The 221,245-nt window shown below is 50.5% G+C and overlaps 1 protein-coding gene across 5 annotated transcripts; it reads right to left on the bottom strand.

The window, feature by feature from the left end:
* Positions 1 to 9,450: 9,450 nt before the first annotated feature.
* Positions 9,451 to 211,443, bottom strand: PDE4B (phosphodiesterase 4B). Of its 5 annotated transcripts, XM_064720517.1 has the most exons (17): positions 211,053 to 211,443; positions 185,434 to 185,542; positions 183,710 to 183,945; positions 74,707 to 74,901; positions 72,784 to 72,820; positions 72,626 to 72,696; positions 67,863 to 67,912; positions 38,193 to 38,305; positions 21,286 to 21,379; positions 18,236 to 18,414; positions 17,789 to 17,887; positions 17,505 to 17,669; positions 17,173 to 17,272; positions 16,167 to 16,321; positions 15,952 to 16,074; positions 14,375 to 14,557; positions 9,451 to 11,479 (listed from the first exon to the last, which is right to left on the bottom strand). In XM_064720517.1, the coding sequence occupies exons 2-17, from the start codon at positions 185,473 to 185,475 to the stop codon at positions 11,114 to 11,116; spliced, it is 2,208 nt and encodes a 735-aa protein (XP_064576587.1). In that variant the 5' UTR covers positions 185,476 to 185,542; positions 211,053 to 211,443; the 3' UTR covers positions 9,451 to 11,113. The 5 variants fall into 5 exon arrangements, with proteins under 5 accessions (XP_064576587.1, XP_064576590.1, XP_064576588.1 ...); XM_064720520.1 differs by lacking the exons at positions 183,710 to 183,945; positions 185,434 to 185,542; positions 211,053 to 211,443 and adding exons at positions 103,287 to 103,583; positions 103,709 to 104,388; XM_064720518.1 differs by lacking the exons at positions 183,710 to 183,945; positions 185,434 to 185,542; positions 211,053 to 211,443 and adding an exon at positions 162,881 to 163,236.
* Between the last annotated feature and the right edge of the window lie 9,802 nt (positions 211,444 to 221,245).

Here is a 221,245-nt window from a genome sequence, read left to right as displayed (position 1 = left end):
TGTCCCCCACAGTGCCACCCTGCCCTGTGCTCCCCACAATGCCACCCTGCCCTGTGTCCCCTACAGTGCCACCCTGCCCTGTGTCCCCCACAGTGCCACCCTGTCCTGCGTCCCCCACAGTGCCACCCTGCCCCGTGTCCCCTACAGTGCCACCCTGCCCCGTGTCCCCTACAGTGCCACCCTGCCCTGTGTCCCCCACAGTGCCACCCTGCCCCGCGTCCCCCACAGTGCCACCCTGCCCTGTGTCCCCTACAGTGCCACCCTGCCCTGTGCTCCCCACAGTGCCACCCTGCCCTGTGCTCCCCACAGTGCCACCCTGCCTGTGTCCCCTACAGTGCCACCCTGCCCTGTGTTCCCCACGGGGCCACCCTGCCTTGTGCTCCCCGCGATGCCACCCTGTCCTGCATCCCCCACAGTGCCACCCTGCCCTGTGTCCCCTACAGTGCCACCCTGCCCTGCATCCCCCACAGTGCCACCCTGCCCTGTGTCCCCTACAGTGCCACCCTGCCCTGCGTCCCCCACAGTGCCACCCTGCCCCGTGTCCCCTACAGTGCCACCCTGCCCTGTGCTCCCCGCGATGCCACCCTGCCCTGCGTCCCCCACAGTGCCACCCTGCCCTGCGTCCCCCACAGTGCCACCCTGCCCTGTGCTCCCCCACAGTGCCACCCTGCCCTGTGCTCCCCGCGATGCCACCCTGCCCTGTGTCCCCCCCAGTGCCACCCTGCCCTGTGTCCCCTCACAATGCCACCCTGTCCTGTGTCCCCTACAGTGCCACCCTGCCCTGTGTCCCCTACAGTGCCACCCTGCCCTGTGCTCCCCCCAATGCCACCCTGCCCTGCGTCCCCTACAGTGCCACCCTGTCCTGAGTCCCCCACAGTGTCACCCTGTCCTGCGTCCCCCACAGTGCCACCCTGCCCTGCGTCCCCCACAATGCCACCCTGCCCTGTGTCCCCTCACAATGCCACCCGCCCCGTGTCCCCCACAGTGCCACCCTGTCCTGCGTCCCCTACAGTGCCACCCTGCCCTGTGCTCCCCGCGATGCCACCCTGCCCCGTGTCCCCCACAATGCCACCCTGTCCTGCGTCCCTACAGTGCCACCCTGCCCGTGTCCCCTCACAATGCCACCCTGCCCTGCGTCCCCTACAGTGCCACCCTGCCCCGTGTCCCCCACAGTGCCACCCTGCCCTGTGTCCCCTACAGTGCCACCCTGCCCTGTGTCCCCTACAGTGCCACCCTGCCCTGTGCCCCCCCCAATGCCACCCTGCCCTGTGTCCCCCACAGTGCCACCCTGCCCTGTGCTCCCCGCAATGCCACCCTGCCCTGTGTCCCCCCACAATGCCACCCTGTCCTGCGTCCCCCACAGTGCCACCCTGCCCCGTGTCCCCTACAGTGCCACCCTGCCCTGTGCTCCCCGCGATGCCACCCTGCCCCGTGTCCCCCCGCGATGCCACCCCCGGCCCTCTCACCCCTTCCCAACCCGTCACAGGGGTCGGGGGTGGCTCAGCCTAAATCATTGGGATCCCTGGTTCATCCAAGAAAATGCGGGGTTTAGAACCGTCCCTGGCAAACCCGGCCCTGCCCAGCTCCCACAGTCCGGTTATTTTATTTTTTCCTGGCAGGAAAGGGGCTCGAACCCCCCAGGTTCCTCACGGGACCCTCATCCCAAAGAACATCGGGGCTGGACGGGACAGCGGGGACAGCCCGGGCCGGGGCCCTGCAGCTTCCCAGCGCCCGGGAAAAACCAAAAAAAAACCACCAAAAAAACCCCAAAAAACAAACAAACAAAAAAAAAACCACCAAAAAACCCAACGGGATGGGCACCATCAGCGCCCCGAAAAGCCGGGATGGGCACCATTGTGGCCCCTTTGCCCGCGGAGGAGCCGCCGCTGTCCCTCTGTCCCCGCAGGGCGCAGCAGTGGCGCTCTGGGCACAGCCCCGCGTCCCAGCGTGGATTTTCAACGTGACCGCGGAGCGAGCGGGGATGGAAACTCCCCCTGTGCCGCCCGCCCTGCATCAGCATCCTCAGGGTCATCCCCGGCGGCCCCGCGGCTCGGCAGCGTTTCTCCCCGCTCCGCAGCAATGCCCACATCGTTTTTGCCATTGAAAAAAGGAAAAAGCTATTTTTCATTAATAAAAACATCAAATTTCGCCCTATTAAAATAGTAAAAAATTAAATAAATAAAATATTTTTCTCTCCCATTTAAAAAATTAACCCAAAAGCCAAGCAGCTGCAAGGGTCTGGGTAAATCAGGGAGGGAACAGGGGCTCAGCAGGGTGTGTGTATCCAGCCCAGCCGGTGGGAAATGCCCCAGCAGCAGCCACGGGGACGGGATTATGGAGCAGATGGTTCCTGTAATCCCTGCACGGAGCTGCTGTGACCTGCCAGCCCAGGGACAGCAGCCCAGTGCCCTCGGGAATTGTGGTGTAATCCCGGGCTGGGCACAGCCCAGGAATGCTGTCCCACTGTCCCCTGCCATGTCCCACTGTCCCCTGCCATGTCCCCTGTTTTTCCCCGGCTGTCCCACTGTCCCCCGGGCTGTCCCACTGTCCCCTGCCATGTCCCACTGTCCCCTGCCATGTCCCACTGTCCCCGCCCTCAAACAGCCCAGCAGCCAGGCTGGCACACATGGGAGGGCATCCCAGGGATGGACAGACACCTTCCGTGCCCAAATTCCTCCTGGACACACCCAAATGACACAAATCCCCCAAAACCCACCGAGCACAGCCCCAGAATCCCCATCCCTGGCAGTGCTCAGGGCCAGGAGCAATCCCAGGGAAGGTGTCCCTGCCAGGGCTGGGGTGGCTTTAGGGCCCTTCCAATCCTAAATCTGGGCATTCTGTGATGCCACATCCAGGACAGAGGCAGTGCCCCCTCCCACAGCTCCAGAGAGCTGAAATTCCTGAATCCAAGGAGAGCCAGGATTTCCCTGCAAATCCCTCCCAGGCCAGGCTGTGGATACAAAAATCCTTTTTACCAAATTTCCCCATTTCAGCCCTGGCTTTGGGCAGCCTCCCCATCACCCTGGGAATCCTTGGGCTGCTCCAGCTTTCCCTGGATCCATGGGGGAGCTCAGCCTTGTGAGACCCCTCCTGCCACGGGGCCTGACCAAAACTGGGCCCCAAATTCACCCACAGAGCTGCTCCTGGAACGGCTCTTCCCAAAAATCAGGCGGCACAGGAGAGCCTGGAGCACTCCCGAGTCCCTGGGGGTGCAGCTGCCACCAAACCCCTCTGTCCCAGACAAACCTGATATTCCCAAACGTTGGAATTCGCCTTCCCAACGCCCCCCAGCCCCGCTGAGCTGCCCCAAGGACAATCCCCATGAAAAGCCCTGGAAATCTCCAGCAGCTCCCGGAGGAGAGGCGTGAGGAGCTGCCGGCAGCAGATGAAGCCAAGGGCCTGAGGATTAAAAAAAAAAACCTCCAAATAAGAAGAGCGGCAGCAAATGAGTCACGGCGAGCAGGGAGAGCACGGAGAGCACCGAGCACGGAGCATTGCTCATTGCTCATCGCTCATCGGGCAGAGTCAGCCGCGCCTCCATGTGACAGCAGCGCCCCGGGAGCCGCCCGGGCCCGCCCAGCGCCCGCATTTGCTGCTAAATAAAACCCCAATCCCGGCATTAGCGGCAGCCAGGGATGCCGGCATCGCCCCGCAGGGTGGGCCGGGATTGAACCGGGTGGGAGCGGGATTGAACCGGGATTGAGCCCGGAGCTGTGGGATGGAGCTCCCGGGATTTTCAGCCTTTTCCCTTTTTCCCTGTAAAACCGGGGTACAGGGGACACGGGCAGGGACACCTCCCACTGTCCCAGGCTGCTCCAGCCTGGCCCTGGGCACTGCCAGGGATCCAGGGGCAGCTGCTCTGGGCACCTGTGCCAGGGCCTGCCCACCCTCACAGCAAAAATTCCTGCCCAATATCCACCTAAACCTACCCACTTTCAGCTTCCAGCCATTCCCTGTGTGCTGTCCCTCCATCCTTGTCCCCAGTCCCTCTCCAGCTCTCCCAAAGCCCCTTTGGGCCCTGAGCTCTGCCTGGAGCCAATTTCCAGGATTCCTTCCTCAAAGAATCTCCCTATCAGGGAAGGAGGCTGTGAGAGGGGAGAACCCCCAGGAGCAGCTGAACCCAACCCTCCATGAGCTCAGGAGGGCACAGAGGGCATCAATCCATGCCCCAGCTCCTGAAAACCCAATGGCACCACCGAGACCCCCAGGTGCCACCCCCTGAGGCTGAACCCCAAACGCTGCTGGGGCAGCCCCACCTCGTGCTGTGGGCATCCAAAGCATTGCATGGGCATCCAGAGTATCCTGGCAGGAACAGGGCTGGGGAATCCATGGGAGCAACTCCTGCCAGGGGTGGGAAATCCATGGGAACAGCCCCTGCCAGCCCCCAGCCCATGCCAGGGGTGGGAAATCCATGGGAGCAGCCCCTGCCAGGGGTGGGAAATCTATGGGTGGGAAATCCATGGGAGCAGTCCATGCCAGCCCCCAGCCCCTGCCAGGGGTGGGAAATCCATGGGTGGGAAATCCATGGGAACAGCCCCTGCCAGCCCCCAGCCCATGCCAGGGGTGGGAAATCCATGGGAGCAGCCCCTGCCAGCCCCCAGCCCATGCCAGGGCAGGAGAATCCATGGGAATAGCCCATGCCAGGGGTGGGAAATCCATGGGAGCAGCCCCTGCCAGCCCCCAGCCCATGCCAGGGCTGCCCAGGGCTGCTGCTGCTCCCAGCTCAGCCCTTGCCTTCCATGAACCCTCGGTTTTCCCAGGCCCAGAGAGCCACGGAGCCATTCCCATGCTGGGAGCTGCTCCCAGGAGGACCCAGGGATGTGGGAATGAGCCCCCAGCCCGGGGCACAGCAGGGGGAGAGCAGGATGGGGCTGGAGAACAGCGCTGGGAAAAAGAAATTTCTGGTGGAGACACTCACTGGATTCCTGCTCCAATCCTCACCACAACCAGGCCCAGGACCCCCCACTCACCAGCAGCCCCCAAAACCCCAAAGGACCATCCCTGCACGCCCCACAAGGGATCCCACCTGGCTCCGCTCCTGCCCTTCCCCAGCCCCACCCTCGGCGCTGATAACGGGGCTGATCGGGGCGATCAGCGCCGCCCCCTCGGGCTCCAGCTGCGGCTGCTCCACAATGCTGATCATTGATTAATCCTTGTTTTTTGGGGGCAAAAAAGGCCTTCAGGAGCACTGGCAAAGCCCTCATGCAGGCCTGGGGCTGCAGGCAGCACCCCCGTGTCACACCAGGTACCTCACCCCAAATGTTATTGAGCACATTGGGGTTTGATCCCTGGCAGCGTCAGCCTGGGATGTGCTTTAGGATGGGGATGGATCATCCCCCTGCGCCCCAGGATCAGAGCTGCAGGAGCTCATCCATCAGTAAAATTTCACAGCTGTGCCAAGAAACCCAGAGAAACAAATTCTGCCCTGACATAATCCAGAGCTTCAGAAATGCCAGTGGAGTCTTTCATTAAATTAAAATTTAAGGTGTCTTTGGGTATTGCCCTGATCACCTTTGGGCCTGTCTGCTTGGCCCACGGCTAATAAAGAGCATTAAGTTCTCCTTAAAATTCATTTATTCATAGAAAAGCAACGAGATGGGGAGGGGGCAGAGGTGGGGGCAGTGCTGGGGAACATCTGGGGCAGCAGAGGCAGAGGCAGCCCTGGGGCATGTGCATCCAGCTGTGCAGGGACCCAGCTGTGCAGGGACCCAGCTGTGCAGGGACCCAGCTGTGCGGGGATCCAGCTGTGCAGGGACCCAGCTGTGCGGGGATCCAGCTCTGCGGGATTCCAACGGTGCAGGGATCCAGCTGTGGCAGTCCCAGCTGTGCCGCCCGCGCTGTGCGAGCCCCGCAGGGCCCGTCCCGTCCCCGCCGTGTCCCTGGAGCGGACATTCCCCGTTCCCGGTGCTCTGGAGCTGCACTCCCTGCGCAGCGCCCGGAGCTCGGCAGATGGAGCTGTGCAGCTGCGCAGGGCCGGGCCGGACAGATGTGCGGGGACAGGATGGGTCGGACAGATGTGCGGGGACAGGATGGGTCGGACAGATGTGCAGGGGCAGGATGGGCCGGACAGATGTGCAGGGGACAGGATGGGCCGGACAGATGTGCAGGGGACAGGATGGGTCGGACAGATGTGCGGGGACAGGATGGGCCGGACAGATGCGCAGGGCCGGGCCGGACAGATGTGCGGGCCCCTCGCGCTCCCCTGGTCCTGCCGTCCCCCCCGAGCCCACCCCGCACCCGCGGGCAGAGCGCTGCTGTCCCCGTGTCCCCAGCAGGGCGGAGGGGACAATGGTGGCAGAAATGCCCTCAGCAGAACGGGACATTGAGCACCGGGCTCGGGACAGGGAGACCTTGGCAATGGGAATTCTTGATTTGGGCTCCTCGTGTCACCCCAAAAGGGACATTGGGGAGAGCCAAAACACCCAAACCCATCTTAAATCTCATCAGCCGGGCCATAGCCTGCCTGTCCCCCCTGGGCAGCCCCGTGTCCCCGCAGTGTCCCCTGTGCCAGGGTGGCAGTGCCACCTCCCCTCCCTGCGAGCCCCCGGCCTCCTCCAGCCCCGGTGAAATCCGAGCTTTGTGTGCCTGCCCCGGCTCCTTCCTGTTTGTGACTGCACAAAGGTCAGGGGAACTTCCCATTTTCACTTCTCCTTTCTGCCCCGCTGCAGTGCCAGGTGAGCTCCAGGGGCACCCAAACGCCCTCGGCTGGCAGAGAGCTCCTGGCACCCTGCAGATCCTCAGCCTGGGAATGCTCCGTCCCAACAGAGGGACAGCAGGGACAGGAAGATTTGGAATCACTGGGGCTGGAAAAGCCCTGTGAGGCCACCACTGCCCTGTCCCCAGGTGCCACATCCCCATGGGCTTTAAATCCCTGCAGGGATGGGGACCCAGCGCTGCCCTGGGCAGCTCCTCCCATGCCTGGCCACCCTTTCCATGGAGAGATTTTCCCAAATATCCAACCCAAACCTCCCCTGGTGCCACCTGAGGCCATTCTGTCCTGTCCCTGGTTCTGGCTCTGTCACACCTCACTGGGGAGCCACACTCATCCCCAACTCCCACAGAATGGGGGGAAAAAGGACATGGAATTCCAGCTGCCCCCCAGGAGAGCAGGCTGAGCTGGGAAAAAGCACCAGGGCTGGGTTATTATTTCATTTCTGTGCATCACAGTCTCTGTGAACAGCGGTGACCTGGGGTCAGAAGTTTCCTGGCAGGGGCAGGGGCTCTGTGGGACCCCTGTCCCCCCACCCTGGGAAGGGCTGGATCTGCTCCCGCTGCTCATCCCTGGGGTTGATGCCCTGGGTGGGTTTAGGGCTGGTGGAAATCCCCCTGAAATCCCGGCTCCGTGGCCTCAGTGGGAAGTGATGTCCTTGGGGACAGGGCCAGCTGTCACTCAGGGCTCCGGTGACATCTGTGGTTAATGGTGGCAGCAGGGAGGGGACGGATCCGTGTGCATCCCTGAGCATCCCCTGTGCATCCCTGCACATCCCCGTCCCAGGAGGTGCAGACCCCGAGCTGGGGTCCCTCCCCTTCACCCCACACGCACCAGGAGCTGCTGGGAGCCCCTGGAGGTGACCTGGGAGGGGGCACAGCCCCACCAGCTCCACTCCGGAGTGAGGAGGAAGCGTCACATCCCTGCTCCAGCTTCCCATGCTGAAGGAATGCGAGCCAGTCCAGCTCTGGGTGTGAGGGTGCTGCAGCACTGGAATCCTCATCCCCTGAGGAACAGAGGACACTGAGCCAGCCAATGTCCCTGAAAACAGAGGGAAAGCAGAAGGGTCCACGTGGGTTTTGTGCTGTAGCATTTTCTGGCACTGCTGCTCTCTCCCGGCTTCATGTTTTCCCCCCTGAAATGCCGATGCTTTTCCAGCCCCATCATCCCTTTCCCATCCCTTTCCCATCCCTGCACATCCCCAGGAGCCGCAGGCAGGGCACAGCTGCCACAGCCCAGGGATGTGGGAAGGATGAGTTGGTGTGAAGGGAGGATGGTTTAAATTGAAAGGGGAGAGATTTAGATGGGAGATTGGGAATTAGGAATTGTTCCCTGGCAGGGTGGGCAGGCCCTGGCACAGGTGCCCAGATTTGCTGTGGCTGCCCCTGGATCCCTGGCAGTGCCCAAGGCCAGGCTGGACACTGGGGCTGGAGCACCTGGGACAGGGGAAGGTGTCCCTGCCATGGGTGGGATTCAAGGCCCTTCCAACACAAACCAGTTCTGGGATTCTGTTAATCCACTGGGAAAGACAAATCACTACTGGCCCTTCGAGGAGTTTCTACCAGGGAATTTTCACCAAGGAGTTTCAGAGGTTCAAACCCTGGGAGAATCCCCCAGGATCCACGGGCTGGAGCCCCTTCTGCTGGGACAGCAGGGGTGCGACAGGAGGTGGCCTGGCCCCACGGAGGGAATGCAGGATGAGATCCACGCTGGTTTTCCATGACTGCGCTCGGAGGCAGCGGATGCAGGGAAAGCAGGGCAGCCCCAGGGGACAGGGCCGGTGTCACCCGCGGCGAGGGCGGCAGCGCGGCCCCGCTCCCCTGCCCTGGCACAGGATGTTTTTTACTGGAAAGCCGCTTGTTTTGGGTCAGGCCGGGACATGAAAGCGGCCGAGGGCCGGGCCAGCGCTTCCTGTCTGCGCTGCCTTCCTGTCGCCTGCGCTGCCACAGAGGAAGGACAAGGGCCCGGCGTGCCAGGGACGGTGCCCGCGCCACCGGGAACGCTCCTGTGCCACCCTGAGGAGCGGCTCCAGCAGGGACACTGGGAATGCAGGCCCTGGAGCTGGCCATGGGAGCTTCTGGGCACTGGTCATGGAGATTCTGGGCTTGGGACATGGGAATTCTGGGTTTGGGACATGGAAGGTTCTGGTTTCAGATGTTGGAGGCTCTGGGTTTAGGGCATTGAAGGTTCTGAGTTTAGGGCATGGAAGGTTCAGGGTTTAGCACATGGAAGGGTTCTGGGTTTAGGACATTCTGCATTTAGGATATTGGAGGTTCTGGGTTTCAGCCACAGGAGGATTTTGCGTTTTGGCTGTAGGAGGGCTCTGGAATTGAGCCATGGGAGGGTTCTGGGTTTAGGACATGGGAGGTTTTGGGTTTCAGCCATTGGAGGATTTGGGGTTTGGGTTCCAGGAGCGTTCTGGGTCTCAGCTATGGGAGATTCTGGGGTATGGCCACAGGAGGGTTCTGGGTTTTGGCTGTAGGAGGGTCCTGGGCTTTGGCCAAAGGAAAAGGATTTCAGCTGTAGGAGGTTCTGCATTTCAGCTGTGAAACATCTTGGATTTTGGGTGTGGGAGGTTTTGGATTTTGGCCAAGGAAGGTTCTGGATTTTAGCCCCAGGAGGGTTCTGGGATTGAGCCCTTGGAGGGTTCTGGGTTTGGAGGGTCCCATTTTCTGTCCCCTGAGCAGTGGTGGCACGGCCCACGCTGCCTTGTTGACAAAAGCCCCCCAGAGAGCTGCAGGCTGGGTCATGCTTTCATTTATTCACTTCATATAAAAATCTCTTAAGAATGCGTCTGAACACAATATAGAATACTATAACATACATAGTGTGAAACTTTGGGGAACAATAAAATAACCACCTGGAACAATGCAGTGTTCAACAGACAAACAAACCCATTGATCATGCACAACTGTGCTATTGTCATGAACTAATTAGTCACGAGTTGGACCAAAAAGCTTGAAACATATTTTACAAACTGAGATTGACACCGCTCACGATGCCGGACAAGCTTTGTCAGAGGAAGTTTCACAGCACAATTATTACATCAGTTCACATTTTTGTTTTGTCATAGAGATTCACATTGGGTTGTTCGGAAATTGGAACATTGTGACATTGAAAAGCCGGCCCGGGCGCGGGGAGCTCTTTGTTGGGTTCCCCCTCTCTGCGTTCCTGGCAGATTCCCAAATCCGCTGCCCTGGGATGCGGTGTCCCCTCCCCGCGGGCGGCTGCCACCCGAATGCCCTTCCTGGGTTGTGTCTGTCTCTTCAGCTATGTTCAGGTTCTTGGACTTTATGCAATACAAAAGGTTACAAGAAAAAAAAGGCAACTCTTATTCCGAGTTTTCTACCCCATTAACATCGCCGCCGACAGGCGATGCTAATTCATATAAATTAATAACTTACAAAACATTACAGTATGTACAGTAGGTAATAAATACACTGTTATAAACAGTAATGGAGGTGGTAGAGCTCGAGGCAGTGCAGGAGGAGGAGGAGGATGGTGGACCTAAACCTAGGGAAGGTGGACGAGAGGCCAGAGAAACACAAAGATCCGAGCGTGCAAATTCCAGGGAGCTGCCGAGGGGGAAGGCGTGTCACACACACTGCCTTGCCGCGCTTGCTCAGGGATGGACCGAGCTGTGCCAGGGAAGAAAACCTGCCCTCTGTCCTGCTCACCACAAACCCAAACCCCGGGGAGGAAAAAAACTCCCGCTGTTGCCAGCGAGGGAACGGCGCCCGGAGGCACCGAGTGACTCCCAACGGGTCACCGGGGGGATTAAGAACACACTGAAGGTGCAGTAATGCAAAGCAGAGGGTTTCCCCTTCTGTTTAGTCTGTCAAAGTGATTAACTGCAATAAAGTGACAGGTATTGCCCACGAAAAAAAAAGGAAGACTGCTTCTGGTAACAGGAAGAATCCAAAAAGTAGCCGTCAATTCCGAAACACCTTGTGTCGCTTTTGAACTACCAAGCTCCGTGTGTTGGATTAAGAGACTCTTGAAAAGACATGAAAGTGTTTACAAAGAAGGCACACAGGTCTGCAGACAGGTGGACAGGTTGGATATGAGTTATTGATCAGTAGTTTCTATCAGTCTAACTGGTATAAACTCCAAAACTAACAGTATAAAATCTCTCAGTTGTGTGTCAGCGCCGCCTCGGCCCGACCCAAGCCAGCTCCAGGCCCACGCGGTGCTCTCGGCTGACGAGGCTCAAACCACAACGCAAATCACCCGTGCATTTCCTGAGCAATCACTCCCTACCCCATCTGTAACCCTGACTCCAATCTCAAGTAGCTGGAGGATCTGCCAGCCCCGTGGCAGAGGCTCAGCCCCGCTGCGGAGGCCGTCGGAGACCGCTCGCAAGCTCCGCAAGTGTTTAAAAGCCACTCCCGCGGGGCCGGGCCATTATGTGTCCACAGGAGATGTGTCTTCTGTCACAATCTCGATGGTGGCCTCCCTCTGGGGCTCCTCCTCCCCGGGCTGGGCCACGCACAGCGTCTCTGTATTGCTGAAGTAGCCGAGGCTCTCGCCGTCCTTCTCGGGCCCGTCGGAATCCTCCTCCTCCAGCGTCAGTTCAAACTGGAACTTCTCCATCAGGCCCTGGCAGTCCTGGCCCCGCTCCTCCAGGGGAGGGGATGGGCTCTGAGGTATCATGCTCTGGTACCAGTTCCTGTTGTCCTCCAGAGTGTCCAGGATGTCCTGGGCGTCGGGCTGCACCAGGTCAGCCCACGTCTCCCACAGAGGATGGACGATGTAGTCGATGAATCCCACCTGGAAAACAAAGGGGCACACACACTTAGGGCAAGGGAACAACCTGCAAAAGGTGGACGTCTGAAAAGTTCATATTATATTCGTTTTACAAGCAGAACACCAGGAGCAAGGCCCCAAACCAGCACAGCCTAACGATCACATTATCACACCCAATTATCTGATACCCAGAGCTGCACCCACACCCTGTTGGGTTGGGCTGATGTCTTGTCTATAATCAAACCTTGGAGGAAGTTTCACTGAAAGCAGGAGCCAGCAGGAGATTCAGGGGACAGAGCCCTGGGCCGATGCCCCAGTGTGGGCAGCAGAGAAGGAGAGGGGGAATCCTGCTCCTCTGCCCTGCTCAGGTGAGGCCCCACCTGCAGAGCTGCCCCAGCCCTGGGGACAACATCAGCAGCACCTGGAGAGATCCAGAGGAAGCCCTGGAGCTGCTGCAGGGCTGGAGCCCCTCTGGAGCCAGGCTGGGACACCTGGGGGTGCTCACCTGGAGAGGAGAAGGATCCAGGGAGAGCTCAGAGCCCTGGCAGGGCCTGCAGGGGCTCCAGGAGAGCTGCAGAGGGGCTGGGGACAGGGATGGAGGAATGGCTGGATGGATACTGGGAAGGAATTGTTCCCTGTGAGGATGTGGAAGCCCTGGAATAGAATTCCCAGATTTGCTGTGGCTGTGCCTGGATCCCTGGCAGTGTCCCAGGCCAGGTTTGGAGCACCTGGGACAGTGGGAGGTGTCCCTGCCATGGAGCTGGAACTGGATGGGGCTCTCAGCACTGAGTCTGCTCCTCTCAGACAGAATTCCCAGGTGACTGGGGACAAGGTGGTGCATTTACGGCCTTATCCCAGGATTCCCACGTAAGTGACAGCTGGGAATACTCCAGTGCTCCCAAGGGGAGCAGCCTTTATGGGCTGGAGTTCCAACTTTGGGTGCATTTTCCTGCAGGGTGCAGCTTGTGCCTATCCCAAACAGTTCCACGATCCCACACTTTCATCATTCCCGTTTTCCTCCTACTCAAGCAGCTCCACGAGAGATTTCCTTGGGAAGAGCGCAGCCAGTGGGGCTGCTCATCCCGGGAATGCCGCCCGGCCCCCGCGGGCTGACGCTGCAGGCTGGAAAGAGTGAGGGATGCTGAGCCCTTCCGCTGAGCTCAGCCCTGCTGTGACTCAGGGAGGAACCGCGGCCAGGATGGAGCCGGCGCAAGGGCCAGAAAGGGATCGGAATTCCTCCCTCCTGGCAGAGCCCGTCCCGCCCCACGGAGCACGGAAAGGCTCTCCCAGGAGCCGGGCTCCAGGAGCAGATGTTTGCTTTGGAAATGGCTCCCGCTCCCTCAGACACAACAGGATGTCGATAGCACCGCGAGCATCCAATTGGAACGGGCTGGGGAGGCAGCTCCAGCAGAAAGGTGATGAAAAGTTCCTGCTGCACTGGGAAAAAAAAGGGTTTGGGATGGTTGGAACCCAACGTGTCCCAGGGCTCCACGGCGCCGATGGGTAAAAATCAGCGCTCGTTAATCATTGCTTCTTTAAAATAATTGATTCTTTAAAATCATCGTTTCTTTAAAATCATAATTTCTTTAAAATAGTTTCTTTAAAATCATTGTTTCGGGTCACTGCTCCTTCAAAAACATCCCAAATCATGGAAGAATTGGCCACGTGGCTCAGCACTGATCCTAAAATATTGAGAAGGCATCTCAAGCTTTGAAATATTTGCAGATTATTTCCTAATCCACTCGTTGTTTCCCTCCAGCACGGACACACTGATTCCCTTTCTCCTTTGCCATTCCACGATGGCCATTTTGTATAATTCCTGTCTTTTCTGCACAGCAAAAATGGCATTTGGAAACCTCCAGCACGGACACGCCGCCTCCCTTTCTCCTTTGCCACTTCATGATGGACATTTTGTGCAATTCTTTCTTTCTTTTGCACGGCAAAAATGGCATTTTGAGGCCTCTGGGAAGTGCAGATGTGAAGCAAGGAATGAACTGGAGCTCACATGTGGAGCACATGGGCAAGCCTGGCTGAAGGATTCATTTCTTGTTAGGTTAAGAAACCCGACAGATTTTTCCAACAAAATCACCACGCGGTTGAGTGAATAATTTTGAAAGCACTTGGCTGAGCCCAAGAGGACATTTGGAAATAATTATCATCAATTTTGTTACTTATTCAAGCTGAAAAACCTCAATGATGACTTGCTGGAGTCATTCAAAAACAACAACCAAGACAGCATTATATAAAGGCTGGAATCTGTTTGGACAAACATAAATTCCTGGTTTCATTCCAGATTATCCAGGCGAAATTTTATGGCCTGTGCTACACAGGTCAGAACAAAATCTGACCTTGAAACCATTTTATGAATCAGAACTAGGGATGAGCCAGTTCATCCCCTCCCACAAAAAAAGGGGCAATTCCAGCTCCTTTTAAGTTTTGCAGGGACACAAATGAATATTTCTGGGATTCACCCTGCACGGGGCAGCTCCAGAAGCCTCCAATTCAACTGGACACGTGCAGTGCAGAATTGTCCTGGATAACGAGTGGCAGGCAGAGTTGTGCAGTTGCTGAGGGGGATCTCAGGTGGGAGAAGCTCCCAGCCCTGCAGATCCATGGGGTGAGGGCAGGACAGGCTGGTGAGGGTGGGCAGAGCAGAACTGGGGAACAAAAGGACCCAACTCCCTCTGGAAACTGGGACACGAGCAGGGGACGAGGAGATGCCCAGGGGGATGGAGAGGAGCTGGAAGAGCCTCCCCAGCCTGTGAGAGCCCCAGGCAGAGCTGGATGTCAGGCTGCATCAGGAGGCACGCTCTGAGCCGCTGGCTCCTCTCCCAGTTGTGCTGCAGGAGCAGCTGAGCTCTGTCTGTGCTGTGAAATGCCGAGGCCAGGCAGGGAGAGCTGCAGCTCAGGGCCAATTACCTGGGATTTTTCCACGGAGGCCGTGTGTTTGTCACACATGGGGCTGATCTCCATGCCTCTCTCCCTCTCCTTGTCCCCCTGCTGGAAGAACTCCTCCATGATCCTGTCTGTCCACTGCCGGTAGAGCTCCAGGGACTTGGTGGGGTTGCTCAGGTCTGCACAATGCACCATGTTCCGGAGAACCTGCAATTACAGCCACAGGAAACTCAGAACATCAGCTGCAAAAACAGGAGGGCTCCGGGCTGGATCTGCAGAGCGTTGCACCAGAAGATTCTCTGATTATGCAACAGACCATAAAAATATCAGAAACATTGCATGGCAGCACGTTAAAGAGCTGGAGAGAGCCCAGAGGAGATTCCAGAGCTGCTGCAGGGCTGGAGCCCCTCTGGAGCCAGGCTGGGACACCTGGGGGTGCTCACCTGGAGAGGAGAAGGATCCAGGGAGAGCTCAGAGCCCTGGCAGGGCCCAAAGGGGCTCCAGGAGAGCTGAGAGGGGCTGGGGACAGGGATGGAGGGACAGCACACAGGGAATGGCTCCCAGGGATGGATGGGACATTGGAATTGGGAATTGTTCCCTGGGAGGGTGGGCAGGCCCTGGCACAGGTTCCCAGAGCAGCTGTGGCTGCCCCTGCATCCCTAGAATGTCCAAATCCAGGCTGGACACTGGGGCTTGGAGCACCTGGGACAGTGGGAGGTGTTGGGTGTGATGCAATGAATTTAAAGTTACTCCCAACCCAAACCAGCCTGGAATTCTGTGATTCTCTCTCCATGGATGAGCTGAGCTGCCCCAGCCCCAAAGCCAGACTGGTCTCTGGTGCTCACACAGCCCAGGCCTCACACCTGGAGCAGCTCTGGAAGTGTCAATGGCATCCCACAGGTTTGTTTGGGGATCCAGCTGCTTCCCACCATTCAAACTCCACTTCCATGCTCTGAGGGAAAGAGGTGAGATGCTCCCACTTTATGGAATGAGTAATATCCCTTCCACACACGCACAGAACGGGCCTGACTAAGTGGCCACAAGGATTCAGGCAGCACCAGGGCTTGAAATAAAAAATTTACAGAGTTTTCCCAGGAGCCTGCTCTTAAGGAGTTGGTCATCAAAGTGGAGAGCAGAGCAGGATGAATCTTGTCCTGCTCACTGCAAACTCTGTTCCAGCACTTTCTGGTCACTTGTGTAAACCAAGGATTAAATTATTGAGGGAACAGACTGTACAGCAGTTAATTCCAGCTCACTCTGAGGTGCTTCAGATGTGAAGTTCTGAAAGAATTTCTTGCAGTGTTGGAACAGGAGAAACAAATGGGAGAAAGCAGCAAGGACATTTAGGAGCCCTCAAAACTTGACCTTGGAATGTGCCATGCTTGCAGTTCCAAGTGTTAAAAAATCCCTAATTCTGGGTTAACACCTAAAAAATAACACCTAAAAAATACAGGACCACCTCATGCTTTTTTTTAAGAAGGGAATGACTGCTGAGGATTCAGCTTCTCTATATGATTGATTACAAAGCCACAGCAAACCAGGAGTGTGGCCTCCCCATCCTGGCCCAAGCACCCCAAAGCCAGGGAATGTGGGTGCCTCACCTGTATTCTGTCCGTGTAGTTGTCCAGAAGGAGAACTCCTGAACTGGTCACCTTCTTCGTTTCCACCATAGTCTTCAGATCAGCCAACAAGCTCATGTGCTTGGACATGTCAGTGGCCAACACCTTTCCAGAATGGGGGAAAACAGGATTTCAGGAGGGGAAGCCACAAGAAACGACCATTTTTGGTTGAGAAGAGGGGGAGGGAGTGGCCATACCATGTCAATCACCATCTTCCTGAGCGTCTGGCGCTGCTTCTTGGTCAGGTTCTGGAAGATGTCACAGTGCTCCTCCTGGAGCAGTTTGAAGCCCACGGCCAGGTGATGGTTCTCCAGCACGGATTCGTCGTTGTACATCAGGGCCAGCTCGGAATCTGGGGAAGGAACGCCAAGTGTGGGACTCCAGGCTGGGAAATGTGGGGTTCCCAACAGCCAACAGGGGCTTGTTCTGGGCACTGAAAGGTTTTAGTGGGGGAAGTTTCTTTTCCCATCCCTGGAAGGGTTCAGGGCCAAGTGTGGGACTCCAGGCTGGGAAATGTGGGGTTCCCAACAGCCAGCAGGGGCTTGTTCTGGGCACTGAAAGGTTTTAGTGGGGGGAAGTTTCTTTTCCCATCCCTGGAAGGGTTCAGGGCCAGGCTGGATGGGGTTTGGAGCAGTCTGGTCCAGGGGAAGGTGTCCCTGCCCATGGGATACTGGATGATTTTAGGATTCTGGGATTCTTTTCAGCTCCGTGAGTGCCAGCCCCAGCACTCCACAGGCTTTGCTCAGTCTCAGTGACAAAATAATGCTCAGTTGACTCAGTTACAAGTCACTGGCAACAGAATCCTGCAAAAATCCTTCCCAAAACACAACAATCCCCATATTCTGAAATCCAGATCCGTGCTCAGCCTGTGGCAGAACACAACACAAAGGCCAATATTTGGCTTTCTGGTTGTCAATAGCAATAGGATTATTCCTCTTATCTTAATGGTAAAGTTTGCACTCAGGGCTGGCAGAATTATTATGTGCTAGCAAGTAGTAAATATTGACTTTACAAATTGTGCTACAATGGTTCCCTTTGTCAAGGATTGCATTTTAATTCCTGCTTGAGTCCAAAATGTCTCACTCCTGCACTGCACTGTATTTTGAGAGGGCAGCACAGCCTGCAATTTGTCATTTGTGGCAGGTAAAAAGCATTCCCATTGCTTTCGGGGTGAAATTCTGAGAGATTCAGAACAAGACTCACTTGTGTTAATCAGGAATTGATTGGAGACCCCGGGGTGATCCACATCATGGATTGCAGCTGCAAAAATGGCAGCGAGGATCTCCAGATCCGTGAAGACAGCCTAGGAGGGAGCAACAGGAGCCTGTCAGAGGGGTTTCACCTCTCAGCAGCTGGGGAAGCTGATTGAGGGGAACAAATTGTGCTGTTTCAATTGGTTTTCTGGGCCAAGGCACTGCAGAAAGCTGACACAGAGACCCCACATGCTGAGATTCCCTAAGGACGGAGGCGAAGGGAGCGCTCGGATGAGCCACCAGCGCCCACCCCGTGCTGGAAGAAGGCAAGCAGGGACTCACATCCAGGGCAGGGGTGGAGAGCAGCACATGGGTGGACTGGGCCACGTCAGCAGCGTGCAGGCTGTTGTGGTAGGCCACGTCGGAGTGGTAGTGGTCCTCCAGGGTCATCATGTACGTCACGAACGTGTCCGACGAGATCTTGAAGGTTTTCAGCAGGTCCCGCTCCTGAGGGGGCAGAGCACAAGCCCCAGCTGAGTGCCAGCTCGGGCTGGAGCAGGCAGGGGGGCAGAGGGGAGCTGGACATGAGAAAAGCAGCAGGGAAGCCTGGCCTGCACAACACCCACCTGGAAGATGGCGTACATGATGCAGGTCAGCGGCCGGTTGTGGGAATACCTGGCCACGTTGAAGATGTTGAGGCCCCACTTGTTCAGGTCTTCCAGTTCCTTTGGAGAGCACCAAAAAATAATGGTTTGAACGGTTTTACAGGCAAATCTGCATTTCCCCAGAAAGTTCGCAAATATGCAAATGTAATGGTTATTGTAATTATGTAAGTGCTGAATGTGTGAGCTTAATGAACACAGAGTAACTGTGGGGCTGATTTTGTCTCCATCACCTTTTTTCCTTTTTATTTTAGGGCTACTTTAAATTTTAAATATAAAATATGCTCTTGTGGCTACCATCAATTACAGCATTTCTAATGGCCACATCACTTCAGGGATACTGATTCCAAGGAAAGGAACAACCCATTCCCAGCTTCCAGATGCTCCCAGAAGAGCAGGAATCTCCCCTACCTTGGCCAGGTGATCTTCCTTCTCTGTCTTCACCCCAAACCGTGAGATGCTGGTGTTGTTCAAGCTCGAGCTGTGCATCAGTTTCTTCACCCCACTGATCTGTGTCATGAGCTGCTGTTTTTTCTTCTTCTCCCTGTCCTTCTGGGTGGGAGAAGGGATCTCCACATCGTTCTGCTTGTCTGCAACAGAGCAGGGGGAAATGAGTCAGCACAACGTGAGCTCCCAGCACATCCCACAGAACCAGCCCTCGAGCTGCTGCCCCTGCTCCCCACTTCAGCCCCTTGGGGGTTTTCTCATTTTGGGAGCCAAAACTCAAAAAAAAACCCAGTTACAAAAGCTCTGGTTGGTCTCTTGCAGCCACTGTGTGCTCTGGGGACACTGGACATGTCCAGGAATGTCTCTCTGTGCATGGATGTGGCACTTGGGGACATGGATTAGGTCTGGACCCCACGATCTCCAGCCTAAATCATTCTGTGATTTTCCATGCCTGAAAGGCACCAGGCTCTCCTTGGGGATAAATCCCAATTAATTTTATTCCCTATTTGCAGGAAAATAAAAGATATGTTCAAACAACACTTTTTTTTTTCCTGATTAGGGTAAAACCACATCTATTTTCCTATTTTCACTTTTTAGGGTCAATATCCCCTGCTCTTAAAACCAGTAACAAATGGGTGTCACTGATTCATTAAAGATTTTTCCCTTACAAATATGTATGGAATAAAATCCAAAGAACAGGCTAAATCCCATTGCCATTCTCAGGGATAATCACAGTTTCAGTGCACATGAAGAGGGCCCAAACCTGGCTGTGGAGGTGTGTTTAGCAAATAAATAAATCTTAAAACCACATGGCATTCACTGCCCTACAGCTGATTTATTAAAGCACCGATCCGGTGGCTCACGACTTCCATCCAAACCATTTCTCATGGATTTTACCCCAACCTCTGAGCACCATGAGGACCTCCAGAGGGATTAGACTTCCAGACAGGAGTGACTTTTGCCTGGGCTTAATGAAAGCCCTGTGAAAGCCCAGGCAGCAGCAGCACTTAGGAAAGGCGCCATTATTCACAGCGCAGCCGGGCTGACATCACAGGGTGTTCCCTGGGTTTTGCTCAACCACCGAAGGACTTTCCTCCCCATAATCTCCTTAGCAGTGACTAAGGCAGCAGCAAATGGCCATTCTGGAGCAGAAATCCCTGATTTGTGGCCTCAGTGTCCCCACGGGGGTGGCAGGGCCACCTCTGTGCCCTCGGGAGGAGCTGTGACCCACGGGCAGTGGGATGGTCCCTTAAGAGGAGCTGTGACCCACGGGCAGTGGGATGGTCCCTCTGGTGTGGTGTGGAGCCTCTGCTGCTCCTCTCTGTCCTTGCTGGGAATGCAGGGCTGGACCCTCTGCTCCTTCTGGGAGCCTTCCCAGCCCATTTCATCACGGAATTACAGCATGAGTTGGGATGGGAGGGAGCTGAAGGATCCTCTGGTTCCACCCCCTGCCAGGGCAAGGACACTTCCACTGTCCCAGGTGCTCCAGCCTGGCCTTGGGCACTGCCAGGGGTGTTGGGCACCCTGTGCCAGGCCCTCATCCCCTCCACAGGGAGGAATTCCTGCCCAACATCCCATCCATCCCTGCCCTCTGGCAGTGGGAAGCCATTCCCTGTGTCCTGTCCCTCCTTGCCCTGATAAAATCAAAAGGCTGAATACACTCACATGATCTGGGTTTAATATCTCTGAACTATCCCCACCTTTGGAGATAATTGAGTGTCCTACCCACACATTTCTTTTTGTTTGTTTGTTCAACCTCCTTACTTGCAGACTCCTGTTATTTTGGGTGTTCACTTAATTTAACTTAAATTTTAGGAAGGAAAAAACTAATTCATAAAACCCATACTGGCATGATTTCCTGAAACAACTGACAATCCTTGTAAAAGCTTCTCTCATTTTTTTTTTTTTTGAAGATGAGCAATCAGGCTGCAATCTGGCCCAATCTGGAGAACCTGCCCCCCTCAGCAGTGCCAGGCCCTTGGTCCTTCCCACCCCAAACCAGTCTGGAATTCCGTGAATAAAACAATCCCAGCAGCAGCTCCGGCTCATCAGCCCCTGCTGGGATTCAGGCTCCATTACCCTGAGCGTTTGTGGGGTTTATTTTGGTTGCCACATTGGCAATTCCTGCTGCACACTCACGTGGCTGCTGGGCAGAGCTGACCACCAGCCAAATCCCTGGATTGGCCCCTTTGTGCATCCCAACCCAGCCCCATTCCCTGCTTGAATTCAGGCTCTGGGTTCAGCTGAGCAATAACATCCATGCATCCCCACAAAGCAGCTCCAAACTTCCATGGATTATTAATGCTGTGTCCTAAATGCAGGCAGCAGTTCCAGCTGCAGCTGGGTATTGGAATCACTTTAAAACCCTTAATGGGAATAATTGTGTGTCACACAGAGAACGGATTCCGGCCATTCCAGCCTCGGGGCAGAGTCCCCAGCACCCACAGCACTCGGCCTCTGGAGCTCCTGGATTCAGGGATGTCCATAAATATGAGGCTCCTCATTTTAGAAGCAAAAGGTCACAAACCCTGAAGCTGCTTCCTGAGAAAATCCCATTTGTCCTAACAAACGCTGACACAGAGGAGTCATTCATGTATGTGGAGCTGTGAGCTCATACATGAATGAATGAAACGCAAAATATTCCCTCTTTTTTTTCTGACTTCTGGTGCAACATGAGCACATTTACACAAAGCAATGGATAAACTTCGGGGATGATTTAGTCAGAGCCCCATCTCCGAGGGGAAGGTGCAGCTGAAGGAGGCAGTGGCTGCAGCTGGCCCTGGGTGACATTGTCCTTTCCATAAGGTCACCACAAAACCCCAGCATTGCATAAGGCACCACCAACAGCAGCCTCCCAAACCCTCCCGAGGCTCGGGGAGGAATTCCTCCTATCCAAACACCATTCCCCCCATCCCACAGCCCCATGAAAGTGGAACCCACAGAGGGAGGCTGCGAATGGGGGCAATGGGGCTGCCCCTGCCCAGCCCCGCACACCGTGGGGCCGCATTCCTTACCCAGGAAGGTGTTGGAAATGTACTCGGACACTTGGTTGCCGGAGCGGCTCATCTCGGACAGGTGGGTGAGCTCCCGGTTCAGCATCCTCTTGAACTGCGAGGGGCAGAGCACAGAAAATGGCATTTTTATGGAATCCGCTCCCAAATCCGCGGCAGCAGCGCGGGAGACTCCCCCGGCACACACAATTCCGGGATATTTGGGATGGAGCCGGCGACAGATGGTTTCATTTCCACCCTGCTCGGCACCACCGGGACTGGGTATTTCTTTTCAGCCCACGGAATTAATTTTCCTCTAAAGATGCTCATTAGTTGCTACTGTCACAAACGAGGAGAGAACGCCTCAGATAAATCTCTCTGAAAGCTCAGATTTTTATCTCAGGTTGAGATTCCCCATCCCTAAACCTTCTTTTGTTCTGCATTTTCTAAATTTGCTCCATTTTGTATTAAAAGGCTGCATATCCAGAGGAGAAATATGCCCTAAATCTGGAGATCATACAGCAAAATGAGGGATTCAGGCATGATTCCCTCAGATATTCATGCTGGATCCTGCTGGTTTTATAATCCAGCATTTTCACTGCTGCATCATTTTAACCTGCAACACCGAATTCCCAAAAAAAATGACATCCATGGACTCTGCATGCACACTACAAAACACACAGAAATCAGCATTTTAAAAGCATATTTTCCTCACAGAGGCTTTCTCAGAGCAATACAGCACAAAAAAAAAAAGCAGCCGTTAATAATTCGGTAATTAGCAATCCTTCAAGAATTAAACCCACCTTAATGTAACCCCAAGACACAGATAACAAATAATTGGCTTCAGGCATTTTGGAGAGCTCCTGGCGAGCCAGCACAAATCCTCCGGGAGAAATCGCCGCTCCGACGGCACAGGAGCCTTTCCCAACCCCAAAAATTCAGCGTTCATCCGAGGCGCAGCTCCCGCAGGCAGCGGCAGCCGCTAATCCCAGCCTGAACCGAGCCTGGCGGCGGCGCATCCTCCGGGCTGCCCGTGGGTGGGTGCGAGGGCTGCGAGCGGGAGTGCACAAAGGAGCGGGGAGGGATGGATGGAGGGATGGGGAATGCACAAAGGAGCGGGGATGGATGGAGGGATGGATGGGGAATGCACAAAGGAGCGGGGAGGGATGGAGGGATGGATGGGGAATGCACAAAGGAGCGGGGATGGATGGATGGGGAATGCACAAAGGAGCGGGGAGGGATGGAGGGATGGATGGGGAATGCACAAAGGAGCGGGGATGGATGGAGGGATGGATGGGGAATGCACAAAGGAGCGGGGATGGATGGAGGGATGGAAGGATGCGCACGGAGCCGGCCGCGTGCCGGGATGGGGCTGGGAATGCGGGATGCGCTGGCAATCCGGGATGGGGCTGGGCAATCCGGGATGCTCTGGCAATCCGGGATGCTCTGGCAATCCGGGATGGGGCTGGGAATGCGGGATGCTCTGGCAATCCGGGATGCTGCTGCTCATCCGGGATGCTCTGGCAATCCGGGATGGGGCTGGGAATGCGGGATGCGCTGGGAATCCGGGATGCTCTGGCAATCCGGGATGCTGCTGGGCAATCCGGGATGCTCTGGCAATCCGGGATGCTGCCGCTCATCCAGGATGCTGCTGCTCGCTCAGCCCCGGAGGCTCCGTCGCAGACTCGCTCGGCAGGAGGGGATGCTGGTTTAGCCAGCCCCGCTAACACAGCCATGTTTTATGGGAAAATTAAAATGGAGGAAGCTCCGGGAATATTTAAATAAAGGGAAAAAGCAAGCAGCAGTCTCCTCTCCATTCCTGCTTTGGTTTAATCCTATTCCCTACAGGGAATTTCAAAGCATTCCCAGCTGGATTTTTAAAAGCGTTTTCCACATTTTTGGTGTGATCGGGTTTTTCCTCCTCTGTGGTAAAGGGTAAAATGCAGCAACGCAGCAAAATGTCCCTTTACAGACTGAAATACCCTTCAGATAAGGGTATAAAAAATAACCACCTTAAATCTGTAACTGTAATTCATAAATTCATACATTCATTCTTAAAAGAACGCATCTGTCATGTTCCTGCCCAAGGCAGGGGGAGGAACGAGATGAGCTTTAAGGTCCTTCCCAACCCCAGCCGTTCTATGATTCACAATCCAGATTTCAATATTTAATCAGTTCTGCAGTTTTTGTTTCAAACACACAAGCAATCCCTGCAGGAGGAAGCCGGAGCTGTCCTTGACACGGAACCCAAAGAAAATCCCCTTGTGCCGTGCTCCCAGCACGGGATCAGTGGGCTGTGCAGCTCTCCCGCTGCTCAGGACGTCCTTGGCGATTGTGCTGGGAATGCAGCACATGCCAGCGGCCAGGATTCCCAAAATAAAAGGGCCAGCTTTGCTGTGAAAGCCTCTCCTGTCTCCAGCTGCCTTCCCAGCCCCTGCTGGGGTGGTGGCACGAGGCTGCCCCGCGTGCTGAGGGACACGTGAGGCGTGGGCACAGCCCGAAATCCTGGTCCTGCTCCCTCTGACAGCCCAGCCTGGGCAAGGCACGGCTCCAGAACCTCCAGATGGGATTCCAGCTCAACCTTTGGCCGTGTGGAGCACAGGGAGATGGGACCCATCTGCTCCTCTCCTGAAATTCAGGACTGGCAGAGCTGGGAAGCTGATGGCACCTCCCTTTCACCTGTGCAGCCCAAAGGTGGGGTGTGACCTGCTGGGACAATGCCACCTCTGTCCCTGCTGTGCCCTCCCACAGCAACCTGCCAGGGCCACAGAAACGTGGAATCCTGGAATGGCTTGGGTTGGAAAGAGCCTTAAATGCCACCCAGTGCCACCCCTGCCATGCCAGGGGCACTTCCCACTGCCCCAGGCTGCTCCAGCCCTGTCCAGCCTGGCCTTGGCACTGCCAGGGATCCAGGGGCAGCCACAGCTGCTCTGGGCGCCTGTGCCAGGGCCTGCCCACCCTCACAGCCAGGAATTCCTTCCCAAAATCCCATCCAATCCTACTCTCACCATCACACTGTGAGACCTCACATTCCAGGTAAGACAAGCAGCTTAAATCCTGCCCCACGGGATACAGGAAGGATTGGGATGTGGAGGTTGGCATCCCATGAATACAGGAAGGATTGGGATGTGAAGGTTGGCATCCCATGGGTTACAGGAAGGATTGGGATGTGGAGGTTGGCATCCCATGGGATATGGACAGAAATGGGATGTGAAGGTTGGCATCCCATGGGATACAGGAAGAATTGGGATGTGAAGGTTGGCATCCCATGGGATATGGACAGAAATGGGATGTGGAGGTTGGCATCCCATGGGATACAGGAAGGATTGGGATGTGGAGGTTGGCATCCCATGGGATACAGGAAGGATTGGGATGTGGAGGTTGGCATCCCATGGGATACAGGAAGGATTGGGATTTGGAAGTTGGCATCCCATGGGTTACAGGAAGGACATGGATTTGGAAGTTGGCATCCCATGGGATACAGGAAGGATTGGGATGTGGAGGTTGGCATCCCATGGGTTACAGGAAGGATTGGGATGTGGAGGTTGGCATCCCATGGGATACAGGAAGGACTGGGATGTGGAGGTTGGCATCCCATGGGATACAGGAAGGATTGGGATGTGGAAGTTGGCATCCCATGGGATACAGGAAGGATTGGGATGTGGAAGTTGGCATCCCATGGGATACAGGAAGGATTGGGATGTGAAGGTTGGCATCCCATGGGATACAGGAAGGACTGGGATGTGGAGGTTGGCATCCCATGGGATACAGGAAGGATTGGGATGTGGAAGTTGGCATCCCATGGGATACAGGAAGGATTGGGATGTGAAGGTTGGCATCCCATGGGATACAGGAAGGATTGGGATTTGGAAGTTGGCATCCCATGGGATACAGGAAGGATTGGGATGTGGAGGTTGGCATCCCATGGGATACAGGAAGGATTGGGATGTGGAGGTTGGCATCCCATGGGTTACAGGAAGGATTGGGATGTGGAGGTTGGCATCCCATGGGATACAGGAAGGATCGGGATGTGGAGGTTGGCATCCCATGAATACAGGAAGGATCGGGATGTGAAGGGTTCTGGCTGCCCAGGAACACATCCCTCAGCACTGTGCCGTGGATTTTGTCCCACAGGGTCCCCACTCCACCTCCTGCCAAGCACGAGGGACAAAACCCCTTTGAAGCTGCCCTGAAAAGGCTCGGGGAAGGAGCAGGAGGGGCAGCAGGGGTGGGAGCTGGGCGGGAGGGAGCCCTGACCCCATCTCAGCTCCCGGAGACGCCCGTGCAGGGCAGCAGCAGCAGCAGCAGCAGCAGCAGCACGGGCACACGTGAGCCCTCCCTCCCTCCTCAGCCTGACAGCCCCGCATGTGCTGCACCATTTCCCTGCAGCCCAGCCTGCACCGGCCCCGGGAAAGCGCCGTCAGCAGAGGGTGACCACACAAACCACTTCTCATGGCCGGGCTTTGCTCACAATGGCCCCTTTCAGGCCGTGAGCCCCAGCGCTGCTGGACAAACAGCTGATAAAAATGTCTTTACCTCACGAGTGGCCTCAGCGAGCACAAAGGGCGGCCGCTGCCTTCCCACAGAGGCGCACAGCAACTGAGCGGCCGCCACAAGGTCACCCGAGGCATCTGCAACCCTCGGCATTCTCGTACCCCATCTGGAAGCAGCAATCTGCCCCTCACAGCTTTAATCTCCCTCACTTCCCCAGCCCTGTAATCAGCAGCTTTTATAAACACGGGCAGCAGAACCGCAGCACTGCGAGGGCCAACACCACCGTGTGATGGAATTCCCGCAGGATTTCCAAACTTTACCGGGATTTATCACCCCAAGCAGGATTTACTTTATCCCACACCCCCCTTCCAAACCCACCGAGGCACCCGGTGCTCCGAAAATTTTTGGGATTTTTCCCTCGCTGCCAGGAGCGGCGCTGCTTGCCGGGAATGGCTCTGCAGGGAGCAGCAGGCAGGGATCAATGCTTTATGTCATGTGCGACCCCCCTGAAGCAATCCCGACCTTAAATCCCTGCGGCAGCGACGGGGAAAACGGACAGATTGCAGGGAGAGAGGAGAAATTCCAACCGGAGCAAACCGGGGATCGGGGCTTTGGAGAGCGCCGCCCGCAATTACGGTACCGCGGTAATTACGGTAGTGCCCATTGCGGCACGGGGCCGCGCTGATGTTTTCATTAATTTTCCTAATTAATAATCATCCCCGCGCCTTTTCCAAAGGAAAAATAGCACTGATAAACTCACCGAGAGATGGGAATTAGGAGTGTGGGGATGAGGAGGGGATGCTCACCCCAAATCCGGGGGGTTTCCCTTAAATGGGAGAAAATCAGGAAATGCTCAGCGCTCCCTTCCCTCCACCCCAAACTCCGGCCACAGGACCATACAATTAACACCTCTAACTGATGGGAGGAGTGCAGATAACACCAATAAGACCAAGCCCAGGTGCCATTTTCCATATCCAAGGGCACACCAACATTCCCAGCTGGTCTGGAAGCATCCAGAGCCCCGGCATCACTTGGAGCTTTCCTGGTTTGCCTGCTCTGAAGCAACTGCAGACCTCCTCTGCACCAAATTAAGCTTCCCAGAACTGAACCATTCTTGGATTACCAGCAGTGACCCCGTTCCATGCATCCCCTGCTCCAGGGAATCCCAGCTCCCTCCCAGCCGTGGGTGCGGGTGGGAATTCCTCTGATTTCCAGTGGCAAAGTTGACTCCCAGCTCCCTCCTGCTGCCCACAGCAAACCCTCCCTGCTCAGGGCTCCTCCCCACCCGTGTTCCTCTGCTGAGCTCTGGTTCCACACACAGAAATCCTGGGAGAGGGGTCCTGGCAGGGTGGTGACGTTGGCACCAAGGGCACGGAGCCGCTTGGCAGCTTCCCTGTCACCCCTTCCTAACCAGATGTGCTTCGTTTTTATGCAGAGAAGGAAAGTTTGGCCTAATTTATGATCGAATTTGACAGATTTAGGGGCCCAACCATATTGGGGGGTTCAGGGTGACCCTGCCATGATCCTGAAGGGGCTCCAGGAGAGCTGGAGAGGGACTGGGGACAGGGATGGAGGGACAGCACACAGGGAATGGCTGGAAGCTGAAAGAGGGTAGATTTAGATGGATATTGGGAAGGAATTCCTGGCTGGCATGGGATTCCCAGAGCAGCTGTGGCTGCCCCTGGATCCCTGGCAGTGCCCAAGGCCGGGCTGGACACTGGGGCTGGAGCAGCCTGGGACAGTGGGATGAGATGGGATTTGAGATCCCTCCCAACCCAAACCAGTCTGGGATTCCATGACATGACCCCAGTGGGGTTTAGAAAAACCCCCCTGATGATTTAGTGTGGAAATTCCCACTTTTGTGGCTCTTTATGGAAAGAACAACTCTGTTCCTCTCCCGGCACACATTGTTGTGTTGAAGAAGCACCCAGAGCCCTGCCAGCCCCACAGCGACTGCAGGGATGGATCCTGCTGCAATTCCTGCTCCCGTTCCCTCTGCAGTTTGGAGAGGCGCTGCTGGCGCAGCACAGGGAGGAGAATAAAGCCAGGAGCGGGGATGTGCTGCTGCTGATGGAAACCCTTTGAAGTCGCTTTAGCCCAGCTGGGGCTCCCCGAGGCCAGGAGTCCTTATGCAAAGCGGCCGTGGCAGGAGCTGAGGGCGGTGCGCAGATAAAAGAGCGGCGGGGATGCAGGAGAGCTCTGCAGAGAGGGATCCTGCCCCGCACTTTGATGCAGGAATCTCGCTGCGCATCTCCAGTGTTTACAAACTCCGTTCCCGACCCGCCCGTGTGACGCAGGGCTCCCGTCCCCAGCACATCCCAGCACAAAAGGGTTCGTGGGCACAGCGTGACTTTCGCTGAGGAATCCTCCCCATTAATTAGCGGGTAATTAGCGCAGCCCCGGAGCCGCAATCAGACCTCGGTGGGGCTGCGTGGAGCGGCTCTTTCCCCGGGATTCGCGCCCCTCACCTGGCCGAGCCCCGTCGGAAATGATTTACACACAGGAGGGAAATTACTCACCCGAGCCATCGGGAGGGGGGAAGGCTTTTGTCTGGGACCGGGATGGACGCGACACTCCGCTCCAGGTTAAAAAAAAATGCCATTAATGCCACCCCATGGAAGGGATATTTGTTGTTTGCCCAACCCTTTCTTCCTGACATCTCATTCCTCCAAACCAAACTGCTGGATTTCGGAATTGAGGAGCATTTCTTCGAAAGTTTGGAAGCCAAGAGTTAAAATTCCTGTCTTGGAGCAGCATAACCCCGCTTATCTGTGTTTTCCTGCTGTTACATCACTTACAGAAAGGACCGTGGCAAACAGATTTGCAGCTGTCCTTGTTACTTCATAATTCCCATCGATTTTCCTTGCTAGGTACTCCATGGAGAATGATGGGAGGTGCATTTAATGCTTAAACAAGAAAAAAAAAAAAAACAAAACCAAAAAACACGAGGTTGTTTCACACTAAACAACACAAAAAGAAAGTTTTCAGCCATATTTCAGTGCCTGGAGAAAAGTGGAATGGTTGCAGTCAACTATCAGTCATTAAAAAAATCAAATTTCTTTTGCAGCTCTTTCTAGTTGTTATTTCCTAAAACAATATCGCGTTTAATGCGCTAGAAACTCTTTTTAATGAGATACAAAGTACTATTTGTTTTTTGGGTTTTTTTTGTTTTCCCTTCAGCTGATTTTGGAAACCCAAAAGTAAACACAGGCTTATGAAATCTCCAATTTCACATCAAAGCAGCCTTGATTTATAGAGATGTTCAAAGGAAGACTTTAAAGGAGCAACATCATGACCAACTTGTTGGCCTGATGTTATTAGAATAATTTAGAAATCCACAATGTAAATGTTGATAAATAAATAGCAGGTTGCCATAAATCAGCATGTGGCTGCTCATGAAAGCGAGAACATCTATCTGATGTAGACAGAACAATATTCAGATTTTCCCCCCGTGAAGTTTAGCATTTCTGAGAGCGGCAGAACCTCCCTTGGGTGGGACGGGATTTACGCAACACGGGGCTTTAAAAAAGTGATGAATTGGGAGCTGGAGCCGAGCGTTTGCAGCACTGGGGCATTTCCAGCTCGTTTCCAGCCAAATGAGACTCGAAATATGCAAATTGCTGCGAATGCCGGAAAGGAAAAGCTCCCAGCAGGAGCCTGCCCGAGGAGAGCGCCGGGGTTTGCGCTGCTCTGGCTGCGCTGCCGCCAGCCCGGATTGCTCCATTCCCGAGAGCTCCGGGTGTTACTCAGCGCTGAGGCAGGAAAATCCCCTCGGCCGCCGCGGGGAAGGGCTCGGGTCATGGAGAAAGCAGCGCCGAGCTTCCCTGAAAACCCGTGTGTCATGTGTGGGATGGGGCTGGCACCGGGAGAGATCCCCGAGTGCCCTGCGGGGCCGGATCTGCTGCTCCTGCTGCTCCCGGAGCCCCTGGATCCCGTCCAGGGATCCCAGTCCCAATATTCCAACACCACTGCCCTGGATCCCAGTCCTGGAGAATCCAACACCACTGCCCTGGATCCCGTCCATGGATCCCAGTCCCAATATTCCAACACCACTGCCCTGGATCCCATCCATGGATCCCAGTCTCAATATTCAACACCACTGCCCTGGATCCCAATCCTGGAGAGTCCAACACCACTGCCCTGGATCCCAATCCTGCAGTATCCAACACCACTGCCCTGGATCCCATCCATGGATCCCAGTCTCAATATTCCAACACCACTGCCCTGGATCCCAAACAAGGATCCCAGTCCTGGAGAGTCCAACACCACTGCCCTGGATCCAATCCATGGATCCCAGTCTCAATATTCCAACACCACTGCCCTGGATCCCAATCCATGGATCCCAGTCCTAATATTCAACACCGCTGCCCTGGATCCCAGTCCATGGATCCCAGTCCCAATATTCCAACACCACTGCCCTGGATCCCAATCCATGGATCCCAGTCTCAATATTCCAACACCACTGCCCTGGATCCCAATCCATGGATCCCAGTCTCAATATTCCAACACCACTGCCCTGGATCCCAATCCATGGATCCCAATCCATGGATCATCTAACACCACTGCCCTGGAACCCAGCCTCAATATTCCAGCACCACTGCCTGTGGATCCCTGTCTCCAACACCCCTGCCCAAATCCTTGGGCTGAGATTCCCTTGGGATTGATGTGAAATAGCAGGACTGGCAGAGTTGAAGATTCCAGAGAAGCCCACCCTGGTCTGGGTTGGAAGGGACCTGGGAAACCATCTCATCTCCTTCCAGCCCTTCCACTGCTCCAGGCCCTGCCCAGCCTGGCCTTGGGCAGTGATTTCTCGCTGGGTGATGGCACAAAGGACAGATTGCTGCTCTCCTTGGGTGGAAGAACCCCAGCAGGGAGGTCTGGCCCAGTCTGAAGCTCTGGGATCCTTTGGAGGAAGCTCAGGAGGGTTTCTGCTCCATCCAAAATGTTTTCCCAATATCCAGAACAGATCTCTCCTACCCAATTCATTTGGCAGCTACATCTGGAGTGTGGAGCTCATCTGGTTGGGTTTTGTATGGATTTCCTCTCTGTCCCCCACTGAAAGGTGCATTTTACAGCACAAATGGCTCTGCTGGGAGGAAGGAGCACACAAAAGGCACATCCCAGGCCAGGGATGACTCCCCAGACCTGTCCCACCTTTCCCAGAGCTGCATGGTCAGTGCCACACCAATTCCTCATCCCAGCACTGCTTTTACTCTTCCCTCTGGGGAGAGGTGATAAACTGTCCGGTTTTCGGCTGTTTGAAGGGCCTGGAAAGGCCCGGGGTGGCCTTGGGGCAGCCCGCGTATCAAAGGACGAGAAGAGGCTTCAGTTCTTCTTTCGGTTTTTATGTTTATTAATTGTTTATCTAAAAGATTTTCTTTCGGCCCGACAGAGCTCTGCTCAGCAGCCAGCCATGAGCACACTGTGCTGCCCTCCGGACAGCCACCTATCTTTATACCCATGGTTACGTGTACAATATTTATCATTTTTCCCCAATACCATTTATTTTTATTGTCCGGTGCACTTTCAGTAATGACCAATCCCAAAGTGCCACCATCACCAAAGAAGATGGAGGAGAAGAAGAAGAAGAAGAAGGACAGGACACGCCCCAATTCCTCCATCTTACTTCTCTAAACCCCCCTGTACAGAAATCCTAAACCCTGTGTCTCACCCTCTAATTAACCAATCCCTTCACCATTCACCCCGGTGAAACCCTCCTATCCTCATACAGGTGTCGTCTCCTGTGTAGGATCAAAGTCCAGCCACCAGACACTTCTGGAACATTCCAGGACTCCCGAGCCCCCCAAGGGTGGTCTCGGTGGCTCGGCACCTCAGTCCTGAGCTGCTGAGATCCCACAATAAACAAAAGCAGAAACAGGCCGAGCACTGGCTCTGCAGGGTCACTTTTAGAGCTTCACCAGCTGGAAGAACGTTGGATGTGTGGGGAGCAAGAGGAGACCGGGGAGGAAGGGGAGCGGCTGAGAAGCAGCAGCAGCAAGCCCAGACCTCCAGCAGCTCGTGTGCTGCCACCAAGGTGACTCAAGAAAGCATCTGTGGCCCCGAGAGCGCTGCAGGAGCTGCAGATCTCAGCCCCACATCTTGTGTCAGTCACACCCCTGCAAACCACACGGGGCCTGGGTGCCAGAGGAAGCCGAGCGCTGCGTCAGGAGGGCCACAGAGCCAAGAGCCTCCCTGGCCCACAGAGCCTGCCCTGCTCCAGGGAATCCGGCTGGGATAGCCTGGATTGCACCCTCAGTCACAGAAAACACCCCCAAAATAACAACTAGCAGAGCGTTTGTCATTGAACAGGACAGCGATGCAATTCAACATGGGGTTTTGCTAATCGTATGAAGCAGCAATTTAAATTTAATTTAAATCTGAATCAAGCTCTGCAGTCATCATTTAGGCAAATCCAGCTGGGGTTTTACCTGAGTAGGAGAACAGGCTTTGGAAAATTCAAATAACTTTGTGCCCTGAGAAGACTTTTCCAAGTTGCCTGTGTTGGAAAAAAAAATAAATTCTGGCACCTCTGAATCAACAGAAGTTTGTTTTCTTCAGAAAACACGGGATAAAGAGGGAGTCCTGGGAAGAGGGCACTGAAAATCCAGGGAATAAGTTGGTGTAGCTCAGCATCCCCCACAAATGTGGCAGCTGGTCCTGCCAAAATGAAAATGAGCCTAATGCAAGCATCAGACCCATACAGAAGGCACTAATTAATGGAGATAAAATTAAATGAAAACTCCTTCTCACACAGAGATAGGCAAATGCTCCTCAGAATCCTTTTGCTGCCGTTGGCCCAGCTGTGCTAAACCAGCAGCAAGGTGAGGCACTTCTGGTTTGTTTGCTTTAAGCCAGGCTTTAATCGGGGGAATCTCTCCCTCTCAGGGCTCTGAGGGTGAATCTCCATCCCAAACCATCTCCACAACTTGTCCTGCTTTGATAACTCAACATCTTTCAATTCATTTCACTTCATGCAAATATTTGGATCAGCCCCGTGGAACACAACTGGGGAGAAAATGAGGAGTTTGGAGTCAGGCTGTCCACAGAACCCCTCCAAAGCAGGATGAGGATCAGCACTGCCCTGCAATCCTCCCCAGCTCCTTGATGCTGCTCCTCTGGGATGTCACCAGCATCCTTCACTCCACAGGGGACCCTGCTCCCCACATTTAGTCACTCTCCAGTGCTGCCCTCAGCTCGTGATTCATTTTGAACCTGCCTTTGAGCTACTATTTATTTAAGCCCCACCCTGACGTGTTATAACGTAAAAGTCTGAGAATGCTGAACTTATAAAACCTCATCACTTCCCAGGAACACCAGGATTGGGTAAAGGACACGCCAGAGGCTCCTGGGCACCGTTGTGGCTCAGAGCAGGGGTGACAGCTCCCCAAAAGGCTCCTGGGGAGGAGCATTTGAGCCAAAATCCTGCTGCCAACGCCTTGATCTCTGCACCAGCCGTGGCCAAGGGATCCCCCTTGGATGGGGTTTTCCACAACATCCCAGAAGATGGGAAAGCATCCAGCACTCAAAATCCCTTTGCTCCAGGAGGGGATCCCAGATGGTGACACTGTCTCCCAATCCCCACACATCCCACAGCCAATGCTGCAGCCCTCCAATATTTCAATTTTTTAAGTATATGAAGCAGTTTAACCAATATATCGGGACAGACACCCCAGAGGGCTGGCAAGGACGAAATATCCCATAATTAATTATGTACGGCCGTGATATTCCACCCTGCTTTTGGGGCATATCTGACACCCCCAGAATGATTTACTTCAGAGGGCAAGAAGCACGGCAGAGGACGCAGAGACAGCCACCCCAAAGTCCCTTTACGATGGTGATGACACCGACACGCAGGAGCTGACTGGGACCCAGCTCCCCAAATCCCTGGGGATGCCAGCGTGGGTCAGAGCCAGCACCCAGCGCTGTTCCCTCCTGCTCCAGCAGCTTTCCTGGCAGCTCCCTCTCACCCCTCCGAGCGCCGCTGTTCAAGCCCCGCTCCGCAGCGCCGGTGCCCTGTCCTTTAGCGCAAGGACATCCCAACAGGGACAAGACCACCCCTAGATGGGGGAACACCCCAAAATCATCCAGACACAGCTCCTACCTCCTGCAGCATGCCGCCGGCGCGGGTCCTGCTTGCAGCGCGGCTGCCCGGCCACGGAAGGGTTAAAGAGCGACGTCAAAGCGGCGCGGGGAGCGCGGGGCGCTGCGGGAGCGCGCAGCGGGAGCGCGCCCGGCGCGGCCCCGCCGGCCCGGCCCGGCTCGGAGCGCTCCGGATCGCGGGAATGCCGGCACGGCGCGGGGCTCAGTGACTCATCCCGCCGTGCGAAAACAGCAGACCTGGAAGCGTCTTTGTTCCGCCGGCTGCCGCAGCGAACAAACCTCTCTTTGTGCGGCGATTAAACAAAGGAAGTCGCAGCGCAAAGCCAGGGCAAGACTAAACAGCCCGGCACCACTTAAGGGAAACATCACGTAGCAAGGGGACAGGGCCGGGGGCTGCGGGGCTGGGGACGCTGTGCAGCCCGGCACATCCACCGCTGGCACCGGCAGCTCACGTCCGTGGCCAGATGTTTATTGAGCCACCCTCTCCCGAAAGCGAGGGGCGGCCTTGCTCCGCTTTTCCGCCCGAAATGCCCTTTGAAATCCCAGCAAAACCAGATCGGTTGTGTTGTTTATCTTGCGGCTCGCAAGCGAGGGAGGAACACACGGAGCAGTTGTGCTGCTGTCCCGGGCCGCTGGCTGGACAAGGCTGGAGTGATCCAGCACTTGGGAATAACAGAAACATCTTTAAGAGCTGCAGTAAGAGAGTTTAAGGATTTGCAAGGAAGAGTCCTCCTAGTAACAGTTTGGGTAGAGCCAAGGGGGTTTGCAAAGTCATGAGAGGACACCACTCACACTCTGCCTATTTAAACTTAGAATATCCCCAGAGAGCAGAATTCTGTTCTCTGGACTCCATGGACTGCAGAAAGCTCTGAATTAAGGTCTAATTTAAGGAGAGGCAGAGGTGCAGCTCAGGTCCATGCAGGTATCTCTGTTTGGGCTGCACGGACAGGCAGCACTGCAGGAACAATCCACACTCTCCATCCCTCCATTTCATGAGGTGATGGCCCCATAAAAACCTGGAGCTGGCAAGGCCAGCATGTCAGCTGGGAAAAAGACCCGCTCCTTCTGATGATCCATGGGATGCACTGAGCACATCCTGCCCCAGATCCAAATTAGGGACTAGAGCAGGTCCCATCTGCAGCAAAGTGAGGCTAAGGACAGCTGCCTAATGCCAGGACAGAAAATAGCCCCTTTTTATCATCACTGACTCACAAACCCTTCTGACACAGCAGCTGCCTGAGCTGGAAGCTGGACATGGTGATAAATGCAGGAAAAACTGAGTATATGTGTAGGAATAATGTAAATAAGGGTGGCTGGGTCTCTCAAGCAGCACTGAGTGCCTGCAGAGCTCCTTCCAGGTTATTTTGTGTCAGCGCAAAGCTGCAGGGCCCTATATGTTAGGAATGTTAGGAAACCCAGTGTTAGGAAAACAAACCCTTCGTGGCAGCTGCAAACAGGTATTTTTGCAGGTTGTTATTTTTTTTTCCCTCTAAACTAGCAAGACAAGAGCGCTGTGCACGGTTAGCTGTGCAGAGCTCCGGGCTGCCCTGCGCTGGAAGTGCCTCGGTGCCAGCATCAGAGGGAGCAGCGTTCCCTCCCTCCCTCCCTCGCTGCCAGCTTTCGGCGGGTGGCACTGCAGGGTGGCACTGCAGGGTGGCACTGCAGGGTCCCCGCTCCCCGGGCCAGCTCAGCCGCTCTCTCCCGGCGGTAGCTCCCGCTAAACGAGCAATACGCACATGTTTGGAGCGCTGCCTTCCGAACCCCATCAGCTCAAAGCGCGGCTGCCGTCCCGCATGGCTCTGCCCCCTCCGCTGCCTCCTCTTATTTTATTTTTGCCGCAGCGCTCCCGAGAATCCCCCTGCGCGCACGGATGCCGAGAGCCTCCCTCTCTCTGCCCCTCTCGGCGCTGTTGTTGCAACTCTGGGTTTTCTAAACTACGTCTGTCAGGAAGGAGACAGGAAATTCGAGTCACACTTGCAACAGCTGTGCCATGCCTACTATCAGGCTCAAATGACGTAGTTTGGCTGGGGTGGCGCGGGGCCAGGAACCGGCGAGAGCGGAGGTCAGGAAGATAGGTCAGTGTTTATTCTGCTGCTGCGCTTGGGAGCATGCCGAGCCGATTTGCTTTCTTCCTATCTAGACTGTTTCTCTTTCCGTTTTTTCTTTAATAATGCGCAGCCCAAGCATCCTGTTTTCAAAACATCTGCCGGCTCTGCTGTGGGCCGGTGACAAATGGAGATGCTCGGAGCATGGGACGGGATGCTCGGAGCGGGGCAGGGCGCCTGAGCCTCCTCACCCCCGGAGGTGCAGGAGCGACCCAGAGCCCGCACCTTGTCTGCCACCAAACCCCCAAAAAAGCCGCAAATCCCCCGAATGGCCAGGCACTGAAACCGAACCTTCCGACCCGAACCGTGCCGTGATTTGTGACAACGTTTACAGCTCCGCAGCAAAGGCAGGCGAGGTGTGAGGCCATTTTATGCTTCTCTTTCGCAGCTGAAAACTGTGAAACTGGAAGTTGACCAAAAAAGCGCAGACATTTCAGAAACGGGTTATGAAAGAACAAAGTTTCAGGAAGTTTTTCTCGAGCCAGCTGCGAGCCATCTGCACCCCGAGTAATCGCAGCTTTAAAGTGCTACAAAAGCAATTTAGTTTCACCTTCGCGAGGCCAGATTTGTCAGTCAGCAAAAAAAAAAAAAAAAAAAAAAAGTAACCTCAAATTGAAGGGCGCCGTGTGTTCACACTGGAGGTGCAGCCTGAACCCTCCTCAACTTTCATCCAGGCTTCCCTCAACACAAACTCAAACGAATAAAATTATATTTCTTTCTTGGAAGCTCGGACTGTAAAACTTTTACTGCTTCCTTTGCCCTTGCACATCGTGGTAATCACTACCAGAAGAGGAAGCTGAAACACTGGATTTCTTTGCTCAACTTTTTCCCATAAATTCAGTTTCTGGTTGCAGTCATTTCCAATAAGCAAAAAAACCCAAACCAAAGACATCAGGGTGGTGCAGAATTGGGTTTAAAACTGGGCAAGGCCGTGGATGCGACGGGCGCTGGGTTGGGAATTTGTGAGTGTGACAATTCCAGCGGGCACGGCGGGGCTGGAAGCGCTGTCTGGGAGCGCTGGAAGGGGCAGGCGCGGGCCGGGAGCTGCCAGGCTGCCCGGGGGCTGTGCCCGGCTCCGTGCCCGGCTCCGGGAGATGCTGGAGCAGGCTGGGCTCAGGAGGGCTGGAGCACCAACTCCCACAGGTTGCTCAGAACTCGCGCTTTGCCCTCTGCTGCCTGTCAGGACACTCGTGGCACTCTGCTCTCCCCCTGCTCCCCTGAATTTAAACACCACGGAGTTTTCTTGCTTTACTTCAGCACGTTATTCTGTGCGGAGAACCTCTCAATTCCCCTCTGGCTCCCAGGAAAGCTCGGCGGAGCAGCAGCCCCGGAGCTGAGTCCCTGTCACCATCCCTGCCTGCCCACCCTCACCATGTGCTGCCAAGCGGTGCCAGCCCAGCGCATTAAAATCAAATTAAAACGTCACCGAAAGCCAAAACAGCCGTAAAACACCGGACCCACAATGTTTACAGTTCGCCGTTATTATTATTAAGCAATGAAGTTAATTGACTTCTGGCGTGGTGATTTGCTAAACGCGGGCGTTTGCAGAGTGTTCCTGCTCATATCGGCTCCAAGGGACCGGCGCTAATTGAAACCTCTTTAATTTTCGGAAATGAGCCTGCGGCAGCCATAGGGCTCTCCACGGTACCGCGGATCGCGCCCCCCAGACTGTCCCGGATCGTTCTCCCCGATCCATCCCGGATGGTTCTCCCCGATCTATCCCGGATGGTTCTCCCTGATCCATCCCGGATGGCTCTCCCCGATCTATCCCGGATCGCTCTCCCCGTTCCATCTCGGATCCATCCCGGATCGCTCTCCCCTCTCCATCCCGGATCGCTCTCCCCGCTCCATCCCAGATCCATCCCGGATCGCTCTCCCCGCTCCATCCCGGATCCATCCCGGATGGTTCTCCCTGATCTATCCCGGATCACTCTCCCCGTTCCATCTCGGATCCATCCCGGATCGCTCTCCCAGAACCATCCCAGATCCATCCCGGATCGCTCTCCCCGCTCCATCCCGGATCCATCCCGGATCGCTCCGCACGCCACCCGCCGCGCGTTCTCCCTGCACGCGTCTCACGGGGGAACGTGCAGTCCCTTCACCGTAACTAACTCGGAGCTGCTGTCCTGGACAGACGCGAGGCCGGGCCGGGATCAGGCTCAGAGCCCCGCTCCTCTCGGCACCCCAGTCCCGCACCCCCGTCCCGCATCCCGGTGCCGCACGTGGGCTCACCTTGTTGGATGCCATCTCGCTGACGGAGCGGTAGGTTTGGATGGTCTCCAGCTGATCCAGGCACCAGTCGAGCTCCTCCAGCGTCTCCATGGCCAGCTTCTGGTAGGGCTCCTCTGCGAAGAGGCACACGGACATGTAGTCGGGCTGGCGCTGCGGCCGCCTGTCCATGGCGGGGCCGCCCGAGCCGCCGCCAGCGCTGCCGGAGGTGCCGCTCCGCTCCCTCATCACGCGGCCGCCGCTGCGCTGCCCCGGCCGCCGCCAGCGAGTCCCCGCCCGCCGCCGGCCCGGCCCGGCCCGCCCCTGCCCGGCCCCCGCCGCTGGGGGAACCGAGCGCCCCCCGGGCAGGGCAGGGCAGGGCTGCGGCTGGGGAGCGTCACCGCGGCCCCCCCGCCCCGCCTGCTGCTGCGGGATCGGCCTCCCCCGCCGCCCGCGGGATGCTGCTCCTTCCTGCTGCTGAGCCAGCCCCGCTCCGCGCTGCAGCCACAGCCTGCTCCCCGACAGCCCTGAGCCCCATCAGCCCTGCTCTCCAAGAGTTCTGCTCCCACAGCCTGCTCCCCGACAGCGCTGAACCCGAGAGCTCTTCTCCCCAACAGCCCTGAACCCCATTAATCCTGCTCTCCAAGAGCTCTGCTCCCCAGCAGCCTGCTCCCCATTAGCCCTGCTCCCCATTAGTTCTGCTCCCCAGCAGCCTGCTCCCCGACAGCCCTGAGCCCCGAGAGCTCTCCTCCCCAACAGCCCTGAACCCCATTAATCCTGCTCTCCAAGAGTTCTGCTCCCCAACAGCCTGATCCCCATTAGCCCTGCATCACATCAGCCCTGCTCTCGAACAGACCTGAACCCCAACAGCGCTGAACCCCATCAGCCCTGCTCTCCAAGAGTTTTGCTCCCAACATCCCTGCTCTCCAACTCTGCCGGCTTCTGCTCCCCACATCCACCAGCTCTGCTCCCCAGCCCCTCCAGCCCTGCTTCTTAACCTCACCAAGTCTCACTCCCCACCAGCTCTGCTCCCCAGCCCTGCCAGGTCCCACTTCCCACTGCGGCCTCTGCTCCCCACTCCTGATCCCACTCCCCACTCCTGGTCCCACTCCCCACTCCTGGTCCCACTCCCCACTCCTGATCCCACTCCCCACTCCTGATCCCACTCCTGATCCCACTCCCCACTCCTGGTCCCACTCCCCACTCCAGGTCCCACTCCCCACTCCTGATCCCATTCCCCACTCCTGATCCCACTCCCCACTCCTGATCCCATTCCCCACTCCTGATCCCACTCCCCACTCCTGATCCCACTCCCCACTCCTGGTCCCACTCCCCACTCCTGGTCCCACTCCCCACTCCTGATCCCACTCCCCACTCCTGGTCTCATTCCCCACTCCTGACTCCATTCCCCACTCCAGGTCCCACTCCCCACTCCTGATCCCACTCCCCACTCCTGATCCCACTCCCCACTCCAGGTCCCACTCCCCACTCCTGATCCCACTCCCCACTCCAGGTCCCACTCCCCACTCCTGGTCTCATTCATTCCCCACTCCCAATCCTGCTCCCCACTCCCAATCCCACTCCCCACTCCTGTCCCTGCTCCCTGTCCCTCCTGGCTCCCCAGCTCTGCTGGCTTTGTCCCCATCAGCCCCCTGCTCCCCAGCAGAGCCTGCACCCCAAACCCACCGTCCCTGCTCCCCGAGCTCTCCCAGCCCTGCCAGCAGGACACTCCCCAGCAGCTCTGGGGTAAAAGCTGAGGTTTCCACAAGCGGATACAGTGAATCATAAAATCTCCCCATGAATGTAACTGCTTCTCATAATCCCGGTAACATATGCTCATCCCATAAATCTGTCAGGGCTGATGGATTCAGCGTTCCTACCGGCAGGTACCAGTGACATCACAGGGCAGGATTGCTCAGACACACTCAGGAGCTGAGCCAGAGCCCCAGCCCTGTCCCCCTGCCCTCCCTGCCTCGTGTCCCTCGTGTCCCTGGTGTCCCTGGTGTCCCTCGTGTCCTTGGTGTCCCTGGTGTCCCTGGTGTCCCTGGTGTCCCTGGTGTCCCAGTGTCCCTGGTGTCCCTCGTGTCCCTGGTGTCCCTGGTGTCCCAGTGTCCCTGGTGTCCCAGTGTCCCTCGTGTCCCTCGTGTCCCTGGTGTCCCTGGTGTCCCTCGTGTCCCTGGTGTCCCTGGTGTCCCTGGTGTCCCTCGTGTCCCTCGTGTCCTTGGTGTCCCTGGTGTCCCTCGTGTCCCTGTGTCCTGGTGCCCAGTGTCCTGGTGTTCCTCGGTCCTCGTGTCCCTGTGTCCCTGTGTCCCTGGTGTCCCTGTCCCGGGTGTCCCTCGTGTCCTGGTGTCCCTGGTGTCCCGTGTCCCTGTGTCCAGTGTCCCGGGTGTCCAGTGTCCCTGGTGTTCTCTGTCCTCGTGTCCCTGGTGTCCTGTGTCCCTCGTGTCCTTGTGTCCTTTGTCCTGGTCCTGTCCCTCGTGTCCTGTGTCCCCGTGTCCCTGTGTCCCTGGTGTCCCTCGTGCCTTGTCCCTCTGTCCCTGTGTCCCTGGTGTCCCTGTGTCCCCGTGTCCGGTCCTGGTGCCCCGTGTCCCTGGTGTCCTCGTGTCCTGTTCCTCTCCCCGGGTCCCTGTTCCTGGTGTCCTGGTGTCCGGGTGTCCCTGGTGTCCCTGTGTCCCTCGTGTCCCTGTGTCCTGTGTCCTGTTGTCCAGTGTCCTGTGTCCAGTGTCCCCAGGAAGGAGCTACACCCCGTGCTGCTGTCTCTCCCCAAGGACAGATCCTCTCTGTCACTCACCACATCAATAAAGCAGCATTGGAGAGGGACCTGCCATCAAACGACTGAGAATAAACAGAGAATAAACCCTGCCAAAGGTAACTCAGCAATAAACCTGGCACAGACACCTTTGGAAGGTTTGGTGAATCCAAATCCCTGTGGCATTGGAAGTTAATGGGGTTTTTTCTGTGCCTGCAGAGCTTCAAATGTTCAAAGTTCTCTCATTCCTGCCTAATCACAAAGCAGGTGAAAATAGCCAAAATCACACAAAGCTCAGTGTATTCTCCTTTCTCCCATGAGAAATTCCCATTGCCATCAAGGGAATCTCTCCCATTCCCTCTCAACTATTTTTTTTCCTGTAAATTAGTTGACCCAGGAGGACTCAAACCACTTGTTGCAGAAAACGTTGGGATTGATAAAACCAGCACAGGTAAAATAAGTTTAGGAAGAGCAAGAAACCCATCTCAGCCAAACTAAACCCCACACGTTTAAATCAAACCCTGCCTTCTCCTGCCCTGAGACTCCTCAGGAAGCACAGCCACGGCATGTGTGCATTCCTGGAGGAGGAGAAGGAACAGGTTCGCAGGGGCTCTGACACCAGACCCTAATTTTAGCCTTGCCCAGGTCTGCAGGACCCGCTGCCACTGTCACTTCACTTCCAAACTTCACCTCAGAAAGAGCCATCAGGGAAGGCAGGACCCAGAACAGAAATCTGCTCTTGATATTGAAGGACTCCCATTCCCCAGAGCTGATATTCACGATATTCCTTTACTCTGTAATCTGAGTCTTATGTAATAAAAGGAAAAAAAAAAAAAAAACCAAACTAAAACAAGCAAAACTATATTAGGGATATCGAGATGAATTAGGAAACTTGAGGGTTTAGGGGGTTTGGCTGTAAGTATTTTATATTTATTTTTGGGTTTCAGAAGATGAGCTAAATAAAGAGTGACTATTTTACACATTTGCAATGTTCTCTGGCATTTTTAGCAGGACCCTCCTTCCCTCGGTTTCTGCCTCCCTGCTTCACCCCTGGGAGGTTTCCTGGAGGAACCCTGGGAGAGCAGGGATCCCTCCATGGTTAATTCATGCAGAACACTGACACTTGCTAAGCCTTAGCACTGAAACCACTGAGAGCCCAATGGGTTCACGATTTAAACTGGGATATTTTGAAAACGGCCCCCTAAGATACCTCCAGTCATTTCAATGGCAAAGACTCAATAAAGTGAGAGCAAACAGCTCTTGCTAAGGATCATTTCAAGGGAAAACTATGAGTTCTGCTGCTGTTCCAGGGCAGAAATGGATTTTAAAAAGCACCATTCACATTTTTCTTTCAGAATTTGCATTTTCCTGAAATGGATTTTAAAAAGCACCATTCACATTTTTCTTTCAGAATTTGCATTTTTCCTGACACCGGCCAGCCTGCCCACAGCTCCCTCTGGCCTTGGCACCCAGTGAGATGCAGCACCTGCATCCCTGTGCAGCTCTTCTTGGTGTTTTTGGCTTTTGACTCATCCCAATCTTTTATTTTTCACTCATTTTCTCAAGTGAGCAGCCTGGTGCACCGACGCCTGCAGGTGTGTGCCCTCCGTGGTCAGCGGGCAGTCATTTCTGAACGGGCTGCCTTGGCAGGGCCAGCAGGGACGTCACATTCCCTCTCATTTCACAGAACCACACGGGCCAGTGGAGAAGAGTCACTGTCGTGGCCCACGGCAGGAAGAGGGCCCAGCTCAGCCCTTCTCAGAAACTCAGAGCTGTCCCTGAAGGCACCGAGTGACGCAGCCTGAGCCCAGCACCCCGGAAACCCCAGCTCTTATCAAACCAGCCCTCCCTGGCTGTGTGCAGCTGCACGAGCTCCCTCTGATGAACCTGGCGATATTTACCAATAAATTGTGAAAGCAGGGGCTACAGTCCCACTCCTAAGGCTAAATTTGCTTTTAAAACCAGCATGTGAAATTAAAATATACCCTCCAAGTCCCCCGTGAAGTATTTTAAGATCCACAGCTACCCCAGAATAACAGCCAGATATAGAATCCATTAGGAGTTGCTCTTCTACCAATCTAAAAGCTTTGTGTGGGAATGATCTTAAAATAACAAATATTTTCTGGCTTTCCTCATATTTAATGTTCATGGATACCAGAGAATGGTTTGAGTTGGGTGGGAATTTAAATCCCACCCAGTTCCACCCACGGGCAGGGACACCTTCCACTGTCACAGAGTGCTCCAGCCCTGTCCAACCTGGCCTGGGACACTTCCAAGGATCCATTAGGAGTTGCTCTTCTACCAATCTAAAAGCTTTGTGTGGGAATGATCTTAAAATAACAAATATTTTCTGGCTTTCCTCATATTTAATGTTCATGGATACCAGAGAATGGTTTGAGTTGGGTGGGAATTTAAATCCCACCAGTTTCACGCAGGGACACCTTCCACTGTCACGGAGTGCTCCAACCCTGTCCAACCTGGCCTGGGACACTTCCAAGGATCCATTAGGAGTTGCTCTTCTACCAATCTAAAAGCTTTGTGTGGGAATGATCTTAAAATAACAAATATTTTCTGGCTTTCCTCATATTTAATGTTCATGGATACCAGAGAATGGTTTGGGTTGGGTGGGAATTTAAATCCCACCCAGTTCCACCCACGGGCAGGGACACCTTCCACTGTCACAGAGTGCTCCAACCCTGTCCAACCTGGCCTGGGACACTTCCCAGGATCCATGGGCAGCCACAGCTTCTGGGTGAAATCCATTCCAGGGCCTCACATGGGACGATTCCTTCCCAATATCCCATCTAATTCCATTCTCTAGCGGTGGGAGCCATTCCCTGTGTGCTGTCCCTCCATGCCCTGTCCCCTGTCCCTCCCCAGCTCTCTCAGAGCCACTTGAGGCCCTGGCAGGGGCTCTCAGGAGCCTTCTCCTGTCCAGGCTGGCCGCCCCCAGCTCTCCCAGGCTGGCTCCAGAGCAGAGGACAGGGATGAAGTGCCCTGGGATCCTCTCCCTGAGCGGTATCTGCTGTTGCTACAGCGACTCCCACAAACAGTAAACACAAGTTTAGATGCTCCGTGAGTTGTTCTTTCCCTGAACCCAACGTGAGCGTCCCACTGACATCAGCAGAGCGACTCCCCCTGCCAGAAACTGTCCCGAGGCCCGGGCAGTGGCTGACTTCCATCACCTTCCTGGTACAGCCGAGGCACATGGGCGCTTTGGAAACACTGCTGCCATTTCGGGATGGGGCTCCTGGAACACTTCAGGACGCATCTTCAACCATCTCACATTTCAGTTTATATTTGGGGGTTGCATAAGCCAAACCCGTAAATGACAGCGGAGCTTTGGTCGTGTTTGCTGGGCTGAACTCATTGCTGACACAGAACAGGGAAGTGAGGAGCAACAAGAGGAGTTTCAGTTTTTGAGTCCTGCCCGGTGTTTGCGCAGGAGGGCTGGGGCTGGTGGCACTCCAGCAGAACTGAGGTGACATTTCCTCACAAGAGCTGAGCTGCTGCCAGTCCCTGCGAGGACAGAGGCAGCCCTCGCCTCGTGCTTCTCTGCTGGCACTGGGAATGCTCCAACGTCCTGAAATGCAGCACCTCTGCAGCGCCAGGATTCTGCAAAAACTGCATTTTTGGTAGGTTTTGCCATCTGCTCCTTTGCCAGCTCTGCAAGGTGACGGAACACACGGAATCTCTCCCTGCAGACGTGACTTAGCAGCCCCTTTTTAGAGGCTTTTTCCCACTCACTGACATTTCTGTGCTCTCTTGTTCTCACACAATTGTTTAGGTTGGAAAATCCTTCTCAGATACCCAGTCCAACCATTCCCAGCATTGCTAAGGCCATCACTGACCCACATCCCCAGGTGCCACATCCACAGGAATTTTAAATCCCTCCAGGGATGGGAAGTCCTGGGCAGCTGTGCCAGTGCTGGGCAGCCCTTCCAGGAAGGAATTTCCCCAAATATCCAATCTAAACCTCCCCTGGCCCAGCCTGGGGCCGTTCCCTCTGCTCCTGTCCCTGTTCCCTGGAGCAGATCCCAAACCCCTCCTGGCAGGAGCTGTGCAGAGCCAAAGGGCCCCTGAGCCTCCTTTGCTCCAGGCTGAGCCCCTTCCAGCTCCTCAGGGATTCTGCAGCCCCTGCCCAGCTCCTCAGGGATTCTGCAGCCCCTTCCCAGCTCCCTCAGGGATTCTGCAGCCCCTGCCCGGCTCCCTCAGGGATTCTGCAGCCCCTGCCCGGCTCCCTCAGGGATTCTGCAGCCCCTTCCAGCTCCTCAGGGATTCTGCAGCCCCTTCCAGCTCCTCAGGGATTCTGCAGCCCCTTCCAGCTCCTCAGGGATTCTGCAGCCCCTGCCCAGCTCCTCAGGGATTCTGCAGCCCCTGCCCAGCTCCCTCAGGGATTCTGCAGCCCCTTCCAGCTCCCTCAGGGATTCTGCAGCCCCTTCCCAGCTCCCTCAGGGATTCTGCAGCCCCTGCCCAGCTCCCTCAGGGATTCTCCAGCCCCTGCCCAGCTCCCTCAGGGATTCTGCAGCCCCTGCCTGGCTCCTCAGGGATTCTGCAGCCCCTGCCCAGCTCCTCAGGGATTCTGCAGCCCCTGCCCAGCTCCCTCAGCTGCTCCAGATCCTTCCCCAGCTCCATTCTCTGCCCTGGACATGCTCCAGCTCTTCAGTGTCCTTTATGTCATGAGGGGCCCAAAAGTGACCCCAGGATTTGAGGTGTGGCCTCGCCAGTGCTGGGTACAGGGGGAAAGGTGAGAGCTGCTCATCCAGATGGACTTGAGGCCTTTTTTCACTCTTGAATACTCGGAAAGTGAGAGGTTTTGGGGAGCATCCTCTTTTCTGGGAGTAGTTCAGTGCAAGGACAAGCACACGCTTCACCCATGTCACAGATGGGAAGGGGATTAATGGGATGAACTCCCACCCTTGGCTGCCCCCAAACCCCATCTGTGCCATCCTGCTCCCAGCACAGCTCCGGCCCCTCGGGCCTGCAGGGATCTGAGCACGAGGCCAACATTATCTGCAGCTGCAGAGTTCCTCCCTTCACCCACAAACTGTCCCCATCGTGTCCCCAAGCGCCACAGCCAGGCAGGAGGGATTGGTGGCTTTGCCCTCGACTGACGCAGGAGGTGAACCCAGCCAGGAAACATTTTGAAAAGAGATCCAAATGCCAGAATTTCAAGTGGGGTTTATTTTCTCTCTCCTGATTCCCTCATGATTCCCTCTTGTCACCCCAGTCCTGATAAATGAAAGCATTAGGACTTCTGGAGGGAAGTGCAAAGGCTGTAAAGCCACAAGAGTTTTAAGGACAAAACACCACATCCCAAGCAGGTGAATTAAAAACTTGGGCAGAAGTTGCAGTTCCTTTTCCAGCTGCCAAACCCCTCAGTTTTCCATAATCCAGGAGGAATATTCCCAGTGGGATTGAGTTGTGAACAGATTGTCCAATCTGGTGGACAAGAAATGTTGAATACAAATATTTGCCAACATCCTTTCAAACTCAGCTCTCCTTAACTGTTAAAGATCAAACTGTGGGCTCGCTGTACTGGTAAAAGTCTCCATTTCTACTTCTGCAAGGAAAAATAAGAATTCCTTCTATTGGATCACAACTTTCCCTGTAAACCTTGGGAATGCGGAGCTTAAGACTTAAAAAAAAAACCCTAAAAACTCTGATAGACTCTGCCAAAAATTCCAAGAGGAACTTTCACAGGGAAGGTTAAAAGCAGCTTCCAGCAGTTTTCCCGACTTCACTCAGTCTGTCCATCCTGTTCCACATGTTTACAGTGCCATAAGACATCTTCTAAGTTATTTACTCTTCATTTCATCCTGGCTGCAATAAATTGGGACTATTTATAAAGTTCTTCAGTGTTTGGGGCCGTCCTTCCCAGCCCAAGCTCCAGCTGCCTTTGAAGCAACAACAGCTGAGACTCGAGGTCACCAAAGTAATTTTCCAGTGATTCCAAATGATTTAATAAAATATTATCACTCTATCTAAACCCTACCTCAACAATTCAGACTCAGGATAAAATCTGTTCCTCTAAAAGGAAAACTAAATAAGAGCAGTTGCTCCCTTTTGCCTGGGAAAAGTTTTGATGCTGGATTTATTCCCAAATCCAGGGTGTAGAACATGGCACTGAAATGTTCCCATAATGTCGGACAAGCTGGTAAAATTCCACAAGAGCTAAAGCACATAAACACTCATAAACCTCCAAAGATGAAAATCCAAGTGTTACAGGGGGGAATGGTTCCTTCCCTCCAGGAGTGACAGGGAATTGGGTGAAGAGGGAGCAGATTTGGGAACCTGAGCTCCCCCTCCGTGGCTCCTGGGTGAGATGAGGATTTTGGAGTCCTTGTGGACATGAATGGCCAGGTGGAAATGTTGATCCTGGTGCATGAAAACTCTGCTGTAGGAAAAGCCTGACAGCACAGTCCCAGACCCCCAGCTGGAAGATGCATTAAGGAAACAACTTTAAAAACATCCCTAATTCCCAGGTGAAGCCATAGGGCGCAAGCCCAGAGTTTGCAGTCATCAGAGGATCTTAAACCACCCCACTTTTAATTATTCTCTGTTTATGACAGATTATCCCAACTGTTGTCATTACTGCAGATGACACAAAGGACTGGGGAGAGCAGGCAGATGCTGGAGCAGATCATATGGATGGCAGATGATTATTTGGGAGCTGATAGAGCTCATTAATGTCACTGAAGGCCTCATTTGCATCCCTCACTCCTTGGCTGCTCATGACTAAGAGCTCGAGTGGGGGGAAAGTGGGAGAGGGCCCCTCTGGGGGAGAGTCCATCCCAACTGATCCTGCAGCTGATCCCACCTGGAAACTGTGGGATCTTAACTCCTGGGGCAGGGGAGAGGGCAGGAAAAGGGAGGAGAGAGAAGAGGGAGAGGAGAAAGGGAAGGAGAAGGAAATGGAAAAGAGATGGGGAGAGAAGGAGAAAGAGTAGAAGGAGAAAGAGGAGAAAATGAGAAGAAGGAGAAGAAAAAGAAAGAGAAGGAGAAAGAAGGAGAAGGAGAAAGAAGGAGGAGAAGGAGATAGAGAAGAGGTGTGGAAGGAGAAGGAGAAGGAGAAGGAGAAGGAGAAGGAGAAGGAGAAGGAGAAGGAGAAGGAGAAGGAGAAGGAGAAGGAGAAGAAGGAGAAGGAAAGAAGGAGAAGGAGAAGGAGAAGGAGAAGGAGAAAGAAGGAGAAGGAGAGAAGGAGAAGGAGAAGAAGGAGAAGGAGAAGGAGAAGGAGAAGGAGAAGGAGAAGGAGAAGGAGAAGGAGAAGAAGGAGAAGGAGAAGGAGAAGGAGAAGGAGAAGGAGAAGGAGAAGGAGAAGGAGAAGGAGAAGGAGAAGGAGAAGGAGAAGGAGAAGGAGAAGGAGAAGGAGAAGGAGAAGGAGAAGGAGAAGGAGAAGGAGAAGGGTGCTCTGAGTGATTTACCAAGGCACTCATGGCCATGGCTCAGATAAAAGTCCCACAGATCCCTCTCGTTCCCCAAAAGAAAATGGCTATTTCACCTCCCCAACACGAGGTTCATTAGCAGGAATATCACCCCACTTTAATGACTAACCAGTGCCAGAAAATGGCTATTTCAGCCCCACAACACGAGGTTCATTAGCAGGAATATTGCCCCACGTTAATTACTCCCAGTGCCTAGCATCACTCTAAAACCCCAGAGCATGTTGAGTAAAACAGGTTTATCAACAAAGGACGTGCCAGGACTTGATGGAAAAGGGGCCTGTGCAGGCTGGGAGCCGTTCACCCTTTGCCTTCCCTAATGGAGCTGTGGTTGCTCACGGATCGTGTGGACATGTTTACATATTTATCCCTCACAATGCAGAGGGAATAACTGACACCCGGTGATTTATTTGTTTAATGTATCCTGTTAGTGATTCTGAGAGCTATTTCCTTGAATTAAAGCATTGTTCTACCAGATCCAGAAAATATTCCTGTGGAAATCCTTCTGTTGGACAGATTTGGAAATTCACATGGAAAACAATCAAAGGCACAGAGCACAACCCCGGGATTCACTTCAAATCTGCAATGAAATGTCCAAATCTTACAGCACCACCTCCCAAACTACAAGCACTGAAAAAATCCTGTAATTACAAGTTTCTTTTATAGATCTGATGCCTTGTGAAAACTGCCCTAGAAGAAAGGCTGGACAGAGTTCCAGAATAAAGCAGGGATTTATTCACAGGATCTCCTCCATGGATCCACCTTGGGCAGCAGCAGAGCCCAGCCAGGGCTGCACCCAAGATGAACCAAAATGGCCCCAAAATGCACGAGGGGCACGGGCTCTGTCCCTGGGATCAGCTCTGCTCCATTTGCACCTTGCAGTTCATTGTCCCATCCCAGCTTTAGCCCAGGCAGTCCCACCCTGCTTGTTTTTCTCTCTCCAGCCCACGGGGTTTGTGCTCTGGGCTGAGATTTGGGTCATTTGTCCTTGGTGCCCAGCTGGAGCAGGAATTGTTTTGTCTCCTGCTCTGTGCACAGAGCTCAGCATCCCTGATGTGAGCCCAGCCCCACACACTAAAGCAGCACAGAGTGTGAAAATAGAAAAGCCAAACCTGAGGCATCAGATCCCCCATGCACCTTCCAATACTCAAGAATCTATGAACAGATTTTTTTTCTGAGCGCAAGAGCCATATGAGCACCTGAGGAAGGTGTGATTGGAAAGCAGGTGTGATTGGAAAGGTGTGATTGGAAAGGTGTGATTGGAAAGCAGGCTGCATCCAGCAGCACCACCCAGCCCCACTCTCTGCCATTCCCAACTGCTCCCTGCTGCAGATCCTATGGACACTCACGCTCCCGACCTGCTGGAGTGCGGGGCTGGAATGAGAAGTGAGCAAAATCCATGGGAACCAGGGAGCCACCAGCTGCACTGCCCCTCCTCCCCACCCTAATTATATCTTTTGCAAAGATAAGTGCAGATGTGCTAAGAAAGGCTCGGAGCCCCAGCGCCCGCGGAACAGGTGGAGCCACGACGCTCTTGAGCAACTCCCCAACAAATGGACGAGCCTGCCCTTCTCCCCTCGCCGTATTTTTGGGACTCCAGTCCGACCAGTCACTCGAGCTGTCCCCTCTCGGGTTTCCCACACCTGCAGCCTCCCTCGGCGGGCAGGGGAGGTGGCAGGAGAGGAAGGGCTCTCTCTTTGTTGGCCGTGGAGTGGGGCCAGCGGGTGCCCGAGCTCGGCAGGAGCTGCAGCCAGAGCGGGCACGGGCACTGCATGCAAATGAGCACAGAGCTGTCTCACAGTTATTCTTTCAACAAAAAAAGTACTTTGGAAATGTAGATTTTTTTTTTCCTCTGCTGGCCAGCGTTAATACATGAGATGGGGGCAGAAAGGCCTGGGAAGTGAAATCCCTGCGGAGAGAGGAACGGGGTGAACTGGCACAGCCACTGGCAGGGGGTCACTGAGGAGGTGGCACTGGAGGAGATCCAGCTGTGGGGGAACGAGGATGAAATCCTAACAGGGGCTCCAAAGCTCCAGGAACAATGGGGCCTGTATTCAGGCTGGGTTCAGAGATGAGAGGGGAAGATAGAGACAAAAAATGAAGTGAAAGCTTTCCACTGCTAATTGCGAAAAATGCCAGGAAATGAGTGAGCTGGAGCTGCCAGGAATAATGTGGGAGACTGAAATCGGGGATGAGTGTTTGACATCAGCTACAGCCTCTGGCAAAATACAGCCAAGATTTTGGGGGGCATTTTTATTCTCTTTTCTCTTTTCCAAACAACAGCGAGCAGGAAAAAGGAACTTTTTGGTTGGATTGCTGAGGAGCCTGGCATTCTAAGTTCCCTAATTAAAGACAGGTCCTTTCTGGGACACACCATTCCAGCTGCTGGGAAAACTCAGCCCCAAGAAAAACGGCTCCAGAGCCGCTGAAGACGTCATGGCAGTGATTAAACAGCACTCGCCAAGAACATCCAGGACACATCCAGGTTCAAACTGGAAGATTCTGGGAAGCAGGAGGAGATGTCTCACCAAGAGAAAGCACAGGGAATGAAAAGGAGAAGGAAAAACCTCCTGGTTGCAAGGAATGCCACAAAAATGGCGGCAAGAAGGGAGAAGCCCAAGCTTCTGTCAGCACGGGGAATGAAAAGGAGAAGGGAGAACCTCCTGTCTGCAGGGAACGCCACAAAACCAAAGGGCAGCAGCATCCCAAGAAGGAAGAAGGCCCAGCTGGGAAGCAGAGGCTCCCAGCGAGGGGAGGAATTCCTGCAGTGTGACTCGGCTGGGCCAGGGGAGCAGCAGGGCCCGCAGTCCCTCAGTGCCATAGCAGCAGCGATGTTTCTGAGTCAACAGCCCCGAGGCTGAGCCCCGGGCCAGCTGCGGTAACCCGAGCAGGACCCTGAGCCGCAGAAATGTCACTGTCACTGCCGGGGGGCCCAGCTGGGCTATCTTTAGCCAGCCCCAGTTAATCACCTAAGCTCCCCGCACCGCAGTGGAAAGTGCTGGGAGCTCCAAGGGGTGATCCTGGTCTATTCTCAGTAGCCGGGATGGGCTGAATCACCCTCCGGAGGTGCTGCCACTCTCTGCTGGCTGCTCCCCTCTGCCCCAGGCACAGGAAGGGACCCCAGAGGTCACCTCCCACCCACGGAGGGTCCATCACAGCTGAGCTGTCCGGTTTATCTCGGCTGTTTGAGGGGCCTGGAATGGCCCGGGGTGGCTTTGGGGCAGCCCGCAGTATCGAAGGACGAGAAGAGGCTTCAGTTCTTCTTTCGGTTTTTATGTTTATTAATTGCTTATCTAAAAGATGTTCTTTCAGCTACTAGAGATCTGCTCAGCAGTCAGCCATGGGCACACTGTCTGCCCTCCCGGGCAGCCACGTATCTTTATACCCTTTGTTACGTGTACAATATTTATCATTTTTCCCCAATACCATCTATTCTTATAATTCGGTGCACTCTCAGTAATAACCAATCCAAAGGTGCCACTGTGGCCAAAGAAGATGGAGGAGAAGAGGAAGAAGAAGGAGGATAGGACACGCCCCAATTCCTCCATCTTACTCTTCCAAACCCCCCTGTACATAAATCTTAAACTCTGTTTCTCACTCTCTAATTAACTAATCCCTTCACCATTCACTCTGTGAAGCCCTCATCCTTGTCGTCTCCTGTGTAGGGTTAAAGTCCAGCTACCAGACACTTCTGGCAACATTCCAGGACTCCCGAGCCCCCCAAGGTGGTCTCGGAGGCTCAGTATCTCAGGACTGAGATCTTGAGATCTGACACTGAGCAGCAGCACCAGCAGCTGCAGGGCATAGCTGGACACCCCACAGCCCCCTGTCATCAGCCACCAGCAGCCTTCACCCCCAGCCCGCTGTCCTGCCATTCCCAGCCCTGCAGCAGCTGCCATGTGGGAATGCTGTGGGAAAAGGTGCCCAAGGGCTCCCTGCACACCCACCATGGCCCTCCATGTCCCCAGGGCCAGGCCACCCTCCAGCCCTTGGAGGAGGAGGTGAGGCCTTTCCAACACAGCTTGCTTTGGCAAGTCGGCACCCACCATTCCCAGTCTTCCTTCTTGTCTTTGTGTGTTTGGAAATGGACTCCAGAGGAAAACCTCAGTGACCTCTCACTGATGGGAAGAGTCTGAGCAGCCCACAGCTCCCCTAATCTGCCCCACCCTTCTCAAAGATGCACCTTTTTCCTGTTGTCACCTTCCTAAGCACCACAATTTTCATGGGCGACTCACATTGACCTCACAGCTTTTCCAGCCTGACCCCTGTCCAATGATGTGGGCCTGGACACCTCCACCTCCTCCAGGCTGTCCCCAACTGGCTGCTCCCTCATTGTCCTCCATCCCTCCTTCCCAGGCAGGCTGGGGGATAAAAACTGAGACAAAAAAAAAACCCACTGACTATTTTGGTCTTTCCTGTACCATTACCATTAGGTTGTTTCACCCATGGATCAACACTTTTTTCTGTATTTTCTTTCCCTGCTCCATCCCCCCACTGGGGTCCCCTCACCACTCACAGCTCCATCAGCCTCTGGTCACCCCAACACATGCCAAAGTTTTCCAGGCCTCCCCTGTTCCCAGCGTTTTTCACTCTTTGCCTGCTCCTTTCTTGCATTTTGACTCTCTGAGAAGCTCCTTGCTTCACCGAGCTGCCTTCCACTGGAATTCCTGATCTTCCTGCACAACAGGATGGTTTGCTCCCGAGCTTTTCTTCAAAAAGCAGCCATCACTTAAGACTGGTCTATAATTTTTAGGTGGCTGAAGTGGGATGAAATGAATCTTATGACAATGACAGAGTCTTGAGGACAAGTGGCAGTGGAAGGCCTGGGCAGCAAACAGAGGAGCTCGCGCAGAGCCCTGGTGCTGGCCAGTCCCAGTTTGATCCCAGTTTGATCCCAGTTCCTATAACCCACCCTGGGGTGAGCAGCAGGACCTCAGCCATGCTGTTTGGGAGCAGAAATGAAGCATTTCCAGGGAGCTGATCCCAGAGGTCAGCCTGGAGAGGGAGCCCAGCCAGAGGGAGCCGGTTAGGGCAGAACTGGACAAACCTGCAGAGTCCTGACTGCACCCACCAGCACAGGTTGGGGTGGTGGATCACCACCCAGGTCATGAGAACCGGGTCACAGAGGCCACCAGCACGGGCCCACTGGCTGTTGGAGGAGCCAGGGCTGCCCAGCAATCAGCGCACAGCCGTGCCTGCGGTTCCTTATCTGCACAGCTGGGTTTGGCCAGGCCTGGTGGGAATGGTGCTTCCCATGGAGCCAGCCCTTCAGGGCCATCAGCCCGGGGCCTGGGGTGGGCAGTGCCAACAGCATCACCCTCCAGCAGAGGATGGGCATGCTGCTCCTGGCAGAGGAGGGTGGCATGGAAGAGGTAATAGGAGCTGGGAAAAGCACTGGGATAAGCCCAGCAGCTGGATCCAAACCAGAGGCTCAGAACTGATGGAGGGGTCACTGTAGCTTTTCAGAGAGACCTTGGGATAGCCCCACAGACACCTTAGAAACAAACTGAAAAAGGCAGAGATGGGGCTACTCAAGTACTGCCTTTCCAAGATCCCAAATGTCGCTGGGAATGAAGGACCTGAGCTGCAATGGGCATTGCAGAAGATGTTTCACCAGGAATCACCATTCCCACACAATAAACAACACTAACATCTCCAACAGAGCATTGGGAACTCTTGGAAAGCAGCAGCTAATAAAAAGTCTTGCTCCTGCATTAAACCCAAAAAGCACTTTTATATCCATTTTGTGTGATTTAATGCGTCCGCTTGTACGTCAGCCCTGCAAAGCTCAGCTTTGAAGATGCTACAGGGAGAGATGAAAGCTCCAGATTCCCAAAGCCCAGCTCCACTGCGCCTTTCTCATGACAATGAGCTGCAAAAACGAGGCGTGAACACCAAGAGCACCTAAAGGTGGCTGATAGAAGTTGATGAAGCTTCCCAGAGAGGTAATTTCTGATGTGGAGATAAGCCTAAAGGTTTAATCTGAAATGCTAACGAGGAAGGAAAACTGGAGACATTCTGAGGAAGGATTTCAGGAGATAGCATCTCCTGCAGGGTGGGATGGTTTTACCACAGGGCAATCCCGTTTCCCAGTGTCCTTCCCCCTGCAGGGAACAATGCAGCCGAGGTGCCACAAATCAGAGGGGTAAGTGACAGCGCTTTTATGGTGCCAAATGGAAGTAACAAAATGCAGGAAGCATCCTGTCAGATGTCACTTAGCAGCACTATCACCGGGGAATCTGGGAAGGGGATTTGCCTGCATAGTAGGAATTCCTCGGTCCTCCGAGAGGGAGAAGCAGAAATGGCAAGAGAGGCGGAATCTAATCTTGGCCTGTTGAATGAATGAAAGATTCCTCAGTTCCAACTTTATCTCAGGGTTTGGCACATTATCCTTTCACTGACCACGTAGATTCCTCCTTGCCCCGGGGATTCTTGCCTTAATCACAAGACAGGAGGAGAAATAGGAAGCTAGAGAGGAATTCTCCTACTCAGGGTCCAACAGTGAGTGCAGACGGTGCACACGAGGGAGGGAGCTGCAAGGAGAACACTGGGAATGATTTCCTAGGGAATTTAACACACTTTGAACGCATTGCTGAAGACAGAATTTCCAAGATCATGATGGATTTGTGCATTAAGTGAAGCCCATCACAGCTTTGCTCCCCACAATCCTCAAAGGGCAGTGGGAAGAGCCCAGGGATCTGCAGGCTGGGATGGAGATGCCCATTGGTTTGGATGGGAGGGAAGCCTCCACCCAGCCCTAGAGCTGAGCCCGAGGATTTCAAATCCCAAACCCAACCTCCTGTGCCCACATTGTGCTTCTGTTTCTCCAACTAAACGAGGCCAGGCTGGCTCACAGCAAGCACATTTTACTGTGTGAGCAGAAGTGTTTTCTTCAAGCACACGTGAGTGCAGGAGTGTGAGAAAGCCCTGGAAAACTCAGGATATGATGATATCCTGCCCTGGGTACCCACCTAGGATTTACCTGGGCACTGCATTATCTTATTTGCTGCGTGTGGGAGAGCGCTGGGGAGCTCACACGTGCGGGGAAACCAACTTGGATCCTGGAAGCAACATCCTTGTGCTAACGAGGTGCTCCACCTAAGCTAATTAGCCCTGCCTTTCAACAGCCTTAATTAGGTGGGGCACCATCCTGGCCTGTTGTGGCTGGACGGCTTCCGGTTCTGGAGCTGGCTCAGCCTCAGCCTGGCCGAGGATTCCTGAGGATCCCTGAGGATCCCTGAGGATTCCTGAGGATTCCTGAGGATTCCCGAGGATTCCTGAGGATCCCTGAGGATTCCTGAGGATCCCTGAGGATCCCTGAGGATTCCCGAGGATTCCCGAGGATCCCTGAGGATTCCTGAGGATTCCTGAGGATCCCTGAGGATTCCTGAGGATTCCCGAGGATCCCTGAGGCTTCCTGAGGATCCCTGAGGATCCCTGAGGATTCCCGAGGATTCCCGAGGATCCCTGAGGATTCCTGAGGATTCCTGAGGCTTCCCAAGGATTCCTGAGGATCCCTGAGGATTCCCGAGGATCCCTGAGGATTCCTGAGGCTTCCTGAGGATTCCTGAGGATCCCTGAGGATTCCTGAGGATTCCCGAGGATCCCTGAGGATTCCCAAGGATCCCTGAGGATTCCTACCGGGATCCGGCTGTGCTGGAGAGGGGCTCTCCTTGTGCCAGCCCCTCTCCGTCCCAAACTCCTCCATCCTCACATCTGTGCACAAACACCTCTGCACCCCTGCAGGCGCCCCAAAAGCTCCTCCTCTGAAACCTCGAGCTGACTTTCACAAGAGGCCCACGGCACGGAAGGAACTCCCCAGCCAGACCACACAGCAACGATCTGAGCTCAAGCAGAGGAAAAAACAAGCCCAGAGCCTGAGAGATGCACAGGATTGACTGTGCTCTGTGTCACCGTTTCACAGAGCTCGGCAAACCACGGGCAGAAAGGTCCTCGCTTGGATCTGCCCCCAAATCCAGGTGCTGCTTTCATCCCCTGACCCATCTGCAGCCATTAAATCAGGTTTTAACCTGGACATAATGAAAGTTCTGGTCTAAAGTGTCTGTCAGGAGTGAAAGTCCTTTGTGGTGAAATAAATGCTGGAGTAGGAAAAGGAGGAGGAACCTCAGGGAAGAATCCTGGAAGTTCAAAGCACAATCCTGGATCTACCTGAAAAGCTCCACTTGGCCACTGGCATTGGATGCAAAGACAAAGTTTATTAATAATCCTTAGCTCTTCATGGGGAAAATTATTCAGAAATGTTATAAACAAGGGGCAGAGCAAGGCTGCCCACATCACCTGAACCATGTAGAACAGGCTACTGGTCAAATGTTAGACCTGCTTCAATCAGGTTCCTTGGCTCCTGGGAAGGTTAAAGGGTCACAATTTAACACTAAATTTGCCTGTATTTCCTCTCAATTTAATTTCCTGATGTTTCTCAATATGAAAGTTAAGAATGTGGTTTCAGGAAGCATCCCAGCTATAATCCATAGGAATTCTTTATGACACACAGCACCCTTTGTGTCCCCATGCCTTGCCTGAGCCATGGAAAGACAGGACACAAGGTCACCCCTTACATTCTGAATGAGCATTTCCATGATATTAATTATTAAATATAACAAAATGGTGTTTTTTTCATGGCTAAATGTAATTACTTGAAAGCATTATCCTTTAGGATGGCAGCTTAAAAACCTGCTTCAGTTTGGAATTTTAATCTCTTTTTCTCCAATAGGTATTTTATGTACCCAAGGGGAAACGCCAACCCCGCCGACTCGCCTCAGCTGAACTTTGTGCCCTTGGTTTGCCTCTCCCCGAAATGCCCGGGACTGTCATCCCCCTGTGAAATCCAGGGATATCTGCAGGGAGCAGAGTCACCCAAGAATGCAGAATGTTGCAGAAAACGGCCTGTTTGGAGTGACTGGGCTGCCGAGTGAAGCCGTGAGTCAGCGCTATCGGCGGATCTGCGATTGCAGCGCGGGACACGGCGCGAGCCCGGCGAGCAGAACCAGCACACAGAGCCTGGACAACCTCAACTTCCTGATCCACAACCCCCCAGCTTTTAAAAATGCAGGATATTTCGCATGTGAGCTGGGTGGTGGCTCCCCAAAACACCCAGGTTTTGTCCACCCCCACACCATAACTCTGATTTTTGGGGAGAGCCTCAAGCCCCAGACTCAAACTCTGAAACAGAGCTGAGACTTCCCCGTGCTAATCCTGGGTACTCATCTCCCTCCTGCACAGCTCGTGACTCACTGGCCTTTCTGCCTCCCCAAGTGCACGTAGAACTTTTGGAATAATGCGCTGAAAATCACGGAGTGAGTCCCACGGGGAGCGGGGTGGGGAGGAAGAGGGAGATGGCAGGAGCCTACAGCACAGCATCATTTGTTTTGACAGCTTTTAATGTTCCATATTAAACCCTGCACGTGCTCATCTCCACCTGGGAGCCGAGGCCAGCACACCCTGGCTGTTTAAGAGGTGTGTCTGGGACGTGGCACCACATTTCCCCTGAAATTACCAGGGAAACAACATCAGATTCGCTCCCTGGTTATCCATAATCAGAATTTGATATTCTAGAACTCCAGATATTAATTTATTTGTACGTTTTTTCCTAGATCTGAATTATTTTAGCTAAATTCTGAGTCCTGTATGACAACATTCCTTAAACCTGGGGTCAGTCCTGACCCAAATCAGATTTTTTACACCACAGAGATGCCTGGAAGGGACAGATGGGGACAAACGTGACCCAGCAATGACAGGCAGACTTGAAAGTGTAACCACTCCCCAAATGGCTGCAGCCAGCAGAGCTGAGCACAGCCTTTCACTCTCAAAAAACATTTGATTAAAGCCCTCAAAACACATTGATTTAAGCACCTCAATCTGAGTTCAAAGAAATCAAAATGTCAGCACTAAAAGCACCTCTTATTAACAATTCCAGTTCAAATATCAGATTGAATGGACATGGAAATGGAAATGTTCCTCACTGAAGGTCAGCTATGGCTCAGCCTGCTGGGGATTATTCCAGGGCTTACTTTTCCTGCTCTGAGTTTTATACTCTGAGGCATTTTCCAGAATTTCTTACATTTGGCAGCATAAAAGACACCTGGTGTCAGGCTTGGCCAAGGTCTCTGTGCTGTCACTCGCACTGTCAGGAATTCTGTGCAGGAAATTCAGCACAGTTTCCAGAATTTTGGTGGATTTCAGCACGTGACTCCCCACTCTAGGCAACGTGCACCAGGAGCTGCTCTAGCAGCACTCAGAGCCACATTTGGAAGCGTCACAAAAGAGGGAGCAGCTGCTGCTGGAAAATGTGGTGTGAGCAGCACCTCTGCCTGGGTGCCTCCTTCCTGACCTAGAGAGGGTGAGGAGCAGCTTTTTGGCCTTCACATGCACGGGATGGTCCCACTGGAAGGGGGTGGAAACATTGAAAAGTGTGTGCAGTAGAGCTGAAACCCAGGAAGCTGCAATGCGAAATTTCGGAAATACCCTCCCCAAGGAGCTGGAATTCAGGTGGAGGCCCAGCAGCATTTGAGGAGGAGCCAGGTGGGGACCCTGTGCTATGAAGTCTGAACCAGAAACGCTCCAGTTGAACTGGAAACTTCTCCCTGGAGTTCTCTTCTTCAAGAGGATCTTTGGGAAGAAAAGGGAGGACAGCATTTCACAGCTGTCAAATGGCAGCAAAGTCCATTTCCAACAAACCCTGCACTTGTGTGTGTTTATTCTTGGAATTCTCCTAGCAGGGCCGGCCCCACGCTGTGCTCAGTGACAATCCCCACAGAACAGACGCTATCCCACATCCTCCCGGGCTGTCCCAGGCCAGCACAAATGCTCCCAGCAAGGATCCAAACGTCCTGTTCTCCAGTCTGCTACAGCAGGGACACGATTTTGGGTCACTTCTTGTGAAAGCTGTACAGGGAATGAGGCGGGGAGGGAGGGAGGGAAGAGGCGCAGGAAAACAGGCTGGCTTTTCCACTTCCCAGAACTCTCCCCTGGCTTTTCCAGAGAACACAAAGATTGCTCTGATCAACTCCTGCTTCTGTCAGCCTAATATCTGGTATTTAAAGAAAAGGACACTGCTTGTAAAATGTGACATTTCAGAAGCATTTTGGTACGAAGTGCTAAGCCTGACAAACCTCCCTAAACACAGGCTTGAGGCACGAAAGGTCTGACTGGATTGGACCCCTTGGAATGGAAACATTGGGGTGGCTGGAATAGGCTCCAGGGGCCCTGGCAAGCTGCAGCCACTGCCTCTCTCCAAGTGCTTGGAACCTGCAGCCTTTGAGGTCCAGGGAAAGTCTGTTTCAGAAAGCCTTTGAAGAGTGTGAAGGTGTGGTGGAGGAGTTTAGCATGCACAGATGATTAATTTGCTCCTGGAAAGGGAGATTTCTGACAGCAGGATATTTATACTGGAATATCTACATTGAAATGCACAGTCCCTTTTAAATTCAATTTAACCATGGAGTTCCTTAGCACTGAATAATGATCTTGGATCCCAGCAAACCTTGGGTCAGATCCTGCTCCTGGCTCGTGTTTGTCACCTCCAGAGGCACAGTCCTGATTACAAAATCAAAATATATTAATTGTCAAATCAACACCCTGCAGGATTTTGGAGGGGTTTTTTTTAAATTCTGAATTCCTAAAATGATTCTGAGCTCCAACACACAGCAAAGCCAATCAGTGCTACCTTTGGATGTGAGAACATTTCCCACAGGGAGAGGTGTATGTAAATAGTTTTTAAAGGCTACTGCTTAAAACATTTAAATGTTGGTAATCATACATATTTACAGTGAACTCAATGAACTTTGAATAAACTGACAGGTTTGATTAATAACCATAAATAATTAGCAGCTGTTTCCTTTCTGTCAAAAAAGGTATTGCAATTATAGCATCCTTAAGGCTGTCATTTACAGGCACTTCTTGGAGCAAATATTACAATGAAATGTTTCATTAACTCTTAGTGTAACATTCCTCCCCGCTTGCACAATGGTGGTTACATTAATTAGCACACCTTGCTTGGCTACAGAAATCATTTTTAGTTCATCAGGAGATGAAACTGGTGATAAAAGCAGAACATTTTTGGGTGATTTGAACATCGAAACAATCAATATGTTCTTTATTCAGTGTCACTGTTTGGCAACTGCTGAGCGTGAATCAGAATGGATGCAATTCCATTTGGAATAGAGGGAAAAGTTCCAGAGCAACCCTTTGCTTCCCCTTTTAATTCCACCTTGATTTTTAAAGCTCTAAAAGTTTTAATCTTTGTAATTGTCATTTTGTAATTGTAGAGTTGAGTTTGGTGAGCAGACTGTCCCTGCAGAGGACAGCAAATTCCAATTCTGCCCTTCAGGAACAGCCCTTTCCCCTCTTTATATACCCCTCCAACCTGGAACCAATCCCTGCTCCCACCAAGACTAATATATATAATAAATATAAAAAATATTTGGGAATTCCTGCCCGGCTACAGAGCAAAGGATTTGGCTGCTGAGAATCAGAACACAACGTTCCAAACACTTTTTAAAACACGAGAAGAAAGCAACTTCCACTGGGAATGAGGTCCTGCAGGAGGAGCGAGGTTTGGCCTTTGGGGCTGGCGGTGGGATCTGAGCAGTGCATTTCCCTGGGAATGTCTCCACAGGGATTCTGGATGCAGCTTCTCCCATGGAGTGTCCAGGACAGAATGCTCTGCACTGAGAATCTTCCCCAGAGCTGTGGGGCCGAGCTGCTGCTGGGGGGCTTTGGGGAGGCCACTGCAACCCCCGGTGCCTGGAATGCTGTGACATGGAAGCGGAAAGGACTCAACCAGCGGGACAATGTTCATCCCCCAGGCACGCACACACTGTGCCCTGCGACCTAAAAAAATAACCCGGCCTGCCAGAGCTTTGGTTTGGGTGGTTTTGTTTGGTTTGGGCTGTTTTTCCCTCTGATCCAGGACACAGCTCTCATTCTCATCTGGAACTGATTCAGGGTGCCGAGGAGTGCGCTGTCAAAACCTCCCCCAGCAGCCCTGATGCTTGTGTGCAGCAAACAAAGGAGACACAGATTTTATCAGCGCTGATATCAGCGATGGCAGAGCCCAATTGTCTCCGCAGGGCCCTTGCGCAATGCAGCGGGACGGGAGCTGGGAACGGGACCCGACCTGGCCCTACAGAGCCAACCAGGGACACAGCGGGACCTGACCTGGCCCTACAGAGCAGAGCCAGGGACACAGCGGGACCTGACCTGGCCCCAAAGAGCAAACCAGGGACACAGCAGGACCTGACCTGGCCCTACAGAGCAAACCAGGGACACAGCGGGACCCGACCTGGCCCTACAGAGCAGAGTGAGGGACAGACGACTGGCCTACAGAGCAACGGCACAGGGACGACCGCCTACAGAGCCAACCAGGGACACAGCGGGACCTGACCTGGCCCTACAGAGCAAACCAGGGACACAGCAGGACCTGACCTGGCCCCAAAGAGCAAACCAGGGACACAGCGGGACCCGACCTGGCCCCAAAGAGCAGAGCCAACCAGGGACACAGCAGGACCGTGCCACCCCGAGGTCCCTCCCCTGCCACCGCGGGGCTGCAGCTGCCCGGGTCACTCGGAACGAAGGCAGCCATCAGATAAAGGCCTTTGATAGCCCGGCTGGATCGATGGTTTATCCTGCCTAGCCGAGTGTGGGCTCATCAGTGAAATGCCAACCGAGCAAAACCCCAGAGGTTTGGCTCTGTGACCCCTCCAAAAGGCATCGCTGCTGCTGTTAGAGCAGCCCTGCTCCTCCCTGGCTGCCCGAGGATGCCATCTCCGTGTGTCCTCAGGGCTCAGCTCCCACTAATGCCTCAGCATTTCGCTTTTATGGGTTTCATATTTTTAGCTTTTTTTTAAAAGAAAATATTTTGCAGATCCTGTTTTGCTTTAGCACTCTAAAGCTCCATAGCCTGTCAGGTGCTGCTCTCCCATTTTATTCAGACAAAACCATTCCTCTCTAGGCCTGAAACTCAAGGACACCTCACTGCCTCAGGCCCTGAGAGGTCCCTGAGAGATCCACTGTAAACAACAGTGAACTGTGGGGAGCAAACTGAGAGCAAATGACTTCATTAGCTGAAGCTGTAAGTGGAGGATTAACCCTGATATATAAATGGACCAAACTTATAAAAGTGTGCAAAAGTGGTGACCATCGCCCAGCCCATCTTGGGCGTAGCCCTGAGAGGCTTTTGACTGCCCAAGGTGCCCCTGTCAAAGGCTTTCAATAAATACCTGCTTTTATTCTCTTAATTTCCTCTAGCCTCTGTTTGAGGAGCCGCTCCAAGGCACCACCAGCCCCTCGGGAGCCTGTCCAGAGCCATTCCCGATGGGAAAAGGGAGGGCTATCTGTGAATGGCTGTCCCGGGCAGGCCGGGGGATGCTCAGGGAGTCCCGCACTGCACAGCCGGGCTGCAGGCGGCAGCTGGCCCCGGGGAGTGACAGCAGTGACAGGCTCCTGATGGCAGCAGCACGTGGAGCATCTTCATGTGACATCCACAGGTGGGGCGGAGGGGAAAACAGTTTTTATCCGTTGCTATGGAGTCATGATTAGCTTGTGTGTCTTCAGAGCCTGCCGAGGAGAAATGAAGGCTATTTTCTTATATAGATGTCATGAAATCAATCCTGGCAGAATTTCGGGAGTCAAAGGCTAAGCAGGTTTGCCCGAGTGCCTCCTGTCACTTGATACACAAATAAATCTAGCCAGGGGACCTGAAACAAGTGTCACTTGTCAGCCAGAGCCGGGCACAAAAATGACTTTTTAGTCTCGTTTGGAGCTGTTTATGCACACAGCAACACAACAAACGTGCGTTCAATAAAACACAGCAATTATCCTCACCCAAAATGAGCCTTAGAAAATGAAGCAAAAAACCACCCTTATTGCAAAGGGTGACTTCAGAAGAAACTTTTCCCTTATTCTCTCCAAATGCTAAAAGCAAACCTGATGTTCTTCTTTTAAAATGTGTCTGCCTCTAGCTCTTTGGCACAGGCTTGCTGCTGGGAGGGCCGGCAATCTATTTAATGACTGCATTGACGTCAATAGCATAACTGAAATACTTACTAAGATGCATGAGTCCAACTTTCGGGGGGTGTGTTCCAGCAGGCGGGCGCAACACGCGGAGCGGACTCCGGCAGGAATGAACTCCCCCCAGAGCCGGCAGAGCCCCGGCATGGCCGGAGCTGCCCCAGCCCCGCTGGAAATTCGCCTTGAGACGCTCTTTTAATTGAGAGTGGCAAGAATCGCCTCGGCGCTCAGCAGCACGCCTTCAGGCGCGTCATTAAGCTCGTTATCTACCTGATTTCTCGCACGGTTTTGGTTAGGTTCTGAATGATCTGCATCGTGCCTGCGCTGCATCCTTTAAAAATAATATCTGTAGGTGCTCACAAGCCTCCATTGTGCACGCAGGCTGTGACTCGGGGGCTCAGCTGCTCAGGAACTCGTGGTTCCTCTGCACTCCTGTAAAAGCCCAAAGCACCACAGCCATTGGACTTTTACAGCGGCTCTCCAAATCAAAAGGTCAAATCTTCAGCCCGGCAAAGAAACAGAATTTCAGAGTGAATCCACTGCTCCGTGTGTGCCCAGAGCCATTCTGCAGGCGCCAGGCAGAGCAGGATGGTGCAAGAGCAGCAGCTCCGTGCTAATTGCTGGGGATCAGAGATATTCGTGACCCAGAGCTCACTCGGATGCACAAGGCTCCCTAGCTCCTACGAGAACTTGGGGCTGTCAGCAGCACGAGCATTATCCAGCCTTTGTTTATGCTTTACACAAAGGTTCGTGCACGAGTCTGTGTACGTCCTACACCCACAGGAAAAATGAAAGAGTACGAGTTTGGAGGTCGTGTAAAGGCATGTGAGAGGAGCAGGCAAACGTGCCGAGGTACAGGAAAGCAGAGCTAAGGCACAAGGAAGAAAAACACCGACCCTTCCCTCCCATCCCCAGAGAGGAATTTGAACAAAGCTTTAATCCCCTGAGCCCTGAAATGCTGCAGGTGACATATCCCAAAGGGCAGCACTCCCCAAGCCCGGGGCTGCGGCAGAACAGCAATATTGTGTCATTAATTGTGAGGAGAATGCCTATCATTAATTGTGAGAGCTGCCCATCATTAATTGTGAGGAGAATGCCTATCATTAATTGTGAGAGCTGCCCATCATGAATTGCGAGAACTGCCTATCATTAATTGTGAGCAGAACTGTCATTAGTGAGTGCTGAGAGTATCCAAGGGCATCTTGAGAAGAGTCTCTGCAAACCCCTGGCAGTCAGGGGAAAACTCGGTGCTGTTTGATCCACAGCTCCCGGCTTTGCTCCTGTCACCGCTGGTGACATTAAATGTGGCAGTGGATCCAACAGGAACGGGAAAACACTGCCCATCCCAGGACTGATGGTGTGGGAGCAAAACAGGTTGGGAAAAGTTTGTCCCAATTTTTGGAAGAATGAGATGCTTGGACTGTGAAAGGTGATTTAATTCAGAGGGAATAAGGGTCACTGAAGGGAACAAATATGGAAGAAAGAACAAAAGCAAGCAGGAAAAGCCAGACCTGCTTCTGGTTAAAGGTGTTATTGGTTGAATCATTGGTAGGAACTGCAGCCCTTCACTGGGGCAGGGGAGGGGAGAGCTGGGGGCAGAAGGGAAGGCTCTGATCGATTCCTGAGCCCAGGGTGGCACAAAGGTCACCAGCAGTAACCGTGGCAGAGGCCACGCTCAGCAGAAACAAAGGGGGACAGGAGAAAGAAACCTCAGGAGAAAGAGCCCTCAGGGACAGTGTGACACCGTGTCCCTCATTGTTCCTGTAACCCAGGGCTGGCTCAGCCCGGGCCCTGCACAGCTGCTGGGGATGCCACACTCCACAGGAACCCACAGCACTCCCACCATCCTGCCCAGCTCCTTAAGGACTGATGGACTTTTGCTGTGGCTTTGTATTTCCATGTTATGGTTTCTCAGTTAATTCATAAAAAGTGATTTTGTGCGTTCCTGTGAGCTGCACTTATAACAAAATAACAGGAAAAATCTGCCAGATTTACTTCAGCTGATACCAAGGACAAAACACAGGATGTTCAATCCATATTGCCCTTCCTTCTCTGGCTGCGCTTGCAAGGTTAAGAAAGCTCTGAAATACACAGTGACACCAGCAGTGCCTTTCAGAGCCCTTTGTCCCAGGAAAAACCCGGCCAAAAGCTTTTCTGCTTAAAGAAAATGAAAGCAAAAAAAGAATTTCCTCATTTCACCACAGCTCATTTATTCCACCACGGGCCTGGGTCCTCAGTGATGCAACACCAGCAACAGATTTGGCCGTTGTTGCTTGGAAAACCCTGGAATATTCCAGCTGGAGTAAATAGCTGGCGTGTATTCCTTGCAGTGCAAATGCTGGATGTAATTTGCCTCCCTCCAGGGTAATTTTATTAATGCAGCCCTGTTTGCTTTAAGCCCTGAGTCCTGTATTTCTCACAACAGGATATAAATCACCCCGTTAATGACAAATCAAAGGAGACAGCCACAAGATGCTCACAGTGATGTCAGTGCGTTGTGGTAAAGCCGTGAATCAACGGGTGACACTGGAGGGTTAAAATCAAATTCCCAGCTTCAACAAATCTCGTGAATCTAAACCCAGTCCATTCCAAACACAGTCTTTCATCTGCAGAGATGTGAAGCAGCCTGGTCCCAATCAAAACACGACTGCTTCCTTCTGCAAAACCTTCAGGAAAAACACTCTGCATCCTCTCAGCCGCTGGCACAGAACTGGAAGGGTTCTGCTAGGAAAACCTCTCCTTCAGTTCATCATTTCCAAAGCAGAACCATCCCCGGGGGAAAAAAAGGTGCAAACACGGAAAAAGTTCCTTAAAAATCTCTGCTCTTGCTGAATTAAATGGAAACTTCCTTAGAAAGTCAAGGGTTGTGATTGTTTTCTGCTGCTTGGAAGGGAAGTCAGTGTGACAGTGGCTGTGAAGGGGCAGAGGAAGGCAATGACCTGAATTTAACCAAGAACCCAGGGTTTTCTACCAATAATGCCAATATTGGCTGGTTTATGGAGGAAATCACACAGTTTCCTATTAATCTCAAAAATGCATCTCCTTCTTATCTACAAAGTGTCACAATTTACCACAGCTGCAATGATCCAACTCACTTTTAAAAATTTTACTTGAAGATTTCACCTAAAAGCAGCTAAGATTCATGGTTAAAAACCTATTTACTTGAGGGGCCACAAATCCAGCCTTTACAAGGTAACACAACACTTGCTCCACAGTTCTGTGTGTCAAACACTTCATTACTAAAGGAATTCTCATATATTCCCAGCATGAGAAGCTTGGATCAGCTAAAAAGTACCAAGTGTCCTACAGCTCTCATTGGAAATAGTGTAGAAAAATATCCCCAAAGTGTTAAAAAGTTGAGAGCAACTTTTTCCACAGAAAGTGTTAAGAAAACAAATCTAAAAATTCCTGGAAGGGCATTCTCTCCTCATTATTAGATTGTCTAACTTGCATAAACAGCTCCATTGAAGGCCTAGGAAATTTTCCATGGGTTTTTTTGGTTTTTTTCACACAGGCACAAATTCAAAGCTTTGCTAGACCCAGCCTTAGATCAGGTGATGAGCTGCATTCCTGCTGGCTGGGACAGAAAGGGAAGGAGTCTGAGACTGTGTTGTCCAGTTTTGTTTTTGAATCAGAGGTTTCCATCTCCCATTAACAAGTTTGGAGGAACCTAACCTGGAAGTGTCCAGGACTCTGTGTGTCCCCTGAGAATAAATAACACGCAGCAGGAGAGGAAATGATAGTTATCCAGGCTTCACATGCTGTGAAAATTAAGCTTTATTAGTCCCTCCAAGCATGTAATTATTGGAAGGGCTGAGATTAAACCTTACAAATGGGCACTGATCCAAATCTTATCTCCTTCTCTCTGGAGCAACCTTTGAATTAGTGCAAGTAGGGCCAGCTCTGATGCCGAGCAGGGTTCTACAGACCCTCAGCCTGGCTGAACCCAGGTGTCAAAGCAAATAAACCTGGCCTAGCTAATCAGCTTCTGCTGCTCACCCTCGTCCTGAGCAGCCCTCACAGTGCTGCCCACCCCACCTGGCCCTGGCACCCCATTTCCCAGCAGGAAGGCAAGGGAGTCTCACCCAGGAAAGGTTTGAGTACACAGATCACATGGAGACAAACTGAAATAAACAGAATAAAAAAAAAGACCCAGCTGTGCCTGAGCCTGTTCAGGGCTCGTGGGCTGGGGCTTGTCCAGGCCTGTGCTCACAGGGACTCACAAGAACAGCAGCCACTGTGGCCGTGACTATCAAACCAAAATCGTGTTCATCTCCTGTGCTAATGCACCAGCACAAACCCCAAACCAAACCATTAAAATAACAATATTTGCAGCCTGGTAGCTCTCTCCTGTGAGTTTTGCAGGAGGAACCCAGACCTGCACCGGGGAGGGGGCAGGAGAGCAGCTGTGAGCAGAACTGGGCAATAAATGCTGCGTGCCCTTGCCTTGGCAAGGCCATCCCCACATCCCACACGTACCTTGCAGGTTCACTCTGGAGACAGGTGGCTGACTCGTGGCTGGAGATCTCCTAGGAGGGAACAAGAATTCTCTGTCACGAGGTGGGATTTTGTCTTTGCAAACCCTGCCAGCTCCCCCAGTTAAAAATCCTTTTCTATTGTCCCAAAAAGCCCCAAACGCTTCACAAAGATTTGTTGAGCAGCACTGACAGATCTGTTAGGAAAAACCAGAGATGGCTGCTCGCTGCCTGTTCCAGGGGCTGGAAATGAGGAGAAATGGAACCATCCCGTGCTGCCTTTGCAACTTTGTGCTCAAAACATGCCTGAAGGCAGCAAGGGCCAGGCTCTGCTGGCTCCCCCGTGGCCAAGGCCTTTTCCCACAAAGCTTTTCCCTGTGGAGTCTGGAATGGACCCTGCAGTGATGCCAAACTGCTGCAAGGCAGTGGCACAGGTAAGGTCAGAAATGTGCCTTTAAACCCTCCAGTTCACACTGGAATTGCTCCCGAAGTGAGGAAGAGGATGCTGCAGTCACTGTTGTTTAGCTCTGAGACAGCTGAAGGACACTTCCTGGCCTCTGACCAACGACCTCAGCAGCAATTCCTGGATTTTGGAAGGGCCAAAAGTTATTTGAAAAAAATTGGTTCAAGTCAAGCCAACAGGGTCTGACTGGAAAAAGGTGCAGATTCCCTCCAAATGTCAACACAGTTCTCTGTGAGACTTGCCAAACAAAACTGTTACTTTTTCAAGCTGAAACCATCATCAGAGACTTGTTTTCTAAAGGAGTTAAGAAGAGTTGACACCAAAATCAAGACACTTCAGTTTGGATTGACTGCAGTCCTTCAGGCTGACCAAAAATGAAACTTTGGGCTTCTGCTTCCCCAAAGAAGTTTCAGATCCATTTTAACTGAAGCCAGATTTCCCCACACTCTCCCTTCGCCAACCTCCTTCCTAACCCCAAATTTCGGAGTCAGCCACTGAACTGCAACATCCATTACTCGCCAGCTCTGCTTTGAAGCTGGAATCAAAGCAGGCAGAGCGGCTCAATTGTGCTGCAATTGTAGCTCCGGGGGGTTTCTTCAGAAGGAAGGCCTCGCTGCCCAGGTGAGGTGTGGAGCGCGACTGCAGCCCCGCTGCCAGCCCTCTCCCTGGCATCCCAAGGCTGTTCTGGCAGCATGAGCAGCACCCGGCCTCTTGAAGGGTTCAGCACAGGGCACACGCGCTGGGCGCTCAGTTCCCGGCAAATGTGCCCCGACCTGCCTCTGCTGAGCCTTTGAAAAGCCAAATCTCGAGATCTCTAAAAAAACAGAAACTCCCCGACAGGGACAGCGCGGAGCAGAGGGATCCAAGCTCAGGGATCTCCAAGCGCTGAGCTGCACTGACATGCCTTTGGGGGGTGGGCAGGCAGCAGCCGCTGCTCCCGGCGCTATTCCCCGCTCCGGAGCCACCCTGGGGTGCCCATCCTGTTCTGCGGGCAGGCGGGGATGGCAGATGAGAGCTCGGACAGCGCCGTCCTTGATCAGCGGCTGCCGCTGCCCGCTCCGTCCCGCCCGCCGCAGGGCATCGCACCGAGCCGGCTCCGGATGCTTCCCGACCGCGTCCTGCGCTGCGATTGCCAAACTCCGCCACTCCAAAGCCATTAATCATCCTCTCCTCTTTTCCAATCAGGAAACTGCCTCAAGAACCCTGACGTTAAAGTCCAAAAAATATGACTGCCAGTTGTTTTTTTTCCTGCAGGCCTTAACATTCATACTTTCCAGCAAATATGTGGGACAGCATCCTCTTTTTCCTTGCTCGGGCCAGGAGGGGTGGAGGAGGAGGAGGAAAAAAGAGAAGAGAGGAGAAGAAGGAGTAAAGGAAAGCTGAGATTCTCAGGATCCCCAGAGCAGAAGTTTAAGTAAAATGTCACAAATCATGAGACAGATGATAAAATCATGAGCTGGCAGCAAGGCTGCAACCCAGCAGAGCTCTGTGGAAACTGTGCAGGAAGCTCCACGGCACCTGGAAGCACATTCCACCATGGACTGGGATGTTTGGCATGGGATGGCTTAAAAATTTAATGACTTTTACTCTGGCCAGGCAAACACTTTATACCTCCATCAAATCTGGGAATGCTTTCCAAAGGACACTGTAAGATGCCTGTGTGTCCTACAGGTTACACCCTCGCTTCCTTCCGGCCCTGTCCAATTTCAGATTCCTCATTAGGAACTGCCAAAATGCCCGACCTTTCCAAAAAAGCAAAGCTTATGAAAAAGGAATATTTAAACCATCTGGGTTTTTATTAACCTCCACCTTGGAATGCAGCAGTTCCTTCCCATCAAAATTTGCCAACAGGAATCAACAGGAGGAAAAACCTCACGCCCGGATAAAATGCTGGGCTTTATGTAAAATAAAGGTGGTGAGCTCGTGGTGGGCACCAGGTGATGCCAATCACACTTGGAGTAGGGCGAGCCCATGGTGTCCCACTGGGGACATCCTCATCCTCATCCTCATCCTCATCCTCATCCTCATCCTCATCCTCATCCTCATCCTTCCCTTCTGGAGCCAGTGAAGGATCAGTGGGACGGGTGGGTGCACAGCAGACCTCGCCAGGAATGAGTGATGATGGTTTGAGGCTGAACAGCTCTCTGGGGCCCAGCAGGCCAGAGGATGACGATGACTGGCTCAGTATAAATAGCCGAGGGGAAACGGTGGTTCCGGACAAAGGCCTAAAAAGGAGTTTGTTTGGTTTCTCCTGTTCAGCAGGTAGGAAAAACAACATCCTCGTCCTGAGTGCATCACCTTCCTCCTTCAGAGCAATCAGTGTCAAAGGAAGTGATGTGGGATTCAGTTCTCTGGGCAGCCCTCTGGCAGCTGAGCTCCAGGATGCCGCTTCTGGGAAATCCTTGCTGTTCCCAGAGCCCCAGGTTTGGGGTGCCCGCCTTGACACCTGCCCTTTGGCCATGAACAGCTCATGTGAGATAAGCTTTGTTGGGTAGAGCCTGGTGCTGATAACACCAGCTTTGGGGGTTTGATCCCTCTGTGGGCCAATTAAGAGTTGGCCTTGATTCTGCTGGATCCCTTCCAACCGGGACAATTCTGGGATTATTATTGTTCTGTGAAGCAGTGGTGGAAATGCAGGGCAGGACCATTATGGAATGCCTGGGATAGCCAAGGTGGCCACATGACAAAGATCATGGAATTGTTTAGGTTGACAGAGACCTCTGAGATCACCAAATCCAACCCAGCACTGCCAAGGCCACTACTGACCCGTGTCCCCAGGTGCCACAGCCACAGGGATTTTATATTCCTTCCGGGGATGGGGACTCTACCCTAGCAGCCGTGCTAGGGCTGGAAAACCCTTTCTGTGAAGAAACTCTTTCTGATATTCAAATAACCCTGCCCTGGCCCAGCCTGGGGCTGTTCCCTCTGCTCCTGTCCCTGTTCCCTGGAGCACAGCCCGACCTCCCGGCTGTGCCCTCCTGTCAGGAGCTGTGCAGAGCCACAAGGGCCCCTGAGCCTCCTTTGCTCCAGGCTGAGCCCCTGCCCAGCTCCCTCAGCCTCTCCTGGGGCTCCAGACCCTTCCCCAGATCTGTTTCTTTCTCACTCTCCAACCCCTCAATGTGTTTTTGTGTGGTGTGGGGCCCCAAACTGCCCCCCATGATTCAGAATGGACATTGCACAAAATGAAACACAATGCCTGCTCCTCAGGGAGGACCTGAGGGATGAGGGGATGAGGGGAGAAGATGAAGAGATGAAGGGATGAGGCGATGAGGGGATGAAGGGATGAGAAAATGAGAGGATGAGGGGAGGAGAGGATGAAGAGATGAAGGGATGAAGGGATGAAGGGATGAGGGGATGAGAGGACGAGGCAGTGACGGAATGAAGGGTGAGGGAATGAAGTGATGAGAGCATGAGGGGATGGACGCCATGAGGGGATGAGGGGAGGAGGGGATGGATGCCATGAGGGGAGGAGGAGACACGAGGACAAGGCAGTGAAGGAATGAGGGGTGAGGGAATGAAGGGATGAGAGCAAGAGGGGATGAGGGGATGGACGCCATGAAGGGATGAGGGGATGAGAGGACAAGGTGGTGAGGGAATGGAAGCGATGAGAGCGTGAGGGGATGGACGCCATGAGGGGATGAGAGGACGAGGTGTAGAGGTGGAGGGCGAGGATGAAGGAAACATGAGGCGTGAGGGGATGGACACCATGAGGGGATGAGAGGACGAGGTGGTGAGGGAATGAGGGGTGAGGGAATGAAGGGATGAGAACATGAGGGGATGAGGGGATGGACGCCATGAGGGGATGAGGGGATGAGAGGACGAGGTGGTGAGGGAATGAAGCGATGAGAGCATGAGGGGATGGACACCATGAGGGGATGAGAGGACGAGGCGGTGAGGGAATGAGGGGTGAGGGAATGGAGCAATGAGAGCATGAGGGGATGGACACCATGAGGGGATGAGAGGACGAGGCGGTGATGGAATGTGGGGTGAGGGAATGGAGCGATGAGAGCATGAGAGAATGAGAGGATGGACGCCATGAGGGGAGGGCAGACGGCGCCCCCTGGCGTCGCGCGCAAACCGCGGCGGAGCCGTGAGGCCATGGCGGAGCCTGAGGCACCGCGGCCGCCGCTGCCCGGCCCTGCCGCTCCCCGGCCCTGCCGTTCCCCGGCCCTGCCGTTCCCGCCGCTCCCCGGCCCTGCCGTTCCCGCCGCTGCCCGGCCCGCCGCTCCCCGGCCCCCGCCGCCCCTGCTCGGGCCCCGCCGGCTCCTCTTGTGTACGAAAGGAGCTTAAAAAGCCAGGCTTACTTGTTGGAGGTGCCGTGTAAATTGGTGAGAAGCGTGAAGTTGTTCCTCACGCTTCTTAGGCTGGCCAGCACCTGAGGGAGACAAAACCGCAGGTGTCACCTTCTCCGCTTTAATGCTTTAGAAAAACTATTTCAGAAGCCAATATGCCATCAACTCACCTGGGCAAAAGGTGTGACAATCAGGTCGTCGCCATGCCTAAGGAAAACCGGAGAAAAATGTATAAATTTCTGTACAAATTTACCTTCAAACAGAGTGAAATTCACCTCAGAGAAGGAGCGTTTTCCTGACGGGGTTTTCCTCATGAACGTACCCACGCAGCATTTAGTTAACACCACATAAAAGCTTGTTCCTAATGGAAAGGTCACCGTGTATATCCAAAACAACCGGCTGCAGCGAGCATTCGGACTGAGAACGCCAGGCAATAAAAGCCAGGAAATTCAAAAGTTAAGGCTCACGCTTGCACCGCGGTGGAAAAAAACCAACCGTAGTGGTGCGGGGAAAGGTCACCTTTGAATTTCCTGGCTTTTGTTGATCTCTGTCGCAGTCTCTAACCTTGTTCAGACGCCGGGTTTTGTCTGGCTGTTTTCATCACGGAAGATTTGAGCAGAAGTTGTGAGCAAAATATACCAGCAATGAGAGTTTTTTTTTTTTTTTTTTCTTTTTGCCTTTTTTTTTTGGTATTAGTTATGGCACTTGAGCATGTGTGGAACATTCTGTATGACTGACCTAGCTGAGAGATGGCAGGGTAAAGAATCACTGGAAGGTTTGGCTTGGAAGGGAGCTTAAAGCCCATCCAGTCCCATCACTGCCATGGGCAGGGACATCTTCCAGTACCCCAGGTGGATCCAAACTCCACCCAGCCTGGCCTTGGACATTTCCAGGAATCCAGAGGCAGCCACAGCTGCTCTGGGCACTCTGTGCTAAGGCCAGCCCACCCTCCCAGCCAGGAATTAATTCCCAATATCCACCTAAGTCTACCCATTTTCAGCTTAAATCCATTCCTCCTTGTCCTGTCCCTCCATCCCTTGTCCCGAGTACCTCTCCAGCTCTCTTGGAGCCCCTTTAGGCACTCTGAGAAGCAACATTTTGGTCAATTCTATTCCTAGTCCCATAATTAATAACAGCATGTACTGAGCAAGGGCAGCAGAGCCAGCTCCAGGCTGCCACAGGACCCTCTGGAGAGTTCTCCACCAGTGCTGGACCCCTCCAATGAGGAATTCTCCCCACTGTGCTGCAAGAGGTCATCCCTTCATCCTCACTCGGGTATCAGTGCTATTAAGTCTAAATTTAATTAAAATTGTCCCCACACTCATGGAGACTCTGTCCCAATCCTAACAGAGCCTTGATGGCCACAGTGGATGGACACTTAAGCTGCAGACAGCCACAAATTTGGGGGAAATTATGGGATTCCCCCACCCCAGCACACTGCTGGGAATTGTTACAATCCACCCTTTACACGAAACACTATTTGCATAATTTGGAGTGTTTCCTCCAATAAATATTTACTCAGTTTTAACTCAGCAGGAATATTTTCTCGCAGAATTCTCGTGGATCTGGCTAATATTCAGATTTCCATTCCGTGACAAAACTTTCGCAACAGCTCAACTTTGTTTAACGAGCACTTTTTTAATAGCTGAATGGCCGCTTCAAAACTTCAAAATGTGCCTTTCAAAATGAGGGGCTGGGAATCCAGGACACTGTGTGGGTATTGATCCTCTCAAGCTCAGCCATCTGTCTCATTTTCCCCTCGGTTCTAGGGAACAGCCCCAAAACAGGATGGGGAACAGCAATACTGTAAATAAAAGTACAGCACAACTTATCTGTTATTCGAGGATATGGCTTTGAAAGCTCTTCTGCTAAATTCTGGAGAAAATGGGAATGTTCGAGGGATGGGATGGGATGGGATGGGATGGGATGGGATGGGATGGGATGGGATGGGAGAGGATGTTGGATCAGCACCTGTTTTGTGCATTCCAGCTATGGAATGTGCCAGAACCACCCATAAGCTCCTTTTAACAGAGGATGAGAGCAGCACAGAGAGCTGTAGGAGAGTGCAGAACACGAGCTGAATTGGTGCTTACTGTTCGCTCGGGAGCGAGGAGTTCCTGGACATGGTCTTTGGTGAGAGGTCATAGTCGCTGTCGGATCTGTAGAGGAACGACTCGCGGCGCTGGCTGTGGCCCGGGAACGTCGTGTGCAGGACGAGTCCCGACGAGGAGCTGGCCTGCGGGTCCAGCGGGCTGCGCCCCGGCGACGGGCCATTCTCCACATCGAAGCTGCGAACGGAACACACACCGCGGGTCACACGCTGCCACAAGAGGGCTCGCAGGGCATGTGTCACCTCAGCGTGGCTCTCTGCCACCGTGTCACCTCAGCACGGCTCACCGTGTCACCTCAGTGTTGTCTCTGCCACCGTGTCACCTCAGTGTGGCTCACCGTGTCACCTCAGTGTGGCTCTCTGCCACTGTGCCACCTCAGCGCAGCTCCCACCGTGTCACCTCAGCACGGCTCCCTACCACCGTGTCACCTCAGTGTGGCTCTCTGCCACCGTGTCACCTCAGCACGGCTCCCTACCACCGTGTCACCTCAGTGTGGCTCTCTGCCACTGTGTCACCTCAGTGTGGCTCCCACCGTGTCACCTCAGTGTGGCTCCCACTGTGTCACCTCAGTGTGGCTCCCACTGTGCCACCTCAGTGCAGCTCCCACCGTGTCACCTCAGCACGGCTCCCTACCACCATGTCACCTCAGTGTGGCTGTCTGCCACCGTGTCACCTCAGTGTGGCTCACCGTGTCACCTCAGTGAGGCTGTCCACCGTGTCACCTCAGTGAGGCTCATCGTGTCACCTCAGCACAGCTCATTGCATCACCTCACCGTGGCTCCCACTGCATCATGTCACCGTGGCTCCCACCGTGTCACCCCAGCACAGCTCACTGTGTCACCTCAGCACGGCTCCCACCGTGTCACCGGCCTGCGGCCATCAGAGCCACTCACCGGCACCGAGTTTCTCCCGAGTGCAAGGAGGACCCTGTGTGACCATAAACATTTACCCTGGAGGCTCCTGTGCTGGCTGCCTCTGTTCATGCCTCCTTCAGCACGGGTGTCTCGCAGCTCAGCGCAGCTCTCAGCAAGAGCACGCAGCAGCTGAAGAGGGCAGGGATAGATCAGAGATAATGGAGAGTCCATCCCTGGCACAGGGTGCCCAGAGCAGCTGTGGCTGCCCCTGGATCCCTGGCAGTGCCCCAGGCCAGGCTGGACAGGGCTTGGAGCACCCTGGGACAGTGGGAGGCATCCCTGCCATGGCAGGCAATGGAATGGGATGGGCGTTAAGTTCCCTCCCAGCCCAAACCATTCCAGGATTCCATTATTCTAAACACCCCACTCCACCCTCAATGCCTTTTGCACAAGCCCTGGGGTTCTATTTGCCAAACCTCACTCCAAGTCTTACAAGCACAACAGGGACTAAAGGCACCACAACATGACAGCACTCTCCAGCCCAGCCCTGCACCCATCTGCTCTGGAGCCAAACTTTTGAAATCCTGCAAGATTTTCAAGCACTTGGCAGTTATGGGAGCTGGATGCCCAAACCATGTTTTTAGCCATTCAAGGTATCAGTTCAGTGAATTTTAAACATCTATGCTGTAAAACGAAGGGCTGTTTAAAAATTAAAAAAGAAATCTAAACTTTTTGTCACCTTTTCCATTTTACACCCACTTTCTTGTGGTTTCATAGCTTGGCTGCTGTGACCCGTGGCTGAAGTCACCCTGGCCACTCCAGCAATGACACCCCTCATAAACACTGAGAATGAGCAGGTTGGCCTCCTTTGGCCTGATGGAAACACCAGATGTGTGACCATGGCCCGGGAAGCCAAGTGAGGTACGGCCACGCTCAGGAGGAATTTCCTTGCCTTTGGAAGTCAGCTTTTGTCTCTTGCTGCAGTGCCTCATGCCATGCTGGATGCTGTCCCACCAGGACACCGGGCTGTGGTTCCTGCTGTGCCTTTTTCCATCCCTCCACTCCTTAATCCAGAAGATTCCCTGAGCACAGTGGCAGGGAAGACCCCAGCTCTCCCTCCTCTCTGCAGAGAGAGCTTCAACTGCGGCAGGAGGAGCACATCAAGTATGAACGCCTGAACTTGCCTGGATCCTGCAAGTTTTCCAGATTTCTACATCACTGGGATGAACTGCTGCTTTGGTGAGAAGCCTCCACAGCCAGTGCCCAGCTGGGAGCACCATGGCTGCTCCAGCTCCTGCTGCCCGCTTCCCCTGTTCCCCGTTCCAGCACCTGGCATGCTGCCGTACGGACCACGTGGTTAGTCCAACTGAAAAGCGCTTTTATTCCTTTCCTCAAGTTCAATGTGCAGCCACACCAGTGCTCCTCAGGCTCCTTTTCCTTGGCTTTGATCCAGCACTCAGCCACCCATGTGCTCAGCCAGAAGTTAACAGAAAATTCCCCAAAAAGTGACTGATCCCAGAGTCTGGAGTTACCTCTGCCAGGACTGAACAGGCACTCCCAGAGGTACAGCCTGTGAGCAAGATCCTCAAACCCAGGAATAACTCTGCTGGCACTGCTTTTTAATAGGTACAAGAACTGGGATATGGGAAAATATTCCCCTTGGATGATCCAACATCAGGAAAATGTGACCCAAGATACAGAGAGCAAGAGTTTAACCTTGTGTTTGTCACCAGTTGCTCCTGGCTTGCACAACACCCACCTGGAACTGTGCCCTGATGCCAAAAGTATCCCCCAAACAAACACTTGCTGGAATTGGTAAGAACTTCAATGGGATTGTAAAGTTGCCCTCTCAGACCTGCCTTTCCCACTATTTTTTTTCTGTTGGAAGTTAACTGCTGAGCTCTGCTGGAAAAACTTCATCACTGTGTTCAGAACACTGCACTGACTGTGAGATCCTCTCTGCAGTTTGCACACCCCACAGGCTTTCTCCAAGTGGAAAAAAGCTGCATTTGCCCACTTGAAAATAAGGATGGCAGAATACAAAGCACAAAACCCCCAAAATTTCCATTCCAGTTTATCCCCAAGTAACAGCACTCATAGTGAGACACACCCCATTTGTGATATAAATATGGGCCAGAAATTTGATATCTAAGGTCCTTAAAAATCGTCCAGATCCCTGTCTCCATAAGAGATCTCTCTAGGACATGTGGGAGCTGCCAGCATTCCCTGCCTGACTCCAACCTGTGTTATCAGATCTATTTAACAGCATTTCCCAGTTCGGGGAAATCCCTGCCCACCAAGGGATTCCAGGGAACTGAGCCCTGCCAGAGCTGAACAGACTCCAAAGGAGGAAAGGTGACAGCAGCACCACAAGAGCTGCCCAGGGCAGTAGTGGAGCCTCCATTCCTGGAGGGATTTAAAGCTGTGCAAATGCGGCACCTGGGGACATGGTCAGAGGTGGGAATGGATGGATTTGATTATCTTGGAGGCCTTTCCGGAGTGATTCCACCATCCCAGTGGGATGGGCCCTAGCCCAGGCAGGGCTGTCTCCCAGCGGTGTGGGGCAGGGATGGAAGGGGCTTTTCCTTTTCCCTTTTCTCTGCAGGCTCCCCGTGCGGCTCTCCGGGGGATGGAGGAGCTGGGATGGAAGGGGCCTTTCCCTTTCCCTTTCCCTTTCCCTTTCCCTTTCCCTTTCCCTTTCCCTTTCCCTTTCCCTTTCCCTTTCCCTTTCCCTTTCCCTTTCCCTTTCCCTTTCCCTTTCCCTTTCCCTTTCCCTTTTCTCTTCAGCCTCCCCGTGCCGGCTCTCTGGGGTGCAGGAGCCGGGATGGAAGGGGCCTTTCCCTTTCCCTTCCCTTTCCCTTTCCCCTTCCCTTTCCCTCTCCTTTCCCTTTCCCTTTCCCTTTCCCTTTCCCTTTCCCTTTCCCTTTCCCTTTCCCTTTCCCTTTCCCTTTCCCTTTTCTCTTCAGCCTCCCCATGCCGGCTCTCTGGGGGTGCAGGAGCCGGGATGGAAGGGGCCTTTCCCTTTCCCTTTCCCTTTCCCTTCCCCTTCCCCTTCCCTTTCCCTTTCCCTTTCCCCTTCCCTTTCCCTTTCCCTTTCCCTTTCCCTTTCCCTTTCCCTTTCCCTTTCCCTTTCCCTTTCCCTTTCCCTTTCCCTTTTCTCTTCAGCCTCCCCGTGCGGCTCTCTGGGGGATGCAGGAGCTGGGATGGAAGGGGCCTTTCCCTTTCCCTTTCCCTTTCCCTTTCCCTTTCCCTTTCCCTTTCCCTTTCCCTTTCCCTTTCCCTTTTCTCTTCAGCCTCCCCGTGCCGGCTCTCCGGGGGATGGAGGGGCAGCGAGCGCAGAGCGGGGAGCAGCGGCCGCTCAGCTCCGCTCCCCGATCCCTGCGCATCCCAAAGAAGCCAGGATCTCCGGGAAGCGAGAGGAAGGAGACGGCAGGTGGCAGGAGTTAGCTGCGAGCGGGCACCGGCCCCGGACCTGTGCAAAGCTGCGCCTGAGCCGCGGTAATGAGCAGACAACGGCGAGCCAGGAGAAATCATTGTAAAACACAGCGAGGCTTCGTGAGTCACTCTGCAAACAAAGAGAATTCATAACAGCAACCCCCCAGCTGCTCAAATGCTGCAGCGTTACTGTAACAGCTACAGGATCAGAGAGCCTCCCGAGCTGGAAGCGACTCGCAGGGACCATCGATCCAACCCCTGGCCCTGCATCCCAAATCCCACCCCGGGCATCCCTGGCAGCGCTGCCCAAGCGCTCCTGGAGCTGCTCTGGCAGCCTCGGGGCCGGGACCATTCTCTGGGGGAAGAGCCTTGCCCAAAACCGCAGCTAAACCTCCCCTGACACAGCTCCAGCCGTTCCCTGGGATCCTGTTCCTGATCACAAAGAATAAATTGGTGCCCGTCCCTCCACTGCCCCTCGGGAGGAGCTGCAGACCCTGGTGAGGCTCCTCCAGGAGGAACAAGCCCAGTGCCCTCAGGTGTTCCTCACATTTCCACTCCAGACCCTTCACCAGCTTCAGGAACCGATGTCCCTGGACTAGCATTGCCCACCAGCAGTCGTGGAATGTATCAAAATTTGGCACAAGGATGGAGAAACAGGAATGCGCCACAATTTGGATGTAATTCAGAGTCATTCAATCGTCATTGCCAGTCAAGTGGTTTCCATGAGAGCTGCACAGCCCCACAGTTTGCTCTGGAGTAACAAACACAAACACATTCCAGCCCAGCACACCAGGCAGGCTCGAGGATTTTTGTTTATGTTGGGAATTTACACTTTCCCCGAGGATGATAGCACTGACTCTCCAAGAAGGTTCACCATCTGCTTTGCCTTCCCAGAGTCACTCCTGAGGACATTACTCCCCATCTCCTAACTACAGTACCATCTTCATGATTTCAAATGTTTCCAAAATATTTCCAGAGGTTTGGGCAGGCTTTGTTAATTATAAAACTCTTTTTTGAGATTCCTGAGTCTCACCAAAACATCCCTCAGGATTCTTAGAACCACAAACAAGGAAAATTGCTGTTCCTTGCACTGCCTGGCTGCTCTCTAACGCTGTGCACCTGCTCCCCATTATCTGAACAGCTTGCTGCTTTTCCTAAATAATCTCCCATGTGGAAAGGGCTGTGCTTGAAACCATCAGCACTCAGTGGCCCAGGATGGGACACATGGAGCCTGGCACAGCCCTGGCAGGGGCACAGGGCTCCCCGGGGTGGCAGCTCACAGCTCCACAGGCATCACTGACCTTCTCCCACTTAGGGCAAACATTGCTACTCTTAGGAACCCCTTAAAAGTTCAAACCCCTCTGCTGGGTTTGTGGCTCCTGACTTTTTTACCCAGGTGAGGCCCCACCTGCAGAGCTGCCCCAGCCCTGGGGACAACACCAGCAGCACCTGGAGCGGAGACCAGGAGGCCCTAGAACTGTCCCAGGGCTGGAGCCAGGCTGGGACACCTGGGGGTGCTCACCTGGAGAGGAGAAGGATCCAGGGAGAGCTCAGAGCCCTGGCAGGGCCTGCAGGAGCTCCAGGAGAGCTGCAGAGGGGCTGGGGACAGGGATGGAGGGACAGCACACAGGGAATGGCTGGAAGTTAAAAGAAGGTAGATTGAGATATTGGGATATTGTGAATTGTTCCTGGCTGGGAGGGTGGGGAGGGACTGGAATAGAATTCCCAGATTTGCTGTGGCTGCCCCTGATCCCTGGCAGTGCCCAAAATCAGGCTGGACACTGGGGCTGGAGCAGCAGGGGAAGCTGTCCCTGCCATGGCAGGGGTGGAATGGGATAATATTTTAGATGCCATAGAAGCCAGCGTGGTCTGTGGTTCCGTGATGCCACAGCCTCCAGAGCTCAGTGTCCCCACACAGGCTGCAGCCCCTGCAGCCCCTCCCTGTGCTGCCACAGCTGCCTGGCACAGGAGCCGGCAGCACTGACTGAAGTGTTTGTAACAGAAGCTGTCAGCTGCTGCTAAACACATCATTAAGCCTCTGCATGTATCCAAAAGCAAAAATATGTGTTTACTTGACTTTGTAATCTCTGAATAAAGAAGTTCAAGGCCAGGTCGGACAGGCCTTGGAGCAAACTGGGCTGGTGGGAGGTGTCCCTGCCCTGGCAGGGGGTGGCACTGGATGATCTTTAAGCTCCTTTCAATCCAAACCATTCTGTGACTTTAATTCACTCTCTGTTCCTGTTCTCCTGCTCAGTGGGCACAACAGAGACAGAACAACCAGAGCCCCTGCCCTGCTCACAGCAGAGCCCAAAACAGACCCGAGAGCTGCTGCTCTCTGCAACCCAAACCCACCTTCAGCAGAGCCCCGAGGTACAAATGAGTCCCCAGAGCCCTCCCAGCTCTCAGAACCCATCCAGCAGCACCCTGGGGAGGCTCCTGGTTTGCACAGCAAATGTCAGGGATTGTATCCAGCACCGTGCTGGATTGGAGCAGCCAGCAGGAGATAGCTGGAAAAGTACAGCAGGAGGTAAAAATGAGTTTGGATTCTCTCTTAGCACAAAGGATTCCAAAAAACCTAATCCTTTTAATGTTTACTACAGATAAGCAGCTCGACATTATCCTGTAACAAGTGAACATCATGGGGTTGTTTTAAGTCCCCCAGAGAAGGAATCCTGAGCGCTAAAATCCAGTTGTTATTTTTCCAAATGTTCATCCTGGACTATTTTATCCTCTTCCAATGGTTCTCTGCCACTAATCTCTGGAAAATGCAAGGCACAGTCAAACAAAGCAGACATCCCACCTGTATTTTTACTTGGAAAGACATATGGATGTGTGATCACTCCCAACATGGGCAGCAATGCCATTTCCTAAGGGATTTTTCCTCCTGAAAACATTCCAGCTGACAACTGATGGAGCAGTTGCTTCCCCTCCTACCCAGCTGAGGTATAGCAAGGTACGAGTGGCACAGGGTGCCCAGAGCAGCTGTGGCTGCCCCGGATCCCTGGCAGTGTCCCTGGCACAGCTGAAGGTGTCCCTGAAGGTCCCTGGCAGTGCAGACTCGCCAGGGTTCTGTGGCGCCGCTCCTGTGCAGCTCTGACAGCTCTGCTCGCCCTCCAGGCGTTCCTGCCCACACCTCACCCACCCTCCCACAGCTCCAGCACCAGCTGTGCCTCTGCTGCACGAAGAGCCCAGGGGAAAGCTGCCCCTTTTCCCTGTGGGGAGAGCGGGGATGGCTCGTGGCTGTGGGACAGGTGGCACAGGGACAGCACGGTGCTCCAGAGCCGGGATTTTGGCAGCGCCTGCTCTGTGACACGCTGCTGCCCCACGGCACTGATGTTCCCAGTGTTTGCCCCAGCCTGGCCCGGCTGCTCTGCTCTGTTCAGTGTCACTCCAGCTCTCCCAGCTCTCCCAGCCCCAGCCAAGCCCTGCAGCATTTCTCAGACTGTCTCTCCCAATCCACAGCACACGGATGTTGGAGGCTGCCTGCCTGGCTCATGTGACACGGACACTGGTGTCTTCTGGTGGGGCTCCAGGACACCCTCCAGCCCTTCTGGACAAGCCTTGATCCCTGCCCACAACCAGCATGGGGAGATAATTCCACCCAGCAAGTGGGAACACGGGGTCCAGCCCTGCCTTTCCCCACTGGGACATTACCAGCAACAGAAGGGGGATTCCAGTCGTATATTCCATCTTTTATTGATGCACTTTCGAGGATCTGCTCCCCCTCTGAAGTGCAATGTGCACTTAGCCCCCTTCCCAGAGCCAGGCCTTCAGCAGGGCTCTCCAGGGTCCCCTGCACAAACACCCCGAGCTCCCAGCACTCAGGGAAGCATTCCCGGATCCGCACACAGCCAGAGCACCAGGAGGCTGCTGGCCAGAGCCAGGCTTCATTCCATCCTGCCCTTAAACAGAGACCCTGGCACGGCTCCAGAGCCTCTTCTGCCTTCCCAAGCAGGGGGGAAGCTCTGAGCTGCTGCATTCCGGCCGGCCCACTTCACAGAGCTCCTCTCATCTGCTGTCAACCACACAGGAGACAGGAACAAAGTGACAACCGCGGTGACAACTTACAGACACCACCGAGTTTCCATTTCACCTGAGCTGAACAGGCAGCCTTTGAGGCGGAAGATTTACACATTTCCTGCACTAATCTTTTAAATTCCCCCAGCCCTTGCATGGTATCCAAAACTCCAGCAATGGGCGCGTGGAAAGCTGCTGTGCTCGGAAATGCATCCAGCCTTTCCATTTGATTCATGGAATAATTATTTGACCTGGTTTTTGGATTTATCTCCATAATTGGGATCCGTGGAGCCTGTCAGTAAAAAGACGGTGAAATGTCCTAAGATGGTATTCAGATCTTTAAATCCTTTGGAGACTCGGCCTTTAACAATAATTAATCCAGCTGGGTACATTTCAGCAAAATTTTCCCTGCTTCACATCTCTCAAATGCCTGCACTCCCCATCCTTCCTATCCACGGGAAAGGACACTGTGATGGCAAATGTCAGAGCCCAGGGATGTGATTCCAAGGGCCATCTTTTCAGAGCTCTCATTGATCATTTCAGGGCCAGCAGGGGCTCCGTGCAAAGGCTGCGTCATCCAGCTCAGGAGCAGCTGCCACCTGCTGCTGTTTGAGGGGGAAATCTGAGGGATGCAAAGCCCTGGCCCGCTGGCACAAAGGGTTTGCTCTGTCTGAGGGGTCTGGCACAGGGATCACAGCAAAGGTTGGGAATGGCACCTGCTGTTCCCACACAGGGGTGTCGCAAGGGCCCGAGGCAAAGGCACCAAAGGAAATCACCCAAGGACGACGCTGGTGTGAAAACAAGGGGGGATAAAATGGACAGGAATAAACTGAGGTTGGAAATCAGAGGGAAATCTGTGCCTCGAGAGCAGCCAGAGCACTGAACAGCTTTCCTGTGGGAGTGATGGGGGTAAACACCAACTTGATGTTATTCCTGGTGGGATTAATAGTGTAACTCATGAAACATTGCTCCAGGGAGATCCTGAAGGCCATTCCAGGGCACAGAGGGGCTCCGGGAGAGCAGGAGAGGGACTTGGGATAAGGAATCGTTCCCTGGCAGGGTGGGCAGGCCCTGGATCCCTGGCAGTGCCCAGGCCAGGCTGGAGCACCCGGGGCACTGGGAGGGGTCCCTGCCATGGCAGGAACGAGAGCAGCTTTAGGATCCCTTCCGATGCAAACCATTCCGTGATTCCACAATTCTGTGAAATGCCCAGCCCAGCTCGCGCAGGCACAGCCAGGGAATACAAAGCCTGCCAGCCCAGACAGCATTTCCATAAATTTGCATTTTTCCCAAGGCCAGTGAGGCGGAAGGGACAGCTCTGCCTGCCCGCACTGCCTCCCCTCCTCCTCGGGCAGCTGCAAAACAAAAGGGGGGAAAAGAGGGTCAAGCTAAACCCCAGATTTTCATTTTCTGCTGTTAAATCACACGGTCTGCAATGAGCTTTAATCACTCAGGACAGCCAACTGGATTTAGCAGAAGGAAAAGCTTCCCCAGCGTGGAGAGAAGTCAGAGGTGGTGAGCAGCAAGAACAAAACCTTTTAAAGGAATGGTTGTGAGGCCAAAAAGCACATTTCGTGTGGTTTGTGCCAAATGGTGGGGTCAGGCAGCAAATCAAACCCTCTTGGGATGATTTCCCTGATGTGAAAACAGATAGAGCGCTGCTGGCACCCAAAATATCATTTAATAACACTGTTAATGTTCCCTAGACCTGCAAATCCTCTCCAGACCTGCTCCAGGGCTCATTTTGATCTTCCTTAATTAATGATCCCTTAGAAGCTCTGTTTCATGTTGAAAATCACTTGCTGGAATCACTGTTTTGGAGTCACTTCCTGCAAACCATAAAGCTTTTCAAAAGAAATAAGAGATGTGGGGGGGCACTGAGCAAAATCAGCCCAAAACTAAAATCTGAAACAAGTCATCAAGTCCAGGAGCGTCAAACAACACAACAAAGCAGGCACAGCCACTTGGAAATTTGGGATAAACACAAGCGGAGCACTTGGTACAATTAATTAATGCTTAATTACACAGAAGGTGAGGTTTGCAGTGTGAGTAAGCACAAATGTGTGGGCCTGGCACAAAATCATTGTATCTGATTGCAGTTACAGCTCCATCCCCGAGCTAATGAGAATTGAGCCATCCTGGGTGGTTTGGGCTATTGATAAAGGGTATTGATAAAGGGTTGGACCTGAGCTCATGAAGAATGAGTAGGCAGAGGCAGTCGATGGCCAAAGTGGATCCATTTAAAAATATTGACTCACTGTGTGCAAACATTTGGGGGGGTGAGACCTGTGGGGAGCGGGCACTGAGGGGTTACTGCCATGGGGGGGAGAGATGCTGGAGCTCACCGATGGAAAATACCTGGAATTAGGGAGAGGCTGATTAAAACACCTGAAACGGGTGAGGATTTAGTGAAAACACCTGAAATTAGTGAGGAGCTCCTGGGAACACCTGAAACTGGTGAGGAGCTGATTAAAACACCTGAAATTAGTGAGGATTTAGTGAAAACACCTACAATTAGTGAGGAGCTGATAAAAAACACCTGAAATTAGTGAGGAGCTGATAAAAAACACCTGAAATTAGTGAGGCTTTAGTGAAAACACCTGGAATTAGGGAGGAGCTGATAAAAAACACCTGAAACTGGTGAGGAGCTGATTAAAACACCTGAAATTAGTGAGGATTTAGTGAAAACACCTGAAATTAGTGAGGAGCTGATAAAAACACCTGAAACTAGTGAGGAACTGATTAAAACACCTGAAACTAGTGAGGCTTTAGTGAAAACACCTGAAATTAGGGAGGAGCTGATAAAAAACACCTGAAATTAGTGAGGAGCTGATAAAAACACCTGAAACTAGTGAGGCTTTAGTGAAAACACCTGAAATTAGTGAGGAGCTGATAAAAAACACCTGAAACTAGTGAGGAACTGATTAAAACACCTGAAACTAGTGAGGCTTTAGTGAAAACACCTGAAATTAGGGAGGAGCTGATAAAAAACACCTGAAACTGGTAAGGAGATGCTGGGAACACCTGAAATTAGTGAGGAGCTGATAAAAACACCTGAAACTAGTGAGGAACTGATTAAAACACCTGAAACTAGTGAGGCTTTAGTGAAAACACCTGAAATTAGGGAGGAGCTGATAAAACACACCTGAAATTGGTAAGGAGCTGCTGGGAACACCTGAAACTGGTGAGGAGCTGATTAAAACCACCTGAAATTAGTGAGGAACTGATTAAAACACCTGAAACTAGTGAGGATTTAGTGAAAACACCTGGAATTAGTGAGGAGCTCCTGGGAGCACCTGAAACTAGTGAGGAACTGATTAAAACACCTGAAACTGGTGAGGCTTTAGTGAAAACACCTAAAATTAGTGAAGAGCTGATAAAAAACACCTGAAATTAGTGAGGAGCTGATAAAAAACACCTGAAACTGGCGAGGAACTGCTGGGAACACCGAACTGATGAGGATCTGCTGGAATAGACGGTTCCAGACCTTCCAGTGGTGCCACAAGCAGCAATGGCCCTACACTAAAACCCAAATTGCACCTGAACATGGGCAAGAACTTCTCCGCTCTCAGGGTGGCAGAGCACTGGAGCAGCTGCCCAGGGAGGTCCCAGAGCTTCTCTCCTGAGATATTCCAAGTGCACCTGGATGTCCCTGTGCCATGTCCGGTTATCTCGGCTGTTTGAGGGGCCTGGAAAGGCCCGAGGTGGCCTTGGGGCAGCCGCGTATCGAAGGACGAGAAGAGGCTTCAGTTCTTCTTTCGGTTTTTATGTTTATTAATTGTTTATCTAAAAGATTTTCTTTCAGCCGAACAGAGCTCTGCTCAGCAGTCAGCCATGGGCACACTGACTCGTCCTCCGGACCGCCACGTATTTTTATACCCATTGTTACGTGTACAATATTTATCATTTTTCCCCAATACCATTTATTCTTATAACTCGGTGCACTCTCAGTAATAACCAATCCAAAAATGCCACTGTGGTCAAAGAAGATGGAGGAGAAGAGGAAGAAGGAGGAGGGCAGGACACGCCCCAATTCCTCCATCTTACTCCTCTAAACCCCCCTGTACATAAATCCTAAACCCTGTGTCTCACCCTCTAATTAGCTAATCTTTTCGCCATTCACCCCGGTGAAACCCTCCTGTCCTCATACAGGTGTCGTCTCCCGTGTAGGATCAAAGTCCAGCCACCAGACACTTCTGGAACATTCCAGGACTCCCGGGCCCCCCAAGGGTGGTCTCGGAGGCCCGGCATCCCAGGACTCAGATCCTGAGATCCCACAGTGCCACAGCTCTGGGTGACCCTGCCTGCAGCAGGAATCCGTCTCCTTTTGTCCTTGTCAGGCCAGCCCTGGGTTCGCAGGTCAGGAGGTGTTGGTGGCGCTGTGTGGATGCTCCTGGGGCTGGCTGCTGGCCCTGACAGCCTCTGGGAGCCATCAGCATGCAGAGCCAGGCTGAGAGGCAAACAGGGGGTTTGTCCTGATAGCCCTCAGCCAGAGCCCAGCGTGACACTGCCTATTAATACCCCGGTGTCACCCTGCAGAACAGCTGAGCCAGGGGACAGCAAATGCCACGCAGATAGCCAGGGCCTGCTGGGGATCATGTGAGGAGCAAACAAGATAAGGAGAGGACAACAGAAGCCTCGTGTCAGAGCCTCCTGTGCTGAGCTCTCAGTGGAACAGTCGGGCTGTGCCCCGTGCCAAGGTGCTGCTGTGTTTGGGCAGGGGGTGTGCAGGGCTCAGGAGGGAGGAGAGCGGTGTGTGCCAGCCTGGGCAGCTGGGCAGGGCTCGCCCTGCTCAGGTCAGAGGTTTATTGCTGCTCACAGCACACCTGTGATGGCTTTGCACTGTGCTCCTGCGAGGGATGCTCTCTGGGATTGAACCTAATTCTCTGAGCGCTGTTCACTCGCCACTCACAAACCCGAATTCTGGCTGAATTTGTACCTGCAGTGAGCAAAGGCACGATGGAGCCCAAGCCTTTTCCATGAGGGGGAAGCCAAAACCCTCTGAGACAGCCTGAGAATGGAACCACGGCCACGCTGGTGGCTCTGGGCCCCTGTGACTGTCCTGGGGGGCACAGAGGCAGCAGTGCCCCCTCAGGCACACACACGTGCTGAGGGCAGCTCTGACACAGCAAAGCTCCTCCAGTGTGGGATCTCAGCCCCTCAGGACTGAGGTGTCACCGAGACCACCCTTGGGGGGCTCGGGAGTCCTGGAATGTTCCAGAAGTGTCTGGTGGCTGGACTTTGATCCTACACAGGAGACGACACCTGTATGAGGACAGGAGGGTTTCACCGGGGTGAATGGTGAAGGGATTGGTTAATTAGAGAGTGAGACACAGGGTTTAGGATTTCTGTACAGGGGGGTTTAGAGAAGCAAGATGGAGGAATTGGGGCGTGTCCTGTCCTTCTTCTTCTTCTCCTCCATCTTCTGTGGTGATGGTGGCACTTTGGGATTGGTCATTACTAAAAGTGCACTGGGCAATAAGGGTGAAAGGTATTGGGGAAAAATGATAAATATTGTACACGTAACTTTGGGTATAAAGATAGGTGAGTGTGCTCATGGCTGGCTGCTGAGCAGAGCTCTGTCGGGCCGAGAGAAAATCTTTTAGATAAACAATTAATAAACACCGAGACCGAGAAAAGAACTGAAGCCTCTTCTCGTCCTTTGATACGCGGGCTGCCCCAAGGCCACCCCGGGCCTTTCCAGGCCATCCAAACAGCCGAAAACCGGACACTCCAGCAGCAACACTGAAAGCTGGGCGCCTCTCAGACATCCAGAGCTGGCCTCACTCCCAAAGCACAGCAAATCTGTGAGCAGAAAACACAGCCCAGCTCCTGACTGAGTGGAATGGCTGAGTTAATAAACCCGGTGCTTCATCCCTGCAGAGCTCCTTGCCACAATCATCTCAATGGATCCCTGCTCCTGAACCTCTTCCCAGCTCAATGGGGCCATTGAAGCCCAGAATAGCTGGACTGCCTGTGCTGCATCCTCACAAGAGGATGAGGCTCTTGCTGCAGTCTAAGAAAGAAAAATCACTCAGCACAAATCAGCTCTTTTAAACCCACTGATTAAATAGATATTCACAAGGCAGAGCACAATGGTTTGGAAGGAGCCATTGCAGCCCATTACACAGCTCCTCACTCATGCCCAGGAGAGCTTTTCCTTTGCTGCTCTAATAACAGGAGAGAAAAGGAAACCACAGGAAAGATATTAAACTGCATAAAAATAGGTGACAGGCAAATTTACAAACTTGGAGAGGCAGAGAGAGAGGGGATTTGGGCTGGCTGTCCTGCAGGGAGCCTGGAGCCCTGCAGGAGAAACTCCAGCTCCTCTGAAGGGAGGATGGAACTCCAGAGTTTATTGAAGGGTGACATGAGGGGCTGGTCAATACACAGAAACTCCATCTCTGGCTCTGTAAAGATCCAGATTCCATCTGTCATCAGCTGGGCTTTCATTCCTGGAGTTAAACTGGCCAGGGAGAGCTGCAGTGAGGGCAGGGTTTAATGGAATAATTCTTACACTGCACAATTTGGACGCAGCAAAGCAAAAGGGGGTCAGCTTGTTCTTCCAGCCTCCACTCCAAACAATTTAATGTCTTTATGGATGAAAAATGTCAGAGCTTTTTGTGATCTGAGGGAAACTGGGACATTCAATACAGCCCCACTTCAAGCCTTCACTCACACACCTCAATTCCTTCAGCCAATATTTATTCTCTGGATTTTCCAGAGCTCTTTTATGCACTTTAAAGGAGAGATACAGAGAGAGCCTCTCCTTCAGAGCCACTGTGCCCCAGTAAATCTCTGTCCTGGGGAGCTCAAACAGCCAATAGGAGCTCGAGTGATGCACCTGAGACAGACCCATCCCATCACCACCTTCAGATTTTGAATTCATCTCCCCTTCCAAACTCATTGCCAAACCATCTTTAAACGTCTCTTCCTAAGGGAGTGATAAAAATTGACCAGCAAAATCAAAACAGAGCATAGAATAAAGATTAGAGCCAAATTATCCATGATCAGTGTGAGAATAATAGACTTCCCTAGGATAACTGGGCACTGAAATGTGATTCAGAGCTTTCCAAGAGCTCTGCCAGCTCACCCTCCGAGTGACTTTTGGAACACTCAGGCTGTGATGAGTTTATGGCACATTTCTGAGATTATAAATCCAAAGGTGTGGCTTTAGCTCTTTTATTGGGGATTAAAACTGAGAAATATTTATCCAACCCCTCAGCAAAGCACGAGCGGAGCCAGATCCCCAGTTCCCTGCTTTCAGCTCTCCTGGATGCCACGGAGCAGATCCTGATTCCCCTGAGCATGGGGCAGAGGATCTGCTTCCCTCAGGGCTGGGAATGCTGCTCCGGAGCTCCGGGGGCTGTGGGGGGCACCAGGAACCCCCCAGCTCCTGTTCCTGCAGCCTCAGAGGGTGTCACAGCCACTTTCCTCTCTGTTTCAGCAAGAGGGGTTTGCAATAATCTCCTGTCCCTGGCGGGATGAGCAGGCACGGGCACCAGGGCAGCTCTCCCTCAACTCCAGCAGCTCCACATCCAGCCCTTCTCCCACCCAGCCAGCCGGGAACTCCCACACGGAACTCCCCTCCTGCCAAGGCCAGATGATTTCATCCCAAACATTTGCTTATCAACTTCCAAACCAGTAAACCAGGAGTTGAAACAGTTTCACACACACAAAAAAAAAAAAAAAAGGTGAAGTTGGTGCGAATCCATCCCTGCTAAAGCCAAGCAACACAAACACAAACAAAGGAACGTCGAATTTCTCCCTTCTCCTCACATGAAGTCATTCCCAGGATTTCATTTGAAAATCCAGGAGTGCGCTGCGAAGATTTTGTAATTACAAACCAATAAGAGAAAGCATCCAGGAGGAATAATTACATAATTCCTAGCTGAACTGGCTGCTCAGAAGCATTCACAGCCTGGAAGAGCTGTAATAAATAGCTCCTCATCTCCTGGCTGCCGCTGCAGCTGATGAGTCACGGCTGTTCCCGGGATGGATCCCAGAATATCCTGCTCCTGTGTGTGCTGCATGGACAATCAGGCAGCAGGGAACGGCTCTGGGGCAGCACGGATGTGGCCCTGCCGTGCAAACACAACTGGGCAGTGCTGTGGGGAATGGGAATAATCCACTGGGATTCAGGGAATGGGGCACGCCCGGCCTGCAGGGCTCTGCTGCCATCCCAAGGGTTGGCACAGCCCAAACTGACCCCGGGGGCTTTCAGGGAATGGTTCCCAATCCCACACTCCTGACTGGCACCAGGGGAGATCCTCCTGCAGAAAAACCATCCAGAGAGAGAAAAACAGCCAAGGAATCAGGAAAACACAAGGGAACAGGTCCAGGGATGGGATACAGGGAACCCAACAGGAACAGACAGTGGAGGCTGGGAGAGCTGGGAATGCTCACCTGGAGAGGAGAAGGATCCAGGGAGAGCTCAGGGCCTGGAGGGGCTCCAGGAGAGCTGAGAGGGACTGGGGACAGGGATGGGACACAGGGAATGGCTGCCACTGCCAGAGGGCAGCCATGGATGGGAGACTGGGAATTGGGAATTGTTCCTGGCAGGGTGGGGAGGGGCTGGAATAGAATTCCCAGATTTGCTGTGGCTGCCCCTGGATCCCTGGCAGTGCCCAAGGCCAGGCTGGATGGGCAAGGAGCACCTGGGACAGTGGGAGGTGTCCCTGCCATGGCAGGGGTGGCACTGGGATGATTTTTAAGGTGTCTCCCTTCCCAAATCATTCCAGGATCCATAATGCAGTTAAAATCCCTGTACCTGTGTAATTGGCTGTTAGGTACCTGCGTGTGTTCTCTGGCCTTCAGTGCCACACCAAGGTGTGTTTGCCACTCTCAGGATTCTTTGGGAATTGTAGGACAGATCCCCAGGTGGGTGAGACTGACAGAATGACAGGGCTGAGAAAGGCCTTTCCCTGTCTGACGTCACAACCTCATTTCCAAACAGGTTCTGCTCTTTCATCTCCTGCTGTTTATGCACATCTCAAAGTGCAGCTGCCGCCTTCACCTCCCAACACCCTCACTGCAGACAGCACTGGGAACATCCCAGGTTTCCTTTTGGGATGTATAAAAACCCATCTCCTGGTGCATTATCATAGAATCCCAGAGTGGTTTGGGTTGGAAGGGACCTTAAAAATCCCTCAGTTCCACCCCTGAAGGAGGGACACCCTGGGCAGGGACCCCTCCCACTGTCCCAGGCTGCTCCAGCCTGGCCTTGGGCACTGCAGGGATCCAGGGGCAGCCACAGCAAATCTGGGAATTCTATTCCAGTCTCTTCCCACCCTCCCAGCCAGGAATTCCTTCCCAATATCCATCTAAATCTCCCCATTTTCATCTTAAATCCATTCCCTGTGTGCTGTCCCTCCATCCCTGTCCCCAGCCCCTCTCAGCTCTCCTGGAGCCCCTGCAGGCCCTGCCAGGGCTCTGAGCTCTCCCTGGATCCTTCTCCTCTCCAGGTGAGCACCCCCAGGTGTCCCAGCCTGGCTCCAGAGGGGCTCCAGCCCTGCAGCAGCTCCAGGGCTTCCTCTGGATCTCTCCAGCAGCTCCAGGTCCCTCCTGGGTTGGGATCCTGGGGCAGCTCTGCAGGTGGGGCCTCACCCGGGAGGGCTCCTGCAGGTGCTGGATGTGCCTCGTTTGCTGCTCCAGCCCGAGCTCCTGGGCTGCTCTGCCTTCCCAGGAGCGCCGTCAGTGCTGCCCCAGATACCGAGGCTGCTGCTCCTCACGGCCCTGCCACACTTCCCCTCCTCTCTCACGTTATTCCCAGCACTTCTGCCTTCACCCTCACCTCACCTCTCCTGCTACCCACGTCCAGCCCTTCCCAGCTCCCTCTCCTCTCCAACCCACAGCTAACCAAGTGTTTGTGTCTCATTTCTCCAACCTTCCCACCCCAGGAATCCCCCTCATCCCCCTCAGATTGGAATCCCTCCCAGCTGGGTGATCCCAGCTCCTGGAGCTCCTGTCCTGGTGGGATCCCATGGATGCCTTTCCTGGTGGGATCCCATGGATGCCATTCCTGGTGGGATCCCATGGATGCTGTCCTGTGGGATCCCATGGATGCTGTCCTGTGGGATCCCATGGATGCCATTCCTGGTGGGATCCCAGGGATGCTGGTCCTGGTGGGATCCCATGGATGCCTTTCCCGTGGGATCCCATGGATGCTGTTCCTGGTGGGATCCCATGGATGCTGTTCCTGGTGGGATCCCATGGATGCTTTTCCTGGTGGGATCCCATGGATGCTGTTCCTGGTGGGATCCCATGGATATCTCTCCTGGTGGGATCCCATGGATGCTGTCCTGTGGGATCCCAGGGATGCCTGTCCTGGTGGGATCCCATGGATGCTGTCCTGGTGGGATCCCATGGATGCCTGTCCTGTGGGATCCCAGGGATGCCTGTCCTGGTGGGATCCCATGGATGCCATTCCTGGTGGGATCCCATGGATGCTGTTCCTGGTGGGATCCCATGGATGCTGTCCTGTGGGATCCCATGGATGCTGTTCCTGGTGGGATCCCATGGATGCTGTCCTGTGGGATCCCATGGATGCTGTCCTGTGGGATCCCATGGATGCTGTTCCTGGTGGGATCCCATGGATGCCATTCCTGGTGGGATCCCATGGATGCCTGTCCTGTGGGATCCCATGGATGCTGTCCTGTGGGATCCCATGGATGCTGTCCTGTGGGATCCCATGGATGCCATTCCTGGTGGGATCCCATGGATGCCATTCCTGGTGGGATCCCAGGGATGCTGTTCCTGGTGGGATCCCATGCATGCCTGTCCTGGTGGGATCCCATGGATGCTGTCCTGTGGGATCCCATGGATATCTCTCCTGGTGGGATCCCATGGATGCCTGTCCTGGTGGGATCCCATGGATGCCTTTCCTGGTGGGATCCCAGGGATGCCTGTCCTGGTGGGATCCCATGGATGCCTTTCCTGGTGGGATCCCATGGATGCTGTTCCTGGTGGGATCCCATGGATGCCTGTCCTGTGGGATCCCATGGATGCCTGTCCTGGTGGGATCCCATGGATGCCTGTCCTGTGGGATCCCATGGATGCCATTCCTGGTGGGATCCCATGGATGCCTGTCCTGTGGGATCCCATGGATGCTGTCCTGTGGGATCCCATGGATGCCTGTCCTGGTGGGATCCCATGGATGCTGTCCTGTGGGATCCCATGGATGCCATTCCTGGTGGGATCCCATGGATGCCTGTCCTGTGGGATCCCATGGATGCCTGTCCTGGTGGGATCCCATGGATGCCTGTCCTGGTGGGATCCCATGGATGCCTTTCCTGGTGGGATCCCATGGATGCTGTTCCTGGTGGGATCCCATGGATGCCTGTCCTGGTGGGATCCCATGGATGCCATTCCTGGTGGGATCCCATGGATGCCTGTCCTGTGGGATCCCATGGATGCCTGTCCTGGTGGGATCCCATGGATGCCATTCCTGGTGGGATCCCATGGATGCCTGTCCTGGTGGGATCCCATGGATGCTGTCCTGTGGGATCCCAGGGATGCTGTCCTGTGGGATCCCATGGATGCCATTCCTGGTGGGATCCCATGGATGCTGTTCCTGGTGGGATCCCATGGATGCTGTCCTGGTGGGATCCCATGGATGCCATTCCTGGTGGGATCCCATGGATGCCATTCCTGTGGGATCCCATGGATGCCTGTCCTGGTGGGATCCCATGGATGCTGTCCTGTGGGATCCCATGGATGCTGTTCCTGGTGGGATCCCATGGATGCTGTCCTGTGGGATCCCATGGATGCCTTTCCTGGTGGGATCCCATGGATGCCTTTCCTGGTGGGATCCCATGGATGCTGTCCTGTGGGATCCCATGGATGCCTGTCCTGGTGGGATCCCATGGATGCTGTTCCTGGTGGGATCCCATGGATGCTGTCCTGTGGGATCCCATGGATGCCTGTCCTGTGGGATCCCATGGATGCTGTTCCTAGTGGGATCCCATGGATGCCTTTCCTGTGGGATCCCATGGATGCTGTTCCTGGTGGGATCCCATGGATATCTCTCCTGGTGGGATCCCATGGATGCCGTTCCTGGTGGGATCCCATGGATGCCTGTCCTGTGGGATCCCATGGATGCCTGTCCTGGTGGGATCCCATGGATGCCTGTCCTGTGGGATCCCATGGATGCTGTCCTGGTGGGATCCCATGGATGCCTGTCCTGGTGGGATCCCATGGATGCCATTCCTGGTGGGATCCCATGGATGCCTGTCCTGTGGGATCCCATGGATGCCTGTCCTGGTGGGATCCCATGGATGCTGTCCTGGTGGGATCCCATGGATGCCATTCCTGGTGGGATCCCATGGATGCTGTCCTGTGGGATCCCATGGATGCCTGTCCTGGTGGGATCCCATGGACAACCCCAAATTTCCTGCTGATATCCAATTCAGGAAAACCTAAACAGCCAGAAAACAAAATGTGGGACTGTTCCATCAGAAAAGTGGGAATTTTCATGAAGTTTCTGTGGTAACCACCACAGAATTAGGTTTAGTCTTGCTGTTGCTCATTACCAGAATTGTTCAAGTTTATTTGGAATTAGCATGGAAATACAAACACCTGAGGGAGCACAGCAAAAACTCCCTAAATCCCCACTGCAATCCCAGGGGCGATGCCAGAGCCAGGCCAAGCTCCCCCTGCTCGGGACGGAATCTGCCTGGAAAGGTCCTGGAGAAACAGAGTTAATTTCAGGAATAATCCAGGAGCTGATTTGGGATAAACCCGGGAGCTGATTTGGGATAAACCTGGGAGCTGATTTTAGAATAAACCTGGGAGCTGATTTGGAATAAACTTGGTAGCTGATTCAGGATAAACTCAGGAGCTGATTTTGGTATAAACCCGGGAGCTGATTTGGGATAAACCCAGGAGCTGATTTGGAATAAACCTGGGAGCTGATTTGGGATAAACCCAGGAGCTGATTTTGTGATAAACCCAGGAGCCCATTTGGGATAAAATGAGGAGCTGATTCAGGATAAACCCAGGAGCTGATTTTAGAATAAACCTGGGAGCTGATTTGGGATAAACCCAGGAGGTAATTTGGGATAAACCTAGAAGTTGATTTCAGGAATAAACCTGGGAGCTGATTCGGAATAAACCCAGGAGCTGATTCAGGATAAATCCAGGATCTGATTCGGGATAAACCTGGGATCTAATTTCAGGAATAAACCTGGGAGCTGATTTGGGATAAACCCGGGAGCTGATTTGGGATAAACCCAGGATCTGATTTTAGAATAAACCTGGGAGCTGATTTGGGATAAACCCAGGAGCTGATTTTAGAATAAACCTGGGAGCTGATTCGGAATAAACCCGGGAGCTGATTTGGGATAAACCCAGGATCTGATTTTAGAATAAACCTGGGAGCTGATTCAGAATAAACCCAGGAGCTGATTCAGGATAAACCCAGGATCTGACTCGGGACAAACCCGGGATCTAATCTGGGATAAACCCGCGGTGAAGCGGCCATGCCCCAGCCCCAGCTGCTCTTTTCAAGGCCAGCAGCCCCAGGCTCTGATTTATTTTGTTTTCTCTCTCCAAAGGCTCCATTTCCCACTGGCAGGAGAGCCCAGGGCTGGCCAGGAGCGGCCTCTTCCCAAGGAGCCACCCGTGGGTGCTCAGGGATGCTCCTCTGGAAGGGAATCCAAAGGATCCCTTTCAGCATTCCCAAGGGACCCTGAGGAGAACCAGGAGCACCCTGGGCTGTGGGAGGTGTCCCTGTCACAGGAGGAGCTTTAAGGCCACTGCCAAAAGGACTCTGGAATGGCTGCTGGTGGTTTCATCCCATCCAGTGGTTCTGCAGAGCTCTCCTGATCCCTTCCCTGCTCTCCACCCTCTGTATCCCAGGTTTTCCCCCTCATCACCAGGGTGAATAAACTTGGGGGCTTCATTTTCCGTAGTGCTGCAGAGAGTGAAGATAATTTGATTTATCCCTACATGATTTTCCCCTTCTTCCCTCAGGCCGTGTCCTGAGACCTCATCCCGGCCGCGTTTCCCCCACTAATTCCAATTTTCCCAGCATTTCCCACTGCCGTGCCCCGCGGGGCTGAGGAGGCGCTGTCCTGTGCTCGGAAAGGCAGGATGAGCCGGGACCATCCCCGAAAAGCCGCGGGATGTGCGGGATCAGGGCTCCCGGCAGGAATCCATCAGCTCGGTGTCACTGCTGCTCCCCGCCGAGCTCCTCTGCAGCATTCCCACATTGAGACAATTAACACGTTTTTCCCAGGCTCTTCCTTCCAACAAAAAGCTAAAAAAAGCGAAACTGCTCTGAAAGGCTCGCAGGCATTTTCTGCCCTAGAATTTAGAGTTACATAAAAAAAAAAAAAATGAGACTTATAAATAAGAGTTTACATTAGAAAAGCAACGAAAGTAATTGAGGCTGGGGAGAAGCAGACCCTATAAAACGATGAATAGACCCTATAAAATGATTATTAAACCCCTTTTAAGGCCAAGCAATAATTTTGTCACTTGGAAATTTGCTTTTTTTCTCGCCGGAATCAATGAAACCCCCAGCACGAAGGAGCAGCGTTAGCACTTTAGCGCATCCCTGATGTGGCTGCCGTTAATTGCGGCGGACCGGGGCGGCCCCGGGAGGTTTGGGGAGCAGCCCGGGGCGGGAGCGGAGCCAGGGCAGGGCTGGGATGTGCGGATGCTCCCGTTCCGCCGCTCCATTGACGTCAGCGGGAGCTTTCAAAGCGGCCCCGCACGTCTGAACGGGCGAGGAAAGGCAGCAAAACCCGGCGGCTCCTCCAGCACAGCGGCTTTCCCCCCTCCCGAGCCTTTTGCTGGCTTGTTTGCCTTTCTTCACACCCTTCATCGAGGTTTTGAATCAACCACGACACGGTTAAAATGAGCAGCGAGGGTCAGCTCCTGGGACCAGAGGATTTTCAAGGCTCTTCCCAGCCCACACCAGGCTGGGATTCTGTGATAAAGTGAACCAAGACAATGCAAGGGCTCTGAAGGACACTTTGTGTGCTTCCAAAGGGGATGGAATGGCTCTTTGCACTGGAGCTCACATGGTTTAGGGAATGATTTTCCAGCCCTCATTAAAAAAAACCCATTTAATAGTGCATGGAATGAAGGTGTTCTGAGATAGAAGCTGGGTGCAACCCACTGGCTCACCTCCAGCTCAGGATATTCTGTGATTCCAAGATTCTGTGATTCCCTAACTCCATCATTCCATCATTCCATGGTTCCACGATTCTATTATTCCACTACTCCACCATCCTAAGCTCCAGAATCTCTCTTTCTGCAGTGGCTGCCCTCAGCACGAGCAGCAAAGGCATTCCCTGTCTGCTCCCAGAGCTCAATCCCTCTGCCAGAGCCCCCAGTTCCCAGGGCAGAGGGATGATGCTGATGCTGGTGATGGGTTTGGGGTTGCAGTTTGGAGGGAATGGTTTTTAATCCCACCTGGTTCCTTTGAGAAGGCTCCTATGGAAGTCATGACAGGGAAAAGCACTGGAAAATCCTTTGTTTAGTTCTTAGGATTAAACTTTGGCTGAGCTTTGGGCCTGGGGAGCAGAGGCAACTCCCAACATCCACCTGCCCTGCTCTCTGGATTTATCCCGTGCAGAACTTGAGCACTGTGCCTGGGAATGTGGCCCAGCCCTGGAAAAGCTCTTCCACTATTCCCACCATCCAAGGGGATCAATTGCAGGGACCTGGCCCAGCTGCTCTCAGGATGGCAGAGCTGCAAGCCACAAGCTGTGGGGCTGTGTTTGAACAGAACAATTCACTGAACTTTGGGATTCTTTGTGCGTGACAAACTCCAGGTCAGCAGGAAGCCCAAATTTCCCTTATTAAATTTTGCTTCTTTCTGCTGGAAAGAAGAAAAGAAACCCCTTTTCCATCGTGGTGCTCACTGAGAGCCTGAGATTGGCTAATCTGCCAAGGAATTGGAGCTAAAAGAAATCCACATCCCAGTTATTAGCCCCTGGAGAAGAGGGTTAGGAAAGAAATCCTGATCAGGCTTTCAGAACAGGAATCTCATTCCTAAGCCTGCTAAGATGTGAGAGTGGGAAAAGCCCCAGAACTTCTTAGAAATGCTGAGAGCTGAGTTTGCATTCACAGGATCCTGGAATGGTTCCGGCTGGAAAAGGCCTCAAGGACCATCCCAGTGCCACCCCTGCCATGGCAGGGACACCTCCCACTGTCCCAGGTGCTCTAAACCCTGGATTTGGGCACTGCCAGGGATCCAGGGGCAGCCACAGCAAACCTGGGAATTCCATTCCAGGGCCTGCCCTCCCTGCCAGGGAACAATTCCCAATTCCCAATGTCCCATCCATGGCTGCTCTCTGGCAGTGGGAGCCATTCCCTGTGTGCTGTCCCTCCATCCCTGTCCCCAGCCCCTCTCAGCTCTCCTGGAGCCCCTTCAGGCCCTGCCAGGGCTCTGAGCTCTCCCTGGATCCTTCTCCTCTCCAGGTGAGCACCCCCAGGTGTCCCAGCCTGGCTCCAGAGGGGCTCCAGCAGCTCCAATTCCTCCTGGAGTCACACAAACCCAGGGAAAGCTGTCCTGGCTTTTCCTGCTCCTGCCTGGCTGTCACCTCTCCCAAGGGATGCTCCCTGGGGACACCAGAGCAGGCTGGGGAGCAGCTCCTCCGCCCCGAGGGGTCTCTGCAGCCAGGGGGGGCTCACACTGAGCCCCTTGGACAAGGCAAGGAGCAGGAGCAGGAGGAATAGCCTGGAACAGCAGCTCTGTGTGCATGGCGAGGAGCAGGAGCAGGAGGAATAGCCTGGAACAGCAGCTCTGTGTGCATGGCAGGCTCAGACGTCCAGGAACTCATCGGAAAAGTTTCCCATGCCAGTGAAGCTACCCAGGCAGATCCCTTCCCTGCAAGTGAAGGTAATGAATGGAAATATGGAAATGTAAATGCGTCAGGAGCAGCCTCTAACTCTCACCTCCTGCCTCTCAAAAGCAGCGGGAAAACACAGCCAGGAGCAACTTGAAAAGGCCCAGCCTGAGGAGAAGGGAAAGGTCACTAAATACCAATAATTAAACAGCAGCCCCTTGCTCCCCAGAGCCCCTGCACACCCAGCTCCCCCCAGCCAAACGCTGCCAATTAAATCCCATCATCTGCTCCCCGCTCCTTCCAGGCAGGCATTGTCTCTGCTGCAGACACAGCCAGCTCTTTGTGCTTCCTCCAGGCTCTTCTGAGAGCAGGAGAAATATTTGGCCTCTCCTTTTCTAAATTGTGCCTACAGACTTCAGAGTTCTGTCTCTCAAATCTACCTGCTGCATATAAATCATTGCTTTGTTGGAAATCCTGCCTATTTATAGGAGGCTGTGGAATTAATCCGTCAGGAGAACCAAAATGGTTTAAGATCCTGCTGAAATCCATGGAAATAAGGTGGCTGGAAGGTTTAACCCACAGATCTGGAGAGTGTTAATTCCCAGAGCAAACCTTGAGTATTCTGAAAGTCAATACAAAAATCAAAGTGAAATTTGTCCATGAAATGAGGAGAAATCAGGCTCTGCTCCCAGGGAGCAGTGACAGGACAACAGGAGACGGCTTCACGCTGTCCCAGAGGAGGTTTAGATTGGGTATTTGGGAAAATTTCCTCCTTTCCAGCCCTGGCACAGCTGCCCAGAGCAGGGATGGAATCCCCATCCCTGGAGGGTTTGAAAAGCCCTGTGGATGTGGCACCTGGGGACACGGGTGGCCTTGGCAGTGCTGGGGACTCGGTGGTCTCGGGGGGCTTTTCCAGCCTCAGGAACTCCACGATTGTGGTACCACGTTATGGAAAACCCCTCCAGCCTCACAGCCAAGTGCCACAGCTCAGCCTGAACCAGGGAGCAGAGGGAGCCAAGGTCAGGGTGACTCCTGGTCCCGTGGTTATCACTGCACTGATAAATCTGTTTACATCCCAACACAAAGACACTCCCGCCACTCCAGCTGCTATCAGGGAGCTGTGGCCTCTCCGAGATTCCTGAGCTGTCAGCAATCCTGGGATTTGATGCCACCACTTCACCTCAGGACAGAGTTTCTGCTCCCCCCCTGCCCCAGTTCAGCCTCTGCAGCTCCAGAGTCAGGCCTGAGTTTGGGGCCATCCCCGTGAACAACCAAGAATTCCCACATTGCTCCAGAGGAGCTGCAGTGCTGGAGCAACCCCAGCTTCCATAATCCCAGAATGAGCTCCAAGCCCCATTGCCACCTGAGCACAGAGCATCCCCTCCCCTCTGCAGCCCAAAGCAGCAGTGACCAAGGTCCCACATTGTCCCCACGAGGGGATGGAGGGCAGCAGCTCCTCTCCTGGATTTGGGGAGAACCTGGAAGATAAAGGTCACCCATGGAATCATGGAAAGCTTTGGGACACTGAAAGTTCATCCCATCCCACCAGGCCAGGATGAAGATCCAGTTCAAAATTTCCTTTGGGGTGATGGAACAGAGGAGGGAGAAGCTCCAAAGAAGCCCAAAACATTTTATTCCAGAGGGAAGGAATCCCTGAAGACATTTCCACCGGGAATTAATGAGTCTCGCCCCCCATGTGGGCTCTGAACAGCAGCCAGGAGCTCACACAGGTCTGGGTTAGCAAGGCTCAGCCTGACTCAAGCTAGGCCAGGATGGGGTGAAGAACTGGCTTTGTTTTCACCTGGGCACAGGTGAAGGGAATTTTCTTGGGATAACTTTATCCCTTTTCCTTCATAAATCCACCCCTGCCAAGGCTCCCTTTGAGCTGCACAGCTTCCATCAGCTGGAACCCCCTGGCTGATCCCATGGCTCCGTCCCAGCCCCATCCCTGACCATGTCCCCTGGTGGCACCTGGGGCTGCCCAGGGTTTGTTTCAGCCCCTAGAGCTGAAATGAGTTCTGTTCTCCTGCAGCCCCAGAAATGGGGCTCTCCAAAGGAAATGCTTTTTCCCATCACTTCCTGGGCTCTTTGGGCGTTGATTTTGTCCATAATTAAAGCACAGGATCTCTCCCCTTCCCTTCATTTGTAAATCTGGCAAATCAATTAACACTTCCCACCCAATATTCCTCTTTCTTGGCCTATTGGGGCACCTCCTCAGGAGGAACTTTCCAAACCAAATCAACAACCGCCCTGGCTAAACCTCAAGGGGAAGCCATGGGAAAAATCCCAAGATAGGCTGGGTTGGATTGGGCGTCAGGAAGAAATGCTGGGAAGGAATTCCTCCCTGTGAGGCCATGGGATGGATTTCCCAGAGCAGCTGTGGGTCCCTGAAGTGTCCCAGGCCAGCCTGGAGCATGGTGGGGATGGTGGAAGGTGTCCCTGGATGGAATGAGATGATCTCCCACCCAACCCATTCCAGGATTCCATAGTTTTAATACAGGCCCTGCATTCTTCCTGTTCTCCAAGCATTCTCCTTCCTGTTCTCTCATCCTGGAACTGCAGGATGTCCTCTGGAGAAGCCAACCCCATCCCTCCCCAGCACCATTCCAAGGCTCAGAGCCTTGGATATTTCTATATATTTGTTTATATTTTATTTACATATTTATATATCAGGGGATATTTTAATTCCTATATATAAATATTGACCTGTAGGTTGATCCCAGAACCGCGGTTCAACGATTAAAAACCATAATGAGATTACAGAGAATAAATTCTGTGTAAACCCAAAATATTTATGTGTAGGTGAGATCACAGAACGCAGGATTTGAAGAAGCAGAATATAAAATTATCTCCAGATTCCCACAGATTCCACAGCCTATCCACCCTGGAAGCCCACATGGACCACACCAGCCAAAGACTCCAGCCCTGAACTCCCACCGGCGGATCTTTACCCATAAAATGAGGTTTTGGTGCCGTGTCCCAGCCCCAAGCTGGGAAAGCCTCTGGGATTCCCCTGGGCTCTCCCTGTCCCCCTGCCCTGGCCCAGCAGAGGCAGCAGCAGCTGCTCCATCTGCTCATGAAAATGCAACAGGGAGAAGGTGCCGAGGTGGCACCACGGAATCAGCGAGGGACGGTTTAGGGACTCGTTAATTTTTAAAGGAAAATTGAGGTTCATAAAACACCTGAGAAGGAAAATAAACCAGGACAGCGGGAAATTTTCCATCCTCTCCCCACCCTGTCCCCACAGTCCCGCTCGGAGGTGTCGTGAGGGCGCCTCAGATCAAACTCTGAGCAGGGAAGATCAGAGAAGGAAATATTCAGCAAACCCACAGCTCCAGGAACCCCCTTATCCATGTTCCCATCCAGCAGCTGCTTCTCAACCAGGAAAAATCCTGATTTCCAAGCTTTTGTGCCCACCAGAAGTGCTGTGATCTGGACAAACCCATGGCATACTCACCAAATCCACGAATGGCGGCGATTGGGTAAAATATTAATATTTAACATCTTCCCAGCTGATCCTTCTCCTCTATCCTCCGAAAAGAGTCAGGACATGTCCTGCCAATTCCCAACCTGGGTCCCTCTGGAGTTGGCTCAGTGGCACGGAGAGGTTTCCAGGAGTTTTTATTCTTTGGGATTACATGGCAACTCCCCTTGCAGGTGGATGCCACTTTCCAGAGGAACGCAAATGCCTCGGCAAGCAAAAAGTGGGGGTGCCTGTGGAACAGCCTCTATGGACTCCCAAATTTCTTCATTTCTAGCAGGAGAAAGAAAAAATAAATCTATTTCTGGCACCCCCCCCTTTGACTGCAGCTTCCTGCTCTCATTTGTAAAATCCCAACGATCCTGAGACAGCGGCGGGGCGGGGGGGGGATAAAAAACCTTTTCCAAGCCGCAGCACCATCCCCTTTCTGCCGTTCCTCCTTTCCAGGTCACATCCCTCCTTCCTCCGGAGCCGAGGCAAAGTTTTGTGACGCTGCAGCAGCCCCGGCGCGGGTCCCTCCCGCGGAGCATCCGCCGGGATGGGCGCGGGGCTGCACCGCGGGGTTACGGGGCGGGATGGGGCGGCCCCAGGCCCGGAATGTGCATCCCGCCGGCAGGAACGGCAGCGGAGCCGCCGGCTCCCTGCCAGGGGTCAGCGCCAGCCCAGAGGGGAGTGCCCCGCTGCTGTCACTCTCTGTCCCTGCTGTCACCCGGGCGCGGGGCTGCTCCTCCCAGCCCCGTCCATGCCCATCCAGGTGCTGCTGCTCCTGCGGGAAACGCCGGGCGGGCGAAACGGGACCGCGCCAGCCGCAGCCTCGCCCGCCGGATTGCCGAGCGAGCGTGTGCCTCTCTCTCTCTGCATAAAATGGAATTTTACAAGATTTTACAAGATCTAAATCCCGCCGCTCCACATCAAACCCGACGCGGCTCCCTGGTGCAGCGAGACGTCAGGGGTGGGTGGGAGATGGGGCCGCATCCGCCCGGGAGCGGCTCCCGAAATTCCGGCCCCCCCCGCAAGCCGGGAGGGGAGCCGGGGACAAAGGGAGGGCTGGGAGAGCCGGGGATGGAGGGACGGAGGGATGGAGGGAGGGATGGATGGATGGATGGATGGATGGATGGATGCAGGGATGGATGGATGGATGGATGGATGGAGGGATGGGTGGAGGGATGGAGGGATGGATGGATGGATGATGGAGGGATGGATGGATGGATGGATGGATGGAGGGATGGATGGATGGATGGAGGGATGGGAAGGAAGCCGCGCAGGATCGGGAATGCTGGCAGGGCTCTGCCCCACCCGCACCTTGCGGGGGTGACAAAGGGGACCCGGTGGCGCCTCCTCCCCACGGGAAGGACAAAGTTCGGCGGCACCGGACGCGCAGCAGGCACCGGAACATTCTCCCTTCCCCGGGTTCGTTCGTTTGTCTGTTTGTTTGTTTCTTTCTTTCTTTCCCCCCTGAAGTCTCCAAACGTTTCACCTTGACAACCACGGGAAGGGATTTTATCCATCAGCTGCAATCGAAGGTGTCGGGAAAGGGGGATAAAGGGGATTTTTATAGCTGATGGATTTGTACAGCTGATGGATAAATGGGATTTTATAGGTGATGGATAAATGAGATTTCTATAGGTGATGGATAAATTTCATCGGCCATCAGTGATCCATAACATTCCCTATTCCCAAAGCAGCAGGAGGGGACGGAGCAGGGGTCACCCCACGGATCTCAGAGGATCCACAATCCAAGCCTCCCTCCCTGCAGTTAACTCCGAGCTGGAAAGGCAGAACGAGGAGCTGTTTCAGCAATTAAGATGCCAAATCCAATTTAAAAATCCAGGGAAGGGGGAGAGTGGCAGTGTCATTCCATCCCCACTCAGACTCCCCAGCTGCTCTGACACACTCCAAGCTCAGGAAAAGCTTTTCCAGACTGGGAAAGCTGTGTGGTTCTCTCCTCTCACTGGGAGATGAGACATAAATCCTTATTTTTATTCTATTGACGTTATTGATAAAAAGATTTAACAAATCTATAAAAATAGGGGCAAATCAAAGGTATAAGGGAAAGATCAGGATGAAGCATGAATGATCAATATTCCAAAACTTTGCACCTCTCCTTGGCTTTGCTCCATCTCCACTTTGGTTTGGCAGGAGCCAGTTTTACTCACAGGGGTGAAGAATTTTGTGTAAACCATGGAATTCTGCTTCTTATCCATGAAAAAGGTGCCCAGCAGCCATGGATGGTGGTAAATAGACACACAGACAGGTCCAAATCAGGGAATCATGGAATGGTTTGGGATGGAAGGGACCCTAAATCCATGGGATCATGGAATGGTTTGGGATGGAAGGGACCTTAAATCCATGGGATCATGGAATGGTTTGGGATGGAAGGGACCTTAAATCCATGGGATCATGGAATGGTTTGGGATGGAAGGGACCTTAAATCCATGGGATCATGGAATGGTTTGGGATGGAAGGGACCTTAAATCCATAGGATCACGGAATGGTTTGGGATGGAAGGGACCCTAAATCCCACCCCATTCCATGGCAGGGACACCTCCCACTGTCCCAGGGTGTCCCAATGTCCAGCCTGGCCTTGGGCACTGCCAGGGATCCAGGGGCAGCCACAGCAAATCTGGGAATTCTATGCCAGGGCCTGCCCACCCTCACAGCCAGGAATTCCTTCCTGTCCTTTTCCCTCCCCATTCCCATTTTTCTGGCGTCTCCCTTCACAATCCAACCCTTCCCAGCATCCCAAATTTGACGTGGGGAGTTGCAGGGAGCGGGGCACTAATCACAGGGTGCTGGGTGGGAAGGAGAACAATCATTCCCTGGGATTTTCCTCCTGGAGTTTCTTAGACAGTTCAGTGATTATCCCGAGTGGAAACCCAGGAATCGCAGGATCAACAGGACAGAAATGAATAAAATCCCAGAAATGAATAAAATCCCAGGGCTGGGATCAGAACCCACTGGGCCTCCCTCCCTCCCGCTCCCAAATCCCCAAATTGTTCATTTGGATCTCCAGACTCCATTTATTTATTAATTAGCCTTTGCAAGCCGTGCTAACGAGGAGCCTCCTCCCACTGGGCCATCCTGGCAGCCCCAACACTGATGCTCCTCCAGGGAAACTTCAAACATTTCCTGAAAAATCGCACAGAAACCGGAAAACCAGCCCAGAACGGGGGATTTTTTTTTCCACATCTTTGAGCAAAGTTACATAAGGCAGCCCCTGCTCTCCTGCTGCCTTGAGACTCTCCAGGCCCCCAGGGCTCGGGCACCTTCATTCCCTCAGCCAGCAGCAGGGAAGGCTCAGGAATGTTCCCTGTCCTCACAGCAGCCTGAAAAACACCAGCGGATATTTTGGGAATTTTGAGACAAACCAGAAGCACAGAATACAAAAATGAGTTTATTCCGTGCTCTGTCTTCCCAGATTAATGATCTACACTGATGTAATATTGGGGTTTTTCACCCCAGATAATGGGGTTTCACCCCAGATAAAGAAATCCAAAACATGTTTTCAGGGATATTTCTCTTCCCCCTCACTGCTAATTATGGAATAATCAGGATAACACACAACCACCCCAGCTGATCACTAAAAACCACCCCAAAAGGAGCTTCCCCCACACTCTTCCTGGCATTTTACTGTTTTTCTCCACAGCATCGACCCTTTCTCAGATACTGAAATTCCTGGGGCTTCTGCCCCTCTGGGGTGCACCAAGCCATTTATGGGTTTGGGAAGGCTGCAATTGCCGGGGCTCCTGAGCAGCTTTCCATTCATCCCTCCTTGCTGGCCACGCTGATTGAGGATGATGAAATCCTGATCTGCAATTCTAATTCCCTTCTTTTTCCTGAACAGGCTGCCCGAGAGCTCCAGGAATATTATTTTACCAACCCTCACAATAAACACCATTCTCCATGGAGTCCTGAACAATGCACTTATTTCAGATCCTGAAACACAGACCCACTCACAATAATTAGCTCACAAACCCCAATTTTCAGATCACCTGTTTTTCTTCAGAAATTGGGGAATTCTATCCAGCAAATAATGAGCTGTACCAACAGCGGGGTGGCTGGAAAACCTGCAGCAGAATTGGTGTGCCAGGTGCTGCATCGTTAAATCACGGAATCCTGGAACGGTTTGGGTGGAAGGGAACTGAAATGCCAATTCAGTGCCACCTTCCAGGGACAATTCCACTGTCCCAGGTGCTCCAGCCCTGCAGCAGCTCCAGGGCCTCCTCTGGATTCATTCCAGAAAGTTCCTCTCAGTTTCCAGAGCTCTGGATAAAAACTCTCAGGAAATGGCACACACACTTCACATTTTCCAAAAAATGGGATCCCTAAAAGTCACTTTCCAGCTGGAATTTGCCATTTCTGGAGCATTGCTCTGAACCCACCCCGACCTGTGCTCCACAAATCCAACCCCAGGTGTCCCCAGGAGCTTCCACCTCAGCTCCATCCTTCCCACCAACACTGCCCTTCCCAGCTTGCCATGAGCAAAATCCCATTTTCCAGCAGGTAACGCTCTGTCCCAGGAATCCAGTGTGGAAGAGGAGGAGTTCCCAAGCAAACCCTGCACCCAGAGGGGACAAACTGGGAGCCAGAGCCACCAGGCCGGGGTGGGGGGAGTGGGACAGAGGCAGGAAAAGCTGTACCAGGGGCAGAGGGAAGGAAAACACAGGGAAAGAAGGAGGAAAATCATCTCATCCCTGTGAAGTTCCTGAAGAGTTTCCAACAGAATGACTCAACAGCGGCAGCTGCTCCGTGCAGAGGGGTCTGGGGCTCGCTGAGCTGGCAATTAATGAATGTTTGGATCTATTTTCCATCAACACCAGCTCTGCTGACATCCTTCCAGCACACTGACGGAGCACAGAGAACCCGGGGCTGGGAATGAGCAGCTCCCAGCAGATTCCCAGGTCCCCATCTGGATTAGATCCTGACCTCCCGTTTTACTGCGCCTTCAGGGAGCTGGAGTTTTATGTTCCACTTTGGCTCCTTCCAGCCCCTGGAGCTTCCACAGTTTGAGGAGAAGCTGCTGCAGGGATGTGGGCTCCCAGCATGGAAGTGATTCCAGGAGCAGGAACCACCACAGACTTTGGGCCTCAAATGACCTTTCTTTGGTGCTCCACACCTTTGGAATGCAGACATTCCCTCAGTGAGGGAAGCAGCAGTGCTGGCTGTTCCCTGGGTGAAATGAGGTGAAACAACAGGAGGAAAGTGCTGGAATTCATGGAGTCACTGAGGTTGGAAAAGCCCCTCAAGGCCATCGAGTCCCAGCTCTGCCCAACCCCTGCCTTGTCCCCTCGACAGTGTCACCCCAGGAATTCCCTGCATGCCCGCAGCATCCAAGGCTGGATTTGGATCCAGACCCTGGCACAAAGATCTGGATCTCCAGCCGTGGAACGAGGAGCAGGATGGGGAAGGGAGGCCCTGAGCATCCCAAACCTTCCTGGTTTCCCTGCGCCTCCTCCACTGCGCTGATTTATCCGGGAATAAAATCGCTGCCTCTGGAATAGGTCACAATATTATGACTTATAACCCCCACAGCTTTTTGTTCCCTGTCTCCAAGCCCTGAAGCTGCAGCTCTCCAGAGCTTTCCCATCTCCTGGAGAGGAGCAGGGCTGGAATTTTTACACATTTTGTGTTAAAACAAGCAGCTGACAATTCGGGAGCGCCACTTAAGGAGCGATTTCCTGCCAGGAGCCGGGGAAAGCAGCACTTTCCTCCGATTGCTCCTTTCTCCTCTCCCCTAGTGCTCACTCCCAGCACCCCTCAGGTTCCTCGCAGCACAAATCCATCAGCATGGAAATGTTGTACCATGTTTCCCAGAGTTTGTGGCAGGGAGGAAGCCCTGGGGCAGCCAGGGAAGTTTAATCCCATTTTCCACAGGTTTCCCCACCATGGCCGTGGTGAATTCCCAGGTGAATGCCAGGAGGAGAAGATCCCAGATCTTTGGAGACGGCCACCAGCAGCTCCTGAAGGCTGCCTGCTGCCACCACTGTCCCATCTCCAGGTGTCCCATCCAAAGAAAATCCAGGAACACGAGGAGCCTTGGGACAGGACAGATGGAAGGCACAGGACAGCCAGACCTGCAATCCTCAGGACAATGCTCTTCATCTCCCTTCAGCAAACTCTCCAACCCCGGATTTTCACTCCAAAACAGCTCCTAAACCCTGAAAAGTTGGGAATCTTCAACTTCCCAAATCCCTAAAGGAGCTAAAATATTGGAAAACCAAGGAACCTTGGGATTCAGTTTCCCAGATCCTTTGGGTGATGAGGCTGGATGAGGTTGGATGAGGTTGGATGAGGTTGGATGAGGTTGGATGAGGTTGGATGAGGCTGGATGAGGTTGGATGAGGTTGGATGAGGTTGGATGAGGCTGGATGAGGTTGGATGAGGTTGGATGAGGTTGGATGAGGCTGGATGAGGTTGGATGAGGCTGGATGAGGTTGGATGAGGTTGGATGAGGCTGGATGAGGTTGGATGAGGCTGGATAAGGTTGGATGAGGTTGGATGAGGTTGGATGAGGCTGGATGAGGTTGGATGAGGTTGGAGGGGTTGGATGAGGTTGGAGGGGTTGGATGAGGTTGGATGAGGTTGGATGGGGTTGGATGAGGTTGGATGAGGTTGGATGAGGCTGGATGAGGTTGGATGAGGTTGGAGGGGTTGGATGAGGTTGGATGAGGTTGGATGAGGCAGGATGAGGTTGGATGAGGTTGGATGAGGTTGGATGAGGTTGGATGAGGTTGGATGAGGTTGGATGAGGTTGGATGAGGTTGGATGAGGCTGGATGGGGCTGGATAAGGTTGGATGAGGTTGGATGAGGCTGGATGAGGCTGGATGAGATTGGATGGGGTTGGATAAGGTTGGATGAGGCTGGATGAGGTTGGATGGGGTTGGAGGGGTTGGATGAGGTTGATGAGTCTGGATGAGGTTGGATGGGGTTGGATGAGGTTGGATGAGGTTGGATGAGGCTGGATAAGGTTGGATGGGGTTGGATGAGGCTGGATAAGGTTGGATAAGGTTGGATGAAGTTGGATAAAATTGATGAAGGTTGAATGAGGTTGGAGGGGTTGGATGAGGCTGGATGAGGTTGGATGAGGTTGGATGAGGTTGGATGAGGTTTCATGAAGCTGGATAAGGTTGGATGAGGTTGGAGGGGTTGGATGAGGTTGGATGAGGTTGGATGAGGTTGGAGGGGTTGGATGAGGTTGGATGAGGCTGGATGAGGCTGGATGAGATTGGAGGGGTTGGATGAGGTTTCATGAAGCTGGATAAGGTTGGATGAGGTTGGAGGGGTTGGATGAGGCTGGATGAGGCTGGATGAGGCTGGATGAGGTTGGATGAGGGTGGATGAGGTTGGAGGGGTTGGATGAGGTTGGATGAAGCTGGATGAGGTTGGATGAGGTTGGATGAGGCTGGATGAGGTTGGATGAGGTTGGATGAGGTTGGATGAGGCTGGATGAGGTTGGATGAGGCTGGATGAGGTTGGATGAGGCTGGATGAGGTTGGATGAGGCTGGATGAGGTTGGAGCCACCTGGGCTGGTGGAAGGTGTCCCTGCCCATGGAATGTCTACTGTGAGGTCTCTCCCATCCCAACCTTGCTGGAATCCTGGGATCATTGCCTTGGCACACTGAAGCTCCCCTATCAATTCCAAAATAACTGCCCTTGACAGTAGGAACATTTATTTGTGGGGAATTTTGGAAGGAATTTGAGATGAGGGTTTTGAGTTTATTTTTGATTTTTAATTTTTTTTAATGTTTATTTTTTATTTTTATATAGGTAGGAAGGGTGAGTTTGGTTTCTATTGTTATAGTATGGTTTAGAAGGTTTCTAGACTTCTAGTTATACTATTTTTAAGGACTTATTGACTAAGAAAATACTGTTAATAAGGATATTGATGTTTTTGACTTAATTTTTAAATATTTTGTTTTATGGACTTATGTTATGGTGGAAGATTTTTTGTTAATTATGCTATGATACATAAACTTATAGTATTGTATTTTAATTTTTTGTTTATTTTTGTAACTATTTTATTTTTTTATATTTTAAACTTTAAACTTTAAAAATTTTAAAATTTAGTTTAATGTAGTTTTGCATAAAATTATAAATTTACATTTTTGTTTTTAGTACTTAAGTTTAGAAGTTTTTCCTAAAGTTTCAGATTAAATCTTATGTTTAATTTTAAGCTTTGGTTTACAGGCTTAAAGCTTTGAGAGTATTTTGCATTTTGGATTCTAAAAGACAGCAGTTATTTTTCCATGGAAAACAACTCCCATTCCACCCCCCAGCAGCACATTAATATTCCTTTCTCCCTGCACTCAGCCAAGCCAGGAGAATTTGGCACGCTGCAAACTGTGAACATTGACAACAGCACTAATTTTTAAATAATTTGGGAAGAGTGGAAGTGCCAGAACGTTTCCCAGAGTTAACTGCACACAGTTAAGCTGAGCTTTGTTATGCAGAGCCTGGTAGGGAAAAACAGAGCCCTGGAGCTGCTCTGTTGGGAATAAAAGTGGATATTCCTTCAAATTCCACCTGGGTGCACCTGCTCTCAACAGCAAACTTCAAAAATACAGAATAATGGCTTTGGGGAGTCCCTTTGGGCCTGGTGGGGAGTGCTGCTCCCAGAGCAGCGTTCAGGGGGGTTCAGGGCCTTTGGGGGATTTCATCCCAACTCCCAGAACATTCCACATCACACAGCCACACACGGTGAGTGTCTGAGTTTACCTGCAATGCCATAGATTTAACTGTGATATTTAACTATAATTCCTCACCACTTACATTCCTGACCCTCTAAACATCCTTATCTCACTACAGGGAGAAGAGAGGCTCTTCCCAAAGTTTTCCCAAAAAATCCCCTCCTCTCACACAAAAATGTTTGGACTCTGCCATCTGGACTCTTCCCAAGTTGTTTGCCCATTCCTCTGATTTTCAGACTGTTTTTATTGCTCCCATTTCCCTAATCTTCAGGGGGATGGGGATGGAATTGGGAAGCCTCTCTCCTTGGTACTGCTCTGCCCTTTCCCACATCACACCAGAAACACAGAAAAACAACTATTCCCAAATTATGCCCAAAATCCTGGAATGGTTTGAGCTGGGAGGGATCTTAAAGATGATCCCACTCCACCCCTGCCATGGCAGGGACACCTCCCACTGTCCCAGGCTGCTCCAAGCCCTGACCAGGACAATTCCAGGGATCCAGGGCAGCCACAGCTGCTCTGGGAATTCCATCCCAGGGCCTCCCCACTCTCACGGGGTGAGAAGCTGCCAGCTCCCACTGTGGGTGACAGCTCTGGATCACTGGGGAAGGGGCCGAGGATTCTGCAAATGGAACCTTGTGGAAGAGGTTTCACTGTGACTTCTGAGAGCCAGAGGGAAGTTTGGTGAGAGGATCCACGTTCACCCCTGAAAGAATTTCCTACCAAGGTTGCTGACATAGGAACCAAGAGAGAGAAGGATAAATAAGAGAAACCTGCAACTATTCCAATGAGCACTTTGCTTGTCTCTTGTGACCAATGAGTGAAGTGTAAACTGATGTGTTTTGTGAGAATGTACAAAAAGCGTACATGCCATAATAATAACAACAGTTTGGAGCCTTCTGGAAATGGAGTGTATTTGTATTGCCTCCATCTCAGCTGGACAGGATGTGATGGAGTTCCCTGGGAACTCTGCCTTTGGAGCATCTGGCACTGGAGCATCCTGTCCATCTCAGCTGGGCAGGATGGGATGGAGTTCCCTGGGAACTTTGGAGCATCTGGCACTGGAGCATCCTGTCCATCTCAGCTGGAAGGATGGGATGGAGTTCCCTGGGAACTTTGGAGAGCCTGGCACTGGAGCATCCTGTCCATCTCAGCTGGACAGGATCTGATGGAGTTCCCTGGGAACTTTGGAGCATCTGGCACTGGAGCACCCTGTCCATCTCAGCTGGACAGGATCTGATGGAGTTCCCTGAGCCCTTTGGAGCATCTGGCACTGGAGCATCCTGTCCATCTCAGCTGGGCAGGATGGGATGGAGTTCCCTGGGAACTTTGGAGCATCTGGCACTGGAGCACCCTGTCCATCTCAGCTGGGCAGGATCTGATGGAGTTCCCTGAGCCCTTTGGAGAGCCTGGCACTGGAGCACCCTGTCCATCTCAGCTGGACAGGATGGGATGGAGTTCCCTGGGAACTCTGCCTTTGGAGCATCTGGCACTGGAGCATCCTGTCCATCTCAGCTGGACAGGATCTGGTGGAGCTCCCTGAGCCTTTTGGAGCATCTGGCACTGGAGCATCCTGTCCATCTCAGCTGGACAGGATCTGATGGAGTTCCCTGGGAACTTTGGAGCATCTGGCACTGGAGCACCCTGTCCATCTCAGCTGGGACAGGATCTGATGGAGTTCCCTGGGAACTCTGGAGCATCTGGCACTGGAGCACCCTGTCCATCTCAGCTGGACAGGATCTGATGGAGTTCCCTGAGCCCTTTGGAGCATCTGGCACTGGAGCACCCTGTCCATCTCAACTGGACAGGATGGGATGGAGTTCCCTGAGCCCTTTGGAGCACCTGGCACTGGAGCACCCTGTCCATCTCAGCTGGGCAGGATGGGATGGAGTTCCCTGGGAACTTTGGAGCATCTGGCACTGGAGCACCCTGTCCATCTCAGCTGGGCAGGATGGGATGGAGTTCCCTGGGAACTCTGCCTTTGGAGAGCCTGGCACTGGAGCACCCTGTCCATCTCAGCTGGACAGGATGGGATGGAGTTCCCTGGGAACTTTGGAGCATCTGGCACTGGAGCATCCTGTCCATCTCAGCTGGGCAGGATGTGATGGAGTTCCCTGGGAACTCTGCCTTTGGAGAGCCTGGCACTGGAGCATCCTGTCCATCTCAGCTGGGACAGGATCTGATGGAGTTCCCTGAGCCCTTTGGAGCATCTGGCACAGCTGGCACAGCTGGCACCCTGGGCTGCCCCTGTGTCCCTGCCCTCTCCAGGAACGGCGCTGGTGCCATTTCCCTGCAGCAGCATTTCCCTGGATGCACGCTGCGTGCAGAGCGTTTGTTTCCTTGGAAACAAAACCCTTCCAACCCTCCAGCGCACACAATCCTCGGGAAAAGAAAAACTCCGCCGTTAAACCCAAGGCCTGGCTATTTTTAGCCCCCGAGATGTGAAATCCCAACTGTTTCATTAGGAATAGAACCCAAGGAAAACACACTTATCTCGATTATTGGAGGAGGAAATCTTTGTATCCACCCAAACAATAAACCCACGGACTTGAGCTGAGCAAAAGAATTGCTTGGCCTTTGGAAATCAAAATAATTTGGGATATTTGGATTTCGGGATGCTCTGAGCCAGGGTCAAAAGAACAACTTGAGGTGATGAACAAGAAAACCCTCAGGTGACAAAGCTGAAAAATCAGGAGGGAAAATGGATTCATTGCCTGGAGGTTGGACTTGATCCTGGAGCTCTTTTCCAACCCTAATGATTCTGGGATAATGGAATTAGATCAAGGAATTGGAGAGTTTAATTGAAAATATATTGGCCAATCCTTTGTGCTGATGATACCCTGGTGGTTTTCCTGGAGAAAATCTCTGTGGCATTGCAATTAAAGACATGGCAAAGGAATTCTATTTAAAAATCACCTGAAAAGATCAATTTAGAAGAATCCATCCTGAAATTTAAAATAAATCATCCTGAATTGTAAAAGAATTCACCCTGAAATGTAAAAGAAATCACCCTGAAATTTAAAAGAATTCACTCTGAATTTTGAAATAATTCACCCTGAAGTTTAAAAGAATTCACTCTGAAATTCTACTGTGAAGTTGCTGTTTTCTCCAAAGAAGAAATATCAGAAATTCTGGAATTATTTCTCCTCTAAATCCATAATTTTGAGTCATTCTCCAGCCCCACTGCTGGGTTTGATCCTTGGATACTTCCCTAAATTCCAGGGTATTTTTGCTGTGCACTGAGCAGATCATCAAACATTTCTGTTAAATTTGACTGTCGGGCTGCTCGGGGAAATAAAACATTAAAAACAAATTTATCAAATTAAAAACCAGATGAAAAACAAGAGTTACAAAATCGTAACTTCATGTTCCACACAGCAAGAAAGAACCCGGGAGTGAAATTCTTCCACAGCCCCCAAGTTTTATTTGTTCTCTGGAGATTCTTCCCTTGGATTTGGATGGATTTTCCTTTTCCTTGTATAAATGTTTGGAAATGAGGAAGATTTATCCTCTGCCTGTCACGTTTTTGGATTAAACATTGCATTTTAGGGTTTTTTTTCCACCATAAATAGAGGAATTTTCAATCAGAGGAAGCATCCTGACATTCTGAGGTGAAGCAGCTGAGGTGAAGCACAGGGCAGGGAATTTTCATCTTTTACGGATAAAGATTATTATGTTTGATGTTGAAAATGAGCTTAAATTTCTTGTTATAACAGAGTTTTAATCTCTTCATCACCAAAGGAGTGTCCTGGGAACCATCCCAGCTACTGAGAGGAGCCAAACCTGGAATGACCATTTGAAAATATAAAACTCCACCGAAATTCTGATTTTTTATATTTTTCATTTGGAAGGATGGGATGCTGAGCTGCTGGAATGTCAGGAATTCCCACAGGATCTGTCGAGCCATGGATGACTTCATCTGGAAGTCAGATAAAACCATGGATTGTCCAGGAGGGCAGGACTCGGATCAATGATCCCTGCTTGTCCTTCAACCCAGGATATTCCATGGTTTCATGATTCTCGCACATATTCCACACAAAAATCCAAATTTTTCCAACAACTGCCCCAAAATCTCCAATGGGAAGCTCTGAAACCTCCAAGGCTTTGCCACTCCAAGGAGCAATTCCAGGGGGGAGCAGACTCAGCTGCAAAGTTATTCCTGAATTTAGGAGAACAAACACTTGGCCTGAGCCTGGCTTTTTTTCCCCCAAGTTTTCCACATGAAGAGCCCACCTACAAAACCCCAATACTGGTGTGTTCAGCTAAAACTGGGAAAACCCAATTTTTAGGCTTAATTTTTTGGGATTTGGAGAGCAACTGGAAACTGTTTTGTCTGGAAATGGGACCAAATTATTTAAAATCAGAATCAAACGAGTCAGAATCAGATTCCAGTTAGCAGAATCAGATATCAATTAATAAAATCAGAACCAAGCAAATGGGATGGGATCCCTCCCCAAGGAAAGAGTCACCTCTGGATTAATGAGCTGCTAATTGGACACCCAGGGGGCTTCCAGCGGCCCTAACGAGGCTGAGGGGGGTAATTAATTAATTAATTAATTAATCACCCTGCAGCCCCTCCCTGCCATTGCAGCTGCCATGAATAATTCAGTTGGTTGGACAAATCCGCCTGAAGATGGATTTTAGTCCCAGTTTTCATGAGGAATTTTGTCCTCCCCGTGTGGAAAACCAAAATGGGGAATTTGCTGCGTTTTCAGCTGGTTTGGTCCCATTTTTAACTCCTTCTATCTGAGGGAAGCTAATTAATCTAATTCCCTTTGAGTCCAATTAAATCCTGCTGGAACATCACAGAATCTTGGATTGGGTGGGTTTGGAAGGACCCTAAAGCTCCATTCCCACCCCAGGGATTTTCCACTGTCCAAAATTGCTCCATCCTGGCCTTGGGCACTGCCAGGGATCCAGGGGCAGACACAGCAAATCTGGGAATTCCATCCCAAACCCTCCCCGCCCTCCCAGCCAGGAATTCCATCCCAAAATCCCATTTAACCCTTCAGGTTAAAGCCTATCCCCGGAAATCTGCCCCAGAAAGGCTGAAAATCAGGGATTGATCCATCAGGAATGGTTGGAGATGGGGCCAAAGGCAACTGCTGGGATTTTCAGGAAAACTCCCGTTTTCCTCAAAAATAATCCCACAGAATGGGATCCCTGTCTCCCAGCCAGCACTGGAGCAATGGAACCCTGGTTAATGAATTCTACTTTTCCAGATTTAATCCCAAATTTCCCCACCCATGTCCATGAAATCCAGCTCTCCCCGCATCCTTTGAAGGCCTGGCTTTGCTAATTGCCCTGGCTGCTCGTTAGGGAGTTAATTAGGAATTTCACCCAGCTAAACGCTGTAATTTACAATTACAGCGTCCATAACATCCATCCATAACACGCTGTTCTTAGTACGGAAAATGTGCCATGAATATTCAAAATATCCCTGGGAGCAGCTCCTAAAATGGATGGAATTCCAGGAAACTGATCCTCATCCATCTGCAGCTTCCCTTTCCCAGGAATGTCGTTCACCTGCCTCAGGTTCTGGTTTTGCACCCACCCAAAACCTCTGGATTCCACCCCAATTTTGTGGGATCCCCGAATCTGGCTTCTCCAACCACTCCCAGGATCCATGGAATCTGTCAATTCCCAACGTTTGGGATGAGTTGCTGCACTCTGAGCAGGACTTTCCAGTTAAATCTAAATAAAATCTTCAAGAATAAACCATAACCTCTTCTACTTTTTGTTGGTGACAAAATTTCATGGCATTAAATGAATATTTAATAATAATTTAATTATTCCAGGTCATGAAATTCCAGATGAAATGATGGAAACCACACACAAGGAAAACATCTAAACAACTTCCAAACCCCAAATCCTGCTCTTTCATCACAAGGTTTTTTATCCAAAGGAATTGAGAACCAAATAATTTGATGTGAAATGGGAAGTGGGAGGTAAAACCAGGATTAAACAACACTTCCATACTAAAATTTAATAAATTTTATGGGAAAACACAAATATTCAATTCCAAAACCAACATCTAAAATGAATTAAGACCCTTTTCCAGAGGCAAATCCCATCCCAAAATCCAAATACATCCTGATCCCTTGGCTGGTCACTCAGATAACAGCACAAAACCAAAATTCCTCATTATTTTTTGGGAATCTGGGCGTGTTTGCTCACATTCCACAGGAACCTGCTGCATTTGGGAGGCACAAAACCAAAATTCCTCATTATTTTTTGGGAATTTGGGTGTGTTTGTTCCAATTCCACAGGAACCTGCTGCATTTGGGAGGCACAAAACCAAAATTCCTCATTATTTTTTGGGATTTGGGCGTGTTTGCTCCCATTCCACAGGAACCTGCTGCATTTGGGAGGCACAAAACCAAAATTCTCATTATTTTTTGGGATTGGTTCTGTGGTGTGTTTGCTCCCGTTTTCTTCCACAGGAACCTGCTGCATTTGGGAGGCACAAAACCAAAATTCCTCATTATTTTTTGGGAATTTGGGCGTGTTTGCTCCCGTTCCACAGGAACCTGCTGCATTTGGGAGGCACCAAAACCAAAATTCCTCATTATTTTTTGGGAATTTGGGTGTGTTTGCTCCCGTTCCACAGGAACCTGCTGCATTTGGGAGGCACAAAACCAAAATTCCTCATTATTTTTTGGGATTCTGGGTGTGTTTGCTCCCGTTCCACAGGAACCTGCTGCATTTGGGAGGCACAAAACCAAAATTCCTCATTATTTTTTGGGAATTTGGGTGTGTTTGTTCCAATTCCACAGGAACCTGCTGCATTTGGGAGGCACCAAACCAAAATTCCTCATTATTTTTTGGGAATTTGGGTGTGTTTGCTCCCATTCCACAGGAACCTGCTGCATTTGGGAGGCACCAGCTCCGTGTGGGAGGCAGCAAATGGGATTGTGAAGCTTCTGTGCAAACAGAACACAAAGGAATGAAAATAACAGCAGGGATGAAGTGCAGGATTTGTTTTTTTTTTTTTTCACTGTGTTTTTCCAAGAGGGATCAGCTCCCAGAGGAATAAAGGTCTCCTGGATGGCGACTTTAATTTGGGAAGATCCTTGAAATAATGGTTGGGATGTTCTCCAGGATGGGTTAATTGTGAGTTTGGGGTCCCCATCCCTGAAAATGTCCAAGGCCAGACTGGAAAGGGTTTGGAGCACCCTGGGATGGTGGAAGGATGGAATGGGATGGGATTAAATTCCCTTCAACCACTCTGGAATTCTGTGAGGAGACCCAATGGTCTTGGAGGGCTTTTCCAGCCTCAGTGATTCTGGGATTCTGGAATGCACAGATGGAAAGCATCCCAAAAATTTCCAAATATTCCTTCCAAACTAACACAAATATAACTCCTCAACTTCCAGGGAAGCAGCAGCTGGGACAGCTGGAGATGAAAGGGTTTGCTTGGAATTTAAAATATAAAATTCCAGCTGGGCTTCCAGCAGCACAGGGCTGGGAAAGGGCTGGAATTGCAGCTGATGGATTGATGGGGAAGCAGGGCAGAGGATTGCTGTGCACCTTGCAGGGATATTGAATCATTTCTTTCCCATAAAAGATGGAAGAGTTTCAGCTGGAGATTAAAGGTGTCACCACAGGCCTCGATATTAAAAAATAAAGTTTCTTTTCCACCTGACATCTCCGATCCCGGAATTTGCTGAGCCTGACAAGGGACACATTCCCCTTCCCAAGGGAAAATGGGTTGTTCCTCTGGATATTGCAATATTCACCTCAGAGCTCTCAGAACAAACAGGAAAGGTTTGACTTCATAAAAACGGGATTTGCTGGGTGCAGTGACAAAGCCACTGCTGCTGTCCCTGATTCGATCCAGATAACACCAAAATGAGATTGGGAACACAGAGAGATCCCTGGAATGACAACTCAGCTCCAAACCTCCCCTTGTTCCTGTGGTTCCACAGATCCTGAGGGAACAGCAGGTGGGAAAGAGCCCCCATCCATCAGGAGCAATGGTCCCATGGGCACTGCTCCAGGAATTCCAGATTTATGGAGCTTCCCAGGGCCTGCAGGGGCTCCAGGAGAGCTGCAGAGGGGCTGGGGACAGGGATGGAGGGACAGCACACAGGGAATGGCTCCCAGAGGGCACGGATGGATGGGAGATTGGGAATTGGGAATTCCTGGCTGGGATGGAATTCCCAGATTTTCTGTGGCTGCCCCTGGATCCCTGGAATGCCCAAGGCCAGGCTGGAGCCCTGCTCCATGGAAGGTGTCCCTGCCCATGGATGGGATGAGCTTTAAGGTCCTTCCCAATCCAAACCAGCCGGGATGGAAAAATCTCCAACTGCACCAAACGCCAAAGGGGAGTCTGAGAAAAAACTTCCCAAGCCACCAAGAATTACATAAAAACTGGGAAACACTGGGCAGAAAACTCTGCCTAAACTAGGAATAAATGAATGGTTTTGAACAGGCTCCTTCCCAACCAGCTCCTGCTTCCACAGGGCAACATCCATGACCAAAGCACAAATTCCCAGCTGGAGATTTCCTGTCGGATCTCAGCCCCTCAGCACTGAGGTGTCACCGAGAGCACCCTTGGGGGGCTCGGGAGTCCTGGAATGTTCCAGAAGTGTCTGGTGGCTGGACTTTGATCCTACACAGGAGACGACACCTGTATGAGGACAGGAGGGTTTCACCGGGGTGAATGGTGAAGGGATTGGTTAATTAGAGGGTGAGACACAGGGTTTAGGATTTCTGTACAGGGGGGTTTAGAGAAGTAAGATGGAGGAATTGGGGCGTGTCCTGTCCTTCTTCTTCTTCTTCTTCTCCTCCATCTTCTGTGGTGATGGTGGCACTTTGAGATTGGTTGTTACTAAAAGTGCAATAAGGGTGAAAGGTATTGGGGAAAAATGATAAATATTGTACACGTAACCATGGGTATAAAGATAGGTGACCGCCCGGAGGGCAGGGAGTGTGCTCATGGCTGGCTGCTGAGCAGAGCTCTGTCGGGCCGAGAGAAAATCTTTTAGATAAACAATTAATAAACACCGAGACCGAAAGAAGAACTGAAGCCTCTTCTCGTCCTTTGATACGCGGCTGCCCCAAGGCCACCCCGGGCCTTTCCAGGCCCTTCAAACAGCCGAAAACCGGACAATTTCCCAGTGCTCCTCCCATTTTTGGGGCAGAGGTTGAGCTTTTCCCAGTGCTCCTTCCCTTTCTGGGGCAGAGGCTGAGCTCTCGCTGCCCTGTTTTGGGAGCAGAAGGAAACCAACTCCTGCCATGGGTTCAGCATCAAGGAGCAGCAGGAACATCCCGAATTCCAAGGCTGATCCCTTCCCTGGCCTCATCTGCCCAAACCCACCTCACACCCCAGCACAGGATACCCTTGGTGCCCTCTCCACAATCCATTTGTTTGTGTTTTTCCAGGAAAAAGGACAGGAAAGGGGAATGTTTGTCTTATGAGGATTTTCCCTGGCCTCTCCGAGTCCTTCACTCCAGCTCTCCACCACAAACTCTGATTTTCCCTGCAGATCTCCGGGACAAGCTCTGCTCCCAGCCACACGCCAGCAGCTGGACTAAACCGGGAATTTGGGAAGCAAATCCCAGTTCCAGTGTGAGGTTTCAGCTCTAAATACCTGCCTTGTCACCCCCCAGCCCTGCTGACATCCAGACTGCTCTGTCTCCGGCTGATCCACATTTTCTGCCAGCCCACACACCCGTGGATCCTCCAGCTCCTGCTTTTCCTCTGCTCCGTCATCCTCAGCTTCTCCTGGATCCTCTCACTTCCCCCTTCCTCTTGCTCCAGCAGATCTGCTGTGTAGTAACTCCCATTTTCCCCTCATTTCCAAAATTAAACACGGAGTATTCCCGGTTTTGTTTGAGGCTGGATGGGGCTTGGAGCAGTGTGGGATGGAGGGAAGGTGTCACTGCCCATGGGATCATCCTCAAGGTCCTTCCCAACCCACAGCATTCCAGGGTTCTGGGATTCCAACCAGGGATTAACTCCATAAATCCAAGTACAAACAGAAATAACCTGAATCCAAGTTACAAAAACCAGAGATTCCTGATGCCACTAAAAAACGGGGGGAAAATATCCTGGAATGAAATAAAAAAATCATTAAAAAAATCTTTGTTTTGTCTCCACAGTCTGATTGTTTCCTGCTGAAAAGGAGGAGTTTGCACATTCCTGTTCCTAGAATTCCCAAATCCCCAGCAAGGTCTCACCCTCAATTTGCATGGAAAAAAGGCTTAAAAAGAGTAGGAAATAATTATATCTAGTCTGAAAAAGCTGCAATTGTTCTGTAGCTGCCAAAACAATCCCATTCCTTCTTAAATGCCGTTTTTCCTGCCTTAATGGACTTATTTTCCTTCAGACTGACAAGTTTTGCCTCCAATTAGCAGGAATTTTAATTGATGGAATGTTTAATGTGGCATTGAGGTACTTATTTATATCGCACTAAATATTTATCAGCTCTCATGCTGATGAAGGGAACCAGAGCAGGAAGACAGAGCACAGAATGCAAGGGGGTTTGGGATAGAGCAGGAAAAATATTGGATTTGCTGGGAATAATTGAGATCTAAACGTAATGAACGATGCAGAGCAGGATCTGGAAGTGAGGTCAGCTCTGAACCTTGGATTTGAAAAAGGGAATGATGAAAAACTCCCTGGAGTCTGGCGCAGAAAAACGGACTGAAAGCCATAAAAGCAAAAAAAACAGCTTTTCAGGGTATTTAGCTAGAAACAGAAAAAATCCATTCCATGGCAGGGGTGAGGCTGGGTGGGCTCGAAGGTCCTTTCCAGCCAAATCATTCCATGATTCCAGGATTCCATGTTGGAAGGGACATTAAAGCCCATCCCGTTCCAAACCCAGACTCCTCCACGGGGATTTGGATGCTCAGGGATTTTCCTCTGGGCCATTTATTCCACCAGATCTCTAAACCCACTGAAAGGCTCCTGTGAAGTCTCCACTGGTCCCAAACCATCCAGGGAAAAGCTTGGAATGATTTCCAGGCTGGCAGTTGGGAATTTGGGGATTTTTCAGCCAAAAATGTTGTGGAGTCCCCTGGATCCCTGGAAGTGTCCCAGGCCAGTGGAACAAGTCCAGGGAGGAACAAAATGGGCTTGAAGGTCCCTCCAACCCAAACCAGCCTGGGATTCTGGGATTTGAGGTTTGAGCACCCAGACCACTCCTGAAACATCAAAGGATCCCTTCTCCCACCAAAGGATCCCTTCTCCCACCAAAGGATCCCTTCTCCCACCAAAGGATCCCTTCTCCCATCATTTCTCCGGAGGAATTTCTGAAGTGCCCAAAACATCCCCAGGAACTGAAGCCTCAGAGGTTCTCAGATGAGGAATAAAGGATTTGAAATCAGAAGAATTCAAGACCAACTTCAGCTCCTCCAGGACCAAATCCAACCTGAGGAACTCCCTGTGCCACCCGGAGCTGTCCCAGGTTGGTGATTCCTTTACCAAGCTATTAAAATCCTAGAAAACACTGAAATCCTACCAAAAAAATCCCTAAATTCCAGAAGGAAAAGGCCGATTTTTGACCTGTTTTTCATGGACAATTAATGACGTGGCTCAGCTACTTTTCAATGCAAAAAATGCTGTGCAAATGATGCAAATCCTTTAATTTTTATTTTTTTTTTTAGGAAAATGCTATTCCAGACTTTTCTTTGCAATATAGGAATGCTTTTAAAACAGACTCTTGATTACACTAAGAATTTTAATTAAAATGACACAATTATTTTCAACTGGACCAGAAACTTGTTTAAAGGAAAGCCATAAGAATTCTTTTCTTAAGGAATAAAAAGCTCGAGATGTCCGTGTTTCCATGGAGACAACCTCTATCCTTTCGTGCTTCCCAATCTATCCTGGGCGATCAATACTTTATGGTAATTGTTTCCATGGAAATTGCAACCAGAATAATCCTCTTTTTCCATAGAAAAGCAACAAGAAAACAACCTGGGGAAGGCAGAGTGGGCCTACAGCAGCGACAGCACAACGAGCTTTGGGGTCTTGAGGAGAAGAACCCAAAATTTGGGGTTGATTAACCCAGTTCAACAGTTTTTGGGAAGTTTCACGGGGAATGTGAGGATGAGGATGGGAAGCTGGGTTTGTTCAGCACTGGGATCAGCCCTGAGCTTCCAAGCTGAGAAGAATCACCCAGGGGTGGAGAGGGACAGGAACGAAGCGGCGCCAGAACAGAACATCAGGGACAAAGGAACGGCACAACCAGAAAATCATGGAATGTGCTGGGCTGGAAGGGACCCACAGGGATCACGGATCCAGCTCCTTGCCCTGCACAGACCCCCCAACAATCCCACCCTGTGCCTGTTTTCCAAACACTCCTGGAGAGCTCTGGCAGCCTCGGGAATGGGATAATTCCCTGGGGATCTGTTCAGTGCTGCTCCTCTCCCTCTTCCCAAAATCCAACCTAAACCGTCCCTGGCACAGGAAATTCCCTGGATCCTGTCCCTGGTCAGGGAGGGGAAAGATTGGCACCTGTCCCCCCATTCCTCCCCCAACAGCCAGAGCTGGGGAAAGCAGGGCTTGTTCCCAGCCTGGAGCTGCATCCAACCCGCTCATCCCAAGGATGTGCAGGAATCTGGATATCCCCCATGGAGCACCACAGGGAACAGCCCCCAGCCCATTATCTCAGCCATTAACTTCCAGAAATGACAATTAGAGGCTCATTAGTATTCAACTAAAATCATAAAATCAAATGAGAATGCAAAGTTCACCCTTCACATGAAATTCCAGCCCCAGCTGGTTGTGGAAAACTTCCAACACAACCAGTAAAAGTTCCACGTTCAGGAAAATCCTTCCCTGGGTTTAAATTTATGCCAAGAGAACTCCCCAACAAAGCTTTTCCACACTTTGGGAAAAGGTAATTCCTGCTAAAACAAATGCCATCAGAATTAGCAATTAACAGCTGGATCAACAGAGAATTACTTGGAATTCTTCAGGAAAATCCTGCTTTAGGAGCATGCGAGCGGTTCTGGATGGTTTTTCATGGGAAGCAGGCGAGGAGCAGGATGAGAATTCATTATGTTGACGACGGATGTGATTACTGGAGATTAAAAAGCATTCCAGGAGTGCTGATCCCAAGGCAGCTCCCAGCAAACCCCTGCCAGGAAAAGGCAGCAGCTCAGGAACTCCAGGATCCATCCCCAGCTGCTGTGAACGCTCACGTTTGTTTTCCAGGTAAAAAATCCAGAAAAGATGGAATTTGGCACTCCCTGCTCCAGCTGTGCAGCATGGAATCTGGGAATGGCTTGGGTGGAAGGACCTTAAATCCCATCCCATCCCATTCCCATGGGCAGGGACAGCTCCCACTGTCCCAGGTGCTCCAAACCCCGGTGTCCATCCTGGCCTTGGGCACTGCCAGGGATCCAGGGGCAGCCACAGCCAATCTGGGAATTCTATTCCAGGGCCTCCTGATTAGGAATTCCTTCCCCATCACCCACCCAGCCTTTGTCACTGGGAAGCCATTCCCCTTGTCCTGTCATTCCTTGTCCTCTCCAGCTCTCCTGGAGCCGCTTTAGCCCTGAGCTCTCCTGGATCCCTCTCCTCTCCAGCCCAGAGCTTTAATCCCAGTGGGATCTCTGGTGACAGCAGCTCTCAGCACCATTCCCATTCCCTCAGGACCACCAGGTGTGCCAATCCCTGTCCGGTTATCTCGGCTGTTTGAGGGGCCTGGAATGGCCCGAGGTGGCCTTGGGGCAGCCGCGTATCGAAGGACGAGAAGAGGCTTCAGTTCTTCTTTCGGTTTTTATGTTTATTAATTGTTTATCTAAAAGATTTTCTTTCAGCCCGACAGAGCTCTGCTCAGCAGTCAGCCATGAGCACACTGTGCTGCCCTCCAGGGCAGCCACGTATCTTTATACCCATTGTTACGTGTACAATATTTATCATTTTTCCCCAATACCATTTATTCTCATTGCTGGGTGCACTCTCAGTAATAACCAATCCAAAGGTGCCACCGTGGCCAAAGAAGATGGAGGAGAAGAGGAAGAAGAAGGAGGACAGGACACGCCCCAATTCCTCCATCTTATTCCTCTAAACCCCCTGTACAGAAATCCTAAACCCTGTGTTTCACTCTCTAATTAACCAATCCCTTCACCATTCACCCTGGTGAAACCCTCCTATCCTCATCCTGTGTAGGGTCAAAGTGCAGCCACCAGACACTTCTGGCAACATTCCAGGACTCCCGAGCCCCCCCAAGGGTGGTCTCGATGGCCCGGCATCTCAAGACTGAAATCTTGAGATCTGACAAATCCCCACCCTGGCTCTCTCTGGTGGGATCCCATTGGAACAGATCCAACCCTGCACCTGGGTGAGCCACAGGAGCCCTGGTGCCACCTCCAGGCGTCAGAGGATCCCCCAAGCGCTCCAGCTGCTCTGCTGTTGGAGATTTTTTCAGGGATGGCCTAGAAGGCAGCTGTGAGGAGCAGATTCTCACAGCCTGTTTCTGTGAACAGCAGAGGTTCTCAGGTTATTTTTAATTACAGGTAAAAGTGACAAACATGAAGGCCTTGAGAGCCTTGCACATCAGAGTTCTCAGGCAGCTTTCTCATAACAAGTGGATGTTCTATCTTTGGCTGTTTTGGGAAAGCAAGAATAATTTTGAGAACCCAAATCTTGGTATTGGAAACTGTCCGGATATCTCAGCTGTTTGAGGGGCCTGGAATGGCCCGGGTGGCCTTGGGGCAGCCCGCGTATCGAAGGACGAGAAGAGGCTTCAGTTCTTCTTTCGGTTTTTATGTTTATTAATTGTTTATCTAAAAGATTTTCTTTCGGCCCGACAGAGCTCTGCTCAGCAGTCAGCCATGAGCACACTGTGCTGCCCTCCGGGCAGTCACCTATCTTTATACCCATGGTTACGTGTACAATATTTATCATTTTTCCCCAATACCATTTATTCTTATTACTCGGTGCACTTTCAGTAATAACCAATCCAAAAGTGCCACCATGGCCAAAGAAGATGGAGGAGAAGAAGAAGAAGAAGAAGAAGGACAGGACACGCCCCAATTCCTCCATCTTACTTCTCTAAACCCCCCTGTACAGAAATCCTAAACCCTGTGTCTCACTCTCTAATTAACTGATCCCTTCACCATTCACCCCGGTGAAACCCTCCTGTCCTCATACAGGTGTCGTCTCCTGTGTAGGATCAAAGTCCAGCCACCAGACACTTCTGGAACATTCCAGGACTCCCGGGCCCCCCAAGGGTGGTCTCGGTGGCACCTCAGGACTCAGATCCTGAGATCCCACAGGAAACATAAGGAGGAGTTGGTGTGTTATCTCTGGCCTATTGTGAGCTCAGATTTTGCAATGTGCATGAACTTGATTAACACTGTTATAAAAGGTGATTGATTGATTAATAAATCGGAGTCGATGCTGACCAACGCAGGGTGGGTCGTCTCCCCTCCAACTTCACTCTGCCTTTTCCATGGGGGTTTGAAACCTCCAACTAATCCACAAAAATGCACAAAAAAGGAAAACTTGCAGGGCAGAACTGCAGCAGAACCAAAGGCTGACTCCTTGCCCAGCAGCTCACCTGGCTCCCAAGGAAGCTCCCTCCAAAGCCCCGAGGCCACGGAGCTGCCAAGCCCAATCCATCAGAGCCTGACCCCCCTGAACCCTGCCTGGATGTGCAGAACACGGCATTCCAGAGAAAACACGGCCCAGGGAGAGCTGGGAGCCCTTTCCGGGCTGGAATTCATGCAGATTTGATGAGCCCTTCTCTGGAGATGGCCTAAAAACGGCACAGGATTTGTTTTCCCCATTGTTCCCGTGATTGAGGGATGTTTTTCCCCCAACAGCTGCATCCTGGCTGGGCATGTGTTTGTCATTCCAGGATTTTAGATCCATATTTATATATTTATATGGATTTTTTTAATATCTCTATATAAGAAAATAGCACCTAATTATTATCCTGTATCTTCCCAGACATCTTTGGGTAGAAATTCAAGGAAACCATCAAATCCCATGGCTGGCAATTAGGAACCTTCCCATAAATGTAAGAAATTTGGGGAAAATGCTGAATATATCAAGTCAATAAAAACAAGGATTTCACGTTTAGTGTGGAAAGATAAAATCTGTATTTTTTGCAGTGGTTTGGGATGGAAAGGAGCTTAAATCCCATCCCGTTCCACCTCCTGCCATGGACAGGGATACCTCCCACTACCCCAGGTTGCTCCAAGTCCCATCCAACCTTGAACCCTTCCCAAATACATTTATCATTGAATAATTTATGGCAAAGCTCTTTTCCAAAGTTGTTTAAATCATCTAAGAGAACAAAACATCACATTTTAGCTCTTTTAGTGCCTATGGATCAGAATCCTTAAAAATAAACAGATGAAGAGCACCACTGGAATTCTGTGGCAACACCACTGCGTGGTATTCCCAAAGTTTGAAATGGATACTCTTGAAATTCTTAAAATCTAAATTAATATAAACTCTGCTTTATTTGCATTTAATTGAAATTTTGGTTTAAAGGCTTTAATGAAGCTCAGAAATTTCTGAAGCCAGAAAAGGGAGGGAAAAACCTGGAAAATTTGAGGTGGGAAGCAGAGGAATCAGGAGGTGGGACCTCCCATCCAAAGGGAATTTTTTAAGGAAGTTGGAAGCCAGGGAAAATCTACAAGTGGCAAATCAATATTCCCAATGGATCTGTTCTGTTTCCAAACTCCCTCCCTATAACTCCACCTCTCTCTACTTGGATATGGAATAAAAAGAGCTCAGTGTGAGTTTTGTACCCATGCTGGAGTCCCCAGTTGTTCCATTTTCCCCCAAATTTCTACAATTTTGTTCCACTTAAAAATCCAGCTGAGAAATTCCTGGGCTTTTTTTCTTAAACTGTGGATTTAGGAGTAAAGAACTGCAAATCTCCACTTCCCTGACAGAGAACCTACCACGGGAAGCTATTTCAGTACTCCCTGTTTTCCACTCACATCGTCTTGCTCAGGTCCAATTAAGGAGCTGCTCCCTGTGCCTTTTTCCTGGGAATTGTAATGCTTTCAGCCCCACTTGGAGAGCCCTGAGCTATTAAAAAGGAATCCATCAAATTCCCGAGTCCATATGTTTGTCTTCCCCAGTTTCTCCTCGTTAGAGCGCGTTTCTCGCCCTCCTCCTCAGGTAGCAGATGGAGTAGTACAAATCCCACTTCCACACATCCCGGGGAAGGGATTTGAGTCAACCCAGCTCCCTTTTAAAGCTGCAGGCACCAGGAATAAGGGATCAGGAGGATGTGGAGCTGCTGGAGAGAGCCCAGAGGAACCCTGGGCTGATTCTTGGAGAGGAGAAGGATCCAGGGAGAGCTCAGAGCCCTGGCAGGGCCTGAAGGGGCTCCAGGAGAGGGAGAGGGGCTGGGGACAGGGATGGAGGGACAGCACACAGGGAATGGCTGGAAGTGAAAGAAGGTAGATTGAGATATTGGGATATTGGGAAGGAATTCCTGGCTGGGAGGGTGGGGAGGGGCTGGGATGGAATTCCCAGATTTGCTGTGGCTGCCCCTGTGTCCGGTTTTCGGCTGTTTGAAGGGCCTGGAAGGGCCCGGAGTGGCCTTGGGGCAGCCGAGTATCAAAGGACGAGAAGAGGCTTCAGTTCTTCTTTCGGTTTTTATGTTTATTAATTGTTTATCTAAAAGATTTTCCCTCGGCCCGACAGAGCTCTGCTCAGCAGCCAGCCATGAGCACACTGTGCCACCCTCCGGACAGTCACCTATCTTTATACCCATGGTTACGTGTACAATATTTATCATTTTTCCCCAATACCATTTATTCTTATTACCCAGTGCACTTTCAGTAATAACCAATCCCAAAGTGCCACCATCACCACAGAAGATGGAGGAGAAGGAGAAGAAGAAGAAGGACAGGACACGCCCCAATTCCTCCATCTTACTTCTCTAAACCCCCCTGTACAGAAATCCTAAACCCTGTGTTTCACTCTCTAATTAACCAATCCCTTCACCATTCACCCCGGTGAAACCCTCCTATCCTCATACAGGTGTCGTCTCCTGTGTAGGATCAAAGTCCAGCCACCAGACACTTCTGGAACATTCCAGGACTCCCGAGCCCCCAAGGGTGCTCTCGGTGACACCTCAGTGCTGAGGGGCTGAGATCCCACACCCCTGGATCCCTGGCAGTGCCCAAGGCCAGGCTGGAGCAGCCTGGGACAGTGGGAGGTGTCCCAGCCATGGCAGGGGTGGGATGGGATGGGATTTAAGGTCCTTCCACCCAACCCATTCCCAGATTCCACGTCTGAGCTGCACCCAGGGTGTTCCTCACTCCAAGGCCTGCTTCCAGGCTGGCCCAGGGCTGGCAGGAATCTCTCTGGACAACGACACCCAGCCCAAATCCTGGGATGCATCCAGCAGGGAATCACTGCAGCCGCCACTTCCTTTGCTCCCAACTTTCTGGGTGAGCTCATCCCACCCATCCTCTCCTCCTACCTGGAATGATTTCCAGGATGGGTTCTTTGTGAATTTGGGGTTTTTTCAACCAAAGAGGTCGTGGACTCCCCTGCATCCCTGGAAGTGTCCCAGGCCAGGGTGGCTGTGGCTGTCCTGTGGCTCACTCCAAACTCCATCTTTAGGTGATAGCTCAGGTTTTAACTTTTATATTTCTGCTTTAGTGTGTGGGGCTGGACTCACATCAGGGATGCTGAGCTCTGTGCACAGAGCAGGAGACAAAACAATTCCTGCTCCAGCTGGGCACCAAGGACAAATGACCCAAATCTCAGCCCAGAGCACAAACCCCGTGGGCTGGAGAGAGAAAAACAAGCAGGGTGGGACTGCCTGGGTGGGATTTAAGGCTCCAACCCAAACCATTCCAGGATTCTGGGATTCTCCTTCCTGACAGGAGCCACACTGGATTATCTCATCCCACCTGGATCAGCCCCCTGGATCTCCTTCCTCAGTCCCACCTGAGAACACCCAGAACAGCCCTGAATCCAGAACATTTCTTTAGCAGGATTTTCTTATGGGAAGGAGGAAAATTAAAGATTTTCCCTTTGCTGACCCCACCACAAACGTGGCAAATCCCACAGGATTCATCTCCTCAGGGACAGCTCTGCCCTGGCTCCTCCTCATCACTCTGCCTCCATAAAAATCCTGGGCTGGGGTGATGCCTCAGGTTTGGGTTCTCTATTTTCACACTCTGTGCTGCTTTAGTGTGTGGGGCTGGGCTCACATCAGGGATGCTGAGCTCTGTGCACAGAGCAGGAGACAAAACAATTCCTGCTCCAGCTGGGCACCAAGGACAAATGACCCAAATCTCAGCCCAGAGCACAAACCCCGTGGGCTGGAGAGAGAAAAACAAGCAGGGTGGGACTGCCTGGGCTAAAGCTGGGATGGGACAATGAACTGCAAGGTGCAAATGGAGCAGAGCTGATCCCAGGGACAGAGCCCGTGCCCCTCGTGCATTTTGGGGCCATTTTGGTTCATCTTGGGTGCAGCCCTGGCTGGGCTCTGCTGCTGCCCAAGGTGGATCCATGGAGGAGATCCTTGGAATCAATCCCTGCTTTATTCTGGGACTCTGCCCAGCCTGCACAAGGCATCACAGGGGTTTGCAGAGCACCAGGGAATTCTGGAAAACCCAGCAATGATTCCCAGTGTGGATAAATGCTGGAGAGAGGAAGCTTTGATCCCAGGTCACAGCCCCCAAAATCCCAGGATTCTGGCAGGGCTGGGAAGGGATTTACCTTCCTTCTCACGCTGGGATGTGTTTTGCCAAAGAAAACCTGGAATCCTTTGATGTCACCTCTTCCGTGTTGGATTTGTTGACTCGAGCCTTTCTCGTGGGGGTTGCCAGGAGTGAAAAGTTTTCCAAGATTTCCTTGCTTTGAAGGATGGCTCAATATTCGGGATGACTCAGCTGAAGATGAGTCAGACCCATCACTCCACGAAGAGGGACTTTGATCTATTGGACTTGATCTGGATGCCCTCAATAAAAGGGAAAAAATTCCCAAATGCTCCTTCCAGCCCGGAGAATCCCAACAGCAGCACTGCCATGGAATAGGGTTATGGATGATAACTACTTTAGGATTTGTTGGAATTTTTCTGCTGGGAAAAAATGCACTTGGGCTTAAAAAAGAGCAGGAAAGTCACCTGAGCACAGGAATATTCCTGACGGAGAAAGCGATGCCCAGTTTTTAGACTGGAAAAGCCCATAGGAATGAAAAGAAATCTTAATTTTACCAAGATTTCTGCTGATTTATTTTCTGAAGTAAATTTTCCCTGGACTTCTCTGAGCTGCACAAAAGAAAATCTGGGAACTTATTCAAAACTTCATTTCCCTCTCACTACATCAGGAGATAAAATTGTTTAATATCAGTTTATTTCCTGACAATTTATTTTATGCACAAAAAAGCCCTGATAACAATATTTACCCACAAACATGGATAACTCTGTCTTTTTTAAAAGATCAAATATCCACAATAATAATTAATCTTCCTGCTGATTTATTTTGTTAATTATCAGTAAATTTTCAGTTTTCACGGAAGAAGAACTGGGAATTATTGGTAAAATTTCAATTTTCAAGGGGCGAAAAAACCTGTTCCTTAGCAGTGGGTTTCAAATTTCCAGGGAGACCCTGTCAGCTTGGAAGGACACCTTGGAATTTCCTTGGAATTATTTCTAGCCTGGAAGGACACCTTGGAATTGCCTTGGAATGATTTCCTGCTGCTCTGACCTCCTGCCAAACAACTCCACTGCAGATGAGGAGAGATTTGCTTTTTGGGCATTTCCTATGGGATCCTTCCTGTATAATCCCATTTTTTTGATGCTCTAGGGAAAACTGGAGCAGAACTGGGAGGCCTTGGCATAAGAAAAAAACCCCCAAAATTCAATTGTAAGTGTTTTTATGATAAATCCTAAGGCAGCATCATCCATCCATCCATCCCCCATCCATCCATCATCCATCCATCCCCCATCCATCCATCCATCCATCCATCCGTCATCTATCCATCCATCCATCCATCCATCATCCATCCATCATCCATCCATCCATCCATCCATCCATCCATCATCCATCCATCCATCATCCATCCATCCATCCATCCATCCATCCATCCATCCATCCATCCATCCATCCATCCATCCATCCATCCATCCATCCATCCATCCATCCACCTCATCCATCCATCCATCCATCCCATCCATCCATCCATCCATCCATCATCCATCCATCCATCATCCATCATCCATCCACATCATCCATCCATCCATCCATCCATCATCCATCCACATCCATCCATTCCATCCATCCATCCATCCATCCATCCATCCATCCATCCATTTCCCTCCATCATCCATCCATCCATCCATCTCATCCATCCATCATCCATCATCCATCATCTCATCCATCCATCCATCCATCCATCATCCATCCATCCATCCATCCATCATCCATCCATCCATCCATCCATCCATCATCCATCATCATCCATCCATCCATCCATCCATCCATCCACATCCATCCATCCATCCATCCACATCCATCCATCCATCCATCCATCCATCATCCATCCATCCATCCATCCATCCATTCCATCCATCCATCCACATCCATCATCCATCCCATCCATCCATCCATCCATCCATCCATCCATCCATCCCTCCCATCCATCCATCATCCATCCCATCCATCCATCACACCATCCATCCATATCCATCCCATCCCTCCATCCATCCATCCCATCCATCATCCATCATCCATCCATCATCCAATCCATCCCATCCTCCATCCATCCATCCATCATCCATCCATCCATCCATCCATCCATCCATCACATCCATATCCATCCCATCCATCCATCCATCCATCCATCATCCCATCCATCCATCCATCCACCCATCCATCTCCATCCATCATCCATCCATCCATCCATCCATCCATCCATCATCCATCATCCATCATCCATCCATCCATCCATCCATCCATCCATCATCCATCCATCCATCTCATCCCATCCATCCATCCATCCATCCATCATCATCCATCCATCATCCTCCATCCATCATCCATCCATCCATCCATCCATCCATCCATCATCCATCCATCCATCCATCACATCCATCCATCCATCCATCATCCATCCATCATCATCCATCCATCATCCATCCATCCATCCATCATCCATCCATCCATCCATCCATCCATATCCATCCATCCATCCATCATCCATCCATCATCCATCCATCCATCCATCATCCATCCATCCATCCATCATCCATCCATCCATCATCCATCCATCATCCATCCATCATCCATCATCCATCCATCCATCCATCCATCATCCATCATCCATTCCATCCATCCATCCATCATCCATCCATCCATCCATCCATCCATCCATCCATCCATCCATCCATCATCCATCCATCCATCCATCATCCATCCATCATCCATCCATCCATCCATCCATCCATCATCCATCCGTCATCCTCCTCTCTCCTGCTCCAGCCTCCATCCCACTGGTCCTTCCCCTCCACACCATTCCCTCTCCACCAGCATTCCTTCATCCCTCTCTGTTTCCCATCTGTTTCCCCCTTTCCCAGTGTTTTTATTGACAGGGTCGCTCGAGGTTCAGCAGGGCCATAAAACCAACTTCCAACAGCGCTCCCAGGGCTCTGATGCTTTTCCATCCCAGCTCCCACCAGGATTATTCCAGAGGGCAGGACCAAAGCTGCTGAACCAGCAGAGCCGAAGCACCACTGGGATGACCCTGCCCCGTCCCTACATCCCCCTGAATGCTGCAATTCCTCCCGCGGCTCGGCGAGCAGCTCCCATTTCAATTTGTGCCAGTTAATCTATATGCAAATGAGCGGCGTGCATACGGCAGCGCTCCGCCAGGACCCTCAGCTTTGTTCCACAAATGTTCCCGGCGCTATTTTCCCGGGATGACGTCCGCGGAGTCATGGTTACAACAATGCCGCAGGAAGCATCCCTCGCCTCTCCCGCTCGGGAACAGCTGAGCCGGGCACGGATCCCTGCAGCCCACGTCCAGCGGGAGCGGAGGGGGCGCTCCGTGCTTCCACACCCAGGCAAGGAGCCCAGGGAATTCTCCCTTCCCCATCCAGGGGGATTGGAGAGGGCTTTTGGTCCTTTAACACCCCGGCAAGGAGCCCAGGGAATTCTCCCTTCCCCATCCAGGGGAATGGAGAGGGCTTTTGGTCCTTTAATATCCTGGGAAGAATCCAAGGGAATTCTCCCTTCCCCATCCAGGGGGATTGGAGGGGGCTTTTGGTCCTTTAATACCCTGGGAAGAATCCAAGGGAATTCTCCCTTCCCCATCCAGGGGAATGAAGGGGGCACTCTGTGCTTTAATACCCTGGGAAGAATCCAAGAGAATTCTCCCTTCCCCATCCAGGGGAATGTAGGGGGCACTCTGTGCTTTAATACCCTGGGAAGAATCCAAGGGAATTCTCCCTTCCCCATCCAGGGGGGGTTTGGAGAGGGGACAGTCACTGCTGTAATATCCCAGGAAGAATCCAAGAGAATTCTCCCTTCCCCATCCAGGGGAATGTAGGGGGCACTCTGTGCTTTAATACCCCGGGAAGGAGCCCAGGGAATTCTTCCTTCCCCATCCAGGGGAATGGAGGGGGCACTCTGTGCTTTAATATCCTGGGAAGGATCCGAGGGAATTCTCCCTTCCCCATCCAGCGGGACTGGAGAGGGCTTTTGGTCCTTTAATACCCCGGGAAGAATCCAAGAGAATTCTTCCTTCCCCATCCAGGGGAATGGAGGGGGCACTCTGTGCTTTAATACCCCGGGAAGGATCCAAGTGAATTCTCCCTTCCCCATCCAGGGGGATTGGAGAGGGGACAGTCACTGCTGTAATATCCCAGGAAGGATCCAAGAGAATTCTCCCTTCCCCATCCAGGGGAATGTAGGGGGCACTCTGTGCTTTAATACCCCGGGAAGGATCCAAGTGAATTCTCCCTTCCCCATCCAGGGGAATGGAGGGGGCGCTCCGTGCTTTAACACCCCGGCACGGAGCCCAGGGAATTCTCCCTTCCCCATCCAGGGGGATTGGAGGGGGCTTTTGGTCCTTTAATACCCCGGGAAGGAGCCCAGGGAATTCTTCCTTCCCCATCCAGGGGAATGGAGGGGGCACTCTGTGCTTTAATATCCTGGGAAGGATCCAAGGGAATTCTCCCTTCCACATCCAGGGGAATGAAGGGGGCACTCCGTGCTTCCACACCCCGGGAAGGATCCGAGGGAATTCTCCCTTCCCCATCCAGCGGGATTGGAGAGGGCTTTTGGTCCTTTAATACCCCGGGAAGAATCCAAGGGAATTCTCCCTTCCCTATCCAGGGGAATGGAGGGGGCTTTTGGTCCTTTAATACCCTGGGAAGAATCCAAGTGAATTCTCCCTTCCCCATCCAGGCAATAGTTATTTTAAAATCCCAGGAATCCAACACGAATGTCCCGGGAAGAATCTGAGGGAATTTCACCTTCCCCACCCTGCATCCCCCACCCAGGTGGGTTTTGGAGGGGACAGTCACTGTTTTAATATCCCAGAAAGAATCCGAGGGGAATCTCCCTTCCTTACCCTGGATCCCACATCCAGGGCGGGTTTCTGGAGGGGACAGTCACTGTTGTAATATCCCAGGAAGAATCCAAGGGAATTTTCCCTTCCCCACTCTGGATACCAGATCCAGGGAGGTTTTTGGAGGGGACAGTCACTGTTTTAATATCCCAGGAAGAATCCAAGGGAATTCTCCCTTCCCCATCCAGGGGTTTTGGAGGGGGCACTCGGTGTTTTAAAAGGCCGGGAAGAATCCAATGGAAATTTTCCCCCGCAAAAACAAGGGGATGAGCCAAGATGCGCCCTCCTCCCTCCCCACCTTCTCATTCTATTTAATATATAATATAATATATTTCATTATTAAGAAGTTCCTCAGCACTTCCAAAGGCTCCTGAGCTGGCTCTGAGCTCTCCTGGTTGTTGTGTCACTTGTCCCAGTCCCCATCCCAGCAATGTTCCTGACTGGAGGGACACTCAGCAACCCTGGGAGCCCCAGGAAAGATCTCTGAACCCTTTTTCCTGCCAGCTGTAATTCCAGCCTGCTCCCCATCCTATCTTCCCTCCTTTCCATTTTGCCAAAACATTTCTGACATTAAGACCCAAAAACCAGTTCAGGAGTGCAGATATGAGACCCTTTTCCAGGTAGGAATTTCCACAGTTGGCCTTTGCAGTGGTTTTTCCCTCACTATATTATCTTGTACCTCCAGCTTTGTGTGCAATTCAAAATCTGCCTTTTAATTCCCAAACATTCCTTGGATTAATAACCCCAATAACAGCTCTGGAGTGCAGATAAAAGCTCCTTTTCCAGGCAGGAATTGCTGGCTTCTACAGTGGTTTTCCCTCACAGTATTTGTCCATATGCATGCTTTGTGTGCAATTTGAAATCTCCATCAGAATTCCCAAATATTTCCTGGATTAACATCCCAATAAACGTTCTGGAGTGCAGATATGAGACTCTTTTCCAGGCAGGAATTTCCACATTTGGCCTTTGCAGCGGTTTTTCCCTCACAATATTTGTTTCCATCCTGGGCCTTGTGTGCAGTTTGAAATCTTCCCTGGAATTTCCAAACATTCCCCCTTTTCTGCTCCCTGTTGGTCCTTCCCTAGAAAAATTTTACTGCTGCCAATCTTCTCCTTATTATGCAATTTTCTCATTTTTCTCATTGCTGAATTCACCTGTAATTTCCCCATTATCTGTTTCCAAAGAGGCTGCTTTGGGGTGTGTTGTTTTTTCGGGGTTATTTTGGAGTTAATGACTCCCACCTGTGCCTTTCACGGCAGAAGGCAATAATTAAAGCGCAGCATTTCAAGCATTTTCTTGACACAAGCGTTGCTTTCCCATTATTTCCCAGTTTTTTCCCCCTCCACCAGTGTTTTTAAAGTGACGAGCGAGTGACAGGCATTAAATGTCACAGGGAACTGCAGTGACAGCCGAGGATTTGGGACTGAACCCACCCCAGACCATCCCTGCTGCACCATCCACACTGTTCAAACCAATTAAAACAAATTTGAAAAGGCCAAAGACCAGATCTTTCTGGTTTCAGCCATTTTTTTTGCCCTTTCCACCTTTTATTTGGGTTTTAATCATCGGCTGAATGCCTGGGATGTGTCTGCAGTCAAAGATGTTCAGTCTTTGGCGTGATTAAATTAAAAATTTAAATTCAATTCAATTAAGACCTCCCGTTTTCTGGTAAAATCTCCTTGAATTCCCAAGTCCTGACGCTGACAGAACCATCCTCAGGAAATGAGGAGAGGCAAAGCTTCCACTGAAATAAAAGCAAGGAAAATTCCTTGGGAAAAGATCCCAACACTGCTACAACATCCACATTCCTCCATTTAAACCTTAAAAGTTCCTGCAAAAACAGGTTTTAGGATTCCAGGAGAATTGTTTCGTTTGGAAGAATCCTCTGAGGGCAATTTCAACCAGGAGATCCTATGGAAAAGGCCTGCCAGAAATGAATATTGTCAGACTTGAACTAAAATCTGTTCATTCCTGATGATTCAAGAGGAGCAGCTCCTGCTTTTTCCAGGGCTGGAATAACATCCAGCATTTCACAAAGTCACCTCAAAGTCAAACTCAAACACATCCAACTGCAGGACAGGATGGAAATTTCCATCCATGGAAATGCTTAAAAAGGGAATTATTTTAGTGGTAGGCATTTATTTCCTTTATTAGGCTCTGCTGATTCCATTCCCCTAAAATAAGGATATTTTTTCTGCATTCAATACCCTCTTTGGGGTAATTCAACCCCAAATTTGTATTTATTTCTTATTTATTTCCAGCTGAACAGGACTTGGGTGCTGGCCCCTCCTTTAACGAGTGTTACACCCAACACAGGAAAGAAAAAATCCCGTTGGATTTTAAAAGGAAAAAAAAAAACCTAAAAGTATGTATTTAAAGGTCAGTGCTCCCTGTAAAAAACAGCACAAAAATCCCATTTCGTGTGTCGGGTTTCAGGAGCATTTTTCCCCATGAATTATTGCTGGATGGAGAGGGGGAGCCTCAGAAATTGCTCTCAATAAAGGATCCACTTCAGATCCTAATTCAATCTCCCAAAGTACCCTGAATTAGCCCCCATTACTGCTGACCCAGGGAATTATCCAATCATCATTCCCTCTGGCTCTGGATTTGCTGGCACTGAACTCTGCTCCAGGTGCGGGCAGCAGGGTCCTGCCAGCCTGGGAGGGAGGGAATGGGTTAAAAAACAACGATCTGCGCCCACAGCAGCACTCGGAATTCCAGCGGGAAGGAGTCCCAAATTCCAGCAGGAAAGATCCCCAAATTCCAGCAGGAAAGATCCCCAAATTCAGCCAGAATTATTCCCAAATTCCAGCAGGAAGGATTCCCAAATTCCAGCAGGAAAGATTCCCAAATTCCAGCAGGAGAGATTCCTAAACTCCCACAGAAAGCATTTCCAAATCAGCAGGAAAGATTCCCAAATTCAGCAGGAAGGATCCCCAAATTATGGCAGGAAGGTTCCCCAAATCCCAGCAGGAAAGATTCCCAAATTCCAGCAGAAAGTCCAAATTCCCAGAAGATTCCCAAATCACAGGAAAGGTTCCCAAATTCCCAAGGAAGTTCCCAAATTCCCAGAGGATCCAAATTCAGGAAGTTCCCAAATCCCCACAGGAAGTAAGAATTCCCAATCCACAGAAGGTTCCAATTCCCACAGGAAGAATTCCCAAATTCCCACAGGAAGGATTCCCAAATTCCCACAGGAAGGATTCCCAAATTCCCACAGGAAGGATTCCCAAATCCCCACAGGAAGTGTTCCCAAATTCCCACAGGAAGAATTCCCAAATTCCCACAGGAAGGGTTCCCAAATCCAGCAGGAAGGATTCCCAGTGCTGGGAATTGCGCAGCACTGTGGAGCAAAGCAGAAATTCCCAGGAAAGGAATTCGCTCCATTCCTAAATTCATTTTGTCATCTCACCATGACCATGGAATTCCAGACTGGTTTGGACTGGGAGGGGCCCTAAAGCTCATCCAGCTCTACCCCAAGCCAACCCACTCCATGATTCCACAATATGCTACAATATAAATGGCATTAAGGGGAATTGAAGAAGAGAAGCCAACAGCAAAAAGAAATCACCTTTGTCTGAATCCCTGAAAATGGGGAGTAATTCGCATAACAGAAGAAATAAAAATCAGATTTCTGGTTTTTAGTGAGAATTCCAGGGCTCACATCACGGAATGAACTCCTGGGTGAAGGGACAGAGTGTTCCAGGAAGCAAAGGAGCTTTTAACCCAAGAGTAAAGACAAAGCGATGTCCTAATAAATTAAAAATAAAGCAATCAAGGAGTACACTCCTGAGGTGATACCTGAGTGGGAACATTCATCCATTGCCACTAAAATGCTTTATAAACAAAATAAAACCTTGTTAAGGATGTGATGTTCAAATTCTGGGAAGGTCTATCCAATTGTGCCCAGAACAGAATGAGGGATTATCCATAAAATTCGAATTAACCTTGGATCCAGGTCTTGCCTAACATAAAGGGCTGCTTTTATTCTATTCAGAGAGCAAAGAATTGGATTAACAACACAAAGATTTATACTTTAGTAAGGAAGGAATACGAAATTAAATCCTGCCCAGAAAAACCCTGCTGGGTTTTGGCATCACAGAGTTGGATACACAGAGATACAGGCAGGAACTGGAACCATTTCCCAGCACTGGAACAGGTGAAAATTCCCCTGGCAGAGCTGCACCATTTGCCAGTTCCTCAATTAAAAAAAAAATAAATAAATAAAATTTAGTAAGAATTTCCTGGATTTCACAGACCACTCATTTCATAGGAATAAAGCAAACCCAGTCTCAATCCAGTGATGGACTGGAGACACAATTGTGATGGATTTAAAAAAAAATTCCATTGCTGTTCCATAAAAACATGGATATAATTTAGGGAGACAAGACTTTTAGGGAAATTTCCCCTTTGGGGGGATGTAAAGGAGGCAGCACCACCTGGAGAGAGCTTTGGTCTCACAGGGAGGGACAATGGAACCCAGCTTTTCCAACAATCCAGATTTGGAGAAGGGAGGCAGGGGAGACAGAGAAAAAAACAGGGAAAAATCCTATCCATAAAATGAGTTCACTGAAGAGACCTGGAGGATCTGAGTCCTCATGGAAATCAATGATCTGCTGGGAACGGTCCCTGTGAGGATGGGAATGCTGCAGGACCAAAGAATCCTGGAATGCTTTGGGTTGGGTGGGACCTTAAATCCCACCCATGCCATGGCAGGGACACTTCCACTGTCCCAGGGTGTGCCAATGTCCAGCCTGGCCTTGGGCACTGCCAGGGATCCAGGGGCAGCCACAGCAAATCTGGGAATTCTATTCCAGTCAGGAATTCCTTCCCAATAGCCCAATATCTCAATCTACCTTCTTTCACTTCCAGCCATTCCCTGTGTGCTGTCCCTCCATCCCTGTCCCCAGCCCCTCTCAGCTCTCCTGGAGCCCCTGCAGGCCCTGCCAGGGCTCTGAGCTCTCCCTGGATCCTTCTCCTCTCCAGGTGAGCACCCCCAGGTGTCCCAGCCTGGCTCCAGAGGGGCTCCAGCCCTGCAGCAGCTCCAGGGCTTCCTCTGGATCTCTCCAGCAGCTCCAGGTCCCTCCTGGGTTGGGATCCTGGGGCAGCTCTGCAGGTGGGGCCTCACCTGGGAGGAGCAGAACCCTCCCTTTGCTGCTGTTTTTGGTGACTTTCCTGCCACGTTTAACCCCGGGAGTGCAGAGGGAGCAAACGGATCCGTGACTCTGGGAACTGCAGCCAGCAATTTGGCAGCAATTGCTTTCCCTCCCTGACCCGCAGCTCAAACAACACACACTGAAATAAGGGGCCTTGTGCCTTCCCAGGGAGGTTCAAGCTTTAATTACAGTGACTAATCAGCCTGTGCAGGGTATCTCTGACACAACAAATTCACCAAAACCATGGATTTTTTGCAGAAAAAACCTCCAGGCAAAGCGGGGATGTGACTGCTCCAACCCTCCCTTCCCACTGCGCTCGAACCCTCTCCAGCTTTTTTTTTTAGAGCAGATGCAGCTTTTATTCCTTTGGAGCTGTGTGGGCCAACAAAGCCCAGAGAGGCAGAGGTGGGAGGTGGAGCTCTGACAGAACACCCTGGCACTGCTGCCAGAGGCTCCTTTTCCCCGGATTTATGGAGTACAATGAGATTTGTACTCACCTGCGTTTAAAAAAAAAAAAAAAAAAGGCTTTAAATAGATAAATGAGTAATGGTTTTTAAGATAAATGGTCTTTTATGTTCAGAGCTGTTGTTTTACTATTTGTACTACGTTGTTATGGGGCGGCTTTCCAGGGCCTGAAGGGGCTCCAGGAGAGCTGGAGAGGGATTTGGGACAAGGGATGGAGGGACAGGACACAGGGAATGGCTGGAAGCTGGAAAAGGGGGATTTAGATGGGATATTGGGAAGGAATTGTTCCCTGGCAGGGTGGGCAGGGGCTGGGATGGAATTCCCAGATTTGCTGTGGCTGCTTTTCCAGTGCCCACATCCTGATTATGCCCCTTGCTGCAGTTTTGGAATTATTCCTGGCCCTAAATGGGAGGAAGTTGCCTTCTCCTGCAATCTTCATGGAGCTAAGAGAAAGCAACTGCCTGGAGAGTAAATAACACCAATTTTTAAGTCTCCCCTGATGTTTTGCTATTTCTGCCTCTTTCTTTTCTGGTGAAAATCTTACTTTGCTTCTTCCTGTCTGCCACACTTTTTTCACAGCAAAATTCTGTAGCATCTCCTAAAATTAACCTGTGAAAATGCAAATTATTTGCTCTGAGGGTGTTTCCTTAGGCTGCTCTGATGTTACATTTTCCATTCTGGACACAGAGGTTACAAATGAAAATATTGCTCAGCCAGCCAAATTAAAAGATGTATTGCAAGAAGAAGCAAATTGTTGTTGTAACAGATTACAAAGCACAAAACAATTCTTTTTTCGTGCTGGAGGCAAAAATATCAATCCTCTCTGCTGGCCTAAAATCAAGATTTGAGTATTAAAGCAGCTCAGCTTTCAGCACAAGGCCGGTGGTGAAGCGCGATGCGCACACGGAGATCATCCCCATGAAATTGGCTCAAAACCCCCGAAAATTAATTGAACAATTCTAATTGGGAAGATGCAGGCAGATTAATGAATTCCAATTTGTGTTCTGGATGTTTGCTGCAGTAAACAAGCAGCAAGGGGAGCGGCGTGGCTGTGATTCCTTGCTGGAATGCCTCCGCGAACGCAGCCGTGAATCATCGAGCAGTCATGCTCCTCAAAGGGCAAAATCAGCCATGAACGGCCTGGAATAATGGGGAAAACAATCTCTGCTGGCTGCCAGAACCGCCACAGCTGCCAGCTGGGCCTGACACAGAGCAGCTCCACCTGGCAGGTGTCCGCACAGGGCGCCAAAACCCCACGGAAAACAACAACGGGATGGTATCTCCGAAATCCCAGCAATGGGTGGTCACTCCACAATCCCAACAATGGGATGCTCACTGCAAAATCCCAGCAATGGATGGTCACTGCAAAATCCTAGCAATGGATGGTCACTCCAAAATCCCAGCAATGGATGGTCACCCCAAAATCCCAACAATGGATGGTCACTGCAAAATCCCAGCAATGGATGGTCACTCTAAAATCCCTACAATGGGATGGTCACTGCAAAATCCCTACAATGGGTGGTCACTCCAAAATCCCAGCAATGGATGGTCACTGCAAAATCCCAACAGTGGGATGGTCATTCCTCCAAAATCCCAGCAATGGGATGGTCACTGCAAAATCCCTACAATGGGTGGTCACTCCAAAATCCCTACAATGGGTGGTCACTCCAAAATCCCAGCAATGGGATGGTCACTGCAAAATCCCTGCAATGGATGGTCACTCTAAAATCCCAACAATGGGATGGTCACTCCAAAATCCCTACAATGGGTGGTCACTGCAAATACCCAGCAATGGGATGGTCACTCCAAAATCCCAACAATGGATGGTCACTCCAAAATCCCAACAGTGGGATGGTCACTGCAAATACCCAGCAATGGATGGTCACTCCAAAATCCCTACAATGGGATGGTCACTCCAAAATCCCAACAGTGGGATGGTCACTGCAAAATCCCTACAATGGGTGGTCACTCCAAAATCCCAGCAATGGGATGGTCACTGCAAAATCCCTACAATGGGATGGTCACTCCAAAATCCCAGCAATGGATGGTCACTCTAAAATCCCTACAATGGAATGGTCACTGCAAAATCCCTACAACGGGATGGTATCTCCAAAATCCCAGCAATGGATGGTCACTCCAAAATCCCAGCAATGGATGGTCACTCTAAAATCCCAACAATGGGATGGTCACTCCAAAATCCCAGCAATGGATGGTCACTGCAAAATCCCTACAATGGGTGGTCACTGCAAATACCCAGCAATGGGATGGTCACTCCAAAATCCCAACAATGGGATGGTCACTCTAAAATCCCTACAATGGATGGTCACTGCAAAATCCCAACAGTGGGATGGTCACTCCAAAATCCCTACAATGGGATGGTCACTCCAAAATCCCAGCAATGGATGGTCACTGCAAAATCCCTACAATGGGATGGTCACCCCAAAATCCCAGCAATGGATGGTCACTCCAAAATCCCAGCAATGGGTGGTCACCCCAAAATCCCAACAGTGGGATGGTCACTCCAAAATCCCAGCAATGGATGGTCACTGCAAAATCCTAGCAATGGATGGTCACTCCAAAATCCCTACAATGGGATGGTCACCCCAAAATCCCAACAGTGGGATGGTCATTCCTCCAAAATCCCAACAATGGATGGTCACTCCAAAATCCCAGCAATGGGATGGTCACTCCAAAATCCCAACAATGGATGGTCACTCTAAAATCCCAACAATGGGATGGTCACTCCAAAATCCCTACAATGGGATGGTCACTGCAAAATCCCAACAGTGGGATGGTCATTTCTCCAAAATCTCAACAATGGGATGGTCACTCCAAAATCCCTACAATGGGATGGTCACTGCAAAATCTCTACAATGGAATGGTCACTCCAAAATCCCTACAATGGGATGGTCACTGCAAAATCCCTACAATGGGATGGTCACTCCAAAATCCCTACAATGGATGGTCACCCCAAAATCCCTACAATGGATGGTCACTCCAAAATCCCAACAATGGGTGGTCACTGCAAAATCCCTACAATGGGTGGTCACTCCAAAATCTCTACAATGGGTGGTCACTGCAAAATCCTAGCAATGGATGGTCACTGCAAAATCCCTACAATGGGTGGTCACTCCAAAATCCCAGCAATGGGTGGTCACTCCAAAATCCCAACAATGGGATGGTCACTCCAAAATCCCAACAGTGGGATGGTCATTCCTCCAAAATCTCAACAATGGGATGGTCACTCCAAAATCGCAGTGGGATGGTCACCCCAAAATCCCAACAATGGATGGTCACTGCAAAATCCCAACAGTGGGATGGTCACTCCAAAATCCCTACAATGGAATGGTCACTCCAAAATCCCAGCAATGGGATGGTCACTCCCCCAAGAAGAGGAAATTCCCCACTCTGGGTATGATCAGCAGCCAAGAGGAGGCAGAAATCTCCAAATTCCACATCCTTTCCCTCCTTTTTCCCATCATAATTTCCACCAGAGCCTGGGAATTTGGGGTAGGTCAAAGAAAGCTTCCACAAACCTTTTTTCCATGGTTTTGACAGGAAAACAACAAACCAGACACACTCACTGCCCACAAACCCTGACCACACAGATACAAAGAATTTCTATCTGCAACATTATTGATTCCATTAGGGAAAAACGACTGAAATCCCAAAAGAATGAATGGGATGGCTGTGAACATGCATAATATAGGAAGTTAAGAATGAAACATTTCCTGGAAACTGCAGGTTCCCCTCATGCTGTGCTGAGTTCAGAACTCACCCACAGGCATGGAAAAGAATCCTTGGCCAATTTGTGCTGCAAGCAAAACAAAGAATTGGGATTTATGTTGGAAATTCCTGGGTTTCAGCCTCATTTTTATCAGATCAACTACCCTCAATCACTCAACAACTCAAAATTTGGAGTGGCTAAATTTCCAATTCTTATTTCAACAACAAAACTGGAACAATTTTCACTTGTGCTCTGTCAGGACGCCCTATGGATATTTTCAGCCATTAAAATTTAATGCATTAAATGAAGGAAACTGGAAATTGTTTTCCCAAACTCATAAAATCCAGCTCTCCAAAATCCAAAACACTGCCAAGAATCACAGGTTCCCTACAAAGACATTTTGAGAATGAAGAAATAAAGCGATCACACTGCACTTTTCCACAGAATTATCCACAGGGGGGCTTATTAAGGCACCAAAACCCAATTAAAGGCAGCAGATGAACCTACACATTTTTGGATGTAATTGCTGCATTGTGTCTGCTCCTGCCTCAAACACAGCGTGGTGCCCTGGAAAATTGGTTTGCCAGGAACAGAAAACCCAAAAAAAACCCCTACAAACACAAGCTGGGATGAGTTAGGAGCTCAAAGCCCACCCAGTGCCACCCGTGCCGTGGCAGGGACATCTCCCACCATCACAGGGTGCTCCAGCCTGGCCTTGGGCACCCCAGGGATCCGGCCATGGCTTCTCTGGGAAATTCATTCCAGGGAAATTCATACCAGGGCCTCCCCACTCTCCCAGGTTCCCAAAATCCCCAATCTAACCCTGTTTAAAATCGTTTCCCCTAAAGTGAAATCCTGTTTAAGTGTGGCTCCCTCCCCCTGCCACCAGCCTCCCTTCCCTGCTCCATCTCCTCTCCCGCTGTCCCTCTGGACACAAACCCCTCTGGAGCTGCTCTTCCCCCCATCCAGAGCGCCCCAAATCATCCCAAACCCCAAACCCCAACCCCTGCACCTGAGGGATCTCCGGTGAAATCCCAGGGGAGCCAAGAGCCACTCCAAAATTAAGGGAATAAAAAGCAGTTCTGTTCATGGAGGGGCCTTCAGGTACATCTAGGGCAGACAAAGCCTCCCAGGGACTACACCCAAAATGGACCACAGGACAGAGGTTTTCACACTTTTATAAGTTTGGTCCATTTGCATATTGGGGGTTAATTTCCCAATTACAGCTTCAGGTAATGAAGTCATTCACCCCAAGTTTGCTCCCCCTAATTCACTTTTGTTTCCATTTCTCAGGGCCTTCAGGTACATCTCGGGCAGACAAAGCCCCCCAGGGACTACACCCAAAATGGACCATGGGTCGGAGGTTTTCACACTTTTATAAGTTTGGTCCATTTGCATATTGGGGGTTAATCTCCCAATTACAGCTTCAGGTAATGAAATAATTTACCCCAAGTTTGCTGCCCCCAACTCATTTTTGTTTCCCTCTCTGGGGCCTGAGGCAGTGAGGAGCCCCTGATTGCCAGGCCTGGAGAGGAATTGTTGTGTCTGCCCAAAATGGGATGCTCACAGCAGCAGCTCACGCTGAATATGGAGTTTAGAGTTGTGCAGGATCACAAATACAGAAAAACAGAAAAGCCAAAATCCTAAGGCCTCACTGGACAGCGCTGGCCCTTCCCTGGCACTCTCACCCCACTGGGACCCCAAAGGGACAAGGGGACAGGGACAGCAGCCACCTCCTGGAGGGTGGTGGGGCCCCTGAAATCCAGAAACGTCCACACAGAAAATTCCTCCTGCTCTGTCCTCAGGAGACTCCAGCTTGATGGCCTGGGGATTAATCTGCTGCAGGGAACGCAAATCCAAGGAGCCCCACACGTGTCCCACCAATCCAAACCAGTTCAGCCAAGGATTAGGGCAGTGACAGGAGGGAAAATGCTTTAAAAGCTCCAGCCAGGGCCCTGAAAACACTGAAAAATATGAAGATGCACCTCATCATTCTAAAAACTAGACACAAGATTAGAAATGTGACATTTTTCACCTCAGCTTGAGCGCAAATTCATCCACTCCCTATGAGGCCAGGCCTGGTAAAAGCAGGATCAAAAATAGATGTTCCAGCTGATTAAATCCTCAGCTAAACAAATTGTCTGCAGGAAAATGCATTAGAGAGATGCAAGAGCAGCAGGACCCTGGGATGAAATTGGATTCTTTGGATCATGTGTCTGAAGCATTCCAAATTCCCTCGTTTAGCAGGAGAAATTAGCACAACAGGGACACTCCAAGCACGGAAATTCACTGCTCACACCTGAAATGTTGTGTGAGAAATGAGATGGGTTTGAAAGGACATAAAACACCAGCATAAAACCCCCCTGGGATTAGAACACAGAAGGATTAAGATAAGAAAACAGCCCTCTTTTAGCTAAACTAGTTATACTGATTGTCAACATTTGTTTGCAGGTATTAATACAAAAAAAAAAAAAAAAAAAAAGGAAAAAATCAAAAGATGAAAGTATTACCAGGAATAATGGAATGAAATGTAGAACAGAAGTGTGGATTATTAAAAAAAAAATTCTAGATTGCTGTATTTTCTAAATATGAGTAGTCCTGATAATTTGGTGTATTAAAAATATATTTAAACACAAGGCAGATAATAAAAACTACAATAAGTTAATATTATGATGATAAATTCTTCGGTATTTAGCCAGGAATCCCAGATTTTGGGGTGAGGGGAAGGAAACCAAGAACAAGTAACTCTGAATGCCTTCAAAGATGATCAATTCTCTATTTGTATTACATCCATACATCCTATTTAACATAAATCCCAAGCTCTATGGAAATGTGATGGATCCTTTCCAACAATCACTTTGTGGTGCTGAAAGGATGACTAAAACCACTGACAAATAAAGGAGAGCCTGAGAATGAAAACAGGATCTCGTTCCTATGAGACCTGGGACAATTCTCCCATCCCCAAACGATCTCCTGGAAAATACATTTGGGACAGTTCCAGATCAGGACTGGCTGCACCTGGTACCTGTTATTCCTTCTTCTCATTGATCTCCAATTTTTTAATTGCAGAATCAAGCCAAAAACCCTAAAGCCAAACAACATCCCCCCCAAAAAAAAGATATTTTTCAGCTCGATAATCCAACCTTTGTCACAAAAGCATGAATTAATCAAGATCCCACTTATTAAGCACTAAGAAGCTTTTAATCTTGGTTATTCCTTTCAGTTGAGTCATTACTGGAATATTTTCCTGCCTTCCTGAAATGATTAACAGTGGTGACCTTTTCAAATCGGGCAGGATCTTCCCCTGCATGCAAAACAAACCCACAGAAGCTTAATTTACAGCCCCAACCCAATCTACCCCAAAAATCTCTGTCAACAATTAATTGAACATTCAGGAAGTGAAATAAAACCCATGTGGTTGGCGGTGGCTTTGTTTTGTGTTCATTTGTCCTCTTTAATATCCTGCTCAAGGCAGGAATTATTGGTGACAAAACCAGTCACAGATCTCACATCAGTTTAATTCAGAGCCTGGGGCTGCACCGATCGATTCTGCACCACAAAATCCTCCCAGATCCACAGGAAAGAGCCTCAGAAAAAAACCCCAACTCATCTAAATAAACAAATCCATAAAATTATACCCCAAAGCCGCTGCTGGAGCAGCAAATATCAAGGAAAATGGGATTTGAAGATGTCTGTCCCAAAAATGGCCACTGAAGGGACAGCTCTGAAATTCTAAGTAATCACTACTTTTCTTTTGTAAACAGCCCTCTTTTAGCTAAACTAGTTATACAGATTGCCAACATTTGTTTGCAGGTATTAATACAAAAAAAAAAATCATCGTAGAGTGGTAAAAGATGAAAGTATTACCAGGAATAATGGAATGAAATGTAGAACAGAAGTGTGGATTATTAAAAAAAAATTCTAGATTGCTGTATTTTCTAAATATGAGTAGTCCTGATCATTTGGTAAAATTACTGGGATTTTTGGAGCAGTTCTCCCTTGGAGCAGGAGCATCCCCTTAATTCTTACAAGCTACAGGATTCCCAAATGAGAACATCAGATAATTCCCTACCCTGGGATCACACTGGAATGGGAAATAAAGGGTTATTTGTCACTGGGAACATCAGGAAATGGGAACATCATGAAATTCCCTACACTGGGATGGCACTGGAATGGGAACTAAAGGGTTATTTATCAATGGGAACATCAGGAAATGGGAACATCATGAAATTCCCTACTCTGGGATCAGACTGGAATGGGAACTAAAGGGTTATTTATCAATGGGAACATCGCGAAATTCCCTACTCTGGGATCACACTGGAATGGGAAATAAAGGGTTATTTATCAATGGGAACATCAGGAAATGGGAACATCATGAAATTCCCTACACCAGGATCAGACTGGAATGGAAAATAAAGGGTTAATTATCAATGGGAACATCAGGAAATGGGAACATCGCGAAATTCCCTACACTGGGATGGCACTGGAATGGGAACTAAAGGGTTATTTATCAATGGGAACATCGCGAAATTCCCTACTCTGGGATCACACTGGAATGGGAAATAAAGGGTTATTTGTCACTGGGAACACCAGGAAATGGGAACATCATGAAATTCCCTACACCGGGATCAGACTGGAATGGGAACTAAAGGGTTATTTATCAATGGGAACATCAGGAAATGGGAACATCGCGAAATTCCCTACACCGGGATCAGACTGGAATGGAAAATAAAGGGTTATTTATCAATGGGAACATCGCGAAATTCCCTAACCTGTGATGACACTGGGATGGGAACTAAAGGGTTATTTCCAAGTCCAAGGAACATTTTCTGGAGATTTCTGCATTCCTGTAAATCCCCAGTGCCTCAGAAGCATCTGCCTGGAAAGGTGACACACGCTACACTCCTGTGTTCTCCAAGTCTCAGGAATTCTTCCTTTGCCTTTGAAATGCAGCATTTCAACTCCTGCCAACGCAGATCAAGAGACCCAGGATGGAAATGGGGCACTTGGAGCTGGGAAAAGCATCTGGATGGTGGCTGCTGCTCCCAGGATGGAACACGGATATCCCTGCGTTCATTCTTGTCCCTCTCGGAGATTTGCTTTTATCTCTCCTGTCTCTTTTTAACCTTTCTCTGTGGTAATTGTATTTGTTAATCGTGTTAATTAAGGCTGCGAGCTCACCAGGGAACATCCTCCCCTTTGTTTTCCAGCTCTGGATCAGGCCTGGCAGAGGGACAGCATCAAACAGGCCTCAGATATTGGGATCAACAAAAGCATTCCATGGAATTATGGGGTGAAGATGGAGCTCCTGAAACCCCCCCTGTGTGCTTGGATCCGAACTTTCCTCCCCATAAATCCTGGAGCTTTAGGAATATAAACTCGTGGAATTGGAATTACAGCTTCTGGGGAGAGGTTTTAATATTGACTACAACAAAAATCCATGCTAATTAAATTGTGCCTCTCTCAGCCAAGAGCTGGTGCCCTTCAAAGGTCCACAGGCTTCAACCCCGGAATTTGCTGTTTAGTTAAATGCTGGGTGTTTGTTCTCTTTGTTTACAGCCAAAACCGATGAATTTTAGTCTCTATGACAGAGTTCCTAAATTAGTGACCCTGAATTATTCATCAGCTATTTAGCCAAATGCTCTCCCCAAGCCCCCAGTCGTTTTAAACTGAACAAAACCACATTAAATATTCTATTTTTCTCTCTAAACACCGCATTTCCCTCCCAGATATTCCTTAAGGCATCCTGCCTTCTGCCTGGAGTGATCCCGGGCTAAAAGCCACATTTAATAACCTGTTTCAGTTTCTTCTCTTCCCTTTCCTTGAGCCATGAATGGAAGCGAAAGCAGAACTGGAGCTCGGCATGTTATCCTTGCGGAATCCAATGCGGCCGACAGGGGCTGATGTGCCCGGGGCGATGCCATTGCCGGTTTGTGTCACCGCTCGCTGCTTGCACAGGGAGCATGTTGGGAATTTAGCTGCTAGAAAATGGAAAAGTACAAAACCATGGCTAATTCCAAGTCCGGCACCTGCAAGATAGCAGTGTCCTTGGGCCTAGCTGTGGTAGGATAACAAACAGTGAAAGAGGCATGAGAAAAGAGACATGGAACCCCTAAGGAATGAGGAAGAGTTGATGGTATAGTTTAACCAATAGATTGCTTAGCTTACAGAATATTCATAAGCTCATTATTTGCTGTATAAGTGTCTGATGCTCTCTTCAATAAACGGAATTTGCTTATCACTCATACTGAGTGTCTGAGTCTCCCCTCACTGACAAATGGCTCGGCCCCAACAAAGACCCACATTTTTTCTCTGTGACAGGAGTGTTTGCTTTGAAGCACTGAATAATTCCAGTTCCTTTCTCTTTGCCTTCATTTACAGAAATCAGAAATAAGCCAAGAGCTGGTTTAGCCCAGCAATTTATCCTAACAACGCAAAAATTAGATTTTTAACAATAAAACAGCAGGAATCACTAAATAAATGCAAAACCCAACCAAGAGACAACGAAATGCCTGAGATTTGAATCTCCAGTTTGACCTCTCCAGTTCACACCAGTTCTGACTGTCCAGTCAAGTTTTGTAAATTTTAACTCATAAATTCCACCTCTTCGACATTTGTGGATATTTCCCTCATACTGCCATGCACAAAACTCTAAATGAGTGTTTAAAACATCAGCCCCAAACATTTCTGAGCTTGTTTCCATCCTCATTATTTACATCATTAATAAAGCAGTTATAATTATTGTGCTTGATTATCTCCTGCTCCTTAAAATCCCAGAACCAGAAATGTTGGAAAAGACCCCTAAGAACGAGCCCCACCATTGATGTTCCTCTCCCACCTCTCAGCACTGAAGCAAATCCTGGTTTTCCATTTAATTGTGCTTTGGAGATTTGAACAGCAAGAGAAAATAAGTTAATTAACAGCAAAATTAATAAAAAGACTGGTCTGAAATGTGAGTGTGAATGGTGTTTGAGTGTGAATGATGTCCAGTGACAGAAGTGATGGGGATGAGTGATCCAGATCAGGATCAACAGGACTTCTCTGACAAATCCAATTGTCAGCCCAGCCCACGAGGAGAATTCCTCATTTTTCCATCTGTTATTACACAATAGGCCCACGAGCTTAATTCACAACATTTTTCAAGGTTTGCTTTGTGATTAACGTTGATTGAAGTCCTTTTAATGAATTTTAGCTGATCTGAGCCCACCTCAAGCGCAGCTGGAGGTGACTCCGAGCGCTCCCTGTCAAAGGTTGTTAGTGGGGAAAAGTGAATTCCCAACAATAGAAGCAAACCCCACAAAACAACCTCTCAGGAGGGATTTCCATCCCACAGAGCCCTCATGTTTTTTCCTCACCCTTCCTTGGAGACCTGGTTCTTGTTGCCAAGGGATCCCAGTGGTGTGGGCTGTCCATGGGATTGTTCAAGGACAGGCTGGATCAGCATCCTGGGATCCTGGGGGGTGTCCCTGCCCATGGAATGAGCTTTAAGCTCCCTCCCAACCCAAACCACCCCAGCATTCTGTGATTCACACAATTCAAACCCACCAAATCCCAACGCAAAGGTTCAAGGCTGCTCCCCAAAGCTCCTGATGAGCTCCAACAATTAGTTGCAAGAATAATCCTCAGTGCAAGCTGAGGATTATTCCCATTCCGCTCACCCCGGGCTGACCAACTGAGGCATTTCCAATTTGCCACAACAGCTTTTTGCCCTGTAAAACAACAACTGACGAGGCCAAGGCAAACAGGGATAACCAGCGGATCCCGACCGGGATGCAGACGGCACAGCCGGAGCTGCTTCCTGGGAAAGGCTGTAAAAATAGCAAAGGCTGACATTTCAGCGTTTCAGGATTTCTCTCCTTCCTTCTGGAGGCAGCCTGGAAGTGCAGCAGAACAGATTTCCATCAACCTCTGCTAGAAAAACCAAGGGCTGAAGTCTGGGCGACCGGGGAAGGTGTTGTTGCTGGAGGCAGGGTGGGAGAAGAGAACCTTGTGTTTATAGGGAAGAAAAAGCTGGAAAAAATGCCAGCAGCTGAGTCTGGATCCCAGGCTGGAGCTTGCCAGGACCCTGGACCCCAGGGAAACCCTTCCAGATCGGGTTTGTACGAGTGGGGGCTGCTCATCACCCCAGCTCTCATTCCATGGGCATCTTCTCCATCCCGTCCCACCTTGTCCCTCTTGTTCCTCCTTTGCCACATCCCAATGGGATCACCTGGATCTCAGGAAATCTCCTGAGCCAGCAGGATTGTTCCTCATGGACTCCTCTCCAAATCCATGGATGTTGGTCTGCCAAATATCACTTACACACAATGGAGTTGTCTGAGGGTTTTGAGCTTTATTTTTGTGGTGGGGACATAATTCCTCCTTTGCTCCCAGTTGTCTTGGACAGGAAAACCAAATCCATAAATGCTGTCCCTGGCTCTGCCTCAGAAATCCATTTGCTGCTTTTATCCATCTCCTGTGGAGCTGAAGGAGGCTCCAGAAGAAATCGATATCCAACGGTACCAAACCCAGAGCCATAATTTATGAACAGGCTGTGACCTCTCCATGAGTTTGTTTACAAATGGATCCGGGGGTTCAATCCACCAGAAAACTCCTGGAAAAGGGGAACACTGAGCCCAGCAGCAGCTGGAAGCAGCTCAGCCCATGGGGGAGATGGCACAGGGCCATTGGTGCTCCTGTCCCAGCCCTGACCCCCATCCACAGCCTGCTAAGGGAGCCAGTCTGACCGTCCAGATTTAAAAGGACACATTCCCTAAGGACAAGAGAGAGCTTTGGAAAACAGCCGGATACCCAGCCCTTGCCATCATTAATTTATGGTGATCCCACTTCTATAATTACCACTTGCTTTCAAAACTTTCCTCCCTCAGTCAGCCACTAAGGAAAAACTCAAATTTAAAATGCTGCCCAGCACTCCGATATCCACCAGCAATCCCAGGATAAATTCCCAGGTCTGGAAGATAAGGAAGGATGAGGAACATGAATTTCTCATGCCATGAATTTTCCTTATTTTCCTAAGATTTTAGGATGTATGAACAGCACCAGACCTGGATTTACTTGCCCTTCTCCCTTTCTCTCTTGCCTTGTCCCATGCTCCTTGTCAACCCCATCTCAAAATTCCACCTTTCATATGTGATGCTTTTCCATTCTTTTTCCATCTTCCTCAGGAAAAAACCACAGAATAAAAAGAATCCCTAGATAAGCAAGAGGACTGTTTATCCAAGCAGGATAAAATCCTGGGGCACCACAGGAACCCACAGGGATCATCCAGTCCAACCCCTGGCCCTGCACAGACAGCCCAGAATTCCAGCCTGGAATCCCAGGGAGCGTTGTCCACGTTCCCAAGGTTTGCTGCATTAACAGCTCTAATTAATAACACATCATTTGACTTCTATGGTGCTTTAAGGGACAGAAATCTCAAAATACCTTTGAAGCTACAAGGACTGGATGCCTTTGAATGTTCTGAGTCCTCTTAAACCTCATTTTTGTGGAATGGGCTCCGAAATATTCCAGGCTCAGCTCCTGCAGTTAGCTCAGGAATAACAGATCCAATAACACAGAAAAGCTAATTTTCTGTTATTGGTAGGGAAGGCAACTTCCAGCTAATGAAGTCATCCATCATTCTGCAGTTCTTACCTGCAGGGTTCATTAAAGCTTCTGGAAACAGAGCTGCAGTACAAAACATTTTAAGAATATACAGAAAATCCTAGGAAAAAAACAATGTGAGAAAAGGAGGGATCAGTGGGATCTTCTGGCTCTGCAGAGCTCCCTGACAGGAGGGGACAGCTTGGGGGTCAGGGAACAGGGACAGGAGCAGAGCTGATGTTTAGGTGGGATATCTGGGTAATTTTCCATGGAAAGGGCTGTGATCCATGGGAAAAGGCTGCCCAGGGCAGTGGTGGAGATGGCCTGGAGCAACCTGGGATGGTGGAAAGTGTTCCTGGCCATGGATGGGATGAGTTTTAAGGTCCCTCTCATCCCAAACCCTCCTGGTTTCATGATTTCCTCTGATCCCTGTGGAACCCCTGAGGTGATGCCAGACAATTCGAGTAAAACACTGGGATTATTCAGAACCAAAAAAGCTAAAAAACAACCAAAAAAACCCCCAAAAAAGGATCAAGGAATGTGGAGATGTGCAGCGAAGCCAACCCACAGTGCCTAAAGGATGATAAACCAGGAATGAGTCTGCCACAGTCTGTCCTGGCAGCCAAGAGGAGCCCGGGAGGAGCCAAGCGTACATCCCAAAAACAGCCCGAATGTGGGAAGTGAACATCCCAAAAACACAGCCTGAACGTGGGGATGCTGCCACGAGGGAAGCTCCACACATCAACACTTCCAACAAAGCCAAAGCCAGCAGGAAAACCTCCTGGAGAAACACTTTTGCTACAGAAAATTTCACTTCAGTTGAGCCCACGTGTGAGGGTTGGAGACCAGGGATTCTCCACGCAGGCCTCAGCCACCAGGGATCCTCTGGGAATGCTTATTCCTCTGAGATTTGGACATGCAAGCACCAAAACTTTTATTTAAAGGGATTTAAACTTATTTAAAGGCGTTCAAATTGACTTAAAGATATTAAAACTCCAGAAACAATTTCTCTGAGAAGGAATCTGCTGCCTTCCAGTCTCCCCTTCCCAGGGCATGGCTGAATCTATCAAACTCTAGGACCTGCTGTGTTTTGCTGGAATTCTGAACAGCTGGGCACTATTTAACACCATCTTTTCCCCCATGTGTGGCCGGGGGATGAAGGAAGTTGCTCCTTTCTGTTTGCCATGGACTCAGCCAGGGCTGGGAGCCAATTTCCCTGGAGAGAGCAGATGCAGGGATGGCACAGCTGGCTCGGTGGTTGTTGTGTGGGCCTGTTTGTGTCTCCTGCTCACCTCCGTGTCCTTCGCGATCCCCCCTCCAAGTGCTGAGGAATTCTCCTTGGAGATGGAGACAGATGGGAGAACACGCTCAGCTGACAAAAAGTGAGGAACCTTCTGGTTTCCCCCCCATGCTTTTCCCTACTCCCTTCAGTTTGTTTCTCCTGGAACTTTCAGTGGAGAATTGAGCAACACAGCGCATCCAATCCCAGCCCCAGCCTGGAAGAGGAACTGCTGGAAGCAGCAGAATCATCCTGCTTTTTTCCAAACTGGGAAAAGAAGCTCGAAATCACATCAACAGAGGGTGAGAAACACAAGCAGAGCAGCTCATCAAAGCACAGCCAAGGGTGTTTCCAACACTGGGATATGGGAACGCATCCTGCTAAAAACGGAGCGCAGCGGGAACGGCTCCAGCAGCACATCCCGAAAAACCTCGGAATCCCCGAGGGTGGGAAAGACCTCTGGGATCACCCAGCACCAGCGACAGACACTGGGCCTGCCTGAAAAGCAGGAGTCAGCTCCTCCAGGCCAAATCCTGGCAGAAGGTGGCCAGGAGAGCTTGGCTTTGGGATGGCAGCGCTGGGCAGGGCCAGCCCAGCAGAGCGGGACACCAGGGGTGGCACAGGGAGCCACCAGGGACACCTCCGGCAGCACCAAACCTCCGGAGAAATTCATGGATCTTATCCATTCCACCAGCACCAACCCTCCAGAGAAATTCATGGATCTTATCCATGAATGGGAGCCACCAGGGGCATCTGGGCACCTCCAGCAGCACCAAACCTCCAGAGAAATTCATGGATCTTATCCATTCCACCAGCACCAAACCCCTGGAGAAATTCATGGATCTTATCAATTCCAGGGAGCCACCAGGAGGACCTGAGCTCCTCCACCAGCACCAAACCTCTGGGCAAATTCATGGATCTTATCAATTCCACCAGCACCAAACCTCTGGAGAAATTCATGGATCTTATCCATGAATGGGAGCCACCAGGGGCACCTGGGCACCTCCAGCAGCACCAACCCTCCAGAGAAATTCATGGATCTTATCCCTGAATGGGAGCCACCAGCAGCACCTGAGCTCCTCCACCAGCACCAAACCTCTGGGCAAATTAATGGATCTTTTCAATTCCACCAGCACCAAACCTCTGGAGAAATTCATGGATCTTATCCATGAATGGGAGCCACCAGGAGCACCTGAGCTCCTCCAGCAGCACCAAACCTCTGGGGAAATTCATGGATCTTATCAATTCCACCAGCACCAAACCTCCAGAGAAATTCATGGAACTTATCCATGAATGGGAGCCACCAGCAGCACCTGAGCTCCTCCACCAGCACCAAACCCCTGGAGAAATTCATGGATCTTATCCAAGAATGGAAGCCACCAGGGGCATCTGGGCACCTCCAGCAGCACCAAACCCCTGGAGAAATTCATGGATCTTATCCCTGAATGGGAGCCACCAGGAGGACCTGAGCTCCTCCACCAGCACCAAACCTCTGGAGAAATTCACAGATCTTTTCAATTCCACCAGCACCAAACCTCCTGAGAAATTCATGGATCTTATCCCTGAATGGGAGCCACCAGGGGCACCTGAGCTCCTCCACCAGCACCAAACATCTGGGGAAATTAATGGATCTTATCCAAGAATGGAAGCCATCAAGCGCACCTGGGCTCCTCCACCAGCACCAAACCTCTGGGGAAATTCATGGATCTTATCAATTGCATCAGCACCAAACCTCTGAAGAAATTCATGGATCTTATCAATTCCACCAGCACCAAACCTCTGGAGAAATTCATGGATCTTATCCATGAATGGGAGCCACCAGGAGGACCTGAGCTCCTCCACCAGCACCAAACCTCTGAAGAAATTCATGGATCTTATCAATTCCACCAGCACCAAACCTCTGGAGAAATTCATGGATCTTATCCATGAATGGGAGCCACCAGGAGCACCTGAGCTCCTCCAGCAGCACCAAACCTCCAGAGAAATTCATGGATCTTATCCATTCCACCAGCACCAAACCTCCAGAGAAATTCATGGATCTTTTCAATTCCACCAGCACCAAACCCCTGGAGAAATTCATGGATCTTTTCAATTCCACCAGCACCAAACCCCTGGAGAAATTCATGGATCTTTTCAATTCCAGTGACCCACCAGGAGCACCTGAGCTCCTCCACCGGAGATATTAATGGATTTTATAATTTCCATCAGCAACAAACCTCTGGAGAAATGAACAGATCTTATCAATTCCACCACCACCTAAACACTGGAGAAATTCCTGGGTCTTATCAACTCCTGTTCTCCTCAGCAATTCCAAGTAAATACTCTCCAAAATTCCATCTTTCTGAAGCACCATTCCATGATCACAAACCAAAAGCCAACACAACAACTGGATCATTTCCATCCGCCTCCATGGGATTTTGCAGCTTCCAGGAATTCAAGAGCTCCGTTGTTACTCACCAGGCTTGGAAAAGTCTCAACTGGATTGTGCCTTCTTATTTAACTCCCTGAATTCCTCCAGGGGAGATTGTTGGGCCACGAAAACAGACCATGTTTTAAAAAAAAAAGGATGGATTTAAAATAAAATTATTTTTATTTGATATTATATTTTGGAAAAGCAATTTGCTGGCTGTGTTTTAGCTGCACTCAGGGATAGCCAAGAGAAAAAGCAGAGCAAAATTTCCTAAAATTTAATTTCTGTTCTGTATTTTCTTCCTCCATGAGATAACAGGTAATTATTAAATTAATGAAGCTAAATGTGAAATCATTTGGGAAAAATCCACAAAAATCTTAATTAAGAAAAGACAATCAACATCATATTGTAGAAATCCCTTCTTTAAAAGCTCACCAGAGCCTGAATAAATAAAAATGGAATAACTGATTTAGGTTGGAGAAATATTCAGGGAATTCCAGGATGGTTTGGGTTCAAAGGGATTTTAAATCTCATCCCATTCCCATGAGCAGGGACACTTCCCACTATCTCAAGTTGCTCCAAGCCTGTCCAACTTGGCCTTGAGGAACTATTTCTAATTTTGAGGCTAAATCCAGCAAAACAAAGGAATGAGTGCACTTGGAAAAGACTGAACTTTGGGATCTTCCAAGCATTGCTGTCAAGGACCTTGCTTTGGGGGTAAAATGGATGATTTGAAGTTCTTGCTTGGCAAAAACAAGATGGAAGAGGTGTAAAAGTCAAAGATGTTTTTTAAAATGATTCCTTTGGGTTCCTCAAGGTCTGGATGGGGTGAGGGAGAGCAGACTGTGGGATCTCCGGTCACTCCAAAGGAAATTCGCCATGTCCACAATTTCCATGGCTTCTGCCTGCCTTTTTCCCCACAAAATCCCAAAAATGCACCCAGGGATGCGAAGGGAATTATCAAAGGAAGAAGGAGCATTTGGAATTCTGGGATCTCCGAGGCCGAACTGCAAAATGCAAGTCAGGAATGAGCCTGGTGGATGCTGGTGGAGGAAAACCCCAAAGCAGAAGGTTTTACAGAGGTTTTATGCAGTTTTTTTTAATGGGAATGAAGCATTTGGAGATGGGATGCAGGGTTTGGAGCAGGCAGGGATGAGGCTGGCCCAGGTCTGGAGGTCGCTGTGGTGAACACAGTGGGAACAGCCTTTCCCTGAGGAAAAGAATCATTTGGATCATGGAAACACTTGAATCGTGGCCTTATTCTAAATAAAAACAAACCTCAATATTGCTTTCCTTATTTTTCTGGGCAAGATGTGTCTGGATATGGGAGCAGCCTGTGGTGGCACAGATTCCATCAGCACCAGCAGGAGGAGGGAATTGCCATGTACTGTCAGAAAAGCAGCAAAATGTCTGGAAAAGGCCATAATTTCAAAGGGAAAGAGGAATGAGGGAAGGCAGAAAACTGGAAACAGGGAAAAGCAGCAGATGATCCCCCAAAAAAACGGCATCAATGTGGTGAAAATGCTGATTTACCCCCCCAGAGTGAGGAAGTTCACTGGGGGAAGTTACAGATTCCATAAAATCCAGCACGGATGGATTCCCTGGCTTGGCACTGCCCATTTATTCCCGAGGCAATTCCTCCCCAGCCCCCGCAAAGGGCACCTTACGTAAGTGGCATTTGGCTGGGCACAGGTGAGGCTGTGCCCTCATCCCAGCCCCGAATTCCCCAGCACATCCAGGGGCTCAGCTGGACCCCACAGCAGCACACAGGGAACCCCCTCCAGACACCCCAGGGAAATGCTGGAACACAGGGAAACATTGAAAATTAATTGAAATATTTAAATTCGATTTCAGCTGGGTTTGGTGTGGGGTTTGTGTTGAGGGTGTGCTCACACTCCAACATTCTCGGAACATTTTCAGAGTGATTTTCTTAATTCCTACATTTATTTCTTTCTTATCTAAGCTTAAAACAGTTCCAAATCACCTAAAAACTGAGTGGAAAACCTTCCTTTTTTTCCATTTAGAGGGATCCCACCTCCTTTAGGAGTTGATCCAAGTTCCATCTCCAAATGAAATATTTGAATCCTTTTTTCACCGAACACCACAGATGCTGAGTCTGGTCCCATCCTGCTCCCTAATTCCCAGCTGGAGCATCTTTCCCTCATTTCCCTGGATAGGCTGCTGGGACCAGATGAGCTCCATGACAGATGTTCCAGGGAATTAATGTGAATAACCCCAAACACCAGCGACTCTGAGCAATTAAAATCCCCATGAACACTCTGGAGCTGCTGCAGCTCATAACCAGATTGAGGTTGTTATTACTGCTTGGATTTAAAGAAAAAACAAACCAAAACCAATCAACAAACAAAAAAGCAGGAATTCTGCAGGATTCCAGATTCCTAAAGGAATGGGAAAGTAATGGATGTATGGCTGTGTGAAGAAGGATTAAAAAATTCACATAACTCAAAGTTTTCTGGTTCAATTCCCACACTCAACTGGTGCATATTTTGGGATTTAAAAGGTGGATCCTGCAAGAGGAAATTTAGGAAATGAATCAGTGGGATCCTCATGGATTTTCCTGGATTTTATTTCATCTTTTGATGGCTGTTTATGGTTTAAGCAGGATAAGTGACCCTCAGAGGCAGCCCCAATCAGCTGTAATGGCACTCAAATTGACTGTTTGGGGTTAGAGATTTGTGGGGAGGGAAAAGAAGCCTCCCAGACAGGATTCCCATGGGAAAAAAAAGGTGGAAAAGAGAGAGATTTGTAGCCAGCAAAAACTGTCTCCAAGCCTTTTCCAGGATTTAGCTCCGAGAGTGCCCTGCTCCAATCACCCTGAGCTGAGAGAGTGAAGAAAACAATGTGCCCTGAAGGCTCTGAGTTCCTGAGCTCTGAGATGAATTCCTGGGCTCTGAAATGTGTTCTGAGGTGAATTCATGGGTCCTGAGATGAATCCGTGGGCTCAGGAACGAGTCCTGGAATCAATTCACAGGGCCTGAAATGAATTGGTGGGCTCTGAGATGAACTGGCGGGCTCAGAAATAAATACCTGGGCTCTGAAATGAATTCACAGGCTCTGAAATAAATTCTTGGGTCCTGAAATGAATTCACAGGTCCTGAAACAAATTGATGGGCTCTGACGCAAATTCCTGGGTTCTGGAATGGATTCATGGGCTCTGAGATGAATTCCTGGGTTCTGAAATCAATACATGGGCTCTGAGATGAGTTTCTGGGTTCTGAAATCAATACATGGGCTCTGAGATGAATTTCTGGGTTCTGAAATCAATACATGGGCTCTGAGATGAGTTTCTGTGTTCTGAAATCAAATCATGGGCTCTGAGATCAATTTCTGGGCTCTGTCATAAATTCATGAGCTCTGAAATAATTCCATCGGCTCTGAAACGCAGTAATGGGCTACGAAATACATTCACAGGTCATGAAATGAATTCCCGGGCTCTGCACCGAATTCCTGGGCTCTGCAGTGGAGCCCCGGAGCTCCACACGGCGCCTGGCAAAGTTGCCGGCTGCTGCCTTTGTTCCCGGGAATAAAGGGCTGGATTCCTCCCGGAGAGCGGCGGCCGAACGAGGGCCGAGGCGCCGCGCTCAGCATCCCCCGGCTGCTTTCCTGCTCCATTCCCCGCCGGCAGAGCCCACCGAGGATCCGCGCTCCCTCTCCCCACTTCAAACCACAGCTCCGCTGGTTTTAAACCCAGTTTCACCCCCAGTTTAAACCCGGCACGGCTTACCATGTGTGCGCCACCGTGAAGCGACGGCGCTGGCGGATGCTTTTATTCACCAGCAACTTTCTGAAAAAGCAGGGAGAGTTCCTGGGCGAGCTGCGAGGAGAAATCTTTGGCGACGTGGGTCTGTTGCCGGGCAGCTTGGGCAGCTCCAGCTCCAGGTGCATCTGCTCCTTGAAAGTCCTGATGTACACCTCGGCCTCGGCAGTGCCGAGCTCCCGGGAAGGCTCCCTGGCCGTCATCGCTGCGGGCGCTCAGCGGCGGCCGCGCATCCCCCGAGCGGCCAGCGCGGAGCTGCCCCCGCTCACGGCCCGGGCAAGCGGCCGCGGGATCCGGCAGCGCCGCCACAAAGCCCCGGCTCCTCCCGGGAGGATGCTCCCGCTGCTGCTGCTGTTGTGGCCGCTCATGAAAAATTCATCAGCCTCTGCTCCAGCATCCCGCCCTCCCCGAGCGGGAACAGCGGCGGGATTTCAGGATCAGTCAGAGAAACACGCACTGCTCCAGCATCCCGCCCTCAAAGAGCCAACAGCGCTGGGATTTCAGGGATCGGTCAGGGAATCGCGCTCTGTTCCAGCATCCCGGCTCCTCCCTGGGCCAATAGCGCTGGGATTTCAGGGATCAGTCAGGGAATCGCGCTCTGCTCCAGCATCCCGCCCTCCCCGAGCCAACAGCGCTGGGATTTCAGGATCAGTCAGGGAATCGCGCTCTGCTCCAGCATCCCGCCCTCCCCGAGCGATCAGAGCCGGGATTTCAGGATCAGTCAGGGAATCGCGCTCTGCTCCAGCATCCCGCCCTCCAAGAACCAACAGCGCTGGGATTTCAGGATCAGTCAGGGAATCGCGCTCTGCTCCAGCATCCCGCCCTCCCCGAGCGATCAGAGCTGGGATTTCAGGGATCAGTCAGGGAATCGCGCTCTGCTCCAGCATCCCGCCCTCAAAGAGCCAACAGCGCTGGGATTTCAGGGATCAGTCAGGGAATCGCGCTCTGCTCCAGCATCCCGCCCTCAAAGAGCCAACAGAGCTGGGATTTCAGGATCAGTCAGGGAATCGCGCTCTGCTCCAGCATCCCGCCCTCAAAGAGCCAACAGAGCTGGGATTTCAGGATCAGTCAGGGAATCGCGCTCTGCTCCAGCATCCCGCCCTCCCCGAGCGATCAGAGCCGGGATTTCAGGACCAGCCCCGGGCACGGCGCTCCCAGGCCGGGCTCTCATTGAGAATTGTTTTGCCCGCACGGCGCTGGCTCCACCCCGGCCGCGCTCATTGGCTCGGGGTTATTTTGGCAGCCGGACTCTGCCCTGCCCTGCGGAGATTTTAAGGAGCTGCCCAACATCCCGAGGCTGCTCCCCGGCTATGGGAGGGATGGGAGAGCGATAAGAGCGGCGATAAAGGCTAAAAGGGAACAAAAACAAAGGGATTCTGTTCTGCAGGAACAAAGCACGCGGGAATTCCTGCTCCATGGAAAGGCTCCACCGTCCTGGGATGCAGAGCCAAAGTGCCCAACCTCTGCCAAATCAAAGGATGGGGGAGCTGGCAGCGCCCTGCCAATTCCAGTAAATTTTAGAGTCTATGTATTTAAAACAGAAAAAAACCCCAGGAATTTTATCTCCTTATAAACATCATAAAAGCAAGTTCTACTTTTCCAAGGATAAAAAGCAACATTCAGGTAAAGAAGTTAAAGACCAAGAGTGTAAGAGCACAATAATTCCCTGAGGGATTTTTTAAAATAAGGTGACCAAAAGTGCAAATACAAGAAATGTTTTTAAAGGAGGAAGACTCAGGGAGAGCACACAAGGAAAGTACTCTGGTTGCACCATGCAGGCATCAATCACAGCAAATCCCTGCCCAGTGGGTTTTCCATCAAATATCCCAAAACTCTTGCCAGGAACACCAGCGTGCCTTCCTCAGCTTCCAGCAAAGCCTCACCATAGAGAACTTCCCCACCCTGCCCGCCCTGTGCCCTACTCCCAGTTATTTAAAACCAAAATAAACCGAAATATCTGCCCAAGCCTCACTGAGGGCACTGGAACTGCAGTGGGATTCAATCCTGAGAGCTCCAGGCAGCAGCACAAGGGGAATATTGGATGATTTAGGAATTCTGCTGTGGTAGGCTGGGATCTGTTACTGCACTGACAGGCAGGGACAGGCCAAGGGGAGCCTGGGAGCTGAAGGGGGAATCAAACCCACACAGATGCTTTGAAGCTGGAATTCCTAACAGAAATAAATTTGGAATTCCAAACAGAAACAACAACAACAACAAAAAATTGGAACTCCAAACAGACATAAAAAAATAGGATCCCTAACAGAAATATAAAATGAAATTTCCAAGAGAGATAATCAATGGAATTCCAAACAGAAATAAAAATGAACTTTCTAACTGTAATGAGATGTTGGAGGGCGTTTGTGAGGATACAGCTGCTATTGGAGAAATTTCCATGCCCTTCCCTAAAGCTTTCCAAAGGGCAGGGAGAGCAGAGGGAAATCCCATTTCAAAAGCAATAAAACTGTTTTCCAACGTGCCCATTAAGGAAGTGCTGCCCATCCTTTGGCCATCCATCAATCAGTGATGAACTGGCAGCCCCCTGGCCAAGGTCCTGCGCTGAGATGGGCAGAGAGAGGGCAGAGAACGGAGGGGATGAGGAGGGAGAGGAGCCTGGGGAGGAAGAAAGGCTCCATTCCCTGGGGGAAGCAGGGGGAGAGGGAACACAAAGTGCCATCATCGGAATGCCAGAGCTTCTCCAAGCTCAGCTGGCCCGGAGCACTTTGGAGGCTGATTCTGAGTACAGGAGATGCTTCCAGCACCTTCCAGCTCCTGGTGCCAATAGATCCCCATTTCCCTGACAAAATTCCCTGGGAAAGGTCCCAGCAGAGCTCTCCTGCAGTTCCAGCTCCCACTCCTCACGCTGCCAGCTCCTGGTGTTCCACACACACAGGACCCTGCAGCCAACATCTCCCAGTTCTCCAGGGATTTACAGCTTGGAATTCTGGCCAGACATGAATTCTCCAGGGATTTACAGCTTGGAATTCTGGCCAGACACGAATTCTCCAGGGATTCACAGCTTGGAATTCTGGCCAGACACGAATTCTCCAGGGATTTACAGCTTGGAATTCTGGCCAGACATGAATTCTCCAGGGATTTACAGCTTGGAATTCTGGCCAGACATGAATTCTCCAGGGATGTACAGCTTGGAATTCCGGCCAGACATGAATTCTCTGGGGATTCACAGCTTGGAATTCTGGCCAGACATGAATTCTCCGGGGATTCACAGCTTGGAATTCTGACCAGACACGAATTCTCCAGGGATTCACAGCTTGGAATTCTGGCCAGACACGAATTCTCCAGGGATGTACAGCTTGGAATTCTGGCCAGACATGAATTCTCTGGGGATTTACAGCTTGGAATTCTGGCCAGACACGAATTCTCCAGGGATGTACAGCTTGGAATTCTGGCCAGACACGAATTCTCCAGGGATTCACAGCTTGGAATTCTGGCCAGACACTGCTTCACTCCAGGATGAGCCAAGAGGAGGTGAGAAGCAGACACTGGAGCTAACTGGCAGGAAAGCTGGGATCTGAAAGTCCTGCCAGGAACTCCCTGTGTTTGCAGGGAATAGAGAGCACCCAGGGCATCAGAGCTTCTGGGGGTCATGGAATCTGGGAATGGTTTGGGTGGGAACTTAAATCCCACCCAGTGCCACCCCTGCCATGGCAGGGACACCTCCCACTGTCCCAGGCTGCTCCAAGCCCTGTCCAGGGACACTGCCTGGGATCCAGGGGCAGCCACAGCAAATCTGGGAATTCTATTCCAGTCAGGAATTCCTTCCCAATAGCCCAACATCTCAATCTACCTTCTTTCACTTCCAGCCATTCCCTGTGTGCTGTCCCTCCATCCCTGTCCCCAGCCCCTCTCCCTCTCCTGGAGCCCCTGCAGGCCCTGCCAGGGCTCTGAGCTCTCCCTGGATCCTTCTCCTCTCCAGGTGAGCACCCCCAGGTGTCCCAGCCTGGCTCCAGAGGGGCTCCAGCCCTGCAGCAGCTCCAGGGCTTCCTCTGGATCTCTCCAGCAGCTCCAGGTCCCTCCTGGGTTGGGATCCTGGGGCAGCTCTGCAGGTGGGGCCTCACCTGAGCAGGGCAGATCCGGCCCAGTCTCACCCACCATCACCCCCAACCCTTCTCCCATGTGGGATCTCAGGATCTGAGTCCTGAGATGCCGGGCCACCGAGAGCACCCTTGGGGGGCTCGGGAGTCCTGGAATGTTCCAGAAGTGTCTGGGGGCTGGACTTTGATCCTACACAGGAGACGACACCTGTATGAGGACAGGAGGGTTTCACCGGGGTGAATGGTGAAGGGATTGGTTAATTAGAGAGTGAGACACAGGGTTTAGGATTTCTGTACAGGGGGGTTTAGAGGAGTAAGATGGAGGAATTGGGGCGTGTCCTGTCCTTCTTCTTCTTCTTCTTCTCCTCCATCTTCTGTGGTGATGGTGGCACTTTGGGATTGGTTATTACTGAGAGTGCACCCAGCAATAAGAATAAATGGTATTGGGGAAAAATGATAAATATTGTACACGTAACCATGGGTATAAAGATAGGTGACCGCCCGGAGGGCAGCACAGTGTGCTCATGGCTGGCTGCTGAGCAGAGCTCTGTCGGGCTGAAAGAAAATCTTTTAGATAAACAATTAATAAACATAAAAACCGAAAGAAGAACTGAAGCCTCTTCTCGTCCTTCGATACGCGGCTGCCCCAAGGCCACCCCGGGCCTTTCCAGGCCCCTCAAACAGCCGAGATAACCGGACACTCCCAGGGCTGTTCCCATCCGTTCATCCCAAGCCTGGACTGACCCTGGTTTACAAATGAACACCCAGAACACCCTGCACTGCTCTGTCCATCCCCACACATCACTGCCTGCAGCCCAAGATAACAATTCCATCAGAACAGGGAGCAGAAATATGAAGGAATTGTTGAGGAGGCGGAAAAGATGATTGAAAAAGATGATTCCTGCCTGGCAGGAAAATGAGACCACTTGGAAGAAAAAGGACAATTAAGGAAACTTTCAGAAGTTTAAGTGCATTTGGGTGAGATTCCATCCCCGCTCCCCAACTCGCTGAAGAGTCTGGAAGTGCTGAAGTTTCAATATATTTGATTAAAATAACTGATAGGGTGGGAAACAACATTTCCAAGGCTGCAACTCCTCATCAAAAGCTGATCCTGAGTGTGCTGAGAGCAATTGCTAAGCAACCAGAACACATCTTTCTTCCTCGGCAGCACCATTATTCACCTGTTCCCAGTGCTGATAGCCAGGATGCAGTAAAACACCAGGGAAAAGGGAATTCTGGCGTGTCCTACACAATCCAGTAGCAAAGGAAAAGCTTTTAGCTGACTTCTCACAGCACTTTCAGCCAGGGGCAGAGCAATTGGAAAATTCTTGCTCAGAGCACATTGAGATAAAAACAGCCAGGAATTCCCCTCTCTTTCTCCAGCCCCTGTTCCATCCATCCCCAGGGCATCCCAAAAAGGTTCCACCAGCCCCACAGCAAATTAATTAGAGAAATTATTTCAAGGGACTGTGCTTTGCTGCTGCTGCTTGGGCTTCTTTTTCCAAGCAAGGGAACCCAGGGGAAAACATATTTTTAATCAAGTACAAAGTCTCCTTTCCAGAAATCCTGGCTGATAGAATTCCCCCTTTAACAGGAAAAATAAAATCTTTATTAAACTTCCAAACAATCTGAAAATTAAGATTTTTTCTTTACAAAACAAAAATCACAGATCCCCTCTGTGTGGTTTAATTTCTGCTCAGTAATTTTTATTTAATCCACGGAATATCCATGTGCTCCTGGAGCAACAGGGGCTGTTCCTCCATTAGTTCTGGAATTACTTGCAAGGTCCCTCACACAGAGCAGCATTTCCTTGGCACAAATCAGGCCCAGGATTGGAAAGGTCAGGAGAGATGGACAATTCCAAACATTTATAAAAGCTGAGGATGCACAAGGGAGGATTCAACCCCTTAAAATCCCTTTTGGACTAAAATTAGACCACATTTGATGGGGAAAAAAAGCCCATTATTGGGGCAGGACATGATGGGATCTCACAGCACCGTCCCTACTTAAGGTGGATTTCTGCCAAATGGGTTGGGAAAGGATCCATGATGGAATTCCAGGAGAGAAATTCCAGGAGCCAACCAGCTCCATTAGCTCTGGGAGAGATGAACATGAGCCTGGAGAGGAGGCAGGGAGATCAGCCAAAGCTCATTCCCAGTAGGAAATAAAAGGGAGGAATGTCTGGGTTTGGGAAAGGGTGGGAAAACGAGAATTTGAGGAAAAGCAAACCAAGCTAAGGCAGGAGAAAACCCTACAAAATAACAACTTTTTCTTGCAATAAACCAACACGGAGACTGGAGAGATAAAAAAAAAAAAAAAAAGAAGGAATGAAAGCGCAGAGAATACAGGAATTGTCATTTGTACTGGAAAATAACTGGGTTACAGAGCCGGCAGCAGAGCACAGAATAAATCTGCGGTGGAAATGTCACAGCAGCGACAGGGATGTGATCCCGAGCTCAGCCCCTGAGGCAGCAGCTGGAGCTGCCAGGATGAGGCAGCACCAGGAATAAATCACAGCAACCCCGGCAGAGACGGGGAAAAGGGATCAGAGGGAGAAATGTCTGGAGCAAGACAAGGAAAACATCAAGGAGCTGGGAGCTGGAGGAGGGAAGCAGGCAGGGAATGAGGCTGGCGTGTGGAACTGGAAGGGGATTGAAATGTCAGGATAAGGAGAGACAGCGAGGCTTGGAGTGAGAGCAGTGGCTGTGGGGAAAGGGAGGAGGAGGAGGAGGCAGGGATGGGGAAAGCTGGGAAACATCCCCTGAAATCCCAGGGGCTGCAGGGAAGGATGTGTTTGTGGCACAGACCCCTCTGTGAAATCCCAGGGGCTGCAGGGAAGGGTGTGTTTGTGGCACAGACCCCTCTGTGAAATCCCAGGGGCTGCAGGGAAGGGTGTGTTTGTGGCACAGACCCCTCTGTGAAATCCCAGGGGCTGCAGGGAAGGATGTGTTTGTGGCACAGACCCCTCTGTGAAATCCCAGGGGCTGCAGGGAAGGATGTGTTTGTGGCACAGACCCCTCTGTGCTGGGGACCCACAAAGAGCCCTTTGTGCACAAACCCCTTTGTCCATGGAACCTCTGCAGGGATGGAGCAGCTCTGGAGACACAACAGGAGTGCAGAAACAGGGAAAAGAAAGGAGAGGAGCAGGGGAGGGGCTGACATGAGAGGAAATAAAACAAAATAGAATTAATATTTTCCCTTATTTCCCTTCCATCGCATCCAAGAGATGCCCTGTGCCCGTCCCAGGTGACTGCCACTAATTCCAGAACTGGACCAGTCCTGGTTAATTCCACTCCATCCCAGTCCCAGTTTCACTTTAGCTCTCTCAGAGAAGCAGCAAATCTGCTTCCAGGCCTGACCTAAACCCCACACTGGCATTTTAACCATCCCACCCAACCCTGGGGATTAAAAACCTGAAAAACAGGAATTCACCATTGGGATTTGAGCTGTGCTGGATCAGCCACATCTCCAGAACACCCAAACCAAAGCCGGGGTTTAACAGGACAAAAATGGAACACAAAGACATTTTGGGAAGCATCATCCCTTGCTCTGAGGGGATGCTGAGGTTTCCCAGAGATAAAGCCAGGCTGGGGATTAAAATGGTGCTTTCACCTGAAAAACAGGAATTCACCATTGGGATTTGAGCTGTGCTGGATCAGCCACATCTCCAGAACACCCAAACCAAAGCCGGGGTTTAACAGGACAAAAATGGAACAGCAAAGACATTTTAGGAAGCATCTGAGGGGATGCTGAGGTTTCCCAGAGAGAAAGCCAGGCTGGGGATTAAAAAGGTGCTTTCACCTGAAAAATAGGAATTCACCATTGGGATTTGAGCTGCGCTGGATCAGCCACATCTCCAGAACACCCAAACCAAAGCTGGGGTTTAACAGGACAAAAATGGAACACAAAGACATTTTGGGAAGCATCTGAGGGGATGCTGAGGTTTCCCAGAGATAAGGCCAGGCTGGATGGGGCCTGGAGCACCCCGGCACAATGGAATCCCTAAAAATCCCTCCCAGCCCAAACCAGTCTGGAATTCTATAGAATAAAAAAATCTCCAACCCTCCCTTAACCATCTCCTTTTAACAGAAGGCAGAACAAATCCCAGGAAAATCTTTCCAGCCCAAAAGCAGAAGGTTTCGTGGCGTTCAGATGGTCAATTTTTAAGGGAAAAAATCTCCCCCAAAACCACCTGCCTTTGCATCTGCTGCTAAAGGATGGCTCCACAACAGAAAACTGGAAATAAATTACATGTTTAAGGATTCTCCTTCTGCTTCCCTGAAAGTTTCCTGCAGCAAGAGAAGCAGGAATCCATCCCTAATTACAGGTTTAAATGACAAATTCCCCATGTTCGAGAGGCAAAAAAAATTAATAACAATCCACTGTTATTTAGATTCCTGTTGAGAGATGGGGTTGTTTTATGTTTAACAAAAAAAAGACAATTTGAAATTATCAAATTGTCAAAGATATCAAAGATAGCTTGAAATTATCCAGTCTGGATTTCCATTCCCACAGATTTGGGGGGCCTGGAATTTTTGGGGAAGGGAATTTTTGGTTGGGAAACCAATGAAAAACTGAACAAAACCAACCAAAAGTTGAATTTAACCAACCAAAAGTTGAACTAAACCAACCAAAAACTGAACTAAACCACAAGTTTTCCAGTGTTAAAACACCCAGAATCTCAACAAGGCTAAGAAAACCAAGAATAATTTCCAGATGAGTCCTTAAAAAATCAATTGCATCTTTAGGAAATATTCCCTGGGAGTGGTTGCTCACCCTGAATTAATCCCCCATACAGGCAGGCCCTGCCTCTGTTCGAGCTGAGCTTTCCAAGGTGTTCCCTGAAACTGGATTTGGAACAGTTTTTTCCATATTAAATCCCCCACAAAACACAATTTATCTGCCAAAAAATACAACTTCGTGCCACGCTGTGATGCCCTTTTTTTCTTCCAGGTATTTCTGCTGTTCCCTCCTAGTAACTGGGAATAAATTGATATTTATAAATCCATTATAAATTTATATCATTTAGATTTTATTATCAAATTATATAAGCCACCAGGGTGTGATGTAAGAAGGGAATTTGCTTAGCAACTTGGGATTGTGCCTGATTTATTCCCAGAGAACACTGAAATGCCTTCTATATATCCAGAGTGAGTAATCCCATATGTCAGAGCAATCTGTATTAATTGTGATTATTTCCTCATTTCACAGCTCTAGATTACAGAAGGTATTTGTAATATATTACCACCAAAATTCAATTTATTCCTCACAGGCAGAGACCTCCAGGGTGACTCCAGAGAAAGGAGAAGCTGATGGGAAAACTCCAAAAATTTTGTATATCTTGATGAGAAAAGGTTTTGTGTTAAATACAGAGATGGGGCAGGGAATATTCCCTCCTGGAAAGGCTTTTCCAGCCCAGGGCAGGGGTGGAATCTCCATTTCTGGTGGAAACAAATAAAACCTGTGGATGTGGCAGATGATGCTCAGACTTTCAACAAAAATCTGATTTTTATACAACGACAAATACGGAAAAGAAATCCAAAATATTGCTCTGTAACTTCTTGGTTCTCCCAAATAATCCCCTGGAATCTAATCCAGACACCCACTTTGCCAATCCATCCTGCCATGGATTCCCATGGAAAACTGAACTGAACCAATCAAATTCTGAATAAAAACAACAAAAAAAGGGAACAAAGCCGATCAAAAACTGATCAAAAGGAAGGAAATGCTGAAGAAAACCAATGTGATGCTGGAACCACGGGAGGGTTTGGCAAAAACTGAACTAAGCCAACCAAAAAAATGGAACAAAACCAACCAAAAACTGAACTGAACCAATCAAATTCTGAATAAAAACAACAAAAAAAAGGAACAAAACCGATCAAAAACTGATCAAAAGGAAGGAAATGCTGAAGAAAACCAATCTGATGCTGGAACAACACCAACCAAAAACTGAACAAAACCAACCAAAAACTGAACTGAACCAATCAAATTCTGAATAAAAACAACAAAAAAAAGGAACAAAACCGATCAAAACCTGATCAAAAGGGAGGAAAATGCCGAAGAAAACCAATCCTGAATCTGGAAACAACACAAACCAAAAAAAATGGAACAAAACCAACCAACTGAACCAATCAAATTCTGAATAAAAACAACAAAAACAGGAACGAAACCAATCAAAAACTGATCAAAAGGAAGGAAATCCTGAAGAAAACCAACCTGATGCTGGAACAACTCCAACCAAAAACTGAACTAAGCCAACCAAAAAAATGGAACAAAACCAACCAAAAACTGAACTGAACCAATCAAATTCTGAATAAAAACAACAAAAAAAAGGAACAAAACCGATCAAAAACTGATCAAAAGGAAGGAAATGCTGAAAAAAAGCCCATCTCACCCCAAAGCCCAGCCCAGGGCCTGGCAGGGATGGAAGCCCAGCAGGTTGTGCAGGTGAAAACAAACGGGCTTTGCTCTTTCCCTGGAGATGAGTTATCATTAGTCAGAAAATCCCGTCAACCTCGCGTCTGATTCAGCTTTTCCATCAACTCCATTTCCATAATTTTCATTTATTTTCTCTGCTAGCGAGGGTGAAGTTTGAAGAAAATATTTCAGAAGCTTCGTTGTCTTCTGCTGATTAACAGTGACTCATTTCTTCCCCTTCCACACACATCCCAAGCTGTCTTTTTGCACTCAGGATTGAGGTGTATAATTAAAATTGAATCATTAAAAGCCTTTTTTTTTTGTGTGCTTCTGTTTTCAACCACTTTCATCTCCAGGCAAAACCCTGCAGCTCCCAACTTACAGGCTCATCCTTGATAAAATTATTGGGATCACCTTGCAATTCACACAGAAAGGGGATATTTTGTGGATACTTTGAGAAAATTGAATAATTCCATTAAACCTGGAATAGGAATTCTGATGGTGGAACAACACAAATAAAATGTGAAAATGGGAATAACCATCCTTAATTCCGACCTTGATAATCATTAAATTCCTATGGGAATACACCTCTAGAAATGGTTTTATATAAACTAGCAAAACCATCAACAAGAAAGGTGAAGGAATAACTCAATGTGGCACACCTCAGAAAATTAAATATAGCCATACTAAACATTCTCGGGATTGTTAGCGGATAACTGTGGAACACTAGAATCAATTAGGAAGCAAAATCACCTATTTATTTCACCAGGATTTTTGGGATCATTGCTTTGGCAAGAACAAGTCAGACGATTGGGATATTGCCGCCACTATTTCTCAGGTTTTTTATGAGAAAGGATTTTGCGCTTTTGTTACATCGCTCAGGATTGGTGGGATCAATTACCCCCAAGCCCTATGCCCACACAGGCATGTGGGTATTTGCCTGTTGGACTGGCCTCAGAAAATGGGAATATTCCCATCCCAACCCACCAGGATGTGGGATATTCCTGTGGGAACACCTCAGAAAATTGGGAATAACCCCATCCAACCACACCAGGAATGTGGGAATTCCCTGTGGAACACCTCATGGAACATTGGGACACCCCATCCCTAAACCAGGACATTGGTATTCCTGTGAATTGGGAATAACCTATCCTAATCACCAGGAATGTGGATTATCCCTTGCAGAACACCTCAGAACAGTTGGAATATCACCATCCCAACCCCACCAGGAATGTGGGATTATCCTGCTGGGAACCCTCGAAATTGGGAATATATCCTATCACAACGGAATGTGGGATTTCCTGTGGGAAACACCTCAGACTTTGGGAACACCCCATCCCACAACCAAGGATCATTTTCCCTTGAGGAACACTACAAAATATTGGAATAACCCCATCCAAACCAACACCTGGATTTTTGGGATATCTCTGTTGGAACACTTTAGGAATAACCCCACCTAATCAACCGAAAGTGGATATCCTGTGGGAACACTCAAAAATTGGGAATAACCCCAATCCCAACCCACCAGGAATGTTGGGATATCCTGTGGAACAATCAGAACAATTGGAGAATTACCCCATTCCATCCAACACCAGAATTGAATTCTGTGGAACACTCAGACGATTGGGAATACCAAATCTAATCACGACCAGGATGTGGATATCCCTTAACTCCTTGGGAATACACCCATCCATTCACCCGGATAGTGGCTATTCTAGATAGAACACTCAAACATTTTGGAATAACCCCTTCAAATATCACCCAGGGAAATCGAATCCCCTGTAGGAACACCTAGAACATTGGGAACTAACCATCCCACCACAACCAGGAATGTGGGATATTTCCCATTGGAACACTTGGAAAATTGGAATAACCACCACCTGAATCCCACCAGTGTTTTAATAAGGGATATTTGCCCTTGGATATCATCAGATCACATTGGGACATAACCCCATAAGCTAGAGCCAAAGGACCATTTCTAGAGGTTGCACTACAAAATATTGGGAATAACCCCATCCCAACCACACCAGGAATGTGGGATATTCCCTATGGGAACACCTCAGAAAATTGGGAATAACCCCATCCTAATCCCACCAGGAATGTGGGTATCCCTGTGGGAACAAACATTGGGAATAACCCCATCCTAATCACACCAGGAATTGGGATATCCTGTGGGAACACCTCAGAACATTGGGATATCCCCATCCAATCACACAGGAATGTGGGATCCCTGTGGAACACCTCAAAAATTGGGAATAATGCCATCTCAACCCACGGGAATGTGGGAATTCCCTGTGGGAACACCTCAGAAAATTGGGAATAACCCATCCAATCCACCAGGAATGTGGAATACCCTATGGGAAACCTCAAAAATTGGGAATAACCTCATCCCACCACCACCAGGAATGTGGGATATCCCTTGGGAACACCTCAGAAATTGGGAATAACCCCATCCTAATCACACCAGGAATGTGGGATATCCCTGCGGAACACCTCAGAAAATTGGGAAAACCCCATCCCATCCACACCAGGAATGTGGGAATTCCCTGTGGGAACACTTCAGAACATTGGGAATATCCCCATCCAATCCACCAGGAATGTGGGATATCCCTGTGGAACACCTCAGAAAATTGGGAATAAACCCCCATCCATCCCACACCAGGAATATGGGATACCCCTGTGGGAACACCTCAGAACATTGGGAATAATTCCATCTCAACCCCACCAGGAATGTGGGATATTCCCTGTGGGAACACCTCAGAAAATTGGGAATATCCCCATCCTAATCACACCAGGAATGTGGGACATTCCCTGTGGAAACACCTCAAAAAATTGGGAGTAACCCCATCCCAACCAAGGACATTTTCCCTTGAGGAATACTACGAAATATTGGGAGTAACCCCATCCCATCCACACTGGAATGTGGGATATCCCTGTGGGAACACCTCAGAAAATTGGGAATATCCCCATCCTAATCACACCAGGAATGTGGGATATCCCTGTGGGAACACCTCAGAACATTGGGAATATCCCCATCCCAACCACACCAGGAATGTGGGATATTCCCTGTAGGAACACCTTGGGAATATCCCCATCCTAATCACACCAGGAATATGGGATATTCCTGTGGAAACACCTCAGAAAATTGGGAATAACCCCATCCCAATCACACCGGAATGTGGGATATCCCTGTGGGAACACCTTGGGAATTACCCCATCTCAACCCCACCAGGAATGTGGGATATTCCCTGTGGGAACACCTCAGAAAATTGGGAATAACCCCATCCTAATCACACCAGGAATGTGGGATATCCCTGTGGGAACACCTCAGAACATTGGGAATATCCCCATCCCAACCACACCAGGAATGTGGGATATCCCTGTGGGAACACCTCAGAACATTGGGAATAAACCCATCCTAATCACACCAGGAATGTGGGATATTCCCTGTGGGAACACCTCAGAACTTTGGGAACAACCCCATCCCAAGCAAGGACATTTTCCCTAGAGGAACGCTACAAAACATTGGGAATAACCCCATCCTAATCACACCAGGAATGTGGGATATTCCCTGTAGGAACACCTTGGGAATAACCCCATCCTAATCACACCAGGGATGTGGGATATTCCCTGTGGGAACACCTCAGAAAATTGGGAATAACCCCCATCCCAACCCCACCAGGAATGTGGGACATTCCCTGTGGGAACATATCAGAATATTGGGAATAACCCCATCCCAACCACACCAGGAATGTGGGACATTCCCTGTGGGAACACCTCAGAAAATTGGGAATAACCCCATCCTAATCACACCAGGAATGTGGGATATCCCTGTGGGAACACCTTGGGAATAACCCCATCCCAATCACACCAGGGATGTGGGATATTCCCTGTGGGAACACCTCAGAACATTGGGAATAACCCCATCCTAATCACACCAGGAATATGGGATATCCCTGTGGGAACACCTCAGAACATTGGGAATAACCCCATCCCAACCACACCAGGAATGTGGGATATTCCCTGTGGGAACACCTCAGAAAATTGGGAATAACCCCATCCCAACCCCACCAGGAATATGGGATATTCCCTGTGGGAACACCTCAGAACATTGGGAATAACCCCATCGCAACCAAGGACATTTTCCCTAGAGGAACGCTACAAAATATTGGGAATAACCCCATCCCAATCACACCAGGAATGTGGGACATTCCCTGTGGGAACACCTCAGAAAATTGGGAATAACCCCATCCCAACCCCACCAGGAATGTGGGATATCCCTGTGGGAACACCTCAGAACATTGGGAATAACCCCATCCTAATCACACCAGGAATGTGGGATATCCCTGTGGGAACACCTCAGAACATTGGGAATAACCCCATCCTAATCACACCAGGAATGTGGGATACCCCTGTGGGAACACCTCAGAAAATTGGGAATAATTCCATCTCAACCCCACCAGGAATGTGGGACATTCCCTGTGGGAACACCTCAGAAAATTGGGAATAACCCATCCTAATCACACCAGGAATATGGGATATCCCTGTGGGAACACCTCAGAAAATTGGGAATATCCCCATCCTAATCACACCAGGGATGTGGGATATCCCTGTGGGAACACCTCAGAAAATTGGGAATAACGCTATCCTAATCACACCAGGAATGTGGGATATCCCTGTGGAAACACCTCAGAAAATTGGGAATAACCCCATCCCATCCACACCAGGAATGTGGGACATTCCCTGTGGGAACATATCAGAATATTGGGAATAACCCCATCCTAATCACACCAGGAATGTGGGATATCCCTGTGGGAACACCTCAGAAAATTGGGAATAACCCCATCCCATCCACACCAGGAATGTGGGATATCCCTGTGGGAACACCTCAGAAAATTGGGAATAATTCCATCTCAACCCCACCAGGAATGTGGGATATTCCCTGTGGGAACACCTCAGAAAATTGGGAATAACCCCATCCCAACCACACCAGGAATGTGGGACATTCCCTGTGGGAACACCTCAGAACATTGGGAATAACCCCATCCCAACCAAGGACATTTTCCCTTGAGGAATACTACGAAATATTGGGAATAACCCCATCCCATCCACACTGGAATGTGGGATATCGCTGTGGGAACACCTCAGAACATTGGGAATATCCCCATCCTAATCACACCAGGAATGTGGGATATTCCCTGTAGGAACACCTTGGGAATAACCCCATCCTAATCACACCAGGGATATGGGATATCCCTGTGGGAACACCTCAGAACATTGGGAATAACCCCATCCCATCCACACCAGGAATGTGGGATATCCCTGTGGGAACACCTTGGGAATAACCCCATCCCAACCACACCAGGAATGTGGGATATTCCTGTGGGAACACCTCAGAACATTGGGAATAACCCCATCCCAACCACACCAGGAATGTGGGATATCCCTGTGGGAACACCTCAGAACATTGGGAACAACCCCATCCCAACCCCACCAGGAATGTGGGATATCCCTGTGGGAACACCTCAGAACATTGGGAATATCCCCATCCTAATCACACCAGGGATGTGGGATATCCCTGTGGGAACACCTCAGAACTTTGGGAACAACCCCATCCCAAGCAAGGACATTTTCCCTAGAGGAACGCTACAAAATATTGGGAATAACCCCATCCCAACCACAGATACTCTTCCCTGTGGGAACACCTCAGAACATTGGGATTTTTTCCTTCAGGTTTTTAATTTTTCACACCCCATGGGAAGCCAGTTCATCTTTTTTTTTTTTTTTTAATTTTTCCCTATTCCAAGTTTACAGCACATTCCCTCAGTTCTTATCTCCTGGAGTTTGAAATTATCTAAGAAATAAACTCCAGTTTCTCAGGGCATTATCACTGGGTCAGGAACAGCATTGAAACAACAAAGAAAATTTTTAAAAACCCCCAAACCACATTTCTCCAAAACGTCATCTCCTTCTGAATTTCTGGGATTTATCCTATAGTTCCTGTTAAACCTTCCCAGATATTTCATTTCATCCATGGGATATGGAAGGAGCTTGGTTTCCCAGCTTTGTTATCCTTAATTCTCCATGCAAATCTCATCCCCTTTATCATCCTAACTTTCCTTATCTACCCCTCAATTAATCCCCACTTATCCGTCCCTCAATTAATTCCCAGTTTATCAATTGCCCAATTAACTTCCATTTTATCAATCTCTTAATTAATTCCCATTTTATCAATCCCCCGATTTCAATCCCCCATGTAACTCTCATGTTACCAATCCATCAATTAATTCCCATTTTATCAATCCATCAATTAATTCCCGTTTTATCAATCCCCCATGTAACTCTCATGTTATCAATCCATCAATTAACTCCCATTTTGTCAATCCAACAATTAATTCCCATTTAATCAATCCCCAATTAATTCCCATTTTATCAATCCATCAATTAATTCCCGTTTCATCAATCCCCCATGTAACTCTCATGTTATCAATCCATCAATTAATCCCCATTTTGTCAATCCAACAATTAATTCCCATTTAATCAATCCCCATTTAATTCCCATTTCATCAATTCCCAGCAGCCTCCCAGGGCGGACGGGCTGGCTCTGGCTGCAGCCAGAATTCCCGAGGAAGGTTTGGAGTAACTCAGAGCCCAAAATTATCCCGAATTTCGGGCTGGTTTAGCTCTTAACGCTGTTTTTAATTTGCTGCCCACCACCACCATCTGGAGAACAACGGGAGTACTACAGGAGTAGAGACTGAGTAGATTTATCCCAGTTCCAGGTGGATGTGGGGAATATTTTCCTTACAGATTCTCATCTCCAGGCTTCACAAGAAAATTATTCCTGAAGAAAAAAAGCCATAAATGAGGGATAATAAGGCAGCAAATCAATATTTTAATGAAATATTTATTGCCACATCCTAAATATTTACCAGCCTCTCCATTCCCTAAAAAAGTGCATTGCAATATTTAATATTAAACCAGATCAACTCCTCATGGAATTCTTAAAGCCTTGATTTCTTCACGCTTTGGGATTCACCATAAATCCCTTTTTTTGTTTCAACATCAAAATTTGATGCAAACCCTTCAAAATATCCAAACATGCCCCACACACCTGAGGGAAACGTGGAGAAATGATGGGAGTGAGCAGCCAAATCTAACCCAGGAGATGTTGAGGAGCAAAAAAAAAAAATTGGGAAAAGAACTCTTCTGGATGCTCCAAGTGCAGCTACAAATTTATTCTTCACACCCTCACTCTTCCCTCCTGCCTGGATTTCCTAACACAAAGCTGGAGTCAGAAAATATGGAGCAGGATTGGGGAAACATCTGAACAACTTGGATGCAAACAGGGACAAAAACTGTGGAGAAGAAGCTTGGAAGACTTCTCCACTCAGGCTGTCACCTGAAGATCCCTATCCCATGTCCCTCCGGCCTTGCAGGATCCAGAAAAGCTGTTTTGTGGGAATATTCCCGTCCTTTTCCACAGAAAATGTTATTACACCACACCTGGTTTGGAATCACTGCTTTGGGATCAGCCCCCCTTATTTTTCTGGCTGTCTCCAGAAATATCTTCCATGTTTTATCCACTGGTTTTTTCCTTCAAATCTTCAATTAATTTGGGTTTTGGATCACTAATAAGCACTGAGTTTGCAGCTCTGTTGGATTTCTATCCCAAATCCACGATCTTCTCCAGCCTTAACATTCCATGATTCCATGGCTGTGCTCTCTGAGCCATTGGGAATTCTGTAGGGAAGAACTGCCTGGAATGGGGCAGAGCTCAGTGCTAACCTGGTCCAGAACCCCTCAATGCCTAAAACTCCAATAAAAAATGGGAATGTTCAGCCCAGTTCTTATAGGATCAGCCAATGTAAGGGGATAGGGAGGTGAGGATTAGAACTGAAATAAAAATGGGAATTCTGAACAGTTTTTGTAGGATCAGCCAATGTAACTGGATAGGGATGTGAGGATTAGGGCTGAAATAAAAAATGGGAATTCTGAACAGTTTGTGTAGGATCAGCCAATGTAAGTGCTCAGGGAGGTGAGGGGGATGCAGGAAGAGGAGCTGGGACAGCGCTGCATCCCAGTCACACCAGCAGCTCCCGGTTCCTGTGGAAAACCGGGAATTTTCAGCACCACAGAAACAGCAGCAACCCGAGCAGGGCTGTCGGGGCTCCGGGAAAATCCGCACGCAGGGATCCTGCTGGGCCGGGAGAGAGGAGCAGCGATGCCCTCTTGTGTTCCAAGCGATAAATCCATGACAAATCCCTGGAAATTCCTCCCAAACCATGGACAGAGGCGCATTCCAAGCTCAGAGCGAGTCCATCCTTCCCAGCCCACCCTGTGGAAAGGCAAATCCCTGCCCCACAAAAGGGAACATTCGCACAATGCCCACAAAGGTGAGCCAACCCTTTTATTGCCAAAATTCCCAACCCATCTGAAAACAGGGAACTCGTTTGGTTGCATTTATCCCAGCAATTAATCACAAAACCTGGACAAAAGCTCCTGCAATTCCTCTATCTCAGCTATTCCAGGGCAGTTTAGAAATCCTATTTTCAGCAGGAAAACTCTTTCCAAAGGACTTTAACAAATGGATTTGGGACGTCCTCTAGAGCTGTTCCAATGGAAAGCGCTGAGCTTGACACAAACCCAGATTCCAAGCTGGAATAATGACGGGAGCATGAACCAGCAAACGGAGCCAAGAGAGGAAAGTTTAGAATCTAAAACCAACCCTAAACCCAAGTGTGAGCACAGAATGTCAGGTGCAATCAATATAACCTCAATATTCCCATGGAAAGCACAACACACATCCTTATTTTGCCATAAAACCCAGTTCCAGCACTGGACACCCAAGGCTTTGCCTTCCTCCTCTCCCTCTGGATTGGCTCCCTGGTTTTGGCACTTCACCCCAGTTCCAGTGTTGGATCTCACCTCGGAGCAGCCCCCCTGTAATCAGCTCTCTGCTGCTTTCCTGGGACTCACCTCGAGCTTATGGGATCCTCTCCAGTTGTAAAAATGCAGAGAGTGCTGAGCTTAACAGAAACCCAGAGTCCAGCTTAGGAACATGAACCAGCAAATGGAGCTGAGAGTGGAGCATTTATAAACTCCATTTATGAACTAAAACTGACTCTAAACCCGAAGTTGAGAGCATAGAATTTAAGGTCACACTGATGTCACCTCAATATTCCCATGACAACACAGGACACACATCCTTATTTTGCCATAAAATCCACGCAAATGGAGCTGAGAGTGGAGCATTTATAAACTCCATTTATAAACTAAAACTGACTCTAAACCCGAAGTTGAGAGCACAGAATTGAAGGTCACACTGATGTCACCTCAATGTTCCCATGACAAGCAGGACACACATCCTTATTTTGCCATAAAATCCAATTCCAGCACAGGAAAACTCTCCTCTCTCTCTGGATTGATTCCCTTGTTTTGGCACTTCACCCCAGTTCCAATTTTGGAATTCACCTCAGAGCAACCCCCTTGTAATCAGCTCTCTGATGCTTTCTAGGGGATTTATCTCCAGCTTAACTTTAGATCCCAATGGGGGTTTTTCCAAGCCTTCTTCCTCACACAGGGATGGAAACATCCAGAGAGCCAGAGCCTTTTCCTCAACCCTTTGTGGGAGAGTTTAGCACCATCCTGAACTCGTGTGGGCGCCAAGTTGGGAACACAAATCCTCCGGTTGAGATCAGAACCAGAAGTTTCAGGAGAAGTTTTTAACCAAGTAGAATTAAAAAAAAAAAGTTAAAATAATTTGTTTTATAAACTTATATCCGTGATACAAAAACTCATAGGGACTGATTAATCAGACTAATATATATGAGATAATTAGATGTGTGTTTATTACAGTGACCTGAGGAGGTCACTGGGAGAGAGAATCTTGTTTCTTGATCAGAAGGCTGGATTCATTGATATATGACATATAATACATTATAATTATACTAAAAAGAATAAAGAGAGAGCTTGCAGAGAGCTGCTTAACTAAGAATAGAATAGAAGGAATGAATAACAAAGTTCTGTATTCAGGGAATCTCCCCTGAGCTGCTCCTGTGATTGGCCCTTAATGGTACACATGAAAGAAGAGCCAATCACAGGATCACCTGCCACATTTCACAGCAGCCAATAACAATTTGTTTACATTCTTTTTCTGGGGCTCTGCTTCCCAGAAGATGCACAAATCCCAAAGAAAGGATTTCTACGAAGAAACATCTGCGACATGTGTTTATAACAAAACAGGAAGGGGAAAAAGCCGATTTGGAACCAGAACACAAACAAACGGATCAATGAATCCCTAAGAGCAGAAGGAAAGGAGACTCACCAGTCGTGGTAGGCGGTGATGGCGATGCTGGGGGGCGGCAGCAGGGGCAGGGTGGTGGGCCTGCACACCGTGTCCCTCTCGGGGGTCCTGGCCCGCTCCGTCTGCCGCTGGGCCAGCGGCGGCAGCTGCAGGTTCCCCGAGCAGCAGCGGCGGCCCCGCCACAGGTCAATGCCCAGGCCGTGGCTGGACGTGCTGTAGGACTTGCTGAGCCCGCACTCCAGGTAATCCAGGGAGCCCTGCAACAGAGAGGCCGCTGAGATCCTGCTGGGAACGGGGCATTTCCCACACCAGGGTGAAACACATTCCGTTCTCCAGCCAGAACCAGCCCACCACTCCAGAACTGAATTCTGCAAATTATTTCCTCCATTAGGATAAACCACACTCAACTCTCCAGCCAGAACTATCCCACAACTCCAGAACTGAATTCTGCAAACAGATTATTTCCTCCATGAGGGTTAAACCACTCTCGATTCTCCAGCCAGAACTATCCCACAACTCCAGAACTGAATTCTACAAAGGATTTCCTCCATGAGGATAAACCACACTCAACTCTCCAGCCAGAACTATCCCACAACTCCAGAACTGAATTCTGCAAAGGATTTCCTACACAAGGGTGAAACACATTCCATTCTCCAGCCACAACTAGCCCACCACTCCAGAACTGTATTCTACAAAGGATTTCCTCCACAGGGACAAAACACATTCAATTCTCCAGCCAGAACTATCCCAGGAGAACTCCACAACTCCAGAACTGAATCCTGCAAACAAATTATTTCCTCCTGGAGGGTTAAACCACTCTCGATTCTCCAGCCAGAACTATCCCACCACTCCAGAACTAAATTCTACAAAAGATTTCCTCCACAAGGATAAAACACATTCAATTCTCCAACCAGAACTATCCCACCACTCCAGAACTGAATTCTACAAATTATTTTCTCTATGCGGATTAGCCACATTCAATTCTCCAGCCAGAACTATCCCAGGAGATGGGAACTCCACAAGTCCAGAACTGAATTCTGCAAATTATTTCCTCCACTAGGATAAACCACACTTGATTCTCCAGTCAGAACTATCCCACAACTCCAGAACTGAATTCTACAAATTATTTCCTCCATTAGGATAAACCACACTCAACTCTCCAGCCAGAACTATGCCACAACTCCAGAACTGAATTCTACAAAGGATTTCCTCCACAGGGATAAAACACATTCAATTCTCCAACCAGAACTATCCCAGGAGAACTCCACAACTCCAGAACTGAATCCTGCAAACAAATTATTTTCTCCATGAGGATAAACCACACTCAACTCTCCAGCCAGAACTATCCCACAACTCCAGAACTGAATTCTACAAAGAATTTATTCCACGAAATATTTACACATAAAAAAGTTGGGATCCAGAGCAAATATTCCATAAATCCCGGCAGCATTCCTTGCTCCCTGCCCACACCACACTGTGTCTGCCCAAAGACCACCAGAGCAAAAACACCCAGATAAAAACAACTCCAAACCTTTCCAGGGCTTGATTGGTTCATTTTTAATGTGCTGCTTTTATTTTCTTCTTCCTATCTAAAAATCCTCCAAGATTATCCATCAGCAATCAAAGCCAAACCAGTTTGCATTTACCAAAGAAGACAAAATCAACTTTTTAGCTCATTTTCAGAATGTAAAAAAAAGGAAAAGGAAAGAAGAATAAGGAAAAATAAACCTTCAGCAGGAGCTCACCTCATCTGCAGTCACTGTCATGACACTTCTGCTTTTCTTCATTATCAAGTTTCAAGCGCAGCCCAGGATAAAAAACTTCAGGTAAACAGAATTTCTTCAGAGGGGCAACCTGAAAGAAAAAATGTTATATTATTTTATTTATTTTATTTATAAACACATGGAAATTATATATCTATATAATTAAATTTAAATATATGTATATAATTATATACATATAGTAATTATATATAATTATATGTTGCTTATATATTTTAAAATTAATATCTATGATTATGTATGAGTTATTTAGATGCAATTATATATAATATATCTAATTATGTATACAAATATGTAATATATATTATAAAATTATGTCTACAAATTCCATACAATTATATATAAATATAATTATATGGAATTTATAGACATATCCAGTTAGTTACAGTTAGGTTACAGTTAGGACAGGATCTGCACAGCCTCAGGGTGGGTTTAGGGTTAAGGTTAGGGTTAAGATTAAGGTTAGGGCATGACCTGCTATTCCAAATTATTCCAAATGTCCCTTTTACCCACTGTGAAGAATTCCCCCCTTTGCCCTTCGAGCAGCACAGAAGTTGTGCTCAAGCAGCAGAACCCAATTCCAGATTAAGTGCAACGATTTTATCAATCTCCAACAATGAAGAGAATTTTAAAGCCCTGTTATTAAAAGGATTAAATGATAAATCCCCAGATATCAACGGTAAATATGGCCACGACATGCCCAGATAGGGATAACATGGAATGACTGCTCACTGCCAGAAAAAATACAAATTCCCTTTGTATGTGGACAAAATTCACGGGAAAACCAAAAGGAAGCAGCAGAATGAAGCAGATTTGTGTTTAATAAAGTCCAATTTGGGATTAATAAAGCCCAGTTTGGGGTGTTAGTCACTGCCCTGATCTGCAGGGACTGGGATCCCAGAATAAATTGGAGCTGCTTCCTGAAAATGTGGGATTTCACAAGGAAACACAAAATGAAGAAACACCCACGGAAATAAATATCCAGAGCAACCCCTGAGAATCAAGGAACCATCAAGGCCAGAAAAGACCTTTAAGGGCATCAATTCCAACCAGCACCACCTCCATATTCTCCACTAAACCTCAATCCACACATTCTTTGGGGGAAAAATCCAAAGCAATGAGAGTTTAAGGATATTTCTCAAATTCTGCTGAACTCCAGGACCATGCTGGGCAGCAGGAAGGGGAGGGAAGGACCAGGCTGACTGGACGATCATTTCTGTGAAAATCTGAGCCCTCTCACACCACAGCTTCATAAATATTTATGGATTTGTCAAAGTTAATTTACGCAGAACATGGATAATGACAAAATCCAGCTTTTGCTCTGTGGGGATTGCAGTTCTGAGGCCTGAAGAAAACCCAACGCTTCCTTTAGTCATGACTAAATTCCCATTAAAATCTGACTCATTCTTTCCTGCGCCTTCCCAGAAAAATCTGACACCTGGGATGAACATTTAAGGGGAGAATAAACCAGAGCAAAACACTCCAAAGAGGCTTCCTGGGAATTCTTTCCTCATGAACATTTCCTCATTGATGCAGACTTTTATTACAATTCCAGTACCCAAATCCTCCAAAAAAGCTCTGTATCCTAGAACATTCATTGGGTCTGGGCTCAGGGAATGCTGAACAGCAGCAAAGCTTTGCATTTGTTAATAAATTGTGAAGAATCAGCTGGGTCTGATCCATTTTCCTGGAATATATCCCATGTGGAATATGAATTTTCTTTTTTACGCCAAGCTTCCACCTGAAGATTTTTGTGTTCCACGTGTTTCAAAGCTGGGAAAACACTCCAGCAGTTCCAGAGGGATCCAGCCAGGGGATGAATTAAAGGGTTCCCAAGAAGCAGCTGACAGTGAGGATAAAATCCCATGGATTTTCCTGATTTTCCTACACACTGGTTACAAAAGAGCTGCCCAGCTCATGCAGCGTGAAATCCGTTTACAGCAATTCCTAAAACACATCCTCACGTGCACCTGTGGGAGGGTTTGGAATGTGAGATCCACGTTTTATCCTGTGCTTTCCCACACGTTTGGGCTTCTCCAGGGGGATGTGAGGAGCAGAGGGATCCCCTCGGATCCCTAAAGGATCCCTAAAGGATCCCCCTGTCCCACAGACACCGCCAAGGCTGGCTCCCAATCCCATTTTCCCACTCCATGAACAGCAGTTTTGGGAAGCAGGGCTGTTTATCCAGCTCCTCTCAGCCTCCAAACCCAGCTCCTCCCACTCTTCAGGACACAAACACAGAGTGAAACCCAAAGCAAATCCCAGTGAAATCCCAGCAACAGCACACACATCCCACTGTCCCAGCTGCTCCTGCCTCACTTCCACCACAGCACCAGAGCAGGATTTTCCCTCCCAACAAAATGGGGATCCTGAAAATGCTCAGAGATAAAACTGTTGGGAATTTAGCTGCTAAGGACTGGAAAAGTACAAAACCGTGGCTAATTCCAAGTCCTGCACCTGTAAGATTGCGTGTCCTTGGGCCTAGCTGCAGTAGAATAACAAACAGTGAAAGAGGCATGAGAAAAGAGAGATGTAACCCCTAAGGAATGAGGAAGAGTTCATGGCATAGTTTAACCAATAGATTGCTTGGCTTACAGAATATTCATAAGCTCATTATTTGCTGTATAAGTGTTTGATACTTTAATAAAGGGGACCAGAAAGACCTGAGAGACCGGGACTGGACCGGACCTGAGGGCCTGTGATGAACCAACTGGTGTCCTGGTCCCCTTCCTTCGACAATAAACCCCAGGCATCTGAATTGTGAATTTCTGCAGAAGCTTTTCTAAGGAAAGGGATGAAGGAGATCATCTGATCCCACAGGGAATTACATCATTTGTGAGCTGGGATTCAAACTGGATTCTCCTTCAAATCCTTGAGCACTTCACAGGGAGAGGCACCAACTCAGACAGGGTGGCAGCCACCAAAAAAAAGTGACAATCTCAGGTCTGGCTCTCCCAGGAGGAACAGATGGGCTCCTGCTTCACATAAAATCATGGAGTGCTGTGGGTTGGAAGGGAAATTTAAATTCATCCCATTCCACCCCATCGTGGGCAGAGACATCTCCCACTGTCCCAGGCTGCTCCAACCTGGCCTGGGGCACTGCCAGGGATCCAGGGGCAGCCACAGCTGCTCTGGGCAATGAGAAAGGAGGGAAAGGCTGGGACACTTCCCGATGGAGTCACTCCAACACCTCCCTGGGCAGCTCCTTCCAATGCCTCACCACCCTTCCAGGGAAAATTTGTTCTCCAATATCCAACCTGAACCTCCTGTGGGGCCGTTCCCTCTGCTCCTGTCCCTGTTCCCTGGAGCAGATCCCAAACCCCTCCTGGCAGGAGCTGTGCAGAGCCAAAGGGCCCCTGAGCCTCCTTTGCTCCAGGTGAGCCCCTGCCCGGCTCCCTCAGGGATTCTGCAGCCCCTGCCCAGCTCCCTCAGGGATTCTGCAGCCCCTTCCAGCTCCTCAGGGATTCTGCAGCCCCTGCCCAGCTCCCTCAGGGATTCTGCAGCCCCTGCCCAGCTCCCTCAGGGATTCTGCAGCCCCTGCCCAGCTCCTCAGGGATTCTGCAGCCCCTGCCCAGCTCCCTCAGGGATTCTGCAGCCCCTGCCCGGCTCCTCAGGGATTCTGCAGCCCCTGCCCAGCTCCCTCAGGGATTCTGCAGCCCCTTCCAGCTCCCTCAGGGATTCTGCAGCCCCTGCCCAGCTCCCTCAGGGATTCTGCAGCCCCTTCCAGCTCCTCAGGGATTCTGCAGCCCCTTCCAGCTCCTCAGGGATTCTGCAGCCCCTGCCCAGCTCCTCAGGGATTCTGCAGCCCCTGCCCAGCTCCCTCAGGGATTCTGCAGCCCCTGCCCAGCCCCTCAGGGATTCTGCAGCCCCTTCCAGCTCCCTCAGGGATTCTGCAGCCCCTGCCCAGCTCCTCAGGGATTCTGCAGCCCCTTCCAGCTCCTCAGGGATTCTGCAGCCCCTGCCCGGCTCCCTCAGGGATTCTGCAGCCCCTGCCCAGCTCCTCAGGGATTCTGCAGCCCCTGCCCAGCTCCCTCAGGGATTCTGCAGCCCCTTCCAGCTCCCTCAGGGATTCTGCAGCCCCTGCCCGGCTCCTCAGGGATTCTGCAGCCCCTGCCCAGCTCCTCAGGGATTCTGCAGCCCCTGCCCAGCTCCTCAGGGATTCTGCAGCCCCTGCCCAGCTCCCTCAGCCTCCTCTGGGGCTCCAGCCCCTTCCCAGCTCCCTCAGCTGCTCCAGCCCTCCTTGGACACATCCCTAAGAATTTCCCCTTTTTATTACTTATTTGCTGAGGAAAATGTTGTTCTTTTCTGTGACCTTTCCCCGTTTCTTGTGAGCAGCAACAGCTCAAGTGCTGTGCGGCAGCTCTGAGAAATTCCCTCCTCCTCAGCAAACCCAAGCTGTTCTCATTTCCAGCAGAAGCTGGGAAGATTTCACAGAGCTCTGCAAAAATCAGAAATCCCTGAAACACATCTTCACGTGCAGGTTTGGGATTCCCAGCCTCTGGATTCCTTCCAGCAGCTCCACATCGTTCCTCAGCTGGATTCCATGGGCTGGATTTTCCCTTGGAGCTGCCACAGCCTTCATCTCCTACCACTGCCATTCTCATCTTCAACTGCTTTGAGACCTGACACCACCAGCACCATCCGGATGGAGAAGGGATTCCTCCACTTTGGCCTCTCCCAAGGCTCTGGAGAAGGAATTCCTCCACTTTGGTCTCTCCCAAGGTTCTGGAAAAGGAATTCCTCTGGTTTGGCTTCTCCCAAGGTTCTGGAAAAGGAATTCCTCCACTCTGGTCTCTCCCAAAGCTCTGGAGAAGTGATTCCTCCACTTTGGCTTCTCCCAAGGTTCCAGAGAAATTATTCATCCTCTTTGGCTTCTCCCAAGGTTCTGGAGAAGGAATTCCTCTGGTTTGGCTTCTCCCAAGGTTCTGGAGAAGGAATTCCTCTGGTTTGGCTTCTCCCAAGGCTCTGGAGAAGGAATTCCTCTGGTTTGGCTTCTCCAAAGGCTCTGGAAAAGGAATTCCTCTGGTTTGGTTTCTCCCAAGGTTCTGGAGAAGGAATTCCTCTGGTTTGGCTTCTCCCAAGGTTCTGGAAAAGGAATTCCTCCGGTTTGGCTTCTCCCAAAGCTCTGGAAAAGGAATTTCTCTGGTTTGGCTTCTCCCAAGGTTCTGGAAAAGGAATTCCTCTGGTTTGGCTTCTCCCAAGGCTCTGGAGAAGGAATTCCTCTGGTTTGGCGTCTCCCAAGGTTCTGGAGAAGGAATTCCTCTGGTTTGGTTTCTTCCCAAGGTTCTGGAAAAGGAATTCCTCTGGTTTGGTTTCTTCCCAAGGTTCTGGAGAAGGAATTCCTCTGGTTTGGCTTCTCCCAAGGTTCTGGAGAAGGAATTCCTCCACTCTGGTCTCTCCCAAGGTTCTGGAAAAGGAATTCCTCCACTTTGGCCTCTCCCAAAGCTCTGGAAAAGGAATTTCTCTGGTTTGGCTTCTCCCAAGGTTCTGGAAAAGGAATTCCTCTGGTTTGGCTTCTCCCAAGGTTCTGGAGAAGGAATTCCTCCACTCTGGTCTCTCCCAAGGTTCTGGTAAAGGAATTCCTCTGGTTTGGCCTCTCCCAAGGCTCTGGAGAAGCAATTCCTCCACTTTGGTTTCTCCCAAGGTTCTGGAGAAGGAATTCCTCTGGTTTGGCTTCTCCCAAGGTTCTGGAGAAGGAATTCCTCTGGTTTGGCTTCTCCCAAGGCTCTGGAAAAGGAATTCCTCTGGTTTGGCTTCTCCCAAGGTTCTGGAGAAGGAATTCCTCCACTCTGGTCTCTCCCAAGGTTCTGGAGAAGGAATTCCTCTGGTTTGGCTTCTCCCAAGGTTCTGGAGAAGGAATTCCTCTGGTTTGGTTTCTCCCAAGGTTCTGGAGAAGGAATTCCTCTGGTTTGGCTTCTCCCAAGGTTCTGGAAAAGGAATTCCTCCACTCTGGTCTCTCCCAAGTTTCTGGAAAAGCAATTCCTCCACTTTGGCCTCTCCCAAAGCTCTGGAGAAGCAATTCCTCCACTCTGGCCTCTCCCAAGTTTCTGGAGAAGCAATTCCTCCACTTCGGCTTCTCCCAAGGTTCTGGAGAAGCAATTCCTCTGGTTTGGCTTCTCCCAAGGTTCTGGAGAAGCAATTCCTCTGGTTTGGCTTCTCCAAAGGTTCTGGAAAAGTAATTCCTCCACTTGGCCTCTCCCAAAGCTCTGGAGAAGTGATTCCTCCACTTTGGCTTCTCCCAAGGTTCTGGAGAAGGAATTCCTCTGGTTTGGCTTCTCCAAAGGTTCTGGAGAAGGAATTCCTCTGGTTTGGCTTCTCCCAAGGCTCTGGAAAAGGAATTCCTCTGGTTTGGCTTCTCCCAAGGTTCTGGAGAAAGGATTTTCCCCCTTTGCCTCTCCCAAGGCTGCCCTGAGCTTTGTCCTAACTGCCAGGCTGAGTTTAAAACCCGAATTTGTTGGTTTAAGCCATCAGGATAAAGTCACAAATTTATCTCCAGGAATAAACCCAACCGATTTTCTTGCTATAAAAAATGCTAAAAGAAAGGTGATTTTTATAGAGGCTTGAGAAAATTCCAAGCAAGTTGGGCATGGCCAAAAAAATAATCTTGAAATAATTAATTATTATTAAAACTGTTAAAAAATTTATTAAAAGTATTAAAAAATTAAAGCCTCAGCTTTAATTAGGAGGCTCCTTCCCAGGGTATCAGCAAGATTGCAAAGACTCCTCTTTCTCTGGAGTCAATCCAAGCATTAAAGTTGGGAATGCCTCAGCCAGTCTGTCCCAGAAACTCCAGGAATTCCTGGATTTCCTGCAGAGGGCACAACCAGGTTGTCATTTCTCTTCATTTCTTTCAGTTCCAATTTAAAAAAAAAAAAAAAATCCATATTTTGCTGTCCTTAGGCCTGACGTGCTCTGTGGAATTCCCATGAAACACAATTTTCAAATTTTCACTGGGTTTTTTTTCGGTGACATTTTCCCAAATTTTCACAGATTATTTTTCTTGAATTTTCACCAGCCCATTTTTTATAGGAAACTTCCAGACAAATATTCACAGCTTGAGCAGAAAAAAAAAAAAATTCTACTTTGCTGATTATGTCAGGGATTTTTAATCTTATCTTTCTAAAAAGCTCATCTCCTATTGTGCAAAAATGAAGCGAAATGAACAATCAGCTCTGACAGCTCCAGAGGATTCAGTTCAAGTGTTCCCCACATCAGGACTTCCAAGGTAATTAAGGGAAAAATGAGGCAGACTATTAAAAGATGCAATTTCTCTCCTTCTTGTTCCTTGAGCAAATTATTTGCAGAGCCTCCCACTCCTCAGGGCAGCCGAGCAGCTCTCAGAGACCAGAACTATTGTTATTATTATTATTATTATTATTATTATTATTATTATTATTATTATCCTTACTATTATCATCATCACCATTATTATCATTTTTATCATTATCACGATTTATTTTCTTTTATAATTTATTTTATTTTATTATTATCACAATGATTATAATTTTGATCACTATCACTAGTTGTTGTTGTTGTTATTATTATTATTATTATTATTATTATTATTACTATTATTAGTCATTACTACTGTTATTGTTATAATTATTATATCAATTTTTAAATACACCAAACCCCAGAAAATTCAGCCATGCAGATTTTCCCCCTATAGATTTTTAGGCTGATTTTTTCTAAATTACATGCTGATTTTTTCTAAATTAAATTTTTTCTAAATTACACTTGTGTTTTTATTGTCATCCCTAAGCTCTGCTGGGTCTCCCAGAAAATGGGAATGCTGTGGATTATTATGGGATAAACTCTGCAGAAATAAAGCAGCCCTTGCCTCCTGTCCCTCATTTCCTCCTTCCCTTCTTAAACTCTCTCAAAGGTTGAGTTTTAGAACCTTTTCTCCAAAAGAAAAGGTTTTAAACTCCTCAGATCTCCTTCCCCAGGAGTTTTTCTGGAAAAAGCCAAATTGCCTGAAAAGAAGGAAATTTTCCCCTTTTTATTTTTGAATTTTATCTCAGAGCCAAGCAGCAAAGGCACACAATGACCCCAAGAACACCAAAACAGAACCAAGGCTACAAAGAGAGCACCTCATCCTCCAGAAGTCTTGGAAAATAGAGAATATTCCAAATCTTGCCCCTTTTCCTGTTGGAAAAACCACTAAGAATAGTGCGGAAAGACGGAATCCAAAATTACAGCAGCAAATTCATTTTTAGGCTTTTAAATCCACTTTTTCAGGGTTCTCCAAGCTTGAAGCCCCTTGGGAACTCCACAAGAACACCAGAATTTCATGGAGGAATTCCTGGCTGAATCTCCAAACACCTCAACCCCAAAATTCCACATCAGAGCCAAAAATTGCCCTAAAATTCACTTTTTTTATGCTTTTAAACCCCCTTTTTATGGGCTTTCCAAGCTCAACCCCCTGAGGGAACACCATAAGAACTTTAGAATTCCATCATGGAATTCCAGGCTGAAACCTCCAAGTCCTTCAACCAAAATTCCATCTTTGCAGGGCCAAAAATTGACCCAAACCTTCATTTTTTTAGCCTTTTAAATCAATTTTTTTAGGAGAACCAAGGGAAAGCTGAGACCTGTAAGGAAGGGGCTTGGAGTAAATTGGAAAAAATTGAGCTTTAAGGTCTCTTCCAACCCAAACCATTCCAGGGTTCCCACCCAGAAAATGGGAGGTGAGGATCTGGGCTCTCCAGGATGGAGAATCCTGGTTTTCTGCCCAAAATAATCCAGCTTTTCTCACATCCCAGATTCCCAAACACAGCCATGGAACAGCAGCTAAAACCAACCCCAGGGCCTGAGGAAAATCTCTTTCCATGGCCAATTAGAACAAACACAAATCAATTATCCAGCTTTTCAACCACAGGCACGCACAAATTCCAAATAAAAAGGGAAAATGAGGATTTGTGCCACAGGAAATTCCTCCTGCTGTACTCCGTGTCCTCTCCTTCCCAGGAAAAGGATTCTGGAGCAGAGAAATTGCATTTTCCTCAATATTCATCCAAAACTGCCAAGCCTGGCACTGGGAATATGAAACAGGACATGACAGCACCGTGGTCAACTCCAAATCTGATTTATCCCAGGGTTTTTTTTCCATGTTAGCAATTTCCAGACTGAAATTTCTGTCTGGCCATCCAATAAAAAAAAAAAAAAAAATAAAAAGGAAATTAAGGCTACAGAAAAAGCATTTGGCATTCTGGAAATGCTCCCATGTTTTCCACCAGCCACTTCCATATTTTATTTCGGATATTTGAAGTGGCATCTTGGACAGCAGTGATCTATAACAGGAGCTGAAAGGGGAAAAAAAAGCCTGATTTAGAGGGATATTTCAGCTCTCTTACTCCAGGATTTTTTCCTCAGAGCCAAAGCAGATGTTCCTGTTTCCTTAGACTGTGGTTGTTTTCTTTCCTTCTGGATCTGATATTTTGCTTCTTGGGCAAATATTTGCATTATTTTTGATGCCAGGCAGAATGATCAGCATTTTTTTTTTTTTTTGTTAATGAAAAAAGTGATTTAGCTCATTCTGCAATTTTCTCCCAAACGAAGAGCTCTGAAGTGAGGTGAAAGTGGCAATTCCAGCATTTTCTCCCAACTTCTCCTGGTAATTTCTTTCCCAGTTATCAAAAACTCCTTTAATTACCAGGAGTGATCCTCTTGCTGAACATTTTGGGAAGTTTTTATCCAATTCCATCACTTCAAAGGCTGCAATTAACCCTGTTCAGTAACCCCTGCTCCCAAAATCCCAGAAATTCCCCCAAGAAATTCTCATTTCCCAGGGATCAGCTCCGTGTCAGGGTCCTTGTGTGACACCATAAAAAAAAAAATCTGCCTTTCCTGGTCAAATTATTCCATGCTGAGGTTGCACAGGGAATTGGAAAAGTGGAAATTCCGAAATATTGGGATGTAGGAGGGTGCCAGGGTGTTCCAAGAGGAATCCCAACTTAGATCCATGCAGCCTCACCAGGAAAATCCCAATTCTGTGATTGAAAATGGAAAAAGCTGCCCGAGGATGGAATTCCCTGGGATATTGGGAAGGAATTCGTGGCTGGGAGGGTGGGGAGAGGCTGGGATGGGATTCCCAGAGAAGCTGTGGCTGCCCCTGTGTCCCTGTGAAAATTTGAGGATTTTAAATTTCCCTTCCAACCCAAACCAGTCCTGAACTCGGGGATTTTGGAGGCTTTTTTTGAGGCACAAAAGAACCATTCCAAGCTGATCCAGGAGATTTTTCCACCCGAACTTGAGGCTACCTGGAAAAAAGAGTATCCCAACAACACCCAAATACTTTCTCTTTGGGCAACCAGTGCTGCCAATATAAAAATACAACACAAAAATTCTCCAAGTCACAGGAAAGACCCAACTTCTCCACGGGTTTTCCCATTTTACTCTTAGGATGCATTTCCCTGGGACAAAAAAGGGGTAGATTAAGAGGATGCACAACTCCCAAACCCTGAAATCCCCACCCAAATCCCTGAATTCCCAAAGCAGCATCGGGAGAGGAGATTTAAAGCTCTCATTGTTGAGATTGCTGGAATGCTAAAGGGCATTCTTGTATTCCTGGGGGGAAAACCATTAGGATTTAATTGCCACATGGATTACTTGGGGAGAGTTTTCCCAAATTTTCCAGGATCACACGCCATGCAGAGGGATGGGCTGGGCTGGTTTTCCTGCTCAGGGTGTGGAGGATCCTTGTCCATGGCCATTCCAGAGCCCCTGGGAAAGGGATGTCGGATCTCAGGATCTCAGTCCTGAGGTGCCGAGCCACCGAGACCACCCTTGGGGGGCTCGGGAGTCCTGGAATGTTCCAGAAGTGTCTGGTGGCTGGACTTTGATCCTACACAGGAGACGACAAGGATGAGGGCTTCACCGGGTGAATGGTGAAGGGATTGGTTAATTAGAGAGTGAGACACAGGGTTTAGGATTTATGTACAGGGGGGTTTAGAGAAGTAAGATGGAGGAATTGGGGCGTGTCCTGTCCTTCTTCTTCTTCTCCTCCATCTTCTTTGGCCACGGTGGCACTCTTGGATTGGTTATTACTGAGAGTGCACCCAGCAATGAGAATAAATGGTATTGGGGAAAAATGATAAATATTGTACACGTAACTTTGGGTATAAAGATAGGTGACTGTCCGGAGGGCAGCACAGTGTGCTCATGGCTGGCTGCTGAGCAGAGCTCTGTCGGGCCGAGAGAAAATCTTTTAGATAAACAATTAATAAACATAAAAACCGAAAGAAGAACTGAAGCCTCTTCTCGTCCTTCGACACGCGGCTGCCCCAAGGCCACCCCGGGCCTTTCCAGGCCCCTCAAACAGCCGAGATAAACCGGACAGAGGGAAGCTCCAGCTCTCCCTCCGTGGGCTCCCAGATCCCTTCCCCCAGAGCTGAGTCACTCGGAGCATAAATTCCAACCTCACTTCCCAGTTACTATAACAACTTCATGGATTTCTTCTTGTTATTAATTACACTCAGCCCTAATCTGCTGCTCCAGGATCAGGCACTCCAGGAGAGCTTCCCCTCTCCCTTCTCCCTTCCAAAGGTTTTTCATCCCCAGCTCGCTCCCACATTCAGGTGCTCCCCTCATGAATCTGCTTCCACTGAGATAAGGAAATGCTGATATTCCTCCCTTTGAAAACTCAGAACAGAAGGAAATGGGTTTTTTTCCTCAAAACAAACAAGATGCCCAAAATAAAACTGCAAAATCTGGGCCCTCAGCTGTTTTCCTGCAGCAAATGTGGAGCAGGGAACAGCTTGGAATATAATCCAGCCCAGCACGGAGGGAATGAGCCCTCTGGAAGCAAAGCTGGGAGCAGAGCACAGGAGCAGCTGCAATCTGATTTATTGGGGCTGAATTCACATCCTCGGGGGCTGAACGGGAAACCTCTGCTGCTGGAAAAGGCAGGAGAAGGGAACAAACTCCAGGCCAGTCCTGAGGTGTTGGAGTGAGCACAATGAGCCCCTTTTATTCTCCTCTGGATCAGCTTTGGAGCTGGAGAGCTGAAGGGACATCTCTACCCAAGAGAAGAGAGATTGCCTTTCCCTTTCCCTTTCCCCTTCCCTTTCCCTTTCCCTTTCCCTTTCCCTTTCCCTTTCCCTTTCCCTTTCCCTTTCCCTTTCCCTTTCCCTTTCCCTTTCCCTTTCCCTTTCCCCTTTCCCTTTCCCCTTTCCCTTTCCCTTTCCCTTTCCCTTTCCCTTTCCCTTTCCCTTTCCCTTTCCCTTTCCCTTTCCTTTCCCCTTTCCCTTCCTCAACCTTCCCTTCCCTTTCCCTTCCTTCCCTTTCCCCCTTTCCCTTTCCCCTTTCCCTTTCCCCTTTCCCTTTCCCTTTCCCTTTCCCTTTCCCTTTCCCTTTCCCTTTCCCCTTTCCCTTTCCCTTTCCCTTTCCCCTTTCCCTTTCCCCTTTCCTTCCCTTTCCCTTTCCCTTTCCCTTTCCCTTTTCCCTTTCCCTTTCCCTTTCCCTTCCCTTCCCCTTCCCCTTTCCCTTTCCCTTTCCCTTTCCCTTTCCCTTTCCCTTTCCCTTTCCCTTTCCCTTTCCCTTTCCCTTTCCCTTTCCCTTTTCCCTTTCCCTTTCCCTTTCCCTTTCCCTTTCCCCTTTCCCTTTCCCTTTCCCTTTCCCTTTCCCTTTCCCTTTCCCTTTCCCTTTCCCTTTCCCTTTCCCTTTCCCTCCTTCATGGGATGGGATGGGATGGAGAAAATGGAAAGTTTCCTCAGCCTGGAGAGCTGGAGGGGAGCAGGGAAGGGGAGCATTTCCTGCTCCATTCCCACAGGGATCCAACCGCACTGACCCCACAGAATCACAGAATTCCAGACTGGTTTGGGTTGGGAAGGACCTTAAATCCCATCCCACCCCACCCCTGCCATGGCAGGGACACCTTCCACTGTCCCAGGCTGCTCCAAGCCCTGTCGAACCTGGCCTAGGACATTTCCAGGGATGGAGAGGCAAAGATTGTCTGGAAAAGCTCCTCTTTACCCTCAGAAAGGAATTTCTTCCCCCTCACCACATCCCTCCCACCTGAATTCCCTCGGCTTGGGAACAGCCTGTGCCTCCTCCCAAATGACTGCAGGTCTCCGATGGAAGTTTTGGCAGATCCCCTGCGAATTTACAAATGAAAATTCCAGTATCACTTGATCCGTTTATTTTTAGCAACGTTGTCTCCTGCTCGCTGAAAGAAGAAAGTCCCGCTTCAAATGCCAGCCCAAAAGCATGGAAAGCACTGGGTGCCGTGGAGAGCAGCACTCCCTGCAGCTGGAGGGGCTCAGCAATGAATGAAGCACGAGGGGCTCAGCAATGAATGAAGCACGAGGGGCTCAGGGATGAAGCACAAGGGGCTCAGGGATGAATGAAGCACGAGGGGCTCAGCAATGAATGAAGCCCGAGGGGCTCAGCAATGAATGAAGCACGAGGGGCTCAGCAATGGAGCACGAGGGGCTCAGCAATGAAGCACGAGGGGCTCAGGGATGAATGAAGCATGAGGGGCTCAGCAATGGAGCATGAGGGGCTCAGGGATGAATAATGAGGGGCTCAGGGATGAATGAAGCACGAGGGGCTCAGCAATGGAGCACGAGGGGCTCAGCAATGAATGAAGCACGAGGGGCTCAGCAATGAAGCACGAGGGGCTCAGCAATGAATGAAGCACGAGGGGCTCAGCAATGAATGAAGCACGAGGGGCTCAGCAATGAAGCACGAGGGGCTCAGCAATGAAGCACGAGGGGCTCAGCAATGAATGAAGCAGGAGGGGCTCAGCAATGAATGAAGCACGAGGGGCTCAGCAATGAATGAAGCACGAGGGGCTCAGCAATGAATGAAGCACGAGGGGCTCAGGAATGAATCATGAGGGGCTCAGCAATGGAGCACGAGGGCTCAGCAATGGAGCATGAGGGGCTCAGGGATGAATGAAGCAAGAGGGGCTCAGGAATGAATGAAGCACGAGGGGCTCAGCAATGAATGAAGCACGAGGGGCTCAGGAATGAATGAAGCACGAGGGGCTCAGCAATGGAGCACGAGGGGCTCAGGGATGAAGCACGAGGGGCTCAGCAATGAAGCACGAGGGGCTCAGCAATGGAGCACGAGGGGCTCAGCAATGAATGAAGCACGAGGGGCTCAGCAATGAATGAAGCACGAGGGGCTCAGGGATGAAGCACGAGGGGCTCAGCAATGAATGAAGCACGAGGGGCTCAGCAATGAATGAAGCACGAGGGGCTCAGCAATGAATGAAGCACGAGGGGCTCAGCAATGAATGAAGCACGAGGGGCTCAGCAATGAATGGAGCACGAGGGGCTCAGCAATGAAGCACGAGGGGCTCAGGAATGAATGAAGCATGAGGGGCTCAGCAATGAATGAAGCACGAGGGGCTCAGCAATGAAGCACGAGGGGCTCAGCAATGAATGAAGCACGAGGGGCTCAGCAATGAAGCACGAGGGGCTCAGCAATGAATGAAGCATGAGGGGCTCAGCAATGAAGCACGAGGGGCTCAGCAATGAATGAAGCACGAGGGGCTCAGCAATGAATGAAGCACAAGGGGCTCAGCAATGGAGCACGAGGGGCTCAGGAATGAATGAAGCACGAGGGGCTCAGCAATGGAGCACGAGGGGCTCAGCAATGAATGAAGCACGAGGGGCTCAGCAATGAATGAAGCACGAGGGGCTCAGCAATGAATGAAGCACGAGGGGCTCAGCAATGGAGCACGAGGGGCTCAGGGATGAATGAAGCATGAGGGGCTCAGCAATGAATGGAGCACGAGGGGCTCAGCAATGAATGAAGCACGAGGGGCTCAGGAATGGATGAAGCACGAGGGGCTCAGGGATGAATGAAGCACGAGGGGCTCAGGGATGAAGCACGAGGGCTCAGCAATGAATGAAGCACGAGGGCTCAGCAATGGAAGCACGAGGGGCTCAGCAATGGAGCACGAGGGGCTCGGCAATGAAGCACGAGGGGCTCAGCAATGGAGCACGAGGGGCTCAGCAATGGAAGCACGAGGGGCTCAGCAATGAATGAAGCACGAGGGGCTCAGCAATGGAGCACGAGGGGCTCAGCAATGAATGAAGCACGAGGGGCTCAGCAATGGATGAAGCACGAGGGGCTCAGGAATGAATGAAGCACGAGGGGCTCAGGAATGGAGCACGAGGGGCTCAGCAATGAATGAAGCACGAGGGGCTCAGCAATGAATGAAGCACGAGGGGCTCAGGGATGAAGCACGAGGGGCTCAGCAATGAATGAAGCACGAGGGGCTCAGCAATGAAGCACGAGGGGCTCAGCAATGAATGAAGCATGAGGGGCTAAGCAATGGAGCACGAGGGGCTCAGCAATGAATGAAGCACGAGGGGCTCAGCAATGAATGAAGCATGAGGGGCTCAGCAATGAATGAAGCACGAGGGGCTCAGCAATGAAGCACGAGGGGCTCAGGAATGAAGCATTCCTGCTCTTTTCCCCACCGAATTCCCCAGGTTCAGGTGTGCAATGCAGAGCTGAACTCATCTGCAGAGCCACCAAAACACAGGATCGTTTTAATCCCCCAGCCAGATGGAGAACACTCCTTTCCCTCCTCTGCAGGAAAAGGGAAGAGCATCCGAGCCCACAGAATTCCAGCAGGGAAAGAAGCCCTCTCCAGATATTTTCTGCTTTAAAAAAATCATGGAAATGATGGTTTGATTCTATTTCCAGCGTGAAAACCCGCGCTGCTTTAGTCACCAAGTCACAGATAAACACAGGGGAACATTTTTGTGCTGCCTTCGATTTTTTCCATCTCAAATGACAAATTTCCATGAATTGCATCGCTCTGATTAAAGGGCAGTTGTTACACACCTACAGATACCCTTTAAAAACCCACCAGTGCAACCACAATTCCAAAAAAATATTTATGGAAGTGTGGATCTGAAATCCAAACCAAAGTAGCTGCAGGGTTCCCAGCATCAATCCAGGCTTGCTCCCAAGGGCACAATATCAATAACAAAAACCAAAATAGCTTTGGTTTGCTGCAAAGTTAAAGAAAATCTGGTTTATCCAACTAAAATTGTAGAAATCGCTGTAGTGGCAGCACCAAACTGGTGTTGGATCCATGAGACAACACAGGATGGACCAAAAAAAGGAATAATTCAACAACTCTGATGAGTAAAATGGGAAAAGCAACAGCCAGAAATAGCCAAGAATATTCCAGCTTGATTATACAGTGAATTATGGGAAGGAAAAAGAGAATTTTGGGGGATTGGATGCCATTCCATGACAAGAATTCTCCTGCTTGCTCCTGTTTTATGAACAAACAACCCCCAAAATGCCACCTCAATTTCTCCAGCAAAATCCACACCAGGAACACCTCAGGCCATGGAAAAATCCAATATTAAATTCAGGAAAACTCACTGAAAGTTCTTAAAAGTCAGGAAGAGTCTGCTCAGAGCTAAATCATTATTTTTTAATCATAAAGCTTCTCTGGTTTTCCACAAGTCTAAATAAATCCCTTCTCCTGTGCTCAGGAAATTCTTCCTGAATTTTCCTACACAGTCCTGACTCAAGGAATTAATTACAATTATTTCACATGACTGGAGTCTTGCACTAAATATTTTTATGCTGAGAGCGGGTGATTAAAAAACAAGGAAAGATGACAAAAATGTGGTTTTCCTACTTCCTTTCAGTGCCTGCGACTGGATTATTTTCCCCTTTTTTTTAAAACTAACCGGATTTCTGGGAATACAGCTCCAGAAGGAAATGAAGAATTAGGTGAAATAAATGTTTATTTTTATAGTTCTTCTGCCTGACTTCATTTGAACACTGCCTTGTTCTTGCTTTTCTGGGAAAAAGGCATGGAAAACTTTCCATTTTTAATGGAATTGATTCATCAGTGACCCACAGGCTGGGAAAAACCCCACAATGTTCCGGTGGCTCCCGCAAGAATAAGGAAAATTGGGAAAACTACAGTACCAGTTCTGCCCCAGAACTGGAACACACCTCAAACAATGGAAGCACAGGCAGAGATTTCATGGATTGCTCAGGAAAGTGCAGGGAAAGGGGCTTGGAATTGGAATTTTGGGTTGAATTCCAGGAAGGAAATGCAGAATTGAGAACTGAATGCAGAGGAAAGAAAGAAGGCAAAGAAAAATCCACACAAAACCAACGGAGGAATATTCCCCTGTCCCAGCCTGGGAGGAAGCAGAGGGAAAGGGCATCCCAACAATTCTTCTGGATGAACAGTGAGAGTTATGGCAGGGGAGACACCTTTCCTGGAATTCCAGCTGGGAAAGAAGCCCTCTCCAGATATTTTCTGCTTTAAAAAAAATCATGGAAATGATGGTTTGATTCTATTTCCAGCGTGAAAACCCGCGCTGCTTTAGTCACCAAGTCACAGATAAACACAGGGGAACATTTCCTGCCATGAGGAGCCTCTTTCGGAATGGTGTCCATGAATCCCATGGAATCCTTGGGGTCAGCAGGATGCAGGAGCCCTGTCCGGTTATCTCGGCTGTTTGAGGGGCCTGGAAAGGCCCGGGGTGGCCTTGGGGCAGCCGCGTATCGAAGGACGAGAAGAGGCTTCAGTTCTTCTTTCGGTTTTTATGTTTATTAATTGTTTATCTAAAAGATTTTCTTTCAGCCGAACAGAGCTCTGCTCAGCAGCCAGCCATGAGCACACTCCCTGCCCTCCGGGCGGTCACCTATCTTTATACCCATGGTTACGTGTACAATATTTATCATTTTTCCCCAATACCATTTATTCGTATTGCTGGGTGCACTCTCAGTAATAACCAATCCAAAAGTGCCACCATCACCAAAGAAGATGGAGGAGAAGAGGAAGAAGAAGGAGGACAGGACAGGCCCCAATTCCTCCATCTTACTCCTCTAAACCCCCCTGTACAGAAATCCTAAACCCTGTGTTTCACTCTCTAATTAACCAATCCCTTCACCATTCACCCCGGTGAAGCCCTCATCCTTGTCGTCTCCTGTGTAGGACCAAAGTCCAGCTACCAGACACTTCTGGAACATTCCAGGACTCCCGAGCCCCCCAAGGGTGCTCTCCACCTCAGCACCTCAGGACTGAGATCCTGAGATCCGACAGAGCCCCAGAGCTGCTGCTCCTGCCCTGGAACCCAATCTCCAAGGATCATCTGGGACAGGCTCCCTGCTTTCCTCTGAGCATCCCAAAAGTTCCACAAAGAGATTTTCCCACAGGGAAGAGCAGCAGCTCTGGAAGGAGCAGTGCTGGGAAGCCAAGCTCTCCAAAGAACATCCCACATCCTGCCCCATCCCTCCTCACTGAGATCCTGGAGCAGCCTCTCTCCGAGGAGCATCTGGACAAACCTCCTGCTCTTCCTGGGATCCCAAAAGATCCACACAGAGCTTTCCAGGGGTAAGAGCAGCACCTCGGGAAGGAGCAGAGCTGTGATTCCAATCTCTCCAAGTGACATCCCACATTCCAAGCTCTCCAAGAACATCCCATGTTGGGAATTTAGCTGACTAGAGACTGGAAAAGTACAAAGCCGTGGCTAATTCCAAGTCCTGCACCTGCAAGATAACAGTGTCCTTGGGCCTAGCTGGGTATGATAAAGAAATGGACAGCGAGACGTGAGAAGTAGAGCACGTAGGCCCAAAGGAATGAGGATGAGTTCATGGCATAGTTTAACCAATAGATTGCTTGGCTTAAGAATATTCATAAGCTCATTATTTGCTGTATAAGTGTTTGATGCTTTCTTCAATAAACCGGACCAGCTGGTGTCCTGGTCCCCTTCCTTCGACAAACCCACACCCTGCTCTGCTCTCCCTGCCCTGTCCCTCATCACCGAGATCCTGGAGAAGGGGATGACAGCCTCGGACAGGCTCCCTGCTTTCCTCTGAGCATCCCAAAAGTTCCACAAAGAGATTTTCCCACAGGGAAGAGCAGCACCTCTGGAAGGAGCAGTGCTGGGAAGCCAAGCTCTCCAAAGAACATCCCACATCCTGCCCCATACCTCCTCACATCCTCTCTCCGAGGACCATCTGGACAAACCTCCTGCTTTTCCTGGGATCCCAAAAGATCCACAAAGAGATTTTCCCACAGGGAAGAGCAGCACCCCTGGAAGGAGCAGTGCTGGGAAGCCAAGCTCTCCAAAGAACATCCCACATCCTGCCCCATCCCTCCTCACATCCTCTCTCCGAGGACCATCTGGACAAACCTCCTGCTCTTCCTGGGATCCCAAAAGTTCCACAAAGAGATTTTCCCACAGGGAAGAGCAGCACCCCTGGAAGGAGCAGTGCTGGGAAGCCAAGCTCTCCAAAGAACATCCCACATCCTGCTCTGCCCCTGCCCCAAGCTCACTTCTCCTGCAGCCCACAGGATAACAGGAATTTCCCAATATTCCTTGGGTAACCAACAGGGAAAGCTGAGGGGAAAATCCCAACGGGGAATCCCAGAAGCACAGCAGGTTTTGATGGAAATCTGGGTCTGAACTCCAGCTCACCTCCAACCCAAAGGGGTTTTGCCCTCTTGGCTCCAGCAGCTCCCCACAGCCCCCAGCAGCCATTCCCAGGTGGAACATGGAGAATCCTGTGCTGTCCCAGGGGCACTTTTCCAGCATTAAATGGGATGTTTTTCCTCCTGGGCAGGAGTGGGTTTAGCCCTGATCAGGGAGGCTCCTGATCAGCATTCCTGAGCAGGCTGGGCATCCCGAGGATCTGCTGCTCCTGGAGCAGAATCCCATCAAACAGAGCAGCCTGGCCCCAAAGGTTTCCATATGTCTCACGCTGGTTTTCTCCTCAAGAGCTCTTGTGCTGCTGGATCATTTTCTGTTCTCGTTTGAGCTGCTGCCTTCAGAAACGGGGACTCCTGAGGATTCCTCCTTCTGGATTCCTCTCCTCCCCAAGTTCCTGCTCCCACTATTTATAAGCACCCTGCTGCAAGGAGCTCCTCTCCACATTTATCCCCCACATTTCCCAGGAGCTCTGGCAATCCCAGATTTTCTGTGCTGTTTATTCCAGTGGGATCCTGCCTGTGCCTTCCTCGAGCAATTGCTGAATTACAAAAGCGTGAATGGGACAAAAAATCAATGGCAAGAATTTATTTTTCCATCTGAGCAGAGTCCTAATCTTTCCCCAAAGCTCAGGAGGGATTTATCCCTCGGTGCCCATCCTGCAGACAGCAAATATTCAACCCAGATCCATGGGAGTGACTCAGAAGCTGAGCTTTGTTTAGCAGCAACAAGGTTAGAGAAGGTTTCTCCTCCACTGGGGGAAATTTCTCCCTTTTTTATACACATTTCAGATTTTAGACACCAAAGCCGAATACTGCACATCAGTGAGAAAACTCCCAGTCTCAGATTCCTTCTGAGCTCCAGGCTGTGCCTTTATTTGCCTTAGCTCCCAGAAGAAACACAATTCCTTGGATGTGCCAGAGGCACCTGAGCTCACCGAGGAGCCCAGGCAGAAACAAAACTGAAAGCCTGGCGCTTATTTACTCAAGCAAAGGGGCAACTTCTTGTTTCCAGCTTCAGAAGCACTGACAGAAAAGCACAGCATCCAAAAGAATGGCGAGGAGCAAATCCTCTGGCAGCTCCACTCAGCTTCCCTGTGCCAAAAACACCCAGGGACTGCTGTCCCCACAGCAGGCAGAGATTCCCTGTGCGTTCAGGAGAGCTCAGGGGAATTCTCTGGCTTACAAACCCCCCTGGCATCAATTTATTCGCTGTCCCCTCTCTGCTGTGCTTCCCCGGCTCTCTGGGGTCTCCAAGGCTGGATTGTTCCCTTGGGTTTATTTTAGCTGACCTCTCTTTCCCCTCTTCTCCCTTCCCACACCTTCGCGCTCTGCCTGTCGTTCCGCAAGATCTGCCCTGAACAGCGAAAATAAAATAAAATAAAATAAAATAAAATCCTTTTATTGCCAACACTCCGTGTGCTGCTTCCTGCAGGCCAGGAGGGCTGGGCTGAGGAAGGGAGCAGCACCTGGAGCAGAGTTTTGTGTGCTCTCTGTGTCCCCAACACCTCCTGCACGGGAGGCAAAGCCTGCGCCAGCACCAGCAGCTGCTCCCACCAAATCTGCTGCCAAAATCAGGTCAGACGTGGGGTATTATCCCCCAGCAAATTAATTAGAGAGCAAACGAGGCTGAGTTAACTCTGCAACAGCTCGGTGGAACGCTCTCAACAGCTGGCTGCAAAGGAATATTCCAAATATTCCTCAGAAAGGCCACCTCAGTCTGCATCCATGGGAGCAGAGAGAGCTCTCCCACAGAACACAGAGCCCCTGGGGAGGGTTTCCAGAAAAACCTACCAGCTAGAGAGGGCTTTTCCACAAATCAAATCCCTTCCAGGACACTCTGAAAAATGAGGGGACATCGGTGCCCCCAATTGCTCCAACATGGAGGATCCTGGGGTGTCCGGTTTTCTCGGCTGTTTGAAGGGCCTGGAAAGGCCCGGGGTGGCCTTGGGGCAGCCGCGTATCGAAGGACGAGAAGAGGCTTCAGTTCTTCTTTCTGTTTTTATGTTTATTAATTGTTTATCTAAAAGATTTTCTTTCAGCCCGACAGAGCTCTGCTCAGCAGCCAGCCATGAGCACACTGTGCAGCCCTCCGTACAGACACCTATCTTTATACCCATGGTTACGTGTACAATATTTATCATTTTTCCCCAATACCATTTATTCTTATTGCTGGGTGCACTTTCAGTAATGACCAATCCAAAAATGCCACCATCACCAAAGAAGATGGAGGAGAAGAAGAAGAAGAAGAAGGACAGGACACGCCCCAATTCCTCCATCTTACTTCTCTAAACCCCCCTGTACAGAAATCCTAAACCCTGTGTTTCACTCTCTAATTAACCAATCCCTTCACCATTCACCCCGGTGAAACCCTCCTGTCCTCATACAGGTGTCGTCTCCTGTGTAGGATCAAAGTCCAGCCACCAGACACTTCTGGAACATTCCAGGACTCCCGAGCCCCCCAAGGGTGCTCTCGGTGGCTCGGCATCTCAGGACTCAGATCCTGAGATCCCACACTGGGGTTTCTGCTGCTTTTCTGCCACCAGAAATACACCTCATTTATCCACTGAAATACTGGCATCTCCTCGCTTCTCCTGCAGCCCACAGGACAACGGCCATGCTGTGATATCCTTGGGTAACCAACAGGGAAAGCTGAGGGGAAAATCCCAATGGGGAATCCCAGAAGCACAGCAGGTTTTGATGGAAATCTGGGTGTGAACTCCAGCTCACCTCCAATCCAAAGGGGTTTGGCCCACTTGGCTCCAGCCCCCACAGTTTAAAGACCATAATTCAGCATTTTTCCAGTGTTCAGGCCTGAAGTTTTATAATTTTGCTCTATAAAATATCTCACTCTATGCAATATCTTTGCTCCACACTGTCCCAATTCCCAGCCTGTATTTTCAGCACCACCAAGATTGTCCTTAATTTCTCCCAGGCCCTGGATCTGCCTTGGTTCCACTTCATTCCCGTCAGTAAAAATATCCACAACCCTCTCTGCTTCCAGAGAGGAGAGAAATTCAGGAAAGAAAATGGATGGAGGAAAGGAAAGAATCCCACAATCCACACACAAAACCCCACATGGACAGAGAGAAAAGGGAGAAACAAAGACCAAAAAAAAAGGGAATTTTCTGGATTTTCCTCCCCTGAGCTCTCTATAAGCAAAGTGTATCCTTAAGTGGCCAAACACGAGGAAAAGCCGAAGTCAGGGTGCACAAAATGACATTTTTTAAGCACCTGAATAAGCACGGATTTAACCCAGCCTCATCCTCTAATCTATTTTCTCATCACTGCCAGCAGTGCCAGATGCTGCAGCAGAAAGTGCAGGAATTCCACTGGAGGCAGACAGGGAATAATCTGCTCTCCCAGGAAGTTCCCCCTTCTCTCTCAGCCTGCTTTAAAATACAAAGGATAAACCATTCTATCTTTTCTTTATTGTTCTCTGAAATGGTCTTTTTCCATCTGCAAAGTTTCTCAGGCTCCTGGAGACTTCTGGGATTGGCAGGAATTATTTTGCCATGGTTTCTGCTCCAAGAACACTCTGGCAAACGGAGCCTTGGTCCAATTAGACATCTAATGAAAAATTAGGATAAAAATTAAATTCAAAGGCTTGGATTTTTCAATTTTCCTGCACAACCAAGAGAAAAGTTCTTCATTTACTTTCTCTGTACCATTCGTCAATCTCTTTCTAAGATTTTACCCTGAATAATGGATATATCCCTGAATTATTTGGGACATGAAGGGCTCACAGAGGAATGGAACACTCAGAGATGTAACAAGCACAGCCAGGCTTCCCCTGCATGTTTTAGCACAACAGGATGGAACCAATTTGTTCATTTTTTGTACAAACAAGCTTGAAGCTGAGAGCTGTTTTCATAATTAGAGAAATTCAGCTGAAATTCACCTACCCCTGCTCAAGCATCCCCCTGCATCGCCTGAAACCAAAACACTGCAGCAGCAAGGAGCCCAAAGAGAAACTGATAAATTCTTTTCATTCTCTAAACTGAGGGAAAAGTGGAAAAAAAACCCCACAGAGTGAGTAATAACATCAGGCTAAAATCCTTTTCCTTCAAAGCAATATTTCATATAAATATCCACTCACCTGTTTGCAACAGGCATCAAGTTAAAGGGAGTTTTTTCACCTCATTATTTGTCCTACACCTTCCCAATGTTTTCTTTTTTTTTTTTTTTTGGTTTCTTTTTTCCATCTGCCAAGGCTGTATTTATCCCACTGCTGTAATTATCCAATTTTATTTGCTCAGGGAAGCACATAAAGACTGAAAACTGGAAAGACAGGCACTTAATTTAAAGGAATAAAGGTGTTCCCAAGCACTGTTTCGTCACTATTTTTCCCAAATATTTAAAACTCCCCCCATTTCTCCAGGACAGCTCCACGTGGATCACTCCAAGGACAGGATTTTGGGATAAAACAAACCATTCCAATTAAAAGCTGCCATTTTAGGCAGGATTTTCCAGCTCTATCCGTGGCTATCCATTTCAAATATGGAAATTCCAGGGATTTGGTTGGAATGACTCTTTAAAGGAGCCCTGTGTTCCCAGAGACGATTACTCAGCTAATCTGGGTTAAGCTCCCTGATGGATAAATCAGGATTTGAATGCTGAATAAGGAGAGGTTTCCATGTGACGTGGGAAGAGCTGGGAAGTAAATACAGAAGTGGTGGAGAAAAAAAACAGAATATGTTTTTGGAAAAAACAGCCAAAAAGGCTCAATATCATCCTTTACTCTAGCTTCACATTAAAGCATTGCACTAAAACTTATTTCCTGGAATCTAAAATGTCCAAAAGCGAGAATAAAGTAGGGTACAGCTGTACCTGGAGCACCTGAGCAGGCACAAGGAAACACTAAAATAGATGAGATGACAAGAGAAACAGAGAATTCCAGTGAATAATCTGCTGGGAAAAGCACTTGTTGTGCTAACAAGCTCTTATTCCAGATGATTTATAGATCACAGATTTGTTCAGAACCTTTTTAACCATCAGCTCCCTCTCTGGAGCTGATAATGAGGGACACTACAAATGAGCGTCTCTCTCACAGTGGCCTAAAAAAGTTCCCTGTTCCACTGGATTTATGACCTGCAAATGCAATTATTCAGCTTATTCACTGCAGCTTCTTATGGACACCAGGAGTCCAGAGGAAAAAAACAAAAGGCATTGCATGGATTCTGCTGGAAAGACAAGAGAGATCTACCGGGAATTCTCTCTTCAGTGGAGGATCTCTTGGGATGTCTCCTGTAGCAACAGATGCCGAGCATCACACAAAACAACTCGGTGCCCTCATGGCTCCATCCCAGCCCCAGAGATCGCAGCAAACACCTCGTTCCTCAGCAGAACCGATTTATAACTCACCGACCTCCACCCGAGGAGGGCAAAAAGCTCCTCTTTGTGCAGCCACACCGAGGGAACAACTCCCAGATCCTCCCTGAACTCACAACTCCCACCAGGCTCCGAACTGGGAAAAGGAGGCTCAGGAAAAACAAACTGACTCAAAGCACATGGCAGGGAAATGATGCAGAGGAAATGTCTCCGGCAGAGGAGCATCGGCAGGGCTCATGCCAGCCGGAGTGAAGGGGATCCGGGCTGCAGAGCGCTGCTCTGGGATGGGGAACGGGGATGGGCTGGAGGGAAGGGGAGCCCGGCAGGGCAGCCCCAGCCCCCGGCGCTGGGAAGGCGCAAATCCCAAAGGGAATTTAGGGATTTGCTCTAGGGAACACCATGGCCAGCATCAAATGAAATAAACAGAAATTCGAGGCGGAAAGAACACAGGGAGAAATAGAAGGGAAATTAACATACACATAGAATACCTAGGAGGTGCAGAGGGCGCAGAAATAAAGTAATTTAAAAAACCTTTTAAAGAGTACATCCGCTCTCGGGCAAACCGCAACCCTCGTTTGTTTGGGGTTTTTTTCCTCTTAGGGCCATGTGATTCCCCACCACAAAACTTAACTGGGGCCAGGCAAACACCCCACAAGCGGCTCGGTCCCTGGGCTCTATGGGGCACGGAGCGGGACCCGCCGGGACCCCTCACGGCAGGGCCGGGCCGGGCCGGGCAGGGTCCCCTCACAGCCCGGGGCCGCCTCAGCCCCAGCCCCGGCCCCAGGCGGCGGCCGCGGCCCCAGGGGCGGGCAGCGCTTACCTTCGGCGGCTCCGGCGCCTCAGGGGGCTCCCTGCAGGTTCTCCTCCGGTTCTCCTCCGATTCTCCTCACGCTCTCCTCAGGCTCCCCTCACGCTCCCCTCAGGTTTCCGCCCTCAGCGCTCCATGGCCCCGGCGCTGGCGGCGGAGCGGCGGCCGCGCTTCCCCAGCGCTGCGGAGAGAGCGGGGCCGGCCCCGCGGGGAGCGCCGGCGGCTCGGCTCGGCTCGGCTCCTCGCCTGCCTTCCCTCCGCTCCCTGCTCCTCTCCTTCCCTTCCTTTCCTTCGCCTTCCCTTCCTTTCCCTCTCCTTCCCTTCCTTTGCCTTTCCGCCCCTTCCTTTCGCTCTCCTTCCCCGCCTGCTCCTCTCCGCTCTGCTCCTTCCTTCCCGTTCGCTCAGCGCTCGGCTCCGCTCTCCCCTCCCGGTTCCGTCCGTCCCGCCCCGCTCCGTCCGTCCCTCCCCCGCCGCAGCCCCGGCCCCGGGTCCTCCCCGGCCGGGTCTGGGCCAAGGCGAGCTCCGGCAGCGGCTCTGCAGCAAACCCAGCCAAATTCCAGCCTGGATGGGGCTGGGAGCAGCCTGGGCTGGTGCGTGGCGGCATCGCTCGCCCATGGCGGGGTGGGATGAGGGGAGCGCTGAGGTCCCTCCCAACCCAAACCAGTCTGGGATTGCGAGGAATCAAACACAAATTTATCGATATCGTTGCATCCACAGGGGCAGAGCAGGAGAGAGGAAGCAGCTGGCGGTGGTTGGAGCAGCCTCCCTAGGGAATGCTGCCTGGAGCAGAGGATGCTCCGCACCCGGGGGACGCAGCAGGAACAAATCCCGGGCACGGCCGGGCCGGGCTGGGATTTTGGGCAGGAATTCTTCCCTTCCCTGCCTCCTGGCAAACAGGAGCTGCTCACCTCGAAGGTTTCATGTCACATGTCACACCTGTGGGAGCTGCTGCCTGGTCACACCACCCCAGACACCCAGCAGATAAAGGGTAATTCTCTCCATATGCTTGTTTACTTCTGCTTCATCCTAAACATGAGATCTTGGGGTGTTTGATGTCCTCATCAAAGGCCAAGTTTCTGGAGTAATAACAGGAAGACTTGGCTCACGTGGTAAAAGAGGAATTTTCTGGTCTTCAGGGCCATGGAGCAGCATTTAAAAGGCTTACAGAACCCACCCCAACTCCCCAAAACCTCAGAGTCCAGCGGGGAAAAATAAAATCTATTCATTATAAAACCTTTTAAATGAAGAGCTAAACTGGTTATTTGTGGATAACACACAGCCCCTTGATTTTTTCCAGGGATTCGTGACTGCAGCCTCTGAAAAGTGAACAGAAGGCTGCTGTGTTGGGATTCCTGCTCAAGTCCCATCCCATGGCCCAATATCCCACAGGCCAGACCACAGCAGATCTTGATAAACCACTCTTTATGCAATAAAAGAACAATATTGAATGGAAGTTTTGTGCCACGTAATCCTACAGAGGAGAAAAGATTGTCTGTCCAGCTCAGTAAAATTTAGAGTTAATAATTAAAGGAGAGATTTCTGTAACATGCAGGAGTTTCTTTTAAAATACAAAAGTAATGATCAATCAAATTTTAACATGCCAATACCTTTTACAAAATTTGGGCTGCAATGAGGAGAACCAAGGTGAATTTTTGTCCCTCTCTGCTGACTCGGACACAGATCAAGGAATCTGGTCCAGAGTTTGGTGTGCAAAGGTGTTAAACTTGTTAAACTCTGTGAAACTCCACAGAGAAGTCACTTCTGCAATCCTCCCCTGGATTTTAGGTGCAAACCCTGGGGTTTAGGCTCAGGCACATCTTTGGAATATTTAGGAGGATTGAACAACACAAATTAGGGCAGAATTCCCAAATGGCTGAGAGAAATTCTGCTTTTCCAGGAAAATTCCAGGAAAATTCCAGGAAAATGCCAGGGAAATTCAAACCCCGCTCTTGGCCATTCCCAGCCTCCAGGCAGCACATCCAAGCTGTTCAGCTCCCTGGCAACAGCAGAGAGCAGCAATCCTGATCCAGGCTGCGATTCAATCACGGATGCAATTCCAGAGGCTGGGAACAGCAGCGGGGCTTCACCCGCTGGGCAGGACGGGGCTGCTCCTGTTTGCACCGGCAGCAGCAGCAGCTCCTGGTTCCTCCTCTCTCCCTGCTGGAGCCTGGCTGCTGGGAGGGAGTGCTGAGAGCAGGGGCATGGGATGAAGGCGCTCTCAGAGCTCCTGCTGCCACCCCACCGTGGGCTCGTGTTCCCTGCATCTGCCTCTGCTGAGCCTGCCAAGCCAGTCCAAGGGGTCATTCCTGAGATATTCCAGCGCTCCTGATCCGCGCCAAAGTGAGTCCTGAGAGCTGCAGCACTCCCTGCCCTGCTGCACTCACCGAGTGCCACTCACAGGCACCAATTTTTCCCTGCTGAGAAGCTCCGACCATCCCAAAGGACTCCATATCCATAAATCCGCTGAGATCCCGGCAGCCTTGGGAAAAGGTCGCTTCCCAGTGACCAGCCCTGTGCACTCACTGCCTCTGTCCTTCCCACAGCCTGAGCTCTCAGACACACAGCAGCAGCTCTGAGATCGGGTTTGAGGCCATCTCTAAGGTCCTTTCAACCCAAACCCTTCTGTCACTCTGTGAAATCCTGGAGATTTTGGTTATCCAGCTTCTCTTCTTTCCAGGAACCTCCCCGTTCCTGGCAGAGTGCTCGGGGAAGCTGCCCAAAGGCTCCTCCAGGAGCGTTTCTGCGCCAGCACCCAGGGCACGAAGGAGTTCTGCGGGCAGTCAGAACTGGACAGCTCCCTCCGCAGGAGCAGCGGGACGGAGGCGCCTCCTCTCCCTTCCCCGTTCGAGCTGGGATCCCGCTGCCTTCCACACACAACTCCCAGGATAGGGCACGACCAGGCTGAGCTGCTCCCTGAAGGGGAACATCCCTTTCTCCGTGCTCCTCCCCCGGCAAGGACCCAAAACCAGGCAGGGGATGAACATTTGTGGGTGAACTCTCGTGTTCCAGAGTTCTGCAGTGCCAGCACGCAGGGAATGGCTTCCAGAGGGCAGGGATAGATAGGATATTGGGAATTGGGAATTGTTCCTGTGAGGGTGGGCAGGTCTGGCACAGGTGCCCAGAGCAGCTGGGGCTGCCCCTGGATCCCTGGCAGTGCCCAAGGCCAGGTTGGATGGGGCTTGGAGCACCTGGGACAGTGGGAGCTGTCCCTGCCCATGGCAGAGCTTGGAATTAAATGGCTTTAATGTCCCTCCCAATCCAAACTATTCCATGGGATATTTTAAATGCCAACACCACAGAGATGATGCACAGGGATCACCTTGGGCAGCAGCTCAGGAGGGTTTTTGGGATTCATTGTTGACACAGAGCTCTCACCAGTCCAGGTGATGCCTTTCCTTTTCTGTCCCACTGTGGTGCAAGATTCCCACATTCCCAATCCTGCAGCCAAAAAGCTGCCTGGTGACAGGAAAAGTATATTTTTATTCCTGATATTCCTGACCCCTTCCCTAGAGCTGGGCGGTGGAGGGATGGTCCAGCTTTGTTCTGGAAAGTAAAATTGTCTCAGGATCAAAGCTGAGGATGTGGATCCTGTGGAGATTTGTTTTCTCTACTAGAAAAATAAAACTAAAGCAATGTTTGTGGGAGAGAGGCTGGGGGAAAAGTCCAACTTGCTAAAATAGGAAAACTGTTGCACTCATTTCATTTTTTCTCCCTGAGGAGACTGAGAGGGAAAAAAAAATCAGCTGGCAGATGTCTGTGGTTGTGTTGAATGCACTCAGATCCCTGGGTGATAAATGTGGCAGGAGAGCTGGAACACAGCAGGATAAATGGATTCGGTGAGGTCCTGTCAAAGGGAACATTTCCCATTAAAACAGGAAGGGAGCAGCAGGAAATGAGTTTGGAATGAGAGTGGCTGCTATAAACAGAAGGGGGTCCTGGTTCCTGTGCCCTCCAGCACCCCCAAGGCAGCCTCAGAACCTCCACTGAGGCCATTTTGGGGTATTTTACACAATTTTCTGGGTTTGTTCTGGACTTGGTGCCCTCCCCCTTCCAAAATCCCTCTTTGCAGGGAGGATCGGGAGATTCTTGGCACTGCCCACACCAAGCAAAGCCAGCCAGGGACTCCCCACAGGATTTTTTCCCCTCTGTGCTCTCAGCTCCTCAAACCCAAATGTCTTTGTCATCTTCCCTCCTCTTCCATAAAGACCTTGGTGCCAGGAAAAGGGATTCAGGTGAAATCTGAGGGAGGCTGTGGATTGTTGGGAGATGAGCAGGACAGGATGGAAACAGGGAAAGGAAACAAACACCCCGGATACTGTAAGAGATCCATGAATTAATTAATTAGCTGGGCAGAATTAATGAGTGCTTGTGCTCTCTTCTCTGTCCTTCCAGCTGAAGGAGCTCATGGATATCAAATAAACGGGAATTAAATGGGATATAACAGATGCTGGGATCAGGCAGTGGAATTTCCCCTCCACACTTCACAGGAGTAGAAGAATTGTTGGGTTTGATGTCAAGAGGGAAGCTGAGCAAGGAGGGAAGAGGAGCAGGGCAGACATTCCATCCCTCTTGGAGCTTTATTAGGGATTTATCTGGGAGAAGTGCATGGAGCAGCAGCTGTGAAGTGAAGGATGTTCTTCCTACCCTCAAAAAATCCCTTTGGGAGGCGTTGATGAGGCTTTTCACTCTCAGGAGTGGCTGAGGAGGCTGCTGTGGATTCCCAAATCCTGCATGGAAATGGATAAACCAGCAATCCAGGCAGCTCCCTCCAGCAGGGTGGCTTCCCTGAAAAACACCAACCAGCTTTCCTAGGAAAAGGGCAGGAGCTTATGGAGCCACTGGAGCTTTTCATTACTTTGGAAATGCTGGGCAGTTTTTAAAGGCAGACACTTCCCTGGAGCAAGGCCAGGGCTGGAATGGAACCACTGGAATTTCTCATCCATGAGGGAGCAGGCAGGTGGAGGAGATGGGAAGTGGGAAGGATTTGTCATAGCCCCAAAACAATGAGGGTAATTCCATGGATGATTTCTCCTGAAACAAACCTGGGAAACTCAAATATTTTGGTTAAAGACAGCAGCAAGGAACATTGCAGCACTTCCTGGGATGTGAGATCTCAGATTCTTGATTTGCTCTGTAGCCTGGGCTTTAGGAGGGAGGATGGGCTTGAGTGCTGAGCCATGGGCATCATCCCTGGCAGAGCTGGGAAGTGCTGGATGCTCTGGAAAAAACCATGGAACAGAGCAGAAAACATAGCAGCAGGAAGCTGGACTAGGATTATGTTGTGCCTGCTTTGGAAAAGCTGGATGCTCCCACTGCCTCAGCTTTCCTGGCAGCCCCAGAGGTGCCACCAAGGGCTCAGGTGTTGGTGCAGCAGGAAGGACAGGAAAAGGTGGATTTTCCAGGCCAGGAATTGAGAAATGAAGAAGATTCTGTCACTTTCCTCCTGTGCTGCAGCTTCCCTGGATCAGCACAAGCTCCTCACTCCTCCTCCTCCCCCTCAGCACCAGGCTGGCAGACAGGGAGCTGACTCATCCCACCGAGTTCTTTGGGAGCATCCCAATCCCTGCGAGGGCCAGGAGGAGCTGTGGGTTAGGGCTGGGGAATGTTCTCCTCTCTGCTGCCAGCCCTGAGCCCACAGCCTGTCCCCAGCCCAGTTTATCCAGCCGGAGGAGGATTTGTGCCTGGGTGTTGATGTATTCTGGGAAAAAATAACCACTGACAAGATTATTCATCCTGCAAAAACAGCCAAGGCTGGAAGGTGCTTGGGTTTGAGGAAGGAAGGAGCTAACATTTGGTCTAAACAAACACAAGTTGATATGAACAGAGATAAGGAGTCCTGGCATTAAATTCCTCATGGAATAGGTTTGGGTTGGGAGGGAGCTCAGGGATTATCCAGTCCCCCCTCCATGGGCACTTCCACTACCCCAGGTTGCTCCAGCCTGGCCTGGGACACTGCCAGGGACAGGGAATCTGTGCCAGGGCCTGCCCACCCTGCCAGGGACAGTCTGGGCAGTGCCAGGGAAGGGATTTTCCTCACTGCAAAGAGCTCAGCTAATTCACATCAGCTCCCTAAAACCACACCAAAAGAGTGGTCATAAAGATTTTAGCCCCTAATCCTGGGGCTGGTTTTTTTTGGAGTGGGAAAAAGGACCTCAAATTGGCAGGAAAGGTTCCACTGTCTTTTTGCCTACAAAAAAAACCAAAACCAAAACGACCAAAAAACCACCAAAAACAAACAAACCAACAGAAAACACAAAAACATAAACAAAAGCCCCCACAGAGTAGATTTTTAAACCAACAAGAAACCTTTCTGTGCTTTAGCCTGGCAACCCTGGCTTGTGTTTCTGGGTGCTGTCACCACTGAAAGGGTCTGGGCAGGTGACACAAAGCAGGACGTGCAGGGAAATAATCTCCACATCTCCTGGGTTTCCATCTGTGCAGTTTTAACCTGCCTATTTCAGCCAGAGAGGCCACAGAGCTCCGAGGGGCTCGGGGCAATCTGTCCCAGCTCCAGACAGGGAATTGGATTGGAGTCCTCACAGGGCTCCTGCTTCAACATCTATTTCCACATCCAGCTGATGGGAAAAAGAAAAAAAGGCTCCCACAGTTATAAAATCATAGAATCCTGGAACCATTAATCTTGAAAAGTCCTCTGAGACCACCAAGTCCAATTGTTTCCTAGCACTGCCAAGGCCAGCACTGCCCCGTGTCCCCAAGTGCCACATCCACATGGATTTTAAACTCCTCCAGGGATGGGGCCTCCACCCTGCCCTGGGCAGCTGTGCCAGGGCTGGGAACCTTTCCATGAAGAAATTTTCCATCATCTCCAAGCTGGACCTTCCCTGGGGTGACTTAAGGCCCTTTCCTCCCTCAGGGATTCTGCAGCCCCTGCCCAGCTCCCTCAGGGATTCTGCAGCCCCTGCCCAGCTCCCTCAGGGATTCTGCAGCCCCTTCCAGCTCCCTCAGGGATTCTGCAGCCCTTCCAGCTCCTCAGGGATTCTGCAGCCCTGCCCAGCTCCCTCAGGGATTCTGCAGCCCCTTCCCGGCTCCTCAGGATTCTGCAGCCCCTGCCCGCTCCTCAGGATTCTGCAGCCCCTTCCAGCTCCTCAGGGATTCTGCAGGCCCTTCCCAGCTCCCTCAGGGATTCTGCAGCCCCTTCCAGCTCCTCAGGGATTCTGCAGCCCCTGCCCAGCTCCCTCAGGGATTCTGCAGGCCCTGCCCAGCTCCCTCAGGGATTCTGCAGCCCCTTCCAGCTCCTCAGGGATTCTGCAGGCCCTGCCCAGCTCCCTCAGGGATTCTGCAGCCCCTGCCCAGCTCCTCAGGGATTCTGCAGCCCCTTCCAGCTCCCTCAGCCTCTCCTGGGGCTCCAGACCCTCCCCAGCTCCATCCTCTGCTCCGGATCCTTCCCAGCTCCTTGACAAGCAGCAACCTAAACAATCTTTTCAAAATGCTGTCACCTGAAAACAAAAAGGAACCCAACATCCTTCACTTCAGCTGGAGCTGCTGGAAGAAATCTCTGGAACCATCCCTGCCCCAGCCAGAAGTTGTCTCCAGGGAGTGTGGGATGGTTCAGGGGGCAGAAATGGGGAGCAGGGCTGAGCCCATCACTGTCCCTGCTGCTCCCTGTGCTGAGGAGGGAGGTGGTCCTCTCCCAGATGGGGTTCTCCTGATGATCCAGCTGGAGGTCTCATGATGATCCAGCTGGAGTTCTCCTGACCACCCAGGTGGAGTTTTCCTAATGATCCAGCTGGAGTCTCCTGATGATCCAGCTGGAGTTTTCCTGCCCACCCAGCTGAGTTTTCCTCATGATCCAGCTGAGTTTTCCTGATGATCCAGCTGGAGTTTCCTGATGATCCAGCTGGAGTTCTCCTGACCACCCAGCTGGAGTTTTCCTAATGATCCAGCTGGAGTCTCCTGATGATCCAGCTGAGTTTTCCTGATGATCCAGCTGGAGTTTTCCTGATGATCCAGCTGGAGTCTCCTGATGATCCAGCTGGAGTTTTCCTGGCCACCCAGCTGAGTTTTCCCGATGATCCAGCTGGAGTTTTCCTGACCACCCAGCTGAGTTTTCCTGCCCACCCAGCTGAGTTCTCCTGATGATCCAGCTGGAGTTTTCCTGGCCACCCAGCTGAGTTTTCCCGATGATCCAGCTGGAGTTTTCCTGCCCACCCAGCTGGAGCAGAGGGATTCCAAGCTGTTCCTGCAAACAGCAGCTGGTCTCTGACAAGCTCCTGACATCAGGCAGGCACAAGATTAAATAATTCTTTCCCTGCCAGATCTTTAATCATCGTTGGAAGCTCTGAGTGCTCCTTTGCAGCCTGAGCTGGGTCTCCTGCCCACCTGTGTGTCCTGGATGGATTTGGGGGATCTGACAGAGCTGTTCCTTGGCTTTCCCATCCCATCCATTCAGGGAATTATAAAATCCCCTTCACAGAATTCACAGAATTCACAGAATTCTAGAATGCCACAGTGGTTTGGATTTGGATGGAGATTAAAGCCCATCTCATTCCACCCAAGGCTCGGGACACCTTCCAGCAGCCCAGGTTGCTGCTTCTCCTTTGCCAAGTGCTGGATCCATATGGAAATTGCTGTCTTTGCTGGGAAGGTTTGTGTTTGACACCTGTCCCTAACTCTCCCCTTGGATCTGAAGGCAGAAATGGCTGCTTCTGAACGAATTTGCAGGGATAGGAAATGAGCTTCATTTGCATCGCAAAAATCCCGGTGTTTTACTGGGAAAAACCTGCATGAACACCCCAAATCCATTCAATTCAAAATTTGAGACAAGTTATTTTCCCAGCAGAGGGAAGATTGGAGGAATGGGATCCTTCCTCTTGCAGAAATTCCCACCAGGAACCTGCATCTTAATTCCCTTTTCTCCAACAGGAAACACAAAATCTGGAATGTCCACGACAAAATCATGGCCTGGGTAAGGATTTGAAGGATGTATTGATCCCTTCTGTGCTTTTAAATCAGGGAATCATGGAATGGCCTGGGTTGGAAGGGACCTTAAAGATCACGGAGCTCCAAATACCTGGCACTGGAAGGTTTTCCTGCTTCAAACATCAATCCCAGATTAAAAAATAAGAAAAGAAAGGGGAATTTAACTGTAGCCGCAAGTGACATGGAAAAGGGAAAATGACACATTTGATTCATTTTCTTACATAAAAGAGCTGCAGTCCTGAATGCTCTTCAAAATGAATCTGCAGGATCTTAATTTGTACTTCAGAAGCTGCACATGGCTCCTGTAATTGCTTGGTTCAAACTGAAAAAGCCTTTCCTGGTGAGTGTGAGGCCATGGCCAAAAATCCCATTTCTAAATCCTATTTCTCTGTAAAAAGCCCAGATTCCCTTGGAATTAGCTCAGGATTGTTTGTGGCACAGGAACATTTCTGGAGAAGCAGCAACATTTTCCCTGGGAAGGAAACAGGAGCTGTGCTGGGTCACTCCTGTGGCTGCTCTTGGGATGCTCCCAAGTGCAATTCCAAAGGTTTTTCCTCACCCCCATGCCCAGGGGCAGGCGAATCCCTTTGGATCTGCCAGGCACCGAGCCAGGAGAGGAGGAGACCCCTGGGAGCAGAGCTGCAGGTGAAGATCATCCCTTGAAAGGCATTTTTGCCCCAGCACAGATGCTGGCGTGACCCTGTTCCCCACTTTCCCCTGCTCCTGGTTCCCTTCCCAGCTCTCCTGCCAATGAACCGGAGCGGGCACAGATTCCCTGCTCCAGGCATTCCCACATGGAACACAGCCCCTTCCAGCCCTCCCCGGGGGGACACCTGTGTCCCCTGCAGGGACAGCTCTGGAACGAGTGGCAGCTTCTGGTGGCTCCAGCAAAAACTTCCTTACCTTCCAAAACACCCCGGCTCTGCACATTCCCATCTCCAGCTCAGCCAGGAACGAGCCAAGGAGATTTCTGTTCCTGTGGCTGCAAACACAGCAATCCCTCAGACTGGGAAAGGTTTAGCTGTGGGAAACAACCTGACCTGAAGGTGAGGGGAAAATAATGATGGAAAAGAACCCAAAGCTCCCCATTCTGCCCAGCTCCCAGTTTTCCCTGCCCGAGGCAGCTGTAACCCGAGCCAGAGGCAGCAGATGGAGCATTCAGGATATGCAGATTTTGCCTTTCTGTGGGAGCACGGAGAGGTGAGGAGCAGCATCGAATGTCCCTTCCATCAGGGTGGAAATGCCACTTGCAGGAATTATTGATG

The sequence above is a fragment of the Zonotrichia leucophrys genome, chromosome 8 (genome assembly GCF_028769735.1).
Source record: "Zonotrichia leucophrys gambelii isolate GWCS_2022_RI chromosome 8, RI_Zleu_2.0, whole genome shotgun sequence".
Classification (NCBI taxonomy): domain Eukaryota; kingdom Metazoa; phylum Chordata; class Aves; order Passeriformes; family Passerellidae; genus Zonotrichia; species Zonotrichia leucophrys.
The sequence above is the reverse complement of the archived record's forward strand: the minus strand, read 5'-3'. Positions and strand labels throughout refer to the sequence as shown.

What these genes read in the sequence shown, in the direction of transcription:
- PDE4B (XM_064720517.1), bottom strand. Translation starts at nt 185,475, where the DNA reads ATGAAGAAAAGCAGAAGTGTCATGACAGTGACTGCAGATGAG. An exon ending in CTCCAGAGTGAACCTGCAAG is followed by an intron (nt 38,306 to 67,862) that starts GTACGTGTGGGA and finishes GCCTCTTCGCAG; the next exon opens with AGGAGCCCTACCAGAAGCTG. An exon ending in ACTACACGGACAGAATACAG is followed by an intron (nt 14,558 to 15,951) that starts GTGAGGCACCCA and finishes CTGTAATTGCAG; the next exon opens with GTTCTCCGGAACATGGTGCA.